Below are 288,358 nucleotides of genomic sequence, written 5' to 3'. Positions count from 1 at the left end.
TACTTAATTCGTTCCGGAGGTCCATTCTTAACCTGAAACTATTCTTAACCTGAAGCACCACTTTAGCTAATGGGGCCTCCTGCTGCTGCCGCACCACCGCCGCGCGATTTCTGTTCTCATCCTGAAGCAAAGTTCTTAACCAGAGGTACTATTTCTGGGTTAGCGGAGTCTGTAACCTGAAGCGTATGTAACCTGAAGCGTATGTAACCCAAGGTACCACTGTATTGCACAAAAACTGTTTGAGTCAGTGCAGGAGGCATTGCAGAGCTATGTGGACATTTATGAAGGAGAGGCTTTTTCTCATTGAGCTAAAAGGTACGAGAGTTAACACAACCAATAAATAACAAACAATATGCAAGAGACATTTCCAGTATGTGGGGACCAAAGTGAGGACCAAAGCTTAGTTAATTGCATAGGCTATGCTTATGTTTATTTGGGTACCTCTACTTGGGCAGGCAACTCTTCTTCAACTGTTTTCATGACAAAAGGCCCTGACCTCTTGTGGCCAATAGTGTCAAGATTCCACAGCAACTTTCAGAAGCCCAGGGCTGTTAGTCTTGCCAGGCTGTCTGGCTTTCCCACCTCATGCAGTTACATTCTGTCTCCCTAAAATTACCCTTGCATTAACAGTTCAGTAAGTTATTTTTCATTGTGTGGCTTAAACGGTTATACTGGACTGCCAAGTGCTGTTAAACAGTGACCAGTATGAACCATTCAATGGGTGCTTGTATTTCAGTGGAGAATAAATTCATCCCAGTTTGGAAGTACAATGCATGGAGAAGAAGGAACAATGAACAACATACAAATATCAGGCATTTTGCTTACAGTGGGACCTCCAGATGTCATTTTTATTGCACGTTCATGATGATTTGTGCTCATGATGCTATCAGGGTGGTCACAAATAATCTCACTTTTGATACTGTTTTCACCTTCACATGTTTTAGGGTGCTCACATTGCTTCATTTCCAATCAGTGTATATCCTGGAACTTCCTGCTGAAATCCTGTAACTTTTTATACCACAAATGTTCTGATTCATTTTTGTATTACTTTTGTTGCGCTATAGCCTCTTTGAACAGTAATAATGTTCTAGCATTGGGAAAACATTGCAGAACAAACTAAAGCAGACCAAATCCATAATCAACACACTATTACTGCATCAAGGACATGCAGCAGAATACATTCACAATAGTATACCAGTCTAGAGGGGCCCAGTATAAAAAACTGCCTTGGGCCAACTCTCATACAATGCAAACTGAGGACATGTTGTATCGACATACTTATTTTTATTGACCTTTGAAACTTCTGTATCTGTTCAAATTGCTCTGATTGAAGTATCCAGCAATCTAGGTCTTTTGACTGCTTGGCAGCTAATATTCACCAATATACATAGCTACCTAACATAAGAATTGTTCAACTTGGATCCTGTGCTAGTTTTGCACTCCATCTTCATGTTCTTCATAAATATCTCATTATATCTTTATTTATAGTGGTCTGCGTGGAAATTGCCTGGTTCTGGAAATATAAGGAGGGTGTCTCTATGACTCACAGATGCATTGGCTGAAAACTGAAAATTACCTAGCAGCAGGTGAAAATAAAACAAGATACATTCCTAGACACTTGGTAGCCCTTTTTAGCTTTCATATAGAGCCCCAACTGCCACTTCTGCAGTTTGGGAAAAACTCCCTTTCTTTCAGTTCTTCTGAACAGATGTAAGATAACTTTAAGCTTTTGTACATTGGACATATTGTACTAGCTAAATGGAATGATAATGTACACTCTTCATGATAGATGTTTTGATGTTAAGCTAATTGGGTTCTAACCAATGTTAGCCCTGAAGTTACGCATACTGAAGTTATGCAATGTGATTTGTGCAATTATCTACCCACCATAACGCTTAAATCTATGGTGATCAGGTAAATGAAATTTAAATAGAGAAACCAATTAAACCCTGGAAATTGAAACTGCCAGTGGATTAAAGTGTGTGACTTCTCACTTTTCTTGAAAAGATGGCACACACCTTAATCCACCGGAAGTTCTGGGAAGATTTAACAGTTCCTTATCAGCAGTTCTGTCATTAAACCATTGATCATCTTTGTACTGCTAAATGTTCAAAATAATGACTCATTAACTTAAAATTTGGAAATATTAAATCATGATATGCGATTGAATATTTTTACTACTTTTGAGCTTCTCCTGTTGTATTACTGTCATATCCCCCACAGGCACACAAACTAGTAACTTTCCAGATATTTCCAGGCTGCACAGGAGCTGACATACATTTCACATGTTTTGTATTTATAGAAATGCTCAACTGACTATATAAAATGCCATTAATAAATGGTAAAATGGAATAAAATTGCTGCATTCGGCTCTGAATGTGAATTCACAGTACTAGTCACAAATATATTCAGTCATTCATTACATTTATATCCCTCCCAGAAGAGCCTACAACAGCAATAATTCCAAAGTTTGAAGGTCCACTGAAATCCATTATTTCCCCAACTTTTTCTTTAAAAAACAATAACACAATTTATCTGATTAATTTTTGTTTTAAGGAGAAGTGGAATCAGAATCCTATTTTCAATTCTCACTGTAAAAACCACTTCCTGTACCAATAAGCATTTCAAACTGCTATGCAGTGGTTTTGTTCAGCACATGTTTGAAAACCAAGAGATGAAAGAAAAGCTAATCCACAAATAAAGCTCCCTGCTACTTATACACGGACCACCAATACAATGCTATTGCGATTAGAGGTAATGCAGGTTTGGCGCTTTCTATGAGAGACATAGATTAGTATTGTTTAAGGCTCAACTTAACCAATTAAAGCAGGGCTATCAGGTGCCAAAATTCCAATTTAGTTAGAACCGCAAACAAACAAGGCACTATGCTCAGCAGACTCAAATTCAATTAAATGCAAAGGTAGCTGTGCTGGTCTGTAAGAAAAACCCCAAAATTCACCGTAAACCTTTATTAGGTCAAAAAATGTCACAAAATAGTAAGGAAGCTTTAGAGTCCTCCAGAACTCTTCATCAGGCTAGGTGTTTGGAATAGATGCACAAGCTCTTCTTTTTCTACCTGTATCACCAGTGGGGACCATTAAGATTGGGGCTTACAAACATGAATGCAGGAGAATGAAGATTTGGCACATCCATTCAAATATAATAAGCTACCTGTTGCTGGGTAGTACTCCTAGATCCAGTCCTGCGACTGGAAGCTCAGATGACCTCCATAGCTAAGAGGACATATTTCCAACTCCTGAACCTTTTGGTCAGAGATAGCTTGGTTACTGTGCTACACACTGTAGTAACTTCCAGTCTGAATTATTTGCAACCCGCTCTACATGCAGCTATCCTTGGAGATGCCTCAGAAATTTCTACTGGTTGAAATACAACCATTTAGGGCAGGGGTCGGCAAGGTTTACCTCGCCTGGGCCGGTTTACTTCAGGGGAGATCCCTCCGTGGGTCAGATTGTGTGCGCACCTGTGATTTATGGTGTCTGCATCTGCGCAGACACAATTTACGGTGTCTGCACATGCACAGACATGATTTTCGGCACTGCGGAAGTGAGTCCCCGCACCGTCCTGCACTGGTTTAGTGCATGGCGCGGGGACTCACCGAGTGGGGGCAGCTCGTGGGTCGGTTAAATGACCCCCATGGGCCACTTGTGGTCCATGGGCCTTAGGTTGCCTACCCCTGATTTAGGGTTTAAATCCCTAAATGACTTGGGTCTCAAATATCTGAAAGACTGTCTCCTTTCCTATAGACCCTGTCAGGTGTTAAGATAAGCAGAAGGGGCACTCTTGGTAATTCCGCCACCCTCAGAGGTTTGTGAGAGTGGCCAGGAAGATGGCATTCTCTGTGGCAGCCGTAAGCTATGACATTTCCTCCCCACAGAGCTGCATCATTATATAGCTGCACCATATGCCTTTTTTTTTGGAGGGGGGGAATAACGCCGCCGGACTGCTAGTCAGCATCGTTTATGGTTGGAACGACAACAGTATCTGTTCGTCTTTGAACCTCCGACTTTTGTTCTTGATTAATGAAAACATTCTTGGCAAATGCTTTCACTCTGGTTCTTCTTTTGCCAGTCCAAGAATTTCACCTCTAGTGGCACAATACGAATGCCCCTGGCCGTCCTTCTTAATCATGGCCCCAGTTCCAAAAACCAACAAAATAGAACCGGAGTCCTATTCCATTATTCCTAGCTGGAGTATTCCGGTGACTGTACCTTTGACACCTGAGAAGGATACATTTTAGTAAAGGTAAAGGTAAAGGTACCCCTGCCCGTACGGGCCAGTCTTGCCAGACTCTAGGGTTGTGCGCTCATCTCACTCTAGAGGCCGGGAGCCAGCGCTGTCCGCAGACACTTCCGGGTCACGTGGCCAGCGTGACAAGCTGCATCTGGCGAGCCAGCGCAGCACACGGAATGCCGTTTACCTTCCCGCTGGTAAGCGGTCCCTATTTATCTACTTGCACCCGGGGGTGCTTTCGAACTGCTAGGTTGGCAGGCGCTGGGACCGAACGACGGGAGCTCACCCCGCCGCGGGGATTCGAACCGCCGACCATGCGATCGGCAAGTCCTAGGCGCTGAGGTTTTACCCACAGCGCCAGATACATTTTAGGACCCACTAAATTCTTCTGATGGTAAGTGGTTTAAATTTGATCTTAATATTGTATTTTTGCAATGTTGTAACTCACCCTTGTATTATATGGTGAAGAGCAAATAGTAGTAGTAGTAGTAGTAGTAGTAGTAGTAGTAGTAGTAATTAATGCGAAAGGTAGAAAGGGAAGCTGTGCATGTTTGCTGGAGAGTATGCTGGTATGCTGCATAAATAACAGAACCCTTGATTCATGTGAAAAATAACCCTGTAACTCTGCCAGGGTCAGCAAGCCATTCTAATCAACCGAGTCCTTCCAAGTTGTGAAGCAAAATGCTTTAATTGTGGACTTTACTTTGTGTTTGTTACCCAATGCTTCAAAAGCTTCTAGTTTCTGTGATTATTTTTTTAAAAAAATATGCATTTACCACTAAACAAATGTCTCCAATTACCCCAATGACAGTGGGAGAAAATGGCATAGAAACTGCAGTAAAGGTTCAGTATTCAATAAGAGTGGAAAATTGTAAGTTAGGTAATTACTAAGTATTTGTGTGTGTGAGTATGCAGTTTTGAATGACCGCCCCCTCAAAAGGGCCTGAAGGAAGCCAGTGCAGGTCTTGGAACTGTATGTCTGCTCAAGAGACAGAGACAGGTTGTCCAACTAACCACTCCAACATCTATTCAGGACCCCTTACACTTTCCTATGTTTCTGCTGTCATCTTCCTTGAGCAATTGTATTATACCATACTTGGTATTTGCTTCTGCAAAGGAGTATGTTCACAACAAATGCTTCAAATTACTTTTCTTAAAGTGAACATGCAGCTAAGGTTTCCATGTTGTTCTTAAGAGAGCTGCTCTTCCTTTTACCAGGAGAAATTCAATTGGTGCAGCTTCAGCACTTGGAAGCTTTCTGGAATTTTAGTCATTCCTAACCCTTTAAAAGAGGTTATCTCGGGTGATAAAAGGTTGCTGTGCAACAACAGTAAATGACCAAAATCAGCCTGCTTATAGGAACACAAGTTACTCTTAAAATCTCCATGTGTGTTACATGGTCAATGTGGCTAGGGAATGTAAGTATTTCTTAAATACGCCCTTGATTCTTCCTGCTCCAGATGGAAGACAGCAGCATCAAAACATCAGCAATTCACACAAGTTTGGAACAGGAAGCAAACGTTTGCACAAATGGTTTAGACTAGGCATATATCCCACCATTCTATACAAGGAGTAGCTAAACAGCAACCTCTAACCTCTACAGAATCAACATAATTGACAAATAAACAGAGAGACTTCTATTGCCAAAGACAGGTCCGCTTAATATATCTTCTTCTCGTGAAAGGAACCTCTTTTACTGCACTGGCTCCCCGTTTATGGAATGCTCTCTCCAGCATAGGAGCCAATTCCTAGTGGCCGAGGTCCCAATAAAATATTTGAGGGGGTCTGGCCACCCCAAAGTCAATGAGCATTGGTGTGTGTCCCACCAGCTCTGTAGTCTACCATCTCTGTCTGAAACTATGGAGAGCAGCTGTCAGTCAGTGTAGCCAGTTCTGAACTAGATGGACCAGTGGTCTAAAATATAAGCCAGTTTTCTCTATGAAGGCAAGAAGTGTCTGACCCAGGCACAAATTTGTCCATCCATGCCCTTTTAAAGCTCTGTTCTGTGATCTTTTCACACAGTGTCCTTTTTAAAGTATTTCTACCCTAGGCGTCCTCTTTCTCCCTTTAGAAAATGACCATCCCTTTAGCCTTGCCCTTTTCAACTCTGAGAGAAAGAGAGAACCAGCAGACTACAAACCCTGAAATTTGGGGTTGCCTCCAAACCTGTGCCAAAGTTTTGCATTTTGTAGCAACCCCCCCTCCCCGCATTTTGCATAGTTTGTAGTTAATGGGTCCGACAAGCAGGAGGGGATTGAGAAGCTGGGGTCTGGGGGAGGGGAGCATCGATCTGGCTTCAGCCCCATTCCAGTATTGTTATTTTTCCTGTCATGTTTGTTGGGGTCCAGCTTTCATTTATTTTCCTTGCAGCAAGGCAGGAAGACCAAGGCTGGAAAGAATACAGCTCATATGTCATCAGCAATTTCTTGGCTGTGGCACTTGGCACTGGTTTGAAGGCAAGAAGTGGGTGAGGCCCAGCTGCAGCCAGCAAGGAACAAGAGGGAAAGATTTCAATCTGACTCAGGCTTTACCAGCCTCACCCCCTCCTCCCATTCTATCCTCCCCAGGGAACACTGACTACAATATCACACAATTGGCTTCTTTCTCCATTCTTCAAGGAACCTGCTCTTCTGAAGGCCTGTCTGCTTTCTTGTCAGCCTCTCTCTGCTTGGAACTCACCCAGAGGATAGGAACACTCAAGGTCCCCTCCCAAAGGCTCCCAAATATCCAATTAAAGTTCAATTAAAAACCCCAAGTAAGCAGCTTAAGAGCATAACAAATCCCAACTACTGCAATCTACCAACTAAAGTTCTGCCACCACAAGTTCAAACAGAAAAGCAGTAAGGATGGAACAGAGTTTCCCCTTTTTAGGTGTAGGATTTTTTGAAATGAAGCCCTCAAAAGGTAAAGTCAAGTGTGATCTCAGCGGCAAACTTGATGACATCAAATTGCTCAGGGAGGTAAGGACAAAAAGGAATTCAAAGGAATTCCAAAAGGCTTTTTTTAAACTGGGTTAATGGGCATTAAAACTGCAGGTGTGATTCACTGTCAGCAAGTGTAAAGGGAAGCACACTGGGACACATTTCCTCCCCTAATGTCACATTTATGCTGATGGGATCTGAAATGGTGGCAACTGACAAGGAAAGAGATATTGGAGTTGTGAGGGACAGATTGGTGCAAATGTTGGCCCAGTGTGCAGAGCTGTAGAGGAAAAAGTGAATTCAGTGTTAAGAACCATTAGAAAAAGGATAGAAAAATAAAACTGCCAATATTATAATGCCATTATACAAATCTATGGTGCAGCCACACTTGGAATACTGTGCACAGTTCCCATCACCCAACCTCATGAAGGCTATTGTAGAGCTGAAAAGAGTTCAGAAAAAGGAGGACCAAAATGATCAAGGGGTTGGAGCAATCCCTAAGAGCAAAGGGGCATGAAATTATGCATGGATTGGAGAAATTGGATAGGCCTCTCTCATAATACTAGAACCCAGGGCCACACAATGAAACTGAATGTTGGAAGATTCAGGACAGGTGAAATGAAGTACTACTTCACAAAGCACATAGTTAAACTGTGGAATTCTCTCCCACAGAATGCAGACATGGCAGCCAACTTGAGTGGTTTTAAAAGAGATTTCACAAGTTAATGGAGGATGAGCCAAGATGGCAGTGTACTAGTGCCAGTATGCTAGGGAACATGAGTGGAGAAAGTGATATTGTGCACATGTCCTACTTTTGACTTCCAATGGATATCTGATGGGCCACTGTGAGAACAGGCTGCTAAACTGGATGGACTTGTGATCCAATAGGTCAACTCTACATCCTCTTCTTTTTGATTTAATTTATTACCCATCCTGTTTTGTTTTTGATCATTTGTGTTGCTCATCACATGATTTCCTGGAGTGATTGATTAGACCTCCCATCTTCCAGACAAACTTTTGAACATTGTCAGTAATAAATGTAGCCTTATATGTATTTGATTTATTTATTAAGGCAACATATATCCCACATAGCAATCAAGGGAGCTATCAAAATCTAAGGAAAATGGAAAAAAAAAAACTTAAGCAAGAATTCTAGTCCATAATACTTTTTTTAGTTAAGGTGAACTGATCAGAGCAAACACTAAACAATCTAACAAGGACAAACAAGAAGAAAGGTGTGTAAACTGTTGCAGCTAAGCTGTTAAACTTATTGACATTTCTCACAATCCCCCAAGGAAAACATTGGAAAACCTCTGCTAATGAAAAGTGGAAACAATTTGTGTACAAGCAAAATACTCATGCCTGGGCAATTCCCATTGCCAATAATAATACTTTACTTCCTATTTGTGCCGTATAGTGCACAGAATAAAAACAAGTGACATTATCCAGCAATGAACAAATATGTCATTTTGAATCCTTATTATATTATCTATGAACTGGATAGTCCACACTGGCAGAAACCAAACAAATGAACAGCAGCCTTTAATACAGAGAGGGGAACCTTAGGACTGGGCTTCTGTTTCCATCAGGACTCTCCCCAGGTCACGCACATACACAGCCACACCCTTCACTGGCCCACCCTCACAACACTTCCTCGAGTGTTTCTCCAAGCTGGACTCTGACAATGCCTGTTGCCTGCCTGCCTGGCAGACATAGAAGCATGTCTCTCTGTGTAGAACTTTGAACTTGTTGCTCCACCCACTTTTCTCTCTGGTCCCACCCACCACTGGCATCTCCCTCCCTGAAGGTTGCTCAGAATGTACCCTCAGGCTGAAGAGAGTTCTATTTTAATTTATATAAAGAAAGCACTTGTCTCAGTAACCCACTGTAGGTATTATACAGTTAAAGTTATTCTGTCCATATATCTTAATTGGTCCTTTTGAAGCTTTACTGTTGCCTAATACAGTGGTACCTCGGGTTACGTACGCTTCAGGTTACACACTCTGCTAACCCAGAAATAGTGCTTCAGGTTAAGAACTTTGCTTCAGGATAAGAACAGAAATCGGGCTCCAGCGGCGCGGCGACAGCAGGAGGCCCCATTAGCTAAAGTGGTGCTTCAGGTTAAGAACAGTTTCAGGTTAAGAACGGACTTCCAGAACGAATTAAGTACTTAACCCAGCGGCGTAGCGTGGGTTGTCAGCACCCGGGGCAAGGCAAGTAATTTGCGCCCCCTAACCCCTAACCTGCCGCCGCCAGCTTCTTCTTGCTGCTGCCTGGGCTGGGGTATTTACGGTAAGGTAGCCATGGCAGTGGCAGCAGGTCCGTGTCAGGTGATCTGAGGCGAGTTGCCGCTGGCGCTGGCGCTGCCGCCCAAATGACGCCGCTTGCCCAGAGGAGGAAGAGGGCAGAGAGGCGAGGAAAATGCAACATGGCCCAGCAGCTGCAGCAGCAGCAGCGGCAGCGGGGCTGTGAGGAGGGGCTGCCTGACACGCGGGGACCGCGGCGGGCGCTGAGAGCCGCTGCCTGCCGGACGCCTTCAGCCCGGACGCGCGCACAGCTTGTCGGTTCCGCGAGACATGGGGCTCTGCTACAGCCTGCGCCCGAGGCTCTTCGGGGACTCCGGAGGCGGCGAGTGCGCCCCCCCCAGATGTTGTGCCCAGTGCGGCCGGCCCCCCCTGCACCCCCACGCTACGCCACTGACTTAACCCAAGGTACCACTGTAATGTTGGTCCTAGACCTTGCCTGCCTTCAGATGAGAGGGTGCCTTCCACTCATCATAGGGACTGAGATCCAGTAGAAGTTCCCACTAGAAGAAAAGGAAAGGCCATTTTCACTGTTTCCCCCTGCAGCCCCATTGATCCTAACCCTCCAGAGCAGTTTTTCATGAGTTACTGGGGGCTACAGGAAGAAGAAAGAATGGGTAAAAATGGTTTCAGTTCCTTCATCTGGTGGGAGTGTCCCATGAGCGGTGTTCTTGGGAATGCTGGATCTAGAGCTAAATCTCTGTGTGTATGTTTTCTGCGTAGTACATGGCCTCTTAAAATAATGCTTCCCTTCCATAAAACATAGCGGGTGCTTCTTATCACATAAGCCTCTTGCTCCACAGAGTTGATGCCCGCAATGCATCGTAATCAAGAGAACCACCCAGGCAGTCAGGTCCCATTGTTGGCTATTGGTGGCAAAGAACAGTGAGCGTGGACCATTCCATGGGAAAGTTCTGACTGCACTTGTGACACTCACTTAAAATGTCAATCCGGCAAGCCTGTTGTGGGTCGACTTACTTAAAGCGTTACTGAAGATTTTCCTAATGACAAGCACAAAGGAGCACACTTTGTTCTCAAATATGCGTAATTAGAACAATTTACTTGTACTGTGCTTTCAGAGGTGTTTGTACAGGACAGGAAGAGTTATTAGACTTGTACCTCACAGGTGCAATAACTGCTTTCTATGTGCTAAGGAGGGAATGGCTGTGAGTGCCAAAGACCTGGGGCACGGTCTGAATAAAGTGCAATGGTGTACAAGTTCTGCCCACTAAGTCAAGATAGGATCAGTTCCCCTAAAAGTCAACTCATTGCCAATATGCCTATAGAAATGGAGCCCAATCCAGGCACTAAGAAGCAGGCTCAGAGGAAGCCTGAAGTTTGCAGAAGTGCATTGGGGGTGGGAGACACACCACACACACACACACAAACAAACTTGCAATCAGCTGCAAATTTCCTGTGATTTAGATTTATGTTTCCATGCTTTCCACCACCACTTTCTCTCGCTGTGGTCATTTTTGCCTGCAGAATGCTGAAAACTCTGGATTTCTACCAATATGCTGGCTTCATAAAATTCATCATCCTAATCAACAAACCCCATTAAGATTTTAAAGGAGAAAGGGCCAAGGCCAAGGTCAAGCCATGCATACTGAACAGGACTAAACTTCATGGATATGAATTGCTAAATTGCTAACTCACTCCATTGTTTCCAGCAATGCCCTCTCAAGCTTCAGCAATAATTCAACTATGAAATAAACAGGCCTGATCAGATAGCTACAAAAATTAGATAAAGCACACAATAGCTGCAAAGATACGGGCATTTCATCAGGGGCCGTATATCAGTTTCTTCCTGGTGTTAGTTCCTTGCAATTCCTCTTTCTTAGCACCTCGCATGAGTATCAGGAAGAACATGAAATGCAGCAGAGGCATTTATAATGGGACCATTTCCCCCCTCAGTAGCAGACGTAGAGGCACAAGTATCTGAGCAACAGCAATTCATAAGAACCTAAGAGCCCTGCTGGATCAGACCAAAGTTGCATCCCAGTCAGAATTCTGCTCCCACAGTGGCCCACCAGATGCTCATGGGAAGCCCACCAGCATGGCATGAGCACAGTAGCACTGTCGCCCAATAACTGGTACTCTGAGGCGTCCATATATAGCCTTATTCTGCATGAATTTGTATAAGGCCCTCTAATAAAGGGCATCCAAGTAGGTGGCCATCACTACGTACTGTGGCTGTGAATTCCATTGTTTGCATATGTACTATGTGAAGAAATTCCATATTCCTTTTGTCTATCCTGACTCTCCCACCACTGAATGCTATAGGATGGGTTCTAGTGTCACAAGGGAAGGAAAACATTCAAGTTATGTCTGGGTTAGTGTGCAGCTGCTGTTTGAAGACATTTGGTCAGCACCAATCAGTGCAAAATGCTGTAGCTGGATAATCTGCAGGAGTAAGGTGATCACATAATATTATTCCAACCTTATTTGAGCTGCACTGGCTCCTTATTTGTTTCTGAGCACAATGTTAGGAGCTAGTTTTAACATTTAAAGCCCTAAATGGCTCAGGCAACTTAAAGGCTTACATTCTGCTCAGCATCTGAGATTCTTCTTCAAGTAGGCTATTGCTACATGAGGAGTGGAGAGACTGTGTGAAGAAGAGAGTCAGCAGGCACAAATGGGAGGTGCTTAGCTGTTTGCCTACCTGCAAACCTGCACCTGGGCATTTCCAGGAGCGAATTAGTGGACATTAAGCATCCTTTCCTCCCCGCTTGCCAACCCTCCCTTCTACTCCTACATTGATATCACTCCAGCAAACCTATCTGAATATAAGCACTTCTATCCAGACATACTGTCTGCTGCAGCCATTTTTGCAGTCAGCCTCACCTCTTACAGCTTACCATGAGACCACCTCCTGCTGCAGTTTGCAGCTATGTGCACACACTGACGTTCTTCCAAGCAATCCCATATGCAGGCAACATTATGTGCAGACAAAATCACATGTGAGAACAGCCCCTGATTTAAATAGCAGCAGCAGCCAGCTCCTGAGTTGGCCACTGTCGTGATGTAGAAAAAATTCCTTTATTATTGTTTTAAAAATCAGCATTGGCTCTGCTTTCACTCAGCTCTTATCTACCATTTTGAGCAGAATTCTTATTTTAAAAATAAATAGATAAATATCAGATTATTTTCACAACCACTGAACTAAACTAATCCTGAATCTGGGAGGTTCTGAGAGCACATGGGGCTGAATTTGTTCTTGTTGTTTTATTTCAAGTTCTTTCTTTGTGGAGTTGGTTTTGTTTTTAACAGCGGGTCTTAATTACAAAAACAAGCATAGGACACAATTTAGTGCTAGAATTGAGCAAGTGTAGCAACTTCTATAGCATACTAACTTGTGTTATTTCTCTTCTTCTGCACTTTGATCTTCTGGGCTAAGTGACATACAATGTGGCTTTTCAGCATGAATTTGACTTGCCAACCATACTCAATTTAGCCTAATGTCCATTTAACCCTATGTACACAGTGGTTCCCATTTAGCCACTCCAAAAGCCTCACTACCCTGCCATCTTGGATTCTTTGCAAGCTTTTTTGATACTGTATATGAGACTGCATTGTATTTACAAATAAGAAAGTGGGTTGAAAAGATAGGCAGGCTTATACTGTAGGACTTACGCTCCTTTGGTCTCCCTCTGTCCACAAAGCTCGACTCTAGTTATGCTACTGCACTTATGTTCAATCAAAGTGAAGCGGCTGATAACCAAAGCAAGCATACTTCAAGAGGTGTTTTGCATCTAGTTAAGATGTAGAGGCATCTAGGACCTGCTGTATGCTAGGGCTTGTTGTACATGATCAAACTCTTCCTATCACCTTGAGTAAATCATTCTATTTGCATTTCTTGCTGATCTTATCAGGCAAACAGGTTAAGCATTCTGGAATTCCATAGACTTTCTAACAGGGTTCTCTCAAGACCTGATCCAAAGCCCTTTGATGTTAATAGAGTCTTTCCACTAGCTTCAGAGAACTTTGCCTGAGGTGATTAAAATTTACTTCTACAAAGGGATCAGTGCATGGATAAGAGATGGTTTAAATCAGGGGTGAGAAACCTGTGGCCTTCCAAGTCCTACCCCTGGTTTAAATCAGGGGTGAGAAACATGTGGCCTTCCAGATGCTGATGGACTCCAAGTCCTATCAACTCCAGCTGGCATGGCTAATTATGGAAGTTGTAGTCCGAAATGCCTAGGGTACCATGTCCCTCACCCCTAGTGTAAATATCTCTGAGCCTACCGCAGCTACTTTTATTTGGAATGGCAGAAAATTTCCTCCTACACTTCAACCTACAAGCACATCTATTTAGCAGACTTCAGTAAGGCTTTTGACAAAGTCCTCCATTATATCGGACGGGGGTATGGGGTTATTGGTTTGTGGTTTTGTTGTTGAAGAGCAGTATACAAATTTAATAAATAAATGAATATTCTTGCAGAGAAGATGGTGAAATCTGGGCTGGGTGAGGTAACTGTTAGGTGGGTTTGTAGCTGGTTGACTGACCCAACCCCAAGAGTGTTCACTAATGGTTCCTCAACATCCTGGAGAAAAGTGACAAGTGGGGTGCCGTCCTGGGGCCATTGCTGTTCAACGCCTTTTCAGACAAGGAGCTTCCGATATCAGGAATAACTTTCTGACAATAAGAGCTGTTTGAAAGTGGAATGGACTCCCTTGACAGGTTGTAGATTCTCCTTCCTTGGATGTTTTTAAGCAGAGGTTGGATGATCATCTGTCATGGATGCTTTAGTTGAGATTCCTGCATTGCAGAGGGTTGGACTAGCCTCAGGGTCCCTTTCAACTCTACATTTCTTTGATTCTGCTGCAGGAAAGTCTGGATCTAACTCCATCATTGTGAGGATAGCAGATTGCTTTGAAAGAGCTGTGAGCAACTTAGCATAGATATGTTTCATGATCACCAGGTTACCCACCCTTCTGTTAAGCACTCTGCTCTACTCACTGTCCTAATGGCTAAGAGGTGATGTGGTTCTTCAGATCACTTATGGCACAATGCTATACATGTCTACTCAGACCTTCTGAGTTTTGCAGCTTCCTTATAGATAAATGGGTCTAGGATTGCAGCCTGAAGCAGAAGGTTGACTGTGGTCCTGGAAAATCCCCCGCTGAAAAGATCAATCCCCTTTCCATCTCGAATGAACAGACCTGCGTAAGCCAGGTGGGTAGAATTTGGATTTAAGGTCCTACTGCTCTCTTCAGCGGGAGCACTAGCTGTCAGATTTGTTTTTAGCGTCAGTTGTTCATATTCTTAAAACAGGCCTTCAGTCTTCAAATGGATATTGTCACAAAATTTTAAAAAAATTAAGATTCCCCCTTCAAAACAAAAACAAACAAACCAACCTTAAGTGCAGCAAAGCAGTGCAAGAGCAGAGCACCACTGCCCACCCTCTGGCTACATTCCTGAGTGATCCTAATAACATGTTTTAAGATCTACAATTACTAATTATTTGTTTTCTTTTAAATCTGCAACATGCTCTTTATTAAATAGCATTGAAGAACAGAGCATGAAATGTATCCTGGCTTACATCGTTAACTTCAGGCGTTAATGAAATCCCCTGAGCTGCAATTGGTCTTGATACTCCTGCTTGGGAAATCCTTTTAAGTAACTGTTAAAGCAATTAAGCTGGTGTCCTCGATTTAATCTTTTCAGGTTTAGCCGTGGCACTGAGTCACACCAATCTTCTAGGTTAGACAGGAAAAGAATTGACGTCATTTCAAAATGCCACTGCGTAAATATCCCTGAAAAAACATGGCAGCTCAGTATACACAGTTGGGTAATCAATTGCTATGAATAATGGATTTTTTTGAACAGGTGAGCTTAGGGAATTTCAACCATTATTAAACTATTTTTAAAAAAGACACACTTTCTCTGACATAACACACTTAACTCACTTAGCAAGATGTTTCCTTTATCCAGAAAATCATTGCTCCTGTTAGGAATGATCATTTGGCAGACGCTATGCTCAAGGGACAAATAGGGTAAGGGATGTTTCACACAAAGAGGCTTCAATAGATAGGCAGTAATGACAGCCTAAGGCTAAGGAGCATAAAAATAAATGTTACCTTTTAACCTTGAACAATTAAACCTGTTTTCTAACAAAATAGTCAAAGCAGATGGTGAGATAACCAGTTGGGAACTTTTACTTCTACTGCCTGCCCCCTGCTTTCTTCCCCCCCTTTTTTAGAAGCAAAACAACAAGGCAGTTATAATTATGTTTTGTTCCAGAACACCTTCAGTTCCTTCCAAGGGGCTAGAGATGAAGCTGAACTACAGGAGGATCATTGCTGTGACTGGGGGAAATATGCCCATTGCCACAGCATGTCTTGCACCTGTGAAACATGAGAGATCTTTTAGCATTCTCTATGGCAGGCATCCCCAAACTTGGCCCTCCAGATGTTTTGGGACTACAACTCCCATCATCCTTAGCTAACAGGACCAGTGGTCAGGGATGATGGGAACTGTAGTCCCAAAACATCTGGAGGGCCGAGTTTGGAGATGCCTGCTCTATGGATTGAGTAAGCATCTGAAGATGAGCTTACTAGCTCTAGTGAGTTTTACAACACTGGGAAATCAGGGTCCTAAAATGCATGGGGGATCTGCACAAATACAGTAGGCTTCCCATTTCACACATTGGTCATCCAAGCAGGGCAATCAGAATATGACGGGGCTGGAGCTCAAGGGTCCATCCCAGAAGGAAGAATGGGAAAGGACTGTAGTCAAGAGAATCATATGTTCTGACCAACAAAAATCCCCAGTGAGCATGGCCAATGGTCAGGGATGATGGGAGATGTAGTTGCCCAACATCTAGGATGCCAATTAGAGTGATGGGGATATAGATGAATGGTTTCATTCCGATAACGGCCAGACCTGATTCATTCCATTCAGCCATAACTGCTTGCTATTTAGCTGCTTGCCATTACCAGCTGTGTATTTTTACAGCAGACCATGTTATCACCACCTGGGGGTGGTGGCATCTGGGGTTCTCTATCTACTGCAATACATGTGTGTTGATTTATACCACCTATTTTGTAAGTGGTAACATTCCATCAACACAGTCAGTGTGGGTAAACCAAAAGGGATCACAGTAATTTGATTAAACCATGCTTTTCTTCCACTATGTCACAGATTCTACCTTCCTCATATTCTGGTAGTATTCCATCATGGTAAGGGTTCTTCAACTGGTATATTCAGTCATTCACTGGTATATTCATTCAGAAATAAGAATATTTATATTCCACATGTTCCACAGGTTACTCAATATGGCAAACAATACAAAGAAAATTCATCAAAGTACGAATGATGGTATCAACATTCCAGCATGAATTCACATCATAACTCATGGGGATTCTGGTTGTGATGCTACCACAACACTCTCAAAATTAAGATACCTATATTAAAATTTATCAAGATTTAGAAAGCAGAGAGATTATGTAATTTGCATTGACGTTTGGAGTAGGCAAAAAAGTTACTCTAATAAATTCATATTGGAAACTGTTTTAAAATTATAAGAGAACTCTGACTTGATATAACCAAGCCAGAGGAGTATTGATCCAAGAGACAGTAGTGTGCAAACTGATTTAATCATTTCTCCAAAAAGACAGAAAAATAGTCCAGTGGCACTTTAAAGACACTCAGATAATGTCCTTTCCAAAGAGGCTGTTTGTTTGAAATATTTAAAATTAATCAATCAACTTGGAGGCAGAGAAGTTATGTCAGAGTGGAAAGACATTTTCCCTTGCATAAGGATATCCCATCAAATCCTCCTGATTTATTTGTTCTCCTGCAGGACTCTGCTCCACCATTTACCATTCTTGATGGTTGCTTGGCCCTTGGCAATTGCTTTCGGATGGTGGGGGAGGAGGTTGCTTCAGAGAACTGTAGTGTGGGTGCAGTAGTCAGGAAAACCCCGTCGTACAAGCAGAGTTCTCCTTGTCTTCTTCTGCATCCAGCTCCTCATGTCCAAGTGGCACATGTGGTAAAGAAAATTTAAGTACCAGTATAATGTTGCAAAATTTAAGTACCACTGTAAAGATGCATAGTCATTTGTATTGGCTGATTTATCTGCATTTAGAATTCTATAAAAATGCATTGCTAGTAGCATATGGTTTTCTGAATCCCACTAAACAATGAATAGCCTGTACTTTAAACTCCCTACTTTAAGAATTTGTTTATCTATTTGCAATTTCAAAATATTTTCAGCGGGGCTGACTGTCTCGTTTCATATAATCATATAGGTATCATATAGGTGAAGGAAGAAGTTAATCACCTTGCTAAATTCACGGAATTCATTTGCCTCTTAACAGTGCTATATTTTCCCCAAATCACTGGTGCAATTCGTAAAGATTTCAAAATTGAGAACTTGGCAAGATCATTGATTTTTAAGGCCTATGCTGAGGGTTAGTTTTTCCAGGACAGGTAAGCCCATCAAGGAACTAAATAAAATAGATGAATGAATGCAGCTGTCTGTCACTTACTTAGTTTCATTGTGTGCAACAAAGGTAAATTTGAGCTGAGGATGTTTTTTAAGGGCAAGTTGTGTGAAGCTGAATAGGTATTATGTCCTATCAAGGACTCATTGTTTAGCAGATCCTATGCCCAACAATGCCTCATTGTGATGGCAACAGAGATCAGTGCATTAAATACCCGTGTTTCAGACCCCCTTTGCATTTTTGGTGTCCTCTCCAGCTACACGGACTAGAATATTCCTTCTTCAATTCCACTTGGATGCTCATCTGCTTGCGGGCTTGAATGAGAGTGGACACTTCTTCTAGCATGAAACCAACAACTTCATCCACTTTCTTCCTTGTCCCGTCCCCCCCACAGAGTCGCTTCTATTTAATCCCAGAGAGCACGAATCTACACAAATCTCTGATTTATTTTTTAAAAGAGATTTTACAAATTTGGAAAGTCACTTTTGGAATTATCCGTTTTTCTTGGAAGTGTCGGGAAATTACAGCTTCTGACGCTATGGTTGATGGACATCCATATGAAATTATCCAGTTTTGGGGAGTGAAAAACAGTTTTAAACAGCCAAATGGACCTTTACTTGATTGTACCATGTGTTTCATGTACTGTGATTTGGTCAGAATTGCTATTTAAAAGAAAGGCATTCGGGGGAACAACAGTGACATGCTCTACCTGGTTCTTACAAATATCACAAAATGCCATTTAAATTAAGGATTGAAGAGATCAGCTTGTTTCATCTGCTACTGAGAAGGTGAGAGTTGCGATATGAAATGGACTTTTAATCTGTATACTCTGCAGTGTGGATAAAAACTGGGGCAGGCCTAAGAAAGATAAATTGTAACTAATGTTATCTTTAGTGTGGGTATTCTAGAGATGCAGAGCTGAAAATACGTATGTGTTTGTGGGGAGGGGGTGGTAGAGAGAAACAGACAGCGAGAAAGAGAGGCAAATTCTTAAATTTGTTTCACTCCATTTTCAAAGAACTGTACTTCTGTTACAGGATGTCTGAAGCAGGCTTGGCTTAATACACTGTTTTTAAAAGGTTATGGGAGGGTGCACGATTTGGCTGGAATTGGAGAGAGTCAAGGAATTTCATTAACAGCCCCCCTCACCAATTTGAAAAACTGAATAAAGTGTACAGAACAACCCTCTCTCTGTTCTGCATACCAGGAGTTCCCAAGCAGTGGTCTGTGAACCACATGTGGTCTCTGCGTTTTTCAGGTGGTCTATGGTGTGTAAAAATCCAATTCAAAATCATGCAGCATCTAGCTCAGTGAATTGCAATTGCTACAACAGGCAGAAAACCATTAAGTGGTCCACTTAGCAAATTTCAAGTGATCCATGGTGGGGAAAGTTTGGGAACCACTGCTATATGCTATTTCATGGCTGTGAAGTTATGAAATATAGACTTTTCAGCCTTTCAGCATCCTGAGATTGGCCACTTACTAATTCTGTAAATCTGGGTCTAGCTGAACAATTTTAGGCCATCAATGAGGGCTCATGCAAAGAAATGTTCCTCATAAAATAAAAATACTACAAATAAAGCAGCTAGTATGTCAGAAAGGTGGTTAGACTAGAATACAGGGAAGACATTTTCTCTGTGGAGGGTTTTTGGTTTGTTTGTTTGTCTGAAGGGGAGCATTCAGCCATGGAAGGCTCTGGCATGCAGCCTGAAATACTTTGGCCAAGAGGAAGACTTATCACTTCAAAGAGAACTAGGCCTTGGATGGATTTGGGCCTCAAATTAACTGTGGGCTGAATAAATACGAAGTAATACTGAAATGTTTACTATGGGGAATGGAAAGGGTGGAGAAGCATTACAGTTTCTTCTGTTCAAATCACATTCCACTGAATTTTATGGCAAAGCTCCTATCATTATCAATACAGCTGAACTCTTCAACTGAACTCAGGTCATCTATAGCTGTCTGCCTGGCCATCCCAGATGTCTGAACTGAGGTACTTTCAAACAGCTTAACAAGATACAACCACCATCTTGATTGTCACCTCACCATTCCCTTTGCCAATTAGAGTGGGTTCGTATCACTAAAAGGAACAGGAACAGGAGACACCTGGGATATGCCACCCAATTCTCAATGAGAGTTCTCTCACAGTTGTGACAGAATTGTGTTAATTTATATTTAGCAAAATTCATGACATGATTTGCTGTCACATGTTTGTTTACTTCCACTCCAAGCTGATTTTTTCCTGTCATGCTGTCATGATTGTGTTGTAGAATGGTCATGCACAGGTTTGACTCTCTGCTTGCTAAGTGGCTAGGAATCATCACAAGTTGAGTTTGCCTTTTTCAGGATGCTCATTTCTTCAGAAGGCAAGCTGGAGCCGGGAGCAAAGCCATGAAAAAGGAAAAGATACTGCATTTAGGAGCTGAGTGTTTTTGCCCTGGCATGGTTTTGATGATAAAACTCCATGCATTTTTAATTCTCATCCTCACCTGGAGTTACAGTCTGTATGCCAAATCCTACAAATGTCTCACAATATCTTAATGGGTTGCCTACAACATGTGTTTCAGTTATTACTATTCAAGGAAGGCAGGCCTACACAGCTTGTGATTCACTTGCTGGAAAACAGTCAAAAGCCGTGTTTAAGTGACTGGCCAGTGGAAACCATCCCATCCCAGGTAAGTAGATTATTTTGCAATCCAAGGTAAGGAGGATGGGCACTTGAACATTCTTAAAAAAGAGGAAATGCATCACTTAAAACAAAAGAGAAAGAGCACAGATTAGCATGAAATTTCCATAGGCTAATTTATATGTATAGATGCAAATTTAGAAATAATTACTATAATGTAAATAGAAATATAATACATTCATTCACCATGGTGGGGAAGACTGTGAGCAGGTGGCATGCTGCCTGCTCAGTCTGCTGCCTAGGTGCTGTTGATGGGCAACTTCAAGGCCCCTCTGCTCTCTTGTCCTAGAATTGAAAATAATATTGGTAAGAAAGATTGTAATTGTGGTGAGAACTCACCATAGGCTTAGATCCTAAAACAAGTTAATTTAAGGACGCTCATCGAAGGCACGTTTTTTCCATGTTCTCCTCCCCTTCTACGGGACGCGGATAGCGCTGTCGGCTAAACCACAGAGCCTAGGACTTGCTGATCAGAAGGTTGGTGGTTCAAATCCCCACGACGGGGTGAGCTCCCGTTGCTCAGTCCCTGCTCCTGCCAACCTAGCAGTTCGAAAGCACATCAAAGTGCAAGTAGATAAATAGGTACCACTCTGGCGGGAAGGTAAATGGCGTTTCCATGCGCTGCTCTGGTTCGCCAGAAGCGGCATAGTCATGCTGGCCACATGACCTGGAAGCTGTACGCCTGCTCCCTCGGCCAATAAAGCAAGATGAGCGCCGCAACCCCAGAGTCAGCCATGACTGGACCTAATGGTCAGGGGTCCCTTTACCTTTACCTCCTCTTCTACAGAACCCATGTACCCCCTGAAAAGCATTTCTGTAGCATCTGGGGCAATACTGAATAATGTGGGCTGAGGTGCTGATATGGGAGGGAAGACGCCTCCAAAATCAGGTGGACTTCCACCCAATTTTGGGTGATTTCCCCCTCCTCCACAGTTTCCTGCACAGTATGGCATTGTGACTAGAGGGTTGGACTAGTTCCTGTGGACCAGCGTTCAAATTCCCATTGGGCCATGAAACTCACTGGATGACCTTGGGCCAGTTACTGTTTCTCCACCTAGCCTACCTCACAGGGTTGTTGTATGGAGAAAATGGAGAGAGGGGCAACCATGTTTGTCATCTTGAGCTTCTTGGAAGAAAGGTAAGATATAAATATAACAATCATCACCATCAGCCTGCCCCTCTTTGGATGGAGGGGGGAGGAAGCTCAGGTCACTACAGAAGGAGGCTGGCATGAGAAACTTTCCTTCAGTTAATGCTTGTAAGTTAAATGATCAAGGCTTACTGTTTGGAAATAACTGAGAAGTACATACCTTTGCAACTGTGTTATCCTTATTTGACTCCTTAACTTTTAATAATACAAAGTATTCATGTGAAGAATGTTTGACATTTTATTATGTTTTTACATGTGCTGGAAGCCATCCAGAGTGGCTAAGAAAACCCATCCAAATGAGTGGGGTATAAATAATAAAAATGTTGTTGTTGTTCCATTTATTGAACTGCAATGCTAAGTTCAGATGCAAGTAAAACCACCACCCCTTGTTTCTATTTGATTTAAGTTCAACATGTCCCTGGTGGAATAAGAAAAGCAGATGCAGTGACCAAGTGTCATAACTTTGGCATCAGTTTAAGTATTTTACTTGCTTTTAGTTTCATATGTACACAGGTAGATCTTTCTGTATTTATGTATTGGATTATTTACCACTGCAGAATTGTGTCTCTTCTCTTCAGAATAACCACAATGTTTCCATTAATGTACGAATGCTCAAGTTCCCCATCTCCAATTGTAAATACTGTAGCTGATTGTAATGGATCTTTGCAGTGGAATTTGCATATATTCAATTTTAGCTGTTTTTCTCCACTGTGATTCAGAGAGCAAACGCTGAAAAACAAATATTTAAGACCTGCTCCTGCTGAAGCCAGAAGCAGTGGCAAAATTCCTGGTGAGCCGAGGATTTGGCCTAAATCCCCCATAAAAGCTAAATGCACAGTTTTAAGCTCCATCCTAATCAGCAGTGCTTTAACAGGATTTGAGTTTTATTATAGTCTGACGAGTTGCATGTGACTCCAGGGCTGCATGATAAACATTTCAAAACTTAGATGCTTTGAGAGGAGGGTCATTTTTCCTGGCCTGCACGTCACTATCAGCAACAGTACACAAGCACACAATGGGAATGATACTGGCCTGATTGCAAACAATGCCTTTGAAAAAAAAACTTCAAACCATTTCTTGGTGAACAATTTATCAGTATAATTACCATTTTCTAATCTGGAGTTGTGCTGGGGCATTGTTTCAGGTAATGTGTGAAGGTGGGGAAAGAAGATTGGCTGTTTTGGTCCCCATCAGGTTGTTTAGGGGTACATAATCTTAGGGTGGAGACTTAAGCTTGATGAAGCATTGTGCTGGCACTGCAGGCTATGGCTCCTCCACTACCTGCCCCTTGGAACACCTACTTCTTCTAATTCCCCCACCCCCAGCAGCTTACAAAGCAGCTGGGTAATGGAGGATGGGAAATAATTTGCATTGGACTTAGTGACTTAGCTGCCATGAGGCTTCCAATCAGGCTGACCGTCTGGTTGCCTTGCCTACTTTATGAGGAGAGATGAGTTGAAATGAGAGCCTCAGGGCAACTTGTGACCCAGCTGGAGAAGACAAATAAGACTATGGTGGCTTTGGATTTGCTAATGCACAGACCAAGTTAAAAGCCCAGTGAGATTGTCTCAAATTCTCCTTGAGCCAAAGCTCAACATCATGAAGTCATGGCTGTTAAAATCCATGCCACAAACTGGGATTGTGCACCACATGGCTGAATAATCACTACTTTTTATATTGCGAAGGCAGACATGGGCTCTGAGGTCTCAGCCAATTGTCTCTTGCTTCATGCGTGATGGCAGTTCCTTCACATCTTGATTTTGTCTCATCATTTGCTTTACATGTTATGATTAACAGTGATTGCATTACAGAATCCACCTTAGCCCAAGATAACAATTAGGGAGGACTCCCTACAAATGAGATAGGCAGTGCTGAAGATGTTTGGCAAACTCTTCATAAAAGGTTTGAACAGTTTCACCACCTCTTTTTATTTTGTGGGGACTGAGCTTGGAAAGACTCGCTCTGGTGAGTCTTATGAGTCACACCAGTCTCTCACGTCCCACCCTTAGCTCATTTATCACGTCTCATCCTGATCTCTGGTGCCAAGCTGATTTAAATTTGATGATAAGCCTACTGTCTACTAATGCTATTTTGTCACTTTCTCATTCTGTCTCAATCTAAAACAAAACCCAACAACTTACACAGTGTATTTCCCTGTTACGTCAGATTTCAGCATTGTTACACTCACTTTATTTGATCCTCATTAATGTCAACATGAGTAAAAAGTCAATTTACAACATCGCTTTTCAGGAATGACCACTTGGAATGTGGACTTTAGAATGTGTGAATTGTTCAGAATTCCTTTGAGTGTTATATTTAGTACAAGCAAGAATCTTACAGAGCCAAATACCCAGACCTAAATCCACCTTTGTGCACCCATTCACACACTGGCATGAGGTATATCTTTTCCTCAATGTATTAATACTTAAGTAGGAAACTTGCATCTCCAAAACCTCATAGCTGATCAATCACAAACCTATTTTATACTGAAATAAGCTGTAAAACAGTGCATTGAATTTTAATAGAGTACACAGGAGGTACAGCTTAACTGAGGTTGCTACCCTAATCACACATTTATCACATTTTTTCCATCTCATTCTTTACCCAAGAAAGTGTGGTATACATGAGGTTGTTCTATTTTATCATCACAACTGTGAACAAAGCTTAGGCTAAGGAATAGAGGTAGACCCTATTGGCTGAAGGTGACAATGCTCGATCCAGGAATAACCCCCCCACTCCCACCCCAACTATGGAGCTTCTCTTTCCAGGAGAATACAACTCTACCAAAACAGGCCATTTTGCCACCATGCAAATCCAAGAACTCAGAATACTTAAAACCTCTGTCTTAACAGGATTCATCTTCCAATTATTAGTAAAGATTAGTAAAAAGAAGAAGTTGAGATTATAATGCAATTTGTTGTTGTTTTAGATGACTGAGGACTGCCATGTCCCCCCCTGCCGCCCTTGTATTCTATCTCAAAAGAAAGTTGTGTTTTTCCTTCAGGCTAGAGATGGATCTGATTAATTCCTGATATTTTCAAAATGGGAGGATCAGCCATTATTTGTGTCATTTTTTCAGCATCCCTAAGTGCAGCCGAAGATCTGCATAGCTCAAGTAGAGTCAAACCCCCTTCACCCACCTAGTTTTTACTTATCATCCCACTGATGAATAATTCTGTCACTCTTGCTCACTGTTTTGTGACATTTTGGTTAGCCCTAATAAAAGCATCGCCTGATTTCCCCATGCATCCACCCAATGGACCAACACGGCTTCCTCTTATTTTTTCATGTCACTTTCCCATAAAAATTGTTCTTCCCCAGTCTCATATAGATTACAGATTTGTTGGCTACAAAAGATGTTTCATTGTTTCAAAAGAAGGATTTAGTTGCAAATTTGTAGCTTTTGATAAGAGGGTTTTTTTAGAGTACATACATTACAGTACTGCTATTATTATTTAAAGGAGTTAACTGCAGTGCATGGAATATATGTTGGGAATTTCCAGTCTCTTACATGCTACCTAACCCCTATAACCAGGGTAGTGAGCAGTTTCTCAGAATACAATGGAAGCCCTGCCACTTTGATGATAAGCTCCCGCAGTTAGCTTAAAACAATAATTCTGTACTTTCTTTCCTGTGTTGAGATTTATTTTAAGTATTAGTATAAAATATCACAGGGTCTGATAGCAGCCAGATCAGTTTGTATAAAAATCAAGGGTCTGTTTGTAGTATATTACAGGCTATATTTGACACAGGAAAATGCTTAATCATGAATGCTATCAACACCACACCCACCTTTTGTAAAAAGTCTTAAAGGCTAGATTTATCATTGTGAACTTGAACTGGAGAGAGACAAGTCATCATGAATCTCGAGGCCCTTTCTGAGGAGCTAGGGTTAAAGGGCATACTGTCCACAATACAACTGCCACTGTCAGTGTCCTGATGCCTTAACAAATGTTGCCGTCAGCTAAATGGAAATGGATAGCCTGATAGGAATAGTTGCATCACAGGCAACACTGGAAACACCAACATTAGCATTTTAAAATGGTTTGCTCTCTTTAGAATATATACCACAGTTGGAACCCATATAAAATTATTGAGGAGGAAGGAACATCTGCCTCTCAATGGCCCCTCTTAAGTTCGCTGGAGTATGTAAAAAAAATTCAGATGGTTTGAGAGGGAGGGTCCAAGAAACTTCCACATAGGTGCTCAGGATGTATCTTGCTAGACAACTGCCGAAGGGAGTTGCTCTTCATCATTTGCCCAATTGTGAGTGTTGGCTAGACTTTAGGAGAATCCGGCTGGAATAAATGGATGGCTGATTGGCAGGACCAGTTGCAGCGTTTTAAGGTGCTGAGGTCTTTTCTGATACATCATCATCTCTCTCTCTCTCTCTCTCTCTCTCTCTCTCTCTCTCTCTCCCCCTTTCCCTCTGCTACTTCAGACTTCTGCTTACCAGCCAAACTTCTTTCTTTCTTTCTTTCTTTCTTTCTTTCTTTCTTTCTTTCTTTCTTTCTTTACAAAAAATGGGAGCACACCTTATATTTCCCATTTGAAGTTCTGCACCCTTTTTTATTATTCCTGTTCGGACTTTTTTACCTGACAGAGGTAACAACAGTGAAAGGTAATGCACAAGTTTCTAATACTGTATTTATTTTTTCCACATGAAAAAGACCAACTATTATCTGTTAGTATTTTTCATGCTAAATCTGCCTACCTTCCAAAACACTGCAGCTATACTGTTGATGAGTACAGACAATCACCAGCACACAATGCCTGTGCTCAAAAGTTTGCACTGGCTCTGACGTTTCATAGCTCTCTGAATTAGGACCAAACTAGACTTTTGCTAGCATGTAGCATGAATCTACACATCTTATTTTTTAATTCTAAATTTCAGTTGTCCTGGGGCAGGGGATCCTTACAGGGTACATATCACGTAGGAAGGGAAGTCTTATCTCTTTCTCTTCTCTCCATCATCACATGACATCTTATTTGCAAATAGTTATATTGGTCTTTTATAACCAATCCATATGAACCAGGGTTGGGTAACTTCAGGAGAGGGAACAAAATGTAGTCCTCTGACTGACCCTCAGGACTCTTCCTTACACCACACCTCCTTCTGAGCTATTCCCACTTTGCACCCTCCTTGAGTGTTTTTCCTGGCTGAAATGTGTCAAAGAACTCTAATAATCCCTCTTGGTTACCTGGAAGGAAGGGAGGGAGTGTGAGTGTGTACAGAAACTATTCTACTGTATCACAATAAAATTTACATCCATTGCCCTGTCCGTTTTTGCTTATGGCCTCATTCAGCACTTGATCAAAGGTTGCCCAGATGGAAATGTAGTCCACAGACTGCAAATGTTTTCTCATATTTTAGGCCTGATATAAGCCTAAATTCACCCTCTCTCTTAGGTTTCAGGTAAAGATTCCTATCTTCATAGCTAAAATTCTTTGTACAGGAGTTTATAATTGAAAAATTAAGGCAGAGAGTACACTGTTCAAACAAGTTGCTCTGACTCTCTGTTTATATTCACTGCTTACATATTAGAGAGATCATTTGCTAACCAAACCTAGTCTAACATATGTCTCATCCTAACAGAGCTATTATATTTTGATATTTTTAGTCTCTGCATTCCTTGCGTTAATCATCAATACGTGAACTTGTAGACAATTCACTTTCAATTTGCAGCCTTAAAATAGCTTGGCACTAGAAAGTATGAAAATTTATGGTAGTTGTGTGCTTTATTTATTCTTCCTTTTAGTAATGAATATAGAAGCAATAAAGAAGTGTTTTCACTGTTTACTGTTCCAAATCAGAACAGTCCATTGGGATCCCACTTCAAGAGGTCTCAGATCAGATTGTCATTCTATATGTTATAAGAAGATTCTAAAATAAGTGTTTGTTTAAAAAGGTGCTTTGTATTACTAGACACTTGCTCAAGAGGGGCTGCATGCCCATTTCCCAAAGTATGCAACAATACAAAGCTGATCACACTTCACAAAAAGCTTTTTTTAAGCATACATCTAAAAATTAATACTTTGCATTTATATATTGGAAGGGGGTTCCATAACATTGGTGGTGCCACAGTGGGCATTGTGAGACAAGGTTAAAAGTTCCTCCTTTGCTAACCATAATAGTCAGGCAGGAAAATATGGGGCAAGCTGGTTCCTCAAGTAAACTGGTCACAAATTGTTTAGGGTTCTATATAGTATGACAAACACCTTCAATCTGAGCAGGTAGCATATTGGCATCCAGTATAGTGTCGTATACAGTTTTTCATCAGAAAACATTCCAAAGTGATTTATAAAAGAAATATAATGAGAAAAGAAAATAATATGGTACATAAAAGAATAAAACACCAAACACTGTAACATAGGACTCGGTAGCCACACTAATAAAGCCACACTTTTATTTATTTATGTATAAATAGGTACCTGCGTGTCCAGAGGAAGCCCAAGATTTGCAGAATTGGAGCCTCCCTAACTGAAATGAACACATACATGAAAAGGTACATGCCCACTGCTCCAGTTCTCTGCTGAGATTCAGTGTTCTTCCCATCCTGCATAGAAGAGGGTTGATTCTGACTGCCAAGCTAAAATGCACATGCACAGGCCTAAGGTCTGTGCAATCATAATATGTGTGACTGTACACATGCTTACTGCTGATGTGGCAGATGTCAAGTTGATGGCCTTAACCTGCACTTTCCATTCTTTCTGGTGCATGAGTGACTTTTAAGCACCCTAACAATTTCATCAAACCAAATTTGGTTTTGATTTCATAATTAATATATACACGTGCTCATGAAATTTGGGTTCTGTTTATGAGCTCTATTTGCAAGAGTGTTTATTTTCTTAAATGTTAACTTAAGGGACAAAGAACATACCTTCCATTTCATCATAGCAAATAGGTTTTGGACATAATATTGTGTCAGAGACATTCTCAGCATACTTAGCCTCTTAGCTGCATTCCAGATGTGTTTCGTCCTTCCTGCAGAAAGCAATGTTAGGTGTCAAAGCAAGATGCAAACCCTCACCTCTCCAGAGTTTTTGAAATACTTTTCATGGTTATTCTGCCTGAGGGGCAGGATGTTGCTGTCAATTATTATAGTTCATTCCTAATCTTTTTTCCTTATCGCCTCAGCTTTGTATATACTGTCAACCTGACCACATGACTGTAAAGGAGGTAAGTGGCTGCTGCAGTTAATAGGCATCCTCATAGTGCCTTTGCATGCATTTTCAATAGCAGCTTTGCATAAAGTCTAGAAAACACTTCAGCATTTGTAGAACTCAATGCAAGGGATACACCTTAGTAGCAAATGTTGACTCTGTGTCTGGCTCCTAATTTTTTTGTTACATGCATAGCAATTCATGGTGGTCCAATGTAGATAAACAACCGTTCAACTGGCTTACTGTGGCGCAGCTGGGGGAAAGAAATATTATTTAGGAATTTCTATGCTTTTTTTTATCTCTAGGTCTCCCAAAGCAACTCATAGAACAATTGAAAAACAGATTTCTATTAATAAAGTCCCAAAAAAGGTAATTAGAATATTCAGTAAAATCATTGTAAAAGTTGTTGTGTACTCTATAAGCTGATCCTTGAGCATTGTCCTTGAAAGCTGGGAGACAAATTGTCCCTATTTGCCGGTGACCTTTTCCAATAAAGAAGTTTATTAATTTCCATGAATTGTTGTGAACTGAAGGAGCTGTGCAGAAACCAGATAGAAATTGACAGGTTGCCAAAAGAGATGCCCAAGGATGGATTTTGACTGTAAGGTCCTTTGAGCCTCCTCACGCGGCTGTGGCTGCAATCCTATGCCCTGAACTCTATGGGGTTACTTCTGAGTATGCTTCCATAGGCCCAATTCCTAGTATCTCTGGCTAGGGCTAGGAAAAACTCCTGTCTGAAACCCTGGGGATTTTACTACCAGTCAGTGTAGACAATACAGTAATAATAATAATAATAATTTATTATTTATACCCCGCCCATCTGGCTGGGCCTCCCCAGCCACTCTGGGCGGCTTCCATAGAAACCAAAAATACAGTAAATATCACACGTTAAAAACTTCCCTGAACAGGGCTGCCTTAAGATGTCTTCTGAATGTCAGGTAGTTGTTTATCGCTTTGACATCTGCTGGAAGGGCGTTCCACAGGGCGGGCACCACTACTGAGAAGGCCCTCTGCCTGGTTCCCTGTAGCTTTGCTTCTCGCAATGAGGGAACCGCCAGAAGGCCCTCGGCGCTGGACCTCAGCGTCCGGGCAGAATGATGGGGGTGGAGACGCTCCTTCAGGTATACTGGACCGAGGCCGTTTAGGGCTTTAAAGGTCAGCACCAACACTTTGAATTGTGCTCGGAAACGTACTGGGAGCCAATGTAGGTCTTTCAAGACCGGTGTTATATGGTCTCGGCGGCCGCCCCCAGTCACCAGTCTAGCTGCCGCATTCTGGATTAGTTGTAGTTTCCGAGTCACCTTCAAAGGTAGCCCCACGTAGAGTGCATTGCAGTAGTCCAAGCGGGAGATAACCAGAGCATGCACCACTCTGGCGAGACAGTCCGCAGGCAGATAGGGTCTCAGCCTACGTACCAGATGGAGCTGGTAAACAGCTGCCCTGTTTACAGAGCTTGATGATCTGACTTGGTATGAGGTAGGTTTCTACATTTACCTTTTTCTTTCTTTCTAAAATGACCAGGGCTTAAGTTATCAACATCAGGGTATCTTTAAAACAGGCTATTAGAGCAGAAACTCAAAAGACACATGTCCCACAACTTCAAGCAGCCTCTGTTGTGGATAAAATCAAATGTCTTTGTCTGACATATGTTGAGAGTTCTTTTTTATTTTTATAATGTGGTGGGATACTGTATTAAGTAACCCACAGGCATCATATCACCCTTCAGTTTGTTATCCATATGATCTCCCACAAAAGCAAAAACATTCTTATATTATGATCCTCCATGTCAGTGTAATGAAGTCATTTGGAGTTTTGAATTAGGACTGAGAAGACCCTGGTTCAAAACCCTGCTGAACTGACATTGGGACAGTCACTCTCTTACACCAGCCAGTGTGGTGTAGTGGTTAAGAGCGGTTGTCTCGTAATCTGGGGAACTGGGTTTGTGTCTCCGCTCCTCCACATGCAGCTGCTGGGTGACCTTGGGCCAGTCACACTTCTCTGAAGTCTCTCAGCCCCACTCACCTCATAGAGTGTTTGTTGTGGGGGAGGAAGGGAAAGGAGAATGTTAGCCACTTTGAGACTCCTTAAAGGGAGTGAAAGGCGGGATCTTCTTCTTCTTCTTCTTCTTCTTCTTCTTCTTCTTCTTCTTCTTCTTCTTCTTCAACCTAACCTATCCTATAGGTTTGCTGGTAAGATAAAATGGGAGGAAAAAAGAGGATTTTGTACACTGCTGTTTGGAGGAAGGACAAGATAAAAATATAATGTAAAATGTAATGTAAATGCAAATAAATTGTGCACATACAATTAGCTGTGCCTACCCAGTGCATACAATGTAGACAGCACTGATGTATATGTAGAACCATCACACTTGTCAATCTACATGTGTGAGTCACTAAACTTTCTACATAGATGTGACTTCCACATAGGAATTTTATCATAGTCTGGAGCAATCCTGGGCTACATGCTCCAAGGATTTTTCAATGTAGTTCAATACATGAAATATAAAGCCACTTCCATCTCCCCGGGAAAGATTTTCCCAGGAAACTCTCTACAGTGTGATAAAGACAGACTGTTTCATTTATTTATTTTTTTGGCTGTATGGCTTTCACAATGTGAGCATTTTATTTTGTTCCTTTAATGGGGATTTTTTGGGGTTAGAGTCATTGTGTAAGGTGCCTTGGGATATTTGCATCCTGTATATTGTATGGCATTGTGTTGTGTAATTATTATTAAAAAATAAAGTCCCTGACAGCCTTCGGTGCCTAAACTCTGCAAGAGGAGTAGGCATATTAATCTGCAGCAGCAAAAACAAGAGAGTCTCCAGATCTTTTTTTTTTTAATAATTTTTATTAACTGGCCAATCACATCGAATTAAATCACATCACATAAATTCCAAATTACAAAGCCAAATTTTTAAATTTTGTTGGGGGAACCCATACTTCAAGATCCAAAGGGGGATTCAGATCATCTTCTTATTACTGCGTTAATGTCCAAATCAGTCCAAATCAGTCCAGACAAAGTTCATAATTCTATCCAGTCTTATCTTGGTGTTTCCACATCATATCTTGTTTATATAATTTCTCTTTTTCCTTTATGATCTCTTCTGTTAGTCTCCTTAAGCCGATAAGCAAATATAATATTTTTTTTTTTTTTATAATATATTTATTAAAGTTTTCAAATAAAGCATATATTAGATAAGCACTTATCATTGTCCATTTAACATCTCTCAATTGTTACATGGGACTCCCCCACACCTCCCGCATACACTTACATCATTATTAAATTAATTTCAAACAAATTATCATTTACCTCATCTTAATTAATAATCTTAATTTGGTTTGACATATAATTCAGCCTTAAATCTAATTTAATGGTAAACAATTGTCTGCACTGGCATCCAATTCAGCACTCAGCCAAATTACAATATTTTTGTAAATAAATCTTAAATTTCCTCCAGTCTTCTTCCATCCTTTCTTCTCCCTGGTCTCGAATTCTGCCGGTCATCTCGGCTAATTGCATATAGTCCATCAGTTGCATCTGCCATTCTTCCACAGTGGGTAGCTCCTGAGTTTTCCAATTCTTGGCAATTAATATTCTTGCTGCTGTTGTTGCGTACAAAAAGAATGTTCTGTCCTCTTTTAACACACTCTGGCCGACAATACCCAGGAGAAAGGCCTCTGATTTCTTAGTAAAGGTGTATTTAAACACCTTTTTTAATTCATTATATATCTTCTCCCAAAAGGCCTTCACTCTAGGGCAGGTCCACCAGAGGTGAAAAAATGTTCCTTCATTTTCCTTACATTTCCAACATTTGCTATCAGACGAATGGTATATTTTAGCCAGTTTAACAGGGGTCATGTACCATCTATACATCATTTTCATCACATTTTCCTTCAACGCATTACATGCAGTGAAGTTCAGCCCAGAGGTCCACAACCTTTCCCAATCTTCAAACATAATATTATACCCAATATCCTGCGCCCATTTTATCATTGTTGATTTTACCATTTCGTCATGTGTGTTCCATTTCAGCAGCAAGTTATACATTCTTGAAAGTACCTTAGTCTTAGGTTCTAACAGTTCAGTTTCTAACTTTGACTTTTCCACTTGGAATCCTAGCTTTTTGTCATTTTTAAACACTTCTTTAATCTGAGCATAGTGTAACCAGTCTCGCACTTTATCTCTCATCTTTTCTAAACTCTGCAATTTCCAGTTGTCACCATCCTTTTCTATTATCTCCCAATATTTTGGCCAGTTGGCCTCCATATTGGCTCTTTTCCGAGCCTTAGCCTCCAGGGGTGACAGCCACCTCGGAGTTTTATTCTCCAGTAAGTCTTTATATTTTGTCCAGACATTAAAAACTGATTTTCTGACAATATGGTTCTTGAAGGCCTTATTTATCTTAGCTTTATCATACCATAAATATGCATGCCATCCAAACGCATTATTAAAACCTTCCAAATCCAAGACATCCGTATCTTCAAGAAGTAACCAATCTTTTAACCAGCAGAAAGCTGCAGCTTCATAATACAACTTTAAATCTGGCAGGGCAAAGCCCCCTCTTTCTTTCGCATCTGTTAATATTTTAAATTTGATTCTGGGCTTTTTGCCCTGCCAGACAAATTTAGAAATATCTTTCTGCCACTTCCGGAAGCACTCTGTCTTGTCTACAATCTGCAATGTCTGAAACAAAAATAACATTTTTGGCAATACATTCATCTTGATGGCAGCTATTCGGCCTAACAAAGAAAGTTTTAATCTTGACCAACTATCCAAGTCTCTCTTAATCTCTGACCAACATTTTTCATAATTATCTTTAAATAAACTCAGATTTTTTGCTGTTATGTTTACCCCTAGGTATTTAACTTTTTTAACCACATTTAGTTCTGTCTCTTTCTGAAGCTGTTCCAACTCAATATCTGTCATGTTTTTCCCCAAAACTTTAGTTTTTTGCTTATTTAGCTTAAATCCTGCCACTCGACCAAAGTTTTGAATCAGTTGTAGTACTCTTTTCAAACTAGACTCCGGCTCCTGTAGTGTCAGAACTAGGTCATCTGCAAAAGCTTTAAGTTTATATTGTTTCGCTCCGACCTGAATCCCTTCCACCAACCGGTCCCCCCTAATCATATTCAGGAGCACTTCCAGAACCGAAATAAACAGTAATGGGGAAATCGGGCAGCCTTGTCGTGTACCTTTTTCAATTTTAAACTCTTCTGTAACCACATTGTTAACTATCAGTTTAGCCTTTTGTTCTGAATATATTGCCTCAATCCCGTTCTCAAACCCCCGTCCCACTCCCATTTCTTTTAAATTCCCCTTCATAAATTTCCAAGAAATGTTGTCAAAGGCTTTCTCCGCGTCTATAAAAATTAAAACTGCTTTAGTGTTTATGTTTGTTTGTAAAAGTTCCAATATGTCTATGATGTTCCTTGTGTTAGTAAACATATGTCTGCCCGGGAGAAAGCCTGCCTGGTCTTTATGGATTATCTCACTTAAAACTTTCTTAAATCTTCGTGCCAAAACATCTGCAAATATTTTGTAATCCACATTTAAAAGGGAGATGGGACGGTAATTCTTGAGTTGTGTCTTTTCAGTTTCTGACTTTGGAATCAATGTGATAAATGCTTCTTTCCACGATTCAGGCGCCTTCTTCCCCTCCATTATTTCATTACTGATCTCCAACAAAGGTTGTATCAAATAATCCTTCAATATCTTATAGTAGTTAGAGGTCAGTCCATCTGGCCCTGGTGATTTGCCCTGTTTCAGACTCAGGATGGCCTGTTCAATCTCTTGTCGTGTTATTTTGCCATTTAAAATTGTTCTATTTTCTTCTGACAGCTTTGCTAATCCATTTCTCTCCAAAAATTGTGTAATCTCTATTTCATCTTGTGGCCCTTGAGTATATAACTTTTTAAAATACCTCTGGAAGCACTTTCTAATCTCTCCTGGGTTCTGAATGTTCCTTCCTTCAACCTCTAAGTTTGTTACTGTATTTAATCTTTGTCTCCTTTTCAACTGCCAAGCTAGCAGTTTCCCACATTTATTTGCCGATTCAAAAGTTTTTTGTTTCATTGTTTTAATCTTCCATTCTATTTCCTGATTTATCAGCTTGGAATATTGCGCCTGATAAAGTTTAATTTCTCTCAGAATCGGTTGGGACTTCGGGTTAGATCTTAACTTCTTCTCCAACTCTTTGATACTTTCCAGAATTTTATCTTTCTTTTCATTTTGCAGTCTTTTCTTTAAGGAATTCTGTTGAATCAAGAACCCTCTCATCACAGCTTTACTTGCATCCCAGATAGTTCTTTTTTCCACCGTAGTGTTCAAATTAATCTCAAAATAGTCCTTTAAGGTTTTTTGGGCCTTCTTTACAATTCTTTGATCTCTAAACAGGCCATCATTCATCTTCCATCTAAAGGAGCCGATTGGGATCAATGTCATATCCATTCTCAAGGCGTTATGGTCGGAGCATGTTTTGGGGCAGATTTCCACCTTCCTCACCTTAGGTGCCAGACTTCTAGTTATCCATATTTGGTCGATTCGTGTCCAAGTCAGTTGAGCTTCAGAAAAGAATGTTCCTTCTCTTCCCAGGGGGTTTCTAACTCTCCAGATGTCAACCCAGTCCATATTGTCAGTCATTTCAAAAAAGGTCTTAGGTAGTCTTCCCTCTTTAGTAATGTTCTGGTTCTGTGACTTATCCATATTTGTTGATACGACCCCGTTCATGTCCCCCATCATGATGACGTTGTTGTAATCCAGATAATCCAGCATGATCTCGTGCAACTTCTTATAAAAATCCGATTTTCCTTCATTTGGAGCATAAATTCCTAATATCAAAATTTTTTCTCCTTGATACTGTACTTCTATTGCGAGGATTCTTCCACTTTCATCTTTAAAAAGAAATTTTGGTGAAAGGCTCTCTTTTGCATAGATCACTACACCTCTCTTTTTAACTGTATCCGATGATATAAATTCTTGACCAAGCCTTTTATTTATTAACACCTTTCTATGGAGCCTAATCACATGTGTTTCTTGTAAGCATATAATGTCCAATTGTTCCTTTTTTAAAATATGAAAAATTTTAGACCTTTTTTCGGGACTGTTACAGCCATTTATGTTCCAACTCAAAAGCTGCAGAGACATCCTGGATAGGTCTGGTTATTCTTTCTGGGGTGGTACCTTGTTCTCCGGTCCTTGAGGATCCGAGGGGGCGGGCTCCCCTGGAAGTTCTGGCGCTGGCAATCCAAGTCCTTTGTGGAGGTCTTCTCCGTGTGCTCCCAAAAACTTGTCTCTATCTTCCACTGTTTTGATTTTGATCTTTCTCCCTCTGTAGGTAAAGGATAATCCTTGTGGAAACTCCCACCTGAAGATAATTGCGTTGCTTCTCAACAGTCTTGCCAATTCCGTGTAGTTAGGTCTAAGGTCCAGCAACTGCTTAGGAATGTCCTTGTAGATTTCAATTCTCTTGCCCAAAATGTCTAGTGACTTTTCGTAGTGCAGGCCCAAAATCTTGTCCCTTTCCTCCTTTGATCTCAGTGTTATCAAACAATCTCTGGGCTTCTCTGTCCTTCTGACTCTGCCAAGCCTGAAAGCAGATACAATTTTAAAGTCTTTTTCCTCTAACTTCCAAAACTTGGCAAATTCCTTAGTTAGAAATTCAATAAAATTATCTTCTTCCACCTCTGGTATTGACCGTATCCTCAAGTTGGTCTCCCTGTTTCGCAGTTCTGTCATCAAAAAGTAAATCTGATGTTCTCCAACTTGTTTGCTGAGTGGTCTTACTTCTTTCTCAAGTTCTTCCAATCTTTGACTAGTATCTTCAGCCAGTTTACGATTTTCACCTACAGCCTCCTTTAATTCTCCAATAGACTGGGCATTCTGTGCAACTTGTCCAGTCAGCTTATTCAAGCTTTCTGTGTTCTGTTCAATTTTAGCTGTATGCAAATCAGCCTTCTTGTCCAGAGCCTCCAGTTTCTCCAAAATTTTCTCCAAGACAGAGCTACTTGTCCCTGAAGCCATATCTCCCAGGTGCAGCTCCTCTGTCTCACCCTCCCCTGCCTGTATTAGGGAGGCCGCCTCTATGTCTGGAGGCAAAGTGGAAGGCAAGGCCGGCACAGAAGATCTACGCTGTGAGGCTGCAGATAAAGTTAGAGTTGTTTGTTTAGTCCTTCCTCTTCTCCTTGCGCCACTCATTCCAAAGTTATCTGTAATCCAAGGTCCATCCAAGTTGTTCCCATGAGAAAGCAGAGTCCCAGATGCAATAGTCAAACAGAGGCCGGGAAAGGGAGAGTAAAACAAAGTCACTGCTTTAAGTCCAAAATCCTCTAGAGGGAGCTTAATACGTCTTCAGGGAAAAGATCAAATCCAAGTTAAACTTATAAATTTAAATCCATGTCTATCGCCTCCACAATGTATTATTTTTAGCAGAGTAAAACTTAAAGCAAAACAGTGTTTCTTACAGTGCCTTGACTGCAACAGTTTCAAAGTATCCAGTTCCAACTCAGAATGTTTCAAAACCTAAATTCAATGTATCCAAAGTTGCAAACTGGTGCTCATCCAGGCAGCTCCAGCACCAGAGATTCTTATTTATTTTATAATCCACTGGTGCCACAGAAGAAGAATATCAGTGCACCCCGAATATGACCAGCAAAAGTCAATAGCTCAAAGTCTTTCACTCAGAAAACTGCTTTAACAGGGTGCCAGCATTTAGTTAACGCATAACTTTTTGTCTCCACTCCTCCTGCTCTTTGCTTAAAGTTCAGTATAGCGGGAGATGGGCTTCCTGCTTATCCTCACTCCGTTTTCAGCCAGATTTCAACTTTTTTAAAAAAGTTTTAAAAGTTTCATAAAGTTCTCAAAAAGTTTCAGAAAGTTGACAAAAGTTTCAGAAAGTTTTCAATGTCCAAATTTACTCACGGGTTGTAGTTTCCAAAGTTCAGAAAAGTTGCAGGAAGAAAGGACAGCGCTGACCGGCAACAGCAATGCGGCTTCACTTCGCTGTTTGCGCAACGACCCACAGCGCCGCTACCCCCTCCGCGATCCGGAGCCCCTTACGGGGTCCCTTCAACGTTTTGGGGGCTGCTTCTGGCGCCCGCCGGGTCCCGAGACCACAGGCTTCTGCCACCTGTGGTTTTCCTGAATGGGTCTCCGCTTCGCCGTAGCGGACGACCCGTTTACAGCGGAGCTCCCTTCTCCTTACTCGGAGAAGGCAGCCATTACCGGTCGCGCCGCCTCCGGAAGTCCGATAAGCAAATATAATAATCCTGTGTGAATTTCCCATTCCTCCAATCTAAGTCCAGATGGTTTCCATATATCTCCTTCGTAGATAACATCGCTCTTTCCATCATAAATTAGGCATTTGTCACTCTTAAGTCCCACCGAGGAGTTGATCCACGATATGTAAACAGCTCTATTTCTCTCTTTCTCCTCCCAGACCCAAGAGCTCCAACAATGCCTCCCAAAATGGCGACGGCATTTTTAACTGCGTCATTCCAAAACTCTTAGCTTTCCAGCTTTGTCTTGAAACATTGCTTTGGTTCGAAAGTTTATCTCCACACAGCCTTAAATCCACAGCTTAAGTCCTTTTCTGACTCATTAGGGGAGGGGATTCTTGTTTAATCACATAAAAAAAGGAAAGGCAGGTTTTCCCCCTCCCCCCTCAGTCATTTGTCGTACCGTATCTTGACGTATCTTCTCATATTTTATTCTTGTCTTGTTATCAGAGATCTCTTCTGTCAGCAGTCTTTACTCCCCCTTTTTCCTTGAAGTATGTGCAATTTATCTCGTCCAAATTGTTTCTTTTGAAGATTCTTGCAACTAGTGGCGCGGATCAGAGACAGCATCGAGGAGTGCTGGAATCCCACAGGAGGGCTTTGTGCCTAGTGCCCCCACCCCCACAAATTTGGGGGTGGTATAGGGCACAGCAGGCAAGGGCCGTCCCCCCCACAATCCGGGGGGGGGGGGTTAAGGAGGCTAATTACCCCCATCATAGCCTCCAAATTACCTCGTGTGGGTCGGAGAGATGTTATTGTCAGCCATCTTCCGATGCGCCACCTAGTGGCCCCCCGAGAGTCTCCAGATCTTATCCATTGCAACAAAGTCAAACCCAGCTGGCTGACTTGAGTGATACTGTGACACAGGTGGAAATACATACAGTCCAGATTCCAAGAGACTGTACAGGGAAGAGAAGCAACACCAGCATAAAACTGGAGGCCACCCATAGAACATAACTGTTATGGGCCTTCTAACTCAACAGGGTTGCAAGCATCTAGCACAGGTTACCCATCCCTGGTCTAGTGGAAGCAAATAGGTGAAGTGAACTTAGAGTTTTTGTGCATGCATGGAGACCAAGGACACTGTTGTTGTTTAGTCATTTAGTTGTGTCTGACTTTTCGTGACCCCATGGACCAGAGCACACCAGGACACTAGGACCCCCATTTACAATATCAAGCACACCATTCCTTCTATTCCTGGTGCTCAAGTTTGAGTGTTACTGTTTATGTAGCCCAAACTACATCAAACATGTGTAAGAGACTACATAAACAGATGAGGTGGGAAACCTAGGTTTGCAGACGTACAAAAAATCTTTATGAAACAAAAAGCTCTAAGAAGGGAAAACCTGTAAAAGGAGCCAATTGAGTACTAGTCATGTACAGTTACCACAGAATATTGATTGACTGATGTGTGCGGGCAGGGGGAATATAAAATGGGGAGGGACTGGAATGGAAGGGAGCATCATGGGGAAGAATATGGCTGAATGACTGGAACGTGGTTTGAGCATCATTTGAACTATGAAAAGGCAGCATGCAAATAAAACGATGTATTTTATTGCATGGAGTGGTGAATAGGAGCACTCTGTACTGCACCATTTCATTGCAGATTCCAGTTATATAATACATTATGTTAAACCAGCTGAGTGCTGGAATGACTTCAGATGGGTCTTCACTTCATTGGGTGTGTGCTGCTTTCATTAAATGAACACTACTTGAAATAGTTGCAAAGCTGGGAAACTAAGTTCAAACACTGCTAGGCAATGTGCTCATTGTGCGTCCTCAAGCAAAGGAGTGTGCCTCCAACTTGAGCTAGTTACACACTCTTGTTTACTCTGCATCCAATGTGCACCAACCTCTGGTTTGGGAAGTGGTGTATACATAGCATTAATCACAATACATATCTTTTCTGTCATTTCTTATGAAATACTGCTTCTTGAGGTGTTTTCCCCAAAACCAGCTTTGAGCCAAACAAATTGAGAAAAAGCTGATACACAGCCTATGTTTGCTATGTGTAGTCGTTGTTGTTGTTCTACAGGATGTAGAAACTAAAGGCTGTAAGCTAAAAGTGCTAAATTGATTATTAAGAACAAGGCCCTGTCTCTAAACTATTATGTGTCATCACCTAATTTTTCCTGCTCTGGTTCCACTGACTTACAACTTCCTGACTAGAACCAAGAACAGCAATTATACAGTTGAGTTACCCTGTTCTTCAAAGACATGAAGCCTAAATATAATCCTATAGTACCTTATAGGAGACAAAGCACATCCTCTAATACATTCCTTTTTTTTGTTTTCAATGAAGTTCAGCACAATAAGGACTCACTTGACCTTTGTCCCTTCTATAGTTCATTTTAACATTGTCTGAGAAAAGATACGGTTTGGATTTTGCAAGGCACAGGTGCTCCATCCCACTATGGACATGGCGGAGCCTCCACGGTTGCGATATGAGCACAGGACTTTTCAGACCAGCAGCTGCACTCAGGGGACTGCTTTTGTGGGCCACCAGGAATTTCCTGTGATAGAATATCAGAAATCTACTGGTGACTAGTAGGAGGTGACTTCAGAGGGCAAAAGTTCCTCTTCTACAATAAACATTCTCACTGTTGCTGTATAGATTTCCTACTAAACTTGACAGCAAAAAAAAAAAAAGTGGGAGAGAGCCACTTCACATCTGGACTTGGAGAAAGAAATCTTAGCAAATGAGACCCACTGGCAGTGGGTGGAAAACATTTTATTCATCCAGACTTTTCATGTGACCGTCTTTTAAACATCTCTGCAGTCTTCTCTTGTTCTCCTGCAGTAGCTTTATTTTCTTTTTTATATATTGTTTTGAATTGTTGTCTTAGCTCATCATTTGCTTTGTACTTTGATATTCATGAGTGTTGACAAGGAATTTTGACAGGTAAGTGAGTTACTAATAAAATAAACCAACAAAACCCTCTATCAGACTGCATAAAACAGCTCAACGCTTTCCATTTCTGCTGTTCAACCTCTACCTCCTGCCTCCAAAGATAAGCACTTAAGGTTTAATACTTTTATGGAAGCAATCCCCTACCCTGGGAGTAAGCAAGTGCCATTGAACTCAGTGTGACTTACTACTGAGTAGACATGTTTTCTCTGTACGGATATGAGCCCTGATGGATCAGAGTAAAAATCCATCTACCTCCAGCAAATGTTGACTTACTAATCAGCGCTCTCCTAAAATACTGGCTTAACACCAGGAGCTAAAACACTTCATCACAGGAGTGACCATCATTCTTCATGAAGTGCTACATTATCACAGAAAGGCCACAGTCACATCATATACAGTGTTACCTCGGGTTACAAACTTAATTCGTTCTGGAGGTCTGTTCTTAACCCGAAACCGTTCTTAACCTGAGGCGCGCTTTTGCTAATGGGGCCTTTCGTTGCCGCTGCACCGCTGGTGCACCATTTCTGTTCTCATCCTGGGACAAAGTTTGCAACCCGAGGTACTACTTTCGGGTTAGCAGAGTTTGTAACCCGAAGTGTTTGTAAACCAAGGTACCACTGTATGTGAATTCACAGTCTCATTTTAAACAGCCATGGCTTCCCCCAAAGAATTCTGGGAGCTAAGAGTGTTGATAGTTGCTAGAAGACCCCTATCTCTTCCAAGCTACAATTCCCAGAGTGGTTTAATAATCCCTTCACAAGGAACTCTGGCCATTGCAGCTTCTAACAATTCTGTACCCTTAACAAACTACAGTTCCCAGGATTCTTTGGAGGAAGCCATGACTGCTTAAAGTGATACCATGGTGCTTTAAATCTAGGGTGGGCATGTGGCCTTAGTTGGACTGTGCTACAGGGTTGGTATAATGCATGAGAGAAAGTGCATTGAGCTTGGATCAGTTTGAAACCACACATGACAGCACTGAAATGATAACTTTAAATGTAGGAAGTGCCAGTTCCTGGTTTTGAAGGTCCCCTGGGCAAAGTTGTCTGCTGTCCTCCTGCTATCGATTCACTTGCCAGTCCCTCTAGCCCCAGAAAGAACCACCTCTGAGAAAGTGAGGGAAAGAGAAAAGGTGAGGACAAGGTGTGTGCAAGTTACTCCTCTCATCATTTGGTCACTCAGCGATGGCAAGTGAACAAGCAAGAACATCGAGGAGGAGGAAGAGAGCAGGGCTAAAAGGCTGTGGGGATTTGCATTGGGTTCCATACTGGAATGTGGGGCAGGGCAAGAAAAAGGCTGTAGCTAAGAGATACAGCATCAGCTGTGCATGTAGGAGGTTCAGTCCTCAGCATCTCCAGGTGGATGTGTGACGTTCGCAGTATGAAACAGCGGAGAGCCACTGCTGGATCAATGGCCTGATTTGGTATATGGAGCTTCCTATGTTTTAATGATACTGACCTCTGGCATAAGCCCTGAATGGAGCGTTTTATCCTTGCAAACACAGGTGAAGGCATGCTGAATGCTCCCTTGACAAAACTGTTCTTTGAAGAGTCGTTTCTCTCCCTGAAATCAGTCTCATGCACAAGTATCAGATGGAGAGCACAATCTCATGCACAATTTATGAATGGGTGATCTCTAGGCTTGTGAGTCTTTGATCAAGCAACAGGTAAGCTGAAGGAGTCTTTTCCAGTAATCACTATTTTACTACTGCAATGAAAATCAAGATCGTTGAGTATAGTCAAACTAAATCTCGAAGAGCTTGTTCAGTATGATCCCCCCCCAACTCAGACTGGAGAAAAAGGATTATTTCCAAATATGAAATATTGTTGCTTCTGAAAAATATATGGTATCATTAAATGACTTGTAAGGACACAGTCCACAGCTATTTCCACGGGAAAATGGAATGCAGAACAAGTGGGTTATTTGTTGTGTCCTACACCCTTAAAGACTGAAAATCTGTCTTTCTTTTTTGAGTTACTGGTATTTTGCAAATACATACAAATCAAAACTTATAAACGTGAAAAAGGGGAATTTTTAAAAAAAGATTACAGAAAAGAAAAAAGAAAAAGAAAAATTCATTCATTATTAAGCTAAGACTTTGCAAACCAAGCACATATATTTTAAACAATTGCCTCTTACATATTGTCTATTTTCCTATGAAGCTGACACTTCTTAGGTATTCATATTCTTTTGTTCTTAAGACTTCCATTAGTCTCACAACAGTTCATTATTCCTAATTAAAACCCACTTATCTGTATTTCGGTACATCCCTCATCTTGGTATCAGGGAGCTTTTTACCTTTGCAGAGACACAACCAGGTCTTCACTGCTGAACCTTTGCTCATCAGATAAATCAAATCAAATATCTTTAATACGGTCAGTGACCAGGAAGTGCTCATCAGATATTTATTTAGGTACTCCCATTCTTTCTTAACGGTCTTATTTGACTTGTCTCTTATTATATTTGTCAGCTTTGTGAGTCGCAAGTACTCGCCCAGTTTACACAACCATTCCTCTTGAGTGGGTATGTGTTCCTCCTTCCAATATTTAGCCACCAATACTCTTGCTGCTGACGTAGCATAGAGAAATAGTCTTATTTTTTCTTTGGGGAAATTGTTTGTCAAAATTCCCAAGAGAAATGCTTCGGGTTTTTTACAAAATGTACTTCTTAATAATTTCTTCAACTCCTCATAGGTCATGTCCCAGAATTTTTAAATCTCTGGGCATGCCCACCACATGTGATAGAAGGTTCCTACTTAATTTTTGCACCTCCAACACATTATTATGGGTTTTACTGATTTTTGCCAGCTTTACAGGGGTCAAGTACCACCTGTATTGCATTTTCATAAGATTCTCTCTTATTAAATAACAAGCTGTGAATTATATATTTTTTGTCCATAATTCTTTCCACTTATCAAGTTAAATCACATGGCCTAAGTCCTCATCCCATTTTCTCATCCCATTTTAAATTTCTTCATCTTTCAATTGCCAGCCTATCAGTAATCTATGTATTTTTGATAATGTCTTTTGATTATTGTATATCTTTCTCCAGATTTGATAATTCATTATCAAAGCCCTTCAATCTTTTATCTTTTTCAAAGACGGCATTCAGTTGATGAAATTCTAATCAAGTTAATCCCATCTTTTTAATCTTCAAAGCTCTTCAATTTTGGGTAATTTCCACCCGAAAGTAGAATGCAGATCAACGGGATTACTTGTTTTGTCCTACACCCTCAAAGACTGTAAATCTTATGATGAGACTAGGGATGGAAGTTCAGAACAGTAAGATTCTCATTTGTCCAGCCACTAGCTTCAAGAAACCTCCATCTTTTCCCTCACTTCATGCCCCCACCCTGAAATTCTTTTATCTTTTCAATCTGCTTCCCCTTTAATAAATAGCCAATATCTTTTGGAGTATTTGTAGTCAAAATGTATTTGTACACATTCTAAAACCCCTCTTTCATAAGGCACTGAAACTGAATTCATTGCTATTTGTAAAGCAGCAGCCACCAATGGAGTGGACAATGACTGATTTTAAGAACACCATCCCACCATAAACTAAGTGTAATATCACCCCCTAGTGTTCTCCTTCTTTTTACAGAAGTCCCCAACCACAGCAGCATCCTCAAAGCTCTACAGGTAGCTGTTCCCCACAGGCCGGACGAATGACCTCCGTTAAGAACTAAGGAATTATTCCTCTTTGTTTTACTTTTGGAAGATCTAGGAGATGATTCTTTTTAATCTTCTAGACCATTGGTCCTGTTAGCTAGGGATGATGGGAGTTGTAGTCCCAAAACATCTGGAGGGCCGAATTTGGAGATGCCTGTTCTAGAATGATGGCATTTCCTTTCAGAGTCCTGATTTTGACTGGCTGATACTCATGTTTTAGAGTTATTTTGTTTACTGGCATCTTGCTTACTGCTCATTTTAATCATTGCAACTTTATTTCCCCATCCCTCTTTATTACTGTAAGCCACTTTGAGCACGTTGGGCAAAAAATATAAAATATATTTTTGTAAGATATAAAATTTTAAAATGCATATGCCAAAGCATATACAACAACAGAGAGGGGTTTTTTTGGGGGGGGGGGCGACAACCACCAATTATTAAAATCAGTAGTAAGCAACATAAGAGCAAAGGGTGGAATCCAGTTTAGGCTGCAATCCTAACCCTAGTTACTTGGGTGATCAGTGGACCTTACTGCTGTATAGACATAGCTTTCTTTTCTTTTTCTTTTCTTCCAAGTAAATGTATTGAAATCAATGGACTTACATTATTACTAATTTTAAAGTCTCTTGATTTCCATGGGCCTACTCTTTGAGTATGGCCACCCAAGCAAAATTAACTAGGATATACTCACATACTACAAATATATATAACAGTGGTTCCCAACCAACCCACCTAGACCACTTGCAAACTGCTGATGGTTTTGGAAGACAACTTCATGATTTTTCTGCCTGTTGCACCAACTGCCTTGGACTCTTGGCTCTCCCTGCCTGACTTGGAATTGAACTTTCACCACAGTAGGCAGTTTTAAATGCTTTATTTAAGTCAGTACAGCATCCCAACATGGGTCTACAGGTTACAAAGCCACAAGGCATTGCAGAGATATGATACAAGGCTATGCATAAGCTAAGACGTTCCAGCAATTCCTATGTCTCCTGCAATCTTATTTTGAAGAGCAGGGCAAGCACAGCTATTTGCTCAGTTGACATCCTGGGACATGGGACTGGGCCGGGATGTGGGTACTCCCCCATAGATGCTAGAACTGGAAGGTTCGTTTATACCAGTGCTATCACCTCCACATCCTCAGAGACAATTCACTGGTTCACCATCAGATTTATCCCTAGGTGCCTCCCTTCGCTGACACAGGAAAGTGCCCAAAGTGCCCCCAACCTCAGGAACTTAGGCAGCGGGCCACTTGCTCCCCACTTCTGCTATCCAGCAACAGCTTCTCACAGCTTTTGTTTAAACATACACAAGGGTAGTCATTTCAAGTAGGTTCTCAGCTGTAGCACCGTTAATCTTACCTGAAAGCAAAATAAATCTTTCTTCAGCGTTTGCAGCTTGGGACGCAAATTTTCCTCCACCTCAGGGAAATTTTAAATTATTGTGCAAATATTCCTCTTGTATACCCTGGCAGAAATGAAATCTTTCTCCAGCGGCAAGTGAGAAAGTGCCTTTCCTGTTATGGCATTCCAAGATTTCTGTGTATGCTACAAAACAGGAAAGCCAAAACAGCGAATCATCCTGAACATGTGAAAAATGCACTTCGCTTTAGGTGCATTTTGGAACATTTCAGAGCAACATAGGAAAGAGTAGTTTTTAGAGAGCAGTAGGGACCTTGTTGCTAGAACCCTTGCTCCTTTGAAAAATTGTTATTGTGCTGCCTAAGATTTTGTTGGTCTCATGAGAGAACGTAATGAATAGCGAATTCTCTTCAGTGTTGCCAAACTTAAAACTTGTAAATAAAACAGTTACTATTATAAGATACCAAGTAGTGTAAAAAGTGCAGTATTAGTGGTGGGCTGCATTTCAGAAAGGCAGTGTGTTTAGCCAATACCGCCCCCTCCAATTGTAAGTCAATTACAGATCACCTTTATAAAATAAAATGACCGGATTTTGTGGAACGTGGCTGTTTTGGCTCTTAAGGTATTGATACCATTATAATATTGGTGTCAGGATACAGCTGCCTTGTGACTAAGATGGTGCTTAATAAATAAGCACTATCCAATCAGTGCACGTCACTAGACATCTGTTTCCTGTTTTCATTCTTTCCCCATTATCATTTCATCAGAGTTTCCCTTTCACCTGAGGTTTATTTAGAATACAGCACTAGCCAAAGTATGCTGTTTTGTTTTTAAGGACACCCCCCCTCCAAGTTGTTCATCCTACTAAAAAGAATTGAGTGGAAATGAAAAACCTATTGAGCTGAAATATACAAATAATATAACACTTTTGTCTTCCACTCTTCATTAAGATGACTAACTTCCTCTCCTGCTGCCAGTTTAGTAGCTTTCCTGTTGAATGTGTCCATTTCCAGAGTACAATTGTGAATTGATTCATAAAAAAGCCAAGAAGACTGTAGCACAAATAAGGGAAAGCAATAAATGTTTCCCCTCGCCCCACATTCTCCACATTAAACCAGCAGCACAGCAACAACAAGAGGTATCACTTCTTAACCCAATAATCATCAGGATACAGAACAGGATGCTCTAAAATGAAACGTGTTTACATTATGTGCTGGGTTTAAATGGAGGCCTTTATTTTTAGCAAAAGGTGCTACCCTAAAGAAAGATGCCTACTTTGGCACAGAAGTTACAAAAACTACATGCCTGGCACTTGGCAAGCAGATCAAAGCTTGCAATTCAAAGGGCTGCCACGATTACTCAACTAAAAAGTTTTAATCAATGAAAAAGAAGGGGCGTGTGGAACTACTGCCTGGCAATTTTGCATGTTTTTACCCGTAATTCTGTTCCGTTTGGGGCATTAATCTGCAAGTTATTTTTAAAGCAAATTTCTATCTAATACTTATTTAAGTATTCTTTCCAAAATATTTATATATACATTTGATTCATTTAAACGACAGAGAACTGTTTTGCAACATTCTAAAAAAAAGGAAATGTGTTGGATTGTTTTAATTTCAACCTGGACATTGGTCTGACACACACAGATCAGACCATTTCATACAGGGATTAATAAAGGCAGAATTTCTTGTGTGTCTCAAAAGAAGCTGCTCTGATTATTCAGGCAGATTTTTAAAAAAAGTTCTTACAAAACCTGCAGATGTAACATACCCTCTTCAAGGGCATCCCTATCTGTCATACATTTGGTAGGCACACAACACAGGGCTTCTGTTATGCCTTCCCCCTGACCATGGAACTAACTCCCTGCTGAGGCATGGGAGTTTGACATGACTATTACTGAAAAACCTGGAGTTGAGTTGCTTCAGTGTAGTTGGTGTATCCACATCAACAGCTACCACAATTATACCACATAGTAATATGAAACCTGTCTTTAGACTGAATTGTGGCTTCTTCATATATTGAAAAATATATGTATAATCCGCTTCTATGCCATCTAGTTAGCTCCTTGCTCAAGCAGAGTTTTGTGCTACAACATCAAAAGAAGCATCCTAGTAGTTTTGACAAGTGGATCAGAGCAGAAGAGCCAGCAGAGGAAGCAGGGACAGCACCACAGCATGCTTTAAAGCTTGAGAAAGGTGACTGTGGGGCTAGAGAAAAGGGAGCAGACAACACCAGTCAGAGGAATTCAGAGGCTCATATGTGCCAGCTGATTTGTTTTTCTATGATGCCTACTTATAGTTGCAAAGATTACTATTTTAAAACAAAATATTTGATTATATGATTCCAGAAACAATTGCAGAAGCTAGAGGATGGTGCTGTATGTATACGTACACTGTAAAGCAGATTGTAAGCAGGTGAAAAGCACATTTATTAGATACTCAGAAGGAAATCCTGATACCAATCAACTTATCTCACATAAAGGAGGAATTTTTAAAAAACAGATTATGGAACTATTATACAGTCAACATTTTATTATTTTATTTGTACTGTGACTAGCTGTGTATTAATATAAAATAGTGACAATACAGTTTTGTGTTTTGAGTTCTTTTAACAGTTGCCTCCAACCTGAGCATTCATGAGCTGTAGTATTTTAGCAAGCGCTCATCTGTTGGTTTCAGAATTTTCTTTTCTGGCATGTTTACCACCCAACCTGGAGCAAGGCCAAAGAAAATCTGTCTGGGGTCCTTGCGTGTGCTCAGCATTTGGAAGAGTTCATCTTTTGTAATATCTGGTAAAACATAACCATATTTCTTGGAAAGCTCTAGTCTTGCTTCTGAAATCTTCGATGGATCAGCCAGGTAGCCACGATTATTAGGATCTGTATAGTAACGGACAAGATTTTCAGGAGGAAGCATTCGCTTTGGAATAGGCTTGCCTTGTAGGAAAAAGGGCACTGGCTTGCAAAGAATACCTATGTGCAAAATAATGGAACAAAAAAATACAGTATTAGCTACTCTGGCATTTGTGATTTCATTGCCGAAAGGTGGGTGTAGTATAAATATTGTGTTCTTTAGCTTACATCCTCCTGCTGAGTGAGGAATAGGGCCTTCTCTGTGGTGGCTCCCCATCTATCCAACACCCTTCCCTTGGAGGTAAGACTGACACAGTCATAGGATTCTAAGTGGATTCTAAGCACTGGCTGAAGACCTACCTCTTCCTTCTAGGCCTTTGGAGACCAGATACAAATCGATAGATGTTGTCAGCTCCTCTGATTATATGGTTATAAATTGGATTGAAATTATTAATTGAATGTTACAATGTTGTAATGCTTTGGTGTTTGACTGTAAACCTCCCTAGGTCATAACTGATGGAGGGTGGTTTAGAAATAAATATTTTAATTTTTAATGTGCCCCAAACCATATACACCTGCTATACCTCTAGTGGGGAAATCTCTTAGGAATGACATTCAAAATTCAGAATTAATCTGGAAAAGGTGCCGCTTAACTTATTTGGGCCCATTATGTTTACACAACAGCAGATTTCTGTATTGAATTCATCTATAGCAATTAGAGGATATGAAGTCAAGCACAGAGAATATGAAGTCTGTTCCCTTTATTTTCCATAGGGAAACTGGCCAAACTGCCTGGATGACGGTGAACACACTGAAGCAGAATCCAGACAAGACTGAGTTACTGGTGGCAAATGGGCCACTTGATCTGGATATGGGGAAATATGCCTGTGCTGGACAAGGAATCACATCCTCTCCATAGCTTGCAAGTACTTCTATCAGCAAAGCAACAATTTTAAACAGGTGTGGATTGTTCTCCAGCACTGGCTGACAAATCTACTGCACCCATTTGTGATAAAATGGGTTTAGCCCCTGTCTTATGTGCCCTAATGTCTCAAGTAGTTTACCACATTGTGCTGTACATGGAACATCCTTTGAAAACATTTTTTATTTTAATGAAATGAAGACGGCTGGACCAGACCACAGAGTTCATAAAGCACTAATCCGGGATGACCTTAATTGGCTATCCATTTGTTTCTGGTCTAAATTTGGATAATTTTTTTATCTTTAAAGCCATAAACAGTCTGGGTCCAGGGTACTGTAATGCCTTCTCCATATATTAACATCAAAAGCAATGTTAACTTTAGGCGATGTCCTCAGTAGTGACCCTTGACAGAGCTGAGGAAGATTCTGTTCCCCAACCCTGTTAATAGCTTAAGTAGCTGCCTACATAGAACTTGTCTTCACATAAAGCAATCACATAAATCTACAGGTCCGAAAGGGCAAAAAGTGCAGTAGGCAAGACCCTTTTGCAGTAGTTACTTTTCCTATAGCAAAAGGAAAGCACAGGAAGGGAAGCACCTGGAATTCTATTATGCAGGCACAATAGACTAAATCCAGGAGTTCATTTGAATGAGGAATGGTCTCTGATTTGCATGCAATCAAAACACATGAAGTGAAAGGTTGATTGGGGGGGGGGGGAGAGGAGCAACAGAGACCCTCGTGCAATTTTAACACCAGTTTATTTAAAGACATGCTGTTGAGGAAAGCATGCAGTGCCAGTGCCAGGTTTAGGAAGGGTCCATGGGCAAGATGTGCTCAGTCAGCTCACCTTGTAAGCTAAAATATCTGTGTTGCTTACAAGCCACCTATAACAACCATTTCCAGACAGATAACTGCTGGCCATTCATTTGCCCTCTTCTTTTGGGCTCAGCCTGCATGACTGTTCAGAGGGCAAGAAAAGTACTGCTCCCTCCTCGTCTTGTTCCAGCTGCTGCTCACTCAAGCAGCAAGAGAAAGGCGATAGAGCAGCAGGGGCAGGGGGGCCCATGTCTTCTGAATGATCTCCCTAGCAAGATGCAGGCCTAAGAATGCCAACCCTTTACACCAGCCCAGCTAAAATGGTAGGTGAAATTCTGCTCATAGCTCATTTCTGCATTTTGTTGTTGCGGAAAAATGCAAGGGTTGCCCTCAAGAACCATCTAAAAGACTAGTTGTATATGCTGATAAAGAGCTGCGATGAAAATAAACACTGAATTAGAAAATACTGAACACTTGGACAGACAGAGGGAGCGAGAATTCTTACCCACACTCCTTGGATCATAGAAGGCTGTAGTAACAACGCCACCATTCTTTTCAATAGCAGCAATGGCGAGTTCAGATGCTATCTGCACTTCAATATTAATTTTTGCTGCAAATGTATCGGCACCCTACAAGTTCACATGAAGAGTGGTTAGGTCACATAAAGATCAACAGGCTCATATTATTCAGCTATCATGCTCTATAATGTGCAGCAAAGAACTGAAAACCTTTTATGGGTCTCAGACGTTCAAGTGCATGGAATATAACATAATTTCATTACTCTTCATCAAAAGAGAGAGAGCAAAGGATACCTTATATTGGTATCCAAACCAGTGTAACTCAAACAGAAAGAAATTTTCCCATTCCCTTCTTCCACTTTGTATCCCTTCAAAAATCCTCTCCTGAGAGTTGGGGATTTGTCTTGAGAAACATGGGGTAGGCTCTAAGCTGCTGTTTCGTGGAGCACAGTTGAAAATATGAAATAGCAATCCTGCTGCACTCAAGATTGATGCTCAGTAGGGTTCACCACTTCCTTTCATAATTAGAATCACAGAAATTATTTAGCATTTGCCATTACAACAGAATGTAGAATTTCATCAAAAACATCTCCATATAAAAAAGACTGAAAACCTATTCGCTTTGAACTATTCACGCCAGCAAGTCAAGCTGACAGGATGCAATATTTGCTTTCACAGAAGTAGCTGTAAGACTAGAAAAAATCATTTGGCTGCTTTCTTCTGCTATTTAAAACTAGACTCCTTTGACATACAACAAACAGATTTTGAAATTCTCTGGAGTTTCAAAAGCAGATTGCTTTTGCTTTGCAAATCCAAAATGCCATATGGCCCAGGAATGAGATACATCTTTGGACTCTGAATTTATTTTTATAATGTTCACCCACTTTGCTGCATTCATCTCTGGAATCTATGTTACATTTAAAAAACTTGTGTGCAACACCAAGAATTTTGATCAAACATCTACTCACCAAACTAGGATTTAACTTTCATCTATTTTTCCATGCTTTCCATTGTTAAAATAATCTGATTTAAGAATGTGTCTTACCCAGCAAAACAAAACCAAGCAATCTGATAATGTATACTGCTCTCTAGTGGAGTGATACCTACTTGTCTTCATCTATTAAAACAAAAACAAAAAAACAGAATATGCCCAAAACTAAATGGCTTAAAATATCATGCATTACAGACCTACCTCCTCCACAAGTTGGATACCATAATCTCTTTTGAGTGGCTGTATTGTTACAGCTCTGGCATTTACCAGCTGCGTGAGGTCTATTGGTTGTGTGGGGTCAACTCTACCTAAGTCAATCAGGTACTGTAGCCTTTTGAGAGTGAGAGGTGGATACTGGCGCCTGAGGCTGTAGAAACAAAGGAAAACTGTTTTAGAATTTCAGAACTAATGAGAATATACTAAGCACAAAATGCACTGCAAAGCTCCTCCTGTGAAAGTCTCACCGAAGTGAGTGAAATCTGCTCTACTACTGGATTAAGTGCAAAGGGTGCAACCCAAGATATCCATCACAGGGAGGTTGCTGGACTATAGTACCTTTAATCCCACACTACTGAGAATCCGACAACTTCTGGGAAGTACCAGGTTCCCTATCCCAATCGTACCTGGAAAGCAATCCCACTGAATTTTATCATTGTTGTGTTTTTTTTTAAATAAAAACATATTGGTTGCAATGAGGCATGAGCGAAGGGCCGCTTGAACTGGGATGGAGAGATTCTCACTCCATACACACTATCTCTTGCATGAGCAAGATAGGTTTTCCGGACCATGGATGGTCTCCGCACATGCCAAATATTCACATACTGTCATAGAAATTTGGCTTCTTGTTCCTTCCTTATAATAGGATTCCAATCTACTTTTATCATGTTGCTGATAGCATTATTAGCAGTGTTCCTTGACTCTAGCTGCAAAAGATTAAGCTGTGCACCAACTGATTTCACTTCTGTACACAACCAAGTACAGTGCCAGATTAAAACTGAGTAGGGTTCTGCCGTTGAGTGCAATGCACAACCTCATCACCTGTTATGACTGGCGCATCAAGACACCCCCTACTTCTATCTAGGCACCTCAGGTCTGATTTGGGATTTGAGAATGGTGGAACAAATAGTAATTTGAATCAAAAGAGCATTTTGCTAATCCTCTTTCCTCTGTGAGAGGCTGGAAAAATAAATCATTAGTTTCTTTTTCATTTCTCAACAATTTAGGCGAAGACGTGAAAAATCTCATCTTTGTTCTGCCTTACCTTCTTAAATATATGCATGTGTTTTAAACAGCAGCGCTTTTAGGTTTTTCTACATGTCTGCATGTAGTGATACTGTACCATGGTTTACTTTAAAAAGACACCCCCCCAAAATGAAAAATACACTGGGCTACATCCAAGTATGTTATACTCAGAGTAGACTCATGAAATTAATGGACCTAAAATAGTGCTGTGTATTGATTTTGAAAGCTGCTCCAGCTACTAACAATGGCCCCAATCTGTGTCCTTCAACTACACCAGTCTGGAGATGGTGCAGCAAAAATAATTTAAATTACCTCCTGCCCCCACCTTCTGTCTTCACTGTCACAACTGGAGGGCTCTGGATGCAGCAGTCCACCCCACTGTTCCCAGCTAGGAGTTTGGATTGTGCTTTCAATAAATTTTGACTACAGACATTTTAAAAAAAAAATGATCATGGAAGCAAACTTACTGGTGACCTTTATTGTAGCCATATTTTGGAATAACTAGATAAAATGGAGTTTGGCCTCCTTCAAAGCCTAATCGAGGACGAGTTCCTCTTTTCCATTGGCTTCTGTGAGTTGTTTTCCTCCACTGAGACTTTTCACGCCGACTCTTTTCCTAAAGGAAATAGCCAAACATCAGTTTGTTACATAACACATACTCAGTTTATTTGTGAAAGAATAGTTCTGTGACACAGGTACCCCCCTTAAAAAAATATCATAGAAGATTGTACAATCTTGTGCACACATACTTGGAAAAAAATCCCCAATGAATACAGTGATACTTAATACTGAGTAAGCATGTATAGGAAATAAGGTCTGACTTTTCGGAACACACCACAAAATAAAACCCCATTAATTTGCATAATCCACAGCAAGGTGAGTGGTGTAGAAAAGTGAGTAGGAAAGAGGCAGAGGTATGGAAGCTGTCAGATAATAGTCTAAAAATAAATTCCACAACTTGTAATGGGTTCCTTGCTACATACAGAAAAAATGACTAACGGTTATTCCACAAATCATGCTTCCTACTGGAAAAGCTCCAGCCATTGCAGCAAAAAGTCCCATGGCATTAAGACAAACTAGCATATTGTGGCATAAGATTTCGTGAGCAAGAGATTATTTCCATCTTTTGGTGTCAGCTTACTTTTCAAGTATATTGTTCCCTGCACGTACAGACTAATTCAATTCATTTCTACTATTATTTATATAAAACGTGAAGCAATTGGAATAGAGAATTTTGCATCATGAATGCAGCATAAATTAAACTTCACCTTTTCAATTAAAAAAATCATTCCTCCCCAGATTTCATGCATTCTAACTGCTTTACTCTCCCATAAGTGACACACCACCATAAGTGACACATATACATTTAAAGCACGCCCACCCCCTGAATCCTGGGAAGTGTAGCTTACCCCTCAGAGCTACAATTCCTATCAACCTTAACAAATTACAGCTCCTAGAATATGTGTGTGCTTTAAAAGTATAGTGTTTACGTAGCCTAGTGTTTCAGTATTTTTAGAATATGGGAATTGGACAGAATAGGGTAACAATGCTAGAAAACTATGACTGAAATATATGGGCATTAGAAACTGCTCACAACTTTTTAAATATCAGTGCTTGTGTGCATATATACATATACCTGTAAGATTTGTAATTACATATGCCTCAGATGAAGCACGCTCATTCCTAGTAAATATCATGCACTATAAACTGAGCAGACTTTAAGATGCCACAGGATTCTAGGTAAAATATTGTGTACTGTACTCAGATGCAATATCACTGGGTCCAGTAAAAACATGCACACAGGCATCCTTTTGTACTTCTAAGGTCACCCCCACGTGAAGAAAATGAAGTCACACAAGGGGGCCACTTACGGGAAATAAGCTAAACGTGCCCCTCCTTTCTTCTGGGTCCCTTTAGAGACACCAGTCACCCTATCAAAAAAAGGGCAGGCGGCACTGAATAAGGGAGGGGAGGCAGGGAAAATCGCTTAGCAGCGCAGAGGCGGCCTAACGCTGCAGCAGCGTCAAGCGAGGCAGCCGCGGAGCCAAGGCCTCCCTCCTCACCCGCCAGCTTCCAACTCACCCGACTCCGGGCGCCATCGTTCGGCCGTAGATTGGCGAGGCTGACCCTGGGCAAGGTCCGCAGCAGCTCCAAGGCCTTGGCGCGGCCCCCTCCGCCTCCTCCAGCCCGCGCTGCCATCGCTCCCCCGGCGCGAGCGAAGGGCAATGAATTAAGGAGAGAGGAAGCGGCGGCGCGGCGGGAGGAGGGAGAGCCCACGAGAGAGAACCAATCAGCAGGCTCTGCGCCGGCGCAGAAACACCATCAACCCCATGTTGTAGCTGTAGAGAAAAGAAATAATACAGAGGCACCTCTACTGGTTCCTCTTTTTGTCTTGGTATCTCGCCCACCCTGTGGAACGCCCTCCCATCAGATGTCAAAGAACTGAACTTTAGAAGACATCTGAAGGCAGCCCTGTTTAGGGAAGTTTTTAATGACTGATGTTTTAATGTATTTTTAATCCATTATTATTATTATTATTATTATTATTATTATTATCCATTGTTTTGAGAGAGGGGAAGCACAACATGTCTGAATTCAATGGAATGGGCATCACATCTCAGTTTGAAGGACAACGGTTCCAGACTTCGCTTTTCTGTTGCAGGCGGAAGCACGCTGACACTGCTGCCAGATCACAGCTGCGCTGCATTTGAATTTTTACATTTACTATATTCTGTGAACCGCCCTGAGACCCCCCGGGTATAGGGCGGTATATAAATTCAACAACAACAACAATAATAATACATTGTCTCCTGCAAAACAGCTGTCACTATCATTTATTTCATTTCTGAACCGCAAGTGGTTCTAGGATGGAGTACATTAAATATAAAACCAAGCTAACCATTCCAGTGAAAACAGCAATGTAATTCCTATAAAAAATGAAAATAGAAAGTCAGTCATACCTCCATACTACAAAATCAGTAGCTTCAGCTGAAATCCTTCCTAATGTCTATCCAGATGTAACCCCGCTGGGCTTTCTCCCAGGTAAACAGGGGCGGGGGGGGGGGTAGAATTACAGCCTTACTGCGTCAAGAAACCACATCATTAAAAGCCTGAATGAAGAAATAAGTCTAGCTAGCAGCAAAAAAAGCCAGCCAATGTTGGTGTCAGCTGGATTTCAAGAGGTGGGTGGCATTTCAGAGCTCCACTGCTGTGAAGCCCCTTTCACCAGATGCAGAAAGGTACAATCTCACTCAGATGGTTTTATACCACTTTAACAGTCCTGAAGAGTAAGTTTACACCTGAAATGTTATTAATCCCACTTCTCTGTAGATGGGAAAGTATTCACTTATTTCAAAATGACACAAACCAACCTTGCTCATTCTGCTGATTGGGCCCTGGATTTGTGCCACAAAGCTTTGCCCCGAGTGCTGGGCACTAGCAAGCCCACCCAGAAGCAAGACAGAAATAAAGAACTTGTGCTCTTATTTTGTGTATGGGAGGGCCCCCCGGAAAATCTTTGTATTTGCGTGTTTCTAAACATTAAAAACAGCCCTACAGTATGCCCTGTGGATGTGAGCTTAATCTGTAATGTAAAAGATTTCCCAGGTTTATTTTGATGCCATTTAGATGACTGCATACCAGCCTTAACATCTGTACATGTTAAGTGTCTTGGAAGAAGCACTCTGCTTGGTAAATGTTTTTAATATTTTCATTGAAGTTTGTATAAAAATAAAAATAAAGTTCTGCAGTGCAAATTCCAATACAAATGCAGCTCCCTGTCTATTTACATGCTGCTCTTGAAAAACTTTACCGAGGCAGTTTTAAAACCTCTGAAATTACTCTTACATAAAGACCAGAGTTTTAAAAAGCAGGAATCCAGGCTGTGTCCGGGCTGTTCCTTTTGTTGGTAGGACGGCAATATTCTGGATTTCAATGGCAGATTAAAGCTAAGACTTTTGGTTATGTTTTTCTGTACCTCTTTTATCTCTGAAGCTTTTTTGGTTTGCCTTTTCCATTTTCTTTACGGCCACTCTACAGCAGGTGCGGGGAAACCTGGGGGGAGGACGGGGGACGGGGACCTGACGGTAAACCTCTAGAAGTTGCTTGGACTACAACTCCCATCATTCCTGGCGGCGGGCCACCAAGTCGAAACCCCGTTCCCCATCCTTTTGAGAGAAGAAAACAAAAAGCGGCGCCAATAATAAACTAGAAGCAGGCTGAGCACAAGCCGTTGTGGTGCTTTTTTAATAAAAAAAACCCACCACCACCCGTGTGCGAATCCATCCCACAGAAACAAAGCAGGCGCTCGAGCGACCCGAAGAGGCCTACACGCTTTTGGGAGGGGGCCCCCCCTTTAACGGCCGCCCTCGCTTGCTGACGCCACACGCAAGAGAAAGGCACGCACGGGCGTGCGCTCGCTCGCCTCCGCTGACGTAGGAGGCGGGGAAGGCGGGCCCGGCCCAGCTTCCTCCCCGTTTTCTTCCTTCCAATCCGTTTCCCCGCCACGCCCGTTCCTCCTCCCTCCCGCGACGGTTTCTCACCGGCCTCCCCCCGCCCACCCTGCGGGTCGGAGAGTCCAGTGTATGTGCGGCAACAACATGTCTGCCCCGCTGCCAGCCATCGTCCCGGCCGCCAGAAAGGCCACCGCCGCGGTGAGTGAAGAAGGAGCGGCAGCGCCTGGCGCCTCTCGTAATGAGGGGGTGGTCTTTTTTTGGGGGGGGAGAGTTGACCAGGCAGGGGCTGGCGGGGGGGGAGGCGTCTTGGGTGTCGCACTCCTAAACTCAATGACTCTTTGGGAGGAAGCCCCGAGGAACGCAGCGCGACTTGCTTTGGAGTCGGAGGGCCCACAGCAGTGTCGTAAGCACCTCCCCCCCTTCGCCTCCTGCCCCTGGCCTGGCTTTTGGACAGGCGCCCTCGCTTGTCTCCCGTTGGGCGGTAATGCCCTTGAGCCGCACCTCAGTCGCCGCCGTCCCCTTGTAGGTAAAAGTCCTGGGTTTTGCTCGAGGTAGCCGGGCTTACTCTTTTAAGTGTGGTGAATGTTATGTACGCAGTATGAACAGACGCGCGGTTTTGACATATGGCAAAGATGCATATTCTGCAAGCAGTTCTTGCAGAAACCAAGCAGCGTTCTCTTCCCCTTCCTCCCATTTCAGGGAAGAAAAACAAAATCTGGCCAAGCTCAGAATCGAATACCGCCAGGTTTCACAATATGAGCCGAACAAAGCATTGTTGCCCTTGAAAATCTTAATTAAGACCGTGCAGCCGCTTGGGTCCTTTCCTTGCCTCAGGTGGTGCTAATCCAAGTTTATGAGCAAGACCCTAAGTAGTAATTTCTTGTGTTAAAATTAAAAATACTTTGCATTTCGCGGCCTCGGTGTCAAATCCTGTGTGGGCAGGTGGGAAAATCGCAACTGAATGTCACGGCGGATAAATTGCTGAGAAGGCTTTGGGAAGCCAGCACATGCTCTCATTTGTTGAGAGACTTGGCTGCAACAAAACATTTCATCACCTTTTGCTGTCTCTTTCAAAAGTGTTTGGAATATGAACACTTGCACCAGAATAACCAGAAGCGCGAAGTAGAGCTAAGTGAGTTATTTTAGTGTCAGTTTCCATGCAGGAGTGTCCCACCTAAGCATTTTATTTGCTTAGGTGGTGAGAATTTATAATGAATAACTTGATGAGCAGCACAAGCTACTTCTAATTAGGTTGTTGGGGCCCTATATCCCTGAGGACTCATAATAATTATAAGGAAAAGGAATATAGAAAGGCTCATCACAATGAAAGGACAAAATAAACAAACATTCATTATAAGGAAAGAAAGGAAGAAACAAGAACAATTTATTTCAAAGACATATGAGTGGCCAGTTTGATTCAGTAGTGCTATTTTGAGGGCAGAGGTAAAAATGGAACCACCAGAGCATCAACCAGCATGCAGTTTCTTCTTGCCAAGTGGTTCTGAGCTTCCTGGCTTTGCTCCCAGCTCAGAAACTTGCTACCTAGCTCGTACTACAAGGTCAAACCAGAACAGGACCACACAAACTTTAATACAAATTGGGTTTTGGTTCTCATGGGTGCTTTTGCATAGGAGGGACCACACACAGTGATATGTGAGGTGACTGCTCTGTATGTTGAACAGTTTATGTGTGCCTTGCTGCACTGGTTTTCCCCACCCCAAATTCTTTTATCTTTAAAATATGTGCAATGCAGTCCTGTGCATGATTCTATGGAAGTCCCACCAAGTCAGAGGAACGCAACACTACATTTCTTACAGTGCTATGGGCATAATCACAAGGTTGGAACTGATCAACATGGTGGTCCAGTACTCAGGATGACAGTTAGTGCATGGAGGAGCTGCCGTGCTAAGGCAGTTTTGAATGACTTGTTTACATACATGATGGATTCATTGTGAAAAAAGAAAAAGGTGAACCTCAAGCAGGTGCCCAAGGTGAATGTGGTTCACAGTTCAACTACCAAATACATTTCAACAAATGCTTTCACTATAGACAACTGTAAATACCAATAGACAAGAATTAAACCCAGTAACCTCCAATCAAATATTGCTTATAACTTAAAGGTGCAAATAGAATACAAAATAGATGGCATTGAACCACTTCTCTGCACTCCACTGCTATGGGAATTCTAGCTTTACATACTAGCCAATTCTAGCCATATGGAATATGTTTTCAAGATGGTTATTAAAAGCAGTCTTAGAACTGTCAACCAACTGTTCATATTCTTCTCCAAATACAAAAATATGTGAACCAGCTGTGAGTTTATGCTTGTCAAAGAAGCCTTACTGTATAGATGACTTCTGGTGTTTGAATGAGAACAACAGTTATATCCTTCTTCTGTCCTTATCACATGAGCTCCCTTTATTTATTTACATGTGGAGTCAAGATTTAATGGAAGTATGTGGGTAGTTGCTGAAGAGTTAGGTGCATGCTCACTGTAGATAGCTTTGTACCATGTAATATTTTTAAAAAACAAATGGTCTAATTAATGTGCTGTTAACTTCTAGGTCATATTTCTTCATGGATTAGGAGATACTGGGTAAGTGAAATATTTAGCTTGCTATATGATCTTAGCCTTTAAAAATGCAGCTTGCTACTTACAAGAGAATATGCTATGTGTTGAATTCTCACCGCAGCCGAATCTACATAAGCTTCCTTCATGACAGCTTATTACTGGCTTGTGTACATGCAGTGCTCAACCTCCATATGTTAATAACATTACTTCTGAACAGGATTACTATATCCTGGGATTTTTCAGACTAGTTTTATTACTTTTTAAAAAATTCTGCATTTTACTTCCCTTGCGCATGCCACATGGAACAACAGTATAGCATTGTTAGTATTATCAGTGGGAGTGGCCTTAATCCTGTAGAACTGGCTTGGCACCCCACCTAACTTTCTTGCTCGACCTTTGAGCTCAGGGTGGCCAGGAGTTTTATCTTGTATTTTTCTCTCAATGGCTAAACAGTCATGACTATTTGTTTACTTATTGGGCAACACTTTCCAATATACACCTTCATTTTTGTTCTCCTTGGGAGAGTGTAATCTCTTCATCGACCTGCATAGGGAGAGGGAGGGTGGGAAAAGCATAGGTCTCCAGGAACAACTTGGGTGGCAGAAATAACATCTCCCCCCCCCCAACACTGATCCTGTTATTCCAAGGGTCCCTGGTTGGTGGCTGGGCTTCTCCCCATCACCATTCATTTCCCCCTGTTTTTCTGGCTATGGAAGGAGTCTAGGTATGGTTTTGGGTGTAAAGATTCAGGTAAGAATAAATTTAGTGCTTGAAATGTGTTTAGTGGTTTAAATAGTGCCTTGGAATGTATCCTTTTAAACTTACATGCAGGTTGTCACCTGATTTAAGTTAATGGCTGGAAATTAGTCTAGAAAAGAATAAATGGGAATCCTCTTCTAATATTTTTCTTTCACATTGTGCTTCCTTAAAGCTCCTCCCTACAGAAGTAATTATTTTATACACTTTAATGTCTATTTGTTCCAGTGGGGCTTACTTTGTAGTAAGTCCGCTCAGGACTGCCATCTTTGGATGCTTAGAGTTACCAAAAGTTACATTTTGAAATTAATATTTAATTAACAAGTGTGCAGTTGAACTGGCTGTAGCAATAATTTTTGCTTTACATTACTGTCTTATTTATTTTCAGTCTTGAAGCTGAATCCAAGTCTTCGCCTTGTAGTCAGCATAAACTGCAAAATAATACTGATCTAAGCATTGAAGAATTGGAAATCTGATTAAATCATTTTTTTAAAAAAAACCTGATAGAAATGGATCCTCCTTTTAAGTGTTGGGTTTTATATACTAAAAAAGAGGATGGCTAAATTATGACATAAGTAATGACTTTGGATAGGTATTTAAATGAACTGGAAGATTTTAAATGACAAGCTTTTTTGTTTTTTTGTTTTGTCTGTATTTTAATAGACATGGGTGGGCAGAAGCATTTGCTGGAATCAGAAGCCCACACATAAAGTATATTTGCCCACATGCGTAAGTATATTAATCCTTTTTGGTTACTGTTCTTCCCCCAACCCCATTTTCAAAATTAGATGGCAATTACATGTTTTGTAACAGACGGCCTGAAGGTTTTCTTTGAGAAACAAGGAGTTGCTATACATTCAGCTTTTTGGTTCTTCTTAAAATTAAATACAGACAAGAAGGCAAATCCTTGGTTAACTGCATCTAGAATTTCTAGCTGCTTGAGATGACCAAATGGCTGCAAAAATCTGCTTCTGGGGCTCAACAGCATGCATCCAAGAGATTCCCCAGCTGTATTATTTATTTGTTTCTGTATACCCCACCCTTTCTCCCAGTGGGAGCACAGAGTGACTAACAGTATGGTGCAACAATAAGAAATTCAAGGTAGCAGGGAAATGCAGGCGCCTAGAGGCTCCCTTCTGAAACATTTTTAGGTTTTATCATTACAGGGGCTCTGGATTACATTAGAATTTCCTCTCCTGTGGAATATCCTTAAATAACTTGAGGCATTGTACAGGTTGTGGTACAGAGTGCAGCCTGACACTTTAGAGAGAGACTGAAGAAATAGTAAGGTAATTTAGGTGTAAGCCTGAAAAAACCATGCTTTGATCATTCTCAGGTACACAAAAATGAATTTCAAAGAGAACATGAGCTATAAATGAAGTCATTAAACTTACGACTTAAAGTGATAGAATCTTCAATATCCCACATTAAGTCCATGCTTTGCCATGTATCTTATAAGTATGTACGGTTTTTTTATTATAGGACACTGATTCCCAAATGGTGGCTTGGGACCACCTGGGAAGTACCACTTGACAGAACTGCAAAACAAGGAGTATGACTTCAATGAAGGGGTGGGGCTGAAGGTGGGTCCCAAACACACAAAATCTTCATGGTGAATCCTAAGTTATGTATTATACTGCCTTGTCCAAGTAAGCCAACCAAGATAAAAGATTTCAGGAATGGAAAAAAGCCCTTTATGCCCAAGTCTTGGATCAAAATGCTCAGTCTTATTTAGGGACTGGCAGGTTGAAAAGGTAGGAAAGAATAGGTCCATAACATGTATTTTGTTTCATGACAGAAGGAACACAGGAAAACAGAATGTGTGAAATACCAGGAAATGATCTATTGGCTCCCAGTGGGTCAGTGAGCACAGGTGGAGAAATGTACGTGATTCACATAGCACTAATTGTGATGGGTCACCATATTTGTTGACCAAGACATGACAGGTATTTGAGCAGCGGTAAGAGGGTCAGAAAATTTCATTTCCTGTCTTGGCCAGTTGCAAAGTTTCTCTCTAAGGAGATCTGCCTATTGTGATATGATCTTATCAGGAGTTAGTGATGGTACCATTTACATATTACAGAAACACATGAAAATGATTGTTTTGAATGTTTTTACTAATTTTTTTTAAAAAAATTCTCCCCAATTTCCAGGCCAGTTATGCCAGTTTCTTTAAACATGAACATGGCTATGCCTTCTTGGTAAGTAGTGGATTTGCAAGAATTTTGTCATTTTTTTAAGGTTTGTTGCATTCTCTGTCCCTGAACGTACAATGTTATTTATTCCAAATGGAGGAATATTGAAGGAGACAGAGGAGAGGAGATTGATTTTGGTCACTACATAGTAAAATGAGGAAGGGATATGGATGCAATAAAAACTGATTGAACCTTAATTTCACGTAATGTATGATATAATGCACTATGGTCACAGTTGTGTCTTTTCTGTGGACTGCAGCTCAAAAGAGGAAGAGGCCTATGTTTAGTCTAGCACAGGCATCCCCAACCTGCGGCCCTCCAGATGTTTTGGCCTACAACTCCCATGATCCCTAGCTAACAGGACCAGTGGTCAGGGATGATGGGAATTGTAGTCCAAAACATCTGGAGGGTCGAAGGTTGGGGGTGCCTGGAGCATATAGTCAGACACATTGCTGCCCATTATGCCAGCGTTTCCTTTCATTCACATGAATTTGGGTACTGACACATGGTCTTGTTCAGAGTTTGCTTTGTATTCCTCCTGTATAGCACATGTTGCTGTTTAGTTTCAATCATAAACGTGCCTTTTATGCCTATCATAAAGACACAGTAACTGTCTCTGGTTTGGATCTGATCTGTGGTTTGTTTCAAAGCTCATGTTCATGTTAAGAGTTGCCTACATTGGAGCTCTAAGACTTATAAAAGCTGGTTGGCAGGCAGCTTTCTTCCCTACACACAGATTTAGTGGCAGAAAAGCTATATCATTTTATAATCGTTCACAAAGTGCTTAAAAGCTCAGACATATTACCAGAAAAAGTGACCAGTATAGCTAACCCTACCTCTTGCTTGCCTCTCCCTTCTTCAACTCCATCCATCGAACTGTTTCCTCAGATCCTTGATTTCCATCCTGCGTTCATTCAGCCACAATTCTTTGCAAACACTGTTGTTTCTCCCCAACAATCCCTTCCTTCCAGAAGCATTCAGCTTTGATCCCTAAGACCCTGCGTAAGGTTTTCTATGCCTGTTCATTTGTCCTCTTCTTTCCTTGGCTGTCTTTCATGCCTGTACATACTCTGGCTATTTCCCCCTCAGGTTTCTGTATCTCAATCTACTGTTGACTATGCCACCTAACCTTTAAGCTTGCTACACCATAGTCTCCTAAAACCTTTACTCACTCAATTTATTTGTCTTGATGATACAACTCCAGCTGTTCCTGTAGTTGAGTGGTAATTCAAGTGCTGTTGGTGCCTGACTCTCATCACCTCTAGCCAGCATCACAAATGATCAGGCATGATGGCAGTTGTAGTTCATAAACATCTGCAGCAACACATTGACTAAACCTGCTATAGCCCATGTAAGCTTTTAGTTCTTGTCCAGCTGCTACCTTGCTTGCTTTCCTTGGAAGAGGCTGTTTCTCAAGTCCTCATCTGACCTATGACAGTTCACCACTTAGATTATCTTTAAAAGTTTAGATACACAGACTTTCAGTACCAAAGGTTTTGTCACCCTTTTTATATTTCAGCATAAAGAAAAAGGCTTTATTCTGCTAATACTATGGATTACATTTTTTTAATCACTTCCTGATTGTGCAAAAATAAATAAATAAATAAATAAATAAATAAATAAATAAATAAATAAAGCAAGCCAGCCAGCCAGCCAGCCAGCCAGCCAGCCAGGTAGTGCTTTAAAACCTTTCCCACTAAATTTATCTACATTGTTTCATTTAAGGTTTGATATCATTGGCCTCGCTCCAGATTCACAGGAAGATGAAGCTGGGATTAAGCAAGCATCAGAGAATGGTATGTTCTATCTATAACAATGTTATGTTCACTACATGAGCAGAGCTTTTTTGATCAGACCCATCTAGTCCAGCATCCTGTTCTCGCAGTTGCCAGCCAGATGCCTATGGGAAGCCCATAGGCAGGACATGAGTGCAACAGTGGTTTCTCTTCTTGTCCTTCCCAGCAACTGGTATTTAACTACATCTTCATGGGCAGCTTGTGTTTCTGTGTTGTACAGTGAGAAATGGAGCCAATTTTTTAGTGCATGGCACAAAAGCTATGTGTATGGGCACCCTGCACATTTTGGGCCTTCCCATAATTCAGTCCTCTGAGGAAAAATGGGCCCCTATTCCTATTCTGATCCAAACCACAGAATGACTACAATCTTAATACAATGGGTGTTGCCACATTGTGGCATTGTAGTCAGGACATTTCTTTTGACCAGGGGCTGTATCCCATTATGTCACTCAACTTTTTGAATACTTTTCCTAGTTCTCACCTCTCTTCATTCTCCCTTTTTCTACTTGCAATTGCATCATTTATGTTCCAGACAAATAGGTAGGTTGCAGACAAATAGTTTAAAGTACAGTCATACCTCGGGTTGAAGTAGCTTCAGGTTAAGTATTTTCGGGTTGCGCTCTGTGGTGACCCGGAAGTAATGGAGCGCGTTACTTCCGGGTTTCGCCACTTGCACATGTGCAGACGCTCAAAATGATGTCACACGCATGCATGGAAGCGGCGAATCGCGACCCGCGGACGCAGGTTGCGTTCGTTTCAGAATGCGAACGGGGCTCCGGAATGGATCCCGTTTGCATCCAGAGGTACCACTAATCTGAACTTGAGAAGAAACCCTAACAAGGTGGTTCTGATTACTTCTTTGCTCCCACAACTAACCAAAGTAGAATGCGAGATTTCTGCAACCTCCAATGCACTCCATCTAGTCATAATCAAATCCTATTACATGATCTGTATTTGGGGCTCAATTCTTACGCAGTTTTATTTTGATTGATCAGCTGCACTTATTATATATTTTATTTGTATTAATATATATAGTTTACTGCTTTGGGAGCCTTGGGTTAAAAATTGGTATATACTGTACAGGTAAGCAGACAAAGTACAGGTAAGCAGACAAAATGGGAAAATGGCTCACCCTCTTGAAGGTGTCTTGGACCATAACTTTAGGGTAGATGGAGTCATATTTGTCACCTAAGAATCAGTAGAATTTCACTGATTGCTAGGAGTGTATTATGGGCTGTCCCGTGAATCCACTGGATGAAACAGCGAAAGAACGTTGCCTCAGGAGAGTGAGGAAAATTTTCAGGGATGATTCACACCCTGGCTGGCACTTTCTTGATCTCCTGCCCTCTGGCAGAAGATATAGAAGCATGATTAGTCGCACCAACAGGGTAAAGAACAGCTTCTATCCGTGGGCTGTTAGGCTGCTGAAAGAAAAGATAACAACAGGGCAACTGACTTTCGGGTTTGGTGTGTGTGTGTCAGTAAACGAGGGGAATTAAGACTAAGAGAGCTGAGTGGGGGGTGCTCGTGTAATTTCACTGTATACAAGTTGTACAAGAGACAATAAAGTATTTCAATTTAAACCTTTGCCTGTTTTACCTCGTCCTGAGGTAGTCTTTTAGGTGAGGCTTTATATGCTTAGCAAGAGAGAAGATTCTGATCTCATTATCTGTAGCCATGCCTATGGCTGGATAATTGGATAAATGTCTCATCTTTACCTGTTAGCCCCACAGTGGCTCTCTCCATGACAGTCAATTGTCTACTTTTTTGTGATGACCATTAACAGTTAGCTTTTTATGGTTGCAGTGAAAGCACTTATTGAGCAAGAAGTAAGGAATGGAATACCCTCAAACCGAATAATTTTGGGAGGATTTTCTCAGGTAAAGCCAATTACTTTTTTTTACATCTAGCACTATTTCTGTGTAAGTTGAAAGTGACTTTTATAGTATGACACACCTGCTATTATTACCATATAACATAGAATCTAGATAGCTTTTCCATTTTTTTCTGTGACCTTCAAAAGACCCACAGCACATTTTTAGTGACATTTTCTTGTGCCTATGTTTATCATAGTTGTTTAGCATTTGGCAGCATAAAGTTTTTCTGGAGTCTTTGTGGATTGGACATACCTCCTATTTACCTTTCCTCAAAGCTCAGGTTGAGCAACAATTTTCAAACGCATAAAATATGCTAAAAATAAAAGTTAGTTCCATATGTTCTTAGCACTGGTACCTGAAATATACCTTGCAGACCTTTTAGAGAATGTTCTGATCTTGGCATGCACTCTGATACAGGAATACACAATCTGTGGAGCAACCACTGAAGAATATATGTCAATCATTTTTACTTGGCTTGTAAATGTTATAATTTCTAGGTTAACAGCATGAGGTACAGGAGATGAAGTGGTCCCTTGGAGCTCAAGCTATCATAAAGGACTAATATGCTTAATTAAGTATGGCTCTTGTGCATGGGAGTTAGTATGGTTGCATTTGCTGTACAGCAGAGACTGCCTAGAGCAAGCTGTAACAAAGAGAGGTTTGCTATTTTTAAAATACAGTTTTACAATAAATAGTTTCACAGACCCCTTTGCGCCTCCTCAGTAGTGTCCCCAAACCCAGCCACTTTGCTCATTCTTATCCAAATGAAAGGAAAGGAGCTGGGCCACCTGAACGCCAACATCCTTCCAGGTCCTTGTAGAAGAAGTGCCCATAGGAAAACAAGTTTTACAGTCGGCCCAAGGATTGGAAGTGAAAGATTCAAATACAGCACACACCTGAAGGGAGTTGGGGTAGTGGGAGAACATATTGCCTCAAGGAGGTCTGCCTTGTATTTTGAGAACCATTAATGTAAAGATCTATGAGTTTATGATTCTAGTATATAAAAATGCAGATGTGCTGTTTGACCAGTTTCTAAATGTTGGTAAGGAAGCCTAGCTGAAATTACAGCATTTTCAGTGTGCATATTTTGATATGTAATTGCAGTAATGAGTGCTCTTTTGGTTTCACTAGGGAGGAGCTTTATCGCTGTACACAGCTCTCACAACAAATCAGAAGCTGGGGGGTATTGTAGCACTCAGCTGTTGGCTTCCGCTGCGGACCTCATTTCCACAGGTAGTGTACTGCTGTTCTAAAATTCAAAAGAACTGAGGTTGGTTATATTAAAAAAGCTTTCCATTTATATTTCTGCATTCAGTTCTCATGACAGAAAGGCATAATTATCACAGTCAGTGATAAAGGCAGCTTACAGCAAGTTAAAGAGCATTCTGTTTGGTCCATTTCTCTTCTTAGATCTTGACTATAGAAAAATATAAACCGTATTTCATGAACCCAAGAACTTAAAACAGGTTTCATGCATTTCTAAAGAAGGCATTGTGATATCAGCTGGATGTTTCTTCAGGACCTTTCACTAGAACAGCACATGAAGATGATATTTTCCTTAAAGTGTTAGTATGAGAGGCTTAGCCAGTGGGGTGCCTTCCAGATTCCTTTTCCCATCCAGCCACAAAGTTGACTTCATGATGCTGACCTAGCCACTGTGACTCAGACTAACCTATGTCATAGAGCAATGAGATGAAAGGGATGGTGAACTGCTCGGAGGGCTAAAATAAAAAGTTGTTCATACCTTTCACCTCTTAATGTTCTAACATATTGCCTTTTGACAGGGTCCTATCAACTGTGTCAACAGAGACATTCCCATTTTCCAGTGCCATGGTGACCGCGATCCTTTAGTTCCGCTTATGTTTGGTTCTGTCACTTCTGAGACACTAAAGACTATGTTAAATCCTGGCAACATAAGTTTTAAAACTTATTCGGGAATGATGCATAGCTCGTGTATTGAGGTAATTGTTCTACAAAATACTGATGTCATCTGAAGTGATGTTCTGTTTCTTTGTTTTCCATTTAAGCCATACTAGTATATAAGACCTTGAAACAATTGTAACAATATAATTTTATTTTCAAGAACTAGTTGAAAGTTATTAAACATTTAAAAAACTCATTCAATAGATACAATTGAAGGATAGGATACAACTGTAATAGACTTAACATTGTCCTGCACTTCCTCTTTCTAAGTAATATCACATTTTGAACCAACTAAATATCCAGTATTTCGGAACATAATTCTAACTTCCTTAGCATGAAACCTGCTGACATTATATGCAATGCAGTCATACATCTGTACTCAGAAATAAGTCCCAGTAAGTTCAATGGGACTCACAGGTTAGAGCAAAGTTTTCCAAAATTTTTGTGTTGATGACACACTTTTTAGACATGCATCATTTTGCAACACAGTAAATCAGTTTTACTAGCAAACTGGAGGTTAAACTAACCATTTCCAGCCCTAGAAGGAGCATGAGGAGTGTTTGCGTGACACATCTACACACTGCAGCCAACACACTCCGTTTGGAAAGACTCTTGGTCCAAAACGGTGCAGATACAATGGCAGGCTGACTGTATGTGGGACTTTCTTTTCTAGTACTGTAAAATGACAGTTTGTGTTTTAAGTTTGGTTGAATAGAAAAGAATCAATGCTTTCTAGGCTAAGAATGACTTTGCATTGTAAGGAATCCAGCCATATGCTTGGTTTTATTGTGTATTGAATCCTGCAATATGCATAATTAAACCAGATCACTGTTTTTTATCCCTTAACAGGAAATGATGGATGTGAAGCAGTTTATTGACAAGCAACTACCTCCAATTGACTGAAACTATGTGAGAAACCTTTTGTTAAATGCACCAGCAGCAGTTGTCACCTGTACTAAATTCTTTCTTTTCATGCAGCCATTTCTAAAGTATTTCTGTGCCTACAGTGTTAACTGTATTGCAATGAATAGGTCACATAACTTTGAGAAGTAATGCTCTTACTTCACTGGCCGCTCAAACTTCACTGGCCGCAGTGTAGATGAAAGGCAGAGGAAAAGCATGTTAGAATATAATTAGGTATACTCCTCCATGCTTGATTGTTCCAAATTTACATTTGTCTCTTGATAACTGAATACCTCTTCTTTAAAATAATTGTTTAAATGAGAACAGTTTATGTTCCAGACCTGTTTTATTACTGCTTGCAAAATTGGCATTAATGTATTATACATACAATATGCAGTATGTAAAACTGAGTAAGCATACAGTGGTAGGATAAGTATATATACTTAAAGATCACGTTTAATCAATATTATTGCATGAGCAAGGGAAGACTGTTGCCCAGTCTTTAATTATTCCTGCACATTGATGAAATACAGTATTATCACCTCCCTGTGTGTCAGGCTACTTTGAAAACTTAAAGCACCTGATCTCTTAAGTCAGATTCCTACTCAACTGCACTTAATATGATTTTAATATAAATCTTTAATACAATGAATTCCTAGCATAAGCTGTCCTAAAGTGTTGCAAAACTTAAGCTCTCAAATGCTCTTAAGTAGCCTTGTAAAATTTCTGAATTAAAAGTAAAAGAATATATTTTATGAACAATTTATTGTAAATTGCTTTTTTCTGCTATAGCAAAAGCAGGAATGTGCTGTGGTACAACCACAGATGTAATAGACAAGTGGATCTAGAAAAGTCATTGGACTATTTTTTCTTAGCACAACAGTGTGACTTTTTTGTTTTAAAATGTTTCAGACTTCAAGTCTTTGTCAGACTAGTATCTCCCTCACATCCCAAAGTTATGGCAAATATTTGAGAAATAAAGTATTCTCCCTTGCTCAACCTGCCAAACCTTATTGCATTTTAATCTATACATATGCAAATAAAATTTGAAGCTTCCTAAGTAACTTGTATAGCCAGCTTCAAAAATTTTCATGTAATGTATTCAGAAGCAGTATTGCAGATTTGGTGGTAGTGCAAATCATAAATATGTAGAAAAATTTGGAAATTTCCCCTCTCTTCCAGGCCATCACTGAAGTTCCACTATTTTGCTAACTGTCTTGGCATTACACTGCTGATACATATCTTATTCTTAATGATGTTGAAATTACAGCTTCTGGGGTTTCTTCTATTATCTCTCTTTATGCATATAATCCAAGCGTAGGAATACAATCCAACACAGTCATATGTGCACGAAGACAAGCATTTATTAAGTTACAGATGTTACAGTGTTCCAAGGATGTTTGTAATGTGACTGTAAGTACTTCTCCTATCTAGCTTTGTATATCACATTCCTTGAGCCTTGCTGGACTTTCTGTAGCCTCAGGGCCATCTATATACCAGCAGAATTGGCCAGTAAAGTGGTTCCTGGTCTGCACAAGTTCAGATTTCAAATGAAAGAATAGGTTTGACTATTCTTAGCAGTCTCTCTAACTTGCTGTGTGCTAGGGGAGAGTTTGAATGAAGAACTGAAACATGCCACCTTTCCATTTGTAGAAATGGATTTCTACATTGCATACAATGCATTTCATACAATGCATTTCAGGAACAGCTTTACCACTTAATTCTGCTGAATAGAATTCAGCCCTTAAACAGTAGTGAATGCTTCTGTACTCAGCCTTCTTTCCAAGATATTTCAGTGGTGAGGACCTCTGCAAGAGCTGGTGTGCACAGGATTTCAATATGAAACCAGTGTGACTCTCCTGAGTGCTTGTCCTGTTTATACTGGAGAATAGTTTTCAATATAAATTATAGCTTGCAGCAGAAGGCAATCTGTCATTTTTCTGGCAATGTGTGAATTTTTTTTCAGATCCTTGCTTTAACAGAAGTTGGTCTGCTAAAAAGTATTTCTAATGGAATAGATATGTTCTATTAAGCAGTAGTGAAAATAGATGTTTTGATTTACTAGACTAGATTCATGTTTTATCAACTTGTGTGAAACTACTGAAATAAAAATGGTAGTACTCCAATAAGATACACATTTAGTTCACTTTGAAATTATAGACATGTAACATTTTGTCAAATCAAAATTTGATATCCAGTATTAGATGAAATACTTAATTGCCAACTTGCTGATAAATATTAATTATATTGTATGTATATTACAGCGTAAATGCTGCATCAAAGGAAAAAACAATGGCTTCATTTTACCCTGATAGGATGTAGCCTTTATTTTTCCCTTAAGTATTGTACAATGTCAGTGCAGTGAATTGCTGAAGGAGTACAGTACTCTAACTTGTTATTCTAGATCTGTTAATTAAATGTTTGCCTTAGTGAGGTGTATTGCACTTCATTAAACTGCAAAATGCATCTTTTTATAAATAGGTGCTATTGACACTCAAAATGAATATAGTTTTAAGAATGTATTGTATAGGATGTTAATAAAGCCATATGTTTAGGCTGGGATATTTTATAAACAAATTTAATTCGGCTTTCTTTTTCCCTAAGTTGTAGAAATACACAGTTAAGGTAACATCTTGATTTTATATTTGTTTATAGAAATAAGTCTTGTTGAAATGGCTTTCTTGTAATTGAAAATTGTAACCTTTCTGTTACTGTGAAATAAACTCTGAACAACCATTACATGAACCATTTCTTGATAGCAGAGTAAAGGCTGCAGACTTTATATATGTAAAGTAAAGCAAAAGATGGAGAAGGGAATATTTCATCTTTTAAAAGGACCTTATATTATCTTTTATTTATAAATCTCAAAGCCATTTACAATATATATGTGTATAACCCCCCCCATTGAAATCCATACAGTTAACTATCTAAATAGTAATAATTTCAGGAACAACAGCAGCAAGAATAAAAAATAAATCTTGCAGTAAGAGTCAGCAAATAAACAGAAAGATATTTTAACTGCTTGCAAAGGCACGCAATGTTTGTAGGGTAATAACTGATGCTGCAATAGAGAAGTTTAATATTAAAAGCAGGTGGTCTTTCAGATATTAGGGCTTTAAACACCAATGTGAGCATCTTGAATTGCACCTGGAAATGAAGGCAACCAGTGCAACTGTTTTAGAATGGGTTAAATCAGACCTAAATGGAACCTCAGCCTGCAATTTGGCTGCTGCATTTTGGACCTACTGAAGTTTCTGCGTCATCTTCACTGCACTAATACAATCTGGAAGTTGGCAGAACATGGAGTACAGTGGCCAAATAATCTCCGTCCAAAAGGAATCATAGGTGGCAAACCAGCTGGAGCTGAAAAAGGCACGCCTAGTCATCGAAACCGTCTGAGCCTCCAGTGATAGTGATGAATCCAGGAGCACCCCAGAGCGGCAAACCTTCTTCCATCCAGGATGGTCTGCTAAGGGCTTAGTATTTAGTTTTTAAGCAATTATTTTTTAAGCAATAAAAGTTTGGGTAAAATAAAAATGTCAGTTGATGTCTGTGAGTATTAATAATGTAGACTTCAGGAATAACTATTGGTAGAAAGGTTCCTGCAAGTATTTTGGCCCCAAGTCATTCAGGACTTTATAAAACAAGCATCAGCTTAAATTGGACCTTTTAAGATACTGGTGCTACTGGTGCTAAATGATCCCATTTGGCTGCCCCAAAGTTAACAACCTGGCAGCCGTACTCTGCAGCAATAATCCAATTGCTAGGTCACCAGAGCATAGGCTACTTGTAACAAATTGTCTTGGTCTAAGAGCAACTCTTATTCACTGCCCGGAAAGCCTTTGCTATGGTGTTCTGCATGCTTAGGCAGCACATGCTGAACAGCATAGCATAATTTTTAACTGACGATAGGAAATCCCTGCAGTAGTTAGAAAATGCTGCAAGGCTAGACATAAAGGTACGATATTCAGTAAATGGCGGGGGGCGATATATATAAAAAAATCGACTTTGAGCTGAAGAAACCTTCCCGCATCCCACACCGGCTCTCTTTCCGCTTACAGGCCACCCACCCTCTGGGCCTTATACCTGGGAAAGACCCCCCCCCCCGATCAAGCACCATTAGGGCAACTCATAAGGCAAGGGATGCGTACACACCATACAGTTTTACATCTGAAAGGCATTCCTCCCCCACACACCCCAAAAATAAAAGCAATGGGAACTGTAGTTTCCTCCTCGCCGAGCTACAATTCCCAGCGCCATTAGCAAACTGCAGCTCCCGAGATTCTTGGGGTGGTGTGTGCTTTAAATCTGCTTCTCCTGCAGTTCCTCCTCAGACAGTCTCTCCTGCTCCCAACTCTGATGGAGAAGCGACATTTTCTTCCAAGCGCAGCAGCAGCCGCCCCACAGCGTCCCTCTATTTCCGCTGGGCGGGCGCAGCTTTTGAGCTTCGGTGAAGCTCCACCTTCCCCTCCCCTCCATCGATGTTTTCGGCTTTCGCGAGCACCGCCTGGCTCTCTTTGCCTCGGCTTGATGAGCGCAGCCTGGCGCCGCGGCTGCCGAGCTGTCGCTTCTGGGTCAGGCCGGTTTATGTGCTGTGAGCGGCCCGGGCTGTGGGTTGGCGGCTCCATCTTTGCTGGCGCCGGAGTCACTGCGGAGCAGCAACAGCGGCAGCGTTAGGCATTCGCGGCGGCGGTGGCTGCTGAACTTCGCTCCCCATCACCCGCATCGTGGAGCGTAGGCGCCGCGGGCAGTCGCCATGAGCGCCGAGGATGAGATCATTCGCATCGCGAAGAAGATGGACAAGATGGTGCAGAAAAAGAACGCGGTGAGGAGATGAGCCGGGAGGGACCGAGTGCCGGTGTGTGTATGTGTGTGAGAGAACGCGAGCGAGCGGGGGGGGGGGGTGTTCCACCGAGCCCCTCGCGCGCTCGGCTTGAACGTCTGCTCGACCAATCAGCTGCGCCTCGCGCTCAGCTGGGCGCCCGCCTTTTTCTTTTTTCTTTCCTGAGGGGCGGCTTGTTTCGCGCGCGGATCCTCTTTTGTGAGGCCTCAACTGTCACCTTTCGGAATGTGGGTGGGGGAGAGGAAGGAAGCACCTCGCTTCGCCCTCGTGCCAGTGTGGCAGATGGAGCCGTTCCTCTGGGGGGCTCTCTCGACTGGTGACGACACTGTACGTCAAAACAAGGCACTTTCACGGGCGACGTTTCCTTGGGGAGCAACCGAATCCTTGCCCTCCAAAGAACCGGCAGTCCAGGGACCCACGAAGTGAAGCCCTTGCCTGTGGTGTATTGTGGCACGACCGCTTCGCCGGAGGCTGCCCGATATTCTTGTCAAGGCTGGTAGCCATGGTATACTGTACTTGCTTAAAAATATGGTGCTGGTTGTCAGAAGGGTGAACTCTTTCTCTTTTCACAGATCTGAGAAGAAAGGACGCAAAAATATGTTATGAGTCTCATTTGTTTGTATGTTGATTCATTCATTCATCTATACACAGTATATTTGTCATACGAGTATTTATACTCTGCTTACTCACCTGAATTCTCCAGGCAGCTTGCAGTATATTCGAAGCACAACAAAGCAGGCAAGGCTACAATAGTTACTACAGCAGGTCAAAGGTGTATCGGTTTCCCCTGCTTGCTCTCTGGTGTCCCATCAAATGCTGTTCTGGAACTGACTATTGAAGCAACCAGAGGTTATTCCCACACGGCCCAGGACTTGCTCATAGAATTGTAGCGTTGGAAGGGTCATCTAGTCCAACCCTCTGCAATGCAGAAATCTCAACTAGATCATAGACTCAGAATATGATTCCCTGGCCAGCTGCAACTGCCTCTCACAGCCCTGGCCTTGATGCAGGAGGAGGTGCTGGGGGAGCAAATATGTTAACATGCTTTCTGGGTATCTGTCTCCACCTTTGATTCCATTTTCCAATGGGACAATAACTGCTAGTCTGCATTGGTTTTAACTGGCTTACGTGTCTTGTAAGTTTCAGCATCTTTTTGGAAATGTTTGCTAGATATCATGCCACGTGTTTATATCTCGCTGCCCTTGAGTGTGGTTGTGGAGGCGGTGGGGAAGCTTCAGTCCTTTGTTTAAATAGGCAGTGAGATAAAACCGTAAATAAATGACAGGATTCCACCTGAATATTAAACTAGGTTTTATTTTCGCTTTTAAACATTTCTGCATACAAGTCAGTTGATGAAGATGTGTCACTCAAAGTGTGTTCAATAAACTTGACCTTACATTTGTCATTTTAAAATGAAATTTCCATCAACATGATTCTCACTCTTAAAAATTGGAACTGGAGCAGTTGTCCATAAAAGTTAAGTGAAACAGGTAAAAGTTCCCAGCTAATTTCATAATAATAATGTCATGTGAATTCAGGGGGGAGGCATTCCATCATCACTGAAAGTGATCTATGCCTTCCTCAAACAAATATTAAAATTATAGCATCTCCTTGGAATATCACAGTATTCTTGAGTGCACATGTATTTTAATATTTTTTTGGCTGGTCATATTCAGAGAAGATAAGCCTCACTAGGCTTGGTGAAGATTCTTTGAGAGAGTTGTATATTTTTTCTGCAAATGGTAACCCTGGTCTGGCTAGTGTCATGTTTCCTATAGTAGCGAGTGGGGCTAAAAATGTGTTCGATTAAAAATGTAAGTATATAAAATGAGTTTTACTGTAAAACCTAAGCCTTGCTAGTCTTCATAAGGAATAACTTGGTAAGCCTTACATCTAAATGTGCCTCTGTGCTACTAAGTAAAATTAATTTTATCTGTAACCATTCCAGAAATTCTTCTATAGCTTTATTCTAAATATGGATTCAGTGTAGAACTATTAAGAAACATTGATTTATTTGACTATCTTTGATAATACTTTTGATTCAGATGGTATATTTTAGAAGTCAACTTCATATATTTTTCTCTGCTTGGTGAATTATGCCTTCGGAACGCTACTTAATGCTTGATACAGGGCTGTGTTAAAGGCTTTGTTACTGATTATGTATGCCACATTCACTGAAAGAAAGTTATTTTAACTTGTTAAGTGAGTGCACAGTGATGTTGTAGGAACAGTCATGTGTTACGATTCTTATGGATTTGGGGTTGGATACCCTGGCCTCTTGTATTCTTCCAAGCCTCACAATGGGAGTTTCTTGCTGCTGACCCACACATCTCACACCTACAGATTCAGCTGGTTCAGGCCCAGTGTGTATTAAAATACTATTCCTTTAAAAAAAATCATATCAGCATGAACTGTATACTTGTGTTAAACTAAACCTTGCAAGTTATATTTCTGACTATCAATGCTTGTTCTGTAGTATAACCAGTGTAACAAATTACCTTATTGTGTAATGAATAGGTGCAAGTTGGCAGAGGTAATTTTGCACATATGGATTTTCAAAAATCGAGAACAGTTGAGTAAGATTAGAGAAAAAAGGTAAGCAGTAGCTTTTCCTCTTATAAGGTATGGAGCCAGTATGTGTTAAACAACTTTCCATGTGCATTCAGCTGCAATCCTATGCTCACGTATTTGGGAGTAAGCCGCATTTAGCTCTGTGAGACATGCGTTTGAGTAGACATGTATAGGATTGAAATTACAAATTTGTACAAATTTATATCTAGCTGTAGCACCATACTTCTTAAATCCTTGAATATGGAACCTAATCTATAAAGACTTATTCTAAAAATAATTTTGAACTATTTTCGCCTATGATAGTTTTATGACAAATTTATTTCTTATACAAATTATATTGTTGTTCCTAAAACCTTCTTATAAATATTTGTCTAGCGAATACTGCAGTTCTTATACTGTATGCCGGCTCCCTCAGCCAGTAAAGCGAGATGAGCGCCGCAACCCCAGAGTCGTCCGCGACTAGACCTAATGGTCAGGGGTCCCTTTACCTTTACCTTTAGGTCAGGTTTAGAACAGAACCACTGAAATGAATGGGACTTAAATTAGTCATGACTGACTTAAGCATTTTATTTCAAGCGGTCTTATTTAAAAGTGAGCGTGTTTTCCATGTTGATTGGCCACAGTGGAGTGCTACTTGTGTAAAATGTTTTGGTTATTGCATCCCCATCTTAATTTAGCATAGGAGTAAGGCCCACACTATTCACTGGAATTTGATTATTAGTACGTTTGGGACTGTGGCATAAAGCTACAATTTTTAAAAAAGTTTTCTCAGATGTAAATCCTTCTGGTTTCTGGTTGAAATTTTAGATTCTGTTGATTTTAGAGGAAAAAAATCTATTCTGCCTTTGAATTTTCTTTTAACTTAAGACCATCTTACTGTCTAGTTCTCTGAATGTTTACTAAGTTCTGAGTTCAACAGAGCTTGGTCTCAAATAAGTCTAGGAAGGTATTTCATAGACAAATATGAGCCCAGTCCCCAAGTGTGCTTAGCTCATGTATTGAGTCCTTATATACACTACCACCACCACAAAAGCTTATCTGGTAGAAAGCATGGTAGAAAGCATAGGGCTTTCTCATTGGTGTGACCTGTCTTTTGGAATTACCGTATTATTCGCCCCATAGGACGCACTTTTCCCCCTCCAAAAATGAAGGGGTACCATATTCCCTGTTTACATGCCCTTTCTAGGAACTTACCAAGGCATTTGGAGAAAAAGGATTTTGGCTGCTGGCCTGCAGTGATGAATTTGTGATGGATCTATTGAGTATTTGTAACATTGCTTTGGAATTGTTTTCATTTTTCACATAATGATCCCCCAAAGTGAAAGACAGGGTATATATTTCCTTAATTGCAGTACTGCTTCTTGCACTAAGTTTCCAGATGGGTGGGGTATAAATAATAATAAAAATATTATTATTATTGCAAATAAATATATGGCTTTGCATTTATCTTTATTTAAGCAGCAAGCTAAAAGAGAATAGTTTCATGCACACTTTTTAGTTTGTTTGTCATGTTACTGCAAGTAACATTCCCTTACACAATCTTTCAAGTGGTATTTCAGAAGATAGTAGGTCAGGTTGAACAGTGAAAACTCCTGCTGTTTATTCAACACAGGCTTTATTTACATTGCACATTACACATTTTTATTTACATTATTTTACAGTTTTTGAGATCCCTTAGTGAAAGGCATTTCCATAGTATCATAAACACATGTTGAATACAGGAGAGGACAAAGCTACCATCAGGCTTGTATGGCTAGAAGTCAGTAAACAACTCTTCCAAGTTTTTGACTGAAACAGGTGGAGTGATTTCTGCCTCTTACATCATCTAATACGGGTAGATTCCACAATTGCAATGGAAGATAATACACTCTCCCCATTCTGGAGCTAATTTAGTTGTATTATGCTAAGTTTTGTATGTAAATTATTACAAATATCATAGGCAATAAGCTATAGCTCTAATTTGTTTTATTTGGTGTAGGCTTAAGATTCAGAGAATCTTATTTGGAGGGTTACTTTCTTTGATTGCATTTTAAGGGTGTCATTTATTTGTTAGATTAAATAAGTTATTTTACTAGAAATGATAGTATTTATTTTTGGACAAATTTGTTTTCACAGTTGTAAACAGATGGATTAAAACTTCAAATATTTGATTATGTTTAGTTGCACACATTCTAATATGCTGAGAAAGGGGGGGTACCTTTTTAAAGAACCTTAAAAAAATCGAGTTTTAGATGGATTTGTACCTATTTACCTGGGAGTAAGCCCCATTGAACTGAGCTTAAATCATTGGAAGACAAAAGTACTGTGGGTGGATGGTTCCTATGTCTGAGATACTGACTATTTTCCAGTTTTGGATGAGATTACTTTCCCCTGAAATAATATAGGTTTGGGTCCGTCTTTGTCTTTTGTGACTTGTGTAGCCTTAGTGATTAGGAACCCCTTTTACTGGCTATGGTGGCTGCGCCAACTATTACTGTTCTTGAACAGGAACAACCTGACAAGGGTGTTCATAACATCAATACCTGATCGTTGCAATGTGCTCTGTATGGTAGGACTATGCTTGTCCATGGTTTGGAAGCTCTAGCTGGTGCAGAATGCTGTATCTAGACTGTTGATGGGGACAGACTACTCTCAGCACATAACAAGAGTGCTTAAAAGCTTGCACTGGCTGCCCATATGTTACCCACCCAGGTTTAAGGTTACAAGGCCCTTAACAACTTGAGTCCGGGATATCCTAAGGACTACCTGATCCCTTGTATCCCTGCTTGCTCACTGATGGGGGAGTCTCTGTTGGTGATTCCCCATGGCTCTATTATACTTTCATTCGAGACCTCAGTTGCTAGGATGTCTCTGTTTTGTCAGGAGCCTGGCACTTCTTTATTACATACCTTTTACTTACTTTTAGTGGCCTTTCTCTTTAGAAGGTGAATATTGAATCTCTTTATAAGGTTTCTAAAGAGAAGTAAGCTAGTAGCAGAGAGGTTAGTATAGTACAGTAAAGTGAATAGCAGTCATAACTGTGCTTTGCTAATCATAACTGCTTTTAATCTGTGGTAATACAGATAACTGTTGCTTTTGGCTTGAGAGCCCAAATTAATTGACGTAAAAGTGGAACTTCCATTTGTTGAGCCCATCTGGTTTAGGTGCAAATTGTACCATATAATGAAAAAACCTGATCTTACTGTGCTGTGTTCTTAAAATCTCATTTCAGTACTCTTGAGGGATTGGCCTGCAGTTAATTTCAAAATATTAATTTAAAATTACTAACTATATTAAATATAGGTAGAATCTAATATTAATATGACTGCTTTAGTAAAATATATTTTCTCACCTCCTACTCATTTTGAAAGTAAATTAATGTTTTAGCACTTAATAAAATTTGGAATAAACAATAACTATATCATTAAAACTGGTGAAAATTTAGTGGAACAATTAATCACAAGCTAAATTGTATTTGTCTTGGGAATGCCAAGTTAAAGTTTTGCTTAAGTGGGTTTTGTAATTAACTACAACCTAGAGGTACAGCAATGACCCTAATTCTCTGCAGGATTTGGTGGAAGGTGTAGTTATTTAACAAGCATCCCAACAACTGCTTGCCTCACAAAAAAGTGTGCCTCCAACTCAAGATTGACTAGTCAGATTAAAGTTTGGAGAAACCATCACTTGCTCCTAGATGCTTGTTAAATAAATATCTAGGCTGATCTATCAGTGTTTAGGTTTATTATAAGTGTTTTCATATTGTGGAACGAGCGTTGAATAAAACTGCTGTGTTTCATAGTAAATATTCTTTTAAGTATATGAGAATATGCATACTGAATCTTTTTACAATATATTTTACAGGCTGGGGCTCTTGACTTACTCAAAGAACTTAAGAATATGCCCATGACTCTGGAGTTATTACAGGTATGTCTTTCCAATGTTGCAGTATCTCTTATATACATTTTATACCATAAACATATGGAAACAAATTTTCCTTTGAAGCCCTGCCCTTACTTTCCCTGCATCTGACATCATGTATGATGTCAGGTGGAGGCTGCATGGGCATGTCTTCCCCAAAACAGCCTCACAGATCAAATGGGGAGGCCTGGTTTGGGCCTGGTTTGGCCTGAAGGTCAGAGGTTTTCCATCCCTGTTCTGTAGTCACTTTAGATTGTTCTTCCTATGGAAGGGAATGTGTTCCTGTAGAAGGGAGTGTACGTGCACGTTAGTGGAATTACTTTGCTGCTGCATATTTATTGCATATAAAAGGTACTTGAATCTCTATGACTGATTATCCCTGGGTATCAGAAATGTTACTCTTTAAGAAGAAAGCTGAACATCAATATACAGTGGTACCTCTGGTTACGTACTTAATTCATTCCGGAGGTCCGTTCTTATCCTGAAACTGTTCTTAACCTGAAGCACGACTTTAGCTAATGGGGTCTCTCGCTGCTGCTGCTGCTGCACCACCACCGCACGATTTCTGTTCTCATCCTGAAGCAAAGTTCTTAACCCGAGGTACTGTTTTCTGGGTTAGCAGAGTCTGTAACCTGAAGCATATGTAACCCGAGGTACCACTGTACATGCATTCCAAATTCCCCTGATAAACATGTATGGCAAGCATATTATCACATCTTACGATAGAAATTCAGGACGTGAATTTTCTTTATTTAGCTTTCACCAGTCTGGGACAAACTTGCAAAAACCTTTCCTGCTGCATTGGAGGCAATTCTTTCTTGCCAGAGGCAAACAGACAAGAGGCTTTTAAAAACATGTATAAGGAGACCTGTACTATACTACATATATGCAAGCTCACCATTACTAGACTTAATTTTTACTTTATTTGGTGCTGAACTTTGTTTATGCTTGAACTTGCTTTTAGAGTTGGAATAGGATTAAAATGGAACCAATTTAATAAGAGTTGCAGTCTGAAAATATGATTAAACAAAAATACTTTTTTTTGTAGCAAATGCACATTATGCCTAGTTTGTTCAATTTTCATCCTCCCTCCCTCCTTCCCTCCCTCTCTCTGAACTGTAGATGGCAGTAGTACTCTTTTAACACTGCTTGACTGGAGTACTGTATAAGTGAAGCTGATTAATAAAATGTGATTAAAAAACAAAACCACAAGAGATAAATCTTGGTAGTCCTTAGGTTTTTTTTCCTTTTTCCAATCTCATGGTTTTCAGATCAGTTAAGGCAAGCAGTTATAAGTGGAGAAAATATAATTTTTGAAAATTATAATGAAAGTTTATTTGTAACTTGTATCGTTCAGTCATCTAGCCATGCTCACATTAAACCTGGAAGTTATTGTTACAGAAGTCATATTGGATTAAAAAATATATATTCAGTTGTTATGTAAAAGTATAGTAGCATAAAAAGTATTCATTGATAAGACTTAAAAGTGGATTGTTAAACTATTTATCCCATAGTTTGAGGTCCTTGAAAAGAAAGATATTGTTTGTAATTTTGCACTGAAGAGGGACTTTATCCATATTCGGTGTGTGTATTTTCTTTGAAGGAAAAAGATTTGCTTATGAGTTCATAACTCTTAGTGTGAAGACTTTGGCTCAAGTAGTTATAAAAATCTATAAATCATCTAGATCTATAAGCCTTTGCTAAGTTTAGAAATCACACTTAACAGTTTTAGCTTAGAAGGTATCTGACAGGATATGTTTGAGCTAGGTGTACTCAAAGCACTTGCCTAATGTATTGCCTTATAACAGATTCTGTTCTAGAACCGTATTGTCAAGTTACTTATGATCAACCTGCCTCCATAATACTTAAAACTATCTCCATATTCAACAGGGATGTATATACAATCTAAAACCAGCAGTTTCTGACAATTAGAAAACAATTTAAAAAACAATTTCAGATAAAACTCAGCTTCCATCAAGGCTTTCTCCTTGCAGTAAACCAGATTCTCTTAAAATAATTTTCCTCGAAGGCTAGCAGCAAGGAGTGCAAAACATGCAATTCTGCTTCTCTTAAAGGCATGCTTGTTAATTAACCAGGTAGTTGTTGAAGAGGATCTTAATTAAAGAGAGAGAGGGTGAAAGCCCTAGAGGCAAGAATATTAGCTAACCTCCCTTGGATCTCAACACTGCAAACAGTACTTTAATGCCAGTTCTTGTATATGTGGAGAATTCTTAAATAGAAAAAACAGAATATTTGGCTGTGGCTTAAAAAAAAATTAAATTACTAAATTACTTTGGAAATCAATTGCTGTTTTTGCCCAATATCTGATGACTTCATGCAGTTTTGTATTCTCTCAATTGTATTTGAAATCTTTGTAGTGGTTCTAAATATCATTATATAAATACCTGCTTTTAAATGTTGATGCTTGTGCTTGGTTTCAGTCTACAAGAATTGGAATGTCAGTGAATGCAATACGCAAGCAAAGCACAGATGAAGAAGTTACATCCTTAGCAAAATCTCTCATTAAGTCGTGGAAGAAGTTATTAGGTATAACTATGTTTTTCCCCCTTCTACAACTTCCAGATTAATATACATAATAATAGATTTCTGTCTGTTTCTGTCGTTCTTGCAAAACCAACTAACTCTGATACATGAACCCTCCCTTCATTTTGAACTTCCTTTTGTCTTTTTAGTAGAGGACAGATATTTCCACTACAATGGGGCAAGCAATACAAACAACCTGGCAACAACCTGGCAACAAATTGGTTGTTCTGGGTGGGGGACATGGTTGTGGGTGGAATGTGGAGGCTGGGTGTTATTGAGAATGCTCTACAGTATCAGTGAGGTTTTCATTGGACGATTTGGAAAGATTGCACAATAGGAAAATAACACTATTATAGATCTATATCTATTTCTAGATATAGATATAGATATAGATTGATGTATAGTTGCACATCAGACTGTTTTGTAGAAACCAATAGTGGATAGTTTGTAAAAAGCAGTTATTCCAAAAATAAATACATAAATTGAGGAATGTGAAAACAATTAAGAGCAGGCAAATTTCTTATATTATTTGCAAGATATATATATTACACATTGGTTATATCAATCAAAATATAAGTTTCTCACTAAAATTGTAGAACACAAATTAAGAGTATATAAAATACGACCATTCAGCATCTTTAAAATAGTCTAGATATAGAAGATATTTTCATGCTTCATTTACACTGTAAATCTATAATTGTTCATGTAGATTATATAAAATACATGATTAAGATTACACTTTTCCTCTGAGTTGATGAAATAGGCTTGTATACTACAGCCTTGTCTCAGAGTCTTCATTCTCTTCATATTCTTGTTCTGTCTTGGGTTAGGTCACTATATTATATGAATGTCATTGATCCTCTCTGTGCCCTCCACCCCATTAATGCAGGAATAGCAGCACCCATAGATTAGCATTGACAAACCTTCACAGTGATTTGAGGTTTTGACATTTGTGGGCCATCCAATAAAGTGCATACTTGCTCTTACAAGAAAGTACTTTACTGATATAGACAGTTTATTAAACTACCTACTATTTCTTTATTTTGGAACCTCGCTTTCTGTGCTTTAGGTGACTTAGCTTATAGGGTAATTGAATGAATTATTGAGATAATATATATTAAGTACTTACACTTTGCTCTATAAATGATACATATTGTCTGTGTATATATATATTTATAAATATATATTTCAGATGGACCAGCAAATGATAAGGATTCTGAAGAAAAGAAAAAAGAAGCAGCTTCTTCATCACAAAACAGTCCTGAAGCAAGAGAAGAAAGGTATGTCTTCCATCTTTGGTGTTGGTGGTAGAAAAGAAGCAGTTGGTCAGGGTCAGCATCTTCTGTGCTTATTTAAGGAAATGGACTGCCTTGCCTCCTAGTGAGCGGAGTGGTTGGGTTAAGTTAGAGCTCCTAAAAACCCAACCTTTATACATTTTTGGTTTCTCAAGTTCTTGCATCCCCTTTCCACCTTCCCATCTTTGACTGGCACGTACTAGACAGGGAGCTCTGGAAACCATATGGTCATAGGGAGCACATTGCTAGGTTGGTGGTTTCCAGAGGAACTTTTACTGCAGGAAGTAGTGTCACCAATGAGCCACAGCTCTGCCACAGCTGCTGAGAATGCTGCAGCTGCAGGAAATGGCACCATGGTGCCACAGCAGGTGTTCATGTTTGTCCTGACTCCCTCCACTTTCATATCAGGCAGGTAGGGGACAAAGCATGACCACTCAGTCAGACACTCAATTGCCTGGAAGATGAGCCTATCAGCACTATGCCTCACAACCAAGCAGTGCCAAGTGAGATGAAATGGGAAGGCCTGGAAGAGCCCATCCTGCACAGCATGTTTTTGGCACCAGAGAAACAGGCGATGTGAAATAGAGTGGGTGAGTACCTCACCACTCCTTTTCTGATCTCACTGGGAAGGGATCTTCTCCCCAGATTTATGAACTGAGTGAAGGTCTCCTAGGCAATCAAATGGGCTTATCCATCTGTCTCAGACAGAGCTTCTTATGCCTAGTCTAATGTCAAATTCCCTTACAAAAGACAGGGGAAATAGACCCAGCTCCAGGGCAGGTTTAGACACATGCATTAGAGAGGCCATGTCACAATTCAGAAGTTCATCCTTGGAACTTTCCACTTTCACAGTGCACTCTTGGTGAGGGTGTCTGCATTAGCAACATTCCAGGGTAATTTTCTCATTAAAAATATCTGTAAGACAACAACTATAATACATTTAGAAAGCATTATAAGATATGTATTTGCAGACATGGATCACTGCCTTGCCGTGGCGAAGGGGCTTGAATAACTCAGAGAAGCTATGAGCTATGCCGTGCAGGGCCACCCAAGATGGACAGGTCATAGTGGAGAGTTTTGACCAAACGTGATCCACCTGGAGCAGGAACCGGCAAGCCACTCCATTATCCCTGCCAAGAAAACTCCATGGACAAAGACAAAAGGCATATAAAATTTATGATGCTGGAAGATGAGTCCCTCAGGTCGGAAGGCGTCCAACATGCTACTGAGGAAGAGCGGAGGACAAGTACAAGTAGATTCAGAGCTGATGAAGCGGCTGGGCCAAAGCCAAAAGGACGCTCAGTTGCGGATATGCCTGGAAGCAAAAGGAAAGTCCAATGCTGTAAAGAAAAATATTGCATAGGAACCTGGAATGTAAGAACCATGAACCTGGGTAAGTTGGATGTGGTCAAAAATGAGATGGCAAGAATAAATATTGACATCCTGGGCATCAGTGAACTAAAATGGACGGGAATGGGCGAATTCAGTTCGGATGACCATCACATCTACTACTGTGGGCAAGAATCCCATAAAAGAAATAGAGTGGCCCTCATAGTCAACAAAAGAGGCAAAAGCTGTACTGGGATGCAATCTCAAAAATGATAGAATGATCTCGATACGAATCCAAGGCAGACCTTTTAACATCACAGTAATCCAAGTTTATGCACCAACCACTGGTGCTGAAGAAACTGAAATTGACCAATTCTATGAAGACTTACAACACCTTATAGAAATGACACCAAAGAAGGATGTTCTTCTCATTATAGGGCATTGGAATGCTAAAGTAGGGAGTCAAGAGATAAAAGGAACAACTGGCAAGTTTGGCGTTGGAGTTCAAAACGAAGCAGGGCTAAGGCTAATAGAGTTTTGCCAAGAGAACAAGCTGGTCATCACAAACACTCTTTTCCAACAACACAAGAGACAACTCTACACATGGACATCACCAGATGGGCAGCATCGAAATCAGATTGATTATATTCTCTGCAGCCAAAGATGGAGAAGCTCTATACAGTCAGCAAAAACAAGACTGGAGCTGACTGTGGCTCAGATCATCAGCTTCTTATAGCAAAATTCAAGTTTAAACTGAAGAAAGTAGGAAAAACCACTGGGCCGGTAAGATACAATCTAAGTCAAATCCCTTATGAATACACAGTGGAAGTGAGGAACAGGTTTAAGGATTTAGATTTGCTGGACAGAGTGCCTGAAGAACTATGGATGGAGGCTCGCAACATTATACAAGATGCAGTAATGAAAACCATCCCAATGAAAAGGAAATGCAAGAAAGCAAAGTGGCTGTCCAACGAGGCCTTACAAATAGCGGGGGAGAGAAGGCAAGCAAAATGCGAGGGAGATAGTGAAAGATACAGGAAATTGAATGCAGATTTCCAAAAAATAGCAAGGAGAGACAAGAAGGCCTTCTTAAACGAGCAATGCAAAGAAATAGAGGAAAACAACAGAATGGGAAGAACCAGAGATCTGTTCAAGAAAATTGGAGATATGAAAGGAACATTTCGTACAAAGATTACCATAATAAAGGACAAAAGTGGTAAGGACCTAACAGAAGCAGAAGACATCAAGAAGAGGTGGCAAGAATACACAGAGGAATTGTACCAGAAAGAAATGGATGGCTCGTACACCCCAGGTAGTGTGGTTGCTGACCTTGAGCCAGACATACTGGAGAGTGAAGTCAAATGGGCCTTAGAAAGCACTGCAAATAACAAGGAAGTGATGGTATTCCAGCTGAACTATTTAAAATTTTAAAAGATGATGCTGTTAAGGTGCTACACTCAATATGCCAGCAAGTTTGGAAAACTCAGCGGTGGCCAGAGGATTGGAGAAGATCAGTCTACATCCCAATCCCAAAGACGGGCAGTGCCAAAGAATGCTCCAACTACCGCACAATTGCACTCATTTCACACGCTAGCAAGGTTATGCTTAAAATTCTACAAGGAAGGCTCAAGCAGTATGTGGACCGAGAACTCCCAGAAGTGCAAGCTGGATTTAGAAGAGGCAGAGGAACCAGAGACCAAATCGCAAACAGGCGCTGGATTATGGAGAAAGCTAGAGAGTTCCAGAAAGACATCTACTTTTGCTTCATTGACTATGCAAAAGCCTTTGACTGTGTCGACCACAGCCAACTATGGCAAGTTCTTAAAGAAATGGGAGTGCCTGATCACCTCATCTGTCTCCTGAGAAATCTCTATGTGGGACAAGAAGCTACAGTTAGAACTGGATATGGAATAACTGATTGGTTCAAAATTGGGAAAGGAGTACGGCAAGGCTGTATATTGTCTCCCTGCTTATTCAACTTATATGCAGAATTCATCATGCGAAAGGCTGGGCTGGATGAATCCCAAGCCGGAATTAAGATCGCTGGAAGAAATATCAACAACCTCAGATATGCAGATGACACAACCTTGATGGCAGAAAGTGAGGAGGAATTAAAGAACCTTTTAATGAGGGTGAAAGAGGAGAGCGCAAAATATGGTCTGAAGCTCAACATCAAAAAAATGAAGATCATGGCCACTGGGCCCATCACCTCCTGGCAAATAGAAGGGGAAGAAATGGAGGCAGTGAGAGATTTTACTTTCTTGGGCTCCATGATCGCTGCAGATGGTGACAGCAGTCACGAAATTAAAAGACGCCTGCTCCTTGGGAGAAAGGCGATGGCAAACCTAGACAGCATCTTAAAAAGCAGAGACATCACCTTGCCAACAAAGGTCTGTATAGTTAAAGCCATGGTTTTCCCAGTAGTGATGTATGGAAGTGAGAGCTGGACCATCAAGAAGGCTGATCGCCGAAGAATTGATGCTTTTGAATTATGGTGCTTGAGAGTCCCATGGACTGCAAGAAGATCAAACGCATCCATTCTTAAGGAAATCAGCCCTGAGTGCTCACTGGAAGGACAGATCGTGAAGCTGAGGCTCCAATACTTTGGCCACCTCATGAGAAGACTCCCTGGAAAAGACCCTGATGTTGGGAAAGATTGAGGGCACAAGGAGAAGGGGACGACAGAGGACGAGATGGTTGGACAGTGTTCTTGAAGCTACAAACATGAGTTTGACCAAACTGCGTGAGGCAGTGGAAGACAGAAGTGCCTGGCATGCTCTGGTCCATGGGATCACGAAGAGTCGGACACGACTAAACAACAACAACAATTTGCAGACAGTCTTTCATAGGCGGGGTTGTGCAAAAAGTCATAGTACAGTAAGGTGCTGGTCTGCAAGAAAAATCATCCTGAAATACTATCACACTGTTACACCCCAGGGTTGAGGAATGCCCTCCAGGAATCAGAAGAGAAAACAGAAATTTTCTTAACCAGGACTTGCTCTTTTCTGGGACTCCCAAAGGGCATTCTACCCTTCTCTTTCTTTCAGGACCAGTACATGGAACTTTTCAGGGGTTCTGCCTCACTACACATATGAGAGTGGTGGAGAGTGCCTCTTGGGAAGTTTCCAATGCCCCCCTTTTGTTCTTTACCTTTTTTATTGTAGTTTTATTGTCACTCAAGAGTATAGTTTATATTCTAGTAAGGAGTGGAGGGGTAATGTTTTCTCTGGTCTGAGGGAGTAAAGCAAGCCTTCCCGTGGAAAAGCAATTGAAGATGTTTACTCTGCCTGTTTGCTCCAGAAAGGGGGCCATCCTGAGGTTTAACAATGCTTTCTGGGAGTCTCAAATAACAGAAATTCATTGTGAGAGGGGGATTTGTTTTCCCATGTATTTTGCAGATGCATTTAATACTAGGGAAAGCAAAAATCCTGTGCCATATAGCAAAGGTTATGAACTGCCTATAGGCCATTCTTCACCAAAGTGATGTCCTCCAGATTGCATCAGCCCTAGCTAGTGTGGCCATGCTAGTTGGCACTGATGGGTGATGTAGCCCATAACATTTAGAGAGCACCAGGTAGGTAAGGGCTGCCACAGACCCTACCCTGTTTATACCTTAGTTTACTTCTTGCATTAGAATTACACAATATAATATCTTGATATTTGACACAGCAACTATGAGAACTGTGGGAGTTTGTATTGGAACACAGCTAATAATGTAGATTTTGTCTTGTTCTATAATTTAAAACAGCATAAATTCCAAAATGAATACATCTAGTCACTTTTCTGCTACTTGTGTGAGTGCAGTGGAGTCTAGCAATGTTCTTTGCAGTTATGTCAGCTATAATTTGTATGTTTGTTTGGTGTCATTTTCTTTTCAGTAGGTCAAACTAGAACATCTCAGATGTTAGGTAGTACTGTCTTTCATTTTTATTTGTGACTTAACACAGGTGACATGGTAAATAACCAGTTGCTGCTGAAGCACTCCTGCTGCACTCCTCTTCTAGCATGAGCAGGATCAACAAACCATAAGCCTTGGTCTACCATGGCATCTGAACCAATACTAGTGATTGGGATGCCCAAATTGACATTTGCCTTCAAGTTGTGCTTTGGAGAGAAACAAACCATGAGCAATGATTTAAACTGATGCTAAGCCAAGGCTTGTGTTAGTTGCTTGTGCCAGGGAGGAGAGGAGCGAAAGTGAGTATACTAGCATACTGCTCATTCATGATAAGTCAAAACACAGCCATTACTTAACTTTTAACAAGGTTGATTGAGGCCTTGAAAAATAATATTTTCTGTGAAACTGTGTCAAATGCCGCCTCTTATTTCTATTCAGATTAGAGTATAAAAATATGTAAGCCATTTCTAATATTTTGGCTTGCATATAATTAGTGCTAAAGGGTGATCGGTAATGAAACTGCCTTAATAATTGCTTTATGTAATACTGCATTTTTATTTTTATTTTTTTATTGGTATCTGTACTTAGCTATGGCCCAACCTCTGTTTCATATTTTAGATGCAACTCTGTACAGTGATGGTTTTTATTATTTCCTTTGTTATTACTATTTACATTTTAATATTTAATATGTTCCCCCTTTCCTCTTTTTTCTCTTTATATTTTTGGCATATAATGAAAACAGCTTTAATCAATAAAAATACTTAAATAAAGAGAGAAAGAGAAACTGACCAATGACCAGTTACATTGCAGAAATACAATGAAACTATATTTAAAAAAATATTATTCTTTGTTTAGCAGTTGCAGCAGCAACTCAAGCAGTAAGAAAGAAGAAGCTAATGCTTCCTCAGAATCATTTATTACCTCCTTTCCTCGAGCTCCAAGCACATCAGATTCTGTACGGATGAAATGCCGAGAAATGTTAGCGGCGGCTCTCAAAACAGGAGGTAAGGATTGTTTTACCACCTTTGCAGGTCATCCTGCTTGACATTTCCTCTCTGGTGTTGCTTGCAATTGTAGTTGTAAGGCTATTTTGCAGTGTGAGTGGTGAAGCAGTTTTTTGATAGATGAATATAACTAACCCCTAGCATATATGTCCATTGGAAGCAAGTAATGCTCTTTGTGACAAGCCTGTATTCTTATAATACTGTATTCTTCTCTGAGAGCCTTCTTTGATTGCTGTGGTTTCACCCTGTGTTAGGAATGCTTAATTCTGAAGTTTTATGAGTTGGGTCTAGAGATCCACCCACAGAAAGGAGATGGGGAAAGAGTAATTTTCTTGCCTCTCCCTGCCAGACTCCAGAACCTCCTGAAACCACCTGGGAATTTTTATTAATAGGTTGGGCTATGATGGAGGAGACTGAGAGGAAAAGGGAGAAATCACACAAGAGCAGGCAGAGGCATCTTCTCAGAGCTGGAGGCTTTTTCGGGATAGGCTGTTGGGGTTGGCAGGGCAAGGAGGGGTGGGAAAATCCCCCTCCACTCATGCTCTTCTGCAGACTGATCTCATAGTTAATCCAAAGCTTCTCTTCACAAGCAGAAGTTATATTCAGCTACAGAAGGACAGTTTCTAATGGAAGTGTTGCACAAGAAAATATATTATCAGCAGGATCCTATTAAGGAAGGCTGCTCCAACACTTGACAACAAAGGAGTGAAATGTTTTCTAGTGGGGAAGTTTAAAGAGAATCTGAATAAATTTTGTTTTCACTCAAGGATATTGGACAGATGAGCATGTATGAACTGCTTTTTGGAGGGAGAGCATCTGAGGACCTAGAGAGGTGTAGAGGTTGCTAAATTTAAAATTAAGAAGTCACCAGTTCCAATTAACAACCTGAGAGTTGTTCATTAACTCAAATAAGAGTTCACAAAATGGCTGATGTGAATGCAGCATCACAAAGCATCTCTTGTTGCACTTACTGTGTTAGACAGTAGGCACAAAGATGGGACAAAAGAATCACATTAAGTGTTCTAGAATAAATTTTGATAAAGGGTGATAGAGAAATGTGATGAATAAATGTTTTAATACATATTAATAGTCATGCAACTCACTTTCTCTTTCAGATGATTATATTGCTATTGGTGCTGATGAGGAAGAGCTGGGTTCTCAGATTGAAGAAGATATCCTTATCTGTCCAATCAGTTTTTTACCATCTATTTTGGTTCACTAGGCTGATGCTAACTCTTAGCTTCCTTCTAAAATATTTTGTGACTTTTGTGCTCCACAGGTGCCTCTAATTGTTTGTGATTGTCTTTATTGTTAATTGAGACTTTTAATTCTTTTTATGAACCACCTTGAATACAGAAGGCAATATAGTTAACTATGTTAGCCAACTTTTATGTCAGTTTTTATATTATTGAGTAAAAGCCTGCTGGAACAATGACCTCTCCTTTTTAATTTTACAAAGTGTTATATAAAGCCTGAACATAACACGGCATAAAAAATGAACATATTAAAATGAAATCTTATATATTATACTTATTAAATGCCAAATGGCATGTGTTCTCTAGGCACCGGCAAAAGGAAAAATAGATACATTAAAAGCATTATAAGATGCGCAAAAACAAATATACAAACATTAAGCAATTATAAAATGCTGCTAAAGCCGATTATCAAGCAGCAAACAAGAGAATAGTGACACATAAAAAACTAAAGGAATGCAGAATTAAATCAAGAAATTTAAAACAATTGATGTTAAAAACCTTAAAAGGTATGAGAGATCAGAAAGGATTTTGCCTGGTTCTAAATAACATCAATTAGGTTCCAGGCAGGGCATTCCATAGTCGTGACTTCGTAAAGGGTGCAGTTTGCCAAGCACTCGCCTTCTTCAAATTTCATTCATTTCCGTGAAGCAGCTGTACAGAAGCATCCTTCGAACCTTTGCACAGTATCTGCAGATTTGTGGTAAACTTTGCTGTGCTAAGATTACATTCCTGGACTAAGATTATATTCGCTATGTGTTCTAAAATTCATCTTCAGTCTCAGCAGGCCAGTATTGTATTTTTAAGAAGCTCTTGTCAGTTCAAAGAAAGCAACAGATGTAGATGTAGGGCTAGTTTTGGTGAAATGTTCATAAAAGAATGGAGTGCAGTGTTGTGCTATTCCTAAGTGTTGTCCTTAACTCATAAGCACCTATATTTCAAGAACTAAAAAATACAGACATGAAATACAAAAATAGGGTACGCAGCAGGATAGCAAATCTTAAGGACACTAAGAATCCTAATCTAAGGAAAAATGTTTTATGTGGGAATATACCTCCTGACAGGTTTGCTAAAATGACAGCAGAGGTAAGTAGCTCATTCTTTGATTTTCATGGTTAAGATTTGAGTGTAATTCCATTCAGCTAAGAGCTGGATATTTTGGAAATAAAATGCTTTGATGTACTAAAAATGTTAACAGCAAACAGTGCTGTTTGAATGCAAAACCTTAGCTATACTTTCTGTATATTGGGATTGAGTAAGCAAAGGAACATTGTCTTTTATGTGTAGCTTATCTTCCGGAAAGCATTAATGTAAAAGTATGTTTTTAGTTCTCTCCAAATGGCTTAAATCCTCCCTGAAGTAGTAAGATCCACTAGCAACTACCTGTGTGCAGTCTGGATTCACCTTAAATCTGTCCCCCCTAATCCACCCTCTAACAGTAGCTAAGCCCTTCTCAGATGTACCATGTCTCTTTATGGATTTTTTAAAGATGAAGAATGAGGTTGGATGTCATCTGCATAACAATGGCACCATTCCAAAATTATACACTATCAGTCCTAGCAACTGCATATTGGTGCCCCCAAAACATGGGAGGCAAAATGGAGTCTTGTGATCTTGTGTAACATATAGGATAATTGTCATGGAGCTGAGCACTCCAGATGGGGCACAGGGAGCCAAAAATTACCTCCCTCCTTTCTTATGGCAGATTCCTTCCATCAGCAGACAGACACTGTTGGATACCACACACTACACAATAAGTAACCTTTAATTTGTATTTGAAAGTTGTAAGTACAATAAAAATATTTTAAAGCCTATTTCATCATCTCTCTGTGTACCCTTACCACAGGAGATGGCAAGTGATGAACTGAAAGAGATGAGAAAAAATCTTACCAAAGAAGCCATAAGAGAGCATCAAATGGCTAAAACAGGAGGAACTCCGACCGATCTCTTTACATGTGGCAAATGTAAAAAGAAGAATTGTACTTACACCCAGGTATGGCAAGTGATATTCTCCAATATTTAGCCTTCATAACCTCACCACATTCACCATCAACAGGACTTGCTTATGAAAGATTCCATATCTGAGCAGTGAAAGCAGTGCCGATTGTGGTTAGACAGTGGAGGCTGTGCGTGTACTTGGGTAAATAACAACATGAGTGTATGGTGGTCAAAGTTTGAATGGGCTTGAGAGCATCCAATTGTTTTGGAGTAACAGCAGTAAATCTAGATATTTTGGTTGTAGCCATAAATGTATATGTGTTTACAAGTGGTACTTTTGTTATCCTTACAAATTATTATTTTTTTTAATCTTATTGAAATAGTTAAATAGTAGAAGCAGCTAAGGTTCCTCATGATCAGCTATCAGGATTTTATTATTATTTTTTGTAGAAATGTGTGACTCAGAGTGTCTGTTGTCTGGTGATTCAGTTTTACTGGAACTGGTTTACTTAATTTTTTAAGTATAAATGGTCGACATATTATGGATATGTGGAGCTGCCTGGGCCTTGGAGTATGAAGTGCTGTTCACATTAAAATGGAATATGAATAGTAGAATCCTTGGGGCTAGTTTCTGGGTGGGTAGCTGAATACATCAAGTAGTTGAGGGAAGTAGAAATCAGTCAAGGTAAGCAAGAAGGTATTATTTTAGGTAGAGACGCTCATTGTGCATTAGTTGCTCGCTATGCATTAGGCCTTTTCATCTTCCCCTTACCCATCCACCTCCTTTGCTCTCAAAAGCTGCTTGAAAATTGTTGGTCCCTCTAAAACAAGGATAGGACATATTGTGCAGATATTGTTAGACTGCACTTCCTTTCAGTTCTCACCATTGGCCAGACTTCCATAATTTTTTGCATCAATTTTTTGTTGAGTGCATCTCCGGGGGTGAGGTCAAACCACAGCATTAATAGCACCAAAGTGACCTCTCCAGGGCACAAGCTTGGTCAGTGTATATGGAGGTCCTGGGCTGTCCAGACAAGAAGACACCTCTTGCAGCCTCACTGATTTGGTCCAAAGGAAGGCAGAGCAATACATTTGGCACCAGCTTGGCTGCAGGAGTTACAGGAAGGAGGCATACTAGGTGCCATCCAACCATCTTAGAGACTGCACTCTTGATTTGTGTAGGGTTTACTCCATAGCCCTTTCTTCTCCTGAAGATATCGCATGAGGCAGTGGAGGTTTAGGATCAGAATTTTCCTTCTCCTCGATGAGCTACCTTTCCAGGATGATAGCACATACAGAAACCATCTTCTCGACCATTGGACCCACTATTGGTCTCCTCTGCTCAATCTGCCGGAGCCTGTCATGCATGCAGGGGAAATCCCTAACTCACCAAGGGTTTGAGACCCATTGGCTACCCTCACCTGGTTTAGCTGGCCAGTCAAAGCCATTCCCGGGATGTGGCTACTGTTTCATGCTGGCAGCTTTTAGGAGCCAGAGGTGAGAGTTGAGTGCATGGTGGGGACTAAAGGTGGAGAAAGTGATTCTTTTAAAGAGGCTTAGTATTTCTGATACTAAATTTTAGGAGTGGAGTTTATATATTCTGTAAAAACCTGCCTTTTCCTACTACCACCACAGCAATCCCTCAGATACATGCTGATGATGTGCAATCAAAGCCAGTTGGACTGACACAGCCCCCAAGGCTAGAGATGTAAAATTTCTGGAAATTTTGAAGCCATGAGGGGGGGGGGAATGTTTCCCCCCCTGTTTTTCCCCCAGGAAAAATAGAAATTTTGGAAAAATTGGAAAAAAGTTCAGTGTGGAGTAGTTTTACAAATTGTGTGAAATGCAGTGTATATAAAAATATTATGCTTGCAATAAAACAGGTAACCACCCCCCTTTTCCTCAAAAGCAACAAAAAAAGCAAGAAACCACCAACATGAAAAATAATCAGATTTGCCCCTTAGCACCAACAGCAAATAAAGTTAAGGTCCACCTCAGTATTTAAGCTCCATAGAACGTCTAGCCTTTGAATAGTGCTTAAAAAAAAGAAAAGAAACAGAAAATACAACATATACATGCAGTTTATTCTATTTCATTTTCTGAACAACTGCTATCATTTTCCATTTTTTCTTCCTCTTCCTCTTTGCATTTTTCTCATGGACTTCTAAAAAACAGTTTGGTGGTAAAAAGGGAAAAAGCCCTGTTCCCCCCCAATTTTTCCGGGTTTTTCCCAGGCCTTCCCATCTCTACTTGAGGACAGCCAGGGGAAAGCGTAAGGCAATTTTTTTGCATGCTAGGCCCAGAAGTAACCAACATCCGGTTACTGAAAAGTATGTTGCACTAAGGCTCAAACTCTGTTTGAAAGGAAAAGGCGTGTATGTGTTTTTAAAATTGAATTTGTTATTATATATTATAAACCACATGATGTTAAGAGAGCTTCTAAACAGTTTACAAAAATATACAACAGAACATTAAAATGATTGATAAAACACAGTTAAAAGCAGGTATTTAAGAGTATTCGAACGATGATTAAAGTCAGCAGTGGTTAAAAGGAAGTAAATTGCATGCAGCTTCTACGTGTTCCGATGGGCTGGCCCTAACAAAAATGTTTTGAGCAGTTGCCAGAAAGAGTATAGTGAGAACACCTGCCTGGTGTCAGTTGGCAGGGAGCTCCAAAGTGTGAGCGCTGGAAGGCCTGGAAAAAAAACAGATAAGTTGGGTGCAGGGACAGCCCCCCCCCCCTGTTTTTTTCCAAAGCCATTTTTCCCCCAGGAAAAGTTGAAAAAAAAAGTGTGTGGAATATTCAAACTATATCAAACTATTTTTTTCAATTTTTCCAGAAAAAAAGGGCTTTGGAAAAAACCAGAAAAAACTGGTGTGTCCGTCCCCCCCGCCCATTTTCCCATTTTTTTTCAGGCCTTCCCATCTCTACCCAAGGCTGGGGTATACTACAGCATACCGTTTTTGCTTCTTGTTCTTTCGGTGGCCCTTTAGCTCCTTACTCCTTCTCCACCCACATTGGGGCAAATAAGATGTGTCACTCAAAAGGATCTTCTGCAAGAAAACAGTGCCATCTGCTTCCAGCTATCAAAAGATGAATAGAGGGTGGGAAATTATAAATTAGGGCACTGAGTAGAAGAAGAGAATGACAAATGGAGTGGGTGAGAAAAGAGACGGGCAAAGAAGTTGAAGATGGAGATTGTCCCTCTATTCCACCCTCTTAGTCTTTACTCACTGGTAAATATTGGGTTAAAAATGAGAATTGGACTGTGGTCTTAACACACATACAGAAAGTGAGCCCTATTGAACACAGTGAGTCTTGTTTCCAAATAAATATGCAGAAACAGTAATGCATAAACAAATTGTGTAGCATAATATTAGTCAGTTTATGCTTGGAGTTCTTTTCTCCCCTTTTAGGTTCAAACTCGAAGTGCTGATGAACCTATGACAACATTTGTTGTGTGTAATGAATGTGGAAACAGATGGAAGGTAAAAAAAAAAGTCTTGTTTGCTTTGTTTATGTAACAATTTCTGTTATATTACCTGGTTTTTGAAAGAACTGTGTTTGTCTCATTCTGGGTATGTGTCTTTATTTATGAGTTAACAGTGTTGCAGCCTAGACGTAAAAAGAGAGAGGTTTGAGATGCCAATCCATTGCCCAGTCATATGGTCTCAGTGGCCTCACTGGCCTCTATTGGAAAAGGGATGCTGAAATCTGTAATAAAATGGCCACCAGGTGGGGTAGGACTGTAGAAGGGGGCCTATATTAACCCAGAAATCATCCCGTGCCCTGGGCAACATTGAATTGCTAGCTAAATAAATAAATAAATAAATAAATAAAATAGAATATTAAAAACAATACAGCATCAAACATTAAAAACTTCCCTAAACGGGGCCACCTACCTCTGCTTGAGAGGTAAAGAGGCACCCAGGTAGAGAGAACATCAGAAAGCTAGAAATGAGAGTCTGATCTTATACATGTTTACTGAGAAGTCCCATTGGTTTCAGTAGGACTTACTCTCAAGTAAGTTTGAAGCTGCATCTCAAGTTTGTTCACTCAGAAGTGAGTTGCACTGCTTTGGTGGGATTTCATATGGATTGGGAAAACATACCCCGTGTTTTATGCTCTCCCCCCCCCCCCCCTGTATTTTTTACTAGCTTAACTTTTCAAGTTAGATGGGTGGAAGTGACACACACACCATTTGAACATCAGCACAATCTGTAGGGTTTTTTTCACATATAACACCCTAGCAACTAGGGTTTTCATGTACTTTCTGCTGATCAGTGTTGACACTTTGGGGGTGGAAATGGGTGAATGAAAGTTCTGCTACCATGCTTGTTAAGAATGTGAACAAAATGTAGGATCTTCATTTGCTTTCTCTCACTGGTGATATTATATGCATATAACTCATAAATATTTCTTTTATTTTGACAGTTCTGCTAGAAGATGAAATTCTTGAAATCTGGACCAGTATGAAAGAGGATTTTATATTTAGCTTTAAGAACTAGGTCAAGCATCTAGATTCCTGCAAAAGTTTTTCGCTTTCCTTTTCCTTTCATGCAGACATCTCTGAAGTTAAATTTTGGATTTTGACACAGCCATCCTGTAGTTAATAGTCTGTAGAGCCAGGAAGCTCAATTGTATGGTGTAATTTCGATACCCTCGCCCCCACCCCATTTTTATAAGCAAGTCTACATTAAACTTTTATCAATGACATTTGGGTAACTGCTTTTTTCTTAACTTCGTGAACAAAGAGTTGTATATCTCTGCATTTGGCATATCCAGCTGATTTTTTTTCTTGTATAATAAAATTCATATTTAATAGTACATTCCTTTTTAACCATTTTGGTGTGTTAGAGCAAATAGTTTTGCTTTATACTCTCATAATAAACTATAATTTGTGTGGGTGACTAGACTGCATAAACCATTTTTTCAGTGGCCCTCAATTCTTCATTTAAAAATCTGATTATTTGTAACACACACACACCTCCTATTAGATAATCAAACTTTTTATGTTTTTGAAACTTGCATTGCTCTATCCAGTTTAATGTGCAGTCTTGAAGCATGTGCTTTATTATATTGTATTTAGTTCTAGAGAAATTCCTTAATGGTTGATTTGAACTTACTGTTTAGTTTCATTTTTATATTCTATAAATGAACAAAGATGCTCTGTAGTATGCTGCCTACCTGAAGATGTAAAGCTAATCTTTACAAATTTATAGTGGTATTAGTTCTTGTGAACTCTTAATGACCAGCTCTTTTTACATGTAGAGTTGCTGATTTCTTAGACCTGAGGTCAAAAATAAAACTATGGTTTTTCACCACCTGTTTGGGTGGCATTTTGTTAGAATATTTCTCTGACTGTTAGGGAAATACTGAAAAGCAAAGTTCTTACAATCATTTATATTTTGGTATAGTATACAAATCTATTAGAACGTGAGTTTTACTAAACATGGCTTCAAAAGATAAAAAACTGACATGGAATGGATAACTGAATATTTTTCATTTTCATATTCACAATAAGAGCAACATGACAAACTTTGACTTCATTTACTGCAGAATTCATTTTTTGGGTACTATTCCATGTTGCCATGTTGACTGAAGAGAATAGGATACTCAAGTAATCAAAAGTAACATTTCTCAGTAGCAAAACTCATTAACCTGCTCATTTGACATATGTTTATTATATACATGGTGCTAATTTCTGTCTCATCATTTTTATAGCACTTAAAGTCTTAATTCTAAATACAAGCACACTCTCCTCAGATTGTTAATTTTATTTTGGTGACTCCTTTTTGATGCCAAATTATAGCTGTGCTTTAAACATTTATTAAATCTAATTTTGAGTTAGAATTCTAATTGTTCATACAAGTAACCTATATTGATCCATGTGAGAAATTGCATGTGTAGCTTTTATAGCAGCATCTCTAATAGCTGAAAAGACTCATCTGACTATTCATCATAAAAAACTATTTCTCTTCAGCTGAACTGCTGGAGAAACTTGAAGATCTTTCTTAATAATGACTGGCTACTAGGTTAAAGATTAGGAACATTCATGGTGGGTAAGGGGCAAGCTCCATGTTCAAAGATAGTATACCTCTGATAAACATTATTGGTTTGTCCCCAATATCTGATTTATCTTTGTTATGTCCTGCGTGCTTGTGTGTGTGTGTGTGTGTGTGTGTGTGTGTGTGTGTGTGTGACAGTACTTAAGCATATACATGTTTGGTCTGATTCAGTTCCTGTATGTGTATGCCTGCAGTGCAGCGGGGTGGACTAGATGATCCTCAGGGCCCCTTCCAACTCTATAATTCTATGATTTACTAAAGAAATTCATGTAGTTTATGTTCTTAAAGCTCCAGCTGTATTCCATTGTTTCCTGTCTTGCTTCCTGGGCCTACGGTTATTTAAAGATCAGCTGGCTTCGGACAGCAGTGTATATCTCAGTTATGCAGCATGTCTCAATGAGAATCTGAAAATCCATTTATCTTTAAATTCCATTTCTGTAGGTCCAAAAGAAGCTTTTACAGGGGGTCTAATTGGTAAAAATGGATCTTCTCAATTAGGTACTTTGAAACAAGAGCTCCCAAAATTTTGTAGAAATAGCTTTGTTCCATACATACTAAACACAGGTATAAAAATGTGGATAGACCTCATTAGCTACAAAATCTTGTCTGAAGCGACCCAGGTCAGTGTTTAAATACAGCTTGCATAATGCCATTACTAGTGTTGGTGATTTGAATAAAACGTACCCAAATGTGTTGGTTTGCAAATAAAAACAAATGCTAAAATGTGAATGCTATTACACTATTAATCTGAAGATTTCATTTGTAGTGACAGAATATACTAATTCAAGTAATAAAGAGGAGGATGGGATGCCAAATGTAAACATGAGTAAACTTGCTGATATCTATAAAACATATTGATCCATAACTAAGGTTTCTAGCAGACTGGGAAACAGTGGGAAGCTTAATCAAGCTGCAAAAATTGTGTCCTAAATTTCCTTCGTTGGAGCTTTTTCTTCTTGGAACTTGAGATGTTTTGATATACAGTACAACAATAACAATTTTAAAGCATTTTGTAAACGGTGCTCTCTAGAGATTTATTTAGCTGCTTTGTAGTTTTTGCTAATGAAGCCAAAAAATTAAAGGGCAGTGAATGTAAGCACCTGAGGTCAGGATCAATTGACTGTCCTAGTTGGAGGTGTCCATACAATTTTAATATTGTATAATGAAAAGAATAGGTGTATAAATGTTCTGTTGAAGTTATTGGTATATATAAAGGGCAGACCTCTAACTGATAATGTCAAGGGACTAGAATGCTGCAAGTTGCTAATGGGTGTCCTGCTGCTTGATAAATACCAAGCCTGAAGTAGTAATGGCTTTCATCCCCCAAACCCTGGGGTATATTGATTCAGTGACAGTAGGTTTGACTTATTGTGATGGTAAATATGAATCATCTGCAAAATATTGTGTTAAAAACTCTTAAATAGACTTTGCTACCACATTTCTTTGGATGCTTATCATGATGATTGTATTCTTTGCTTGAAGGCTACTTTCCTTAGCTTGCAGTTATTTGTTTCTTATATTTATATTCTTTCTTTTATCTGAGGAGCTCAAAGTGGTTCTCCCCCTTCCCATTTTATCCTCACAAGAACCCAGTGAAATAGCCTAGACTGAGAGACAGTGACTGGCCCAAGGACACGCAGTGAGCTTCATGGCTGAGTGGGAAATTAAATCCTGGGCATCTGGATCCTAGTCCAACACTTCATGATACTGGATCTCACACTTGCTTTCTCTTGCTGCTGGGATCCCATGTGCAAGGCTTCTGCAACGCACAGTGGGCTCCAGTTCTCTAAAACTTGTTTAATGGACTTACACTTAACATGACTCTTTCATATAACTGTTGCAGTATACTTAGTACCACGTATTGCTTAACCTTGCAGCAGGCATTGCAGCAGAAGTTAACGTTTTTGCTTTGCAGATGGGAAGCTGAAACTAAGAATGGCTTCCTAAGATCACAAATGATGGCTGAATAAAAATAAGAACTCGGATTCAAGTATATTAGGACATTTTTGTCTATTTGTCTAGCTTCTTAATATTCAGTGCCGTAGTAACTTCTTGGTTAGGGTCTGTTGATGTGAACTGAATTGGATCCATGCAGTTAGGTTCCACATACCCAGCATGTGTGGGAAACAGTTGTACAGCAGGCTTTCATTATGCATGACAAGCCACTTTTTGAAGATGCAAATGCTGTTAAAAAATAAATTGGAATGTGCAATCGATTGAACATAGTTACAGGTAGGTAGCCGTGTTGGTCTGCCGAAGTCGAAACAAAATAATAATAATAAATATTCCTTCCAGTAGCACCTTAGAGACCAACTAAGTTTGTTATTGGTATGAGCTTTCGTGTGCATGCACACTTCTTCAGATACGGTTGCATGCACACAAAAGCTCATACCAATAACAAACTTAGTTGGTCTCTAAGGTGCTACTGGAAGTAATATTCTCTTTATTATTTTATTTCGATTGAGCATAGTCAGAGAAGTGAAACCAGTTGTTATATCACATACAGTTCAATCCTATGCATGTCTGTTCAGACTGTAACTTGTGTCTATTAGGAATATGAGATTTTAACTTAGAAACACTAGCTAAACTTTTAATTATAGGCTTTCTTGGTGCAGCAAAACAAAAATACTATCCAGTATTTTGTTGGACAGGTTCTTCATGGTTTTTGTAAAATCACCAAGATTTGTAGCATTGTAGGGAGGAAAGATGTTTGCATTCATTTTAGAAATCAGCTCCTTTCTGCAGCCATGAAAACTGGTGCAGCAAAACTAGAAACCTGAACTCCAGATTGTGTGTGCAGTACTCCCGAACACACATTTCCCTATGGATTCTAACCCAATTTATTATTTTTAGTGTATGACGCTTAATATAATTAATATGTTTAAAATATAAAGTGTAAAATCAGTCAAGGATGTTATGAGGATCTGCTCTGAGTGAGAAATGAGGAACGTAAAAAATATGTGCCTGCTTAGCATTCACTTGCAATTCTTGCAGAATAAGCTTTCAGACTAAACGAATTAATGATGTATTTCTGATGTATTTCTATTAAATGTATCTAGTCACCGAGTCCTCAGTATTAAAGGGGGAAAACACCAGAATAGTGCAGTCTATCTGGCATGCTTAAAAGTTTTACATTAGTAGAGAGGAGAGGCACATTTATTTTTATACCTGAAAGAATGGGGTACAACAGTGTCTGTGGGAGGGCAAGATAATGTACTTCTGGCTTGTGCTCGGTATGCCTCTTCAGTAGATCTTTGTCTAATTCAGTTTCTGACATAAACTACCTTCCCCCGTCTTTTGGCAAGCTTTTTGGATATGCTTTATTCCTTCAATATGTTGCTTCTTAGCATGAGACTCGCCCACTGCTATTGAACTTGCTAAGACATGGAAAGAAAGATAATGCAGTACGGATGTCATGATAACATAGCTTGGTATTCATATGCATTGGCTGGATCAGGCATATAGTGATTTAGGGTTGTTCTATATTTAATCTCACATTGAGCTTTTATCTTGACTCTTACCATATATTCAGATTTCATGGGTGATCTTGAAGTTAAACCAAGTTCACTTGCTTAAGCATGTTGTCTTGGAAACTGGTTCAGTTCAGTGTGGTTTATTCCCAGATATATAGCATTGCAGCTATAGTTAATTATACCAGATTTGGTTAAAATTTCTATTATTCAGCAAAGATTTGAGTGAATCTTTTATAGAACCATTTCTTAGGTGCTCCAATGCATTTGCAATGCTTTCCCTAGAATAAGGATGATTAATTTTACCTGAGTTGCTGCAACTTGTTCTGTCTGAGAGGCAACTCTAGATTTTTATTTAGAAAAATGTATAAACCACTTACCGGTAATCAGAATGTTTAAGTGGTGTACATAAAACAATAAATCTTTTCATAAATCAAAAATACAAGTATTGCATTTATCTCGTCTATTTTATATGATCTAGCACAGGGCTGGGGAACCTGTGGCCTTCCAGATGTTGATGGACTACATCTGTCATCCCTGACAGTTGACCGTGCTGGGTGAGGCTGATGAGGTCAACAACACCTGGAGAATAATGGATTCTCTACCCCAGATCTAGGATTCCAGTGGCCAAGTAGTAAATTGAGGGTGGGTAGAAATGAACCTGGACTTGTCTTGAATTGCAAAGTGCAATACTGCTGTGGTATTTATTGCTTGAGTCAAGTGGTTGTAATTGTCATTATTTATGGAGTAAGGTGTTGGAACTTCTGGTCACAGGTGAAGTGTTTCTAACAATATATACTTTGTTCCAGCTTATCTCCCTTGATGCGGTGTGATGACACAGCTCGTTGTTACTTTTTTAAAAAATGGGGTTAACTTGGCAAATGCATTGAACAATCAAGTAAATTAGTGTATATGCATATTTTTTTCCCAGTGGGGAGGAGTCTTAGTTAATGCTTTTGTTTTGCAGTGCCCAGATGGGAATGCTGTTGAAAGGCTAGAAGAAGAAAGTAACAAGTAGCTTCTAGTCTGGATTATATTTTAGAATAATCTTCTCATAGTCCCTGTCCTTTCACTTTAAGGATGCAACACGATATAACAGCAGGTGATCCATGATCCTTCTAAAAATGATACTATCCATGGAGGAGAGGGGGTTAACTCTCTTCATCCATGCTGTTTTCCAAGTAACACCCCCCCCCTGCAAAAATAGAGAAAAGCATACTATTACTTTTTTATGAAAAATAAAACCCTTGGGTAATGCTGTCACGTTAACATTCAACTTTAAACACCTTTTGCTGAACAGATCATTGCAATCTTTTAAAAGATGGCTTTAAAATATTTTCCATTATCTACAAAATAGTTTTGGCATTTTTATTTACATTTTAGTTTTTTAAAAATAAGTCTGTAGTTATGTTAGCATACAACGCTTAAGCCGAACAGTGTCCTGAAGTACTAAGCCAACATGTCCACTCAAATATTAACCTTCATTTGAAGCAGATTTGGGACTCAAATATTGAACTTGTGGATTCTGGAATTTATGAAGAACTGTACTTTAAAATGCACACACTGTGTTACATTCACCAGCAATCAGATTAAGTGCAACACTTAACTGAACCCTGTGACCTCCCTTGCATATTAACTGCTGCTTGGATGGAAGTATGAGAAATAACTGGATTTAAAATGGAAAGTGGTCTCTTACAAAGTGTGTACATCACAGATAGTTTCCACAATTAATATACATTTTTCAAACCTCGGACTATGCATCTTGAAAACAATTTCTAAATTATTTGCCTGTTCAAAAGAGAATAGGGCCGTATACAGTGTTGCAGCTCTGCTGGTGCAAAGAACTTCTGTGAGTATGACAGAACTGTCTCTGCCCCCTGTGAAACCTGGAAAATCAGCAGTTGGTGGTGAGGTGCACAAAGGAGGAGCAAAAATGGATGTCCCATTGTTCCACTGGCACAATTACAACCCCAAAATACTTATACAACCCTAAGTATTTGATCTCAGTAACTGTTGAAAGTGACCATAATAGATTCATCTGTTAATTGGTTAAGATGAAGCTGTTCCAATCCAATTGGTGGACATCCCCTAATACATACATATCATAGCTGTGACATGAATACAGATGTATGTTGGTGACAAATTGTGTAATGACAACAGCTGACATGCATTTTGTGCTTTATTTAAAGTAGTAAATGCCCAACTCCTTTTCCTCTTCTAAATAAATTCTTTAATTTTTCCAGAAACATTAACAATGCAACTTCTAAAATTCATTCCATAGATACTAATAGTAAAATAACACTTTATAGGTGATAGCATTCTGACCAGTGCTTTTCAGTCCTTTATATGTTAAATGTTTGTACTTCTATTTGGCTTATTGACCTCAAACATGCTGCTTATGTCCAAGAAAGGTTGACATTCGGCTCCCATTGAAATTGGAGGCAAAATTCCAAATGATGTTAATGGAAGAGGAGTGTTCTCTTTATGCCTGAATTCCAGGAATGTGTTCTAAGGCTGAACTCCATGCCAGTGAAGAGAGGGTGAGAGCGATGGGGAATATGACCATTGAAGAAACACACTTCCAAAAGCTTATTTGAACATGCAGTACTTATCTCATGGTTATTTCAGCATTAGACCATGTACTTTATGATCCCTTGAGTGCACAGCTTTCATCTCTGCAAAGTGTTCAGAGACAGAATAGCATTAAGGTGAACCTACACACCAATTTCCCTGATCCCAGTGGTGCAGCACTTTGATATGATTCTTGGGGAAAGGCGCAACAACTACTCTTCCTCCACTTCCTAATTAAATTTATTATTTTATTCCTAATTAGTTTTAAGAAATTTTTAAAGCTTTTTCCAATAGCTTTTCTTCTTTTGTATCTTATATATGCTGCTCCTTTTTGAAGACTTTTTTTTATATCTCCATATCCCATTATCTTACTGTAACTTATCCAAAACTGCAAATAGCTTGGGGTTCTGGAAACCTTCCATCTTAGAACACTTTTTTGACATTGTATTAATATACGCAATATGTCTTGAGTTATTTTTGGGTAATAAACTCAATAATTCTAATTTCCATGTTGACGGACAGTATGGTAGCCCCAAGTTTCCCTTGTTTATTTAGATGACTGGGTGTAAAATATAATAAAACTCTACGATTCAGCAGATTTTTGAGAGAGAGACTCAACTAAGTCCCTATATATGGCAGAGTTCATAAACCGAGGGTAAGAGTCTCTGAGCATTAACATATAAATCTGGAGTTGTGCTTCATCAAAACTATGTTCCGATGGTTCCAGCATATTCCGGTTGATAAGTTCCCTTACTCTGGAATCCAGGCTGACCTGTAAATAAAGAAAACAGCTGTTAAGAGCAGTTGTTAATCTTCTCTATCGAAAATTGTGGAAAAAAGTTAATGTGACTGTAGTGGAACTGAAACCTATGTAGGCATTCTGTTACAGAACTAAGGAAAGTAAAAATAATGATAAAAATAGGCCTTTTCTGCTATGTTTTTATTGTCTCACAGCAGACTGACCTGATGATTAGGATGTACACTAATGACCTAATGATAAGCACGCTAAAATTATTTGCAGTTGAAGGAGAAACATTTAACTTGTGTAGAATGACAGGATGGATTTAAAGTAGGCTTGCACCATAATAATAATAAATAATAAAATAATTTATATTCTGGGTTGCCCCAGCCACTCTGGGTGGCTCCCAACAAAAAACAATAAAAACACAATATAACATCACACACTAAAAACCTCCCTGAAAAGACTGCCTTCAGATGTTTAAGTATAACCTATTGGCTATATTTAGGCACCTATCCATGAGAAGAGAAGACTCCCTGGAAAAGACCCTGATGTTGGGAAAGATTGAGGGCACAAGGAGAAGGGGATGACAGAGGACGAGATGGTTGGACAGTGTTCTCTAAGCTACCAGCATGAGTTTGACCAAACTGCGAGAGGCAGTGGAAGACAGGAGTGCCTGGCGTGCTCTGGTCCATGGGGTCACGAAGAGTCAGACATGACTAAACGACTGAACAACAACAAGGCACCTATCAGAGACTAGAAGAGCCTCCTACCTACAGTCAGACACCCTCGTATGTTCAAAGTGCTTCAGCCAGACTAATTTTGGAATGCCAGACTAATTATATTCCTTGGCAGTTTAAGATTTTAGACCTACAACTCACAAAGTTTCAAATGTCACATTTTACCCCTCACTATAATTTTGCTCCTTTCATCTCAGATGGCCACCTTTTGTCCCTGAAAGAGCCCCCCAAAATTTTCAGCAAGCCGAAAAACTTGTTATAAAATAAGAATAGAACAGCTTTTTAAAAAACCACAACCAGTTGTTTTTTAAAACACACACACACACACTCCCCGCACTAGCTACATACCTGAATGGAAACATCTTGAAATATCAATTAGATCTTTCATTTTAGATTGTTGACTTTGTCCTTTTGAAATCGGGTATACTACAAAATAGTGTGAAAAGGGTTACAAACCTCTTTGGGAGAAAGAATGGAAATATAATCTTCATATATTAGTCTTGCTTTCTCTTGAATTATAGCCTTGTTGGATTCCTGCTTTAGATCTTCGCAGGCCAACCAGAAAAGCATATTTTCTTCGCTGAATTCTGTCCGAAGGAACTCCCTGAACGCGTTTCTACCTGCTGGCGTTCTCATCAATTTGTCAAAGGACTGGCTCCAGGCACTCACTTCTTCAAGAGTTGGAGTTGAGCTGTAATACGAATGAAAAATAGAGACCGGGCATTACCAAGTTAACAGTACAAGAGGAGAACTTTAGTGGGTGATGATTTTGTAGAAATCGGGAGATTAAATGCATGTTATGGCATGCTGCAATACCAGCCTTACTGAGTGCTGAGCAGAAAATATTGCTGTTGCCCTACAGCTAACTGAAAATCCAAGAAAGTGAAGGAACAACAATTTCACCACTCGGCTAAAGATGTAGACGACTGACTTGCCAATTAAAAGTATACCCTGTGGCAAGTTACTATTTGAGTAAATGACTTGCTAAATTCATCTTATTGTTGCCAGCAGCAGTGTTAATTATTGGGCAGAACAATGCCATAGACTGCTACAGGTGTGCCTCACCTCTTGTGTGTGGGCTGAATAATGAGGCAAATTGGGGTGATTTGGGAGGGTCTTTCCTCACCCTGAGTTAAATGTCAATAATCCCTCATGAACAGATCAGAGTGCCCACAAAATCTCATATCACTCTGTACAAGTTACGGCTCTTATGAGTCCCTATATAACATCTCTTACGTGATCTATAATATCTATGTTTCTCTATGTCCAGGAGCTTTTCAAGAAGTGAGGCTATCCAAAATGCTGCCTGAAGAGCACTGAGGAGCTCTGGATTGTTTTCTGTTAAAACAGGTTTTTTCTGTTAGAATACATTTTTAAGGAATAAGCATTATATTAAGTTTTTAAAAACGCTTACATTGTCCTGCTTAAACAACATAAATGACAACCGAGAGCTCTTCGCCTATTGGAGACCTATAAAAGCTTTTAAAGCCTATTGGAGAACACAAATAACATCCAGAAAGATGCTGGAGTGAAGCTGCAAAGTGTTGAAAGATGTACTAATAGGAAGACAAATCATTCAGCCACCACTTAATTAAGGTAAGGTAATAGACAAGCCCCTGTTCTCCTCCACATAAGGGATTATGGAGGAAAATTAATCCCTTTTATTTCCCCATACAAGTCTCCTGGACCTTTTCTGCAAATGGGTGCGTTTGAACTACTCTGGCTAGGCTCCAGTGCCTGAAAAATTTTATCTACTTTGGTCAAAACATGGAAAAGTTATCATTTTTATTCTACCTATTATAATAAATGGGGAAACACAGAGGGATGTCTCCAAATAAATCTTGTTCACAGTAGACTCTGTTTTTTATTGAAAAGAATTGAAAAGAATGGGCATAAGTTAGACATTTCCATTAATTTCAGAGGGTTTACTTGGAGTATGACTGACATTGGATACAGCCCAGAACGTTGTTTTAAACAGAGCAGCTCAGAACTCAAATTACAGAGTTACTTGCAAACAGATAAGGTTTCCTAAAACTGCAGATATAAGGCATACATTGCGACTTGTGCACATCCCTATAACCTGTCATGTATTTCCAGGGCATATATCTGCCATGTTTTAAATTGTTAGGAAATATGACAATGGCGACTGACTTCTCTTAAGATTTTATGGAAAAATAAAGGGGAAGATAAAAAAAAAAAGATGCTAGAATTAGCCTTCCCTGTTTCTGCAAATAGGCAAATGATCATCAGAGTTGCATGGACATGCGTTCTATGCAAGTAGCTATGTGTGTGGCAGCCACCTTCAGTTGTAGGAGTCTAAGGCTGCATACATATCAGGCATTTCCATCACCACCACCCCAAGAATCCTGGGAACTGTAGTTTATCCCTTACAGAGCTTCCCAGCACCCTTAAGAAATTGCAGTTCCCAGGACTGTTTCGTGTGTGTGCATGCACACGCTTTAAATGCATGTTTATGCAGCCTAGATGGATAGACACAAGTGTAGAAACAAAAATTAGTCTTCTGTGTTGATTTGTTACCCAGCTAGTTCTTACCTTTCTTCACAGTTTGGAATAGCGTCTGTTCTGAGTTCATGTGATGCTGCTCTTTCATCTTGATTCCTAACAGTAAGACTGCAAGGCAACAAGCATAGTTTAATCAAGTTGAAATAAAGAAGTTTGCTGAAGCTTTGAATTTGTTCCTCTAGTTTTCAAACCGGATCATATGTTCTAAGAAGTTCACCCCAGTACAGTGGTACCTTGGTTTACAACTATAATCCGTTCCGGAGGTCTGTTTGTAAACCAAAACAGGTTGTAACCCAATGGGGCCTCCAATTTTTTTTTGTTCATAATCCAAAAAAAAAAAAAAAAGGGTTGTAATCCAAAAAAAGGTTACAAACCGACACACACTTCTGGGTTTGCCGTGTTTGTATTCCAAAACGTATGCAAACCAAGATGTATGCAAACCAAGGCACCACTGTATAAGAATAATGCACTCCTACACCAAAATATTTCTCTTGAATTGTGTATATTGAATAGGACATTTCACAGCAGAATTTAGCTCTATGACCTTGTCTGCCTTATCTGGAAAATGTGGGGAAAGAAAAGCTTTTCTGGTGCATGCAGCTGCTTCTCGGAAAACATATAGTATGAAATAGTGTACCACACTTGGTACACTAACCTAAAAAACGTTTAGCACACCTGAAAACACCTAATGCCACAATTGCTTCTTGTCTTGTGTCTTCTTTCTTGTGATTTTAAAAACAGAACAAAAACCCAACTTTATCCTGATATATATATATAAAATTCTTATTTTATTTTACAAGTATATAATTATAACATTACAGCCATATACATCCACATTTAAAGATCCCTCCGAATCTTTGGACTTCCCAACTTCCCCTCTGTGGGTCCTATTATTAATCTTTGCTACTGCATCTTTTTCAATAACCCATATTTTATATAACCGCATTATCTCCATAGTACTTACTACATTACAAGTGCTATTGCATATATTCCTTTTTTTAAAAAATAATAATCTGCTGAATGGTGAACCATTGGCTGCCCTGCTGCCTTTTGTTTGATTGCATTTAATTGCATTGTTACATTGTTTGTCTAAACATTATATATAAAAGACATCCTGGGAATGGAAATACTGAAGGGTGGGATACAAATGAAAGAAAATTGTTCAACAAGACTCTCTGTACCGCCACTAACAAAGCTTATCCGGACAAAAATAAATTCTATGCAAAACAGTGTAGGAGACCATGTTCCTTCTCTGCTTTATTTTTTGTATTTCTCATGCTTCTCAAAATGACAGCTGTGGCTTTTTAATTTTAAGCCACCTAAGAGAGACCATTCACCATAATTGCTTGGCTAAAAGTATAATTGATCCTGAATTGCTGATGAAAAGATGGAGCATAAGTTATGACTTCAGCCAACAAAAGCCCATCTGGTGACTGTTCTTTCTCCTCAGTTTCTCTAAAATGGTTAATTCCAACCCCACAAGAGCTTTCAGTATTGGAGATTTTGTAACTTGGACTACTATTTCTGTCCCTATTCATATTTTTCTTTTTCTTTGCAGCCCATTCAGGTTATTTGAGGAAATCCTTTCTATAAACAAGGATTATAAATAGAGCATTGAATCGCCGTTTTTCACATTTCTCCTGGCTTGAAAACAGTAATTTTGAAGAAGTATATAATTTTGATGGTAGAACGAGGTTTTTTACTTGGGCAGGATGCTATTAAGTGCAAGTAATATTTTTAAGAGTCATGAATATAAAGTAATTTAAAACCTCCAACAGAGCAACTTTTTTTTATTACTTTCATTATATATTTTTCAATGGGATTAAAAAGAAAATGGAATAAAATGACTGTGAACTTTATATCCAAGCTATACAGTGAGACGAAAGTATGCCTGTCGTGCAAAAACCCATTGTGCTTTTATTTCCCTCTGTAATAGTTAAAATAACTGCACATGAAGAAATCCTGTTGCCAGCCATGCTCAGTAACAATATTTGAAAGGTGATACTCTAATATTGCAGAAGTGGTTACACTAGAAAATATTTTCAGCAGTAAGCTCTTGAAGTGAGCAACTATTTCCCAGGGGGTCGGGTGCAGCCAGCTTTTATCAGCCAAGGGTGGACTGGAGTGAAGCCTGGTCTGGTCTGCTCTCAAGCTCCTCTACTTACCCTGGCCAAATTGGCCAGGGTTCAAACAACTGGGTGGTGGGAAAGCCCGCCAATCAGAGTGGCCAGCCCAGGGATTTTTCACTGCCTGCCCCAGCGTTGCTCCCTGGGAATCTGAGATGACAGGCTGCAACCGCTGCCCATCCCTTGACAGGGTAAGCAACCATTTCTCACCTGCATCTGTCCAAGCTAGTTTCATGTTTCTGTAGCAATCCCATCCAATAGGGATGACCCCTTTATGCATGCTTGAAAGAGTATTTGATATGTATGTTTTGTAGTCAGGACAAAAGCAGTAACTTTCCAGATTGGTTGTATTTGAATACTGCTTTTCCTTCAAATGAACCCAAAGCAGCTTGTAAACAACAAATAGCAATAACATAATAGAACATCACAAATACCGCATAAATATAAAATAATTAACAGATCATCAATAATGCAATCTATAAAATGCAATTAACAAAGCAGCAACTAAAGTGAGATGAGCGCCGCAACCCCAGAGACATCCGCGACTGGACCTAACGGTCAGAGTTCCCTTTAACTTTACCTGAAACTAAGCTAACCTAAGCACATTCTCCACACACCCATGACTCATAATCTTTCACCCTATTCAGTTCATTAAAATGAACATTTTGATTGAGAGATACTTGATGTTATACTGACAGAAGTGTGGTAGTGTATGGCTATCCTTTTTATTGTGCATTCATTGTGTTTGTGATGGGATCAGGGTAGTTATATATACAGTCAAACCTTGGATCCCAAACGCCTCCATTTTAGAATGTTTCGGCTCCCGAACGCTGAAAACATGGAAGTAAATGCTCCGGTTTTCAAACGTTTTTTGGAAGCCGAACATCCGACGTGGCTTCTGCTTGAGTGCAAGAAGCTCCTGCAACAAATTGAAAGCTCTGCCTTGGTTGTCGAACATTACAGAAGCCAAACAGGCTTCCAGAACAGATTACGTTCGACAATCGAGGTTTGACTGTACATATGTACGTATGTACATACGTACATACATACATACATACATAATTGTTGTTTCTCTACCACCAGGCCTTGGGCTGATTAAACATTCTAATATCTTTCTAATTGAGTTTGTGGTAGGGGAGGTTATTGGTCTGTTTTTATTTTGTTATGTATTTTGTGTTTTCATTTTGTATTTTTATGTTGTGAACTGCCCTGTGATCTTCGGATAAAGGGCAGTATACAAATTTAACAAATAAATAAATGAATGAATGAATAATAAGTGATCCTGTTTGTACCTGCAGAAGTTCTGGGGCAGATATACTGCTTTATTTGCAATTGGTGAATGTTCCATAGCTTCCTGCTGAAAACCTATAGTTTTTTTTATACAACAAATGTTCTGGCTTATTTTATGTCCTGCTTTTGTTGTGCTATAGTGCAGGAGTGTCCCTCTAGATGTCAATAATGCAACTAGGGAAGCATAGCAGAACAATGAATAAAGTGAAATGATGTGTGGATTGATCTGGTATAAATCCACCACATATACACTATTATTGCATTAATGATATGTCGTAGAATGCACCCATGCACAAAAACTAGTCAGAGGAGGGGCAAAGTACACCGTTCAGTTCTAGCTGTCCATCTGTTTCTCAAATAAAAATCCTTAACATAGGCATGACCTTGGGTTATAGGCTACAGGTTGTTTACTGAAAACAGCAACAAAAACTTTCAAAATCGGAACTCAATAAGATGATTTTTGTTTGTTTGTTTGTTTGTTTCAATAAGATGATTCTGAAGTGATCCCTATGCACCATTTTGTCGATTCTGTGCTGCCCTGATTGCTTGCAATGGGGAACTGGATTATATAGACCAAGTGTTCTGGAGAAAATCATTATGTTCCATGCTCAGTCCTGTCAGGATAAGTCCCAGATATGTCAGCATATGCATTTTAAAGATCCCTGCTAAGAATATGCTGTTCAGAAGCTTTCCTTTTGAAGATTATATGTGCTACTTTGTTCCTTTTCTCTGTGTTGCAGTGTCTAGGTTTAGGAGATAGCACACAGGATAGCTAAACTAGCTGTAGAGTGAGGTCGCATCCTCAGTGCTAGAAAAAGAGGTGCTGGAACTCGCCCTGAACGCTTCCTTTGTTCTCTTGTAATGGCAATGGTGCCCACCTGAGAGGTGGCGGAACCAAGTTCCAGCTGAAAAAAAGCCCTGCACATCTTCAAATTATCAGCATTCTCTTGGTTTCTCTGGAATGGTGACTGGGTATCCACTCTTCTGTTTCTTTCAGCAATAGCTGTTTCATGCTACTTTTCTCTCACCAGAAGTATGTGGTCCATTGATGTTAGAGCCTCTGGGTATGGCCCTCTGAAATGCTTCCTTCCTTAAATAATGGAATCCACACATTGCTGATTATTATGAAGAGCTGTCCCCCATTAGCCATTGATCCATCTAGCCCTGCTAGGTAAGATTTTCTGGAGATACCTGGGACTTAATATATGTGAAACATTTGTTCTGCTGATAAGCTGCACCCCTTCCTAGACTATCCTTTCCCAAACTGGTCCCTGGCCGATATCGATAGATTTCAACTTACATCAGCCTCAGCCAGTGTGGTCAATGGTAAGGAGTGATGGGCATTGGAGCCCAAAGCATCTGACTGGGCTCAGCTGTTCTAGAATCATAAGAGTTGGAAGGGACCCTGAGGATCATCTAGTTCAACCCCCTGCAATGCAGGAATATGCAGCTGTTGTGTACGGGAATCGAACCTGCAACCTCGGCGTTTCCAGCACACTTTAACCAACTGAGCTATTCAGGCTAAACATGTTCCTGCATTGACCTGCAGCTGAGAAACACATAAGGTCTGAATGGCTCCAGCTCTGCTTGCATCTTTATGTATTTCCAGAAGATTTAAAGAACTGGAAGGAATGTTGTTTGGTGTTTTCATCTATGGAAAAGTAGGCAACAGCTGCATCTCCTTTCCTCCGCCCCTTGTAAAACTCATCTGATTACTCAAGGGCATACATGGTGTCATCTTTTCCCCTTCTTCCCCCAAGAGGTTTGAATATGGTTTAAAGGCATACCAGGAGCAGCTGCAACAACAGCACCAACAGAAGCAGCAGGCGTTGGACCCACGGTTTTCAATCCCTGGCTGTGGCTGTACAGAGCTCGGTGTCTCCTGGGTCACAGATGCTTGCCTTTTGCGCATCTCCATCCGCTCGGATCCCATGGGCTGCATGAGGAAAAAACAGGAAGAAGGTTAGACTCTGTGGAAAAAGCCCAGGCATCAGGTTTACTGCTTCACTTGTAGTCTTGGCACCCAGTGGCTTTCCTAATTATTGATAATAGGTGAAGTGGCCTGTGGAGCAGCCAGAAGAAACTGCTTCCTTAATTCATGGTCCTAATCAGATGAGGAATTCTGGGCCGGTAATGTCTTTAAACCCACCGTGACTGTTTGTCATTGATTTTTAATTTGCCAAGTGTTTTACGGTCTTCGTTTCATCCATAGCGCAATGCAACAGAGTTTTTGAGAGAGCAGGGGAAGTGGGAAAGATTCCCAAGGCCCCACTTAGCAAAATGAGCAGGATGGACCCCCACCCCACCCCGAGAGCAACAGGGCTGGTTCGCCATCTTTCAAAGTTTGGTTTTCTACTCCGCCCTGTTGCAGATGCAGGTAATACACATCACTGTCTAAATTGGGGTCAGCAAACTTTTTAACCAGGGGGCCGGTCCACTGTCCCTCAGACCTTGTGGGGGGCCGGACTATATTTTGAAAAATATAAATACCCTGCAAGCCAGTCCCGCAGCTGCCTCTGGACCTGAAGAAGGAACGCTCTCTGCACACACTCAGGAGCACATCTTGGTGCCACCCGCTCACCGGCGTTGTTGACAAGCAGAGGCCGCTCCATCGGCCCATCCCCACAGAGCTCGCAGGTGGCGTGAACCACATGCTGCGGCCTGTCGTCCGAGGACAGGTTGGTGGGCAGGCTGCGCATGAGGAGCACCGGGCAGGTGGCGCACAGCTCACCCTCCAGCTGTTCCAGTGCGGCCGCTGAGTGCGCCACCAGCAGCAGCACCGAGCTGGGCACCAGGCACGGGGCAAGCAGCCGCACCAAAGTCCGGCTGAAGCCCCACGATATGCCCGTCACAATGCCCATGGTGCGGCCAGACCACAGGCCCACCTGCCAGCCTCTCAGTCCATGGCCTAGCCGAGTTTACCTCAGTGTGTGGGCAGCGAGGCTTCGGATTGGCTGCAGGAACTTCCTGCAGCCAATCCAAAGCTGCGCCAGCATTGCGGAAGTCAGTCTCCAGGGGGTGAGGCGTCTGCGACTTCTTTTTAAGGAAACGCCGTGCCATGCCGGTTTAGCCCAGCATGGGGACTGACCAAGCGGGTGGCAGGATTTATGAGCCTGGTGGGCTGCATCTGGCCCCCGGGCTGTAGTTTGCTGACCCCCGATTGAAATGTTGACCATTTAAGTCTATAATGACCTCATCACAACACTGCCCAGGCTGCCCTTCTCAGGAGGCTCAGACACCTTTCTGAATGTCTTCATTCTGCCTCCCCTGCCCCAAAAGTTGAGCTGGGCAACAGAGAAAAGGTCACAGCGAGAATGCTTCTTGTTTTAGAGAGCTTGAGGCAGAAGCAACAACAGGTGCCTCATCTCAGGCTGCCATGTCTGTCTAGCCAGCATTGCCCATTATGACTAGCAGTAGCTCTCCAGAGTCTCAGCCGGAGGTGTTTCCCATTGGCAGCTACCTAATCCTTTCAAGGGGAGATGCTAGAGATTGAATCTGGGGTCTTTGGTATTCAACACATGCACTATCCCTATGCTTTTATCTAAAGCAGCACGTGAGAATATAGCATAATCCTAAACATGTCTACACAGAAGAGCACTGAACCAGTGCTTTTGCCTGGCTGAAATGCATCCTTGAACTCTGATAACAACTCTTGGTTCCCTGGTTGAAGGATAAGAAGTGTGGGTGACCATGTGTAGAAACTAGCCTCCTGTACAAAGTTAAACTTTGCATTCGTTGCTCTGCCTACTTTTGCTTCTGGCCTTGTCTGCCACTTGCACGTGCCCCCAAAACGTTGGCAAAAAGCTTTCCCATCCTTGTTAAACATCCCATGTTTATTACACATACAGCCTTTTCAAATGGTCACAGGGATGATTTTGGGTTTAGGTAATCGTTCTCACACTCTGACCTCACTCTCCTGCATTCTCCCCTTCCCACTGCCAACCGCATGTACCTTTGCTTGCTGATTTCGGATGACACTTCATGCAAATAGTGAAGTGGAGTATAATCCACAAAAGTTTACACCACAATGAATTTGTTTAGTCTTTAAGCCACCGCAAGAATTATCACTATAACACATTTAACAGGATTCCCCTGCTGGATATGCTTATAAGAAGTGATCTATACATCAGAAGATGCCATACGAAAGTGAACAAAGAGGAGAATAGCACTTAACAACAAACCTGTCCATTCTTATGCAGCAACACAGGACCCCACACACTTACTATAGTTAGTATATCAATGTAATTGAACCACTGTGGTGTAGCTGACAGTGAGTTGGACTTTGACTGGGGAGACCCAGGTTCAAATCTCTGTTCAGACCTTCGGCCTGTCTCTGTCTCTCAACCTGCTTCTATGATTAAATAAATGAGCTTAGCAAACAGTCCTGTGAAATGAAAACAGTGAGGATTCTGTTAGAGATTAGTTGCCCGCCTTGCAAAAGAATTTTAATAGACCACTGTCCGATCAGGTGTTAATTGTGGAAAAAATAACCTGAAATGTCAAAAAGGGAAAGAGAAGAAAATCAATTTGATCTCAAACAAAGGCCCACATTTCTCTGTTGGTTCTCTCCTTGTTCCATGTTAGCCCCTTTGTCGAGAGAGGGTTCTGTGAATGGCGCATACGCAGAGCCGGCTGAAGCTGAAAAGGGCTGTGTGTGTTCAAGACTGACAAGATGATTGGCCTGGCCTTTATTTTCAATTGTACTTTGGCTCTCGCAGCAAACAAGAGCTATAATAAAGCAGATGGTATATTGTTCGATGTGGCTTTATTCCTGCTTACTTTTGTTCCTAAATTAAGCAGGAACTGGTCTTGCATACATATTCAGGGAGCACAGGTTTTTGGAGGAAATGGAGGGGGAAATACTGTTCAGGTCATGTGCCTCTTTTGTGTCCTAAATAAATGAAGTTTGCATACCTTCCTTGCTATTGTTGCTGTGGTTCAGGCTGAGGTTTCCTTTCTGTATCTGACAAAGGCGCACTTTAAATAACTGTACTGCAAGGGGAAATTCAGTAGCTGCAACTCATGATCAGCCTGCACAGCAGAAGACCATTGCTTATGAAATTTCATTTTCATTTCACTTTTAGTTTGTATACTGCTTTTCTATATTGCTAAACGCAAGGCAGTTTACAAGCTGTAGAAAGAACAAAATATACAGTTCAACAAAAACCATACTGGACCCTGCTTAGCTTGACAAATATCCTAGCAGCTAAGTCATAAAAAAACCTAGGACTTTAAAATAAACAACTTACATCAAACAGAGTTATATTCAATATTCCATGTATTATGCAATAAAACTAACTTTCAAATGGCAAGCTAGAACACATATCCAAAGCATAATCACATTTAACTAGCCATAAATCAGGCATGGGGAACCTCTGGTGTAATAAACAAACAAACAAATAATATGTATACCCCGCCCATTTGGCTGGGTTGCCCCAGCCACTCTGGATGGCTTCCAAATGTTGTACTACAATCCCCATCATCCCTGACCATTGTCCACAGGAGCTGGAGTCCAACAATGTCTGGAGGGCCACAGATTCCCCACCCCTGCCAAAGATACAATTTTCTGTTGCACACTTCATTTCAGGTAGATGCTGAAATCTTGTCCTGAATATATTTGTGGATATTGACTCCTGCATCCCCTCTGAATGAGAAGACATCCCTCGTTGTCTTTCTGGGCCCCTGTTGCTCCCTAACTTACCTTCAAGCAAATGTACAGAAAAGTAGACAGAAGTATACAGGTTGGCAGAGATGGGCAAATGAGTGGAAAGGAAGGAGAAAACAAAAGCAAAGCCAGAAGAAGCACAGCTCAGCAGAGAGATTTGGGGTTGGTCACATTGTGCAGCTTGCCAATCTCTCCACAGGCAAGGCATCCTGTTAGAAGCAGAATTTTGCAGAGATCCCTTTACCTCATGAGCTTTGCCTCCCTTGCTTGATCAAGATGTCAGACCATTTGAAAAGAAGAACCTATGATAATGTGTGTATTAACAAATGGTTAACTCGCTGAGAAGTTAGGAGCGCTTCTTTGTTTCTGAAGCTCTTGTTTATTACACTCACAAACACCATGTTTCCTTTTATTCCCTAAAGCCAAATCAGCAAATCACAAAGGCAGATGCTTACACTGGAAAAATTGGTCTAATTTAATTGCCAGCACTTGTGACTACTTGTTAATTAAAAGGAAGGATGTGCTTAATTGGCTGCACTGGCTGCCATTTCGTTTCTGGGCCGAATTCAAGGTGATCACCTTAGTGTTCAAAGTCCCAAATATCTGAAAGACTGCCTCCTTCCCTCCAGACCCTGCTAGATCAGCAGGGGGGGGGGGGGACTCTTGGAAGTTCCACCTCCCTCAGAAGTTTGGAAGTGGGGGTGGCCTGGGAGAGGATATTCTCTGGGGCAGTCCCTAGGTTGTGCATTTCCCTCCCCACAGAGTGTCTGGCTTCTTCATGATACTGCACAGCTTTTAGTGAATGCCGAAGAATACCTGAGTTGTGGGTTTTTTGGGTCCACCTTATTCCTGTGATTCTAAAATGCTTTAACTGCTTTTAGTTTTAAATTTCAAATTGCTGTAACTTGCCTTGGGTCCTTGCTGGTCAATTTGATGATGAATTTGCTAGATTAAGATCTGTGTGCATCATTTGCTTCCTCTGAATCCATAAGGTTGAGGCAGACTTTGAAGGTCCTCAGTGGCACCCTGTGCAAGGTGAAAATTTGGCAGCCTCGCCTCCTGCCTCCCATTCTGCTCACACAATGCCGCTGACCAGAGCATAAATTACAGTAGCCAAGTTAAGACACTGGTATTACCAGTGAATGAAATTACCAAGACTGAGGCTCCCTTCTGCAGCTGCTTCTACTGTCCAGATACAAGGAAGCTGACTGCACGATGCACAAAGGAACACTATTTATTCATTTTTATCTATGTATGTCATTTACTTTTTACCACTCTTCATCAAAATTCATCCCAGGGCAGGGGTTGTTTTTTAAAAAGTAAAAATATAGTGAACTAAAACAATACACATAATTAATAAAGCAGCAGCTAAAAGAACAAGCTTTAATAGCCTGGGTGAATGTTAAAAAGGTGTTTGCTGGGGTATAGAATGGGGGTGGGGTGAAGTGGGGTGGGGATAACATTTTATAACACATACCTCATTAATACTTCCACAGCCACAGATAGAACCAACAATCCTCCAATTAACCCAGGAGGGAGAGGGGGATTGACAGTTAATGAAACACCATGGGACTGTCCCCCCTGCTTGGGGTGCAGTTGGTTGGGTTTTATCTTCTAGGGATACTTACCCTATCAGACCTCCACCTCTTTCCCATACCATTTTGACCCAGGAGTCCTGGCCCAAGGATGACTTGTTATTGAGGGGATGTTACCCATCTATTGGGGAGGCTAGTATGGGATCTGGGATTTCCACAATTGAAGGGCTAGGGAGGAATGGCGGTGGGGCTAGATATCTCTATCGGCGAAGGGTTTCGAGATGCAGTGATCCTCGAGCCCCTTCCAATCTACGCCCCATCCCAAGGGATGAGGGTAGGGAGAGCAAGGATTACACACCTCCGTCATTGGTGCTGTGCAATGCCAGGTCCATAGGCAACAAAACCGCCACCATGCGTGACTTTTTTGTCTCGCAGGGGATTGACCTGGCTTGCGTGACGGAGACCTGGGTACAGGAAGGCGAAGTAGTCTCCCTACATGAGATAACACCCCCAGGTTTCTCTGTCCTCCATCAATTGCGGACTGTGGGTCGGGGGGGAGGAGTAGCGTTGTTATTCCGGGAGGATTGCTCTTTCAGAACTCTGCCATCACCGGCGATCTCCGGCATTGAATGTGTTGGTCTCGTGTGGGGCACCAAGGAGAGCTTGGCTGTCTGGCTGGTGTACCGACCACCCAGCACACCTGCAGCCACCCTGTCAGACCTGCTGGAGGTGGTGGCGGGCTGGGCCTTGGAGTTCCCAAACCTACTGGTTTTGGGAGACTTCAACGTCCATGCCGATGCCGCTCCCTCCTCACAGGCTCTGGACCTAGTGACTTCCATGGCAACACTAGGGCTCTCCCAGTTTGTTTTGGGCCCCACTCATCAAGCAGGCCACACGGTGGATCTGATCTTTGGGGCTGGCATAGATGTGATCATGCTCCCCACTGTGGAAGTGCCATGGTCTGATCACTACGCTCTGAAAGCCAAGATTGACTTCCCGCTCCTCCCCGGCTCGGGTGGCGAACCTATTTGGGCTCGTCCGCGAAAACTGATGGATCCTGATAGATTCCGACAAGCCTTGCGGAACCCTGCTCCTCCTGGTGACTCATTAGATGACCTTGTTGAGGACTGGAATAACCGGCTCTTGGCAGCCATTGATGAGATCGCGCCTAAGCGCCCTCTGCGACCCCGTCGAAACCGGGCACCTTGGTTTACTGAGGAGCTCCGGAAAATGAAGCGGGATCTCAGACGGCTAGAGCGAGTATGGCGACGGACTCATGACGGAGCCTCAAGAACATCTTATAGGACGCTTATGAAAGCCTAAGAGATGGTTATGAAAGCTGCTAAGAAATCTTACTTTGCAGCTTCCATTGCATCCGCTAGCTCTCGCCCGGCACAACTTTTTAGAATAATTAGGTCAATAACGTCCTTAGGAGGACAACCAAATTTAAGCACAAATTCGACCCACAGCTGTAAGGCATTCGTGAGCTTTTTTGCGGAGAAAGTCCTGTTGCTCCGCCGTGACCTCCCTGCCAATTTAGATACAGTGACTGAACTGGAGGCCCCTCGACTGACTTCAGGTCCAGTGTTGGACCATTTCGATCGGATACTCCCTACTGATGTGGATAGATTCCTCCAAGTTGGTAGACCCACCACCTGCCTCCTTGATCCGTGCCCGTCTTGGCTGATTAGGGAGTGTCCAGATGTTGCGCAGGCCGCCCTGGTTGAAATTATCAATTTGTCCCTTGACACGGGGACATTCCCAGGGGAACTGAAGGAAGCAGTGGTGTGTCCACTCTTAAAGAAAACTTCATTAGATCCCTTAGACTTATCCAATTACCGCCCAGTTTCAAATCTTCCATACCTGGGTAAGGTAATTGAGAGAGCGGTTGCTGAACAGCTTGGTAGGTTTCTGGAGGAAACATCGGCATTAGATTCATTTCAGTCCGGTTTCTGTCCTGGTTTTGGGACGGAGACGGCTCTGGTTGCCCTAACAAATGATCTCCGTAGACAACTGGATCGAGGCGGGTCAGGACTGCTGATCCTTTTAGATTTGTCAGCAGCCTTTGACATGGTCGATCATGATCTTCTGGACCACCGCCTCGCAGACGTGGGGATACAGGGCATAGCCCGTAACTGGCTGTGCTCTTTTATCTCTGGTCGGGGACAGAGGGTGGCACTAGGGAGGGAAATGTCGTTGCGCCACTCCTTGGTGTGTGGAGTGCTGCAGGGCGCAATTCTCTCCCCGATGCTTTTTAACATCTTTATGCGCCCCCTTGCCCAGATTATCCGGAGCTTTGGGCTGGGCTGTCACCAATATGCTGATGACACTCAGCTCTATCTGCTGATGGATGGCCACACCGACTTGGCCCCGAACACACTGACCAGATGCTTGGAAGCTGTGGCTGGACGGTTTCGTGGGAGCCGATTGAAACTAAATCCTTCGAAGACAGAGGTCCTATGGCTAGGTCGGGATGGCATGGGGATGAGGGACCAACTCCCTTCTCTTGTGGGGGCCCAATTAGTGCCATTGCCTTCCGTTAAGAGTTTGGGTGTAATCCTTGACGCCTCCCTTTCCATGGAGGCGCAAGTTACAGCAACAGCCAAGGCGACATTTTTCCACCTTCGCCGCATCAAGCAGTTGGTCCCTTACCTTTCCCGCCCCGACCTGGCCACAGTGATCCATGCGACGGTCATCTCCAGGCTTGACTACTGTAATTCGCTCTACGCGGGGCTGCCCTTGAAGCTGTCCCAGAAACTCCAGCGGGTACAGAATGCTGCAGCGAGGCTCCTCACGGGGTCTCTGCCATGGGAGCATATTCACCCAGTGCTTTTCAAGCTGCACTGGCTCCCGGTGGAGTACAGGGTCAGATTTAAGGTGCTGCTTTTGACCTTTAAAGCCCTTCACGGCCTAGGACCCTCGTACCTACGGGACCGCCTCTCCTGGTATGCCCCACGGAGAGCCTCAAGGTCCATAAATAACAACACCCTAGTGGTCCCAGGCTCTAAGGAAGTTAGATTGGCCTCAACCAGAGCCAGGGCCTTTTCAACTCTGGCTCCGGCCTGGTGGAACGCTATGCCTCATGAGACCAGGGCCCTGCAGGATCTGATTTCTTTCCGCAGGGCCTGTAAGACAGAGTTGTTCTGCCTGGCCTTTGGCTTGGAGCCAATTTGATTCCCTCCCTCCTTCTCTTTCTTTTTTCTTTTCCTTCTCCTCCTGCGATGAGGCTACATTTTAATATTTTAATGTTCCATTATTTTAATGTTGTATTTTATTTTTGTTTTTAAGTTGTAATCATTCATCTTGTTTTTATTATTGCTTGTAAGCCGCTCTGAGCCCGGCCTTGGCTGGGGACGGCGGGGTATAAATAATTTTTTTTTAAAATTATTATTATTATTATAACATGTCTTCCTTCAGTTCTTGTTGGACCCCAATTCCCATCAGCTCCAGCTCACATGGCAATGGTCAGGGATGATAAGAGTCATAGTACAACAACATTCAGAGAGCCACAGGTTCCTCATCTACAATGAAAGCAACAGGAAAGCCTCCTTGGTAAGTGTTGCCCAATCAGAGAGCCACGGCTGGAAAGGCTCAGCTGTGGTGGTCAGAAAAGGGCCTGACAACCTAAGGCCACTGGCAGGTTGACATGGGAGATGCTTCTTCTTAAGGGTACCTGTTTTAGATTTAGATAGGGAGGGAGAAGCTGTGGACCTCCCAATATTGTCAGACTCCATCAGCCTCAGCCAGCAAGGCCAATGGGCAGGGATGGTGGAAACTGGAGTTCCGGAACAACTGGAGAGCCACAAGTTCACGCCCTTGATACAGGGTCTTAAAAATAAGTATTATTAGCATTCTGAATTAGGCTTGGAAGTGCACAGGAGGCTCAAGAAGTTCTTTCAAATCTGGCAAAGTGGGAGTTGAATGACTGGTCCCCACTAAAATCCTCACTGTTGTATTCTGTGCAAATTGTAGCTTCTGAATAATCCTTGAAGGTACTTGCACACATCAGTGCTGTCAGGAGACTGCCAGAACATAAATGACTATGGTCAGTCTATTCCCTATCAAGGAATTTTGCGCAAGACTGGGTACCACAGACTAAGCAGTTGGAAACTGTGATTCATGGTGGAAGAGAAATCTTCAGTTCAGTACAAATATGGAAGCCTCATATTAAAAAGTTATAGAATACCAGAAACTAGGTTGCCTACGCCCAAGTATGATGTTTTTAGCTCTGAAAAGCTTTGTTCTTCTGCAGGCATTATAAGCATTGCTTTACATTTCAAAGGCAATGCTAGTCAGAACTGCAACACCCACCCACACAGTCACAACAAGAGGTACACTGCCCTATTCACTAATAAGCTCAAGCTTGCATTCGATTTATCCACGATCTATTTGACAGCAATCTGACAGCATGAAGAGGGTTTAAATGGGGACAATTATGTGTTCAAATGTAGGCTGCTTTGGAAAACTGGCTAATGTAGATACTAACTCTGAACCTTCAAGTTCTTAACTTTATTGGAACTATACATATATTTATATTCTTACTATTTGAAGGTCAGAATGCAAAATTAAAATGAAGTCCTTAGGTACATAGGCTACTTCTAGATGACCTGTTTATTGAGGATTTATGCTGATTTGTTTGCACAAAGTTTGCAGGGATGTTAGATGACATTGGCCAAGATTATCCTCAGTGGTCTGGGGTGCAGGCTTCAAACCTGTAGCTATTTATTGAGCATTCATTCTTTTTTGCTTGCAGGGAGGTTAAATGGCATTGCTTCAAGCAAGTGTTATCATACACTTTCCACTGTATTTCCCCCATCACTTTCCTTACAGCACAAAAAAATCCAGTGCTGAAGGGGAAGTGGGCTTGTTGTGCAAGAGCAGCAAATCAGGTTTAATTGTGCAACCTGAATTTGCTCGTAGTTGATTGAATCACACCTAAACATGGCAGCAGCTTGACGCACCTGTGTGTGTGTGTTTAAGGAACTCTAAATGCAGAAAAATCATTAGCTAGTTTGTCAGTCACTAAAATAGTTACATCTGAGTGTACTGCTTTAGTTAAACTCACTTTGAGTGGGTGGGTGTGGGCATGTGTGGGTATGATATATATATTGCTGAATAGATTTAGTTTGTGATTCTATGAGCCACTTGATAATTAACAAAATGGAGCTGAGCAGACAGCTGCTGAAGCCGATGTTCCCAACTGACTCCTGTCAAGGTCTAATTCAATGAGCATTCTGTTCCCCAGGCTTTCTTATGAATGGCCTCAACAAAGCCAATTTCACTGTAGTATGTTGTGATTCACACCAAGGAATCAGACAGCTCATAGTGGGTGCTGAAATCATGTGGCAGTGTATGAGCCATGACTCAGATTTTATTGTATTAAGTGCTGAAATCTGACTCTGATCAAATAGAAACTGACACTGTATTGGTCAGCATGGTGGTTTGCCTCAGGGTGACTCATCATGGAGCGCACAATCATTGATTCATATTCATTTGCCTTTTGAGTTGGACTCTTCTGTTGGAATCCTCATACTGCTATGCTAGGGTATGAGTCCACAGGTGAATCCTAAATTGCATGGGGGACCAGGTATCCTGTGTCCAATCCAGCTTGCCCAATGGCAAGGCATGAGTCCCCTAAACACAAAGGAGATGCTGATGTGCATTTGTTATGACATCAACACCTGATTGGCTATTATGCAAAGGATGCTAGTGCCATATACGCTAAGGTTACCAGACGTCCCCATTTCCCGGGGACAGTCCCCGGATTTACAAATCAGTCCCCATACAAAATCCATTGAAGTTGAAAAGTGTCCCTGGATTCATTGAAAAAAATCTGGTAACCTTAACATACGCTCTCCACATATGCTCTTGTCCCAGCTGCTATGAAGGGTGCCAACTGCCTAAGCCTAAATGCCACATGGGGCAGAGCCAAGGAGAGAAAGCCCTAGGTCAGATCCAAAGGTCCCACAGACTGTATCTTGCACGTGGGCTGCCAGTTCCCCACCCATGGACTGCCCCCAATGATCATTTGAAGGCTTTTGCGGGGTCCCCAAAGCTGGCCAAGTGGAGCTTCAGAAGAAAGCCTGAAGGAAGTGTGTTTTGCAAAGTTGAGAAATCTAAAAGTGCCAGTTACTCTCATAATAAAACAGAAAATAAGAAAGATGGCCAGGTAAGATAATCTCTGTTTATCTGTTTTCAACAGCATGTTACAGTATGACAAAATAAAGCAACCTCTACAGTTCCACTAATATTATCCTGCTAGTGTTTTCAATGCCGTGTTTTAAAATGAGTTTAGATTAAAATCAGCGGCACAATCCAAACTAGCTATTCCAAGGACCACATTAGACATGTGGTGGAAGTTATCAACAGCAGCCGAGTAATTGTTCTTTGGATCCGGGTCATGGATCCAAGATACGGGTTCACCCTTTTCTTCTGCACCATTTCCCCAATCTGGATATTCTGACTTGTGAAAACAGGATTCCTGCTGGACTAGATGGACCTTTGGCCTGATACGGCAGAGCTCTTCTTATATTCTTAGTGCCATCTTTGTTTGGGTTCTAAGCCTATTGATTTCAGCATGTTTATTTCTTTGGTTAAAATCAGTGTGTGTGTGTGTGCGCGCGCGCGAATGATGACAAATTCATGGAGAATAAGGCTATCAATGGCTGCTCATCACGATGCATCAACAGATGGTGTGACATTGCTATCTCAGCTTCCCTACACTGTGCATCACTGACGCTTATTGAGAGAGGTTGGGACAAGGCGGGGGAGGGGGGCTCAGTGTGGGTGCAGGGTCAGGAGCATCAGATTGTCTCCACCACTGTGCCCACACCATGCACAACTCTCATCTGCCTTGCCCCTCCCCTTCGGTCACCTGCTTGTCATTTCTACCACGATGGCTATGTTCTACTTCCACTGTGTTATAATCAGAATAGACCCATGGAAATTAGTATACCTTAAGAGTTATATCCATTAATTTCAGTGGATCTGCCCTCAGTAGCACTGACACTGGAAGCAATCTATTGCAAGTGCATTTTTCTGTGAATGATTTGGAAGCATAATACTCCTGCTGTCATTATGAAGCTAAAGAAGCCTACTATATATATGAAGTTAATTTTGCTGTAATCTGCCTTGGTTAGGATTTGCCCCAGGAGGTGGCATAAAAGGACTTTCAATAAATATCAGAAAAATCCACGTTAGGAAAATGTTTGTGTCTGAATATTTCCAACAGAGTGTATAATAGTACTTCAATGTGTGGTTGTAGCACATATTGCAGTAATATATAAAACGATTCCAATTACTATAAAAAAACCTGCATCTTTCTAATATCCTCCAGCCTTCTGTTAGGTAGGTAAGATTCCCCATAAAAAGACTTGTTCAGAACTTTTAAAACCATTTGGCTCATCATCTTTTTTCTGCTATTTGGAAATTTTAACTCTCAAGGTTATTAAAAGGTTATCTGTTATTCCTATTTTTGTATTGGAACTATGATGATGTGTAGCGTAGTGACAGCCCTTTAGGAGCAAGTTTATTCTACAATTTATTTTTTAATACAAGACTCCAAAATGAAGAAAATCATTAGTTGGCCAGTAATATTCTTGTGCAACTCACGTTCATAATTGTATTTGAATGAAATACTGTATTGTGGTTCAGCTGCTGGAACATCAACAATTTAGCTGCAGAATTGACTTTTTAAAAATACCCACTAGGTACTCTTTTCACTATGGGGTAATGGCCAGTTTCCCTGCAATGTGACACTGTATAATTAATGATTTACATCATAAAAAACAGCATAACCTCCAAAGTATTGGAGTGGGAATAGAAGAATGGAGCAGCTTTAAGACATGCTATGTTATATTACCAGCTTTTCAACTGTTGAGGTTCCACTGCAATAACTGGCCAACTGGTTGAGCTGTGCCCCAACCCCAGATTGTGTATGCACCAGTATATAGTCAGAAAACTTCTGACCTCCAAGCCTATCGCATTCATACAACTAGACAGACAACATAGAGCCACTTGGTGTTGGACTAGGACCAGGAGACCAGGGTTCAAATGCCCACTCAGCCATAAAACTCACTTGGACCAGTCACTATCATTCAGGCTAACCTTCCTCATAGGGTTGTTCTGAGGATGCAATGGAAAGGGGGAGAAGTGTGTGTGGCAACTTAAGCTCTTTGGAGAAAATGTGGGATATACCGTATTTTTCGCTCTATAAGACGCACCAGACCACAAGACGCACCTAGTTTTTGGAGGGCGAAAACAAGAAAAAAAATATTCTGAATCTCAGAAGCCAGAACAGCAAGAGGGATCGCTGCGCAGTGAAAGCAGCAATCCCTCTTGCTGTTCTGGCTTCTGGGATAGCTGCGCAGCCTGCATTCACTCCATAAGACGCACACACATTTCCCCTTACTTTTTAGGAGGGGAAAAGTGAGTCTTATAGAGCAAAAAATATGGTAAATGTGCACATGTATGTGATATATATAGTATCAGCCATAGATTGTATTGTATGGTTAGTGGTTTGCATTTCACTCTGGCTTATGCTGTGTTGCATACTTCGGATATTATCTACTAATACGGAAACTAATGAATGGGTTTTGACACTGTAGGCATGATCCAGAGCTAGCTGAATATATGTAAGTCCCACTAAGGTCAATGTTCTCAACTGAGAATCATGCCAACCCCAAGTTGGCCACTGAGGGCATAAGCTTGACAGAGATCTGCAGCCAGTCTTGGTTCCATGATGAAAGTACTGTATTTGTATGATGCATAACATTTACAAACCTATGCTTTACATTTTAGATGTATACTTTAAAGGCTTAGGCAGATACCCCCCCCCCCCCCATGGCCATGATTCATGTGCAAACAAGGTGTTAATATATGACTTGTCAGGTGAGAATGTCAATAGCTAAACTACCCTTCACCATTTAAGAGCCTAGATAATAGGGATGTGCAGTTAAATGAACTTATTCCTGCAATTATGAATCCACCCAGTGATTTATGTATGTGAGCCTGTCTATACGCATTACTCTGCTTAGCTTGGGGTTTTTGCGCTGTGTGTTTCTGCGTCCAAAATACTCCATATAAACTAATTTTAACAGGCAAGGAGGGGTCCCTGCGGCCTCTTTCCAAACGGCGCCCCCTGGCGTTCGGTTCCAAGGGACTTTGTCGGAAGAAGCGGGCAAAGATCTGGCTATGGATTCGCTTACTGCTTGTCCTCTTGCTCCTTAACTTTAGAAAAGGGGCAGTTAAGATCATGTGCTGGCGAAAACAAGCCTGCCATTCCCCCTTCAGCGAAAAAGCAAAGCCGAACAGGATGAAATTGACTCGGCACCAATCTAGACCGAAAACCTTCCCGGAATGAAGCCGACAGGTAAGGCGGGAACCGGGGAGGAGGCAGTTTCCACGCGAGGGCGGAACTGCTACCAGCTGTGCAGGAAAGGCGGATGGAAAGGAAAAAAGAGACCTTCGCTTTCTCAACCTTTCACGCCCGGTTAAGTATATGTGAATATACATGGACGTAACCAGGAGACTTTTTCCAATCGCTTCCCTTCCCAGCCCTTTTGCGCGTTCACGAGGATCGCCCGCAAACCTGACTCTCGCTCAGGCGGCTTCTCCTTTAGCCTTGAGGACAGGCTCTCTTGCAGGGCTGGATGGACGGAGAGCCCCTCGCTGACCCAGGCAGGATCCAGTCGAGTACCTGGTGTTTGGAGGACTCTTGGGTTGGTGGACGGGGGGAAATGCCAAGTCAAGCGCCCTGGGGTCACCGAGCCTCCACCAGCCAAGCTCCCGTAGCGGGGATCGAGACTGCCTTCTACCTGGCCAGGGATATGGATCCCTCTCCATCTACCCTTTCTCATGGTAGAGCTCACTCCTAAACAGCTTTCCCCGTTCCTCAGCACCAAGGATGACAGAGCACCTGTTGCCAATGGCCATGCCCAGCAATGCTCCCCATCCCGCAGCTGCTTTCCAGTTGAGCCTACCCCCCCACCCCTCAGGAGGAGATGCCGACACGAAGCCCCCTCTCCAACCCCGGAGACACTCTACTTGGCCTGCTTCTCTTCCCGGACGGACACCCCGTCGGAAATATTACTCCACCCTGGCACCCTCCCTCCCCAGAACGGATATCTTCCTCCGGGCAGAGCCTCCAGGTCCCAAGAACCTCAAACACCTGTGGCATGAGGCTGGGCGACTCACCTGTGAGCGCCTGACTGAAAAGCTCAGGAAGCCCACACCAGCCCAAGTGGTAGGCGAGGGAAGTCGCCCCTTGCAAGCTTTACTTACCGGGGGCTCCTACCAGTGCACCAGAAACACACACACCATTCAGGCAGCTGAGCCCGCCCAGGCGAGCCTGAGCAGCTCCCCGTCCAGTCTCGGTGCAGAGTCCGAGGGGCTGCCGGGTACTTACAATTTCCCCTTCGATCTCCGGAGCCGGGTGCAAATCTTTGCATTGCTCACATCCGTTCGCAGCGGGCTCTTCAGCCGGGGAAGGCAGCTCGCCCGCCATGCGCATGCGTCTCTCTGCTTCGCCTAGGAAGCCCGGGCTGCTGGAGCGTCCACACCCGGGCTCGGTCCCCAACTTCCTTTCTTCTCAGGCACCACAATGTCCAGGTGGCCGCCTATCCTCCACCCCAGCGCCTTTCTGGTGGACGTGGAGGGGAAGACACGGACTGGAGGGACCGGGAAACGGAGCCCGGGGACCCCAGAGAGAGACCGTCCTCGGCCAAGCAAGCGCCTGCTCGCCTCCGCTGGCGCGATTCAGCACCCTGGACAGCTCCCGGCCAAGCGCTCTCTGCAGCGCGCCGTCATTTTCCCGCCTCCCTCGCCGGCTCCCCCCTCTGCCCGCCCCCGGAGAAGCGCCCCGGCTGTTGAAAACACCACACACGGGCACGTGCCCGCGCGGATGCCAGCCCAGGCAACGGACATCTGGAGCCACAAACATCTGCAGCAAACACATTGTGAAAACAGATGGGAGGGAGGGAGGGGAGGCGGGTAGCGAAGAGGGAGGCTCGGGCTTTGCTTTGGATCTCCCTCGGGGAGGAGAAATGGAGGGATAAACAAGGTGTTTGTGCAGGAGAGATGAAAAGACAGAGGCATTCATTTTGCCTGTCACAGCCACCCGCTCCCCTCTGACATCCTGACCGCTTTATCAGACGATCTAAACGGACAGAAGAACCCTCTTGGATACGGGCAGGGACGTCTCCTTTCACTAAACCTCATGAGGGCTTATTTTCTCTGTTAAAGAAGAAGAAATCAAATGCAATGTGGAAGAAATCGCGGCATAAATTGGATCTGGAGAAAAAGCGTCGCCTACCCACCCCTCTCCCCACAGCACGCTAGGTAGGCTTAAGTGCTAAACGGAACCCTTAAGAGCCTCTGTAAGGGAAACGCGCGGTTGCAAGGGAAAGTCCTGCCCCAGATTTGTTTGCGGCGGCGAGGCGAGCAAAAGCGCCTTGCGAAGAGGCTGGCATGGAAGCGATCAGGTGATGCAGCTCTGCCAGGAGTCGGCTGCTGCTTCCAGGCACTGCCTTTCCTGCCTCTCTTTCCAGGGCTTCCTGGCTCGCGCTCGGAGAGGGCGAGAGAGCAGCGCTGTTCTCCCCCAAACTGAAATTGATTCGATGCATAAATAACCTGGGCGTCACTTCCTCCTGCTTCTCGGGAGCTTGAATCAGGGCTCCCTGGTTACCGGCAGAGGCGAGCGCGTTCATCAAGGCAGCCGCGGCGACCACGACAGCTCGCATCCTGTTTGGATTGGCTCGGAAACCCGAGATTCCGAGGAGGAAAACAAGCGCCGCCGCCACCAGCTTCTCGTCCCCACCGCTTCCTAGTCTCTCGCCTAGCTCAGAAGCCGCGCTGCCCTTCCAGCTCTGGAAGGTCTCAAAGCTGACCCCCATCTCCCTAAATCAGCTGCTGGGACTCGGGACTTATTTACAAGCATATTTCGGATCCGGGTGTCATGATGTCATTGTTGCTCCACTCCATACACTTTCACTCCATGCCCAAGTTGCAACAATCCAAAAAGTGCCTCTGAGCATGCCTTTCCTCTGAGGAACACAGCCCCTGATACAAAACACCGGGGATAATTGGGAGGCCCTTTGTGGTAGAGGAAAGGGTTAAAGCCAAGCAAAAACTTTCCTCTATAACCAGGCCTTTGGCCTTTAACTATCTGTGTGGCCTTTTGGAAGTGGGCGGGATGCTTATACTGTATTTCTTTCTTTTCTTGGTTTCAGTCTATCTGTTTGGGTTTTTTTTCCTGTTCGTTTTGTTGTTTGTAGGTCGTTTTGTAAGCCAGAAGAAAAAGAAAGACTAACAGATAATAATAATAATAATAATAATAATAATAATAATAATAATAGAGCCTGGGCTCAGTCTCAGAACCTGGTTTACTTAAGAGTCATGTGCAAAGTGGCTTTAGCTGCTCACTGAGGCTGGCTCCTGTATTGCCTCAGTGGGGTGCTGCAGCAAATGTTGGGTTCCTGACGCCTCCTCATACCATAATTGTAACCTTGATTCTAAGTCTACGCAAGCAGGCCCCACTTCTGGATCACCCCATTATTATTCAATAATTATAGCAAATGGATTGTGTGAACATCTCTTGAACAAATCTACATACATAGTCCCAGTTCACATTTAGGGTTATATGTACAGTGAGCAAAGGCACATAATCACCTGTTTCCACATTTCAATGTGTGTACAGGCAGCCTATGCTCTGAGACTATGTGTGATACTGACAGTCAATCGTTGCAGCCAGCTCCATGCAGCCGGCAGCCAGTTGAGGTCAGCGAGTGAATTCTAGACAGGCTTGAGCACCATTGCCTTTCTGTTTTCGAAAACCAGCTATTAGCTCCTTCATCTTCTGGGGCTGTATACTTCTGAATGCAAATATGTTTGAGGACAAGCAAAGGTGAAGGCTAATGAATCAGAGTGTTTCTTTCCATATTTTCTTATGGGTAAGCTTTCCTACTTAGAAACAAGTGTGTTGCACACAACCTCCTTAAAAAGAAGGGATTGGGATGTGGATGAGCTGCTCCTATTTCCCTCAGGGGGATCCTGTTCAAGCAAGTGGTACTCACATCACTGTGCTGTTTTGAGAAAGTCTTGTGTGTCCTGAATGCTGCTTCTTTACATTTAGAGCATCTCAGGGGCTCCGAGGAGCTGCAGCTGCGTAAGGCTAGCTCTGCCAAGAGGCCTCCTAGTAAGGCGTCGAGCGGACCCAGAGCTGCCGCTTCCCTCCGGAGCAGAGTCCCTGTTCGGAAGGGTGAGATGTTAGAGAAAGGGGCAGCTGGCAGGGATGGAAGGCATGAGTGGTAGGCTAAAGGTTGAAAACGTGGCCTGGACAAGAGAGGGAAGCTGGGAAGGAGGACAGAGAGGGATTGGAGAATCTAGGGAGTTGGGTGAAAACATGGACAGAGCGGGGAAGGAAAGAGAGAGAAATACAAAACAAAAATTACCAAGATGCCCAGCTAGCTTGATCCAAGTTGCTTGGCTTTAACAGTACAAGCCTAACCATACCTACTCCCTGCAAAGATATGAGAGGCCCAATCAGTATTGGCATTCCACAGGCTCTTGAGGACACACCTGCTTAGGCCAGCATTCCCTGAACTTGAACTTTCTGATCTAATTGTTTTTAAACTGTTTTAAATATTATGTTTTACACTGGCATGTTTTACTGTTTATTTTAGTTATGGATGTTTTTAATGTGTTGATGGAATTGTTTAACTGTGTATTTCAATTATGCATGGATCTTACAATTGATCTTATACCTGTAAACTGCTAAGAAGCCGTTTTGGCATGCAAGCAGTAAACATATGTCAGGATCCTCTTTCAGTTTAAGGAAGAGGGCCAGGTACTGGAATAAACTGTGTCTGTTTAAACAAGAATCATGTTAATATAAAGCATGATAAACCAGGATCAACACTTCTCCCGATCACTTCTAGGACACTTCTGCATCCTATCTTTTGCATCTCCTATTTCCAGATGTGGGCTTTAGCACTCAGTTGGAAATTTAGAAAAAGTCCTAAGAAAAAGAACGTACAAAATGGCCAACCTCTTGTATCAAAAATTATGCGACTTCATGTGCTGGCTGGCTCTGTCATTGTTGCCCTCTGCTGGGCATATGGCTGGCTTGATCTGATGGTGCCCAGGCATGTGTGCTGGTGTGACTATATTTTACTGAAAACTACCCAAGGAGCTTCATGCTGATTCATCCAAGCTGTGTCGACAGAATCTCCAATCCCAGCTACAGTGCAAATGTATAGCCATCACCTTGTGTTTAAAATATTTTTTAAAAACAGAACTTGCATTCAATTGCTTCAGTTTCAGGATACCTAAAAGATCATCTCACCCCTTGTATATCCAGACAATCACTGTTCTCTGCAAGTGAGGGCAACCTACAGATGCCATCTTATCAGGAGGTCTGCTCTCGAGTCTCCACAGTGTAGAAATTGGGCATTTAGTGTTGTGGCACCTATGCTCTGAAATTTCCTCCCCTCAAATATTAGACAGGTGTCATCTCTGTTGTCTTTTCATTGCTTACTGAAGACCTTCCTCTTTCAATAAGACTTTTTAGTCAAGATCTGTCCCAGTCTGCATCTGTACTGGAATTATTTTACCACTGGTTGTTTGCCACCCTAGACTCCTTTGGGAGGACAGGAGGGCTATTAATAAATATAAAATAAAATAACTATATTGATTACAACGTAGACATTGCCTGTTTTCTGCTGCCTACAACTTTAGAACTTTCCATCCAAATGTCGTTCATTTTTCAGGTATTGTACTACTCCGCTACGTCATCAGACCTGCCACGTTTCAGGCCTGCCATATTATCTTTATGTGATGGAGGTCCCCATGTTATAAGCGGCTAGAAACTTGTAGTATCTTCTTAGCTTCAATTTCCTTTCAGTGAACACGTGTAATGTTGACATTGTCTATCTAAATGGCCTTAAATGTGCAATCACTGTGCTACTCCCCAAAGGCATAAAACCTCACAAGTTTCATATTGTTTTATGCCTCAGATTGGAGTAGTTTTCATTTCTTTTCATTTTTAAGAACACTCAAAGATTGCCTCTACAGACTGCATCCAGTGTGTATCAATTCACAGTGCTGCTTGGGGGCTTTTTGCAGATTTTTGAGCTAATTTACCTGTGCTTTAGTTGGACAGTTTTAATGTCTTGTCACTTTCAGAGCACACCAAGACCCCTTCTCCATCCTACAGAATGTTCCTGGATGCAACAGTATGCATCAGTTTGATAGGAAATGCAATGCAGCACCTCTTGTCAGTTTCAGGTATCAGTCCTATAAGACAGGGCTTCGCAAACTTTCCCTCACCATGGTCCACTTGAAAACTGCTGAGGATATAAGTAACAGTACACAGACAACATGAATGAAGCTCACAGACAACTGGGGGTCCACGGACCACAGCTTGGGAGCCCCTGCTATAAGAAAGAGATGGGAGAAATGAAGGGAAATGATTCTATCCATTTCTTACAGAAAAACAAATTGTAGCACAATCTGAACCCAAGATCCCCCAGGATGAGTGAATTTGGAGCACACAGACCTCTGGCTGGGCCAGCCAAGTCTGGACTCAATGGGGCTATGCCAGTTAAGTCCTTCATGGCCATATACATAGGGGGAAGTTCCCCATCCTGGCTCAGCTGAGTCTCAGCTGGTCCTGGTCCTTGAAAGAGGGTGTTCCAGTGCTATGGTGGAAGCAACCTTATAACCACAGGATCCAAAGCTCCTTAATTCCAAGAGGTACCAAGATTGGGCACAGGGGCACCAACTCCTAGGAGCCCAGTTTGTTTGCCCCCCCTCTATATTTTTTTTTGGGTGGCTCCCCAGTGTTAAAAAAAGCAGGGGGCTATCCTGGAAAATAGCAGAACTGGGTATCTGGAATCCTGAACAGAAGCACTCCACACTGCTTTTCTTTTTTGGTTACTATCCCACTTCTGATTTCCAATTCCATGTTGATTAATATGTCATGCATAATGCTTTTTGAAATATTATTCTGTTTCATAGAATTATAGAGTTGGAAGAGTTTAAATGAAACTTTAACACATGGCATGATAAAAGTCTGTAATTTTATCAGGACAAGTTACTTGTTGTTGTTTTTTACTGTTGTAGCAATTTGTTTTCTCAAAATTTATCTTCTGTACTATGAAAATAAATAAAAACAGTTAAAAAATTGATAGGGTACATTTTAACATTTTCAAGGCAATCAGAAATCTTCATGTTTGGGAAAGCTACATCTGTTGCCTATCTTGGAGATATTAATGGCAAATGAATCACTGTGAGCTTAAAAAAAATGTGGCTAACTCCAACCTTGATTGGTTGCCTGGCTCCTAAATTGTAAACCCTTTCACTAGGAAATAGGAGCTTATAATGGAACCTGGCTTTATTTGAAGCTGAGAATTGGTCATCTGATGAAGAGTTCTGTATTGTAAGAGTATTAATAATTTTCCTCCATAAACAAAAGGAAATATGCATTTGCAGGTGATTGTGACAAAGAGCTTCCCCTTCTCTTTATTGTGCTTTTAAGGAGAATAAGAAGGTTCCATTATGGTTGCAATTCTAGGCACACTTAGGAGGAAGTAAACAGCACCGAAGAGAAGCAGAAAGGCATAGAAAAGGGCTGCATTTATACACTTAAGCTACAATGCTAAGCACCAGGGGGATGGGGAACCAGAGGTGCTTGAACTGCCTTATCCAGCAACAATTTCCATCCCATTAAGAACTTAGAACCAAGGAAGCAGCCTTATACTGAGCCATGGTGGTGGTTCGCCAGCGGTCCTAGCCCTTCCTGGACATGCTGGACATTGAGCCTGGGGCCTTCTGCATGCAAAACAGATGCCACAACCCTTCCCCAAAGGGAGAGAATTTTATTATGTCAGATCCAAGGATGGTGCAGTTTTCTCCCTCATTTGGAGGCAGACTAAGAGACTGGGAAAACCTTTGGATCCATGCCATGCTCTGGTACACATCAATCCACTCCCTGGTACCACTTTTGTGGCCCTACTATCTATGTTGGATTTCCGGCATCAGTAGGGCAAGAGCCACAGAGGTGGTGGGGAGGAGGCACCTGAAATGAAATCTCCATCTTTGAGGTTGGACCTTCTTTCTCTGCCATTGGGAGAGGAAATTGTCAGATACAGCTATGGAGTCACCTTCGCAACACAGGAGATGCTACAACCACTTGGATGGGGATAGGGTTGCGGCAGGGCAGGGTGGCCCCAAGGGAAGGGCAACATGGACACCCCAGCAGTCATTCCAGCATTTCCACTGGTGTGCCGGTGCAGAACTGCCCTCCCTGCCCTCTCCAGGTAAGCTGTAGCAAGCCCTGTGTTGGGAAGGTAGCTCCATGGCTCTGATCCACCACTCTGGCTGCTACTGCTGTAGGCCATAGGGCTGTAGGGTTGCAAAGCTACTTTCTGGAGGCCCCAGCTTTCTGGTAGTTCAAGACAGCCCTCCAAAAGGTACCTCTTCACACAACACATCATGTATGGAATTAACTGCAAAATGATGTCTGATGGCCACTTGCTTATGTGGCTTTAACAGGGATTAAACAAGTTCATGGGAGACAGAGCCATAGCTATGAGAACCTCTAGGTTCAGAACCAGTATGCTACGGAATAATAGCTACTAGGGAGCAAAAATGAGGCAAGGCTATTGTCTCCGCACCTTGCAGACTTCCCAGAAGCACTTTGTTGGCCTCTGTAGAGAGCAGGGTGCTGGACCTTTGCTCTGATCCAGCCAAGCTCAAGATTGTTGAAAAAATGAAGCCATTATTTGTTATATTTATCTTTTTAATATCACCTGTTTCCTATTTGCTTTTAAAGCACACACACATATAATGCCTTTAGGTCTCTGAGCATTATATAGGCCCCCAAAGTGCTTACTTTTAATCCATGTTTCCAAAGTCCACATACTGCTGAATGCAGCAGTTAACAACAATTCAGTAAGATTTACTCTCCTGTCCTTTCCTGCTCTTTATAACCTTTTGTGCTTAAAAAGAAGAAGAAGGTATAACACGTACAGTATATATAAAATGGACATCGGGACAAAAAAGTACACCCTGAAAAAGAACCAATCCAAAAACATGGAAAACAAAATCGTTAACAAGCGAAACTATGATAAGGGTACCTACTACTAATACTAGTGGCAGAGCAAAAATAGGGTGGGGGCGAGTTTGAAGAGCACAAGGTCCAAATAAGTTTAATAATTCTTCTAAATGAATAACCCACTTGGCTAGAACAAGGCGATTCATGGTGTGAGTGTTGTTATAAGTTAAGAGTGAGTGTGTGTGTGTGTGTGTGTGAGAGAGAGAGAGATACCCATATGGTCACAAAATATTGTGGCATGGCAGAACCCTTGGTGCCTTTAAATTTATGAGTTAGCATCTGCAAGGAAACCGTCTTTTTATACCACATGCCCATTATAATGGTCAAGGAACCTTCCAGCCCTGGGTTGTAGTTAAATGGGCTGTGATCAGGAGGAATATAATCAAAGGTTTGATTAGTAGGGTGTTTTTGTCTCCTTCAAATATGGAGAGCAGACATAACTTTGGCTCTTTAACTACCTGTTTACCAATTATGGATGTAATTTTCTCCATCCTTCAACCCCAGAAAACAGAAACAAAATGACAGCTCCAGAACATAAGCCGATAAACACTCTTATCTGGGCAGTTTCACCAACAGCAATTAGATCCTCGACCCAATATATGAGCAAGCCTGGGCAGTGTGTGAGACCACAGATGCACCACTTTGAGAGAGTTCTGCGTATTGGCAAAAGCTGAAAAGGGCTTGGTAGACCACACCCTCCCTCCCCGCCATAAAACTGGGCCTAGAGTTTCCCCCAGGTCTTCCACCCACACCACCTTCAAACTGTCAAATGAGGGGAACTGGCTTCTCAAAAGCAATTGATAAAAAGTAGAAGCCAGCTTCTTATGAGTTTTAATGTCTCCATGAACCTGCTGGGTGATGTCATTTGGGGATTTGGGTTTAAGTGTCACCAGTAGGTTGATGACACTCAACTCTCAACCTTTTAATATTAACCATCTAACCCTAGAGAAGCACTGGAAATTCTGAATGGGTGTCTGGAAGACAAACAGCTGAAGATTCTTCTGCTCTCGGTGGAGGTTTGCAATTAATTTTGATTGGGATTGTATTCTCCCCTGAAGTATCAAGTTCATTTGGGTGTTCCTGCACCTCACTTTGTCCCTGGATGGCCAGGTAATGTCAGTGGCCAGCAGTGACAAATAAGGCAGTTATTTGGGAAGGGCCTTATTGTGGATGATTCTGTAGATACGTTTCAAATTCTCTCATGGGGCAGGGATTGTGATTCATCCACCAAACTAATTCCTCTTTGTGCTGTTAGGCAGGTGTTGAAACCCCTTTTATTAATTCCAGAAGACATTTTATAATTGAGCTCTACTGTCCTCATTTTATATCCTTTGGCTTTCATGCTTATGTGCTTTTAATCGGTTTCATTTATTTTGTTTTTTTAAACTATTTTTGCATTATCAGATTTGTCATTTTCTACTTATATAAGCCATTTTGTAGGTTTTTTTTAAAAGCAGGGCATCTTAAAAAAATAAATATAAGGTACCACTTGAAATTACAACCAGAATGAGGTTCTGTGTTTGCGATTCAATTATACCACTTCTAACCACAACAAAAACAACTTTTAGTTTGAATGAATTTCCTGGAAGCTGAAAAATATTCTGTTTACAGAACAGACAGAGCTATCATGTACCTAATTACGACATTGTCTTATGCATTTTAATTTTCGTTTCATTCCCTCTGAAAGTACAGTTTAATGTGCATATGACTAATGCCTGTTTGGAGTTCATGTTGCTGAGGCATACCAGATTTTCACATGTCAGAAATTCCTTATTCATTTTAACTAACAAGGAAAGAAGGAGAGAAACTCATCACTAACCTTAAGGAGAAATAGGGAAGGGAGAAATGAGTCTTTCTGGAACATCCTGTTGACTAAATGATTTTGGATTAAAGACTTAAAAGTATTGTTCCATTAATTTACTTTATAGCTGTTGAAACATCTCCTGAAAAGTTTGTCTTGGAACTGTCTTGGAACTGAAATTAAGGAATGCCAAGAGCATCATTTCTGGGAAAGGACTCATATCTTATGAGCTTAATGTATGTGCATTGAAGAAGTAGCTATTGCAATTCTGGCAGCTGGGATTTGCAGTGTAGAATGCCACTGTTCAGGGCTCCAGGCAGCTGGCAACGCCCCCCTCAGGATACTCCATTCCCTGTTCACCTCCCTATTTACTGCTTTTTCCTCCTGTACAGCCAGTTAACATTTCATGCCCACTGAGCATATTCAGCCCTCATTGGGCTGCAGCATATTTGAACCTCGCATTGGTTTGTTTCCCTAAACAATTTCTCTAATTCTTCACATCTTGGGGTTCCCACAAGCCTGTTAATAGCTTTTTCTTGAACATGGATGGTGTCATTCTGACCATATAAGAACAGGCATTTGCAAGATGAGGAAGTAGGGGGTAGCAGTGAGGAAGAGAGGTGCCCACTGTGGGCAACTTGCCCTTGGGCCCCTCAAAATCTTGAACTGGCAACTCAAGATAGTGTGCAATAGAGATGCACTCTCCAATAGTTTGAATGTAACATGGCACAGTTGCCAAAAAAGTTGGCAAATCTTGAAATAAGGCAGGGCAGGGAACCTTCCCTGGCCAGTGGGCCAGATCTTAATCTCAAAACCTCTGTCGGGTCAAATTTGACAATCCCAATGGTTAGGACTTTGAAGACCCTTTGGCAAGCAGCACTGTGCTGCTCTTTGAACATCCAGTTTTCAGGGCTTCAAAGAGCAGGATTGGGAGAGAAAAATGGTTTCCGCTGAAGGTGCTGATAAAATGGCATTTCCCCTTCAGTTTAGCAGATGCTCTACCATTGAGCAGGTTTCCCCCCTGAACTTGCCACTCCTTATAGCCCTAAAAATACCATGTGTGCAGCACATATCGGTCAGGTCCTTTGGTCACACTGGTTGGGGTAAGGTTTTTCCAAATGATAATCTGAAGTCAATGTGAAATTTTGCATTACTGAATTAAAATCCTCCAGCAGGTGTCACTGTAGGCATAGTCAAAGTAAGCAGAATCATTATGGCAAAGACAATAGCAGAAATGTTTCCTGTCCTGGAGCATTTTCGTATGCAGGTTTATACTGCCTTTGGGACTTCTCAAGTCATCTGTGTGAGCACCTGATCATATTCATAAGTGGAAGAGGATCAGAAGGGAGCAACTGGCAATACAAATCAGCATTCCAGCTAATGGAACGTTTATACTCCAAACTGACTAGAGCAAGAACTGCTTTGAGCCTTACGCCTGAAAACACGAATAGTCCCCTCCCTGCTTTTGAGCACCTGTATTTCAAACATAAATACATTTACTTAGAACTAAGTCCCACAGATGCTGTATCCACACAAGGGCATCAGTGCATACGGCGACAAGTTTTTTCTGTGTGTGCTTTCATCAATGCACAAGCACTTTCAATTGTATTCCCTCAATATCTATCTTTATGTTTCCTGACCTGTCCAAACTAGTGGGCAGTACTTGATGGGATGTATTTCTGCAGTGTGTTGTTGTAGCGAAAGGGGAAGCTCTGGTGATTGGCTATATATAGTGTGCATTCTTATAGGGCAAAAATGAATCCCTATAAGAGAAGGACGAAGGAAACTTGATGATATGGCTAAACCCTAGCTGCTGGTCACCTAAAATCAGGGCTTTTTTTTTTTTTTACAGCTGGAACTCAGTTCTGGCACCTCTCAGGTGGGTGCCATTGCTATTCTAAGAGAATGAGGGAAGTGTTCATGGTGAGTTTCGGCACCTATTTTTCTACAAAAAACAGTACTGCTTAAAATTAATCACAAAATTATATGGGTTTTATTTAGGGCAGCCACTTGCATATCACAAACAGATAAGGCTACATATCTGCATGAATTTGCAGGTGCTAATTGACACGCATAGCTGCAGATTGAGAAATCATTGCTGAAATTTAACAATCCACTTCATCATTGGGGAGAAGACTGTGAGGGCTTGTCCACACTTCTGCTTGTCCGGTGCATAGAAAGCATGGGTCCAAGTAGTTTTCCTGTTGCCCCGGTCCTTTCCCGGGGAAAACTCGCTCTTTAGTGCTAAATCAGAGCAAATGTCAATCTGGAAAAAGTTTGAATTGCTGTTTGCTCCAATTGAGCACTAAAGAGCAGTTTTCCCCAAGGGAAAGCAGCAGGGATGAGAGGAAGGAAGTGTGGGTAAGCCCTGGGTGTGATCAGGTAACCTGTGTGCCTGCTCCGTCCGCTTGCCCAGGTGCTAACTATTGAAAGGCAACTTCAAAGATTCTGCTCTCCCTGCTTATGGGCATTTTTTCTTAAACCGTGCAACTCTTCACATAGAAGATTGTTCTCTGACTGTCAGATAGAGCACTGTCTCTGTAAAGCATTTGAGCACTCTGCTGAGGTCTCTGGGTGGAATGGCTGTAGGAAAGTCTGTTACAGCTGCCTCCTATATAGATTCTAATAACCCGGCAAGCAGATTAAAAGTTGAGTCTCAAAAAACACTGCTGGTATTCAGGCACATGGCTGACTCACATATTGATCTTTGTGCTGGGGAGGCAGCCAAGCTAATCCATACAAAATCCCTCAAGGAGCTTGATCTCAACCAAGACAGATGTTATTTGCTTCTTGCTTAGGGTCAAGCTCAAAGTGATATGCTAGGAAAGAACAGCTTGCTAATTGGACGATTGAAATCATTAGTGTTACTCTTTAAGACCGTGAGCTGCCAGGAAGGAAAGGCAGCAGAAAGGAAAGTGGATGGTTCTGTGAAGCTTCATTAATTGCTTCCTTTAGGTCGGAACTTGCTCTATACAGTCTTCATGCTTAATAAACATGAAGCCCTCCCTCTGGGGTCGCTAACCTCTGTGCAGAACTGAAGGTTAGTCTGAAGTTCCTTAGACCACAGATAATTATGTTAAACAATGGAGGAAGGTCACGATAGGTTTCTCAAGTTAGGTTTTTCTCATATTTGCTGATACTGGGACCTCTTCAAAATGGTGGAGAGGTACTACATGGACGACAACATACTCTGGCCTCTGCCATCATCCAGGGAACCTCAGATCACAATCCCTTTTCCTTTTGCATCATTTCTTTTAGATTATAGGCATGAAGGTAGGGAAAGTGTTATTACTGATCATTCTAAAGCATTCTAGGAGCTTTTTCATAGGCTGAAGAGTAAGGTAAACAAATAAAAATTAGCAACATCAAAGCTTACATTTTCCTAGTTCAGTACAAACAATACAACTCCAGATTTTAAATATGTAAGTGTGGCTGCTCTGAGCCAACCTCAGCTTGATTTGTTGGACCCTGATTTGGGCATTAATGTGGAAACATTTGCCTACCCACTATATAGTAGCTACTTAATGCATTTCTTATGGTGGGTGTAGATACCATAGTCTCTGCCCTAGGCTGTACTCTGAGCTTTACCAAGCTTTCCTGAATACTTGGCAATTACATGAGGTTGGTCATAGAATCATAGCACTGTAGAGCTGGAATAATGCAATGCAGGAATAACCTCAGGTGTTGGAGACTACAGTCAGAAGGCACCTTTCCACAGTTGTAGTTACCATACACCAAGGTATTAAGTGGCTACTGTGTCTTCTGTATGCAGCCTATTCCCATTCAGCATCCACAGAGATAGTACTGATTCATGCAAAATACCTTGAAGTGGGCCTGGAAGTTCACTGGCTATGTGATCCCACCTCACTGCCCCAGGTGGTAAGTAGTAGACAGAATCTTCTTTTTTTCAATTGCATTTCCCAGTCAGGAGGGTTTTTATACTCAGGGCTTTTTTAGACATCTATTTATTGAGCTTTGATTTTGAGAGGTTTGTAGGGAGATTAGATGTTGGCTACTTGGTGAGCATTCACTCTGCTGTCTGAAAGACCTACATTGGCTCCCAGTACGTTTCTGAGCACAATTCAAAACATTGGTGCTGACCTTTAAAGCCCTAAATGTCCTCGACCCAGTATACCTGAAGGAGCGTCTCCACCCCCATCGTTCTACCTGGACACTGAAGTCCAGCTCCGAGGGCCTTTTGGTGGTTCCCTCACTGCAAGAAGTGTTAGGTTTCTATTCCCCCACTGCACCTCAGATGTGTGGGACTGTTAATCATCACATGTCTGTGTACATTCTAACACTAGCTGTTGGAGCACGAGAATGGATGTTTTGCCTTTCATTGTTCCGTTTTCGTATTGCTGTTGTTCCCTTCTCTCTGAGAGCAAGAAGGAGAGGAGACATGTTCCCTTTTGTTCTGAACTGTAAATAATAAAGTAGCTTTAGTGCCCCCCCTCGGGCCTGGATTCTGCTGATGTTTTGTTTACTCTGCTAATGTGTGCCCTATTGTCGGAAGACATCGGTCACAGAGTCCAGTCAGAAAGGAGACAGATGATTTCTCCAAACAGCACGCAGGAGGGAGAACCAGGCAGGCATGAATAATGGTGTTTGGCTGGACGCCCACCCTCTGGTTTGGACCGTATCCTGACAGTAAGGTTAAAGGGAACCATACAGAGGGCCTTCTTGGTAGTGGCGCCCGCCCTGTGGAAAGCCCTCCTATCAGATGTCAAGGAAATAAACAACTATCTGACTTTTAGAAGACATCTGACGGTAGCCCTGTATCAGGAAATTAATAATAATAATAATAATAATAATATCTTTATTGTCATTGCCCCCTCTCAGGGACAACGAAATTACTTGACTGCTCCATAAAAACACTAATTAAAACAATACAGTATAGTACAGCAAGGAAGATTAGATGACTTTCAAAGTCCAGGCTTCCCATTCAGGGCTGAGATCGCTCTGGGGAAGAAGCTGTTCTTAAGATGGCTCGTTCTTGTCTTCATCGTCCTGTATCTCCGTCCCGACGGCAGGAGCTCGAAGAGACAGTGACCAGGATGCGATGGATCTTTTACTATGTCCAGTGCCTTCCTATGGCACCTTGTGGCATAAATCTGCTCTAAGGTGGAAAGTGGGCAGCCAACAATGCTCTCTGCTGCCTTAACAACTCTGCACAACCCCATCCTGTCCTGGGTAGTACAGCTTCCGTACCACACACATAAGCCATAAGTGAGCACGCTCTCAATGGCACAGTGATAGAAGGCAAGCAGCAGTTTCTGCGGAAGATGGTTTTTCCTTAGAATTCTCAAAAAGTACATTCTCTGCTGCGCCTTCTTCACAAGCCCCCTTGTGTTGACACTCCAGGACAGATCCTCTTGTAATTCAATGCCCAAAAATCTGAACGTTGTTACCCTCTCCACACAGACCCCATCAATCAAAAGTGGCTGAATATTGCTCTTCTGTCTCCTGAAGTCCACCACAAGCTCCTTTGTCTTCCTTGTATTTATGAGCAAGTTGTTAGCTCTGCACCACTCTGTCAGCCGCTCTACCTCATCTCTATAGTCTGTTTCACCCTCCCTTTCAGGGATGAGCCCAATCACGGTTGTGTCATCTGCAAATTTGACAACCCTATTACTAGGGTGAGCAGCGACACAATCGTACGTGTAGAGAATATAAAGGAGCGGACTGAGTACGCATCCCTGTGGTGTTCCTATGTTAGTCTTAAGCATTTTAGAGGTATAAGGGCCCAACCGAACCCTCTGGGAGCGGTCTGACAAAAAGTCCAGTATCCACCCACAAAGTGATAACGGAAGCCCCAGATCTTCCAGTTTAGACATCAGACGTTGTGGTAGAATGGTATTAAATGCCGAGCTGAAATCTAAAAAAAGCAGTCTGGCATAACCCCCCCGCTGCTCCAAATGTGCAAGGACGGCATGGAGGGCAATCGCCACAGCGTCCTCTGTCGATCTTTTCGTTTTATAAGCAAATTGGAATGTGTCCAGTCCCTCTGGTAGGCAGGCAATGACATGATTTCGTACCAGCTTTTCAAAGCACTTCATGATTATAGGTGTGAGCGCTACTGGACGAAAGTCATTCAGATCTTCCGGAAATTTTTAATTTCTGATGTTTTTACATTTTTTCATATGCTGTAAGGCGCCCAGAGTGGCTGGGAAAATCCAGCCAGATGGGCGAGGTATAAATAATAAAATTATTATTATTATTATTATTATTATTATTATTATTATTATTATTATTATTTTATTTAGTAGTATTACTAGTAGTCTTATTATCTGATGTGTTTTCGTTGAGGGTAGCTGACATTGCTTCAAAGCAAGCATTATCCCACCCTTGCCAGTGCATTTTCTTGTCACTTTCTTTATCTCAAAAAGGTCTGATCTTTTGGGGAAGTGGGTTTGTTGTGCAAGAGCTCCAAATCAACTTTCATTGCACAACCTAAATTTGTTGGGATGTGACTGAATTCCACCCCAAAATAGTGACAATCTGGAAGTGCCCTAGTCCTCCCCCCCTCTTGAAGGTGCTGGGATTATCAGCAGTCTGATATATAGAAAGACTATAGCACTGGAAATTAAATTCTGTGCAGGAAAAAACACCATGATATATATTTGGCCCTACTGTCACACGCATAATGGAGAGAGGCAATTTCCTTTATATTGGAGTCCACATACTTGTATTTGTTCCCTAAAAGCAAAGGGGAATATTATGTTCTCCTGCCTCCCATCAACTCTTGCAAAGTCCCAAAAGGAAACCTTCAATAGAAAAGATTGGCTGCGATACCAAGGAACAACGCTGAGCCAAGCAAAACTGCATTGCTGTGGATACAGAATATGACGACACATGACTAACCCTGATATCTTTAAAATGAGGCTAGCAATGACTGTGAATCATGACAGACACATACTATCTGAACTCCAGTGAAAGGGATTTGAGCTGGCGCCACAACTGTGGAATTCAATCCTTTTGAAGGTTACACAGGCCCTTTCTATGGTAGTTTTTAAGCAGGCCCTGAAGAACTCCCTCTTCTTATACATGCGGGTCCCACTATCCAAACACAAGACATTCTAAGGAAATTGTTTATTAGGTTAAGGTAAAGGTAGAGGTACCCCTGACCATTAGGTCCAGTCGCGGACGACTCTGGGGTTGTGGTGCTCATCTCACTCTATAGGACGAGGAAGCCGGCGTTTGTCTGCAGACAGCTTCCGGTTGTGTGGCCAGCATGACTAAGCTGCTTCTAGTGAACCAGAGCAGCGCATCGAAACACTGTTTACCTTCCCGCCAGAGCGGTACCTATTTATCTACTTGCACTTGACGTGCTTTCAAACTGCTAGGTGGGCTGGGACCGAGCAATAGGAGCTCACCCCGTCGTGGGGATTCGAACCACCAACCTTCTGATCAGCAAGCCCTAGGCTCTGTGGTTTAGACCACAGCGCCACCTGTGTCTCATGTTTGTTAGGTTAGTATTTGCATAATGAGTTGACAATTCCCCTTGATTCCTATGGGGAAATTTCTAATCTGTTTCTGACCATGGAATTTTGACCTGAAAATGATGGGGGGGGGGGGGGAAACTAGGAAAACCCTCTGAAACCTTGTGAAAGGCAAACAAAGAAAGGAAAAATGCTCTCTTATTTGTCTGATCTCTCCCCCACCCCCCTCATGGTTTCTGGCAAAACAGCTGCTGTAGACCAGCAAAACACAAAAATGAAGGTTTGTTTAAAGCTGCTGGTTTATTTACACAGGTCTGGCTGTTTGGATATCTGAATCTGCAGTGTTTATAGTGAGGTTTGGGTACTAATTTCTCGTGTTCGAATAAGTGAAATTTCATATAACAAGCATCGGGATAGAGAGACCTGCTTGTAAATCATTTAACTAAGAAATGAATGCATCAAAAAAAACCTTCAGAATCAGAGGCAGCATTCTGAATGCCAGTTGATGGGGAATAAGAAAAGGAGAAGTCATTTCCCACAGGCATCTGGTTGGTCACTATGGACAACAGGATGCTGGGCTAGACAGGTTGTTGGTCTGATCCAGTGGGGATCCTCTTATTGCCACTTGCTGCCTTTCCCCCAACACTTAACTGCTGGCTTCTAATTTCCTCTTGTCAACAGGAGTGGGAAGATTTAGCTGTTTCATGTACCATATTTAGAAGCCATGTTCCATTTAGGGCAAATGGAAACTATTAGGCTGCCACTTCCCCCTGCCTTTAACACTTAACAGACACATGACCACTAGCCATTCAGTAAGAGCAGTTTTCAGTGCATCTCCTTGCCAGAAAGCACAGAACCTCAGTCAGTGTGGGAGGAGAGATCTCAATAATAGGTACAATCCACAGCTGAACACTTGCGCAATTTCTGTTTATTTCAATAAGGACCTGCAGGAAGAGATTCCATCAGCTTTGGCCGCAGACATTCCTGGGCTGGGATAGCTTGACCATAGCAGTCCAGGCCCTGGTAATTTCATGACTGGAATGCTGCCATGCACTCTCTGTGGGGCTCCCCTTGTGGCTGGTGCAGAAGCTGCAGTTAGTGCAGAATGCTGCAGAATGATTGGTGACAGCATATTAAAACTTCTGCTCAAAGACTTGTATCAGCTGCTGATCTGCTACAAGGTATTCTGATTAGCATATAGAGCCTGAATAGCTTGGGCCCAGTATACTCGGGGAATCATCTTACCCAGGCTTCCTCAACCTTGGCCCTCCAGTTGTTTTTGGCCTACAACTCCCATGATCCCTAGCTAGCAGGACCAGTGATCAGGGATGATGGGAATTATAGTCCCAAAACATCTGGAGGGCTGAGGTTGAAGAAGCTTGATCTTACCCCTATTCAACTGCTTTCATCTGCAGAGCTAGCACTTTTTAAAGTGCCATGTTCATTTGGTATCTGTGAGGAGTCCATCTTTGGTGTAGCAGCACATGTGCTCTGGACTTCCTGGTCTATGAACACTGAGCAGGAATTTTCCTTCTATTGTTTTAGACACCAGCTAAAATGTTTTTATTTCAGCCAACTTGTTCAAACTTGTAATTCAGTTATGTAGACTTGTTTTTGTTTTTTTTTACCTTTTGCTGATTGTATTTGTTTATTGTTGATAATTTGTATATCACTGATGCATTGCTGAATACCATAGCTGTCAACTTTCCCCTTTGTTTAAGAGAAATTCCCTTATTCCGAATAGGATTCCTCACAAGAAAAGGGAAACGTTGACAGCTATGTTGAATACAGAGGAGAGTCCAAAATGATTCAGGACACAATCTAATGTTAAGTTCAGCTGACAAAGAGGTTATAGAATACTATGCTGGAGTGCCAGCTATATTGCCATTGTGACAGATATGTTCAAACTGTTTAAATATTGTCATTTAATTGTTGTAATCCACTCTGAGACCTTAGGTTAAAGGGCAGGTTAATAATAGCAATAATGGAGAAGAAATGGAGGCAGTGAGAGATTTTACTTTCTTGGGCTCCATGATCACTGCAGATGGTGACAGCAGCCACGAAATTAAGAGACGCCTGCTTCTTGGGAGGAAAGCAATGACCAACCTAGACAGCATCTTAAAAAGTAGAGACATCACCTTGCCAACAAAGGTCCGTATAGTAAAAGCTATGGTTTTCCCAGTAGTGATGTATGGAAGTGAGAGCTGGACCATCAAGAAGGCTGATCGCCGAAGAATTGATGCTTTGAATTATGGTGCTGGAGGAGACTCTTGAGAGTCCCATGGACTGCAAGAAGATCAAACCTCTCCATTCTGAAGGAAATCAGCCCTGAGTGCTCACTGGAAGGACAGATCCTGAAGCTGAGGCTCCAATACTTTGGCCACCTCATGAGAAGAGAAGACTCCCTGGAAAAGACCCTGATGTTGGGAAAGATGGAGGGCACAAGGAGAAGGGGACGACAGAGGACGAGATGGTTGGATAGTGTCTTCAAAGCTACAAACATGAGTCTGACCAAACTGCGGGAGGCAGTGGAAGACAGGAGTGCCTGGTGTGCTCTGGTCCATGGGGTCACGAAGAGTCGGACACGACTAAATGACTAAACAACAACATGGGGCAACATGTGCCAAATACACTAGGTGTACTGTATTTGTAGCAAAGCTACACTGAGGGAATAGTTGAAATGGGGGGTGGGGCAGAGTTGTGGGGAAGAGATGGGCAGCACAGGGTGAAGCACCATTATTAGCCTGTCTGCAATGTACACATCTCAGATTAACCATGGCTTATGTCTTCAAATGATATGGAAGCTGGCCTGAGGGCGAACACATCAAACAGTAGTAGAAGCCACATATGAATTGTTGCTAATGTCATATGTAAAGTACTTTGCTTCAAACACCAGCAGTGGTAATGCACTGAATGGCAATGTGCACATAGCCTAAGGCAAAACCAGGAACCTTGGGCAAGGATTAAAGGGTTGATTCAGAGTCTGTATTCTAGGGCCACAGTTAACGACAGTGGGCTGCCTTGAGTGGACCTGTTATAGCAAGATAGAATATGCACTACTGTACAAATAATAATGTAGCAGCAAAACACCTGCACAATATGAAATGGTTCCCATTCAAGGCCTTCATCAATTATTTATAGAGAAAATTATCAAATTCTGCTTTCAATCTCACTTAAAATAAACTCAGAAGAGAAAAGGAAAATGCTACAAGAAGTCACTTACACTGTAAAATTATAAACAGAAAAAATGGAAGTGTGTGGTATTTATTCCCCAAACTATATCCTGGCATATAATAAATGCAAAACAGAAATGCCAAAATAATACTGGATTGTTCTTTCATAGACTGTGATAATAAACTCTGCTTAGTATGAATTAGGCCAAACAAAGCAACAAAGCTATTTTAACTGACCTATTTTAACCTCACCAGCATTTGCAAATAAAAGCTAGATGTAACCGACTCAAAGAGCTAAACTAAGTCTCATGATGAATATTTTAAAAGGTCTTTAAATGTCACCTAGTAAGGCTTAAAATATTTCTTTAGTGATTTAGATTGTGGAAATGTGAATAAGCATACAGTATATGTAAATTTACCTAATGAAAGGATAAAAATCCTTCTGTTTACGTAGGGATTTAAAGCTATTGATCCAGCTACTCTATCTCTGTGGGTAAAATACTAAGATGGAGAAGAAAAAGGGAAATGGAGTCTGGGGAAGGGAGAATAAGTCCAATAGGAACCTGGCCAAGGGGTCAGTACCAGAGAGGATTAACCTAGAAACTAATAAAGTCAAGTCAGTGTCGGATAGCAAAGAACGAGGTTAGGATTAAGTAAAATAAACTAGAAGCAAAAACAATTTCAGGCTGCTAGAATCCAAGTCCAGGAGTCTTGTTAGGATTTGAAACCTAGACTGTCAAGTGGACAATAGGCAGTTAATGTCCTGTGGAAATATTAGAAAGCAACAGGAAGAGGCTTCAGGATCTGATAAGGCTTAGAGTGTCCCAAAGCGGAAGGAAGGAAGTAGGTTATAAGGTGAAGCAAGGGCAGTGAATGTTTACATGGACAGAGAATTACTGCAGAAACATCACTACAGCCCAGACATTCTGTACTACTTCCTTGCCCCACCTCTTCTGCACCCATAAAACAAAATAATTCAACTGGATTGATTGATTTAAATGTGGCAAATTAGCTTCTTTGAATATAGTTCTCTCCTTGATAAAATAATGTCAGAGGAAAAGGTTGGAGGGATTCCTTTTAGGGCAGTTTTATAGAGAGGAGTGGGGTTGCTTTCTAGAGGCAGGGTGTGTGTGTATAGAGTAGAGAAGTCCTTACATTTGGCCACCAGAAAACCCCATCAAAATGACTCTCCACTCCAGCAGTACCACTTCTTAAATTTATTAAATTTCTTTCTGTAGCAATGAGGACTAGAAATGTGCAGTTTAAAAACGAAAGGTGAAGTCCTTAGGAATTGGTGACATATAAGGGCTCTTGATTGGAAGGGAGAGTCAGTGATTCAAGGCACGCCTGGTGTCACATAAAGGCTGTGTTGTGGGCTTGCTGTCTGATTTTTGTGAACAGGTCTGCCACTGTGGTTTTTGAAGGAAAAAAAAGTTTCCGGATGGATGCTGAGATTTGACAAAAGAACATCAGTGTTCCTTGAATGGTTGTGGATGATCTCCTGAATGAGCAATGCACCTGTAGTGCAGGACTCAGAGAGATGCTTAGCAGATAACTGGGTGGGGAAAGGAAGAATAAAATATAGAAACAGGAAAGTGGTGAGGAATGATACAGTGTTTGAAATTTACAGCACTACTTCTCTTTCTTAAGCACTGCAGCTTTTAAATTGTTTTATCATGACTTCATAGATGGAGAAACTGACACAGCAGCAGCTTCCTAAACTTTGTACTCAGGGCAAAATAAAATTCTTGTGTTTGACTTAGGAATCAATTGAGAGCACATGCATTACTCCCTTTAACAGTAAACTCAGTGCTTCTGTAAGGACTGACATGGAGCTAAAATGAGACCACCGAGAAGTAAGAAAATCTACTTTTAAAAGGCACTACTGGACTCATTTTCCATGCTGGCGAAAGACCTGAACAGGGCCCTAACTATACATTATGATTTTGCAGCAATCTTTTTTATTGCTGTTATCACATATAGGAGAAATCACATTGTAGACATTGCCACCTCTCTCTGAACCAAGCATTAGTGATGCAACAACATTAATTAAACTCATTGCCCCTCTCTTTTCATTATTCCAAACTTTTTCTTACCTTGAAAAACAGCTGAGCTGTGGTGTCTTCATTTTCATCTTCTGTATTTGTGCTCTGTGTCCTGAAGGAAAATAGATATTGCCTCCACACCGATAGGTCATAAAAGGGCATATTTCTAAATCCAATTCCACACTCCGTTTTCTTTGGGAAATGTCAGGTTTTTTTATAGAAAATATACTTCAAATCCAGACACTGAAGCAAATGAAAGCACCGTAAGATTAACTTCTCCTTGCATCAATAGGACAAGTATCTGATTCTCTTGAAGTTTATTCAATCTTTCCTGCACTGCTTACAGCTGGGAGGGCAAACAGGATTATCAGTTGTCTGTGCAGCGCCTTTGAATTCCACAAAGTATTAGTCCAAGTATTAGTGGATTGCTTTAGCTTGGTGACTGCAAGTTGATAAAGATTCTAAAACAACAACAAGAAGAAAAATGAATCCTGATACAGAATATCTGATGAAGCATCTAAACTCATTGTAGCCGTGACAATTAACACTGAGAGCAAAGCAGCATTGTTCAGTGAATTGGTTTTTACGTGTAGTCCTGTACAGAAAAGATTAGGCATAAGGATGACACAGTTCCACAGGGATTGGAACGTGACACTGAACTGCTGAGTCCAACTTAGACCAGTGGTATTTGTCAATCACAGAGTAGCCAACTGATTTAACTAATCCTTCCTGTCTAAATGAAAATGTGACTTTAGCGATATAAGTGAACACTGAGAAACTTCAGGTAGCTTATTAATAGGTCTTTGATCCTAGCTTAAATAGCACAGAAATAATTTCTTTCTCTAAATAAGACCTGATTAACCGGTTGCATTAAACCACACCATTTAAATTATATGTATCCATCATCCATTCTGCCTAAAGGTGGGAGCAGAAGACTACAAAATGAAAACCAGGTTAAATTGTCATAATGGATTCATTCATTAGAACCTGTTAATGATATGACCACTTTAGTCTGTCAGCAATACTTTCATAATTATATTTGTGACAAATTGGTGCCCTTTGGTTTCGCTCTGTTCTGTGCTTGCTATAATCTAATTACAGCAGTACAGTCTTTCGCAGACATTATGTTTTGCAGAACAAAATACCTGTTAGCTCAGCTTTTGAGAGTGATTTATATATTTGGTGCGTTTTTATGTATTATGTTGTACAGGAGGCTGCATGGTAGTGTGTGGGTTGTGTTGGACTTAGACCAAAGAGAGAGAGACAGGCTACCCTGTGGCCTACCAAATATTGTTGGGCTCCAAGCCAGCATGCCATTGGGTCAAGGATGGTGGGAGCTGTAGTCTAGTGACTCCTGGAGAGCCACAAGTTCCACATCCTTGCATAAGTCAAGTCTGTTGGCACCCTTAACACCATGAAGGGTGGGGACTAACAGATGGGCTGACCCCAAGTTATTTTATACATTCTGGGTGAGATCCAAGATCACACCAGCAAAAGTGACCAGTCTTGCCCTTCCTCTCCTTTTCAGCCTTCTCCCCATACTTTGCTCTAGAGGGCCGCCAACTCCCTGGAGCAGATCCGGAGACAGAACAGCTGGCTGCAAGAGTGGAGATGAAGGGGAAGTCTTGTTTGCACAAGCAGATCAGTTGCACAAGTGGGGATTACCCTCAAGGCCCTGTCTATCCCCCAATAACACACATGGGAGGAAGTGATGTGGAAGAACATGTGCACGCAGGAAAGAACCATGTGTGCAATTGGAATTTAGTGGCAGTAGGTTTATAGCAAGCCAGACAACCCAAGTGATTGTCTTCCCAGGAAGTAAAACACCTGCAGCTGCAGCAGCAAAACAAAGCTTGAGAACTGTTGATGTTTTGTCATATACTGTAATCAAATGAAAACATATGAAGGCATACATCAAGAAATACGGAATATTGTTTCATCTCATTAAATTGCAATTTGTGTTTGGTGAAAGTATTTGAATTTTTGCTTTCGCTGTAATAATAATAAAAAATTATCATATTATTGAATTTTGTTCCATGTTAGCAGTTCCCACCGGAAGGTGTGCCATTGGTTTACATTACATATAACTGAAATATGTCATTCGAAGACATACTCTGTCTGATCGCAACCTTGTACCTGGCCATTAGTCTCACTGAATTAGGTGCAATCCAGAGAAACAGAGAGCGAGCTCTTTGTGTATAGTGGGCCTTTTATTTCCATTTCTGAACATTTACTTTCCAAAATGCATAAGAGGGATTTTTATTATTATTATTATTACTTGAAATAATGGGATGCACAGCTACAATAATAATGCAGTGGTACCTCAGTTCTTGAACTTAATCCGTTCCAGAAGTCTGACTTCCAAAATGTTCAAAAATCAACGTGCGGGTGCAGGTGCCCCAGAAACAATAGCCAACAGCCGCATCGGAAGTTCGGCTTCTGAAAAACGTTTGAAAACCGGAACACTTCTGGGTTTTCAGTGTTTGGGAGTCGATTTGTTAGTCAACTAAGCCGTTCGAGAACCAAGGTTCCACTGTAATAACAATTTTATTATTTATTCCCCACCCATGTGGCTGAATTGTCATCTCACCACCACCCTTACCAAGTATCCCTCCACATTAACCCTCTAGAACTTCTCCTTCCTACTTTATGCAACTGCTACACTCACTTTTCATCTTTCCAACCCCATTTCTGATGCCAATTCTCTCTTCTGTTCTGCAGCCCCACACTGCACCTCTGTTTTCACCTTTACCCCCATGCCCATGCCTTCTCTCCTCCCCCTCGCACACGAGCCATGGCAACCGTCTGCATCTTCCTCCTCGTTACTAAGCTCCCTTTTCAACTTCTGTCCAATTATGAAACCACCATTCCCTCCTATTCTGCAGACCCTTTCATGTCCCTGCTTTCATATTCAATTGCATTCCGCATTCTGTGTGTCCTACTCCCTCCTTTCGTGCAACCAATTTGCACAGAGTATGTGAAACAAAGCAAGATAAATTTGAATTCTTAATGCAGTATACCAAATATTAGGAAATATTTTCCAAGTTATGAAAAGAGGTGGTAAGGGAACATCTAGCTATTTCAAAAGATTTAAAATCTCCAAGGCCTGATGAGCTGTATCCAAAGGTACTAAAGTCAGTCCTTTTTTTCTTAAAAAAACACGTTTCGGAGTACTCTCATTTTCCTACTCAGTATGCAGATGATACCCAGCTCTACCTCTCTTTTAAATCAGAACCAGTGAAGGCGGTGAAGGTCCTGTGTGAGTGCCTGGAGGCGGTTGGAGGATGGATGACGGCTAACAGATTGAGGCTGACTCCTGACAAGACAGAAGTACTGTTTTCGGGGGGCAGGTGTGGGGGAATCCCTGGTCCTGAATGGGGCAACTGTGCCCCTGAAGGAGGTGTGCAGCCTGGGACTCATTTTAGACTCACAGCTGTCCATGGAGGCGCAGGTCAATTCTGTGTCCAGGGCAGCTGTCTACCAGCTCCATCTGGTACGCAGGCTGAGACCTTACCTGCCCACAGACTGTCTCGCCAGAGTGGTGCATGCTCTGGTTATCTCCCGCTTGGACTACTGCAATGCGCTCTACGTGGGGCTACCTTTGAAGGTGACTCGGACTAGCGGCAGCTAGACTAGTGACTGGGAGTGGCTGCCGAGACCATATAACACCCATCCTGAGATACCTGCATTGGCTCCCAGTACATTTCCAAGCACAATTCAAAGTGTTGGTGCTGACCTTTAAAACCCTAAATGGCCTTGGTCCTGTATACCTGAAGAAGCGTCTCCACACCCATCATTCAGCCCGAACACTGAGATCCAGCGCCGAGGGCCTTCTGGCGGTTCCCTCACTGCAAGAAGTGAGGTTACAGGGAACCAGGCAGAAGGCCTTCTAGGTAGTGGCACCTGCCCTGTGGAATGCCCTCCCACCAGATGTAAAGGAAATAAGCAACTATTCTACTTTTAAAAGACATCTGAAGGCAGCCCTGTTTAGGGAAGTTTTTAATGTTTAATGCTGTATTTTAATGTTTAATGCTGTGCCAGATGGGCAGGGTATAAATTATTATTATTATTATTATTATTCCTACTCATATTGAAATACTGCCCCTCAATGAGGCCAAACTTAGATTCACAAAATGTTTAGGGGTACGCGTACCACTGCGTTGCCCCAGAAAAAAAGCACTGACTAAAGGAGTTTCCGGACGTAATCTCAGAGCCACTGTCTATAACCTTTGAGAATTCTTTGAGAACAGGTGAGGTCCTTGCAGATTGGAGACAGGTAAATGTTGTCCCCATCTTCCAAAAGGGGGAAAAGACCCAAGTAACTACCAGCCACTTAGCTTGATGTCAATACAGTGGTACCTCACTAGGGAAAAATGTCAGGTTTTAAGCAGCTGCACAAATATAAGATGGGGGACCCCTGGCTTGTCAGTAGTACACGTGAAAAGGATCTAGGGGTCTTAATAGACCACAAGATGAACGCAAGTCAACAGTGTGATGCAGCAACTGCAAAATAAGCTAATGTTCTTCTAGGCTGCATCAATAGAAGTATAGCGTCCAGATCAAGGGAAGTAACAATACCACTCTTCTGCCTTGGTCAGACCACACCTGGAATGCTGTGTCCAGTTCTGGGCACCACAATTTAAGAAGGATATGGACAAGCTGGAACTTGTGCCGATGATGAAGGTTCTATGTTTGTGTATGTGCGCGCGCTGCGGGGAGGGCGAGTGCCTTGGAGGTCATTGCGTTACTAAACTTGCTGCGGACCAGGCTATATGATTGTTTTATCACAGCTGCCTGCAAATGCTCTCTTCAAACTCTCCCATTAACCCTCCAATAACGTTAGAAAACAAAAAGAAAAGCGTTCTGTGACGCTGGAAATAAAAGTTGCGTCTACACAGTGTTCTGACGTACCGGCCCAGCACGCTCGCCCTCGCCGCGTTCCCCGCCTCCACTTTTGGCCAACATTTCCCGATTCGCGAACGGAGCCTTCCGGGGACCCGTAGCGTCGCCCTATCTCGGCCGCTGTTGTTGTCAGCTGAGCGCAGTCACATGACCGTGAGCCTCGGCTGTCCCTCTTCTGCTTAGCTGCTGAGTCCGGGTCACCCATTGCCGCTGCGGATTCCGGGGACTTCATCGCCGGCCTACGAAGCGAGGGAGGTAAGTGAGGCCTGCAGCCCCGGGAGCGGGACAGGGGCTGGAGCGGAAGGCCTTGGGGTGGGGCTGGTGGGCACCGGGAAGGGACAGGCGCTGCGCCCGCTTGCCTTCGGGCGAGCATCGCTGGCAAGGAAGCTGCGCGCTGCCCAGGGGACTCAGCTGGAACTCAGGGAAGGCCGCCCCGTTCTCGCCTCCTGGGCTACCCACGTACCCGCTGCCCGCAAAATACTCTCAGCTAGGAAAGCTCTTGCGGATTCCTACGTAGTCCAACATCTGTTTAAGCGGCGAGTGATTATCTCGATGCCGCAGGGAAGGTCACAAGCAGAGCAGGGTGGTTCTCTATTATCTCCAGGCTCTGGTACTTGGGAGGCATTACTGAGGTTCTGGCTTTTGAACCCCCTTGCTGTTGTGACTAATACCAGCCTTTGCTAGTCTTTGAATCCATGAATTTGATTGCTCTGCTGCACTCTCAGCTATTGGGCTAGATGTTCTTTAAGTGGTGCAGAAAGGCGACTAAAATAAGTGCCAAGATGGAGATGCTGCTGTGCGTATTTAAAAAAAGCAAAACAGCACAGGGCCACTCTGATCTCGGGATGGGAATTGTCTAGTTATTTCAGTCTTTCTATAAGAGCTTTGTTTTTCGGAATCTTGCTGTCCTTGAGCTTACTGAACCATTAGGTTTTCTCTCACCACTCTGTTAAATGTTTGTGCTCCTTGTAATCAAACCAGTATCTTGGTACTGCTAATGACTTTTGGAGTACATATAGGTGAAGTTGGGTTGTATGCTAGAATGAAAAATGGTTGTTCACTTCCTTCATCTGAGGTAAGACTTGATCTTGTTGACACTAACACAGAGGGCAGAAGGAAATGTTTCATCCAATAACAGTCATTGCATGTTTCCAGTGGAAGGGAGGAAACAGTTTATATGGTTTTCGTGTGTAGGCAAATGGTCCTGATGAAGTTTGAACAGGTTCAGTCAGGCTGAGTTATCTGATGTTTATGGAGAGTTCTGCCCTAACAATGATTTAATGCATTAAAAACTCAGGCAGCTTGTTTTGGCATCAGAGTTGGACTAGGCCAGACATCCCCTAAGAAAGTAGAAAGCAGAAGTGGTGAAGGTCATACATTCTGGTATTCAAACTATACTTCCATTCTGTTAAAAAAAAAAGTGTCACTTTAGGATGATGTGCGGTGCAATCTTGTTCATGCAGCACAATCTTATTCATGCTTGAATTTGTGCTTACAGCTAGAAAGGGTGTACTGTATAGGGTTGAAAAATTGAAAAGTTACCCCTTAGCTGGAAAGGGGAAGTGACATTGGTTATAGGTCACAGGAAGTAGAACTCAAGTTAATCCTTAGCTGCTGGGCAAAAATACTTGCTGCCCGAACCAGAAACCGTTTGTCTCAAAAATGAAACTGAGTTTTGCTAGCAGTCTGAACCTTATTTGGTAACAAATCTACAATCTCAAATGTGCAGATCCTTTTTAGAACAGTGCTCATGTCACATAACACTGAATAGTTTATGATAAATGAAAGGGCATTCTGCACATTTTTTCTTGTGTTGTTGATTTATTTACTTACTACTTTTCTAAAATGAATTAGCGCTATCAAAGTAAATATAAAAGTGTGATAAGCCCCACCCCATCCTAATACAATAATAAAAAATACCCAGCATCAGAGGAGCTATATCCCACTGGGAAGGAATTTTTGAATTAATTGTTTTAGCTTAGTTGGAATAATTGTTCAAGAAATAAGTAGAGTGTTCCACAAAGTAGCTGCTACCTCTGGGGGGGGAAATTGTCCTGAGCCAGAGCTGATAGAATGTGAGAAGCGAGAACACTCTTTCTCTCCAGGCTCTCTGTCGAAGTGTGTGTGTGTGTTCCTGACTTTGGGATTAGGGATTCTGCTGGTTTACTGTCTGTCTTGTTGCCCAGCAGTCTCCCTGTCTGAACTGATAGAGCTGGTCTTGGAGGTGGTGCTGAGGACTCCCAGATTGCTGGTGTTGGGGGACTTCAACATCCATGTTGAAGCTGTCAGCTCTGGGGTGGATCAGGACTTCATGGCTGCCATGACGACCATGGGGCTGTCCCAACGCTTGTGGCAGGTCACACTCTGGTCCCTATTTTCTTGGCTGAGCAGGAAGAAGGTGATCTGAAAGTGAGGGATATTGACATCACTTCTTGTCAGGTCAGATCACTTCCTGTTGAGATTTAGGCTTTCCATTGCATCCTCATTGTGCTGTCCAACAGAGCTTTTCCTCCCAAATGAGGTGATAGAACTGATGGTAGCTTGCAGTGATTTGTTTGCAAAACATCGTTTGCATCCACTGGGATCTTGACTCCACTGTTACAGCAGATAACCCTCAAGGGGTGTCCAGAGCACTGTCTAGTCCTGTTGTTTTGGATGACTTTCAGTGGGTAAGGCTTGAGGACATTGACAAGGTGCTTGGATTGGTCAGAACGCCTGCTTGTACTCTGGACCCCTGCTCCCCCCCATCCCGGCTGATAAAAAACTAGCAGAGGGGACAGCTGGCTGGACCAGGGAGTGGATTAATACCTTGTTGTCGGAGGGGGTGGTCTCTGCCTGCCGTCTCCTATATCATACAGGTAAGGGAAGTTATGTGGATTGCCAAAAAAAACCAGCCTAAGTTTGGATTATAGTTCTGTTTTATTCAAAACTGCTTTATGTATTGCATGGAAATCTTTTCAAAGCTAATCATGTTGTATATATTACTGTAATATTTCTGCAACTATGTGGGCCTTTGACTTAAAAAAGAAAATCGTTAGAGGATGTTTGATTCCAAATCAGTGTACAGTCAGGATAGCATAATACATAATTCCCGGAAAATTGAGGTGTATGCAGAATAGGTTTCAGTGAGCAACTGTAGAAAATAAGCAAATAATAAGGTATGCAAATGCCTGTACCTGGAACAATCCCGTGGAACGTACAGACTTGTAAGCCTCATTAATTTCAATGTTAAAAAGTTAAGTACATGCTTAATTCTTTTTTGAAGTCAGTGGGGTTTAAACTTTTGGATGAACTATAGTCACTTCTCATAGGTTTAGCAGCTTTATAAACACAGTTTCGAACTTTTGAAATCACATTGTTCAATGAAAACTGATAGCAGTCTTTATTTTCTTAGCAGGTTTTGACATCGAGATAAAAATGGATATCCGGGGTGCTGTAGATGCTGCTGTCCCCACCAATATCATTGCTGCCAAAGCTGCCGAGGTTCGGGCCAACAAAGTGAATTGGCAGTCATATCTCCAGTAAGTTAGTATCTGGGCACAGGTTCCCAGAAGGAGCATATATCTCTAGGCTTCTAAACTAGTTACAGTTTTTATGCTCACGGAAGGTCTTGCATGCTGTTAGGAGAACTGGAAAAATATTGAGTTAGTGACAATTAACTGTTATTACCAGAAATGATATTTCGTTAAAACAAATAAGGGTAAGGTTCCATGGATGGATATGATTGATAGAAACATTTTTTCGTAAATTTTTTCAGAAGTCTGGCAAAATCCAGGTTTTAAAATGCCAATTTGTTGAAGGATAGAGGAATTCCACTATCCTTAGGATTGCTTTCTGCCATTTAACTACATAATTAACTACACACAAAAAAGCCTCCCAGAGCTCCATTGCTCATAAGTACATGTTGGTTTCTAGAAGAGATAAATAGAGATCACAAAGAAGAATTTAACCAGCACAAAAGAACATTGCCATGTCAAAGGGTGGGCTGGAATGTCTAAATAGTTGTGGCCACATTCATTTACTATCCCCCCCCCCCCCCGCAATTTGATTCATTAATTCACACAAAAATACCAGTTAAATTCACAGGAAAGCAAACGCCTAATATTTGCCAGGCACTGTCTGATGAAATAATTACAGAATTGGAACAATATTATATTGTACAATAATAGTAATGAGATTACAGCCTGATCAAATTCAGTATTGCAAAGAAATAAAAAAATGACTGTTACTACTTCATTTGAACAGAAGAACTACACTTCTTGCAAGGAAAATCTATAATTGAAAGGAAAACTTAATCACAAGTTACTGTGTCACTGACTGACTGCAAGAGGGCTTTTAAATTAAAAATAAAAATGAATAACATCACTTAGGACATATTCTTTATCCCTAATCAGCAGCTGTTTTTCCTCATGGCCTTGGAATTATGTTGGTCTGTCGTTGGAAAGTTGTCAGGGTGTTGGGGAACCGAAAGATGTAGGACTGCTGTCTAAGAATCTTTATTTATTTATTGTTACCAGTGTCCAGGATTAGTTACTATTCTGAAATGGTAGGAATGAATATTATCTTGGAATTTAAAAACATATATTTTTAATAAGGCTTTTTTCTTTGGGCTTGATGAACTTTTCTAAGCAGTCTGCTAATTAACTCTAAATTTAAGGGAAGGTAAAATAGTACAGTAGTACCTCGGGTTACATACGCTTCATGTTACAGACGCTTCATGTTACAGACTCCGCTAACCCAGAAATATTAAATCGGGTTAAGAACTTTGCTTCAGGATGAGAACAGAAATTGTGCTCTTGCGGCACGGCGGCAGCAGGAGACCCCATTAGCTAAAGTGGTGCTTTAGGTTAAGAACAGTTTCAGGTTAAGAAGGGATGTCCGGAACGAATTAAGTACTTAACCTGAGGTACCACTGTACAGTACACTGAAATTCACAATCAATAGATGATTTCCTGTGGTTTACCCAGTATGTGTTAATGTTACATAGAAATACACTGAATAATTTATTTATTTATAAAAATGTTTATATACCACTGTGTCATAAAAAATATGTCACAGTGGTTTACAACAATGTATAAACATAAAATGAAACAATAACATTTAAGAACAAGTTAAGAGCAAAAGAGAAATTAAAAACACACATCAATCGATCATTGTGGACCATGTACTCTTAACTGCCTGCATAGGCCTGCTGGAACTGAAAGGTTTTCAGCAGGCATTTAAAAGCTGGCACAGAAGGTGCCCACTGAACTATTTGGCAGGATTTCCCACAGGACTGGTGGAAACTAAAGGCTCAGTTTCTCATTGTTGTCAGATGAGCCTCACGAACTCAGGGAATGACCAAAGATGGTCCTGTAGATGATCTTGGTGATCAAGCTGGGATATAAAGTTTCAGGAGATCCCTGAGGTATCCTGGATTCAAGTTGTAAATCAATGCGTGAATCTTGAACTAGGCTCAGTAGCAGATGGGCAGCCATTGCAGCTGTTTTAACAATGGTGTCAAGTATTCTTAACCAGCAAGGGTAAAAAGTAATCTAGCTGCTGCAGTCTACATTAGCTGGAGCTTCCAAATCAACCCCAAGGGTATAAAGACTTGAAAACAGTTTACTCAAAACATGGTCAACTTTATGCTGTTCTTGTAGACTGTACAAGAGTATTTGGCCTGATCCAATAGGCCTGTTCTTAAGTTCTTATGAAACTAAGTATAATGGTACCTCTGGTTACAAACGCTTCTGGTTACGAATGCTTCAGGTTACGAGCTCCGCTAACCCGGAAGTAGCTGCTCCTGGTTGCGAACTTTGCCCCAGGATGCGAACAGAAATCGCGTCCTGGAGACCTCATTAGTGGAAGCGCGTCTCAGGATAAGAACGGTTTCAGCTTAAGAATGGACCTTCGGAACAAATTAAGTTTGTAACAAGAGGTACCACTGTAGACCTTTCAAAAGCAGTTTATGATTAGGCATGGAGTTGGGCTTTACTGCTTCAAGGGAAAAAAAGTCAAAAATTCCATTAGCCTTGGCTCCATAGAAGCTTTTGAATCGTCAAAGATACACTGGGGTCTTCACTGCCCTTTTTCCTTGCAAGATAATGTCTTTGGACAGCATCCATGCTCTTGGGCTAAACACAGTATATGCTCCAAATTTATTTAATATGTTTGGAAAGGGAAGTGTGCTCGCTAAACAGTCACTGTAGGAAATTATTACATTAGCACCTCGGGAAATTTTTTTTGAACAGCAGGATATATTCTGTTAAATCTACAAGCAGTAAAACAATGATAGCACAGGAAGTCCTTAAAGCTTTGTTTTCCTTGCTAGAGGGCAGATGATTTCAGCAGAAGACTGTGAATTTATTCAAAGATTCGAGCAGAAAAGGAGCCCAGAAGAGAAACAAGAATTGATTAGAAATGAAGGCAACCAGGTAACCCAGCATCTCTTTGGGGCAATCTCCTAGGGTTGTTTTGTCTTTGGCATTCTGGTTTTCAAAGTTTGTCATCTATATTTCTGCTTCTGTGCCAGCTTTCCTATAGATCGTTTGTGAAAATGTCTTGGTGAATTAACCATATGCCTTCCACACTTTCTACCATTGAGTATGATGACAAGAAGCATAAATAATGCAAGCCAGAATTGTAGAGTTGAAAGGGACCCCAAGGGTCATCTAGTCCAACCCCCTGCAATGCAGGAATCTCAACTAAAGCCATCCAACCTCTGCTGAAAAACCTCCAAGGAAGGAGAGTCCACAACTTCCTGAGGGAGACCGTTCCATGGTCAATTAGCTCATACTGTTGGAAAGTTTTCCCAATGTTTAGTTGGAATCTCCTGTCTTGTAACTTGAAGGCATTGGTTCGAGTCCTACCCTCCAGAGCAGGAGAAATCAAGCTTCTTCCCTCTGCCATATGAAAGCCCTTGAGACATAGGAAGATGGCTATCATATCTCTTTTCAGTCTCCTCTTTTCCAGGCTAAACATACCCAACTCCTTCAACTGTTCCACATAAACCTTGGTTTCCAGACCCTTGATCATCTTGATTGCCCTCTTCTGCACACGTTCCAGCTTGTCAACATCCTTCTTAAATTGTTGTGCCCAGAATTGGACACAGTATTCCAGGTGTGGTCTGCCCAAGGCAGAATAAATCATGGAAGTTTCACCAGAGTCCATAGGTTATGTTAGAATGCCTTAGACCTCCGTTTGAATATGCAGTCCTGCTTTTGAGCATTTTATGGGTTCTGCTATTGCTGTCAGATTTTTGTGTGCAACTAATCCAAAAGTGTAGTTTAGCTGCTTGCCATTTGCATGCTAGTGCAAATCACACTTGGTGCCTAGAGAATGTGGCTTAGGGTGCCATAGAGCACTGGGTTGTAGGTGGAGAAGGAGTGTAATTACATAGAACAACAGGAGCCGCAACATTGGTCCATCTGGATCATTGTTGTCTACACTGACTGGCAACAGCTCTGCAGGGTTTCAGGCAGAGTTTCCCAGCCTTGCCTGGCGATTTGCTGCCTCCTTTCTTGCAACTCTCTTCTTTCTCTGCCCCACCCCATACTGTTCCAGAGGGTGCCTCGGCTTTGCAGAGCAGCTTTAGGGGAAGTTGGGGCTGCCGTGAGGAGGAAACAACTCAAAAACTTTCTTGCACGAGTATACTGACACCTGTACATCTCTGGCTACAGCCATTGTAAATATTATTTAAAAGTTGCTTGTTAAAGTATAGGCACACTTTGTATAAGTACTCCTCTTAATGCAGTAGTTGTTGTTGGATAGGGTTGCCATATTTTGAAAATGACCTTCCCGGACCGTGCCTGCCCTCTTCCACGCTTCGGTGGCATACATGTGTCCCTCCAACCCCTCCCCCAATAAATATCCCTTCCCCCAAAACCCGGACATTTCAAGTACAATGCCAAATTCTGCCTGGAGGGGCCTACTGGCCCCCCAAAACAGGGCATGTCTGGGAAATTCTGGACATAGGACAACCCTATGTTAGAGTACTTGCCCTATGAATATGTCTTCTCCTGTTCAGACTAGGAACAAAATCAATCTCCCCCAATCCCATGTTAGTTAATTTCGAAAAGTTTAACGGGCAGTTTTGCACATTTTTGTTGAAGTTAGTGAGGCTCAGCATACATAAATGTTTTCATCCTTGCCTCCCCTTTGTGCCTGTTAGAAACCATAGTAGACCTTAACTTCAGGTGTGGGGAGCTTTTTGTCCTCCTGATGCTACTGAACTAAAACTCCCATCAGCCCCAGCAAGCATGACCAATGGACAGGGATTATGGGAGATACCATTTAGCAACAGCTGGAAGGACAAAGGTTATTGCCACCTGCTTTATTTTATGGGACTGTGTCTTGTTCTCTTAATCTGTGGCCTTGTGTCTGCAGGGCATGCATTAAACACAGCATGCCTTTATATTCTGGGACGCGGGTGGCGCTGTAGGTTAAACCACAGAGCCTAGGACTTGCCGATCAGAAGGTCGGCAGTTCGAATCCCCGCGACGGGGTGAGCTCCTGTTGCTCGGTCCCTGCTCCTGCCAACCTAGCAGTTCAAAAGCACTTCAAAGTGCAAGTAGATAAATAGGTACTGCTCTGGCAGGAAGGTAAATGGCATTTCCGTGCGCCGTACTGGTTTGCCAGAAGCAGCTTAGTCATGCTGGCCACATGACCCAGAAGCTGTACACCGGCTCCCTCGGCCAATAAAGTGAGATGAGCACCGCAACCCCAGAGTCGGCCACGACTGGACCTAATGGTCAGGGGTCCCTTTACCTTTACCTTACCTTTATATTCTAGAGAAAACAGTCAAGAAATCATTGCCAAATTCGGCTTGGACTGCTGATTAAATGAATGCAGCCAGTGCAATAGTAGTAGGCTGGGGAGGAGTTTCCCAATACTTGTGTTTATTACAGTGAAGCAACTTTGGATTGTTTCTGTGTTCCTCACACAGGCTGTGCTTGCAAAATTGCCAAATGAAAATAAGAATGAAAACACTTGCGAATAATTCTAACTTTCTTTGGATTACTTCTTTCCTCCCTAGTGCGCTAAAACGTTCATAAACCTCATGACTCACATCTCCAAGGAACAAACGGTTCAGTACATTTTAACAATGGTGGATGATATGCTGCAGGTAAGTTAATTGGTTTTTTCCCCATTTCCAGTGCTTGTTGGTATGTGGGTATCTTATTTCAGTGCAGACAGCTTTCTGCTTGCTGCCCACTTTAAATTGGTTTGCAAGGCTAGAGCCTATGCACCAAATGGCCTTTAGTGATTTTAGTGGAGCTTGTGTGCTTTATCTGCTGAAATGATCAGCAGTGGCCGAGCAGCAATGCCTTGTGGAATTAGCTTTCTGTGATCAACATCTGCTAGGTTCTTCCTACACTCCGTACTTTGTGGAAAGTACCTTTGATACAGTTAGTAAGATTGCATTTACAGCTTGGAACAAGTGTGGCTGAAACCATTAATAGATGAATCAGTTAACCTTTTTTAAAAATAAAAAACCCCCACAGAGATATGCATTTATTTTTATTAACATTCCCAACTACATCCTACAGAACAGCACTTTATCCTTTGCATATAGCGTAAATTGTATAAGATCATCGTCAAGGTAAAGGTATCCCTGTCCGTACGGGCCAGTCGTGTCCGACTCTAGGGTTGTGCGCCCATCTCACTCTAGAGGCCAGGGGCCAGCGCTGTCCGGAGACACTTCCGGGTCACGTGGCCAGCGTGACGAAGCTGCTCTGGCGAGCCAGCACCAGCGCAGCACACGGAAACGTTGTTTACTTTCCCGCTATAAAGCGGTACCTATTTATCTACTTGCACTTAGGGATGCTTTCGAACTGCTAGGTGGGCAGGAGCTGGGACCGAAAGATCATCGTTAATCAAATATAAATAATGGGCCCACTTATCCATTTGATCTTGAACAGTCAAATATTAGGGGAGTAACTTTTCATTTTATTGCTGTTTTAAGTTTGTCTGTTGACACTCTAAGCCTTTTCTAGGGCTGTCCGTAGTTATTTGTTTATGATATTCATTATGTGGATTAATATTTTAATTCTGTCTATTTCTTGAATTCTGTTAGTTGCTTTGATTGCCTCTGTAAGAAGGGGAGTAGCAGGATAATAAAACATTGTGGTACATGTGGTCAGGGAAGCTGTGGTTGGTGGTGACGCTATTGTCACAGGTATGCTGTATATTTGCTGATGTGTTTCTCCCCTTAAAAGGAAATAAGAAAAATACATTTTGCATGAAATATGCAAAGCATTTCTCACTGGACATATGCATAAATTCTTTGATTTCCATGTACATGGGCAAGCCAGTTCTGTCTGCTTGGCAACAAATCTTTTATCGGCCCGATGACCTCCTAGATTATTATTTTTTTTAACAATACATTTTGTTCTGAATAGCGCAAAATTACCTTAATGTGTTCTAATATTTTAGATTTGTGGCAATTACATTTTTAAAATAAGACATGCTTAGCACGAATCATGGTGATTATACAAGCTCAGGCAGCATCTCTTAAGTGCACTTACAGGCAGATCTTGGGCTGCTGTACCAAATTACTTTTAAATTAACGCATTGTGCTGATATTCTGGGCAAGCATACCAGCAGAAAAGTTTAAGCTGAGAGTGAAAGAATCATGAGTCAGAACAGGTAGGGGCCTCAAATCTCCTGCCAGAAGCATGAATCCTCTCCAAAGCAGGGGGAACAAAAAACTGGCTTGCAAAATCAAACAACGATCCATCTAGTCCAGCATCTAGTTTTGTTTGCTTACAACATTTAAAGACCGCTTTTCAACAGAAGTCTGTTCGTGAAGCAGCTTCAACAACAATGTACATATGTATTGGCAGACAATGGGTGACTTACAGGGAACTGCTGGATTTTACAGGGGGGGACGACCCCAAAATGAAATCAGTGGAAAACTTAAGGAGCCAACTTATGGGTTGGTTGCAATATCACCAGATATACAACATGTTTAAATTAGATAGAAAGAATGGATTTCTGGACCAAAGCTCGCAATTTGAAAAAGAACTCCTACAAACTAAGAATAAACTTCTGTCTTGTTAAAGCTTCAGTGGCACACTGGGCAATGGATATAGGACACAATATAGATCTTAATCTCTGGAATAAATTTTGCAAAGGTGACCTGAAATTTACTGCATGTTATTCATTGGAAGAGAATTATTTGAAAATGTTTCATAGGTGGTATTTAATTCTGAGTAGGTTGGCTAAGATTCATAAAACAGAATCAGATACGTGTTGGAAGTGTAAAGAAACTAAGGGAACCTTTTTCACATGTGGACATGTAAAAAGGTAAAAGTATATTGGGAAATGATTTATAATGAATTGAAAAAAATGTTTAAAACTACTCCCCCCCAACCCCCCCCCCCAGTCCTGTTTGACATAAATTCCTAGGTGTCAGAAAAGGTTATTTATGTATGCAACAACTGCGGCCTGTGTTTTGTTATCCCCAAAATGGAAGGTGAGCAAGGTCCCAACTAAAGAGCACTGGCAACTTAAGTTGACAGAATATGCAGAACTTGCAGATTTAACACATAGAATAAGAGAGCAAGAAGAACATATATTTTAAAAAGAGTGGAAAACATTTATTGAATATATGGAAAATAACTGTATACAGCTGAGAATGCTGGCAGCACTAAGATAAATTCAACAGAGTAAATAATTTTTAATGGATCTAAAAGTGGAAAACTGATTTGAATGGTTATAGTAAAATATGCAGGAATATATAATACGTAAAAGGAACCATGGACGAAGAAGGGAAGTCAATGAATATTTTAAAGTTTGTAAAATGCTTATTTTGAAATGTAAAATCGAAAACTTAATAAAAATTATTATTTAAAAATACAATGTACATATGCAAGTGAAAACAATCCATGCAGAATAGAACTGTGTTTATATAGAACTATGTTTCAACTATGTTTGTAAAATTAAGCATCAAGAGTCTCAGCTGATCTCCAAGTGCCCCAAGGATAAAACTGTCTCCGTCTGTTTTCTAACTGTGTTTCCTTTCCATTTATGCTGCTTGCAGGAAAACCACCAACGTGTTAGTATTTTCTTTGACTATGCAAAACGCGGCAAGAACACTGCATGGTCCTATTTCCTTCCTATGTTGAATCGTCAAGATCTTTTCACTGTGCACATGGTAAGCTTTCCGATCAGTCAAATAGCCTGGGTTTGAGAGGGGACCTTTGGTTGCAAAACCTAGGACAGATTTATTAGACCTTCAATATCAATGTCCTGTCAGCACTTTATAATTAAGGGTTATATAAATTGTCCATTAACAACACAACAGCTTTATTTAAAGTATGGTATTTAAGTTGTCCATAGAAGGAAGGCATTCCTAGCAGTATTCCTGCATTATCTGACTATAAAATTTTCGGAGACCAAGCCAGAGTACAATATGGACGTGCTGTATGACCCATCAGTGTCACCTTGTTTGAAGTGTTGATTTAAACAGGACCATGGTAAAGGACTTAGTTTTATATGAACATTATTAGATTTAGCTGTAATGCTCAGCCTCTCTCTTTCCCCAAACCTTTAGAATGGGACAGTTCATAAATATAAACTAATGACTAGGTTTTCTTTCTTTTTAAACTGCTAGCCTTTTCTTCTAATGCCCCTTTTCACGCCTCTCTTTTATGCTGTTGCTCCTCAGGTTGGCAAGAGGCTCCAAATGTTTAGCTAATCAAAAGCCAGTGATTAAATACATTTTAAGACAGCCATATATTATTATCAGTAAAGATCTTGAACCAGCCGGATTAGTAAGAGAGATGATGTGGTAGAGGGGTTATGCTATTTGATTGTCTTCTCACAAGAGTCTAGTGGCTCTTAAAGACTAACAAATTTACTATGGCATAAGTGTTTGTGAACTGCAGCCCTCTTCCTTGGATGCAACTAAGGTTCTTAGATTGTAACGCTCCTGTTTAAAAGGTATTAATATTTAGGAACATAGAAAACTGCCTTATACAGAGTCAGACTGCTGGTAAAAAGGTAAAGGACCCTTGGATGGTTAAGTCCAGACAAAAGCAACTATGGGGTTGTGGCGCTCATCTCACTTTCAGGCCAAGGGAGCCAGTGTTTGTCCACAGACAGCTTTCTGGGTCATGTGGCCAGCATGACTAAACCGCTTCTGGCGCAACAGAACTGCATGACGGAAACCAGAGCACATGGAAACGCCATTTACCTTCCCGCTGCAGCAGTACCTGTTTATCTACTTGCACTGGTGTGCTTTCGAACTGCTAGGTTGGCAGGAGCTGGGAAAGAGCAACGGGAGCTCACCCCTTCATGAGGATTTGAACATCCAACCTTCTGGTCGGCAAGCCCAAGAGGCTCAGTGGTTTAGACCACAGCGCCACCCGCATCCATAGCTTAGTACTGTCTTGACACTGACTGCCAGTGGTTCTCTAGTGTTTCAAAAGAGTCTTTCCCATCTCTGCTTTGACATGTAGGAAGTTGAACACAGGACCTTCTACATGCAAGGTGTATGTGCTACCGCTGAACAATGGCTCCTCTGTTGTGTCCATTGATGATGTTATTGCAAAATCTATGATAATATGTGTCTGAGTTTATGTTTTCTGCACTTTCTTTCAGGCAGCCAGAATTATTGCCAAGCTAGCAGCTTGGGGAAGAGAACTGATGGAAGGCAGCGATTTAAATTATTATTTCAATTGGATAAAGACCCAGCTTAGTTCGCAGGTAATTATATTATAGTCTAGTGCAGCTCCCCTTGGCCAACAGCTGGGGATGATGATAGTTGTACGGCAAAACACTTGGAGGTCACCAGGTTGGGATCTGGTGATATTGCAGTGCTTATAAACAGGTATATTTGGCAGATCTGCAGTTCGACTACTTGTATTTAATCATGATTTTAGCTCATGCTCCACAACAAACTTCTCCTGTGCAAGCCCCAATGAGCCCTTAAATTCAAATCAGTAAATGCATTTAAATCTGAATAATGTCCTTTACCTGATTTTTGTGAGTAGTAGTGTGTGTAGCTGCAGTGGGGAATTGTACATACTAAGTTATTGGAACTTTTTCCTACAGTGTGTATTACAGTGGCCAGGTTCTTGGGGCAGGATATATTTTGGCTGCTTTGTGTGGTACCAGGTATATATTGACAGAGCTAAATTCCCTATTACTTAAAATATACATTTTATTGAAACACCCGGCCAATTAAGCATTTTTCAAGTTCATTAATGTAAGAGGATTAAATACTTCAAATGTGCAGAATATCTAAATGTACTGAAGCGTAGCAATGTACAGAAAATGTTAATTACTTGGCTTGAAATGTTGGTACTTTGTGGCTATGCTCTGAGTCAAATGTGGGAAGCGCTGAAAGAGAATAAAGTATTTCCCCTTTTGGACAGTGGGAGCAAATGTGCCATGGCCAACCATTTGGAAGCAGAATAGGAGTCACCCCAGATGTGTGACTAACTGCCACACTTGTGAGCAATATTTAGGGGATGGTCGGAAATTTATTTCCAATTCAGTCAGGCGTAGGAAAATAAATATATGTAGATCTCTCTCTCATTAGGCTATATGTGTAGATTTGTACATAAGGGCTGTCTTGCTGTGAATCTATAAATGTAACTTTCTCCTTTCCATGCTAGAAACTACGCAGCAGTGGTAGTGCTAATGATCCTGGAACAGATGTAAGTATCTCTGCCTAACTTGTTAATCTTTCTCTTGATACAGTGGGCTAGTTCCACTCAGATTAGTGGGAGATGTTGGCCCCGACTACCATGTCCCATTGATTTTAAAGGAACTAAAGCACGACTAGCTTAAACTGCAGTCCTAACTTCATATATCTTGGAGTGTGCCCTGTGGACTTCATAGGACTTACTTCTGCATAGACATCGTTAGGATTGCACTGTTTGTCTGGATCCAGCCCAGAGTATTGTTTCTTGTGGAACACTGATGCTACACTGAACACTGAAGCATCTCTTGCGGGGGCGCAGTTAGTGCCAGCACCGTCCGTTAAGAGTTTGGGTGTAATCTTCGACACCTCCCTTTCCATGGAGGCGCAGATTGCAGCTATAACAAAGGCGGCATTTTTCCATCTCCGCCAAGCTAAGCAGTTGGCTCCTTACCTCTCCCGCCCTGACCTAGCCACTGTGATCCACGCGACGGTCACCTCCAGACTGGATTATTGTAACTCGCTCTACGTGGGGCTGCCCTTAAGACTGACCCAGAAACTCCAGCGGGTGCAGAATGCTGCAGCGAGACTCCTTACGGGGTCTTCGCTGCGAGATCACATTCATCCGGTGCTATATCAACTGCACTGGCTCCCGGTGGAGTACAGGATCAGGTTTAAGGTGCTGGTTTTAACCTTTAAAGCCCTATACGGCCTTGGACCCTCGTACCTACGGGACCGCCTCTCCTGGTATGCCCCACAGAGAAACTTACGGTCTTCAAATAAAAATATCTTGAAGGTCCCAAGCCACAGAGAAGTTAGGCTGGCCTCAACTAGAGCCAGGGCTTTTTCGGCTGTGGCTCCGACCTGGTGGAACACTCTGTCACAAGAGACTAGGGCCCTGCAGGACTTGACATCTTTCCGCAGGGCCTGCAAGACAGAGCTGTTCCACCAGGCCTTTGGCCAGGGCACAGCCTGACTCCCTCCCTCGGCAATCTTCGCGGAGCTCTGGCCCAATAGTGGCCAGTGGCTTGAACTTAATTAATTTTATAATGAATGATTTTAGAGCGTTGTTTGTGTTGTACTTTTGTATTGTTTTATTGTTGTTAGCCGCCCTGAGCCCAGCTTCGGCTGGGGAGGGCGGGATATAAATAAAATTTATTATTATTATTATTATTAGGAAGACTCGTCTATTAACCTGGACTGAAATGCATTTTCCAAATATATTAATTTAGAAGATTTGTACTCTCAACGCAGTTTACAAAGAATGACTGATACCCATAAACTCAGAATTCACTGGGACTTGCAAACCAACCCACAATTCAACAGCCCTTAGTTTTCTGGCTGATGGATGGGGCCAGAGCATGCTTCTCTTTGATTCTACAGTCCTGGGGTAATTGGCACTTGGAGCAGAATATATTTTCTGGGAGGGAAAGATCCATGCAGCTGTTCCATCGCTGACCAATAGATTAGTCTTCCCCATGCCGTGATGTTTTTCCTGGGAGGCTGGGCAATGGGGTTCAGCTTCCCAAGGTCCTTTGACTCTCTGGCCAATAAAGCAATAGAGACTTTGAATAATATATCAAATCCCACTAGCTTCTGAGTTTGAGGTTTCTTCCCAGGATCTCTCTGTCTTGTAAATCTCTGCAGCCAGCTCCTCAATCATTTACGGCTGGGATGAGGAGCTTGTGGTCCTCCCAGATGTTGCTGCATTCCAACTTCATCAACCCCAGTCAGTTGTGATTTACAATCCAGCAACATCTGGAGGGCTACCAGTTCTCCGTCTTGGATTTATGGCACAATTGTTTTCAGGGTGATCCTAAGCATGTGGCACTGTCAGATCCCACAGGAATATTATCCATCTTTGGGCAATCACTACGATACAATGGCATTGAAATGGGTGAAACTATACGTGCAATAAAATATTTTATCCTTTATGAAGATCTTATTTGTTTAGCTTATATTTTGATAAGAGAGCAGTCCCACAGTTGTGGGGTGGTTGTTTTTAAAGTAATGAAACCAGGCATAGGTTTGGCTCACTCTCTGGGTATCTGTACTGTAAAACTGCAACCTGTGATCCCCAGCCTCGCCCAACCTGTTTAGCCTTCGCAGGTTACTATTCTGTTGTTGATGATATTGCAGGAAATTTTTGTGAGATTTGATTTGGAGAAGACAGTTCTATAGTTAACAAATAAAACTAAAACAAGTATTTCTTATCCATTGGCACAGTAAGTTTGGAGGGGAAATATAGCTCTGCAGAGAACATTGTTGTGCTAAAAATTACTCTCTCCATTTCCTTCTGTGAATACTTGTTAGGTACGTTAATATTATAATGCTCCTGGATTAGCAGTCCATTAAGCTGCAGATGCTTCAGAAAGCAATTGTGAAATGTCATTTATCTCAAAAGCTGTACTGCTCAGTATTGCCACTTGATGTCTCTAAGAAATAAAAACATTCCCAACAATTCAGGCTATACCAAATGTTCTTGGAATCAGAAATGTAATCAGGTGTAATATTTATTGTCATTAGGGACTCATGTAATAGCTGTGCAGTTATCCTGAGGCACAGGGTTGAAGGGAGGGAATAACTGAATGTTTAAAACAATAGTACTCGGCTTCCAAAATGGGTAAAAGGAAGCTGATTTTAACTCAATTTCCTGTTCAACTTATTTAAATGAATACTGAGTCAACTTAAGTCTTTCTTTGACAGTTGACAATCTGAGGGGTTTTGGAGTTGATGTGCACATCAAATGTCCAGGCAACTCTACGAAACTCACAGGGTGACCTTGGGCTAGGGACTGCCTCTCAGCCTGGCCTACTTCATAAGGTTGTTGTGGGGATTAAATGAGGAGAGGGAGAACCATGTATGCCACTTTGAGCTCCTTGGAGAAAAAGCTGGGATATAAATGCAATAAATAAGCAACTCTGCATTCCTTCAGTTTAGCTTGAGGTTTTATTTCATAGAAGCAGTTTAAGGAGACTAACCTGAGATAAATGGGCAGCTCTGGAGGTGTATTAAAAACACAATTTCTGTTGCACTTCATTTGCACATGGTTGGATGTAATTAAACATAATTAATTTTTTCATAAATGTGGCACCTGCAATGCTATACTATGTGTTGAGGGGTTTGGGAAAAAGATTGGTGAACTCTCAGTTATGGATTAGCTTGAAAATCCTTGATTTATTTGTTTAAAATGTATTTTCTGCCTTCCATAAGGATCCTAAGGGTCTGGTTTATAGGAAAATAAATAAAAACAAATGCAAGGAGGATCAAAAAATCTGAAAAGGTTACTCACTTTTATTTTTTTAGTGCCAAGCCAAGGCATGTTCCTGAGACAGTTCTATCCAGAACAGTTGAGCAAGACAAAAGGAATGCTTTGAAATTTTCACTACTTCCATAGTGGTCCAGGTCCCTTAGGATTTGTGTGCTTGGGAATCATGAATGGAAAAGCATGGACGGTTGAACTCCTCATGCTAGTCTGATGTGCCACCAAAGAGTTTTAAGTGTTGCCTGAAGGCAGCCCTGTATCGGGAAGTTTTTAATATTGACAGTCTACTAGTTATGAGGAAACGCAAGGGGGCTATATCTGGTTGGAGCTTTTGATCCTATTTCCACATGTGTTTTGTATGAATATTAAAGAATCGTGAGAATACTACCAGTGATTTTGGTTTTCTGCTATTTGCTGATGCAATACAGGAAGGATGGTGGTTTCAGTGATTTGGGGTTATTTATGACTTTGCTTAGGGGACACGGGTGGCGCCGTGGTCTAAACCACTGAGCGTAGGGCTTGCCAATCAGAAGGTCAGCGGTTTGAATCCCCACAAAGGGGTGAGCTCCTGTTGCTCGGTCCCTGCTCCTGCCAACCTAGCAGTTCGAAAGCACGTCAAGGTGCAAGTAGATAAATAGGTACCACTCCGGTGGAAAGGTAAAAGGCGTTTCCGTGCACTGCTCTGGTTCGCCAGAAGAGGCTTAGTCATGCTGGCTACATGACCTGGAAGCCGTACGCCGGCTCCCTCGGCCAGTAAAGCAAGATGAGCATCGCAACCCCAGAATCGTCCACGACTGGACCTAACGGTCAGGGGTCCCTTTACCTTTACAACTTTGCTTTAAATAGGAGCATTTTTTTGAGGTGTAAAGAAAATTGAACCCTGTTGGTCCTATTCACATGCATTTTCAAACTTTGAATCTAAGTGTAGAGAAAATAATAATAATAATAATGATGATGATGATGATGATGATGACAACAACAACAACAACAACAATAAAATTTATTATTTATACCCCAACCATCTGGCTGGGCTTCCCCAGCCACTCTGGGTGGCTTCCAACAAGATATTAAAATACAGTAATCCATCAAGCATTAAAAGTTTCTCTAAACAGGGCTGTCTTCAGATGTCTTCTAAAAGTCTGGTAATTGTTCTCTTTGACATCTGCTGGAAGGGCGTTCCACAGGGTGGGTGCCACTACCAAGAAGGCCCTCTGCCTGGTTCCCTGTAACTTGGCTTCTCACAGTGAGGGAACCACCAGAAGGCCCTCAGTGCTGGACCTCGGTGTCCAGGTAGAACGATGGGGGTGGAGACGCTCCTTCAGGTACACAGAAAAGCATGTATCCTTTACATTGAGATAGTGTATCTTCTTCTTTTTAATAAGTTTTTTATTAAAGTTTTTCACAATGCAGTAAGATTATTAGAGATAACATACGTTCTGTCGTGTGTACATAGGTTAAGAAGCAGTTCTTCAGCTTCCTAGCTACTGTATTCATAGCAAAATAAACACTGATTACTGTATATTGTGTGTATTCTTTTTCTCTGAAAATGTCATGGCTGCTCGCTGCAAGTTCAGGGACGACTTTGAAAAGAGAGTAGGAGTTTGTGAGTTGTGCTGTAAAACAATGCAGTTCTGTAACTGCTTTGATGCAGTTTGACAATGCAGTTGAAGCCTTACAAATTTGCCCCGGGTTCCATAGTTGGTTGGATACAACTTTGGAATAGAGGCGATGCTTTCAAATGAACACAAAATCTATTGAATTACAGGTCCTTGGATTCCTGTTGTTATTGTTTTATATAATGTTGTTGGAGTAACCTGACAGTGAACTGCATTCAGTAGTAGCTTGGGCTAATGTTTATTTGTTTCTGTTCCATTTCATTTATATTCTTTGAAATGTTGTTACTCAGAAATTGTTCTGAAAAGACTGACTTTGCTCTGTGTCAGAGATGGGCAACCTCTTTTTTCATCACGGGCTGCTTTGCCCTGTGGATAATCTGTCAGGGATCCCAGGCCAGTTGGGGTGGAGCCAAAGCTGATGTTGGGTGAAGCGATGCATTTAACTCATCTGGAATGAAGGCTGCCCTGCTTCGGTTTCCCCTGTGGCTGCCTCTGATTAGAATTCTCAATCCTAAGAAGGCAAACTCAGAAGTAAACCCCACTGGGGTTGGTGCAGTTATTCTCAATTAAGTATATAGAAGGGATTTCGTTAGCACAACAGACCAATAGAGCTATGTTTCTAGAAAGCAAGTAAAGGTACTTTCTTTTGGACTCGGGGGAAGGAATAGCCACTGTGGTGCTCTCTAGATGCTGCTGGCCTACAGTTCCCATCAGCCACAGCCACTGTGGCCAATGGTCAGGGGTGATAGGAGTTGTAGTCCACCAACATCTGTAGGACACCAGGTTCTGAGTGCTACATACAGTGGTGCCTTGGTTCTCAAACTTAATCCATTCTGGAAGTCAGTTCCAAAACCAAGGCACGCTTTTCCATAGAAAGTAATGCAAAGTTGATAAATCTGTTCCAGATGTTTAAAAACAACCCCTAAAACAGCAGTTTAACATGAATTTTACTATTTAACAAGACCATTGATCCATAAAATGAAAGCAGTAATCAATGTACTGCAGTCACACAATCAATCAATCAATCAATCAATCAGTAGCTCAACTGGGTTCCACACAGTCACAAAAACAAAATACGGTAAATAGTAAAAACAGACAGACCTCAGCATAACACTCAGAATGGAAGTGTAGCACTCAAAACAGAAGTGTGGCACTCAAAATGGAGCTTGTTCGGCTTCCCAAAGAAGTTTGCAAACTGGATACTTACTTCTGGGTTTGCAATGTTTGAGTTCCAAGTTGTTTGAATACCAAGGCATTTAAGAACCAAGGTACCACTGTACACACATGCACAAACACAACAGAAGCCTACCAAATTGTTCTCAAACAGCTGAGTGGGGGAAAGCCACACAACCAAATATATATATATAACAAATAATTACCCAAGAAAATAATTGCCACTTATAGTTGTTCTGAAACTATATAGGAAGAGGTGGGAAACTTTTCTAAAAGCTAGGGAAAATGAGGGAATTTTAAAAGGAAGGAAGGAACTCTGAAGGAATTGAAGAATAGGGGAACTTTAGGAGGGCACTGGTTCCCTATGTACTGACCATTTGCTGTATTTTTCATTAAGCATCTAATAAAAGACTTACTTGGGAGCAGAGGGGAAATCTGGAATTCAGGCAGAATATGTTAACAATAACATTATGCTCTTGTTCAGTGTTAGCTAGGTTTTTGTTGTTGAAGTGTGGGATCTCACAGCTTACCTAAGTGAGAGCCCTGGTAAATAAACTGATTATTGACTTGATAATTTAAATTTGATTCTGTCTAAGGACACTTAACTAGCACTGTGGCATGATGTTGTTAGCCTTAGTGACTAAACACAACTTTGGAATAACAACAGGCACTGATGGCAGTGGGCTGGCTTTTGTTACAGTAAAAGAGACAGTGATAATTGGAGACTTCTCAGTTGTTCTCACACTTACCTATTTTCAGTGCAACAACAGGATATATGTATTTTTTGTAATGGTGTATTCTTCTTTCATGTAGAGTTCGCAATATGTCCAGTGTGTCGCCGGGTGCTTGCAGTTGATGCTCAGGGTCAATGAATACCGTTTTGCATGGGTCGAATCAGATGGAGTTAGCTGGTGAGTATTTGTTGTACAGAAAAAGATGAGCTTCTAGTATATCCATGATGAAAGTGTTTTCCTACTGACTTATGCATTCTGTTGAGCTGTTAAAAGAGTCCTTAGGATAAGTTTGCAAATCTAAAACAGTGTTGTACAGTCGTACGTTGGATCCCGAATGCCTTGGCTCCTGAACAAATCGGCTCCCAAACGAACGAAACCCAGAAGTGAGTGTTCCCGTTTTTTAATGATTTTGGAAGCTGAACATCTGGTGTGGTTTCCGCAGCTTATGATTGGCTGCAGGACGATCCTGCAGCCAATTGGAAGCCGTGCTTTGGTTTCCGAACGTTTTGAAAGTCGAACGGACTTCCGGAACAGATTCCGTTTGGCTTCCATGGTATGACTGTAGTCCTATCTCCTAAATAATTCTGGGTATTGTTCTGTGAGCAGACTGGATTCTTTAACAAAATTCTGTTTACTTTCCAAATAAGTCCTTTGATGAGAGTCCATGATATTTTTAAAGAACAGTTTGTTTACACTGTACATATAACTTCAGTTTCCTCAATCGTGTATGTGGTATGGACTTCTGTAATTTTGCTCAAGAATAATGCATGTAGATGTTTAGGAGTGATGGATAATATAGCTGGGCTTCTGAAAAGCCTTTGACACAGTCCGTAACCATAGCTACTGAGTAAACTTAGCAGTCATGCGATAGAAAGACTGATTCTATTCTGAGAGACAAGGAAAATCTGTGGCTCTTGGGAAGTTGTTGAATTCCAATTCCTCAGCCAGCATGGCTAGTGGTTTGGGGTGGTGGCCATATGGAGGGCGAAATGTTAGCATGACTATAATTTCATTGTTTCGCGGTAACAAGCACCATTATATACATTAGTGTTTATAGTGTATATAGGTTCAAATTTCAAACACATTCAGCTTTAACAAAAGATCTTAAGCCAGTTAAAAATGTAACCTTTAGCTTTCACTTAGAAATGCAAACCATCTTGCAAATAATTGTTACCATTTGAACTCCTGTTGTGAAGTAAGAACTTCATCAAAGAAAAGGAAGGCAGTACCAGCCTCTGCTTGATTATTTCTCTCATTTCAAGACTTCCTCTGTATTCTGATTTGTCACAAAACAACAACAACAACAACAACAACAACAACAACAACAACAACAACAACAACAACAGTGAAAACCTGCAGTCTCAGTATTTCCTTATTCATTTGCTGGAGCATCAGATACCCTGTTGTTCCAGCAGACGATTTCACCTCTGCTGTGAATAAAGTAACTGAGCTTTGCTCCCTTGCTCCCTCCTCTACTCTACTCTACCCTACCCTGTCCCTGGCAGACTAAATTACATACTGTTGTTTGGCTGTTTAGTCTTTGCTAATTTGTTTAGTGTCTCTCTAATGTGTATGGAAGTATATTTGTGAAAGGCTTTTCTTTTACAAATTCAATGTGTCTGGAAGTGAAGAGTTTACATTCTGAATTATAGGATAGTGAGCAGCTGCCTAATGGTATGTTTCTTATGCTTTCCCCCTGCTCTCTAGTATCATGGGAGTATTGAGTAACAAATGCGGTTTCCAGCTTCAGTATCAGATGATTTTCTCTATCTGGCTGCTGGCATTCAGTCCTCAAATGTGTGAATATTTGCGGCGTTATAATATTGTCCCAGTCCTGTCTGACATCCTTCAGGAGTCTGTAAAAGAGAAAGTCACTAGGATCATTCTTGCAGCATTTCGGGTGAGTGAAGTATGTAGACTACAAATTCTTTATACTGGGGTGGGGGGGCTTTAGGTCTTGGGGCCAAATGCAGCCCTCTGGGCCTCTGTGGCTCTCTGGACATTCCCCAGGCCACATTTTCCACTGGCACTGCCTCGCACCCTCCATGACCGTTTTTGCCCGACAAAAGTATGCTCTTGAAGACTGAGAATGCCTTCTGCTTTCCGAGATATAAGAGGTGTGTATACAGAAACTACCTATTGTGCAAAGGTAAAAATTTACATTCAGCGGTCCATCCACATGAAACTAGGATGATGTCTGAACACTCCTCAGTATGCTATGTCATCTTCTTGATACAGAACTGTAAAGATGCTAGCAAAATGTGGTAGGAAATGACAGTAGGGTCAGTCAAAATATAGAGGGAGTGCCAATTCACAGAGAATCCCATCAGTACCTTTTTAATTAATGGCTATCAGGGTCTGACACCGTTTTGTTTGGTTTTTCTTTCCAGAATCTTCTAGAAAAGTCTACTGAAAGAGAAACTCGCCAGGAGTATGCTCTTGCCATGATCCAGTGCAAAGTTCTGAAGCAGCTGGAGAACTTGGAACAACAGAAATATGACGATGAAGACATAAGTGAGGATATAAAGTTTCTGTTGGACAAACTTGGGGAGAGTGTGCAGGACCTCAGGTAAATTTTGTCTTCAGTGTCTAATGTTCAAATTGATACAAGGAAGGTCCTCCTTGGGGTATAGGCTCCCCACTGAAGCACCTGTCAAGATCAAATAGAGGCCTAGTTATTAGAATGATAGCTTGTCTAGTGATTGTTTTCTGCAATGCTGTAGATGTTGAATCTCAAGCCTTGTCAGAGGAATTTGGCACTCTCCAGGTGCCCGGCTTTGATTCCATGTTGACCTCCCCGTCAGCGACTCCCGGCAAGACAAGGCGAGGTCTCTATCGGCCGATTCTCCTCAACGTGAGAAGAACACAACCATCCCTCCTCCCTCACTCCCAGGGAGGGGAGAGAGACAGACAGAAATGTCTTTACATGCCTTTATTTCTGTCTTTCCAGTAGTGCAGAGAAACGTGTCTGCACCCTCTCACATCAGCAGCCAGAGAGAGAAAAACTCCACCCATGTACTTCCAGTACAGGGTCATGTGACACTCTGAGCTAACATCCGGTGCTCAGTGCACATAATAGACTGTCCCTTGTTCCCACGGTACAGTCCCATAACATCAACATCCTGTTTGGCTTTCCAGCCATCTGGAGCACTCAGCAGCATTGCTCCTTTTTCGTAACAACCTCCCCCAAAAGAATCAATGCATGTTGCGGCAAGCAAAGCGTGATCCAGAGAAGAAAACAAACAGTTGTTATACACATAACACTCCCCTGTTGTTTCAGTTCCACCCTTGGAACTACCCGCCACTGGTTTCCCCAGTGTACCTCTCTGGTTGTCTGGCTTCCAAGGAATGAGTGCATCTGCATTACCTTGGCTAGCAACTCTCTGTTGTGTCTTTGTCTCTGACTTAGACACAGCTCCAACCTGTCCTCGGTTGTGTACAACAGCAACACATGCAACAGCTAAATTAGCATACTCTTCTGAGTACCTTTTGGGTGGTTCACCCTTTGTGACTCTCTCAGACCTGCGTATGAGGTGCTGATCCTCTCTGCTCACTGGTTCTGTCTCAGGACTCTTAGGAGAACCAGTTCCAACAGTAAACAGTGGTTCCTCCTTCACCTGTGAAGGTCTATCCATTGTGTGAGATTTCCTCTCAATGACTGTGACAACAGAGCTCTCTGAGCTATCACTGTCACTCTCAGTACCACTGTATTCTGTGAAATCATCATCATCATCTGAATCGTCCTCTGTGGGAAATGTGTGTGCTATCACTCTCTCCTTTTCAGGAGCACTCTCTAGAAATTTTGTGAGAATCACCTGACCAGATTCAGACAAAATTACTCTGTAGAGACCCTTTTCATATCCCACAAAAATGCCTCTGGCATTCTTTACTCCACCTGGAGCTTCTGTCCTCACATGAGACCCAAAAACCCTGAAATGGGCAACAGAAGGTTTTCTCTGGAACAGTTTCTCAAAAGGAGAACTTCCCAACTCTTTTGAAACCTTTCTCACCCACGCATGACAAAACGACATGAGTGACTCCGCCCAGAACTCATGTGGCAGATGTGAACTAAGCAATTGCGCATTCATTCCCTTTTGCAATTCTTTGTTCAGCCGTACACAGACACCCCTGTTCCACGCTTCCGCTGAAACAGCAACCTTGTGTCTTATCCCTTTCTTGTGCAGGAACCTCTGGAAATCCTGTAAAAGAAAAATCTGCTTCTCATCTGTGAAAAGACAATCAATGTTAGCATCATGCATATCCTTAACCTTGTCACAAAACTCCTGAAACCTTTCCAAGGCTTCCTGTGGCCTTTTTAATACATAAACCCAGACAAAGTTAGAGAAGTGATCCACACACACAAGATAAAATCTTGCATTGCCTCTAGATGGTTCTAGAGGACCAATCACATCAGCATAAACTCGCTGAAACGCTCTGTCGACCCTGGCCACCTTCTTGGCGCTCGTTTTGGTCACACCTGCAAGAGAAATCAAGTTAGACTCAGAATTACATTCCATGTAATCACTTTGGTCAAAGTCCAACAAATACAGTCCATCTTTCTGTCTGGCAGAAAGATATAACTCTCCATCTTTGAAGATCTTGCAGCTCTTATCATCATAGGACAGTTTCAGTCCTTTCTTTGCAATCTGCGAAACACTCAGCAGATTGAACTTCAATTCAGGAACCAAGTAAACATTGTGTATAGTCAGGTTCAGACTCCTGAGATACACAGTTCCAACCCCGGTCGCTTCCAGCTTCTGACCGTTGGCTTGTTCCACAGCGAAGCTTTGCTTCTTAAACGTTGAAAAGAGCGCCTTGTGTGGGGACATATGAAAATTACAGCCCGTATCAATTACAAATGAATTTCCAACATCTGGCGTGGTTCCTTTCGCCATCAGGGCCTTTGCAGGTTTCACCGAAGACGTGGTATGACTTTTGCCTGCTGCCTCAGGCTTTGCTGAGCGGCCCTTCGCTCCTTTCGGCTGGCGTGGCTTCTTGCAGTTCCGCTGAAGATGCCCAGCCTGTCCGCAATTGTAACATCGGACAGCGTTCAAAGCTACAGCATTCTCTCCAGTAGCAACATCAGTGGGGGAATTAGAACTCCGTTCTTCCCTCCCCCTGTCCTTGGCATCCATTTTGAATCCAAGTCTCAGCTCTTCCACTCGAGCTAGTAAAAATCCAAAAGCTGCTTTTTGAGCTGTCTTTCTGCCTCTCTCTCAGGCAGGCAATCTCCAAGCTGTCTCAAAGTCAAAACAACTTTCGCTTTCCCGGCTCTGACTGAGCCAGCCCCAGGTGTCAGTAGTTTTCCACTGTCCTGACTGTCGTTGCTTAGCAACTGTGCATACTTCTCTTTTATCTCACCACAAAAATCTGTGGTATGCAAGCCTTTACTCTCAGAGCTTTTTCCAAACGCAGCTCTCGTGAACCAGAGAATAAATCAATCTGCATTCACACTTTTAGCCCGATATTCAGCATACCTTTTTGGGGCTCCGTTGCTTGGAAAACACCCCCACTTGGTGTCCAGCCGTCTGTTCAGCTGATCAGACGTTATCTTCTTTCCTTGGTGCAGAGGATGGCACACGATCCATCAACCTCTCACCTCTCATGCTGATTCCCATGGATCAGATAACCAGCAGCGACTGCTACCATATGTTGAATCTCAAGCCTTGTCAGAGGAATTTGGCACTCTCCAGGTGCCCGGCTTTGATTCCATGTTGACCTCCCCGTCAGCGACTCCCGGCAAGACAAGGCGAGGTCTCTATCGGCCGATTCTCCTCAACGTGAGAAGAACACAACCATCCCTCCTCCCTCACTCCCAGGGAGGGGAGAGAGACAGACAGAAATGTCTTTACATGCCTTTATTTCTGTCTTTCCAGTAGTGCAGAGAAACGTGTCTGCACCCTCTCACATCAGCAGCCAGAGAGAGAAAAACTCCACCCATGTACTTCCAGTACAGGGTCATGTGACACTCTGAGCTAACATCCGGTGCTCAGTGCACATAATAGACTGTCCCTTGTTCCCACGGTACAGTCCCATAACATCAACATCCTGTTTGGCTTTCCAGCCATCTGGAGCACTCAGCAGCATTGCTCCTTTTTCGTAACAGTAGATTCCAAAGACCGTATGAAAGAAATAACTGTAAGACCAAGCAGGCTTTTCTTTTTTTAAAACCAACTTCACATGATTTGTACCTTGGGATGGTATCAGATTCAAGTAACCATAAAACTACAAAATGGTTATCGTCATTACCATAAGTAGGCTTTATTTACACCTCATTTGGGAGTACCTCATCATCTTATATAATATCAAAATAAAGTACCAAAACAGAGTGCTTTAAGTGCTGAAGGAGTTGTGTTTTTAAAAAATCAACAGACACGGCATGTAATTAATAATAATAAAAATTAATGGAAATCAGAATTGCTATGCCTTCAAAAATAAAAGAAAATGGCTCTGTGGTTTTATATTTGGCTAAGCACCAAACTGTTGTAGTCCTAGGTTATTAGAAAATGACCATGCACATACGTAGTTAAAAGATTCTGACGACTAGATTCCCATTTTCCAAAGCTGGTTGTGTGGCCTGGGAGAGGAGCACATGTTAATCTGAGTAAGGAATGTTTTCCCCATTATGGCAACTTCCTAGAAGCAAACTCCAAATTGGATCTGAATGTCCTAGGCTACAATCCTATCCTTGTAATGCAAAACTGTCAGCAGCGGAGAAAAATCTGGAAAAATTGACTCCTTTAGCTTCAGTCTGGCCAAAGTAGAATTCATGGTAAATAGGCCACGTTCATCCCAATGAAAATATGCTGCCATTTGTAAATTGTACTTCTATATTTATAAGTGTTCATACTTATGCTTGTAAGTGCCACTTACAATTTTTGTAAAATGCTTTACAAAGAAGCCTAAGTGCAGTGGGAGGTTTGGATGTGCTGTTTGCTTTCATATATTGTCCTTGTGCATCAGATTTATTCCTCATTCTCTTATGTTCGGTTTATTTTGCAGTTCGTTTGATGAATATAGTTCTGAGCTTAAGTCGGGGAGACTAGAGTGGAGCCCTGTTCACAAATCTGAGAAATTTTGGCGAGAGAATGCTGTGAGATTAAATGAAAAGAATTATGAACTGTTGAAGTAAGTTCTTCTGATATATCCCTGCTTCAGTTGAATTGTTGTGTTGCTCAGAGTAACCAAAGTTTCATTTAGGGTATCTGCATAAGGTAGAGGGACTATAATACCATTTTCAGTAAAAGGTTCCCGTCTTAGAAAATGTCTCATGTGAGCACAGTGAGAGAGAGAGAGAAAAACTTTGTTGCTTTGTATGGTATGGAAACTAAATTGGGAGCCTTAGCTCAGAGGGCTGTATACAGGTCCCATTAATGCAAGGACTTATTCCTGCACAACAGGACTTCCACTGCTTCTTCCTGCAGCACCCCCAATCTGTTCTTGGTGTTCTGCCAGCCCTCTGGAGCAGATTTCTTTTGCGGAGCATGAAGGAAAGGAAGTCCTGTTGCACAGGTGGAAGTTCTTCTGCTAATGACACAATTTCATAGGACACAATCTACTGTTTTCTTTTTGGAGCACAGGTGAATTTGTAAGAGCATTGGCTTGCTTCTTAAATGAAATGTGGCTTGATTCTAGAACAGCAAATGTATGGTTTTGATATATTTAGACACTTCCTTAAGATTGCTGGAAACTATTAAAGATTGGGTTTGCGGCTAATGGCTGTGATATGATGTCCCTCTCCCCCCAAAAAAAGTTTTCCCCCCATCAGTATCCTTATCACTGCTGTAGCATCCAAATGTAGCATAAATATCTGTTCATAGTAGTGTCATACTTGCCTGTTCAGGAATATGCATTATTCATTCCAAATGAGATAATCAGTCAAGTGTCTGTGCTGTGATGTCTTGGCTTCGATGCTTCAGCTGTCTCTAGATACGCCTTGCAGATCAAAAGGCTTAGCTGAGCATGAAGCAAAGTGGTAATTATCAGCAACACTGGTTTTGTCTTCATTGAAAGTTGAGCTAACTTAATTAAGTATATTATTGGTTTCTTTAGTTTATCGTTCAGTGTACAAATCCTGAAAAGATATCTGTGAAATGAGTACAGTTTCCTCTCCCCCCAAAGGCTTATTTGAATTTTTGCATGGCAGATTAATAAGATTAGAATTTACCAGAGAATGTATTAAGAATTTACAGCTGAACACATTTGCTAAATATGTGTTGGACATTCATTACCTAGATGATTTGGGATAGCATTCAACTAAGTCATACTTGGAACCGACTGACTGAAATCAGTGATGTTAAGTTAGTCGTGACCAAGTCTATTGATTTCACTGGGGTGGAATCTACACGCATGTTAAAAACATTGTGAATATGCTTTTTTAAAAATCATTTTGAAAAATGCATTGAATTTGCTATAGCTCACAGTCACCATTTAGTGTCACAATTGTATACTGCACTTTACAACACATTCAAAACATTTTATTTGCAGCGAGATGAGCGCCGCAACCCCAGAGTTGTCTGAGACTGGACTTAACGCTCAGGGGTCCCTTTACCTTTACCTTTTTAGCTGAGTCCTAGGTGTACCCTGAGTGTGATTTTGAAATATCTCTCAAAATATTTGTGTGAATCTAGAAAAGTTTTCTAGTACTGAAGTAACATGGCAGAGGTTTATTGAGTTTTATCAATTTTTTGTATGCTATATTTTGTACACTCCATAGTGAATAAGGATCTTGTATATTTGCAATCCTATTGTAGAATCTTGACAAAGCTTCTGGAGGTATCAGATGATCCTCAAGTCTTGGCTGTAGCTGCTCATGATGTGGGAGAATATGTCCGACACTATCCTCGAGGAAAACGGTGTGGAAGGCTTTTTCTTATCTTTGCTTAGCACCTGAGTTAATACAAGGGCCATTGCTTATGACACAAGGAACAGTTAGTGTAACCTTTTGTTAGACCTTACTATAAAGTATCAGTGGATGGTTTAATTTGATTTTATATTTATGCATGTGAGATGCTTTCAGTAACATTTTTATATGACTATTTGAATTTTATTAAGTATTGTAATTTTTAGTGAATGATGTCATGTAAACTTTTTGATGATATGAGCTGCTTTGATCATAGTTCACAATGGAAAATGGCATACAAATCAGTTGAGCTAAAATGGACTGAGATGTTTGTGCTGAAGAAGCACCCACATTTGCTTTCCAAACTAATCTTACTTCACCAAACCTTTATTAGGCATTACAAGTATAGTCCATCATAAAACATCCATATATAAATTTTTAAAATATACAGATAAACAGTCATATAAAATATTTAATGACGAGGATTTTCATTGGGATTTCTTCCCACTGAATAGTGCCATTCACCACTCTAAGAGAGACTATTGACAAAAAACTCAGCCACCCTTGCAGTTACTTCTGGGTTAATGTCAGACAGATAGTCTGATATTTTCATTGTGTCGTGATGTTAGATGACCCAAAAAAGGGACTAACAAGCCTTATTAGCTCGTTGTGCAATGGACAGTAGAAAAGGATATGTTCTACAGTGTCCGGCACATTCAAATATCATCTACAATGTCTATCATTTTGGGGATGTTTAAATATCTGCCCTTGACAAAAGCTGAGGGGAAAACGTTCAATTGGATTAACATTAGCGTTGGGCTGGAATTATTTATTTTGAGACCCTGTTACCTGTTGTATTTAAACCATAGAACTTGGGGGAGCAAATTTTATGTACAGCTGACTCGATGTTTTGTTTTTCCAAACTAATCCGTGTGCCTTATTAAGCTTTCGATTAGGAAGTTTTAAGACAGCATATTGAAGCTAGTTGAGGGGAATTCAGTTGAAGTAGTAGACAGTGGTGGGGAATCTTTATTGTATTGTATTGATCTTTATTACGGCCATTGGCCCATCACACGACAGTTTCCCATACCAACATAATGTACTTAACCTCCAAATTTAAAACCGCCAAAAACTTACAAACAACAGACAAGAACCAAAGCAAAACAAAAACAAAGGACCAACATCATACATTACAATAAATTTGTAACGTAAATATCGCCCTCTGCTTATAAATTAGTAAAAGACATCCATGGTGATATCACCTAATTACAACCTAAAACATAGATCATGGTTTAAAGGGATTATCCGAGCCGCACAGGAGTCCGTTTCTCTTCTTTAGGGATAGGACGCTGATCAAGAATCTGGCAACCATGAGTGATCTTAGGGGGTCATCATCATTTAATAGATATCTCAGTTTGGCTTCATTCGTATCATCGGCAATTCCCTTTAGATATTGAGCGAGAAACTTGCTCCTGGCCAATGAGTGAAGAGCACAGTCAAGAATTATGTGATGCAACGATTCCGGTGCCCCACAATTACAATCACATAAGAGCGATATCTGTCCATTGGAGAATCTGTTTCTCAGCACGTTCGATGGGAAGGTGTTGAATCTTGCCTTTACAAAGGCATATCTATGAGCCGAAGAAGTCAAGGAATTCAAATAGTTTGGGAGCCTTAAGAGGGGTAATAAACCAAGGTTTAGAGGTGAGCAGGTACCATTGCCCAAGATCATTTTCTGCTGCAAGTCCATCTCCTCTAGTTTACAGGTTACTGTTCTTTTAGCTGGAACTATATCCTGCTCTAGTAATTTGGATGGGGAGATTCCCATTGCCGTAATTTTCAGTTGTAAATTTTTTACCCATGGGCTCTGGAAATCATCTCTCCACATACATTGTATCAAGTACAAGTTTGGGAGACTGTGCCATAGAGATAACCAGTGACAAAGTATGTGCTTCCACAGAGCGTTTTCCAGGGATACAATATTAAGTTCTATGCGTAGCGCTGAATTACTTACACAGTTGGGCAGTTTCAATATCCCTCTTAAAAACTGATTTTGAATAACCTCTAAGTGAGATAAGTTGACAAAAGTCCCCCAAATTGAGATGGCATAAGCAATTGTCGGGATCACCTTGGCCTTGAAGACTTTCAGCGCCGATGGGATATGAAGGGCCCCATCGGTGAAGAAAAATCGCAAGATCGCCAAGGAGATAGCTTTGGCTCTGTTTGTAACATAGGCTACATGGGCCTTCCATCTAAGGTTATGTTGTAACCAAACTCCCAAGTATTGGAATCTATAGACTTGTTCGATGACTCTCCCGTCAATTCTCCAATTATGGAGTTTCCGGCTCTTTGAGAAAACTAGGACTTTAGATTTTCCATAATTAATTGTAAGGGAATTTGCGTTACAATATGATCCAAAAACTTTTAAGGCCCTCATAAGACCTACTCTAGAAAAAGAAAGGATGACTGCGTCATCCGCATATAGTAACAAAGGGCAGCGATAAAGTGCTAGGCGTGGTGCGTGAATCTTTTCTTGAGCCTCTATTAGGGGAGTCCTCATGTCGCTTATGAACAAATTGAACAGGAATGGAGCCAATATACAACCCTGTCGGACACCTCTGTTAATGGGAATTGAATTGGTGAGATCACCCTCAGGGGTGAGTCTCACTCTAGCCGCTGAGTTCTCATGGAGTTTGATTATTAGCCAGAGAAGCCTTCTGTCGATGCCCCAGCGGGTGAGTTTTTCCCAGAGGATGCTCCTGGAGATACTATCGAATGCTGCCTTTAGGTCAATGAATGCCACACAGAGTTGGCCACCCTTTGGGGTGGAATATTTCCAGGCAAGATGCTGTAAAATTAGAATATGATTAATTGTTGACTGTTTTGGGCGGAATCCAGCTTGTTCGGGCCCAATTAATTTTTTCTCTTCGGCCCATTGAATAAGTCTGTTCAACAGGAAGCGGGCATACAGTTTCCCCACTATTGAGAGCAGACTGATATTTCTGTAATTCCCGGGGTCATCTGGTGAGCCCTTCTTGTGGATTGGAATGATAACAGCGGCCTTCCATACTTCCGGGATCATTCCAGAGTTGTTAACGGCATCGAAGATGGTTGCCAGGACTTTGGCCCACCAGTCCGCGTGGTATTTTATAGCTTCTGCCGGGATCAGGTCTGGTCCAGGCTCTTTCCCTGTTTTGAGTTTAACGATCAAGTCATGGATGTCATCCGGATCGGTGGGGGGCCAGAGGGGAAGCTGATCTTGAGATTCATCTCTTGTGTTAGCAATACAGTCGGTTGTGGCAAAGTAGTTTTTTAAGTAAGATTCCCAAACCGGGGCAGAAATAATAGTTAAAGGGTATCTTTTAGTTCTTTTATTTACCAGGAGCCAAAATTGTCTGGAGTTCCGTGATGATGAGGCTTCTATGATTGCCCGCCATTGATTCACTTGCCATTCCTGTCTGGCTCCCTTTAGAATTTGCTTGTAGGCCAATTTTGCTTGGAAATAATCTTTTGGCAGGACCGTTGCCGAATCTTTACTGACAGGCAGTCAGGATTCTAACCTCCCCCACCTCACACATGGGTCTGCTGGAAATTTGTGGTGTTGGTACTGTAAAGTAACTTAAAATGGTGTGAGGTTGGCGGCTGCTAGTAATCAGAAGCGGAAGGAAACTTGAAAACACACAACACCCACCCACCCCCACACCCCCACACCCCTGACCACTACCTCTCTCTTACCCATGCTCTCTTCTCTTCTTGTAGTGTGATTGAGCAACTTGGTGGAAAACAGCTTGTAATGAACCACATGCACCACGAAGACCAACAGGTTCGCTATAATGCCTTGCTTGCTGTGCAGAAGTTGATGGTCCACAACTGGTATGTGACAACTCACTTTCACTTTGGGGATTTTGTTTTGTTTTGTTTTGTAGATTTATATACCACCCTTCATCATAAGATCTCAGGGCAGGAGTTCTTTTTGGGAATGTGTGAAACTCAAGTCCTAAATTATGACATGCCTCTTGGGGGTTACAATAAAACTTTGGTACCCTCTACCACTGAAATGATAACAATTTTAGAATTAACTCAGCAACTGGCAGTAGTGTCATTGTTAAGTGAAATTTAGCAGCTCTTCTGCTGTCTTTTTTTCACTATTACCCCCCCCCATTTTGTTATTTAATGAAAATTGAAGTAGACTGTATAAAACAGAATATATTATTATTCCTTTTTATTTCCTGACGTTTAGAATGCCTGATATTTTCAGCCTTTAATTGTGTTTCCATTAGAATTTCCTGCAGCAGGATACATTTATATGTCCAGCAGATCTTTGGTGAACAGAAATGCAAGATGCATTTGTATTTTTCTAATATCTGAACTGAAAGAAATAGATTCTTGTTAAAAAGTTGTTTAAAGGTTTCTGAACTGATTTGTTTTGTTTAACAAAATGTATGTACAACTTGCTTGTTAAAAAAAACAAAAACTTTTTTAATGGTTTATAAAACATGAAATATATTGATAAAACATGGTTAGATACAGGTATCAGTAAGCATTCGAAGGTGATTGAAATGAACAGTAGCTAAAAAGAGATAAACTACATGTATCTTCTAAATGTCTGGATAGGGTTGCCTGAGCAAAAATGTTTTAAGCAGGTGCCGAAGAGAGTATAGCCTGCCAGACATCAAAAGGCAGAGAGTTGTAGGTGCTGTTAAATGAAACAATTTATTTCTTAGGATAGTTTTATAAACTTTTGTGCACAGATAAAGGGCATTAGGCAACAGATTCTTTAGCCTTGTTTCTTAATGGCTTGGGGGGGCACTTTTTCAGCTGTAGCAACTTAGTTGAAACTTTTTGCAAGTAATGCAGGCACAACAGTAGCACATCCCCTCCATGAACTACCCCATTATATTTTGTAAAATTTATATACTAGAGAAAAGGCAGACAGCCTGCCTGCCTAGTATATATCAGATCATTACAGGCTATTACCATCATCCTATTCCTTGGAAATGGAATAAAGAATTTCCTAATGTCATTCTTCAAGATGCATAATCCACTACTCCTGTTACCTAACCACTATAATCAACTACTTCTGGCCTGTGTATACTATAGAAACTTATACAGAAGAGAAGTTTAGCATGGTAAATCTAACTTTGTAGTGTTGCATCCCTCCTTTTCATTAGTTTCCGTTACCTGTCATGGCCTTTCAGAAGGCCTGCAAGGCTTTTACCTCTGTACTCTTTCTGTGCAATTGAAAATGCAAGGAATACAGTTGTACCTCCATTTACGTAACCCTCTGGTTACATAAACTTTGGGATGTGCCCGGCAAACCTGGAAGTATTTTACCAGGTTTTGCCCTGCGCACATACGCAGAAGCAGTCCTCAAGTTGTGGAAATCTCGGGATCTGACCAGACCTCCAGAACGGATCCAGTCCACAACCGGAGGTACTACTGTAATGACAAAGAGCAGAGCCCACATCCTGGTTTTATCCTCAGCATCACGTAAAAACAGAAAATTAATTGATCAGCAGCCCACATTCGTACTATGGTACAATTTATGGCCCAATCCCATTGTGAGGATGGACTTTTTAGACCACAGGCAAAGAACAAGGCTCAATATAGAAAGAATCACTGTCTGTGGCCTCGGATCTTTCCCTTCCAGGTAATAGTCCCCCCCCCCCACCTCAGTAAACTTCAGTACCCAGCATTTCTCCCATAGTAGTTGTTTCTCTTGTAGCCCCATATTCCTTTCCATCCACTCAAGTTTTTAAAATGAAAATACCCACTGTTTGGAAATATAACTTTGTGGATTGTTACTAAGAAGGCCTATTACACTGTCACATTTTTTCTCTCAAATCTCTCATCCACATGGGAGACGGCTACATAATTCAATCCATTCTATCATAGAAAATTGGAACATAAAATGAGGTGAACGTTGTGATTAGCTCTTTCCCAATATATGTCCCACCAAGAGTTGCATCTGTTTGGTTGTGGTCAGCTGGATCATCAAGCTGTGTTTCACTTAGCTTTCAATTCTACACTCTACTTACCTTTTAAGGCCCTGTGAGGTTCAGCAGGATTTTACACGCGGGTGGCGCTGTGGGTTAAACCACAGAGCCTAGGACTTGCTGATCAGAAGGTCGGCGGTTTGAATCCCCACAACCGGCTGAGTTCCTGTTGCTCAGTCCCAGCTCCTGCCAGCCTAGCAGTTCGAAAGCACGTCAAAGTGCAAGTAGATAAATAGGTACCGCTTCGGCGGGAAGGTAAACAGCGTTTCCGTGCGCTGCTCTGGTTTGCCAGAAGCGGCTTAGTTATGCTGGCCACATGACCCGGAAGCTGTACGCCGGCTCCCTCGGCCAGTAAAGCGAGATGAGCGCCGCAACCCCAGAGTCGGCCGTATAGACATGTATAGGTCTGCACTGTTAATAATATACTTTTGTAGCAATTGATGATTCTATAAAAAACACAACCCTCAGAGTGAGGAAAGTACAGCAAATGCATCCAAACCTGGTACAGTTATGTAATTTATCTGTGATACTCTTAATAACTGAACTGATAAAATGCAAAATTGACTATATATTTAACTGGTTTTGAAAAGTCATGTAATTTAGGTACTATTGCTTTTAAATAGGATTCTGAAGCAATATGACATGGATGATGAAGCTGTTTCTAAATTAACAAGCATGTGAATGTCTGCTATGCAGCTCATAATTAGCTCTGCAGCCATGTGAAGCCACATAAAATATTTTTATGTTTGAAATGAATATTCTGTGAGTTTCTCAATACATCCCTGTATTTCCCCTGCTGAAAAATACATCTTGTACTTCACTCTTTCTGGGGTTTCATTTTGGGATACTGCTCTACACCTCTTGTTTAATTAATGTTTGTTTTTCAGTCTCAGTATCCCAGAATTTCATACAGGGGAACTGAAACGGCATTTGTTTGCCAATGACAGTAATTTATTTTCAGATTTCTATATTGAAGGAAATGGTACTTTAGACTGTGTCTCAAGCAAAGTTTAATTAAGGTTCAGTCAGTCACAATTTATTTCAGATTCTTAAAATTAGGTTGCTATGTGTAAAACTGCACAAATTTGTTTTCTGTTCAGCTTGGTAAATGTGTCTTGATTCATGTAGATTCATATTGGATTACTGAAGCAAATAAAGCATCAAGTCAAATGTAAATTAGTGAGGAGATAGGTTTAATTTAGAAGACATCTTTAATTTAGCATTGCAGTATAAGTGAAGACCTTAACAGCACTTTACAAATAAAAACCTAGACATGATTGAGCCAAAGTCCAACACCAGCCAAATTTTGTTGTATTCTGATATAAATGGAGGAGAGTGTTAAGAATGTGTTTTTACACTTTAAATCAATGGGACATTCCTAACTTTCTCTCCCATTTATACCTTTGAAGGTTTTGCCCCTCTCTTAATTGGACAGGGCAAATGTGTACCGATATGCTTCCGAAAACCAAAAACTTGAGTATCAAATTAGTTGTAGAAGAATCTTGGTACAGAGAGATGTGAGCAACTGAAATTTCAGTGTGCATATTTAATTCTCTCAAGGTCACTGGGCTGCATCTCGGTAGTACAGCATCTGCTTAGCATCCAGAAGTTCCTAGGTTCAATCACTGGCATATCCTGGAAGGAATGGGAAAGACATCTTTTTGATAATCTGGAGAGATGTTCCCAGTCCATCTAGCTCAGGATTGTATGTGAAGGTTTTAACTCTGCAGAAGGCATCTTCTGATGTTCCCATGCTTTTAGATAAACTGGATGGAAGGAAAGCTACTAAGTGATGAGCAGCAGAACGGTGTGTTTCAAGATCTTTTGAAAGGTGGCAGCTGGAATAAAAAGCCCGAATAAAAAGCTAGCTCTGAGTAGGCAAATTACATGAGCAGCACAAGCAGGACAGTACCATCTCGTCAGTTTGAGGCAGGCTGTATTGTTGCCATTTGGCTAGAAGAAATTGTACAGTATGTCTGAATTCTCCAGCCTAAGCTGATCTGTTTGTCTAATTCTGGGAAATGGTTGCACATGTTCTGAGATTTAACATAAGCAATAAAATCTGAAACTATCACAATGAAACACTTTGCTGGTATAAACTAGCATGGCTAATGTTCAGAATATATATTTGTTGTTTTTTAATGTAAAATTCAGACCTGAGGCATTTAGCAAAACTGGCATCTCAGTGGAACTGCTGTGGGCTAGTTGAGGCAAGAAATTGCCTACTTCTTTTGAAAACAGTAACCGCTACTTATTTCCTTCAGAAAACTCTCATTAAGTATTCATCATTGGTCCCTTTAAAAATGTCTCGCCCACCCCTTGTTTTCTTTCAGGGAGTATCTTGGAAAACAGCTACAGTCAGAGCAGCCTCAAACTGCCACAGCACGAAGCTGAGTCTGTCCTTTGGCGGGAAATAACTGGAGTAACAATTGCTATCTTGAAGTGCAAGTAACAAAATGATGTGATTGCAGTTTCTTCACTGCCTACCCTGCTATTGTGTAGATTTCTTCCCTGTTATTCTTCCAGTATTGTTGCCAGGGGTAAAAACTAATCTAGTAAACAGTTTTTGGCAGTTTGCTAGCTGAAGCCCTTTAATATTGCAAAAATATACAAGAAATATAGCTGATATATGTTGCCTTTATTTTATGTATTTATTGTCTCTAAATAAGAAAAAAAAAGAACACAAAGCATTAAAGAATAATCATTCCATATCATTAATTGTCTCTGTGTTGCCTGTTCTTCACTTGGCTATGAATAGTATTGTTCGGAAAGCAACATTTCAATTAATTTAGTTGACAGAATGATTGTTAAAGCTACATATGAAAACAGTAAAAGACCAATTCTTCATCCCCACTGGTGTTACCAAGAAACTGGAACTCTGTACGTACATATTCTGAGCAATGAAAACATTGTCGTGGCCACCAATGTGAACCACACTCATGTGAGCTGTAGGCACACGCCAGTCACCCAATTAACTCCAGAATTCACATGCAACAAACACCCTTAATTTGGTCATTAGTCTCCTTTTGTGAGTAAATAGCTTCCACCTGATAAGCATATCCTGCATTATCCTATTGCATTTTCAGAGAACTCCCAAACTTACCTAGTTTCAATGAAGGCAAAGAGCATCATGCTAAAGCTAACAATAAATTGAGGACTTTCTCATGTGGTGTGACCATTAACTTGACCTAGGATGTCCCTGGAATCTCTTTTGTACCTTGGACTCTTAGGTCAAGCCTGTGGGGGGGGGGCGAATTCAGGGAGAGGCCTTATAAGGTTTCCCTATCATGGTACATGTTCCATTCATTCTCCTTTTTGGAATACTCCCACACCCCTTCTTTTCAGATGCTGTACTCCTGTGATAGACCATGGGAGATGACTTCTTTATTCTCTCTACTTAAGGTTTTTCTAGATTCTTTCCTTGCCTCTTCCCTCTGTGGGTTCCCTTGCCTCTGCTTGTTGTTTGTTTCAGGACTGGAAAGACATCCAGTAGGGTCTTCTGTGAGAGGAAAACCTTTCTGTTTTTCAAGCAAATTTGGGTGGGCTCACCAGGAACCTGGAGAGAGATGGTTGTGGAAAGGGATTTACAATGAGGTTGAACTATCAGCCCACCCCACTTAATACCACCTTTCTGATAGGCATAAGGATTGTTTTAATGAATTACTCCTCCTTTGCCAAAGTGTGTAATCCCAGCTAGGATCATGTATCTGTGCTTGTCAGAAATTCAGAGCTTTGGGTCTCAGCAATGCCACTCACCTTCCTCACGAGGACATGCAGCTATTGCATCTCACTTTCCTTACTTTTCTGCAACTTCTGTGTTTTCTCTGACTCCAGTGAGATGGGGAAGCCTCTATTTTGCATGTTAACATTTCCCACTTAATGGATTCTTTCATTTTTCCCATAGCAAAACTGGGTGTTTAAGACGTTGCCTCATAGTTCTGCATTAGGTGACTTTCCACCTCTAGTCTCCTCCCTCTGTCACTGTAATGGTAACTAAGTGTATGGTCCAGGCAATGCATGGCTGAATTAGCCTGTGTAATGAATTTTCTCTTCTGTGTTTCTCTAGTGGCATTCCAAGGCACAAAGCCATTGTTGTTGCCTCTATATCACTGTATATTGGCATAGTACCTTTATTGAGTTATAAATAAATTGCTATAATTGCAACAATGTTGTGGTCATTGCTGGCTCTCTGGATCAAGCATGCTAATATAGGTCAGTGCTAATTTTTCCCAAATAAACAAGGTAATCAAAGCAAGAGCAATGCCATATGTATGAGTTCAACTGTCTTCAGTAAAGATCCCAAGAGTAGTAGTGCTTATTTCCCAAAATCAGCATTTTAGTGAATGCAAGTATTAAGAGCTCAGCTGAATGAGTGTATGGGTGCACGTGACTAGCTTAATTGGTAACACTGGGTGGTATAATATATTTAGAATTGTGAAATAATAATATTATTATTAGATCCAAGAATTGTCATCTTCACAAAAAGAGACGTACTATAAATTTATTTTTCGTGTATCTCTCACCCCCTCCAAAATTAATGTCTCATTTTGCATTATGTGAAATATGTTCATAACGGTTGCTCTTGTATACTTCCTGGAGATATATGGATATATGAAAAGTGTGCACATTGGTAAACAAATATCTGTGTGCATGCCCAGTTTGAAGAAAAAAACCAGTAACAGAGGGTGGATATGTAATAACAGAGGGGAGAGAACATGCACACACCATGCAGATGCCATACTATTAAGGGCCACCCACTTTGGAATAAAGGAACACTGGTGTAGGCAGAAGACATTGTTTAGGGATCAGGAAAGCAAAGTGGACATGCTTGCACCACACACACACGCACACACACACACACACTGAGCTACCCATTGTTCAAGAAATCACCCCTGCATAGACATAGCTGAAGTGAAACTGACAAAATTTTCAGTAGCAAAAGTGAACAATCAATAAATTGCTATCTAATTGTATTGCCTGTTAGTTGCGTAGTGAATTAATGAATTGATACAGACCTTTATAATTTATTTTGGCGTTTGTAGCTGGCTGGTGTTAAGGGATGTTAATCATTGTGCTTTGTATTAAGTACATTTAAGATTTATTAAGATTAAGTACCAACATGAGTTTGACCAAACTTGAAGCTACCAACATGAATTTGACCAAACTGCGTGAGGCAGTGGAAGACAGGAGTGCCTGGCGTGCTCTGGTCCAGGGGGTCACGAAGAGTCGGACACGACTAAACAACAACAACAAGATTAAGTACACATATTGAGAAGTTTGAAGCAGTATACCTTTATTCCAGTTGGCATCAGTGGCATATTTGAATTGATTTTATGCATATGCTGTTACTGTTTTTAAATTGCTTCCATGTGCAATTGTGTCAACTTTTTGTGTATTTTATATATTTTCTATTATATTGTAAATCACTTTGGAATGCCTCATGGCAAATGATTCATAAATGAGATAAATACTACCACTAAATAGATCTTGAAAAACAGGTTACGCAGCAGAAGAAATGAAAAAAGACCTAGAACTTTGAGACTTTTGGATAGATATTGCAGTGGCTGGTGCACAGCCTAGGAATTTTATGCTGCTGTAAAGAGCTTCTGGGGTTGCCAGAGCCCATGTCAAGCAGATGTATTGCACTTGTCCAACTTGGCAGTTATAAATAAGAGACCAGAGTAGCCACAAGGGTGGCAGAACTTTCACTATTTAAAATGAATTTCAACCCCCTTTTCAAACAGGCCCTTTGTCTTTTCATTTCCCAATAGCCTTGGGGTACTTAAAATACTTCTATAATTCTTTGTAATCCATCCTAGAAGTTGGTTTGAAAAGTCTACTATGTATCGTACTTTGCCTAGCGGTATACTTGTGGCACAGCTCTCATATCGTACCTCTTCTGAATACAGCTATGAGATCATGTAGCTCAAAATATTTGTTTGGGACAATTGAGTTTGTATGGTGCTACAATCATAGTTACGGACATATTATTGAAGCAATTAAATACTCTGTAGTTCACTCTACTGCACTGCTTTAACTCTGAGGATGTTGAGAATACACTGATTTGTGTTAAGTTCATATTCCTTTTGTGTGTTTTTCCTGGTAAATGCTCTCCCATGACGTGACCTCCCTGCCTGTGTGGAAAACTAGTCCATTTCTCTCTCAGAGTAACGAGCCAATTCTTGTGAACCAGGCCAAAGAAATATGTATTAAAGGATCTACGTGGTTTCCTTTTGGGAAAGATTAGTTAGTTGCAAGCAAACGACCCCTTTCTATTGTTAAAGCAGACACAATAGCCATGAGCTGAGTTTATATATCAGTACATTTATTTATGTATTGTTTTTGCATGTAGGTTTGGTAAATTTATTAACAATGATCATTTCAAGACTGGAATAGGCCTTGATGGGAATGCTTTGAGTTGGATCCCAAAGTGTCCCTCTGCCTCTCATGGAAAGGCAGTTTCTGAGCTTAGTGGAACAGTGGTCTGGGGAAAAGTGACCCCAAATCCATAGAAGTTCTTCTGTTTCTGCAAGCTCTTCTGAAATACTTTTTTCAATATCTCTCTCTCTCAACCTTTTTATTACCCACTGCAGCTTCTGTGCTATATCCTAGATCTTCCTTATCCAGTGTGTTTCTCATGCTGTGATATAGCACAACCCCAGATTATATTGTGGCACTGCACTGCGAGAATTCTTCTGGTAACACTTGCACAAAAGTCCACAGAGCCCTGGTAATAACTTTCTCCATCTGCTCATAGTTTGAAACCAAGACATAATGAAGAAGAACAATGAAATCTCATCTACTGCTGTGTTCCATCCTCCATATATGGGATCTAGAATGATGATTTTGAACAATACTGGTGAAACAGATGTCAGAAAGAGCCAACCTTAAACATTCTCCACTGGGTGCTTATATTTATAAATTGACTGCTGCTTAGAACAGATGCCTGGTATTTGGTATGGTAATGCTGTGTTTTGGTGCCATCCTCTAGTTCCATATTGCATTATCTGAAATCAATATGTCTACTAGATACAGTAAATGTGGCAATTGAAATACCTTGAATAGATGCTTCAGTTACTTCCGTCTGTGATTCGAACCATATTTTAGTTCTCTCATTCCTTTTGCAGGACCCAGTAAAGCTCTGTGCTAATGTTCCCATAGGAGGTACTTAACATCACTCTGAAATCAACATGGCATCTGTTTAAAGTGTAAGGGAAAAGCTAGATCATACACAGCAAAATTTCTGATTGAGCTTGTGCTTTTGTATGTTAAAGCAGGCCTCTTCCATTAAATCAATGGAATGGCGCTTAACCTCCCCTTCAGTGATATTTTCCTGATCTAAAAGTACCCCCTGAAGCTATTTAACCTATGGCAGAAAACCATATAGACATTATACAGGTAGCCACATGGTTCCCTGTAATGCACGTAGCAGCTTTGGGAAGGGGAAGGAACTTAGAACTGAAAGGTGGTGTGGGTGATTGTTTGGAAATCTCCAGCATCACTTACCTTATCCAGTTCTCTTCCATCAGCTGCTTTGAACCTAGAAAAAACAAAAACCGATGAGACACCCAGAGATCAGTGATCTGGGGTAATGATTCTTTTCAATATGAATTAATAATCTGGTTTATTCAAATTTACGGGGAATATGGGGAATATATTGGCTAAAAAAACTAAAATGCAAATAACTTTAGATTCTCATCTGTTCTATATTGATTGTCCTCTTATGCTACAGAACTCTTATAAGCTACCCTATAAATGTAGTTATTTTCATTTGAATATTCACCATTAATGCAGCTGGGATCAACATGAAACTAGAATTGCAACATGGCACAACCATAGTATGCACAAGGCAGTTGTTCTCAAAACAAAAGCATGGCTGTACTCATCCACTGTTTCCTTTAACAATTAATGAATCTTCTGAACTAGCAGTTAATGTATTTCTATGGTTTAGCTTTAAATGCCAGAAGATAATGCCGAACATGAAAGAAGCGAGGAAATTATTAATTGTGGAAATATGAATATGTTGTTTTTAACAGCTTGATAACAGCCTCACTGTGGTTCATTCACCATTAAATGTTCATTGCAGCTAATGTTTAATAAAAAGTGTGCAAACAGCATATTCTGCCATGTATTAATGCATGACACTTGCTTTTTGTGGAGTTTGCTTTAACCTGCAGCAAAGCCAGCAGGTTGTGGTGCACGCCCAGCAAAGAAGTTGGCAAGACAACAGAAACTGGGAGCATTCCAGAATGATCAGGGTGACTTGCTATGATGCTATGCTTTTTCATGGAAAAAAGAGCTATCTCTGACAGCTTGCGTTAACTCTTAGAGACTACTTGTCATTCCAATAGCCTCTCAGTCCCACATGGAGAAAAGGGGACAGATACGCAATGAGAACCATTTCATGGTTTGTTTACTAGCTTGTGCCCAATATTTGCCCTTCAGCTGGCATGGTGTGTTAAGGCACCACAGTGGCACACTAATTGCAGGCTGCTGAAACTCCACTGAAATCAACAATTAAAGCAAATAAAGTAGCAGTCATGCAGAGGCAAATCAGTTCCTTATGCTTTCCTTGATCTTAAAAAATTCTATGTAAATGTAAGATTATTTTTTTTTTTAGAAACAAGGTTTAGTCCTTTGCATGTTTTCCCATTTCCTTAATATCCATATAATAGTTGTGGTTTGCAGCTGCATAAAACTGAGTACAGTTTTCAGAGTTACAGCTACCCACCCTCTTTCGAGTTATATTGTTGTAATCTATTTTCTTTTGTTAGAAATCAGAGCTGAAGGGTGGTTGTTTTTTGGAAAATCAATGCAGAAATCAAAGCCTGATTGTTCCCATGGTTTTGTAAAAAGATGCTGCCAGATGTTACCGCTGCACCATGTGATCTCTCTCTCGTCATTAATTATACTGTCTGTGAAGTCAATCTGGTTTTACTTTGCTCACCGACGGAATAGTTGATTCAAGGATTATAGCTCTGAATTCTATTGCAAGTGACAAGTTAGCCTCCAGACCTAAAACACTCTTACTTTCCTTCGCTCTAGTTTTAACAGCTTGTCCCAGACCCCTGCATTAACCTTGTTTGGGTTCTATGAGCCAAGGTTTCCAAAGGCAAACCGGCTTAATTTGATTTCAGGGTACTAGAAGGGAAATCACAGCTGTATGGCTGATAAAAGAGGACTGCTGTGTTTTGGTGGGGGAAAGCAATAGAAGAAACCCCTAGGAAAGCTATTAAGTCAGTGCTGGCATCAACAGAGCATTTTAGTTGTTTTTTTAATGCAAATTCATCCAGGACTGTGAGCAGGAAGCCAGGTTTTCTGCATTCAGAAAACGTAAGGGCTCGGGTCTCAATTATTTTCCTATCACTAACATTTTTCTAGCTTATGAGCTAAGTCAGTAGTTGTCACAGAATGTGCCGGTCAGTCCAACGTTGGAGTTAACTCTTTATTAGCAAATGCATGATCTCCACAGACTTGTCTGAGTATCAGGCCTAATGAGCACAGCAGCTCCTTCCCGGTGGATCTTTCTCCAAGAAATCAGTTGCTGAGGCTGAAGGTCCTCGCCTCTCCACAACTGTCTAGGTCTCCTTCTATCCAGGGCTTTCCCCAAGCAATTGGAGACTGCATTTGCATGCGGCTAATCTCTCCTCTGCCCTTTTCATGCCTCTCCAGGTCCTGGGAGACCAGGGGAGAGGGCAGCTTGCCACAGACACTTGGGCTTTTTCACCAGCCTAACTCATCTCTGCCTCTTGACCTCCCTCCTCCCACTTGCCAGCTTCAGCTTCTGATTCTGGACTTTTCTCCGTCACAGACTCTCCCTGGTCACTAAACTCTCTTCAGCTTCTGACACCACCTCCTCCCCAGCTTCTCCCTCTTCCCTCTGACCACTCATCATTGTCCCACCACCAATCCCTGGGCTCTGAACCTTCTTCCTTTGGTGGTTCCCCAGCTGGTTCCTCCCACCATTCCTCTGCGTCCAACCAGACCATGGCAGTAGTATTTCAAACCCAGGATCACCTTTAACCCAGAGTAGAGTCCATAAGACGATTGGGTGGTACCTTCCTTGTGGCAACTCCTGCAGCCAAGCTGATGCCAAATGTATTGCTCTGCTCTCCTTTGGACCACATGAACAAGGGGGGTGGGCAGTCTTGTCTGGGCAGACCAGGACCTCCATACACACTGGGCAGGCATGTGCCCCAGAGAGGTCTCTTTGGTGGTAACGCAGAAAAAACAACATAGGAGACAGCAGCTACGAGTTACCAGTCTGCAGCAGCAGCAGCAGCAGCAGCAGCAGCAGCAGCAGCAGCAGCAGGGACTGTGATTCTCCAGTGGTTTGAATTCATCCCCAGAGGTGCACTCCATTGTTTCTCGAGACAGATGAATGCCAGCAAAACTGGGCTACCATCTTTCAAGGAGAAAAAACTAGAAAAGTTTCACCAGTTGGAACTAAAGTTGCCAGCTAGGGGAAATGAGCTCTGAGAAGAGACTGAGCCAACATTTCAGATGTAATATGGATGAAGGCAGCTTTTGAAATTCAGTATGTAAAGTTCCCCTGCCCTTTCCCCTGTACAATCACACGCCAGTGTGAACTTTGAGAGTGGTCCTGTGGGTATTAAATATCTGTTTGCTGCTACTGTGTTATTAAACTGGAAACTGGCCTAAAGCTATCGAAAGGTCATAGCCCTGGAATAAAACACAGTGTAGATTTTGATTGGCAGGATGCTGGATGCTATGCCATACTGGCAAGGAGTAGCCTGTTGCTGGAAATTACATAAGGGCTCCTGTAACCCAGCAGTAGAGCAACCACCACGCCAGAGGTTCTGGGTTCAGTCTCTGACATCAGGACGCCTTTCTGAAAGGCTAGACTGCTGCTGCCAGTCAGCGTGGAAAACACAAAACCAGAAATGCCAGTCATTTGGGAATTTAGGAAACCACCTTGTACTGTTTCAAAAACCAAACAAACCAAAAGCAACAACAGAAACAAAAACCCAGCCCTTTGAACTCTTTGGTGCCTTACACTAGTTATAGTTTGCTGGGGTTTCATTTGGGGCTTTCGCTATCTGGAGATGGTGGAGACTGAGCTTGGCATCTTTTGCTTGCAAGGCATGTTTTGGAGCAGAGTTCAGGCCCAATTTATATGTGATGTGATCACAGGTAACATGCTAGCTCTTTGAAGCATTCCTCCTCATGTTCTGGGACACCGGGGGGAGGGGAGCTGCTCACAGCAGTAGGGGAAGACTACCACTTCTGCCTCTGATTCTAGACTGCTCTCTGCCACAGTCTCTTCCTGCTCACTAAACCCTGTTATGTCTTCAGTTTCTTGCCCCTCCTCTTCCCAGTCTGCTCCCTCTTCTCCCTCTGACCACTCATCGTCGTACCACCACCAATTCCCTGGCTCTGAGCCTTCTTCCCCTGGGGGTTCCCCAGCTGCTGCCTCCCACCATGCCTCTGCATCCAGCCAGTCCATGAGAGATGTAGTAGAAACATGACCACGGCTTGCCTGCTAACTTGACATCTCCCTGTCTGCTGGTCGCTGACATGTTATTGCAACACATAGAAGGGCAAATACACATAGTAAAGGCATGCCAACATGATGTTAAGGTAAAGGTAAAGGGACCCCTGACCATTAGGTCCAGTCGTGACCGACTCTGGGGTTGCGGCGCTCATCTCGCTTTATTGGCCAAGGGAGCCGGCGTACAGCTTCCAGGTCATGTGGCCAGCATCACTAAGCTGCTTCTGGTGAACCAGAGCAGCACACGGAAACACCGTTTACCTTCTTGTCGGAGTGGTACCTATTTATCTACTTGCACTTTGATGTGCTTTTGAACTGCTAGGTTGGCAGGAGCAGGGACCGAGCAACGGGAGCTCACCCCATCGTGGGGATTTGAACCGCTGACCTTCTGATCAGCAAGTCATAGGCTCTGTGGTTTAACCCACAGCGTCACCCACGTCAATATGATGAGCTGTGATTAAAACAGTTAAACAGGGAAAGATTTTACCCTTATCCCACACAGCATATATCCCAGGCCTCAAAAAGGAAATGCCATGTGAATGTAATCCTGAAATCACTGCTATGCTGTACTAGATGCCAAAACACAGAAGGACAGTTAGAGAGTTTCCAAGCCACCTTTTGCATGCACTACAAGGAGATGTCTTGTAACAAAAAACAAAGATAATTTATTCAGAACAGACTGTGGGAATCTGCCATAATGTAGTAACAAGGAGTTCAATTATCCTTAAACCTCTAATTCATTGGCACACGAGGAAACATTCATTTGTTCTAACAGTTACCGATTGCTTTTTGTCTCATTAATTATAAGACCAGCATCATTTATCCTGTGCACCATTATATGACTTTGATTTTCTCCTGCCTTTGCCCCACTCTGTTACCTTATGGCAACATTAGCCAATATATAGTATTTATAGTATTTATTATCTTTCTATCTTACCCTTCCTCCCAAGGGCCTAGGGTGGCAAACAAGAAATGATAAACAATAAAAACATTTTAAAACAATTCTAATACAAAGACAGACTAGAAGCAGAGATACAGCTTAAATAAAATTGTTTCTCATGTGGTTCCATACAGGGGCTTGACTTACAGTGGATTTCAAAGGTACTTAGTAGATTTTGCTTACCTCGTATGTGCTTTCAAAAAGTCTAATGACATTTCAGTGCACACATACGGCAGCTGGGTAGTCATGGGTGTAACCGGGGGTGTGTGTGCAGGGGTGCAGCTCCCCCCCCCAAATCAAGCAAATAAATAAAAATACTTAACTAACTGACCAATCACATTGCAGTTAACTCATTTATGCCCCTGCACAACATAAAGCATGCCCCCCCAACATAAAACATGGCTATGCCCATGTGGGCAGTGCTCCCTCTCTAGGATGCTCTTTGCACATGGGACCAGCACCCTGAACTCACAAACTTGGTGAAAAACATTTTTGCAGGGTACCGATCATGTGGAAGGAGCCTATGTGGAAGGAGCCTTCAACATGCATAGTCTTTGTGCATAAATTCACATTATTTTTGGAGGGGAGCCCTCAGAGGTGGGACCAGGAAGCGCAATCTTCTTACTTCCTTCATGCATTGCGTTATCCACAGATTAGTCATTTGTGCAGGGTTAATCATAAGCATGTATTCAGTTGAAACTGCAGTGTTCATTGCTGCAAACTTAAAAAACAATACCAACAAGAGATTGGAGTGGGCATAAAGGAACTTGGCTAGAATTGTGCAGTCAGTTCTTACAATGGCTATGAAGATGTCTGCTGCTGTGCATGGTTGTTATCCTTTATTCATTCTGCAGAGCTGTTTCCCCTACCTACAACTACTCTTGTGACACATTCATTCTTCCCCTTGGTTTCTATCATTACAAAACTGATTTGAAGAGTAACATTACTTTTAGTTGTTTCAGAAAAGAAACCATTAATCCAAATATTATAAAATGCAAACTTGATTATCCCTTTTAAAAATAATAAAAATACAGAGATCAAATGGGCCATTGTGGCTCCAGGAATAATTGTGTTAAACATCATTAGTGTGGCAAATTGCTATCACCTAGGATGTGTCTAATAGTCTAATTAAAATTTCTGTGATGCATTCATTCTGTGAAAATAACATTACCTTCATCTGTGCATGCAGAATGACTCAATCATTCAAATAACTAATAATAACAGGGCACTGTCTTATTTCTTTCAATAATGATGAAGTGGCTCATTTATCACCACTTTTGCTTTGTTTAAGAAGATCTGTTCATTTGTTGAAAGCAGTTGCCAAACCTAAAATGATATTCTTCTGAAACTGTGGCTTTATTAGGTTAGATAATGAAATGCTAAGGCATGCATATGTGACATTTAAAAATGTGTGTGTGTTGCAGCCTGTATATTGAAACCAAAATGCAATACAAAAGAACTGTTGAGCTCTGGCAGATTCCAACAATAAAATTAAGTTGCATTTCTCTTGTTATCAGGGCAGCAAGGACAATGGACTCAGGCTGTAGAAGCATTTCCACCATTGAAAGCATTGTGAGATCAGGTAAATAGGTGAATAAGTCCTTTATTCCAATATCATTAGACTTTCAGAGAATAAAAATAGTGTAGTATATTTAGCTAAGGTAATATATAAAAGCAATATTGTTGTTGTTGTTGTTTAGTCGTGTCTGACTCTTCATGACCCCATGGACCAGAGCACGCCTGTCTTCCAGTGCCTCTCACAGTTTGGTCAAACTCATGCTGGTAGCTTCGAGAACACTGTCTAACCATCTCGTCCTCTGTCGTCCCCTTCTCCTTGTGCCCTCAATCTTTCCCAACATCAGGGTCTTTTCCATGGAGTCTCTTCTCATGAGGTGGCCAAAGTATTGGAGCCTCAGCTTCATGATCTGTCCTTCCAGTGAGCACTCAGGGTTGGTTTCCTTAAGAATGGAGAGGTTTGAACTTCTTGCAGTCCATGGGACTCTCAAGAGTCTCCTCCAACACCATAATTCAAAAGCATCAATTCTTCGGCGGTCAGCCTTCTTTATGGTCCAGTTCTCACTTCCATGCATCACTACTGGGAGTAGTAGATATGATGGTCATCCGAAGTGAATTCACCCATTCCCGTCCATTTTAGTTCACTGATGCCCAGGATGTCAATATTTATTTTTGCCATCTCATTTTTGACCACATCCAACTTACCCAGGTTCATGGTTCTTACATTCCAGGTTCCTATGCAATATTTTTCTTTACAGCATTGGACTTTCCTTTCACTTCCAGGCATATCCGCAACTGAGCGACCTTTCGGCTTTGGCCCAGCCGCTTCATCAGCTCTGAATCTACTTGTACTTGTCCTCCGCTCTTCCTCAGTAGCATGTTGGACGCCTTCTGACCTGAGGGGCTCATCTTCCAGCATCATAACTTTTATATGCCTGTTGTCTTTGTCCATGGAGTTTTCTTGGCAGGAATACTGGAGTGGCTTGCTGGTTCCTGCTCCAGGTGGATCACGTTTGGTCAAAACTCTCCACTATGACCTGTTCATCTTGGGTGGCCCTGCATGGCATAGCTTATAGCTCCTCTGAGTTATTCAAGCCCCTTTGCCACAGCAAGACAGTGATCCATGAACGGGAAAAGCAATATATCTATAGTCAATAAGTCATTCTGATGATCTAGTAACATGTCAGCTGAGGAGAAAGGGAAGTTTTTGTGCTTTAGTTAATGCAAATGAGTGAAATTTGTGGATTTGTGTATCCTGTCCTCAAATTGTATTTCTGTTTTCCTGCTTTGGGGATTGTACTAAGATTTCATGGTTCATGAGACCTTTATTGCAGAGATTAATATTGCACAGCTTGAAGTAATAGGATGAATAAAAAAACCTGACTCCTCTTGGAATAAAAATTGTCCAGACCCAAAATATGGTTTAAAAGCTTTCCTAACAGAACTTGTTCCAAAAACAGTTACAGAAAACAAATAATGATACAACCAAATGGCTGTATAATATAATGTGCATGTCCAGCAAAGATTCAACTTCTTATAAAAAGGAAATTACTCCAAACAGACCTAAAATCAGAAGTCTGTCTCTCTCCACACAGACTCCTTTAACCTGGAGCTGTTTTCTCTCCAGGGTAGAGAAAAGACCAACTCCCCAAGATGGCAATTTGTAACTGAATAGCTCTCTCAGGAGGACACAGCAGGTGCAGGTAGGTGGCAGCAGCAGCAGCAGCAGCAGCAGCACCACAGGCCAGCACTTCCTGTTACACCTCAAGCGGCAAAACAGGACATGCCACCCCTGCCTGCAACCTTATGGGTTGATGCAGGTGTCAAGCAGGTTTAGGGCTATTTCTGTCATGGTCTCCCACCCTATGCAATGCCCTGCCAGTGAGGCTCCTTCATTCTATTCTTCCATGTACTGTGTGCAGACATGGCTTTTAACCAGGCCTTTGGCTGATTAAATAAAAGCTTGCACTGGTGTAGGTTGTGTTTATTTTAATGACTGCTGGATTTCCTAATTTGTTTTTGTGTGTGCGTGTGTTGAGTTTCGTTTAAAATGTTGCTTGTTTTATAATCTATTATTATTTAATCTGCTAGCTGCCTCAAGTTTCCTTGGTGGCGGAGGAAGATAATAATCACAAAAGAGAACCTGATGTTCATGTGGGTCACTGAATGGGAAAATGGGTAATGTTAATCATCTTTTAGTAAGTGATGTTTTCTTTGCCTAGGCAGTTTCCAGAAATTATACGTCAGCATATTTGGAGAGGGCTTATCTCATTGTTTCAGAAGACCACACTTTGGGAGATGTGGAAAGAACATTGTGATGAATGATCTTATTACCAAAGCTGTGCTGAAAAGGTTTATGTAGTAGTAGTTCAAATCCCCTCCGTGGCAAGACGTTATAGTTCATATTTGCTGCGTCTGGGACTTTCTAGAGCACTAATTTCTTTCTTGGGTTTAGGAAAGAGATAAATCAATTTTCTTTCAGTCGGGAGCTTCCTTGTCTCCATAATGTGGACTAGCCACCTTGGCAGTTCACTTTTTTATAGTTCCCAATTTCCAACTCCTTCCTTCACTTTGCTTTTCAACAGCAACATTGTTATCAATGTAAATCACCCCACCCCCTTCACCGAGGGGCCAAATCAGGTGTGGCTACTAGTGATGAAGTTGGTGGCACTGGATATGTCCACAGTTGGATGTTCATCGTGTATTTGGTTTTGCTAATTATGTTAGCTGAAGCAGAGCAGGCTGCAGACAAGGGAAGTCCTCTGGAAGAAGGTGTTCAACTCTCCCTTCCATGCCTTTTCTCTAATGTAGAACCATCTCCACAAAGCTGCAACAAGCTCTTCAAGGAGGCTGGCAGAGAGGAACACGAGGAGTATCTGCATCTGTCTTTCCTCCACCTGCTATGATGGAGCTAAATGTAGCTTAGGATGGGGAGTTACTTTGGAGAAAAAGCATGGGAGGAAGGAGTTTAAAATTCCATTCCAAAGTACCACATCCTGGCCTTCAAGGTAGCCTCATGGAATGGCAAATGAGCAAAATAAAAATAACTAGCCACAGTGTCTAACTAGAGGAGAAGATCTGATCCTGTAGCTATTTGCTACAGGATCAATTCAGTTTGGGACTGCAGTGCTGTGGAAAGGGTTTTGGGGTTTATCAGCCCCCTACCACCATGTTATTCTTCCAATCAAAGCTGTTCCTCAGAAGCACCTTTGGGGAAACCTAACACATACAGTGAGGCAAAGAGCAGTTTTGGTGTGAAAATTTTCATTGGGAAAATGGCTTTTACAGTGCTGTAAAGCCTTACCCGCCTGCCATGCCTACTTTTTTGCTAACAAGATGGACATTCCAGTCGCAAGTCTCTTTTGCCCTTTGAGGTGCTGGTCTGTTTCAGTGGGCTACCTTGATCTTGTGCTGTTTCAGACATAGAATCATGGCAAGTGGTCTACCCATGCACTTGGTCCACAACCTCCAGCTGTTACAAAATGCCAAAGCTGGACTGTTGATGGACACAGACTATTGCCAGCACATAGCCCCAGTGCTTAAAATCTTGCACTGGCTGCCCATGTGTTACTGAGTGAGGTTCAAGGTTGCATTAATTTTCAAGGCTCTTAACATCTTGGGTCGAGGATAACTTAAGAACCATGTGGCCCCTCATATTCAAGCCCAACCACTGAGATCTCTGGGGGATATATCACTCAGGTGTGCTAATGATTAAGCAATATACATATGCATGCATGCATGAATGAATTCATGTGGCTTTATAGAAGCTGAAGCCATGTCAATGGACTGTTTTGTCTTCAGAAAGTTTCAGGAGGCCCCTGATTCCATAAACTAACACAGTTTTCATTCTGTAGGGCATGTCTCCTCTGCCTGAAGCATCCTTCAGCTTTCCCCTGACATCTCCCCACCCCTCTGTAGAATGCTCCGTATTAATTTTTTCCCCCAAGCATGTCAATGAATCTTAGAAAATTTCTGGAGAATGCTCTTTGAAGCAGAATTGAAAATTGCTTTAAACTGATTAATATCCTTGCCTGGTACTTCATCTGTAGTTTGAATAAACTGATAGAGCTTATAGTTTGTGGCTCTTAGCTTGCTATTTCTTAGTTGCACAGCGTCATGTCTTTTCCTAATCTGTCATGCGCTATGACAGACATTTTCATTTGGGGGTACCTTATGGAGAGGATGATTAACCACGAAGCAAAAAACCCCCTAAGCACACCTGCAAATCAACATTTCATTCCACAACCTTATTAAGATAGAGTATTAGGATGCAAGGGTTATGCTTCAGCTTTATTGACTTTAGTGAGTCCCAAATGGGGTCTTTTCCAAATGGCTGAGCTCAACTGGGTTGCAGATTCATATCGGAAATAACAGCAAACAAGCATATGTCTAATTAATTAAAATGAAGCAATATGCAAGGAGAATGGGGCTAAATGGCAATTATTCATGCTGACTTGATCCAAATAGTTAAAAAACAAGTCCTTGAAAGGTTTGCAAACAATTAGTGATAAAAAAATCTTTAAAAAACCAAGACTAATAAACGATAAACTGAATAGGGAGCTTTCGAAGGTACAGCGTTTGCTTGGCGGGTTTTTGTTATCTATGTAAAAACCTCACTGAAGAAACTGCGGATCTTCAACACCATCCGAAGACTGAGAAAATGGCTGCGTGTGGAAAGATGCTTTGGGATCAGTCAGCATCACACAGATTATTTCAGTCCAAGACTCCCAAGGTTGTTAACAATGTAAAGCAAAACCATATACAGGATGCTAAAAACAAAAACAATAGCTTTACAAAATATAGCAGAGACCTAAAAGAACAGAAAGGGAAGAGCTAATTGGATGACCAAACAAACAAACAAACAAAAGGATTTATGAGCCCATTCAATTGTCCAGGGCTGGCTCTTTTGGGAATCTGAGGTGACATACCAGTTGTCCCCCGTTCCAGTCACAACACAGAGGCAGCTTCAGTCCAAAATAGCTTACTGCAGCAGAAGATAAGGCTTCAGTAATACAGTTTCAGATGCTGATATATACATACAGCTTGTAGGCTTTGCAGATATATGCATCCAGTTATAAAACATTTATGTTGCTCCAGCAGTTCAAGATGTAACACAGACTCCAACTCATGGACAGCACACACTGACTGACTAATGAGCTGACATTGGGAGTGCCAGCTTGGCCCTGCAACCGTAGGTGCCATGCAACATGCATAGCACTGGCTCTGAAATTTATGGGTGCCTGGCCCCTTTATGGATAATTTTGTCGGTGCTCAGGCACCCAGGGTCTGAGGGAATTGGCACCTATGACTGCCATGCCTTAATCACTTATATAGACAACGCTGGGCCATTGCCACAGCAACTTGCTTTGCTGACCTTGCACCTGTTGACAGAGGCGGAGCTGGCTGCTCCAGCACCCGGAGTGATGCACATGTGAGCGTCCCGGGGGCACCACTGCGAGTGTCCCAGGGGGCAAGATGCCCATGTGGGTGGAGTAAGCCACCCATGGCGGGCTGCTTCCTGGGTGGGTGGGGGAGGGAGGGAGGGAGCCGCGCTGCTTTGCCAGCAGCCTTCCTCTCTTCCCTCTTCCTTTGGACAGCTCGGGAGAGGCTTGCCCCCCCAAAAAAAACAGTCCAGGAGCAGGGGGCAACAGTTTGCCACCCACCCTCAACTCCCAAGCCTCTCCTGAGCTGTCAAAACAAAGGAGGAAGGGGGGAAGGCCATTGGCAAGGCGGCACAGTTCCGTCCCTTCCCTCAACGGCTCGGGGTAGGCTTGGGAGTCGTTGGTGGGCGTGCAACGAATGTCACCCCCCTCAGTGATGACACCTGGGGTGAACTGCCCCCACCCCTTCCTCCCCTGCCTATTGACTTATCTCATACATGGGTGATTTGTCCCCATGAAAGAAGTTAACCCTTTCCTCCATGTCCAGTTCTTCCAACAGGCTCTACCATGAGGTAAAGAGAGCTGGCTATTTCCAGCGTCAGATGTTTGTGGGTGAAGAGTGCCAACGAGACAATGAAGAAGGATACAATGGTGTATACAATGCACAGCCAACCCTTCATCTCTTCACCATCCAGCTACCCTTAACACCCTCATAGGTGGACAGGGAGAAAAAAATATGTCAGTACCAGAGTTGGTATTTTTCCTCTTATCCAGGGACATGTTGGGGAATCTTCCCTTTCCCAGAATGTTCCTTTTTGCCCTCTCCACTGCTGGAGTACCAACTTCAGGGGCAATGATAGCAGTCCTTTCTGCCACAGCTAGGAGGAATCTTCCAAAGGTAGACCTCCTTCCCCAGGAGTGGAATATTTTCTCCATCCATAGAGAGGGAGAACCACAAAAACCCTCTGATTCACAGAATACCCTCCCAGCCAGGATGGTAAGATTTTCAGCAGTGTAAGAAAAAACTAAAGTGTATATAACGGGGTGAACCAAGAAACCGCGAGAAAAAGAGGAGACAAAAGGAACCATGGAAGGAGAGGATGGGAAGTCGGTGGAGGAATGCTTTCTGGTTTTCTTTTTATTTTTCAATATTCTAAATATTATTTTTCAATATTCTAAACTTATTTCTTTTCTATTTCAGAGGGTTTTTTGTGCCCTTTGCATTATTTCCATTCATTTCTTTGACATGGAAATGTATCAGAAGCACAAATAAAAATAAATATTAAGAATACCCTCTCAATCATAGAAAAGCACTGTGGCTGCAGTGCCACAATCTATTCTTTGCAACTCTGAGCTTAAAGTACTGACATGATTAGCAGTTAAAGAAAATGTAATCTGCACAAAAGCAGTGACATTCTGTGGTATTCATCAGGAAAAAGGATTACCGCATCAGATAACAGTAGATAGACTTTCTGATGGAACATAACTGAGATTTTGTTTTGGTGTTTCAGGAGCATGTGAACTTTTAGCTTTGGAATATAACAGGCTTTCAAATCATGTTTAGACCTGTGCCCTTGTAATATGCAATAATTGTATGTCTATGACTGACTCACTCACTTAACAAAAGCTTAGAAACCTTATCTTTGCATATAAAAATGCACAGGAGTGAGAGCCAATGTGCTGCAGAGAAGAAATATAACAGCAGTATGTTGACAATAAAGCTTTGGGAATAATAGCCATTCGGAGTAAAGATTTGACAGCTGTATACATAATAAGGTTGAGGGGTGGGGCTGCACTGATTCTGCCTGGAAAATACTAGGTAATCAATCAATCAATCAATCAATCAATCAATCAATCCTTTATTTTATAGCTAAGTGGAGTCTTTCCAACAGTAAAGGCCTGATTCCTATTTTGTGTGGAATGGACTTCCAGATAAGACAGTGTCTGCAGGAAGCCTTCACTTTCAGTGACTGATCAGCATATAAGGGGTGAGACAACTTTTTCAGTTATCTTGGTGCCACCTCAAGCTTAGTTTGGTAGATAATTGACAGCCACTGCCCAGTGTGTATGGAGGTCATCTTTTAGCTTAGATACAATCCACAGACTTTAGGTTACAAATAAAACCAGTTGCAGCAACAGAAATTCAAAATCCCAGTACTTGAGCAGTTTATTTCTTTTATATAAACTGTGCATAAAGGGAATTTAAGAAACAATGTTGGACCCCAGTGCTCTTCCCAATGAAAGAGCATTATGTTTTCTCAGCGAAGGTGAAGAACCATCAACAACACTAATTGTTGCATTTCTAGATAACACAACAATCTCTGACCCTAATTTTAGCAAAACCTCACCACAAGAAAGGAAGAAAGCCTTCATAAATTGAAATTATCAATTTAAGCTAATAGTTGTCATGACATCCCCTGAGCTAATGAAGATAACTCAGCAATGCCCAAAGGAACTGCTCACCGCCCTGCCCCGCCCCTTGCAGCAACAATATAAGACCTATCCTTTTCAAAGTTGCAGAATAAGTAGGATCTGCTTAGCTCCTGACTGTATTTTCTTTGGTAGCAATTTAATTTAAAGTGCAATGCAATTTTGTTGAACACCCCCATCCATGTAAGAACTGTAAAACAACAGACCAGAAAATGGAAGAAAAATGCCAGCAGAAACAAAAAAAAAATCCCCAAAAGCCTTTCAAAAGCCATTTTGATCCAACTGGTGCCAAGGATGAACCAACCAAAAACAGTTCTTCCATTTCTGAAGAGGTTAGAAACCACTCTGAGAAGACTTTCATATCCTTTCCCAAAGCATGTGGTAAAAGGTAGAAAGGAACAGAACAGGCACATTTAATGGGATGTAGAAGAAAATGTTGACCATGTACATCATGCCCATGTTTTTTCTTGATGCTCCTTTGTGCACAACTCTGACACTTTCCTTTAATCTACTTTGCACCATAGATCAGGTACACAAAGCAGGAGGGTAAGTCCCCACAGAACCATTTCTGGGTGTATACACATGATTTCCTAGCTTGGTGACCTTGGTTCCTCTTGGTCAAGAATGGTAGTGGAACTAAGGAGCACAACTTTCCCCCATTAACACTGTAAATCTGTGTGAAGTTTCTTCAGTTCCTGCACCAAAGCATCTCCACTGGAATTCTTTCATGAAGAAGCTTCTCTGAAATGCATCATTTTAAACATGGTTGCCAAGAGAAAGAAAAAACTATTCCTGCCTAGTAGTGTAAGCTTGATCCCTAGGCAACAAGCATAAAGAATTATCTCTTGGATACCAGTGTTTCTGAATCAATAGCTGGACTGGAAGCAGGAGTTCAGCAGGCCTGATTAAATCACTCTAGGAAAGTAGCAAAGACGACTGGATAAATGAGCTTTTAATCAGGAAACCATTGCCCTTTCAGTGGAAGAAAGTCCTAACAAACAGCAGAAGTCAAATTTTCTCTTTGTGGTGAGAACAGATAATAACATCATTTTCTTTGCCCACAAACCCCCATCTCTGTTCTTTCTCTACTGGTAATTTAGTTATCACCACAACGGCCATCAGTAACTTCACAATTAGGGCTCTTCCTTCAGGCATTTACATTTGAAAGCCCACACAGAGGATTTCATTTGAGCTGGGGTTTCTGGGACTTAGGCCCAAAGTATAACAAAGAAGAAAGTAAAAATAATGTGAATCTGGAGATGGCTTTTTCATCTGAATGTGGTTTGTGGGCCCAGCATATAGCCTGGAGGAACCAACATGAGACTCTCAAGAATCCTCAGCAAGACTGACCCAAGACATTTCGTTGCCTGTGTTTAAGGACAAGATAGTAACCTCCATACCCAATTTCACATCTAGAAGCTTACTGGACTAGCAGTTGATCATTCTTCAATGTGAGACAGTGTCCTCCATTGCTCCCAAGGGCAGCAGGCTACTTACAAGGGTGCAAGACAGGGTTAGGATCCTCCAAGAAGGAAGCTCAGGAGCACCAGCCAAGGGAGGGGCCTTTCCCAGCTTTCCCTCAGCACTTGCCACCTGAGCATTCACAATGTCAGGAGTGCTGTGGAGCCAAGTGGGACGGGGCAGTGAAAGCAAGATCTGGAGGACGAGTTTGGAGGTGGGAAGAGGTCAAGTGGTGAGTTGGCAGAGGTTTCTGCCTCTTTTCAGAAGGGATAGGGGAGCAGTTAGAGACAGCCTTCACTCCATCTTTTGAGAATGAAGTTCCTATGGTAGCCAAGGACACAACTGCCCAATTGACAGCGCCAGTTGAGTCAGAGGCGGAAAGACAGTTGAAGTGAGTGAGTCAGGTCCTGTTGCCATCAGACCTGGCCCACCTGCAGGACTGCGTGCTTGCAAGTACAGTCTTTAGGCTTGGGTTAACTGTGCAAATGACTGGCCCTGCCACACTCTTCAAAAGTCAAATGAATCTTAGAGCTTAGCCATGAATCTTAGAGCTCTGCTTATAGACTGATGAATCATGTGTCCTGTACTTTGAACTTATGCTGAGGGGGAAAAAATAACACATGAATTGTGTGTCTCCACAGGGATGGAGGATCCAGAGTGTGTTTGGTGGGATTTTATTTCCTCAGCTTCAGAGTTAGATGCTCAACGTTCACCATCAGTGCCTTCATTTTTATTGGTATGTTACCATTTTTTCTTCTGTTATGTTTTGTTTGCTTCCTTTGTATATGGAATGATGTAACACGATCTTACTGCACTTTTGGGTTGTTAGCAAAGGTCATTGTGTGTGTGTGTGTATGCTGAAACAGCGTGCACTCATTTCTTGAATAAAGCTTCCAGGTTTCCTCAAGCTGAGAGTCTGAGGGTGGGAGCCAGGACATCCTATCACTGCCACTGAGCTACCTGCCCTACGATCACAGCTGAATTTCTCAGCCGGGTTGTGGTTATGCTGAGAAAAGTTCTGGGCTACTATGGCACATGTGTAGACTGGCACTACCATGTTAATGAGGCTACTTCTTCGATACTACTGATTCTAGCCTCACCCCAATGTTTCAAAGCTTGGGTATTGGGCTGGAGTCATTAGAACTGCATTGCTGGCCAGTACATGTGTGATAATAATAATAATTTTTATTTATTTAGTGTGCAGACTAGGAGCTGTGCTCGCAATTGCTGCTGGGTAACACCATTCCCTGGAATTTTGGGGGAATTTGTTCTGTGACAGACTCTGTCTGCCCAGGTGCCAAAATCTGCTACAAAAATCTAGGTTTTCTGAAACCCTGGTCTTCTCCACTGATGCTAGTGGACATTGAGCCCACATTCTCTGGGTCACATGCATCCCAAATCCCTGTCTGTGACCTCTAATTATGTGCACCAACAAGGCCATGCATGATTATCTAAAGCTATGGACCGCTGTGAACCATAAAAAGCTTCTCTCTTGGCTGATTGTCATAGGAGGCACTGATGAAAGTTCTAGCTTTTCTGCTATTGCTAACAGCAGCCTTTCACGGTTTCCATGGAAGCAGATGTGGCAGTGAAAAGTTTTAAGTGACAGGCATGTTTCAAACCTTGACCTTTTTCATTTCTACAGAAAGGGCAGTAGAGAAGCTGGCAAAAGCAGAAGAGTTACATCTATGCTAATGCCAGTTATCAGTCAAGAGAGCTCTGGACTTTACTGTAAATGGCATTTTTACAAAAAAAAAAAAAAAGGTTTGGCAGCATCAGGTCTAACAAACATGCAGGCTGTTTGCAGTGTACAGAAAAAAATCAACCGCGGCGGGGGGGCAGGGATCTTTGTATATTATTTTCTTATTTTAGTGAGAACAACCATCAGGAAAGAGAATTTTTAAGTTATTGGCCACTCAGTCATGTTAAAGATAGGCAGGTGATGGAACTTAAACTTTGCGGTGAATTTTAGGTCATTTATGTTTACTGGCTTCTCCAGTAGATGGAGTGGACATGATTTCCAGAAAGCCAGGGCACTTATTTCTAGAGATATTGCTATTCTAGAAATCAGAGTGGCCACCTGCACAAATAAAATGTGTGCTCCAAGAACACCACAGGGTCCCGAAGCAATTACATGTGGGTTGCTATGGTGCTGAGTGACCCATGGTGTTGAGACTGGGCTGAAGACACTAAAGGTTCGGTTTCTTGTTGTCAAATGAGCTTTGCCAACTTGAGGAACAACCATTGGTGTCCCTGCAGATGGTATCAATCATCAAGCTGGGATATAAGGGTTCAGAAAGCCCTTGAGGTACCCTGGTCCTAAGCTGTTTAGGGCTTTGTAAATTAATACATGGGCCTTGAACCTGGCTTGGTAGTAGAGCAATTACCTCATAAACATGAGCATTGATAATGAGCATAATGTGTAAAATCAGGTTGGTTTCTGGGTGTGTTATAAAGTGTTGGTTAAAAAAAGATTTTACAAAATGTCTCACAGGAGGGCTGAAAGCGTAGAGCCAAGAATATAGTCCTACTGTTAACACTATTGTCCTGTTCCTGGGAGATTAAGGTAATTTTCTATACAAGTGCTAGCATATTGCATTCTGATGACAAATTAGAGCTGTTCAAATGCGCTTTACTGCATGCAAAACCTGATGGAGTCCTTAGGCTATTTTTTGTGCAGGTAGAGTTTTGGGATACAAAGCTAAGTTTTTATTAAATTCTGCATCACTTGGAACTTTCTGAAGTGAAAATTGCTTTAATGATCACAGCATGAAGAACAGTAGTTACCATACTCAGCCATTTTCTTGCCCAAATACCCACATTAGGGGGTAGGATTATCTATCAGATGGACCTTGCTACAGAGTTTTTGAAAATTACTCTGGTGCAATACAATAGGCTGAACTCCACTACTGCAGAAAGTGTGCATTAGGGAGTTTGAATGCAGTCAGGAATGGACTGAACATTCAAAGGCATCAATCAGTATTAGTTACTTAGGATTCCAGGTGTGAAATAGATGGAGAGCATGGAGAAAGAATGGATAAGTTACTAATTTTACGAGAAACAGGAGGCCTAAGTGCCCTCTTTCCTATCTGGCAGATTCACATGATTTGAAAGAGTGTTCTGCCTTTCAGCTTGAATATGCTTGTAAAAAAAGAAAACCATATTCACCATATCACACTCTTAAGTGAGGTTTCCAGTGGGCTATCTGCCCATGTTGCTGATCAAGTGTGTAACCCACTTAGTTTGAGCAACAGCAGGTGCTACCAGACCATTCATTGGGTTCACTTTGGGTTCACTTTCTTCTTGGATTGTGGATGCCTGGATTGTGCATGGGGACTAGAGGTTGTGTTTAGAGCTCTAATATTTGCATTACTACTTCCCTGTTGCTATAGTTGATAATTCTGCTTTGTGGCTGCTCTGGAAAAGGTTAAGAGCAACTATATAGGTAATTGGCCCCTTCCAAATATTTATGTTTGGATGTATGTTCTAGGCCAGGAAAACCCAATCTGTGGTGGTCCACAGACAGCTTCAGCTATACAGAATTTTTTCCTCTTGTGTCATTGGGCCTGGGCTCATTGTTTCCATTTGGCCTGTTCCACCCAGCTCACTTCCACCATGACAGCATCATAACTCACTTCTCAGGTAAGCAAGAAGGTAAGTTAAAGATTCTTTGAGCATCATCATGCTTAAAGCCAGTCTAGTTACTCCACTAGGCTTTCCTTCTCCTTTTGTCTCCTGTACTCAGTGCCCCCTGATGATTGAATCTTCATACCACCAGATCAAGCAATTACATGATAGCTGGTGGGGATTCTGCAGCTCCTATGACAGGGAAATTGGCTATTATTGCTTATAGAAATGGACAGCTCAGAGGCACAGCTCTGCAGCTGAGTCAAAAACTTCTGTACCTCTCAACTGAACAGGCCACTGGGTTTTGGTAGACTGATGTAAAACTAGCTTTCCTCCAGCCCCCAAAGCTGCTAAAAATGGGCTTGGGAAGAATTCCTAGCATATAAAACCTGTACAAAGGATAGATTTTGGTTAAAAATTAAGATATGTAACCAAGGCTACTCACTACATTTTGGGGGGTCAACATGAAGTCATATCTGTGGTGGCCATTTACCACCAACTGTCCTATAGGAAGAATTCTAGGACAGAAGGACACAGGTGAAGACAACCTCAAAGGCTGCTCCAGCTGGATTTAGCAAACAACCCAGCTGTTTGATGTTGATGGAGGAATGGTGAGACAAAAATCACAAAGCTACGTGAAGAATCTGAACACATTGTGTAGAAGTGCTATGTATGAAGGAGATAGTGCATATCATACTGGGGGGAAAGGTTAAGAGCAACTGCCAGGACCAATAGTGGTAAAGGAGTTTACATATCTATACACCTTCCAACTGAACTTCTTATATATTTATAATAAAATTTATACTCAGTTCTTAGATATTTACCTAGGATCAAATGTAATGATGACCAGCATCCACCAGTGGAATGGATTTTGCTTGCATGCTGGAATTTTTCCTTTCCTCTGCTCCTGAAACAGCCCATTGCTTAGTTCTCAAATTTTCTCTGAAGAGTTAAGGGACACCCCCACTCTGCGCAGGTGTGGGGAGGAACATAGGAGCTTTGGGGAGAAGAGAAAGGGAAAGTCCCTTTGTACTAGCAGACATCTGCTTGCGCAATGTCACCTGTAGGATTTTCCCATGGACTCCACAGGGATGTCTAAATCTAAAACACATAGGACTGCTGTATTAGTAGGACAGCTTTACCTTTGTTTTTAGTTTTGTTCTGCATGCACTGTAACAGAGAGAGAGGACAGCTGAGTGAAATAAACTTCAAGATCCCACCTCAAATTATTCTATGAACTGTGACTTTTAAAAATATTGGCAGTCCTCTCTGACTGAATTTAGAAGCCAGATCACCCACATGAACACTGAAATGTTAAGGACATTAACAACACATGAAGAACAAAAGTTTAAACAGGAATGAATGCCAAGTGTTTTAATTGATATAAATTTGAGGATCTGAAGAGTCTAGTTTTTGTGGGGGGGGGGGTTCTCTTGTTCACTTTTGTATCTGTTCTGCTGAATTCAAAACACTATTCAAAACAAAAAAAGAGGAAAAGGAAAGGTACAAAGCTGTTGGGAAAACACACCATTTATTACTGATGGGTTCTTTGTTTCATGGGATTCATATTGTAGATTCAGCTGTAATGAACAAATAAAAGCCACAGTACTTTGTTTTGGCTAGCTGTGAAAATTTCAGGTTTGTTTTTATTTGCACTCTTTAATCTTAGAAATGTAGTAAGAATTCCACAATGCAATGTTTCATGGGCACTTTATTGCTTTATAGAAATTCTCTGCTGTATTCATTTAGTCCTGAGCAAGACAATAAGCTCCATGAAGCCTTTCTGGGGTGTTTTCTGTATTTTTCCTCCCTATCTCCCTTGTGGTATAATTGTGCTGTTTATTCCTCACTACGTCCCACCAGTTATAACCATATGTTTTTAACAGGTATTCGATGGATCTCCTTGAAAGCTGCAAATGTTTAATACCACGCCGAATCGCGATTCCTGTCAATATGGCGTGCTTCAAGCAACAAGAAAAACAACACTTTTGTTTAATGTCAGTAAAGTACAAACACATCTGCTTGAAGATATTGTGCCAATGCTGCAAATAGTTGTTCTTAGCCCCTGGCGGAGCCTGCTTTTAGACTTTATTACATTTAAGAAATTGACATAAATGAAATGCAGTTTTCAACAAAAAGTTGAATTTAAAAGCAGATAGAAGCTAATAGCACTTGATCGATATCTGGAGAGATATTGTATGGTTTCTCCAATGGGAGAGGAAGTTCAGTAACTGAAGCAGCATCACAGGAAGTAGCAGGAAGTAGCCCAGTGACTAATTGTGGTAGATCTCATTTGTGACAGCTGTGGGACCCAGCAAATGGCACCATTTATGGCAGTCTTTGCCAGCCTGGTGTTCTCCAGGGTCCAGCATCATGCAGCCATGCCAGCTGGGGCTGATAGGAATTGTAGTTCAAAACATGTGGAGGGCACTAGGTTGGTGCAGGGTGATTTATAGACTTTCCAAAACAGAGAAATTGTGTGGGAGAAGTAACACACACAAAGTCATGCTGGTTCGTGTTCTTTGGAAAGGTGTGTAGTCAGTGACCAAGCCTGAAGTGGTCCCAAGTTCTTCTGATGACACCTGTCACTTTGGAAACCAGGATTAAGGCTAGGCTCAGAGGTGCCTTCATATTTGTGCTTCCCTGTAGAGAACTAACTCTATACATTTAAAAAGTTTGGTCTAGGGTATCTTGTTCAGCACAGGAAATTACAGGACATAATAGTTAAATTACCACGAGGCTATACTTCTGTGTATATTGAAAACAGAAGTGATATTAGGCAAAATTATTTTAAGACCCATTTTCTCCTTCCTACTCTTCAAAAGCCTGTAAATTCTGAATACGATTTTGCTTCAAGAGAAGCTTGAGCCTAATGGGCTAATTCTTAGGCTTTAGAATTTCCTTTAGTTACAGGGGAATGCTTTTTTAAAAGAATATTTTAATTAATTTTTAATTAATAACAATCCAGTGTAAGCCACATTAATACAATACCAAATCATAATACAATTAAAAGAGCCAATTATCCAATACCAAATGAAACATTTTTGGATGACTTTCTAACGATTCTTGACGGTTGTCTAGAGGGTTATTTTTATCATAACACTGAAGGATATCTACACACTGACCCAGAACTTCCACACTGCTTTTCATGTGCATAGCACATCAGGGCAACCATGCTCAAGCAACTGTACTTATGCACAGATGTGTAGTCTCATGTGACTCTATATAAAAAAATGATTGTCATGTATTGGTCCACAACAGGTGAACATTTAGTGCTTTTCTAAACAATAATAATACACAGTGGTTGTGAAAAACTGAGCTACCAGCACCCAGATAGAATCCATTTCCCCTGTTGTATGACACAGTGCACAATGTAATGGAGTCTTTTGGCATTACAGTTTACAATAAATCTGGAAGGAAACAAATCTGCCTGTGGATCCAAATTTAATGATCTCTACAGTATACCAAATGTCACTTCTGAATATATATTTATATCTACCAAAGCAAAGTGGCTTCGTTTACCGGATATGTTTCATATGAAACAGTTGCTAGCATAATTATAGTCCTGTTGTTAGTGGCAAGACTGAAGATGCTATAAATCTAGATATTGATTTTCAAGTGATTTGCATTTTAAAATGGACAAGCATAGGCAGTACAATCTCATGTATGTCTACTCAGAAGTAAGCCACACTGAGTTCAGTGGGATTTACTCCAGATAAGTGTGCATAGGATTAGAGCCATAAAGGACAATTTTTGTGCATGTAACATATGGATTTGGTATGAAACAAATATGAGAAAGCCTTATTACTTTATCAGCTCCCTCATCTCTGCTAGGATTGCAGGCAAAGGCAGCTAGCTGGAATTATAGATTTTTGGCCAACATGAGTTATTACACCATCTAAATTTACTACTTATTACTACAGAAGGAGCCAACTGGCAGACACGCCATCCATTTTGGAGGAGCATGGGGAGAGGATACTGAAACAGCCACTTTTTGGATTTCAGCACTGCAGCTAGTGGGGTACAACCTTGAGAAGAAAGGTATGTTCAATTTACTGCTTTCTCCTCATCTGGTGTACTCCCACTGCTAGGTTTTGAAGCCAGTTCACACGACACTCACCACAATCCATATTGATCCAGTAGTTGCACTAGAAAACTTAAGCCACATTCCCTTCATACTTAAGAATGGCACGTACATTTGAGGTAACCGAGACACTTGTGCAGATGACAGCTTTATGGTTCTGGGGTCGCTGGGGTAGTGGAGAACTACTAAGGTCATGTCCATCTGGTGAAGACATTCCCTGACTGCTCCCTGCTGTTCACAACACTGGGCCCTGTGGAATGCCCTCCCATCAGATGTCAAGGAAATAAGCAACTATCTTACTTTTAAAAGACATCTGAAGGCAGCCCTGTTTAGGGAAGTTTTTAATGTCTGGTGTTTTATTGTGCTTTTAATATTCTGTTGGGAGTCACCCAAAGTAGCTGGGGAAACCCAGCCAGATGGGCGGGGTATGTATGTATGTATGTATGTATGTATGTATGTATAAATTATTATTATTATTATTATTATTGTTATTATTATTATTATTGCTTGAAATGCAGCAGATGTGGGGATGACTTCACTGCCTTTTTAGTATACAATGTGAACATCCCCTAAGTCTGTTTACCATAGTCCAGAGAGTCTATAAGAGCTTTTCATTATGATACGTGCTTTATAGAGGGAAATGTGTCACCTAAACTGTTCCATCTTCTCCCCAGCCATCTTCAGCCACCCCATTATTCCACCATTTCTCTTCTAACCACAGTACTTGGAAAGGCACCCAACCCATTTTTTCCATCTGTCCTTGCAGAGCCCTTCTTGAAAGTTATCTGGAGTTGTTTTTCACTCTAACATTCAGTTAGGTTCCTTCCAAATGGGTTCTTAATACTTTTGTGGTCAGGCCATACCTTTGCTTACTTGATACTGGTCCCACTGATAATGATTTTTTTTTTTTTACAGAATTTCTACATCAGAAGCAACCATTGTCTCTAAACTAAAATAATTGCCACCAACGTGATTTTACCCCTTTTGAAAAAGGAGTTTGTCTACCAGCCATATACCTTCCCTCTCAGAAGTGGAGGCATTGCACAGAAAAGGGCAGAAAAGGGTGAACTCAAGCTGAACGCAAGGAAACAATTTGCACAGACTTGGATTTTGTTACTAACCAGAGCAGCAAACCAGTTGCATTATTGATTAGCTTTCTCCTTTCTCAGCATTATTTATTGTTGCATTATAATGCTTCATTTATCACTTGAGAACGCCGCTTCACTATTACTTAAAAGCTCATAAAATAGACAAAATGAATTTTGGCTAATGTTAGTCTGAAGACATTTATATGAACAGAGCTAATAATTAACAATAATGGAGTGATCTGCCAAGTACCGAAATTTTTACTTGAGTTTTTTTACTTCACATATATAGCACTCAGGTCAAGACATAAGGCCCTGTATGACATATTTATGGGGAAGCTCATTAGTTATACTTTCAATAGCACGATGAGTGTGCAAAGTGCTTTATTATTCAGATTATTCATCTTCAAAGCAACTCTATAGAAAACTTGGTCTCCTCACCCCACCCTGCAGCACTGAACTAAGGCTGAGCTAGCCAAACCATGGCTGAGTTAGGATCTGAACTTCACAGTTTCTTATTCTAAGGCTCTATGTCACCTATTGAGCCACCTTGATGTTGCCAGGAGTATGGAACCATTAGATGAGTAGTGAAAAACCCTTTCTTCTGGTTGCCCTTAAGAGTATGATGTAGGTTTTCATTCACTACTGGGGTTTAAAGGTGTGTGCTTGTTTTAATTGCTTTGATTAATATATGGTTGGAATATTTTTATTATTATTTATTGGTAACTATTGCTTGTTTTAAGGGAGGTGGGTGGTGTCTGCAGACAAACGCCCCTTTACCTTTTTATTGCTTGTTTTTAACATTGTTTTCACCTGGTGATCTTCTATTGGTGAGCTGCTTTGGATATCTTTTGTAGAAAATGGGGTAAAAGTAATAAAGTGAAATGAATACTAGCCCTTAGATTTATAGGCTCAATAAATGCAGAGAGCTCAGAGGCAGGATACTTGTTTAATCAATGGATCAAAGCATTCATTGATATGGGAGGCATTTATCCAACCTTTCAACCGCACCAGGGACATGCCAGAACAATTTACTACCCAAAACAAAGGACAAAATAGCTTTCTGCTCCTTATGTCATGTACAAAAGCTTATTAGACCAGGGGTCAGAAACTTTTTTCAGCTGTGGGCTGGTCCACCATCCCTCAGACCATGTGGTGGGCAGGACAATATTTTGAAAATAAATAAATAAATGAACGAATTCCTATGCCCCACAAATAACCCAGAGATGCATTTTAAATAAAAGGACACATTCTTCTCATGTAAAAACATGCTGATTCCTGGACTGTCTGCGTGCTGGATTGAGAAGGCGATTGGGCCACATCTGGCCCCCAGGCCTTAGGTTGCCGATCCCTGGATTAGACAGTCACCACTGAACACTGGCAGTGGGATAGCATCCTCCGTAGCCCCTGAAAAAGCAGGCTAGTGTAGCAGGATGAGGGTCAGGACAGATCATGTAGGATACAAAGTCTGCCGTCCAACCAAGGGGAATGGTCAGCTCTTAAGCATCTGCTCCTAAGCGTCTGCTGCCCAAGGCCGTTATCTCATTTTGCCAGTCCTGAATTGCAAAGGTGTCGAAAGTAGCTAGCACCTATAAACATAATGTATCAACACATAAAAATAAAATGCTAGAATCAAACATACAAGGAATAGCATTTAAAAAAATTAAAAGAGAGAGCCAAAAGCAAATTAAGAAGGAACAATGATCAAAGCAAAGATAAAATGGAAGAAAGATTTTCAGTTTCTGGAGGGGAAAAGCAGAAAGTAAGGGGCCAGACAGAAATCCAGGAGCAGGAAGTTCCACAAACTCAGTCTTCAGCTAGAGTGGAGAAAGACATGCCCAAAGGCTTGTCAAGGTAGGCAGTATTGTGCTAGATGGGCCAAAGGTCCGACTCAATATATGGCAGCATTTTCAAACTTGCAAATGTGCAGGGACAGCTCTAAGTTTAATGTTGTGCAGATTTGCATAAAATTGCATATGCTGATTTTTCTGTATAGATACAAATTTAGAAATAATTGTTATGGTTATATAATTTAGATATAAACAGAATACTCCTCTGTTTGCTGTCAAGAGGGGCAGCTTCAGGAACCTTGCTCCCCACTCCTTGTGAATCTTTAAACCAGACTTGGACCAGACAGCTTTTCTCTAACAGAGGATGTCTTCAAGTAGAGCTCTCTCTTCTGACAGTAGAGGACTGGCCATTCTAAAACAGGGTGCATGACTATTCTATGTGGTATTCAGTGGATTCAAGTGGAGACTTGGCACCTACAGTTTCAGAATAAGGAGTATGCCTGGGAGATAGAAGTTACATAGTATCTCCCTGCATTTAAGCAGTTAATAAATGTACAGACCTTGTTTAACTCAATAGTGGTGACTTGCCTTTTCATTCGCTGGTCTTGGCAGGGAAACTAGAGGCAGTGACATCTTTTCAGTACCAGAGACACTGCTTCTTATTTCAGACACTTCAGTGTTAAAATACCACCAGCTGCTGCAGAAATTATATTCTTAATTCTTTGGTGGCCAATAGTACATTGGGAGGGTGAATTTGTTTTTGTGGGGGGTGCTCAGTCATTTTTTTGGCATTGTTATCACTGGTTTTAAACGCCTTTGTACTTTCTGTAGTTATTTAAGTTGTAACTACTTATTTAGCAAGCAAATTAGTTATTTTGTTTTTGAAGTTGTTTTCAGACTTTTGTGGAAAGTGACCAATTAATTATTAACAATAAATAGAGAGATGTATGAATGAAGCCAGGGGAATGACTATATAGGACAGAGCTTTTAATTTCTTGATTCAGATGACTCTCAACTTACGTAGGGGTTACATTCTGGGAATTTTGTGTAAAGCCAAAATCATATATAATCAAAATACCGTGGGTGCAATGATGGGTGGGATGCCAAAGTTTTCCTCCTGGATGTTCACCCATTTTTATTTTTATTTGCCAAGCATGTAAAGCTGAATGCACACAAATTAAATGCACGTGCATTGCGAGTTGCCTGTATTGTGCGTGTAGTAGAAATTTGTTGGAAATTAATTTTAAAAGGAAGATGATCTGGAGCCCTTACAATGCATAGTGTGGAATGTTTCAGAAGTATTCAATGTTTTTAAAAATGGGGTAATATTTTAGGAAGGACAAGAAAGAAGTAATAGTATAGTTTTGGAAGATCTGTTCAGACCAACAAGTTAAATATGGTAGTATATTTATATTTCTTACCTGGTAGCTACTTTTTCCATTTGTTATTAATAATAAAAATATCCTGTCCAAATATGCAGAAATGTAAAAAGGAACATTAATATGCTGTGATATAATGTGAACACCTGCTAAAATAAATCTGAACAACAGCATACTGTTTCATTTAAGTTTTTACTTCCATTGAATCTGCAAAATGAGTCAACAAACTGATGGTGGGAAGACTCTGACTATTAGCAATGTGCCAGCTAATTTCTCACCTTTTGAGAACTGCAGTTTAATTGTTTGCTGCCTGTGAGGATCCCCCCACCAAAAAACCCCCAGTTGGCTTGCATTTTAAAAGCGTTTGGTGACCAAATGGACTGAAGATGAAACTGAATATTGCCTTACAATGTCCATAATTGTCAAGTAAGATAATAGTAAAAGAGAATATAACGGAAAGATGGGCCCATAAAAAGGATGGTTCTGGGATAATCATAATACAGTGGTACCTCGGGTTACATATGCTTCAGGTTACATACATTTCAGGTTGCAGACTGCACTAACCCAGAAATAGTACCTCGGGTTAAGAACTTTGCTTCAGGATGAGAACAGAAATCGTGCTCTGGCAGTGCAGCAGCAGCAGCAGGAGGCCCCATTAGCTAAAGTGGTGCTTCAGGTTAAGAACAGTTTCAGGTTAAGAACGGACCTCTGGAACGAATTAAGTACTTAACCCGAGGTACCACTGTATAATGGTGAACCAGATGTGCAATGCTTTGGGATACTGAAAACCTTAGAAACAGGATAAAAACTAAGCAGGCATGGTTGGTGTGGGAAAGAAAGAAGTTACAATTCTTGGCTAAATCAGTTTTAGGGACAATCCCCATGGATCTGTATTTCAGTTACCAAAGTTGTGGCAAATTCAGTGTGATGTTTACAAGAAAAGCCTTTGAATATGCATTTCTAATTAGCTGGAAAATTTCTCATGTTACACTCTTTTGGACGTAGGTCAGTGATAAAGCACATTCCTTGTGTGCAGAAGGTCCCATGTTCACACTCTGGCATCTCCAGATTGGGTGGGGAGAAACCGCTGTGTCCAGCTGGGGCTAGTTATAAGAGGTCTCACCAAACATTCTCACCAAGATGCAGCAAAGTTTCTCTTCCAGCTTTTTAAAAAATGGTTATTAAAAGTCGGAGCGTATGCATGGTTGCAGTTTGTAACTTCTAACAACATTATTTCCAGGGTTTAAGGCATTTTCATTACCATATTCATGGAGGGGTAGCACAGGTCTTTTAAAGCAGAAGCCATAACAATATATTCAGTATTTTCCATGGCACTTATTCCCAAGTATGTGTGCATAAGATTACAGCCTTCTTCATTCATTCTGATTCTGTTTTTCTTCTTCTGATCTGCAGTAAGGGTACAGTGATGAGACGTCAACACACAAAAAATTCGCTCTGATGAGATCATTTGATTTCTTTCTGTGTAGGAGAAGGGGATATGCAAAGATCATTAGACACTGCTAAATCTAACTTAATGGAAGATTGAAATCTATAAGTTTTGTGGCCTCGGGGCAATGCACCACTGAGCTGCTCTCTGCAATGCAAAAACATCAGCATTAACAAGTTTTCAATATCAAGGAAAGTTCAATAAGTGGTAACTATTACATAGGCGACATTGAGCAGGTGTCCTATTGATTTCATATCTGTTTGGGGCAGAAGGATAATAACCCCATGATTTATGTTGCCCGCCATTGCTTTACTGTTCCCTGGAGTAGATAAATGAAAAATGAATAAAGAGTTCAGAGCTGTTTGATGCAGAAAAGTGCCACTTTGCCAATGAAGAGAAAGGTCTGCTTACAGAGCACTTACATGGCTAGAAGGTATCTTTTCCCACCCAGCACCCAAGTACCCTTACACAAAGAAGCTCTGTGGTTGTAGATATCCTGCTGATGAGAAACATGTTGGGTGTGTGTGTGCTCTGCAGGAGCCTATGGGTTGTAGCTAACCCAGTAATACTCAGAGTAGACCAACTGAAATTAATGGACATAAGTTAGTTAAAACTATTAATTGCATTCTAATTTAGTCGGCTATGACCCTAAGTACCCTCATCCCCCTGACACCCCACCAAAAGGAACTCTCAATTTAGCCAGCTCTGGACTTCACACTGCCTTCTGTTTACTGCAATGAATGGGAAAGAGGGGGAAAACAACAGCAAAACTAGGTAGGAAAAAGCTCCACCTCTTGCCTTAAACTGAGTGTGAGGCAGCAGGGTTCAGAAGTGGATGTAATTGCTCTCTTAGTGTGTAGGTCTGGCTGAACTGGATACCTACTACATACCCGCCAACACTTTCATCCCCCAAATCGGGAGGTCAGCAGGGTCATACCAGAGCACCTTCTGGCCCAGTGCTCTGGCGCGAGTCAGAAGAGTCCAGAAGGCACTCTGACGCAAATCTGCTGACTTACGCTACAGTGAGCGCCGGACAAAAAAAGGAGGACATTCTGGGATGCAAACAGAAGTCAGAATTGACTTCTGTGTTTTCTGGGATGCCGATCTTAAAACGGGACAGTTGAGGGGTATGCTATTAGCCTGACAAAGGAAAGCCAGTGTGTGGGTGTTCAGAGGACAGTTTTGTACCCAGAGTGGGAAAACCTAAGTTCAAATCCTTAGTAAGTCAGGATTCTTACTGAGCATCCCCAAACCTAGGCTTTTACTCAGCACTTGACTGTTGCTTACCATAAAGCCAAAAGTCTTACTTTTAAGTGTGATTGGTTTCCCTCTCTTCTGCTAAGATATAGTGTTAACTCATTGGAACTGAACTTCTAGGTCTATATTTCTCCTGGAAATCATGATTTTTTACATCCTTTTCAATTTATTTATTGATTTTTCTTGGTCATGGATAGAATGATTTATTTATCAACTATTTTTTTCTGAAGAGCTTTGCAAATTCAGCATACACTCAGCAGGCAGATAGTTTCAGCTACTACACCATATCTCAGAAATGCTAACCTTCCAGAGATTCTCATGTAACATTTAATTACATTTTGCTACACACACACACACACACACACACACACACACACACACACACTATTTATTTATACCCCCCTTTCCCCCCTGACAGGACTTAAGGTAACTTACAGATAAAATCAAGATGGAAAACATAGAAAAAACAATAATTAAAAAACTATTAAACATTAGGAGAATTAAAACTACGTGATATATAAAAACTGTTTAAAACATACAAATAATTACAATAAGAACCGCATAGCACCAGTCCGTATATAGCGTGCCAACTGTATTTCCCAATGGGAACTTTGTGCTCTTGTCTTTAAGATCTGTTGGAAAGAGTCCACATGATCTTCAGCAGAGGGTCCCAGTTTCAATCCCTGTTCTCTCAAGTTAAAAGCATACGGTAACAAGTGATGGGGAAAGACCTCTATCTAAGACCTTGGAGTGATGCTATCTATCAGAGAAGAAAATCCTGGGATAGATGGGCAAACAATCTTACCTGATGTGTAGCAGCTTCCTAAGAGATCATAGCAAAATCAGAGCTATCCACTTCATAAAGAAAAGTGGTACAGTTATTGGGCATAGGGCCAGCAAGTTCCCTCTTTGCAAATCTGCAAGAATTCATATCTGATAGTTCCTTTCTAAACAAATCCTCCATAATTCCACAGTTCAAAGGCAGGATGTTAACCATGCAAGGTAGACTGGTCAAAGGATCATTATTCTCATTATTACCAGGAAGTTATAATCTGTATTTAATCAACATCTAGTTTTATGATGTGCAGTGCTTGTGCAGTACTACTAATGATGTCAGTGAGAGTACCTTCTAATCTGCAGAACATCCCCCGCTCACCCACCTTCATTTCCCACCCTGCAATGTCTTTTGACCTTTTGCAAATATCCCATTCAATAACTTTAAGATTTATGCAAGTTGCTTAGAATTTGTCACATGCACAGTAAGCTACAAAATAAATGTTTCCATGCTCAGCCACCATCACTATTAAATTATCTGGGCCACAGTTACGTTATTCATCTAGGGACGCCAAGCAGTAAGGTGCACCCAACTTAATTCAGAATAAATACTTAATGATCCATTTTATTGTTTATAAAAAGGCAGCCAAAACTGGATGCATCAGACATATGGTTATGCTATTCAGATGTAACTGCTGCATGATAAACTGCTCAATAAAGCACATTATGCTTTTTTTTTTAAGGATAGGGCGACTGCACTGCTCAGATAGCATTTATCTTCCCAAACAATGCTTTGTAAAAAAAAGAAAAAGTCACACATTGTACCTCATTTCATAACACTGATTAACTCTAAGCACAATATGCCATTTTTCATTCTTCTTAGTGATAAGGAAGATGGCACTACTATGAGACACATATAAACCAGATGGCATATTCTGATATTGATCTTTCTACTTTGCCTTTATCTAGCTCTGCAGAACTTTAAACTATAAAGACTAGGCTGGAGCAGTTTAAGAGCTGATTAAATGGAGACACTTCAGCACCATTAGTGGCTGATGTCAGAGGAGATTCTAATTAGGTGCTGTGCAACTACTCCCCTGCCAGTGACATCACTGGTGCTTAAATGAACAGGGCAGGGCAGTGGCAAGTTCAGGACTGTCCCTGCGTGCCTCCAGTACCTTCTTGGTAGGCAGCAGAGGGTGATGGCACTGCAGTGGCCCATCATACTGCCCACTCTTCTTCAGCACTTCAGGGAAGGAGGAAATTCATGCCACTTGTTCTGAGCACACCCAGCCCCCAATGAGGACACACAATTGGATGATGAGCTCTTTACTGGCAAAGGGATGCGGGCGGCGCTGTGGTCTAAACCATTGAGCCTCTTGGGCTTGCTGATCAGAAGGACAGCAGTTCAAATCCCCATGACAAGGTGAGCTCCCGTTGCTCTGCCCCAGCTCCTGCCAACCTAGCAGTTCGAAAGCATGCCAGTGCAAGTAGATAAATAGGTACTCTTGTAGCGGGAAGGTAAGCAGTGTTTCCATGCACTCTGGTTTCCATCACAGTGTTCTGTTGCACCAGAAGCGGTTTAGTCCTGCTGGCCACATGACCCAGAAAGCTGTCTGTGGACAAAAGCCATCTTCCTTGGCCTGAAAGTGAGATGAGCGCCACAACCCCATAATCACCTTTGACTGGACTTAACTGTCCAGGGGTCCTTTACCTTTTACCTATTGATTACATCAGTGCCTAAGGTGCGAGAATTACATATGCCACTCCTGATAAATAGCTTGCTAGGCATCACCTTCTTCAGACTTGTGTTCTGACCTGGATAGTTGGAGCAACAGCACTGCCACGCTGCCATCAGCACACTTAAACCCCCTCTTCTGAAGCTGTGTGCACAAGCAACCAGTGACTTCTTGGGCTTAGCCACACTGTCCTGCTGGTTCCCCCCACTCAGTCAGAGCAAACAGCAGTTTGGGTTTCATCTGGATTGCTGCTTTGTTCCGATCTATCACTGTAGAGCAGGTCTCTTGGAAAAGAGCAGTGCAAGGGGAAAACTGCTCATACCTGTGCTTTTTAGGCATGGCACAAGCGGAAGTATGGACAAGCCCTCCTGTGGGGCAACTTCAGCTGCTCCTGTTGCTTAAAGCCCCTCCTTGTTCTTGGAGATAGCAGGGGAGAAAGGCAGAGGAGATTCTAATAGCCCAACTCTCTTTCGAACTGTCTCTTGCAAGTCTGTACCTTCCTGCATCTCTTTTCCTGCCTCTTTTTCTCCCATCTCTAACTGTGTGGACTCTTTCTCTTTCTCTTGCCTCATGGGTGGCATGGAAGAAGAAGAAGAAAAGAAGAAGAAGAAGAGAAGAAGAAGAAGAAGAAGAAGAAGAAGAAGAAGAAGAAGAGGAGGAGGAGGAGGCGGCGTTTGGATTTGATATCCCGCCTTTCACTCCCTTTAAGGAGTCTCAAAGCGGCTAACATTCTCCTTTCCCTTCCTCCCCCACAACAAACACTCTGTGAGGTGAGTGGGGCTGAGAGACTTCAGAGAAGTGTGACTAGCCCAAGGTCACCCAGCAGCTGCACGCAGCAGCTGGAGGACGGAGACACGAACCTGGTTCACCAGATTACGAGTCTATCGCTCTTAACCACCATACCACACAGGCTCTCCACACAGAGGTGCCAACTTGAATAAAATATGGGGGGGCAGGTAAGCCCCACCTCACATAATCAATCAAAAGATGCAGTGGACACACACTGTTTGAATGGCAATGCTCATCAACTGGGGAGGGGCTCAAATATTTTATGGGGGTTTTTCAACCCCTAGGACCTCAGTCCCTAGGAGTTGGCTTCTATGGAACCACACAAATCACTGGCCCTTCCCCTAGATCATCCTCCTGTCCCCGTCCCCCTGCTTCCTCTGCCCACCCTTCTGACTCCTGCCTGTCCCTGACACCATTTGTGGTGTGGCAACAGCTCTGGGCATGTGCCACAAGACCATGAGTTTGAGAAGATGCATGACAGGTAGTGGGTAATGGACACAGAGCACCGTGGTATCATAGCGCTTTAAATATATGCTGTGGATGTGGCCTTAGAAGCACTTAATTGGATACTCCCCTCTGAGCCCAGGAACTTGTTTTGAGTATCAGAACTGAACTGATGGTGAGTACCTAAAAATTTACTCCTGGTTGCCCCTCCCAAAAGCTTTCTTCATTTTAGCATTGCAATTTTGGGGGGAGATGGGGAGAAAGAGGGCCATTTTGTTGCTGCCATGGTTAAACAGCTGGGTCAAAAATTATTTCCGACCCTCTTCACATCACTAGTAGATCTCAATCCTTCTGCTTTAAGGAATCCTACAGGAGTGGTAATAATGCCTAATCATAGGTATAAATTCATAAAGCAAAACAAATATCACTGTCCCCCCCCCTTGGAGTGAAATGTAATGTGCATTGAGTTTTTAGATGGGGAGAGAAAAACCTACAGTGATTTCTAACTTATTGCTAAAATGAATGCTTGGGTCATGCCTTAAACTGGATGAGATGCTAGCTGTCAGCAGTAGTGTCTAAGTTGATGTAAAACTATTTAATCAATAACTTACTTTTTCATAAATATACTGCTAGCAATTGACAGATTTTTAGAAGATAGCTGGACCCATTCTTATTTTTACAGCCATTGCAAAAAACTAAAAATAAAAAGTGCACATTAAAAATTTATAAAAACCACATTTTAAAAACTTTTCACAAAAACTACTTTCCACAAGTAAAAGTTGTACAGTCTGAGACGGTGTTACAATCAAAATGTCAGGATGCATAGCAAACCTCTAATAACAAAATGTTCGCTGTTCCTTAAATAAATCTCTCCCTAATCTGGAACACCCCTGTAGTATGCTCACATGGCTTCTGCCAGGATGGGGAGAGATCCCCCTTATTTATTTATGTTTATATCCCACTTTTCCTCCAAGAATGGTGTACATGGTTTTCCTCTTCCTCCATATTTTTATCCTCAAAACAACCCTGTGAGGTAGGTTAAGCTGGGAATGTGACTGGCCCAACATTATGGCTGAGTGGCCATAATTTGAAACCTGGTGTCCCAGGTTCTAGCTCAACACTCTAACCACTTCCTCTCTAGATAGGCACAGTGTCTTTGCTTGGATGAGAGAGGGGTGTGTGTGTGTGTGTGTGTGTGAGAGAGAGAGAGAGAGAGAGAGAGCAAGAGTGCTTATTTATATCCTGCCTTTCTCCCATCCAGGCACTGACCAGACTCAAACATACTTAGCTTCAGCAAGTTGATGATCTGAGGTGCTTTCAGACCATACATTGGAAAGGGGGAAGTGGGACTGAGTCCGCTGGTTCTGCATCCTGGCTCCTTTTCATGACCCTGACAGCCTCTGAAAAGGATGCCTACATATGTACAGCTGTGGGCATATAGGTTCTCTATGTGACTGAAAACCCCAGATGCATAGAGGTTAGGGTTGGGGAGTGTATGTGTGCACGTGTGCGTGCGTGCGTGCATAAATGCGTGGGTGTGCTAGTGTTGGAAATGGAGCCAGCAGGAAACATCCTGTCCGACCTCAATGTATTTGGTATAAATTTGTGAGGAAATGAGTGATTAGCCCTTGCATGCTTGAATAATTTCCTCAGTTGCCATTGAAAAAGATGTTCTGATTGATGTGCCCTTAAAACAACTCAAGCAAAGATGGATAATACCAGGTCAGAAATAGCAGCACCAGTAGGCAGAGTATTCTTTCAAAACAACATCTAACAAATATAAGAAAACCTTGCATGAATAATAGTAGCATCAATCAGACTGTGCTGAGTGAAAGGCTAAGATAGCAAGCTTTCATATTAATCTCCAATATGAAATTTTCAGGGCAATGCAGCATGCTTTTTCATCTGGTTCACTGCAGGGCATGCAGCTTATCAGAGGACACAGTTGTTGAAAATATTTTGTATAACGGGTGGGGCATGGGGGAAAGAAGCTTAAACTTTACTCAGTCTGACCTGCTACTGGCTTCCTGGAGTGTCTCTGATAAAACAGAGATAATCTTTGATGATTATAAAAGTTACGCTGAAAAGTTAGTAATCGATGCAAACTTTGTTGAAAAAGGCAGGTGTTGTTGCTGAAATGTGGAAAGAAGAGCCCATCAGAAGATGACAGATTGATGCCTCCTATATATCTGCAGCATCTTCAATAATTCAGTAGAGTGCACCTTTAGCAGACAGAAATCATAATGATAGAAGGAAGGAAAGGAATCTTTTCTACCACCAGCAGGAAAAATACAAAAATGAAAAAAGTGCTCTCCTGTGACTCCTGTTCTTAGTGCTGACAAAATGATCTTGGTTTCCTCCTTTATAACAATCTTTTGAGTACTGAATTCATAAAGAACCCATTCCCTGAAATTATGAATCCTTGTGCTGATGGGGTAGATAGTTGAATTACTTAAGATGCAAGCCTCATGAAGCTGTTATGGCATGAACTTTCATAAAGCAGAGCCCACCATCAGTTGCAGTTCCTGCTTTTGGTCTTCCCAAAGGCAACTGGTTGGCCACTGTGAGAAGAGGATGCTGGACTAGATGAGTCTTTGGCCTGATCCTGCACAGTTCTTCTTTTCTTTTCTAAGTGATGAAGTAATTTTCATTTGGCAGATGTATATACACGTAGACCAATCAGAGGTCCCACTTGAGTGAAGGAGCCTTATGCATATACATTGTGCTCACGGGGCCCCTTTGTGCTTCTTTGGAGTGTGTGACTCACCAATGATGTTCAGGATGTGCAGCTAGCATGCATGATCTCATTTTCCTCTCAAGTATTCACTGAAGTGTGAGGCGCTTCATTTGAACTCCTCTACATCATGAGGAATTTGCTGTGCCAGGTCCCAAAAATATACTTTAGGTTCAAGTCATCAGTGTCCTGAAAAGCTCTAGGGCATTATATTTCTGCTGTAGGAAAGGATAATTGTATCAGAAAAGAGTAGAAAAGGCTGTGGTTGATTATAAAAGGGAAAGCAGCCAGGAAAGAGGCGTTACGGATCATTGTATTGTTTTAATTTATAATCACCGTGACGAGGCCCTTTGGGACTGAACTTTAAACCCTGGATGTTGCATTTTCAATGCCTGATGTATGCAGTGCCCAGATCTAATTATATGAATGTCACCCCCACAGATTTTACATAGCACCCCTCCACCCTGTTTTTGCATGCCCTAGTTCCAATGAATTGCCTGAGCCAGATTCCCCACAGGCAAGCAGCATTTGTGAATCTGTATAGGCAGGAAAACTAGGTTCCCTTAGCAACAAGGGCTGCATGAAAGGTTTAAAACAGATCCTTCCATTATTGGATCTATCTTTCTTTCTTTGTTGGATCATGACATATTAACAGACACTCTAGAAGTGCCCAGGTGCATCAAAAATGAAAGCAGGCTATGCATGTATGCAAAGATGTATGCATATATTTATTTGACAAAGTATCATCTCCTTTGTGCCAGTATCTCGATTCTAAAAAAAGAAGAATGTAAAAGTAAAGGACCCCTGGACGGTTAAGTCCAATCGAAGGCAACTATGGGGTTGCAGCGCTCATCTGGCTTTCAGGTTGAGGGAGTTGGCATTTGTCCACAGACAGCTTTCCGGGTCATGTGGCCAGCATGGCTAAACCGCTTCTGGTGCAACGGAACACCGTGATGGAAAACAGAGTGCATGGAAACGCCATTTACCTTTCCGCCACAGCAGTACCTATTTACAGTGGTACCTCTGGTTATGTACTTAATTCGTTCTGGAGGTCTGTTCTTAACCTGAAACTGTTCTTAACCTGAAGCACCACTTTAGCTAATGGGGCCTCCCTCTGCTGCTGCGCCGCCGCCGCGCAATTTCTGTTCTCATCCTGAAGCAAAGTTCTTAACCCGAGGTACTATTTCTGGGTTAGCGGAGTCTGTAACATGGAGCGTATGTAACCTGAAGCACATGTAACCCGAGGTACCACTGTATCTACTTGCACTGGTGTGCTTTCGAATTACTAGGTTGGCAGGAGCTGGGACAGAGCAACAGGAGCTCACTCCATCATGGGGATTCGAACTGCTGACCTTCTGATCGGCAAGCCCAAGAGGCTCAATGGTTTAGACCACAGCAGCACCTGCATCCCGTATCTTGATTCTAAGCCCCTGCTGGCACTATGTAAATAACAAATGATAATATGACTTTTAAAGAATATACAAATACTTACTGTATTGATGGCTTCTGTATTCCATTCAGAGTAGAAAGATGGCTGTACTTTCCTAAGGTGTAGCATGTGAAAACAACAACAGTAGTTTGTGATGAAACACAGAAATGAATGTGGGACATGTTCCGGGCTGATATTGGAGCCCACGGAGAAAGAGCACAGTGAGTCTGGCCAGAGGTTGCAGGACCATGGACAGCTCTGAGTAGCTTGGTCCAATAATAGCTGTGAGCAGTCGGCACCTTCTCTCTCAGGCTACATGAGTGTGACTGCCAAGGCTTTCATGGCAGTTTAAAATATACAACATTTACTTATTTATTTAGTCTAATTTAATTTTTAAAAATAAAACAGACTTTTATTAGGCTGGTGGTGGCTTACTAGTATGCTTTGTGGTGTGCACTTCTCCTCTTTAGTCACCCTTCATAGCACATAAGTCTTGTAAGTAGCCCTTGGGTAGGTTAGATCATAATCAGAATGTCTTCTCCAGGTGTCCCCAGCGAATGAAGTGCAGTGGGTGGCAACTGGCAAAAAAGCCTTCCAGGTAATGGCATTCTGCTTATGCAGTGCTCTCCTAAGGGAGGCCTTCCTGGTGCTTAAGTCTGCAATAATAACACCTGTTGCCATTTAATCCAATAGGACCAACTTCTGAGGAGACATGATTAGGATTGCACTGTAAGTTGTCTCCCCCCCGCCAGCTCCAGGCAAAGATTTGTTTTTTAATTCCCCCTATGTTTTAGAGAACTTAAAACAAAACCACACCATGGACTCTAACTTGGTTTTCTTCTGCATTCTCTGGTGTTATTATTATTTTTATTGCAGTATTTGTACTTCATGATTAGAGCATAGGAAAAGCCAGGTTGCAACAGGTCAAAGACCCATTTAGTCCCGCATCCTGTTCTCAGTGTCCAACCAGATGAGAAGCATACAAGCAAGACCTGAGTACAACACTGAGTCTCTCACACTTGTGATTCTCAGCAACTGGTAGTTAGAGGCATTTTGCCTCCAAAATAAAATGATTTCTTTATGCATTTTCCATAGATAAACATTCTAACTCAAAAGAACCCCCTACCCCCATTCATGGCTGTGTAAGCTTCCGGATAAATTCTCTTTGAAGGATGCAATATAAACAAACACACACAATGAAGGTGAAGCCAAGCTGGAAACAACAGGAAACAATTGTCCGTTGATTCTGTGCTTCCCAGGCGGACATGGGAGAGGACCTGAATAACAATCTAAGAGAGATCAAAATTCTCTGTCTCCATTCATTGTGCACTTGGGAACAATAAAGAAAGTCTCTAGGTGGAAATCTCTAGTTGGTCAGACTAGAGGGTATAATTCACAAGCCCTTGTAATTTCTAAGCATGATAGAAAGATGCTTCTTCAGAAACCTGAGACATACCCACTGGTTATAGAGGATGGATGGTCCTTGGTGTAATATTGTTGTCAGAACAAAGGATGGTTTTGTACAACATCCTCAAGACATAAATGCCTTTTACCTCAAATGCTACTGTCTGTCTGCTTTCACTTAGAAAGATTTCACATATTGGATCCCTCACCGCCCTTCACTGAGAAAGGGATGCAGCACAGATCAGGTCTGCAGAAATCCTTTATTTTTTCCTGGACATTCAGACTATCCCTGCTGAATGATAGAATAATACTAAGTCTCTACTAGGTACAGTAAGAATATGGCTTAATTTCCCCCCAAAAGCATTCAAAGTTAGTAAGAATCCTCTTTCAAATAAGTGCAGTTCTGCTAGCTTCAGAATTTATCTAAATAATAAAGTTCCAAGGAACTGTAATAAAGTAAGTTTTGAAATGTAAACTAGGTTCACAAGTACCATTTTGTACGCTGCATTCAGGCCTCTTCACTTTCTTGCAAGATTGACTGTAGGCTAATATACTGCACCTATTGGCAGAGGATATCACACACCTAACTACAAGAGTCCCCTGAGAAAACAGCTACATTACCAATTAACACACTGTCCTGGAATATTGCATCATGAGCTAGTAATAAATTGGTCTACTGTGAAAATGCTATAACAACTCTGGCCCTGTGATTCTACAGCTAAATTGATCAAGTAGAATAAAACAGTTTTCTCTAAATAGTTATATTTTCATGCAACACTGCTAATGGGAAGAATTAAATAGTAGGAATGTCAGCCTTCTTGAATGATTCTGCATCTCATTTTGTTGGAAGACACTTTTAGTCCTAGGCTTTGACCTGCTTTGCATGTCACACTGTGTCAAAGCTTGAATTCAGCACTTTCTTCCTCCCTGGTCCCTTTTGCTCTCTCTAGACTAATCATGAGTTATGGCCATGGTTTGTTCTTGGTTACAACTTGAGTTTTGTCTGAAGAGCCTCTGGGTATAGGGCAGTATATAAATTCAAATGATGATGATAATAAGGAGTTTAACCATGAACTTGGGTTCAGGAGACATGTGACGCCTTGGCTTCGTCAGTGCAGCATGGCAACAAAAAGCAACAGAGGAGCAAAATGGCTGTGAGCTCCCTTTTCAGATTCTGCATGCTCACATTCAGGCCAATGTTCTTTGTGAAGCTTGGGCATTCATTCGGGAGATGTAATCGCTAACAGTCCTAACTGATCTAAAGATGACGACAACGGATATTTCTATCCTACCTTTCCTCCCAAAGGAGCTCAGGGTGGCAGATGCCAAAGTGCTAAAACCATACAGCTTTCACTGGCCTAGAGGGTTGCTTCTCATAATAAGAATTCAGCTAAGATGTGGGTCTAAGTAGACCATGGCCTGCATAAAACCAGATTTTGCCAATGCTTTTCAAGTGTACCCAAAACAATGAAATTCGTCTCATACATGGTTTTGTATGTTTTGTGGTATTTTATGCATTGTGATTTGCTGTTTTTATTGATCATAGGTTAGCAATTCTTTGTCATAATGTTTAATTATTATTTGCTGATGTTTAATTTTACTGTTTACTATTAGATACTAATGGATTGTTGAATATTTCTTTATTTGATATAAGTTGCTTATTTTAAAGTTATTGTGACTTTTTAATATTGGATCAGATTGTTACTATTAATGTCTGGTGTTTTATTATGTTTTTATATGTGATGGAAGCTGCTCAGAATGGCTGGGGCAACTCAGCCAGATGGTCGAGTTATAAATAAAAATGTATTATTATTATTATTATTATTATTATTATTATTATTATTATTACAATATTTAACTATATGATAGTGCATATTGATCTTCAAAAGGTCAGAGATACACTTGTTGAGTTCAACTAAGTTTTGTATATGAAAGGGTATTTTTCCTATAAGAAGTTACTGCATATAAAAAGTGACAGACTACTCCCCAAAATGTTATATATCACTAAGGATAGCATGCATGGCTGGAAGAAATGTGAAGATGCTGTCCTTAATTACCTGCTGACCCGTCATTAATTAAGAGCCGTCTCAGTGACTTCAGCTGTGGGTAGGATTAAGAGCTGGATCAAAGAGTTTGACATACAGCCTGACATTGGTGATGTTTCTAAATTGTAAGTTTCTCTGTGGTACAGGATCATTAAATTTAACCATACCCTGGAGTCATATTTGCATAATTGAGCTTTCCGTACTTTGTGCAGTCCTTTCGACTTCTGTGCGCTTTCTTGGCATACTTGGTGCCAAATGGCCATTTAGTGAATGATCTATTTAAAGTCTGGCCTCGCCAAGAGCACTTCCTAAAAGACACGGTCCATTGTGTTTTTAATTGCTTGTTTTATTTCAGTTCTAGGGGAAATGTTTCTACCTTAAATTCTCACCAAATTTCTTGATGGGTCTTTTTTTGTTTTAAGACTTCTCTGTGTTATTAGATCTTGAGAAGTTTAAAACAGATAGGGCACAGGTAGAGAACTTCATGCCTAGGGAGAAATGTGGCTCTCCAATCTCCTTGTGTTTTATCCAGGACATGCCCCTATTAGGCCTGCTGCACACTCCCATTGAGTGCATTTTCATGGCTACAGTGTGGTCTTCAGCTGTGATGCTCGCCTGGATAGAGAGAAGGGTATCTGTGTAGAAACCACTGGCTTTTGCATGGCTGAACCATAGCCTACTGAGTCAGAACCTTTGGCTCCTTTTTCTTCTGGCCCTGTCCATCACAGGCATGTGACCCCTGGACACATGAGAAAATGTGTCCTTTGGCCTGAAGAAAGGTCCCCCTACCCTGATATAGAGCCACCTTGTTTGCATCTGCAAGAAGATAGAAAATTGTTCTGCAACATTTGGGAATCAAGGAATCTCCATGTGGCTGGGGATATTCTAATTGTTATGACTTTGAAATAAATTGAGATGTTTTTGTTTAACTAAGGGCTCATTCACACTTCCTCTTGTTCCGCTGCTTTTCCCCAGGGAAAATCACTCTTTAGTGCTCAGTTTGGTTTTTCTGCAGGTTGACGTTTGTACTGATTTAGAACTGAAGAGCAGGTTTTCCCTAGGAAAGAAGCGGGACAAGGGGAAAACCGCTCGGAGCCATGCTTTCTAGCCATAAGGCAATTGGAAGGGTGGATTAGCCCTAACTCTATTAATGTTCTGCTCACCGTGGTGATAAGCATTGGTTTAAAGAAATACAATTCCTTCCTTCCTTCCTGTTTGTGTGTATTGCCTTTTGTCATGAAGATTTCCCTCATCACTGCTGCTGATGCTTGGTATTGGGTCTCCTGGTGTGGAGAAGATCTATGCTCATCTTGCTTGTTTAAGTGGATTCTGTGTGATGGAGACAATGTGAAATGGATAAAATCAGAGATCTCTTTGGGGGATCCCTTCCAACTCCCCATAGTCTGACTACTCTGTGACTGCAGCTCCCATCCACTTTGACCATTGGCCAAGCTGACTAAGGCTGATGGGAACTGGAGTCTAACAACATATGGAGAGCCACAGCTTTCACATCCCTACAATAAAAAGAAACCAAAGTACTTGGGTTTTCTTTTCTTTTCTTACTGAGGTTTTCCCATGTTCCCAATTAGAAGGTAATCACATTGGAAAACATCACCACTGCCTAGGAGTATAAGCCAAATAATTGCTCCTGTGATGATGGATGCTTTTGTTCTTTGGGATCCTGCCAGTGAATATTGATGAAAAGGCCTCTGGGACACACATTCAAGTCTATTCATCCACAATTCATGAATCTATTTCCCCAAATTAATAATAGCTAAGTATCCAAACAGCTGCTGTCTGTCCTGATATCCAATCATCTAGGGCCTTAATTGGCCATCTTGACTGTGAGTTGGGCCCCTGGTTGATGAAGTGGAAACTGCAATTTCTTGAAGTCTCGCAAGGCAAGGAAGGCACCTCACCCTTGGTAGGTCCACAACTTGTCAGATTTTTTCTCTAGCAGAGGACTAGCACAAGCTGAATTGCTTGGAAAACTGCATGGAGCAGTAGCAGCATGCACTAGTACTTGGTCTATCTGTCCATGTTCTATATAAAAGAAAGGGCAGTTGCTACAAAATAAGTAATTGCCTCTCTGCTCTCATACTGCCCTACTACAACTTTCATGTTTGTATGGCTGAAACAGAAGCTTTATATTGATTTACCCCTTTCCTGCTAACCCAGGCATCCAGTACTCCAGGTGAAATATAAATAGATGATGTAGATTAGTGGTGGGAAATGTGATAGGAACCTCAGAGTGTTTTCTGTGGTCAGGATTTGGTGATACTAATAGTTGAGCACCTTAGGCTGCATTACACTTTGGGTAGAAGATTGCCTGCACATTTTCCTTCCTCTTAAGTCAGTTTTTATACTTTCTATAAAACAAGAAAACTGGAGTATCAGGAGGCTTAACTTAAAACTTCTCATCTCTGTTCCTAGCTTTTGTGTGGTGCTGGGTACATTACATGAGTATCCTATCAATCAAAGGGATAACTGGGAGCTTCACACAAGCAGAGTGGCACTGTCTGGTGCAATGGAGATTGTGCCTTGTGGTTTTTATAGGAGACCACACATTCCTGGAGCTCAGGGGGCCCTGATGCTCATAAACCAGGCTGGGGGGGAGGATGTGTCAGGCTGTCAAATGGATGGTTTTAAAATGCATCTGTCAATGTCTCTCCTTGTGGAATCCTGGAGAAGTCCTGGGGAAGTCCCATCAGGAGGCAATGGCTCCCTCAATTTCACAGCCTTTGGTGGTTTAGTGCCATCCAGTGTGATGGCCTTAGGCTGTCCCTGAGATAGCATTAGATTCCCATGGCCCCAGTCTGAACTGAGGCCCACAGTAATGTTGTGCTTCTGCTCTTCTTACTTCTCTCCTTAAGGGCACAGATATTGGTCAAACTTCTTGATAGGCTTAAGCCAATCTCTCCCCCTGCCCATCTTGACTTATTGACATTCATGACAACAAAGCTTGACAACTGTTGACTTACGAGGGTATTCTTTCATGCACCCGAGGATTGCTGAAAAGTAGAGATGGGACACCTGTGGCCAGCCAGGTGTGGCTGGACTCCAACCTGCATTGTCCTTGACCATTGGCTGGGCTGCCTGCAGTTGATGGATATTGGAACCCATCAACACTTGCAGAGTCACACCTTCTCCACTGTTGTTGGGACAGAAGTTTTCTTCACTGAGCTGTTATATAAATAAAGCAAACAGATAAAGGGTGCCAAATTTTTTTCTTCCTCTTCTTCTTCTTCTTCTTCTTCTTCTTCTTCTTCTTCTTCTTCTTCTTCTTTTTACAAATCTACTTGCAATACAATGTGAATAAATGACAAAAACACTATCTCATATAAATGGAGTTGTTGGCTGTAGATCCATAATGCATCTAAATGATATGCAATGTATCTAACATATTCTAATGCGGTTCTGTTTTATCCTTTCTGCAGCATCATAGGAGAGAGCATTCTCTGCCCCCCTTCTTTGTGTGGATTTAATGAAACAGGGGACACAATGTGAGAACAATCCTGAATGCATTCAACATGTATCAAGTGGGCAGTCAGATCTGCTTTATCACAGATGTTCTTTCTGCTGTCTTTTATATAATTAACACAGAGGAAATATGATTGCTTAAGCATTTTAAAACCTGGGGGAAAGGCTAGGATAGGGTGGGAGAGCAACTTGTAAGGTGGTATTTAAAAAATCTCCTAGGTGCTGCAGGACTGGCTGCCTTATTCTTCCCAAGTGGTGTTTAGAGAAAAGTCATGTGAGCTTGGAGGAGAATGTGTGCAAGGACTGCCGGCATATACTGAGCTGTGTAGTGGGAGACAGAGTGTGAGTGAGAGACTGCTTGTACAAAGGTAAAGTGCAGGCTGCAGTTACAGCTTCTGCAGTCTTGGAGCTAATACTTGTGATCTGTCTTGGCATCCTGGCTATCCTTCATTCCCAGGGCATGTGAACCCTCCAGATTCCCAAGATTCATCAAGAGAGAAAAGGAGAGGATGCTTTTCAAATTCTGAAAATATCTCCTGGGAGATCCCACTGCTTTCATTGAATTTTACAAAAAGGTAATGTACTTTCTGTTCTGTTTCTCTCGTTTTATTTATGATTTTTATTTTATTGAAATGCATTCTGTACCCTCTACCTGTTTTGAGAAAACTGGCTGTACTTTAAAAGGAAATTGATCCCCTTTTAATTTTACCTAAGAGGAAAGAATCCCTTGTCTGGATATGCAAAAAATTACTGATGAAATGAGAGCAAACTGAAATGTATCTCGGGTCCTGAGCCAACGATGCAGTGTACCTCAATCTAAGAGGGGTTAAAACTTATCTGGAAAACTCATCAAGTTTTTGGTGCTACCTAGTATTTTAAAAGTCCAAAGGAGTTTCAAACACTTCAATGATTTTGAATCTCTTCTCTAACCTAGTATCTGAGGTATGTGGGGTCTATCAAGTTTTCTCTCGTTGCTTTCTAGAGGACTAAATGAGTTCAATTCAAAAGCACTTTGGTGCAGTAGGGAACCTGGATTCGTTTATTACTTTGCTAGGTAGTGATGTTCTTGAGTCCAGGTTTTTATGAACGTCCTCTGCCACTTCATGCTTTCCTTTTCCCAATACTGTTCTTTCCTTTTATATTAAAAACATTGTTTAAGAAGGAGGTCAGGACTGTTCCAATGACACCTTTATCATATTTAGTGATGTCTCTATTAATTGCACTCTTTTAATTTCACTCTTCTCTTTCCAGTGTATTCATCTGCTCCTGTCTCCTCTTCTCTACCTGGGCTGGAGGTGAAACCCTCCATGGAATCCCCAGTGTATATTTTTCGTGAGGAGCCAGGCCCTACCTGCTCCCCAGGACCTTGCCCACTACCTAGCAGCAGTAGCAGCAGCTGGCTTGTGGACTGGGCAGAATATGGCAACAATAGTAGTGGTGCTTATGAGGACTTACAGCAGAATGACACGAACATCTCCCCGGCTATTCCCATAATCATCACTGCAGTCTACTCCATGGTCTTTGTGGTGGGCTTGGTTGGCAACTCTTTGGTCATGTTTGTCATCATAAGGTAAGGATTTTGATGGGTCTTTTAACTGTCATTGTAGGGGGAAAGCTACATAACTAAAGGGAACTAAGGGAAAATAGGAAGGGTCATAGCTTAGTGGTAGGTAGAGCATCTACTTTGCATGCAGAAGATCCCAGGTTCAGTTCCCAGCAACTCCAGGTAGGACTGGGGAGACTTCATGCTGGAACCATTGAGAGCAGCTGTCAGTTAGCATACACAATACTGCGCTGGGTGGATCAATGGTCTGCCATGTTACAATGTTTCATGTAAGGGGAAAAGCTCTCTGTTTCTTGATGGTTGTGTCTTGATGGTTGTGTCCCTTGGGCTGCTTGAGTTCTAAGATGCTTCCTTACTGAGGGCTATTTGAGTGCCAGGACCAAACTACAGATGCTGGATTGGTGCTTGCAAATGGCAGGGTGGGAGGGATGGCAGAAACCCCTCATTTATGTGGCATTACTAATTCAAGAAATTTCCCCTCACAGTTTACTGGTTTTCTGTGCTAACCCAACAAAGGGGGAAACTGCTTTGTAGACACAGATGTGACTGTTTTAAATGTGAGTCTTCATTTGGTTGTAAGAATAAAAGTGAAAACTGAAGCAGAACATGGGCTTGAAAGTTAAACATCTGAATACCTATCAGTGCTGGAAAGCACTGTGGAAATATGTGAGCAGAGCTCCCTCCAGGGATAAGACACAGTTAATGTGGTCTATATTATTGCTAACATTATATAATACACATACACTTTAACTGCCAGTAGATCTAGTATTTATAATATTTTCCTTTTTTGTTTTCCAAATGAAACAGTGTCATTATTTATTATCATTTTTTAATCTACCGGTATATAGAAGTTTTGTTACTCTCCCTCCCACCCCCCCCATCAGATGTCTCAGCAGTATAACATGGGTATAGGAGCTTTGGAAGAAAAGATTCCCCCACCAGGCCTAACAGAGCCCTGTTTTACCCCCACTCCCTGCATGTGAGTAGATGTGCAGGCAGCACAAAATGCCATTGAGGTAAATGTGAGGTCACTGTAGCTCTATCCAAGCGTCCTTTCTCATCCCGTGAAGAAGGGAGAGCAAGGCTGTGCTCGCTACTTAACCTTCCTAATGGTCTGACTCCAAAGGTTGGGTTCTGAACTTCTACAGCAGGGAGGCCACTCAACAGGCAAGGGCTCTGCCTCCTCTGATGGGAAATGTTTGAGGGAGGACACCTGACTGGGGTTTCTGAGTTTCCCACCCAGTCCTCTTTCTAGGTTCGATACAAATTGCTTATGCACCAAGGCATGAGTAGCTTGTGCTGAGTGGAGGGAAGGAGTAGAAGAGAACATGTGTGGTGAATGATGTCCCATTCGCGCTACTGGCCCATGCCTGGTGAGGGGATAGGTATTCTGTTGAGCTTGTGGGAATCATTCATGTATGAACACTGCACTCAGAGGATGGGGTTGTGGAAGGTGGGGAACTACACACACACACAGACTCTCTCTCTCTCTCTCTCGTGTGTGTATGAGAGAGAGATGCAACTGATTTCAATACTCTGAATATGAATAGCATGAACTATCATATAAGTGCACATAGAATTGCAGATCTTTTTTTTTACAGGATACTTGATGGATGTTTTTTGGTGGGGGGGATAGATACACTACAGGTAATCTTGGATCAATTTTCTTGACTGCTCTTTTTTTTTCTTTCAAGCATCTGCTGTGAGCCTTGATTGTGATTGAAGCCCTGATGCTGTAGAAGTGGGATTAATCTTGCAACACATGCCACTTCCCTGATCGAAAATGCCCTCCCCCAAAGCTAATGGTAGCTGTAATATGAAAAGAAAAACGCAGGCAGCATACAATTAACTGAATTGCCCCAGTCCCCCCCAGCAGAGCTAATAGGAGCTTCAGGATGGGGAAAATTGAGATGGAGACAATGATGTTGGGAGCGGAATATCTTAAATATCTTTTCTCCCAGCACTGCTTCTCGAATCAAAACTAGAGTTTTCAATAGCTTTCTTAAATTTACCATCCAGAGAGAGTTGGTAGCAGATCTCCCAGTCATTTATCTTTGGGCCATCTGCTTTTTCACTATATTTTTTAAAAAAATATTTTACCAGTTTTGGAAGCCATCAGTTTTCTGTACTAAATTTCTGGTGTGCTTCATACTGTGATCAAAATCATTGGCAGCATCCTTTCCAGCTGCTCAAATCCCACAGTTTGGAAAATTTGGTGCTAAATCATGTTGGGTGTTTTTTTTTGGGGGGGGGGGGGAGTCTGATCAGTGCTCAGCAAGCCAGACAGGTAAAAAGGGGGTGGAGAAAACAAAGCAAAAATTACAAACAGTGAACAATATTGAATAATAAAATTAACCAGACACCTGCACAACATTAACAATTCATTGCAGTCCTCCAGAGGAAGTGCTTCCAAATCAGCACAATAAATGGATGTTTTAGTGGGGAAATGTGTATTTCACAAAATTTATGTGAGGGGAAACACTGGATCTTATAAACTTCTAAATTATACAAACAATTTCTAATGCGTTTTAAATGAGGACTGTGAGATAGAGAAGCTTTCTTTGTGCCTGTGTGGAAGGGGGCATTATATACTGAGTTTCTCTGTATTCATATGGGAGCGGGTGTCTCTATGAAAAGGTATACATTTCTGTTTGTTTGCGGAAAGAATGATTGTATGCAACAGTAAAATGATTTTTCAGGTGCCTAATTACTTTGACTGGCTACAACTCTATATACATTGACATGGGGCTTACTTCTCTGGAGTAACTTGTGTAGGATCTCACTGCTAATTACTGAAGTCCTTGAAATGGTTCTTAGCATGATGGCTAAGTTAGTTCACTTCCTTCAGTGTTTCTTTCCTTTCTTTTTTCTTTCTTTGAATGGGTTTTGTGCCATGTCTTCACTAATGGCTTTTCAGAGTTCCCCATCTGAAAAATGGACAAATGCTTTCTGAAAATTCTGCTAAACATGTAGTATCTTAATAATATGCTGCAGATGTATGTGTTAGGCATGCACCTTGACGTGTAGCCTGGATTTACCTCGTTGAGTCCTTGTTTTGTGCTTGTGATGCAGTCAGGGTTGGGAGTGTGTAATCTCTGTCCGCTTAGTGTAATGTCAGGAGACCTGTGAGCACCTAGGGTAACAACTGTACACCTTAGGTGAACATACAGTTTCTGTGGGCTCAGCTCCTTTTCTCTAGGTTCCTGAGTCTCGTTCCTAATTGGATTCTATTTCTTGAGCATTTCCTCTTTTCTAACCAGCTGTCTCTTCATGTCACTTCCCTCCTCCTGTCATAAATTTCAGGAGTTTGTATATAGGTCTTACTGTACCATTTTCAGTAACTGAACCCAACTGGATCTTTGCGGGGCTAGAGACTCAATTTCTATAGTAAACAAGACTGGGTTTAAAATAAAACGGCACTTTTCTAATGCCTTTTCTAACTTTAGAAATACAACGTATTTTCTAACTCTGGAAATCATACGTGCAAGAAAAGCCTTTGTTATTTTAACATATTTTTGTCACAGTAGGATGTTCACTGGAAATGTTGTAGGCCTTTTTTTTGTAAGGAGAGGGAATAGGCACTAATTTCATCATCTAATGGAAACAGAACTTCAGCCTTTTGGATTTGCCACTGTGATGCCATTGTCAACTAGTAATGGCTCCTATAAGAATGATGTGACTCCAGCAGTAATTCTGGAGTCACTCCCTCAATGTACTGATGCCCATTGCCCCAGGATGCCAGTTAAATGGAAGAGCAGATGACTGTCATCAGACTCCAAATTAGCCACTTTCCCTAATTATCTAACAAGCCTCCAGTGATTTGAATAATTTTCTGTGTTAAAAAATGGTCTTTACAAGAAACATTTTTGCAGATATCTTGCAGTATGGATACAATCCCAATGAGAGGGGAGGAAAAATATACTTCTGTTTCTCTGCCGCTTCTGCCTAAATTTCTGCTGGAAAAATATCAATACAGGGTTCCACACTCGCAATCACCAGTGGAGTTTGCATGGGATTGGGCTATTAGAATGCCCATTTCATCTAGAAGAATATATTAAACATATAGGGAAAATACACTTCTACCACACTGTGTGTGTAGTAGTGTTAAATAACCGTTAAAGAAACTAACCAGGATTAAGAGATCTTCCATATGATTCCTTATTGCAGGTGTCCTCCAGAAGTTTTAGACTACAACTCCCAGCATCCTTGACCTCTGGCCATGTTGAGGGGGGCTGAGCAGAATTTTAGTTCAAAACATCAGGAGGGCACTGCTTGGTTATCCATGCCTTGTGGTATAACAATCTGCACAGGGTACTATTCATAGTTCTAACTTTTTATTAACTCAAATGAGTGATATAACCCTGCCTATTAACATTTACATATGGATATGTAGAAGAGCTATGTTTTTCAAACAGAAGCACTAATACAAAGTATGTCTGAAATGATACACAACAAAACCCACCACAGGCAACACCTGGATTGGTCTAATCCAGCCTGACTGGTCAAATCCATATAGTCTAATTCATATGTTCTAGTGCTTATAAAAGGTCGTATGGAATGCCTCGGTACTTTTTAAAAAGAAATTTATATCCCATCTTTCTACATCACTAGTAGCACTAAGGCAGCTAACAAAAGCATTTAAAAAACAAAAACAAAACCAGCCTTAAAATAATAAAATGATTCAATGCAAGGAAGTTCCGCAGATACGTATTTCTGTTCTATTTCAAGGAACAGAAAAACTAGGCAGATGGTCCTCAGTGTATGGGTTCTTGTCCATACTCGCTTGTCCCTTGCCTAGAAAGCATGGATCGGAGTGGGTTGTCCACTTCTCTTACTCTTTCTATGCATGGATCCGAGAGATTTTGCCCTTGCCACACCCCTTTCCCTGGGGAAACCCATTCTTTGGCAATAAATCAGAGCAAATGTCAATATGGAGAAAATATGAATTGCTGTTTGGTCTAGTTGAATACTAAAGAGCTCTTTCCCCTAGGAGAAAGCAGCGGGAAAAGAGGGAGTGTGGAAAGGCTGAATGTCAGGTTAAAAGCCTGCCACAACAATTTTAAGATGATGGCAGGATTCTTGAGAAGCCATGACTGCCAGAGGGGTATAAGAGTGGTTTAATGGTATGGCATGGATGTAGGCTATTACATCCTCACATACATCTGCTGCCAAACAAAGGTCCCTTATCCCCATTCTATCTATGCTTTGGGCACAAACCTGCTAAATGTATGCAGTTTGTGAGCTGGAACCCAGCATGATTCATGGGGAGAGGTTATGTGTGTTCACCAGGGTTCCTCCACACAGACATTCCTTCTTCTGTCCATGTGGTGTTAACTGCATAGAGGCTAATGACTAAAGGAGTCTATAGCAGTCGGTGCAACAAATTTTGGGTGCTTAGTTGGGTGACTCGGCTCTGGACAGTGGGAAGGATGCACCTCCCCTTCTCCTCTTCTCTCTAGGGTCCATATCCTTGGGATTCATACCCAAGCCCTATTTGGTCGACAGCAGGGGACAAACTGTCTCACATCTTTGGGCTTTCCTATGTGTAGATATCAGCAGAACTGTGGCTGCCACTGGCCCCTCTCTCCTAACAAGTCTCCTAATTAACATCTAGGAAATGAAATACCTGACAAGACATCATCATATCCAACATTTACCAGCACACTCCAGGCAGCAGGAGTTAAAGTGAAGCATGGGTGGGGAACATGCTGCTGTCCCATCATGTGTTTCTCAAGTTAGTTGTTCCCAGGAAACATAAGATAACGGCTGCCAGCTTTCCTCCTCATAACATCTAGTTAGGTCCTCAGAAGAGACCATTCAAAGATCAATATTCTTTCTGGAGTTCTCATTAAGAAAGAAGTTTCTTGCACCTGAGATTAAAGAGTAGAGTCAATATCCATTTTTTTTCCTTGCTGCATCTTTGAGCCTTAATTTGGCAATGCAAGAATTAGAGCTCACTTATTAAGTCAATACTTATCCATAGCGCTTTGTGTTGGATTAGATGTGGGGGCTGGTGTTAATGAAAAAAACAAACCATAACCTATCACATTGGCTCCTATTGCCTGAAGCAACCAAACAGAAGAAGAAAAGGCATGACTGGAATGTAAAAGTACATTTCTTTTGAGCTGTTGTATTGTGAGTATGGATGGGACAATAGGCCCATTTTGGTTCCTCATTTGTTCAGCCTTAAGGTCAGTTCCCCACATTTCCACATCAGATTGCAATTTTTTTTAAAGGTTCTAATGAAAATTTATCAGCATTTTCCTGCACAGATGCACACACAGTTTCCCAAAATATACACGTTTGTAAAGAAATTTCCCTAATATAAGGCATATGGTATGTTATTTTCACCAACACATGCATTTATATGCACACTTCTTTGAGTTTTGTACAGGTTTGTTCACTTGAGAACTTTCATTGCAAAATTTGACTGGGTGAGACTTGGGAAATCTGTTTGTGTTTTGGTTTGTATATTGTTCTGGAAAGTGAGAATTAAGTAAGGATGCTCTTAAATGTGAACTGAATCAAATTTCTCTCCCATCCCTCCCTGTGACAAAAAAAGAAGTGAGATGCTGCATTCAGTACTGTAATTTGTCTGTCATCAAAAACTCCTAAGAAAGCTTTGTGGTGGGATAGATGGGAGATCACCTCTGGATTAGAAACTGGTTTAAAATAGGTAATAAACTTTTCCTGCTTAACCATTTCTTGTCATTGGTAGCAGCAGGTGACATGATTGGACAGTGCCGCTCAACTGACCTCCAGCTAGTTATGTCATTTCTGCTTATTGGGAGGTAGAGTACAGAGGTAGAGTACAGTGGCACAGTGCAAACATATTTACACAGTCAATCCGGTGTTCTTCCTGGTGAGTTTGCACTATGCCAACCTTGCCCCCCTCCCCCCTATTGCCCAGTAAGCAGCAGTGGTGCAGCTGGCTGAAGGTCAGGTAGGTGCTGCAGCCACAGCACCCACTACTGGTCATAAGCTTCAGTCGCAAGTGAATGAAATCCTTTAATTTTCCAGTTTGCAAGTCCTTGGGTTTCTTGGGCAAATGCTTGGCTGCCTCTTTTAAAGATGTTCTTTTATGAACAGTCATTTAGTAGTATGTTTTCCAGATGTTGACTTAAAGCCTAATTTGAGTGAGCAATTGCAGTCCTTAAACATTAGTGTTAATCATAGCAACATTTAATATATACAGTAGTTTTAATCAAGGCAAACAGCTGCAATTTGCAACCCTGATTATCTGTGAAAACTGCATATATATGACTGCAGATTTTGTGCAGATTGTTGTTGCCAGCTACTGCATGATACCATCTGCAGACTAGCAATGCAAATTTTAAGAATACAGCTGCAAAGAGATCATAGAAGCCTAATGGAAATCAATGGGGGAAGTAAGTTGTGACTTATTCAAGTATTGCTACTTTAACAAAATTCAAATGTAGCCATTTTTCATAGAGGTGGTGACAGTGTAATTGCACATGTTTCAACTAGTACAAGTGGAATGAAAGGGTTTAACACTGAAATGCTACTCTAAATTATGCTTGCCAAATGACACAGGATAGGCTTGCAACTAAATCCTCGACCCAACTATGACTTCAAATAACAATAGTGTCGTAAAGTTACAAGAGCATAGCAATTTTGTTACACCATCACAACCTTAAGTCAGTGTTTCTGCTATGTTAATGTATAACTAGTAACTACAATGGTGTGTATGTCCATATGTAAACATGTCTGTGCCTCAGGGCCCAAAATATTTTGAATTGTCCAAAATATGGAAGATCAGAAGCAGGAGTGTGGGGACTCTTTGCAGCTAGCAGGCAAATTTCTGGGCTCTCCCCTATCCCCCACTGATGGGCAACTTTGATTGGTGGACAGGGCTGGTCATTCACTTGATGTCACCATGATGTTAGGAGAACCATTTCTCCTTTGTGGCATGGCTTGAGTTCAAGCTGTGCTGAAATGTAAGAGCCAAGTGGGGCTTTGAAGTTACTGCAAATTCACCAGTGGAGGCAATCTGTAACCTGGGTTGGTACTGAAGTTATAACGTCTGAATTGGTCAAAAATTCATTTTTGTTCTAGAGTCTTATAAGGGACATGGCTATGACGGTATGGCTTGGGGATTGTTCTGAAGATTGACTGAATTTCATAATTCACCACTTCACCTGTACTAGGAAAAGCCCTACATATGTATACATTCACAGTGATTATCATGCTACTGTTTGCATGTGTGACATTTTGTAATATAAAGAGCTGGCAGTATTCAGCTATTCAGTCCATTAAGTATTTTGTCTTACGGCAGTACAGTAGTGCTGAATGTTGCTAAAGGCTGACAGATCGATGGCAACCACTCACTTGGCCAAAAAAACAACTAAGGTTCCTGAAAAGAATGGAAACACTAGGGGGCGTTACTTGTCATCCGCTGAAAAAATTATATCCTCATTTAGCTGTTGTTGGATCTTATTTCATGAAACTAAATCTAGCAACTTTATGATGGCTTGACTAATTTGCATAATCTAATTAAAATTGCTCATGAATTTAGTTCTGCTGCTGGCAAGTAAAACTTAATTGCTAACACAGCATTGCAGCAATAAATCAGTTAAAGGGTGAAATAAAATATATAGACTACAAGCCTTGGCAAATGCTACTATTTCTGTCTGAAAACAGTAGCCTACTGAAAACTGCTCCAAGTTTTCTTTTGCAAAAAAAGGAAAAATGTAAAAAGTGGGCTTGCAGAAGATGTGAAATGTCACCTGAAAAATCCAAATAAATCTGTCTTTGCCCTCCCGCAATTGCTCCCACAACTGCTATTTTCTTCCCTTGAATTTTTCTCCAGTACTATTTTATTCTCTCTTGCTGCATGATACTTACACCCAAAGGAGAAATTAGCATAAAGCCAACAATCAATACAGCAATTTACACATTGGAAGAAACACACACAGAAGAATGCAAAACTGTAATTAAGCAATACAGCATCCTTGCTTTTCTTAGAAGGGTTCATTCTCCACCCACTCCCAGATTCTAACTAAACAAATGACTTAATGCCTTTGTCTCAAGGCTAAAATATGGCAATGTAGGCACTCAGATATGACTATATAGCATCATCTCTGAGGGAAAATAAAGAAGCATTGTCCTTATTCAGGGGGGTAAGTAGGAAAGGGAAAACAGGAACATGTATTTCTTATGCAGTGCTGAACCAAACAATGAAACTGCTTCTGGGAATATTGCCCAGTTGCATTGGAAATGCAGTGCTCTGTTTCTCAGAGATCAGTGATGGGAAAACTGTGGCCCACTAGATGTTGTTGGACTCTAGCTCCCATCAACCCCAGCTAGCATGGCCATTGGGTTACAATGGGAACTGGGCCAGACCTACCATTAGGTAAAATGAGGCAGTTGCCTCAGGCAGCAGATACTTGGTGGGTTGGGGATGGGCATGAATAATCAGAAGATAGAACTGTGTGTGTGCCTGCCCTTCACACACTATAAATGAATGAATGAATGAATGAATGAATGAACGAATGTTTTAATTGAAAGGTTTCTGAACATACAAATAACAAATATCAAAACAAAACAGAATCACAGTACATTGGCTGCAATAGTGTTCATTATGAAATCCAGTATATTAACTTATAGTCTTCCTATAGGTTGCCATGAGTGGATGGAGGAATCATAGGCTCTTTTGCCCAATGTGGGGCTTGAACCCACGACCTTGAGATTAAGAGTCTCATGCTCTACCAACTGAACTATATAAGTAAACTGTTAACATATGAAACAAAACAAAACAAAGGGTTATATATTTTTAACCTTCATAGCCTTCAGTTTTCCTGTTAACTTTTCAGCTAAAGCAATTTGCCAAATGGTTGTGCATCACTTGGATAATGTTAATCCTAGAGTGGTTTCTCAGTTTCTCAATAACAAGCCACCACCATTGAAAATATAACTAAGTCCTTGTAAGGGAATTCCAGCAGTTTAATTATAAAACATGGGCAACAAAGTTAGCCGAGAAGTACATTGCTTACATCCCACTATTTTACTGACACCACTAGTGTTCAACTGCCAATCCAGCCTGCTTTTGTAGATGGAATTGTGGTATTCAAAGCTGCAATTTTGTCCTTTGCCTCAAGCAGCAAAATGTCTTGGCCTAGCCCAGAGTGGGAGTGAAGTCCAACATCTGGAGAACCAAGGTTCTAATCCTAATAGGGAAACATTTTCACCCCTGTTAGTGCACCATCATCACATACACAAAAGTAACTTAAAGGGGGGGGAGAGTACTTTGGGTGTCTGGGAAACCTTCAGTGAAAAGTGCCCCCCCATTTAAATTCATGTCAAAGTTAAATGTTTCTTTCAGAGCATTCTCAAAACTAAACTGACTTATGGGGTGACATAATGAAAATTCTTCTTGTTTTGCAGGTACACAAAGATGAAGACAGCAACCAATATCTACATTTTTAATCTGGCCCTAGCAGATGCCCTAGTAACCACCACAATGCCTTTCCAAAGTACTGAGTACTTAATGAACTCGTGGCCATTTGGGGATGTGCTGTGTAAAATAGTTATTTCAATTGACTACTATAACATGTTTACCAGCATATTCACACTGACCATGATGAGTGTTGATCGATACATTGCTGTGTGTCACCCGGTGAAGGCTCTAGACTTCCGTACTCCCCTGAAGGCAAAGATCATCAACATATGTATCTGGCTCTTATCTTCATCAGTTGGCATATCAGCCATTGTCCTCGGAGGTACCAAAGTCAGGGAAGGTGAGTGTGGGCTCTGTTCTTTGCCGGTGATTTGTTCCTGCTCAATAATAAACTTTTTTTTAAAGCATAGAGGAGACTAACACAATTAACTTTTGAATACCAGCTGCTTTTATGCACTTGGCTTGTTCTTACTAGAATCCTCAAAACTGCTCCTTTTCCTTTTTCAAAAGATGGATTTCTAGTGAACATGGTTGCAACTGCAAAATAATCTAGCCTCCAATACAGTACTCTTACTTGAAAGCTAGTATAGGTCAGTGCCTAAGAGATTAAGGTGTGATGCTGATTGTAGGGACAAAGGTAGCTGCTTTGTCCCATTAGTCCATCTAGCTACTTATTGACTGAAATTATGGAGTGCTGCAGCCTGTCATTGTAGACTCTGCACTGACTGGCAGTGATTTTCCAGCATCTCAAAGGACATTCCCAGTCCCACCTAGAAATGCCAGGGATTGGAACTGGGGCTTTCTGTAAGCAAAGCAGATGTTCTGTTATGGCCCTTTCCCATTAGGAATTCACTGGTTTAAATCTTGCCTTCAGGAGATGGACTTTGACAGTAGATGGACTTTGACAAGTTTCACTTATTAGGAAAATCTCAGCTCCTACCCCTTTAACAATATGAGAATAATACTACAATTGGTATTAATGATTGCTGAGATTGCACGCATGCACGCACACACACACACACACACACACACACACATCTATGCAGTATTTTTACAAAACTGTACTACATAAATGCAAAATATTATTCATAGTTTTTACTTTCCTGTGTGAAAGAAAAAATAGCCCACCCTGATTCATATACGAAATTGTAACATACATAGCAGTCTGGCAACCACGCATTCTCACCAAAACGTCATCCATATGAATCAATTGCATGCAACAGAAATCTGCAAACTGGTTGAATCCCTCAAGCTGATGGTGTATCTTTCATGGGCCCTGCAGTGATGAATGAGCTGGATGAGACCGGATACTGAAAAGGATCCAAATGCATTGGCTCACATCTGTTAAATTATGTAGCTGGAACTTTGTGTGTGAAAAGCACAGCCACGATTGAGCCTTATTAATATGCAGTGAATAATTATGCGATACCCATTAGATTATAATTCAGAAGCACTTAGAATGAAAAGTACATGATATTATGCTACGAAATATAATCACTATTAACCCATTGGTACTCTTATCAGGTTAGTCACTCTGCAGTGGTTGCCTGAAGTCAGTCAAACTATGTTGACATGTATGGTTTCAGGATTTGATGTTTTATAGCCCATTCATCGTAACACCTAACCATTGCACCTATCCTTCTAAAAAATTGCATGCTACTTACCTTGGGTGCTTTTGTAACTTATGCTATATTCATACAGTCCCCAAAAGTGCAGGGGGAAAGTGAATTGCTCCTTCCCAGATTTAAAAAACTCCCCTTACACAATGCCACTGGCAGGGTTAATCCAATTAGAAGGGGTTACTATGCCAGAAAGTGTGATCATTATTTCCAAGAATTTATATCCCACTGTCCCTCCCTAAGGAGATCAGAGAAGAGTACACTAAAAACAGTAAAACAATATAAACAAGCAGCAGCAAACAAGAAGACTCATAGTTTCTAATCTCAACAAATTCTGCAAAAAACAACAACCCACTGTTGATTCAATTGCCCATGTTCATGGTAGACTGTGGGGAGACAGAGGAAGCCCTGAATTTCTGAAGCAGGCCTCCACTTTGGACCTGAGTCTAAGCAGGTCTGGCCCAAAGTGGTCTGAGGAAAAGCAATCCACTTTCCAGAGGCCCAAAGAGGGATCCAAACTAAGGTCACATACACACTATACAATTAAGGCACACGCTCCTAAAAAAATCCTGGGAACTGTAGTTTGTTAAAGGTGTTGAGAATTGTAGCTCTCTGAGTGGTAAACTATGGTTTCCAGGATTCTTTTTTTGGGGGGGGAGGGGTGCTTTAAATGCATGGTGTGTGCACAGCCTGAACTTGTCCTCCGTGTACACTTTACACTGTGTGATTTACACTAGATCCAAGGGGCAGAACCTTTCTTAGCCCAATGGCCATGTTCCCTTATTGCTAAGCTTTCAGGGGCTGCAGGCTGATTGTGGTGAGCATGGTCAGAGGCAGAAGTGGGTGGATAAATGGATGTGACTCTTTCTTTTGCACAGTAGGCTACATTCCAGCCAATACAAAAGCCTGAGATTTCTACACCCACACCCATCTCTTTATTCAGGTAAGCAAGAGACACTGTCCCACTTCACAGATACATTCCAGACAGTCAAGAGCACTCATGGAACAGGGACAGTGAGGGTTGTGGCTTGTTTCTGTGACAGACTCCCTCTCTCTCTCTCTCTCCACCACCCCCCCTCACACAGGGCTAACTACTCCATGTATAATTTTTCAGCAGCTTCCATGCTTTCAGTGTTTTTCTTGTCAATTTAATATCAGGAATGCAAAAAGCACAATTTGTTGTGGAGGAGCAAAGCCTGTTAAGACCATCAGTTCAGTTGAGTGGGTTGAAGCATGATATTACTCTGTAGAATATTTGTTCTTCGGCATCATGAATTTCTCATCTCTGTAAATCATGCATTCCCACTCTCAGCTGTTCTTCCTCATTACTTACAGAACAACCCTTCTAAAAGCTACATCTCTTTCTAACCACCATAATTGAAAGAGCTCCAGTTCATTAGAGAGATACAGAATCGCCTTCAGGTAGAGACAATAAACTCTCTGTTTGAAATACATTCGTAAGGGCACATGAAAGTTCACCCTCTCAGATCATCACTAACATCAGAAAGCAAAGTTGAGCAAACTATGGAATGCACAGAGGATAAGGGACTGCAATTAGAAAGTGAAGACCCAATTAGGAACACCTGACCCTAACAGTGCAAAGTGGAAAGTCTTGAAATCACATTAGTAACAACAACAACAACAACAACAACACCCTGGGCAGCTCCCAACAAAATATTAAAAACAGATTAAAACACCAGCCTTTAAAAACTTCATTGAATAGGGCTGCTTTCTAAAAGACATCTGGTCTTCTAAAAGTCAAAATTTTGACATCTGATGAAAGGGTGTTCCACAGGGTGGGCACCACTACTGAAAAGGCCCTCTGCCTGGTTCCCTGCAACCTCACTTCTCTCAGTGAGGGAACTGCCAGAAGGTCATCGGTGCTAGATCTCAGTCTCCAGGCTGAATGATGGGGGTGGAGACTCTCCTTCAGTTTTATTTAACATTAATTTGGAATTCTCATGACATGCATACTTAAAAAAAACAACAACCCACTGTTAAACTGTTAGTCTAATCTGTTCCTGTGTTTCCTTCTTGTTGGCTTTTTCATTTACAGACACAGGCAGTACTGAGTGCTCTTTGCAGTTCCCAGATGAAGATTATGCCTGGTGGGACACGTTTATGAAAATCTGTGTCTTTGTCTTTGCGTTTGTTATCCCAGTGCTAATCATAGTCATCTGCTATACTCTGATGATTCTGCGCTTGAAGAGTGTGCGGCTCCTCTCTGGATCTCGAGAGAAAGACCGAAACCTCCGTCGCATCACTCGACTTGTTCTTGTCGTGGTTGCAGTTTTCATTATCTGCTGGACCCCAATCCACATTTTTGTCTTGGTCGAGGCCCTTGGAGACGTGTCACACAGCACTGCGGCCATTTCCAGCTATTATTTCTGCATAGCTTTGGGCTACACCAATAGCAGTCTAAATCCCATCCTGTATGCTTTCCTGGATGAAAACTTCAAACGGTGTTTCAAAGATTTCTGCTTTCCTTTTAAGATGAAGACAGACAGACAAAGCACCAGCAGAGTCAGAAACACCGTTCAAGATCCTGCTTATTCCAGGGAGGCTGATGGTACAAACAAGCCAGTATGACTAGTCGTGGAAATGTCATCTTACTGTCCTCCTGGAAGAGAGGAATCCAATGATCTTGGACTAACTCAAATAACCACAGCAGTGTGAAATGGACAATAATAGACCTATTTGATATTGTGTAAGCTTTCTCATAGTCTGAACGGGCAATTGCTGATAATGAGGGTTTCATCAGCCATGTTTACTGATGATTAGTTTTTGGATCATATTAAGAACAGATTTTTGTACATAGCACAATATCCATTCTTGGCAAAAGACAGAAAACTTCTTCACAATGCTGATCTCTTTATAGGAAGGGAAGGGTGATATTTTCCGCTTATGACTCCTTGATGCTCTTACTTAGAATCCATATGGATGCTAGCATGTGGTTTTCAGAGATTACTGTAAAAAAATAAGGGGGGAGTAAGGATTTTTACCGTTCAAAGATCTTGTGCAAAAATATTGTTTTACTGTACTGTGTTACAATGAACAGTCTCAATTCTAAGCCAAAATTTCCTTATATTCTTTGAGTAAGAAGCATTTTCTGATAAGTGTGTGAACCATGTAGGAAATTAAGGAATCCAGCATTCTACTGCAAACATCTGGGAGGTGCTTTGGGTTAATTTACAAAATTGTGTTTTATATTAGGAGTGAGAAACCTGTGATTCTCCAGATCCAACTCATACAATCCTTGACTATTGGCCAAGCTGGCTGGGGATTGATGGGAGTTGGTCCAACAACATCTGGGGGGACTACATGTCCCCCATCTCTGCTTTATATGATGATTACATCTAGTGCTTGATAAGCTGATCAACTGAAACTTCCAGCACTTCTACTATATGTAATTTATAGTTTTTAATCCTGAGGGAACACTATAGGATGAGCTTGTCATATAATTACTGCAAATGGGAGACTGTGTAAATTTTATTTCTTTATACAACTTATACCCCTATCTTCTAAGAAACCCAAGGTGTTAACAGGGAGGAGCCATAGCTTGGAGGTGGTGCACAAGCTTTGCAAATAGAAGACCCGCAGTTCAATCCCTGGTATCTCCAGTTAAAAGGATCATGCTGCAGGCAGCTTGTGGTTTTAAGGATCCCTTGCTGGAGCTTCTGGAAAGCTGATGCCAGGCAGAGTAGACAGCACTGCACTAAATACATAAATAGGCTGACCTGGTATTTCAGGCACTTACTTTAATAATTATACCATCAAGGTAATTAGCTTGATGTAATTAATTAATTAATTAATTGAGGTAATTAATTAATTAGCTTAAATAACCATGAAAACTCTGTCAAAATTCAAAACAAGGCTGTAAATAAATCAGTCCATGATACTACTAAAGTCTGCCAAAATAAAGGTGTTTAAAAATAAATAAATAAATAAATAAATAAATAAATCATCATCATCACAACCATTATTTCAAAGATGGTAATATTGGGTTCTGGTGGCCTTTTCAGAGTTCCAGAACTGAAGCATTGTGCCCAAACATGAATGTGTAAATTAGAGGTTGCCAGCATGGCACCCATAGACACACAGAAGCCTTTCCTGGTGTCCACAGAGTACCCAGCCTTCCCCACAGTGAAACTAAGCTTGAAATCAGCATTCTGTTGTAGCCAACTGAATAGGTTGTGTGCTTTTTGTGGTGTGTGTGGTACCTACAACAATATGCCTGGTTCACAAACATGCCCATGGCCCCTCAAAGCTTGTCGTCCTCTGGTGTGAATCATATGTTTAAAAAGTAAGACACCGGCTTCATCTTAGCATACAATGAGCTGTCATGCCTGCTCACTTTGCTCACCAACTCCTCCCCTCACAGCTTGGCCAAACCATTTGCCTTCTTACTTCACAGATTGCCCAAACTGTGCACCCCCTCCCCTTACAGATCGCCCAAACAACAGCCCAGGTGAGCTTTAGAGGAACAGGCAGGACAGTCTGCTGCTGCTTCATTCCATGGCCTTTGACAGTGCTGAGGCAGCATCATTGTGAGGTACACAATGGCAGCAGGGCCGGACAGTTGCTGGGGAGCTGACGCCTGTCCTGCCTGTCCCTCTGTAGCTCACATGGGCTACTTGCTTGTTTGCTGCGCCTGTCTGCCTGGGCCACCCACCTGCTGTTTTGTCATCATGCTGTAGTTCATTTGGCCACCTGTTGATGGCCACATGAACTGCAGTGTGATGATATTCTTACAATTTTATTATATACAGTACTCAGATTTATTGTGTCCTTCAGCTACAGGCTCTGATACCAGAGGACACCTGGGTATTGATTACAGGAACCAATGAGACTGCTTCTCATTGCAGTGCACTCTAATTATTCTAAAGTCGCCTTCTCCACTCTGCCCTGCTGGCTACAGCTAATGAGAGTTATAGTCCAAAGCAGGAAGGTATCAGGTTGGAGAAGGCTGCTCTAGGAGCCTTCCCAGTGTCATTGTCATCCCACCCTACTTGTTCTATTTCACCGTTAAATTTCTAAATTGACATGCAGCAATGCCACAAAAAATGTTTCAACCAAAATATACTGTATAAATGTGTATAATTTATTCTAGCTAGGCTTTTTGCCAGTAACATAATTGTGGACTGTTTGCATATGTCTGTCTGCAATGCAAGCTTTCTTGATCTGCAAGATCACTGCATGGTCCCTGATTCTTGTATTTGTGTCTGTCTACCACAAAAAGTGCTTCAGTGTGGTTTTCTTTTACTTCCTTTTTTAAAATTACAAATATAGTAACATATATATTCTGCATCATGATGATTAGTCCTTTTTTTTGTCCAAAAGCTCCAAAATATATCTGCCTACTGATTGTGAGAGTGACACAGTATGCTTTTCACTAATATGGAATTCTTGAGAAAGACTATCAATCATCTAGAGCAAAATCTAGTAAAAATAACTTCTTGCATAAAGGTTTGATGACAGAGGCACATTTAATTTTTGTTTAAGCATTTATCATCCAAAATTTTTCACTTTTCCTAGGTTTAGTTCTTAGATTATGGGAGAAATTGCATAAAATTTAAACACTATAAATCATGATCAAATAACAAGTTACACATATTGCATAGCATGCAGCTATGCCTCTTCTCTTTCTTAAACTAATTACTGTCATGGATATCAGGGGTAGGTGAGTAATGAGGGATTATTGGAGTGTGTGGGAAGGGGAGGTTTCTAAGGCCACATTCACACAAAACATTTAAAGTGCTATGCCATCACTTCAAACGTAATGGCTTCTCCCAAAGGTTTCTGGGAGCTGTAGTGTGTTAAGGGTGCTGAGATTTGTTAGGAGACTCCTATTCCCCAGAGCTACAATTTCCAGAATTGTTTAGCAGTCAATCCCTCTTCATAGGGAACTCAGAGAATTGTAATTCTGTGAAGGAATAGGGTCTCCTATTAACTCCTAACAATTCTCAACATTGACAACTGTTCTCCGGGGTTTTAGGCCCTGAAGACAAGAGGACTTGAAATTGGAGCCTTCTGCATGTGAATCCCCTACTACAGGTATATCACCTCACCATTTTGGATCTGTAGACATGGAGCAAGGTCTATGACATCACAGATACTTCAGAAATGCTGGTTCTCATCCGTTCCCTTCAGAGATCAACAGCATATTTGACTGTAGAATCCAAAATAATGGATGCCAGAACATTTGGCAGAAATTTGCAGGGTGGGGGGTGGGGGGTGGGGGTTTGCTTTTCCATTACAGACCTTTTCTATTATAGACCCGGAGAGTTCTGTCTATTTCTAGTAAAAACATGGCTATGTACTAAGCAAAACGAGAGCTTGCGAAGTCTGACTAAATTAAGGAAGGTAGGGCAACTAAGACTGTAGCTTGTTTTTGAAGGGTTTTTACAGCTGGATATGCCCTTGTACAAATATCTTTCAGTAACTTTGTGAGCATTGAATTAGACACACTGCATTCTGGCTAGAAGCATCATCTGCCCCTTCCACAAAGCTTTTACAATGATTACTTTGCTGGTTGCCATACCTTAATGTAGGGGTGGCTTACATGTGAGATGTTACTGAAATACAGTTCTCATCATCCCTGTCCACTTGCTATGCTGCCCTGATGGGGCTGATGGAGTTGTGGTTCAACAACACCTGGAAAGCCACAGGTTCCTTATTTAATATGCTCCACAGAGCTGTACAGATGGAATGGGAATAGAAAGTATGATTTTTATTCCTTCCTCATTTTGGGAGGATATGAGGTGGGTTATTATCTGTAAAGAGGAGATGAATGGTCAAAAGATGACCCATCAGATGGAGAGCAAGGGTCTGTGTTTGAAACCATTCACCTCTCCTCCTACCTGTCTCCATTTGCATCCCACTGCTATATTTATCTATATTGGAGGTGACTGTAATAATAAGTTGTATCCTGTGACTGTACACGAGCTAGCGAGCTCTAGAGCGGACAAGCACTTTCATTTGAAAAAAACAAAACTCTCAACGCCCACTCTCCCCCATTCATGTGACAATGAAATGGCATAAAGATAGATGCTAGTGATTATCTGTTGTCGTTATTTATAATTCTTTATTACACACGTAATAAAGTATAGGAGCATCCCACATTTTTGCCACCTCACATGGGACACATTGCTTTGTGCTGCTTAGGCTTAATGGTTGCTCAAATCCTAGCATTCAGTTGCAGCCTTCATCTTGTCAATGACAAACAGAAACACAAATATCAGATTGTCTACCCTGCAGGATGGAAGCACATTCCATGAGCATAGAACCATCATTTGCAATGGTCCCGGCATCAATAGTAACTTCTATTATGTACCACATTTTTTATTATCATATTTTTGGGTGGTGAATGACCATGTGCAAAGTTTGTGTAACTCTTTTACAAGATTTAAACTATTAATTTTATGTGCATTCCAAACTTTTTATTCAGGGTCTTAGAAGGGACTTACACAGCAAAGGGCATCCAGAGACAAATAGCACAGAACTTTAAGACATCAAGCAACACAATATTCTATCTTAATCATGTGTATGGTGGTTTTACATACCTGGCATGATGCACATAAATACTGCAAAGCAATGAAAACAGAGTCCTGTGCTCCCAAAGTTCCATCTTTTGGCTTGTCACCACAGAAGTTCTCCTCTGGGCCACCATCAGCAGCAGTTGCTCTTCCTTGAAGCAAGTTCTGCTTAGAGTGACCCAGTGGAGGTGCCTGAAAAACAGAACTTAGGAGAACCCCAAAGTCCTTGAAATCAGTGGACTTAAGAATGCCTCACTCTTGAGTCAGACTCTGCCACTGCATTTCTGTTCAGCTGAGTTTAGGATTATTCTTTTTCTTGGCAAAATGCCAGTCTGTTAACAGATTTTATACAGTCAGTGCAGTAGCACTGCATACGGTGGCTCCTCCTCTCTCACACTCAGGAGGAACCCATGCCACACTCGGCTCCGTGCTTGGCCTCCTCTGCCCCCTCAACACTGAGGGGGCCCACCAACAGATACTGAGGGGGCTGAAGACACCCCTGAAGACACCTGCTACCTACCACATCTCCTTGCAAAGGAAATGTTTCAGGGCAGTGATGGCTCCTTCCCCGACTTACGCAAACTAATGACTTGCAAAATGGAACAACTGTGCCACAGCTTTAGCCTAGAGAGAAAAGGTAGAGAAAACAACCCTGTAATATAAGCAGACTGAAAAATAGAAGGTTGCAAAATGAAGCTATGTGCCTCAGCTGCTCTGGGGAACTAGAAAACCATACGCTTTGTGAAGAAGCCACTTTTGCATCTGTTATTCATACTAGCAGAAGGGCAATGTGTGTTAGCTCACACTAGAGAATAGCATTGCTTTGATGCAATACTAACAACAGATTTTGTTGCTAGACGGGGCTTATAACTAATGAACATCCACGGTGGCTGAATGGAAGCAGATCCTATAGCAAGCCATGCTAGAGTAAGGGATCATCCACTTAGACTGCAACCCCAATGTCTTGCGGGGGGGGGGGGGGCAGGACCAAAAGCAGTTTAACTGCCTCATGTAAAGTCCTGCCAGGCTCTCACCTGCAAGGTGAAAATAATTCCAAAACAGTGGTCTTGCACTCTTCTGCTCAGTTTGCTTTATTTTCTTTTTAAAACCCTTTACTTTCCTCACTTTGTTTCCCAGGGGATATTTATTGCAGGTTTTGGGAGGAGTTTGAGGAGGGAAGTGATATTGAGAAGGCTATGGATCTAACAGTTCCACACCTTTTCCCAGATCCAGTGCTTTTTTCTGGGGGGGATGCAGGGGTACACATCCCCCCAAACATTTTGTGAATCTAAGTTTGGCCTCATTGAGGGGCAGTATTTCAATATGAGTAGGAAAATAAGAGTACCCCTAAACATTAAAAAAGCACTGCCCAGATCCACACCCCAGATTTTTTTGGGTTTACTGACATTAGCACTCTGATTTCAGTAGGGATAGACTCACCCATGTTTCCATGAGTGGTGGAGAGGTGGGATCTGATGTTGAATCTCCCTCTCTGGAAAAGTGAGAGACCTGTTGTATCCTATGGCCCTTGCAATGTCCTCCCAGAGGCCATAGAGCTGCAATCTTCTTTTCTCTTGTTGTTTCTTTTAAAAAAGTATTAAAATTAGGTAGCTTTAGGATTGTAGTGTTTTTCATTTTCTACTGTAAATTGCCTTGGAAGCGAACATTGAAAAGTAGTACATACATTTTGTAAATGGATAATATGGAAAATGAATGGCTGAAAAGGCTTGCCGACCCCTCCTCATATTATGAAAAGATATTTACGTGTGTGCATTTTTGAATGTTCTGACAGAAGACACTCACTCAGAAACTTGCTTTTGGTTTCAACTTTAGATACCCAGGAATAATTTGAAATTCCATCTTTACCATTTATCATGTGCTTGTCAGGATTCAACCATCTGTATCTGAGAGTTATCAGAGCTTCTGGTTCAAAGGAAGGTTCTTGTTTCTGTGACTGTGAATTTGAGCCCCACATTGGCTCCAGACAAATCACTATTTCTTAGGTTACACCCCTTTCCCCAAGGCACACTACAGGGACGATAATATTAACTTACTGTGTTTATATTAGATTTCTCCATGTCATTTTTATTTAATCCAAAACGTGCTGATTAGGTCTTTGTCACTGAAATCTTGATAGAATTTGACAGGGTAAAATTCGTAAAGCCATGGCCTCAGGTCTTCCTAAGTAAGGAGGGCCACTCTGAATCATAAGAACACAAGTGGACTAGTATTATCCAAAATTTATTGGTGGCTCTAAAACCTACAGAGCTTGAACTGCTCCCTTTAGATTTACAAAAGCCCTGGCATGCAGCAGCTGTGGAATTGCCATCCCTGGAAGCAATAAAGGAACTATTTATGTGCCATAACCCTTAACCAAGGCTGCACATAGAAAACATTAATTGCCATATATTTTACTGGCAGGCTAAGCCCTAGAAAACTTTCAGTTACAGTTCCTTAAGTCTGAGAAACTTAAGGATTTTGAAGGAATTGGAATTGCCACTACTTCTGAATTTCTAGTGATAAATGTAATGTTTCTGGTGATAATGCAATCTGACATAGAACAGCCGTTTTCACAGGATGTATCTCTAATATGAAAGCATGGACAGGGAGAAATGGCATTGTGACCTGGACCTAGGCCACAGGCCAGATCAAGTGAAGTAATAGTGCCATTCTATTATGCCTTGGTCAGACCACACTTGGAATACTGTGTGCAGTTCTGGGCACCACAATTTTAGAGGGATATTGACAAGCTGGAATGTGTGCAGAGGAGAGTGAGTAAGATGATCAAGGGTCTAGAAACCAAGCTTTATGAGGAATGGCTGAAGGGACTGGATATATTTAGCCTGGAAAAAAAGGAGATTGAGAGGAGATTTGAAGATAGCCATCTTCAAATATCTGAAGGGCTGTCACATGGAAGATGGAGCAAGCTATTTTTCTCCTGCTCCAGAGGATAGCACTCAAACCAATGGATTCAAGTTACAAGAAAGAAAATTCTGACTAAACATCTGGAAGAACTTTTTGACAGTAAGAGCTGTTTGACAGTGGAACAAATGGGCTCCCTTGGAAGGTTGTGGACTCTCCTTCATTGGCTGTTGGATGGTCATGAAAGTGTGGATGAACGACAAGTCCAGCTCTGACTTGACATCTTTAATATGGTAAACAAAAAGGTTTTGAAAATCCATCCATTTATATGCCTTCTCAGATGCTCATTTAATTTGTTGAAGAAATGACTAAGACTTTTGTGTTCTGAAGGTGGAAGCAAGATCCTCACCCACAAAATATGGTTCACCATAAGACAGTAGTGTTCTTTATATAGGCTTGATATTGTTATTGTGGATGAACACCACAATGTCTTTGGTAATGTAGGGAGTATTTGTAAAAAAGGAAAAAAGAAAGTGTGGTGTGCTTTTTATATATAATGACAATTCCCCTTCACAGCTAAGTGCAATTTTTTGAAGGAAAGAGAGAGGGGGAAATGGGTTTATTACGTACTACCATTCCCCGAGCAGGAACATATGAAAAGCAAGGTCAAAATGCAATCAGCAAAGCAATTGAGAGAATCCTTTAGGATGTGGCTCATTAGCTGCAAATGCTTTTATGAAGAAGGTCACTGGCACTTTTAAATATATTTTTGTGGTTTCTGCAAGTCTATTCTAGAGTTAAATCATTAGCACCACTTGGCAGCATTTTTGTGAGTTGGCTGCTGAATTCTGAAGTTTTTGCAAGCTACATCTACGAACTAAAAGAGTGTTTTGTTTTGTTTTTATTCTTACTTTTACTGTTGGAATTTTTTTCCCCAATTGAGATTGGGCTTGGGTTTTTGGGGTTCCTTGCACCAATCTCTGACTCTGTAAAAAGAGACTGTCAAAGAAGTCAAATGTAGTGGACAGGTTTAACCTGACAGAGATGGCCAAGCAGAAGTGATGTGGTAACATAGAAACTATATAGTAGGAGATATTTCTTGAAAAATCAGGTAACTCCCCATTTACACACACACCCATATACACAAAATAGCATAAAATGGGGAGCACTCTGGAGATCTCCTGGCTTGGGAGGAGACCCACCCCAGATCCCAAAGGAATTTGACAAACTGCAAGATGGAGGAGAAAATCACAGACGGTCAGGAGGAGGCTGCGAAGAATGGAACTCGATCGCCCCCATGGTCAAATAATTATGTCGTTTGCTATGAATGATATTACATTGCTATTTCTTGTAATTAGGAATTACTATCTTCTCCTTGGAAGTCACAGTCACTGCACACTGTTTTGAACTAATTTATTCTCTTTTTGTGCACAGTTTAATTTTGCATTGGTTTGATCTGTGGATGTAGCAGCTGTGTGCTCTGGAATCAAATCAAAGTATGACTTTGCGGCAGTATTAATTTCAATTCTTTGCTAATGTTTCTGAATATCAGTTTCTGAGTTGGCTACTTGCCAAGGCTTTCAAGTAAACAGAGGCACTTTTTGCCTTTCCTCTCATCACAAAGGAGTGGATTTTAAGGAACTGTGGGCATACATTAAGTATTGACATCTTCAGAAGCTGATGAGGTCAGAGAGGATACTTCCCACGTGAGAGGAAGCCAAAAGAAAAACCAATTTATGTACTAACCTAGTTTCAATCTCAGAAAAGAAGCATATAATAGCTCTTTTGGAACATGCCAAAGGTCCATCTAGTCAAGCATCCCATTTTCACATTCATATAAAGCAGAAGGGAAACGTGATCACATCAACAATCAAAATAAACACTTTCTATTTCTTTCTCCCTCCACACTTTCCACAGTCTCTTGATAATTCAGACTATTCACCAGTCTGTAAAACTCCCAACTATCAGTACAGATAAGATAAGAATACTGGCACTCCAAGCTAGAAGACAGATGGTAATAAATTAATACAACCCCAGACAGTGTCATCGTCAGCACTGGGAATAAAAATCCAGGACCACTGTTCCAAATGACTGCACTGACTGCTAGACTTAATTAGGAGCCAAGATTTTCAAAACATATATCGTAAATTGCAGAAATGAATCTGGTAGCATTTTATGTTTCCTTTCCTATTTCTTTAGTGCTAAGCAGAAATAAGATTTTTTGTTTTGCTTTTGACAATTAAAAATTCACCAAAGGATAAAGTAGATGGCTGTGGGAACAGTTTTTTTCCCTACAGGGATAGAACAAACAAATCACTGATGATGCATTGCCTCTGTTTTTTCATATGACACTTGTGAAGACATTGGGAAAGTGAACATTTCATTATATATTTTTTCACATGCAGTTTGGGTAGCTGTTTTTCCTCATACGCAGTTTGTCAAATAAGTTGTGGGTTTCTTTTTCTTTCTTTTTTACTACTGGTATGACACTAATAATATTCAGCAACTTTGCCAGGTGCTAAACTCATTTCACCTTTTCCTCTGCCATACTTTTGCAATGCATTTTCTTTGGAATGCAGAAGAACCAGTGAGCCAAAGCTTCAGACTCCAAGGCCATTCTTCAGCAAAAATAAAAGTTAAGCAACCTGCGAGCCCTGCAGGACTAACACATTAGATATATAACACGGGAGAAAGTAAGGTAGGCTTCTAATACAGGGGGAAAGAAATCAAAATACTAAATACTTACATGGTGTAGAATGGAAAAAATCTGGGGGAGTAGGAATGGAATGGAATAACCTGGAAGAGGTAATAGTAGAATAGGACCCTTCTATTCTGCTCAATTTTGTTGCAGTCATTATGTTATGCATTATCAGTACAGTATACCAATGGTCCAAGGGACTCTTGGAAGGAGAGAATTTTCCAAGAGACCCTTGCAGGGCACCAAAATAGCTGGGGGGGGGGGAATAATCATGCAAACCAGACTGGTAGGCTGGTCTGAGAACTGAGAATTCTGAACAAACAATGCCTTAAAAAAATTAATGGGAGAAACCATGACTAAACCCACACTCATAACCACCTGTCCAATGGCAAGGTTGTTGAAATATCCTGAAATTCATTGAACAAGGAACAAAGCCATTCATGTCACTCACAATCTGGTTCCAGTGTTGAAAGAGATGTTTCCATGGTAAACAGAAGTTATCTGTCATCTTTTGAAGGAAATACAATAGAGAGAGGGGAGAAAAAACGCCAAATAATATTCATCCTGATTTCCATTCTCAACCTTTCATTGGTAAAGGAAATAAATAAATATCATCTTTTCGAAGAAAAGAGTTGTACAAAAGTACAAAGGGCAGCAGATAATATGGATGATAAAGTGGCGACAAGTCCATTCAGAAGCTCTGAAAAGAAGATGTTCATAATGCAGCATCAGACGAAAATGGAGAAGCAAACATTTTATGAGATGGTGATGCAACACTCATGAGACAGAAAAGTTATAGATTGTAGTTGTTGCTGTGCGATTTTCTTTCCTTTTCAATTCCTGATATTGTTTGTAAAGTCAAATGCCTAGTTCAGAAACAAGAGGCATGCATGGAAGATATTCTCAGATGGATCAGCCTCTTTTTAGGAGGTAAAACAGCAATTTTTATCAGGAAGATAAGAAGCTGCCTGATACTGAGTCAACCCCACAGGTCCATCTAACTCAGTATTGTTGATACTAATGGGCAACAGTTCTCCAGGCTATCAGAGAGAGGCTTTGGCATTTGTTCTGGGCTTGGTTTCTTGTAAAAAGACAGACAGACAGACATACAGAAAAACTCACACCCTTTTTATGTGAGTATTTCTGTGGGTGTGAGTCATTGTGTTCAATTTATTCATGCTGTTCAACTTTGGAAGACCACTGAGCCTCTTGGGTTTGCTGATCTGAAGGTCAGCGGTTCAAATCCCCATGACAGGGTGAGCTCCCGTTGCTCGGTCCCAGCTCCTGCCAACCTAGCAGTTCAAAAGCACGCTGAAGAGGAGGAGGAGGGGGAGGAGGAGGAGGAGGAGGAGGAGGAGGAGGAGGAGGAGGAAGAAGAAGAAGAAGAAGAAGAAGAAGAAGGAGGAGGAGGAGGAAAGGTGGAAGTAGATAAATAGGTACCACTCTGGCGGGAAGGTAATTCCATGCGCTGCTCTGGTTTTGGTGTTCCGTTGCACCAGAAGCGGCTTAGTCATGCTGGCCACATGACCCGGAAAAACTGTCTGCGGACAAATGCCGGCTCCTTCAGCCTGTAAAGCAAGAGGAGCACCACAACCCCAGAGTCGTTCATGACTGGACTTAACTGCCAGGGGTCCCTTTACCTTTGCCTTTTTTACAATTACCAATCAGTCAGCGCCTTCAGTCGAAATGTTTTCATTCTCTGATGAGATTCCATTTTTTATTGACATTCTCACAATGACATGATTTACGCTGATTTGAGCACTTTTCACAGGGTGGTGAAGAGTCAACCACATATGCTTCCCCTTCAGTATGTATCTTTAGGCACCAGGCGAAAATGTTCCTCTTCAACCAGGCTTTTGGCTGATTAATATTCTACAGCTTATAAATGTGTTTCTGGGAGGGGGGGGCTATTGTTTTGTTGTTTTTGTTTTAACCATTTGTGTTTTTATCTTGCATTTTTTAACTTGTGAACCACCTGAACCACCCTGAGATCTTTCAATGAAAGGTGGTATATAAATCTAATAAATAATAATAATAATAATAATAATAATAATAATAATAATAATAATATTGCTAACTTCCATGAATTCAGGTGAATGAATATATGTCTGAAGATGCATCTGCTTCCACAGGCATTTCCTTGAACTCTTCACCTGAGTCTCCAGTTCTAATTGTTCTGTTGTTTTAATGGGGTTGTTTTATTGTGTGTTTTAATTATGAATGTTAATATTTTACTGTTTGTGTAACTGGTTCTTATATTTTGCAAACTTATTTTGGCATTAAGCAGCATAGAAATACATAAACAATTTGTGTACAACTCTTCCCATAGAAATAACATTTCTGATTGTATCCACAAAAGGAAGCTGAGAAGACTGACTGCATCTGCAACCTTTTGCATATGCACACACCACTGAACATATGAGAAGTGCTTTAATTGTGTTTTTAAGATATTTTGACACTGTGGTCAGTTTAATGAAGAAGGGCTTGACTTGTTCTTCTGCAACCGAGGTTTGTTAAAGTTTTAATTTTATTTTAAACCCTGCTGTGTTTAACTTTCAACAGTTGCACATGTTGCCTAGGCAATTTTCCATTGCTGCCTGGAGAAGCACAGCTGATAAAGGGGACAGTTTTGCATTTTGCATTTGTATTATTTATATTCCAGCAATAAAGTTCTACTGGAAACAGTGTTGTTCATCACTTTCTAAATCAAAAACTGCCCTTCTTTCCCAATGAAGAAAGACTTTCAACTGTTTTGCAAACTAAAATATGGTTCTTTATTCTGCCAGTGGCATGCAAGACTTTGAAATGAGTTAAGCTTCCCTGTGGAAAAAGGTGTAGTAAAAGGGAAAGATTCTTGTCATGTCAGTTAGGAAAAAATAATACTGGGGAGAAGGAGAGAGAACTAAAATAATCTCTCTTAGTTTATGGTCAGGGATGATGGGAGTTGTAGTCCAGGAACATCAGGAGAGCTACAGCCTGGCCACTCCTGTTTTCATAGAAGAGAAGGCAATGACCCATCATGTGCATTTTTGTCATTTCCTGATCAAGAACTTCAGATTGTAGGGCTGATAAAAACCTCTTCCTGATTGTTCCTCAGTCACTGCAGTTGTTCATTACAGTGTCAGGCTTTGGCCAGGTAAAACCACATTTAAACTCCTACCCAGCCACGGAGCTCACTGAGTGATCTTGTGCCAGCCACAATTTTTCAGCCTAACTACCTCACAGGGCTATTTCAGTGCTATTTTTTTTCTAGAAAAGGAGGTGCCAGAACTTACCATGAACAGCTCCCTTGTTCTCTAGAATGGCAATAGTGCATACCTGAAAAGTGCCAAAACTGAGTTCCTGTGAGTTTCCCCTGTTAAAAAGCCCTCAACATGCAACCAGGCTTGTTTCATTGAGTTTCATAGAATGAGGATGCAATTAAAAAGAAATGAATAAAAATAACAGCCTGGTGCAGTGTGAGCCAGGCTTGAGTATTGGGTTGGCACTGGTGATTTGAACAGTTACTTGGCACTAGGGATGGGGGAGAAATATGATTCAGTTGGCATTTAAAGGCAAATCTATTAAATTTGCACATTTTAAAACAATAGGAGAACTTAAACACAGCCATCCTTCAAAATTTGCACGTATCTGAAGTTTGTGGTGTACTTCACCTTCCAAGCTGTTGTTGGGATCCGTCTGTCTCAAGAGACAATGGAGTGTATCTCCAGAGGTGAAGTCTGGAAACGATGACAATATCCCCACTTTCAGATCCCCACCTTCCTGTTCAGTTGAGAAAACAAGGTCCAGAGTGTGGTCTACCACATGCGCTGGGCTGATGACATGTTGGGACATCCCCATAGATGTCATGGCAGCTATGAAGTCCTGAGCTGCTCCTGAACCAGTCGCCTTGGCATGGATGTTGAAGTCCCCTAAAACCAGCAATCTAGGAGTCCTCAACACTGCCTCCGTACCAGCTCTGTCAGCTCAGGCAGGGAGACTGCCGGGCAGTGAGGCAGACAAAATCCCTAATCTATCCTGAGTGCCAGGAACACACAGTCTAGATCCACCCTCAACTGGACAGAGAGCCTTTGGAGAGAGAGAGAGAATATCTATAGACCACAGCAATTTTCCCTCCCTGGCCCTCAGGTCTGCCCTGATGCTGTACTGGAAGGGTAGGCAAACTAAGGCCCGGGGGCTGGATCCGGCCCAATCGCCTTCTAAACCCACCCCGTGTATGGTCTGGGAATCAGCATGTTTTTGCATGAGTAGAATGTGTCCTTTTAATTAAAATGCATCTCTGGGTTATTTGTGGGGCCTGCCCTGGTGTTTTTACATGAGTAGTATGTGTGCTTTTATTTTAAAATGCATCTCTTGGTTATTTGTGGGGCATAGGAATTTGTTCATTTTTCTTTTCAAAATATAGTCCAGCCCCCCACAAGGTCTGAGGGACAGTGGACCAGCCCCCTGCTGAAAAAGTTTGCTGACCCCTGCTGAATACCCGGGTAGGCACAGCTGGCTGAGACCAACTCCACCCTGGTCCCCACCAAGGTCTCAGTGATACAGATCTGATCAACCTCCCCATCCATAATCAGATCATGAATGAGGGAGGTCTTACTCAGAGCCAACCCAGCATTCAGCAACAGCAGCCGCAGACCTGAGGGTTGACTGATAGGACAACCACAGTTCCCCAGGTTGCCTGTGTTGTGTGCCCCTTACCCAGCCTACCCAGCCTGTTCCACCTGCCACACCATACTGCCCGTACCCTGAACCACTGTGACTGGGGCCCTGCTGCTCTCCCCATCTTCTCTCCTCCCAGACACATCTCCCTCCCTCAGTTAAAACAAACAAACAACAAAAACACCACATAAGTTAAAAACAGTTAAAATACCGGTAATTGTAGCAGCATTGGTCCTGTCTCTGCTTTGTAGCTGGTACAGCTGCCTGGAGATGTAAATTGAGTGCAGTGTGGAGGCCACAAGATTACTGCTGCTCTCGGCTGTTGGGGGTGGCTTGCCCCATGGTGAGAGTCTCGGCAGGTGCAAGGCTAGCCAGAGGGAGGGGGCAGCTGGAGATGGTGACAGGAATGAAGTCCCTCCTCTTACCTTCTTTCTCTCCTGTTCACTTCCTTGCCACAAAGAACAGTCTCTTTGTTCCTGCATTATATTAAGGAAATGCTTACAAAAATGTGTAGATGAATCAAAACTGGGGGAAGGGGTTCTTAGGAGAAATTCTTACAAAAATGTTGATGAATTTTCATGAGGATTTTTTAAAAGGGCAAATTGGTGCAGAAATGAATTTTAGATTGGAAAAAGGAGAACCGAAATGAACAGATCCTTCCATCCCAACTCGGCATGTCCATTTCTTTTCCTTTCTGAATGATCCTGTTCGTTTTAAACTCCTTTGAGAGGCTCATGATGTAATGGGCAATTATCTCTGCCTCTTTTGTACCCTCCAACATTTCTCCATTGAAAATAGAGGCATCCCATTCCATAATGATAATTTTAGTATTTATACCCCACACATCTTACTGGGTTGGCTCAGCCACTCTGGCCAGCTTCCAACATATATAAAACATAATTAAACATTTAAAAAACTTCCCTACACAGGATTGCCTTCAGATAACTCAGGGGTCAGATAACTCCATACCCTCCAACATTTCTCTAATGGAAATAGGAAAAGTGGGACATTCCGGGATCAAATCAGAAACCGGGACAGCTTCTCAAAATCAGAGCATCCCTGTAATATAGGGACACTTGGAAGGTCTGCTCTCTATGAAAATCACACCCCTTATTTGCACCCTCCTCTTCTGGCTCTGTTAGTTTCCCCCTTTCCTTCCTTCTCTTAATTTAGCTTGCAATGTAAACCACCTCTGACTACCTTTCCCTCATCCTCTTCTGCATTCTCGGGTATTTAAAATGAGCATTTTAAGAAGGCTTTTCTTAGAACATTGTGTTTTCTCATAATCTTTTCCTCAGGGGGTTTCCATGTTTTGAGAGTAGCATGCAGGCACAATCTGTATTCAACAGCTTTGTTCCTTATCCCAAGCAATTTTCTGGACTGACATCAGCAATGACGTGGTCTTAATTCTGTATTCAGAAGGCCCAATAATGCAATACCATGAGGAGGCAATATCACAAATACATTTTTTAAAAGAGTCTCAGTACAATCATTATAATTTCAAAAATGGGGAGATAGAAGCATGCCCTGCACCATTTAGCTATTGTCTAGATTACCCAAAGTGAGATCTAAATTGATGCTACATTTGATGCTACAATTTGACTAGAACAGCTAAACTTTAAAAGAAATAAAGAGTTTACTAGCTCTTTCTTAAAAATAGATTTTGTTGGCTAAAATTAAATAGACCATGGTACATAATTCAAATTCAAGTTAATTAAAAAGGCATATTTTAGAAAGTTCCCAACATTGTAAAATAATACTAACTTTTATACAAATATATCATTCATGTTAATGTATACCCAGAGGGTTTAACAATTACTATTTATAATTCATTTTACATATATTCCACATATAGCTAAACAATTCTGTAGCCATCTACTTTCATTATAGCCATAATTTTACTTCCAGTATCAGTTCCAAGGATTTACTAGCACTGAATATCAGTGTAAAAACCAAAATATATTTAGGAGTAATTTCACTGACTTCTGGAATACTCTTGAAAAACTGCTGGTAGCTCAAATTATCAAATTAAACAATACTGGAGAAAGAAATAGTATCTATGTATATATTTATGCAGGTATGTGACTGTGCCATAATGCAAATAGGTGTTTGCAGCTGTTCCTGAGGTCTGAGCAAATTCCAAACCTTTGAAATATCTGCACTGGTGCTATGTACATAGGCCTGGCTTAAAGACAATCCAACCAGAACTTTGGATCATTGCTGATCCTTTTAATAGTTAATATTTTCCCCCCTTTACACTTAACACCCACAAAATATTATGCCTCAGCTCTTCATTCCTTAGACAATTCCTACAGCAGGGAAGAGAACCTGTGGCCCTTGAGATGTTTCTGGACTACAATTCCCAGCATCTCTGCCCATTGACCATGCTGGCTGGGGGTGATGGGAAGTGGAGTTCAACAACATCCGGAAGGCCACAAGTTCCTTATAGCTGTCTTATAGTTTATGTCTTCTTCATGGTATGTGATTTTTTGAAGGCATATGAAAGTATTTTCCTTCTATTGAAAAATGACATATCATTTGGCATTTCGTTCACAGTTTTCTTATTTCTCAGCTTGACTGGTTTTAGCATGGGCTAGAAATTGTCCTTCGGGAATAAATTTCCTGAATAGTTTGAACATCTGCAATCTGCAGCTTAGCCTATGGCAAAAATTCTAAAAAGTGCATTTGCAAATATATAAACTTCACTTGCAAATATCTTCACTCTGGACCTGTTTGTTTTTTGTTTCAGCTAATGAAATGTTGGCTCGAATAGTGTTTTTTAAAAAAATACAACTTACAGATAGAGCACTGCCAACAAAATGTGTTATCATCTTGCATCCAAGTATTATTTAAAGGACTGTGAATCAAGTTGCACTTACAACATTTGCTAGTGTTTTACCTAGACAATCACAGGATAGGTAATGCAGACACATATACATATGAAATTATGCCAATTGCTGCCTAAACCGATGCCTGAATTGGGGGACATACGGTGGTATTTTGGGTTACAGACACCTCAGGTTACAGACACTTCAGGTTACAGACTCCGCTAACCCAGAAATAGTACCTCGGGTTAAGAACTTTGCTTCAGGATGAGAACAGAAATCGCGTGGCGGCAGCAGGAGGCCCCATTAGCTAAAATGGTACCTCAGGTTAAGAACAGTTGCAGGTTGAGAACGGACCTCCAGAATGAATTAAGTTCTTAAGCAGAGGTACCACTGTAATCACTTCCGTGCTACAGAAGGACCACCATTGGTTTTATGGTCCAGAAGTGCTCATGCAGTGGCACCACTTGTGAGAACGACAAGTGCAGTTTTTCTTAGTGCTGTGATTTGCATGATTGTAGCAGCCATTTTCAGGGGTTGTCTTATATGGGCCCAAGTCTTTGCAGATATAATAGTGGTATACAAAAGTGATGAATTTTCCACAATGTCTTACAGTCCAGAGCAAAAGCTAGCATGAAACAGATGCTGCTATTTGTGATGAATCTCAGCAAACAGATGAAGAGATAGCACTATGTTGGTTTCATGAACCTCCCTGGAGAAGAACTGATTGTCACTGGTCTTGTTGTTTCAGATGCCTTCAGATGTCTGAGAAAAATTATATAGTTGTTAACTCTTTGACATCTGCCAGGACGGCATTCCACAGGGAAGGTGCGACTACCACAAAGGCCTTCTGCCTGGCCCCCTGTAATTTCACTTCTCGCAGTGAGGGAACCACCAGAAGGCCCTCAGAGCTGGGCAGAACGATGGGGTTGGAGATGCTCCTTCAGCTATACAGGGCCAAAGCCATGTAGGGCTCTGAAGAATGCCCTGGGGGGGCCATAGCTCAGGGATAGCGCATCTGCTTTGCATGCAAAATGTTCCAGGTTCAATCCCCAGCATCTCCTTTCAGGGCTGGAAAAGACTCCAGTCCGAAACCCTCAAGTGTTTCAGTCCACAACATTCACTGTCCACAGCACTGGCCTAAGTGGACCAATGACTGGCATTCACTATGCTTTTAGTTCGCAAATGTTACATCAATAATTACATTGTTAACTGCATTGTTTTTGATGTTTCCTTTCCACTGGAATGGGACGCGGGTGGCGCTGTGGGTAAAACCTCAGTGCCTAGGGCTTGCCGATCGCATGGTCGGTGGTTCGAATCCCCGCAGCGGGGTGAGCTCCCATCTTTCGGTCCCAGCTCCTGCCCACCTAGCAGTTCGAAAGGACCCCTAAGTGCAAGTAGATAAATAGGTACCGCTTTATAGCAGGAAGGTAAATGGCGTTTCCGTGTGCTGCGCTGGTGCTGGCTTGCCAGAGCAGCTTCGTCACGCTGGCCACGTGACCCGGAAGTGTCTCCGGACAGCGCTGGCACCTGGCCTCTTAAGTGAGATGGGCGCACAACCCTAGAGTCGGACACGACTGGCCCGTACGGGCAGGGGTACCTTTACCTTTACCTTCCACTGGAATTAATTAATTACATATGTTCTATCTGTAGCAGACAGTGAGGCTAATAATGTAAGTTTTAGTGTAAGCTTAACTGCAGTGGAACAGAAACAGTATTGATTGTGTCAAACCCAGGGAGGGACAGAAATTCCTGCCTTTTAATCGGCACACAGTGGAGGCTGGCCTATTGGTGCAAATAATGTGTTGCTGCACCAACCTTTCTGACCTCAGCCAGCCCCTACCTGCCTGCCTTCTTACTTACAACCAGTTGAGAGGGGTGGGGAACCACCTACCAACTTTCTCCTCCTTGGTGCTTCTCTTGCAGAACTCAGCAGGAAAGGGGGCTTGGCTGGAATTAGTGGTCCCGCCTGCCATTGGCTCTGGCTTCACCTACTGTTTGGGCTCCCTCCCTTCCACCCTACTTAGTCATATTGGGCACTACTACCACTGTAGGCATGCATTGGCAGGCATGCTGGTCAACAACATTGCAGGCAGCTCTTTCTTGAGGACATATTTGTAAGGCTCCTCTCTCTGATATACCATAGAAAGTCTAACTATGTTGATTCATCCTTTAGAGCTTGCTTAATTAATTTGACTGGTTGTCTTCTCCTAAAAGGGTGACATTGATCTCTAGTTCACATGTTGATATCTATGCATGAGTTTCTCTAAATGCAGTTCTAAACATGTCCATTAGGAAGAGGCTGCAGTAAAATAAAATAAAATAAAATAAGCCAAGACAAAACAAATCAAAACAAAACAAAGCAAAACAAGCTTTATGTTTTCGTGCTTTATGCATTACATTTTGTAAACACTTTCAGTATTTTTAAATAATGCCTTTCCAATTTATAACTTCTCAAGACTATACATGATACTACATTGTTTCTCTGTTATAGTAATTAAGTGTTCTGAGATACTTTAGTGACATGGATGTCATTGGTTTGGTGAAAACACGAAAACCTTGGAATTAAAAAAAGAAGAAGACCGTCATTCAATGCATTTTTTCCCTCTGTTCCCAGGTAACAATGCTGATAAGATGTGTGGGAAGAAACAGCAGCTGGAATTCAGCCGGGATGGTGAACCTGTGGTCCTCCACAGTTGGAATGCCCACCAGCCCCACAGCCAGTGGTCAGTGATGATGGGAAGTGAAGGTCAGCCACATCTGGAGGACGGGAGGTCCTCCATTCCTGAAACAGAGAGATACAAGAGACAAAGAGGCAACTGTGCGTTGGCTGAAGGCACCTGGAGGGTGCAACTCCCCTTTCAGATTCTGATGTGGGGAAGTGGATCTACAGCTTTGTAGGAGTTCCTGAAGTCTGCCTCTGCTTTTGCTTCCCAGAAGCATCTGGTTGGTCTCTGTGGGAAACAAGATGCTAGATGTGATGAGTCTGTGTTCTGGTCCAGCCAGGCACTTCTTAGGTTCACAGACTTCAATAGCAGTTTGCTGCTACCTTACAAACAACGCTGATTCTATTACCCATCTGAAGAAGGGAAATGTAACTGTTACCTCTAGAAGCGTAGCAGGATATAATTAAAATGTTCAACACAATTTGGAGATACAAAAGAGGGATAAAAAGGCAGAAAGCATTTTTTTTAAAAATGTCAGTTACAAATATATCATTTCCTAATTTGAAGGCCTGTTCTCTGGAAACAAAATTAGCTGCTCTTTTTTATTAGATTGTGTTTGAGTGTTATTCTTATTTAGCCCACAGTTATCGGTGTTCATATTTTTATCTGAAAGAACACCTGGATTCAACTAACCCAGCAGGCTAGTGGAAGCCAGCACAGAAGCTTCTGATAGCACAATGGGACTCTCCCCACCCCCTGCACACTCCCTGCACCTCCCTCAAACCTGCTCTTCAGGGTCAGGAGACATCCCCCCTCCCAACAATGTGCAGGTGGAAGAGAGGTTTTGGGGAGCTTTGTGCGAAAAAGCACTTTTTCAGGGGAAAATGGCAGTGTGAAATGACACAAGATGGTGGTGTCTAAAATGGCCACCATTCTCTCTCAAGAAAAATCAGGAAGATGGTGTCCCAGAATTTACAGTAGAGGTGGTGGAGGGAACTTACCTATGCCTACCACATCTTTGGAAGGTAGCCATCTGCACTGGGGAGCCTTTTAGGCACGTAGAAGCTGCTTTCTACTGAGTCAAACCACTGATCCATCTAGCTCAACATTGTCTATCTGGGATTTCGGGCAGGGGACATTCCCTGTCCTTTCTGGAGATGCTGGGGATGGAACCGGAGACCTCTTGCATGAAAAGCAAATGCTCTGCTTCTTTAGAACTTCAAACCCTGGAAGATCATGGTTCTAATTAATGAAGGAAGCCTCTCCAAGTATATAGAAACCTCCCTGCTGCAGACACCCAGCCTGCCAACTTATGAAGAGCAAAGGGGCTGATTGCAGAGAGGAAGGAACTACCAGTACATGTTTGCCCTTGATTCTCAATAAAGAGAATTACTCCACAGAGGAAAACTTCATCCACCAGCCCTTTGGCAGCTACAGGATAGTAATAGGTCCAAAGAGTATCAGTGTGAACTACCTCACTTAATAGTAAGGGCACTGGAGATAGGCAGACCAACCCCAACTGTAGGAAGCCAGCAGAACCTATTCCAATTTGTCCCTATTCCAAATTCAGTATATATATATATATATATATATATATATATATATATATATATAAAAAATTTACTAATCTTGTTGAGAGGGTACCCTGCAGTGTGTGTGTTAGAGGGTAGCAGAGCTAATTATGGTTAATTATAGCAAATTAAGCCTTTCTCTTTAGGACTATTGTCGGCTGAGTTGGCCCAATCTGGCACAGGGAAATCACGCCATTAAATCAGAGTCTGATTTACATACTTTAGGCAGTATACGTTTTGCTGGATTGCTAAGGCCATTTTACCAAGCTGAAAGGAGTTTGAAAAAGCTGTAAGTCTGCTGCTAACCTGTCTTGCCCCTGGTACATGCCCCTTTCAGGACTTACTCAAGCCTTGGTTCAGCTGAGCATGGGTGGGGGACTTCAGCCAGTTTAGCTGGAGACCACCTATAACTTGCTCATCTGGGCAGATCTAGGGTTTGTATTGTGCTGTAACACTACACAAATTCTAGTTAGGGCATTTTGCAGTGCAGAGATGCCTTTGATCATTGGAGCACCTCAGAAATGGTAATATGGAACTCTGTTTTGGCAGTGATCCTGAAACCCTGTGATAGTATGAGAACTTTTCACTTTAAGGGGGTATGCACCATCAGGACACTGTAAAGTTCAGGCCATCTGTCATTGATTTGACATTTCTTAGGGTTCAGGTCTCCTGCCAGAATGTTAACCTACAAAGTGTGACTATAGATGGATGGTTCAGTGACTGATGGATTACCTCCTGTGTCAAACAGATTTTCTGTATCTTCTTATGAATAAATTATGGGGCTCACCGTAAACCCAATAATACTGTAGTTAGATAAATCAGAAGAAGAAAAATATCCATTTCAAGTATATTGACAGGGGATTAACTCTCCATCTATGAATCTTTCAATCTGCAGCAGAACCAAGAATTCTGGATTTACAATGCTGTGTGTCATGCTAGAAATTATAGCACTTCTTGTCATGAGCTGGACAAAAAACCCAAGGTGAATGCTCCACGTTTTAAAGGAAAGTACCTTACTTCCAGAGTCAGTGAACACTATTTACCTATGAGGTTCTATGGATAGTGGTCAGAATGCCTGCCAAGAACTGGGGAGACCCAGGTTCAGATCATTGCTCAGCCATGAAGCCCACTGAATGATATTGGGCCAATCACTCATTCACAGCCTATGAACCAGGAAATAGAATGGAAAATTAAACAGATGAGACAAAAGACATTTGAATCAGAAAATAAATGTGGAAAACTGCTGGCTTGGCAAATGAAAAAAAGACAAAAACTTAACACTATCACAAATTTGGAAGTAGAAGGAAAAAATATACAGAATCCAGTGGAGATTAGAAAGTGTTTTCAGAGGTATTTTAAACAACTATATACACAGGAAACCCAGAAACAAATGGACATTGATTGTTTTTTGAAAACAAATGGATTACAAAAAATCTCTCAAGAAAATAAGCTAATGTTGAACTATAAAATAACGGAGCAAGAGATAGAAGGGGCTATCCAGAATATGCAATTGGGCAAATCTCCAGGACCGGATGGACTGACTTCAAGATACTATAGATCCCTGAAAGAATGGATAATACAGCCACTAAAAGAAGTTTGTAATGGAATATTGGAAGGGAAAAGGGCGCCAGAGTCGTGGAAGGAAGCTTACATTACACTTATGCCGAAAGTAGAGTCTGAGAAGACACAGCTTAAGAACTACCGCCCCATATCTTTGCTTAATGTGGATTACAAAATTGTTGCAGATATTTTGGCTAAAAGATTAAAAAAGGTATTAGTAGAAGAAATTCATAAAGACCAAGCCGGTTTTCTCCCGGGCAGACACTTGTCTGACAATACGAGGAATATAATTAACATTTTGGAAAAGTTACAAGTGAATATTAATACTAAAGCAATTTTGATATTTGTGGACGCGGAGAAAGCCTTTGACAATATTTCTTGGAGTTTTATGAAGAAAAATCTACAGGGGATGGGGGTTGGTCAAGGTTTTGAAAATGGTATAGGTGCAATTTATTCAGAACAAAAGGCTAAATTAATTGTGAACAATGTAGTGACGGAAGAATTTAAGATAGAGAAAGGAACACGACAAGGTTGCCCAATCTCTCCATTGCTTTTTATATCGGTCCTGGAAGTTCTCTTAAACATGATTAGGAGGGACCAAACAGTTAAAGGTATACAAGTTGGAGCTAAACAGTACAAACTGAAAGCATTTGCTGATG

At 41.4% G+C, this 288,358-nt stretch overlaps 5 protein-coding genes across 21 annotated transcripts; 3 read left to right on the top strand and 2 right to left on the bottom strand.

Annotated features, from left to right (window-relative positions):
- Window positions 1-48,645: 48,645 nt before the first annotated feature.
- On the bottom strand, window positions 48,646-57,738 carry MRPL15 (mitochondrial ribosomal protein L15). The gene is made up of 6 exons (XM_083623122.1): window positions 57,448-57,738; window positions 55,554-55,810; window positions 53,939-54,087; window positions 52,431-52,596; window positions 51,226-51,349; window positions 48,646-49,103 (listed from the first exon to the last, which is right to left on the bottom strand). The coding sequence occupies exons 2-6, from the start codon at window positions 55,668-55,670 to the stop codon at window positions 48,766-48,768; spliced, it is 894 nt and encodes a 297-aa protein (XP_083479248.1). The 5' UTR covers window positions 55,671-55,810; window positions 57,448-57,738; the 3' UTR covers window positions 48,646-48,765.
- Window positions 57,739-57,858: 120 nt separating this feature from the next.
- On the top strand, window positions 57,859-99,234 carry LOC310766637 (transcription elongation factor A protein 1). 9 transcript variants are annotated; one of them, XM_083623119.1, is made up of 17 exons: window positions 57,876-58,123; window positions 60,490-60,521; window positions 61,917-61,982; window positions 63,407-63,454; window positions 65,174-65,244; window positions 67,051-67,124; window positions 68,253-68,354; window positions 68,906-69,082; window positions 81,202-81,264; window positions 83,700-83,805; window positions 84,995-85,082; window positions 91,180-91,328; window positions 92,444-92,500; window positions 93,513-93,667; window positions 94,428-94,574; window positions 97,937-98,008; window positions 98,955-99,234. In XM_083623119.1, the coding sequence occupies exons 1-17, from the start codon at window positions 58,055-58,057 to the stop codon at window positions 98,961-98,963; spliced, it is 1,485 nt and encodes a 494-aa protein (XP_083479245.1). In that variant the 5' UTR covers window positions 57,876-58,054; the 3' UTR covers window positions 98,964-99,234. The 9 variants fall into 9 exon arrangements, with proteins under 9 accessions (XP_083479244.1, XP_083479245.1, XP_083479238.1 ...); XM_083623113.1 differs by lacking the exons at window positions 57,876-58,123; window positions 60,490-60,521; window positions 61,917-61,982; ... (3 more) ...; window positions 68,253-68,354; window positions 68,906-69,082 and adding exons at window positions 74,041-74,772; window positions 77,308-77,385; XM_083623114.1 differs by lacking the exons at window positions 57,876-58,123; window positions 60,490-60,521; window positions 61,917-61,982; ... (3 more) ...; window positions 68,253-68,354; window positions 68,906-69,082 and adding exons at window positions 74,929-75,117; window positions 77,308-77,385.
- A 6,181-nt stretch (window positions 99,235-105,415) lies between these two features.
- Window positions 105,416-158,811, bottom strand: RGS20 (regulator of G protein signaling 20). Of its 9 annotated transcripts, XM_083623138.1 has the most exons (7): window positions 158,729-158,811; window positions 153,869-154,278; window positions 134,318-134,626; window positions 115,835-115,983; window positions 110,662-110,739; window positions 108,565-108,799; window positions 105,416-107,401 (listed from the first exon to the last, which is right to left on the bottom strand). In XM_083623138.1, the coding sequence occupies exons 2-7, from the start codon at window positions 153,977-153,979 to the stop codon at window positions 107,213-107,215; spliced, it is 1,071 nt and encodes a 356-aa protein (XP_083479264.1). In that variant the 5' UTR covers window positions 153,980-154,278; window positions 158,729-158,811; the 3' UTR covers window positions 105,416-107,212. The 9 variants fall into 9 exon arrangements, with proteins under 9 accessions (XP_083479264.1, XP_083479256.1, XP_083479257.1 ...); XM_083623130.1 differs by lacking the exon at window positions 134,318-134,626; XM_083623131.1 differs by lacking the exons at window positions 134,318-134,626; window positions 158,729-158,811 and adding an exon at window positions 158,396-158,703.
- A 2-nt stretch (window positions 158,812-158,813) lies between these two features.
- On the top strand, window positions 158,814-199,144 carry ATP6V1H (ATPase H+ transporting V1 subunit H). The gene is made up of 14 exons (XM_083623031.1): window positions 158,814-158,974; window positions 162,117-162,240; window positions 165,033-165,135; window positions 167,736-167,825; window positions 170,745-170,858; window positions 172,307-172,411; window positions 173,326-173,367; window positions 180,219-180,316; window positions 181,847-182,039; window positions 182,530-182,708; window positions 187,142-187,267; window positions 188,893-188,994; window positions 192,741-192,854; window positions 197,311-199,144. The coding sequence occupies exons 2-14, from the start codon at window positions 162,137-162,139 to the stop codon at window positions 197,369-197,371; spliced, it is 1,431 nt and encodes a 476-aa protein (XP_083479157.1). The 5' UTR covers window positions 158,814-158,974; window positions 162,117-162,136; the 3' UTR covers window positions 197,372-199,144.
- Window positions 199,145-247,750: 48,606 nt separating this feature from the next.
- OPRK1 (opioid receptor kappa 1) lies at window positions 247,751-266,633 on the top strand. Its single transcript, XM_083623052.1, has 4 exons — window positions 247,751-248,298; window positions 248,975-249,293; window positions 259,692-260,044; window positions 263,380-266,633. The coding sequence occupies exons 2-4, from the start codon at window positions 249,031-249,033 to the stop codon at window positions 263,910-263,912; spliced, it is 1,149 nt and encodes a 382-aa protein (XP_083479178.1). The 5' UTR covers window positions 247,751-248,298; window positions 248,975-249,030; the 3' UTR covers window positions 263,913-266,633.
- Window positions 266,634-288,358: the final 21,725 nt, after the last annotated feature.

This window comes from Podarcis filfolensis (genome assembly GCF_964270895.1).
Source record: "Podarcis filfolensis genome assembly, chromosome: 7".
Taxonomy (NCBI): domain Eukaryota; kingdom Metazoa; phylum Chordata; class Lepidosauria; order Squamata; family Lacertidae; genus Podarcis; species Podarcis filfolensis.
Note: the sequence above shows the minus strand (reverse complement) of the source record. Positions and strands in the feature narration are given on the sequence as shown.

Excerpts from the sequence above, each read along its gene's own strand:
- MRPL15 (XM_083623122.1), bottom strand. The coding sequence starts at position 55,670 with ATGGCAGCGCGGGCTGGAGGAGGCGGAGGGGGCCGCGCCAAGGCCTTG. Across the intron at positions 54,088-55,553 it reads ACGATGGCGCCCGGAGTCGG|GAAAAGAGTCGGCGTGAAAA; the intron begins GTGAGTTGGAAG and ends TATTTCCTTTAG. Across the intron at positions 49,104-51,225 it reads CTATGATCCAAGGAGTGTGG|GTATTCTTTGCAAGCCAGTG; the intron begins GTAAGAATTCTC and ends TTTTGCACATAG.
- LOC310766637 (XM_083623119.1), top strand. The coding sequence starts at position 58,055 with ATGTGCGGCAACAACATGTCTGCCCCGCTGCCAGCCATCGTCCCGGCC. Across the intron at positions 63,455-65,173 it reads AACATGGCTATGCCTTCTTG|GTTTGATATCATTGGCCTCG; the intron begins GTAAGTAGTGGA and ends GTTTCATTTAAG. Across the intron at positions 67,125-68,252 it reads TTTTGGGAGGATTTTCTCAG|GGAGGAGCTTTATCGCTGTA; the intron begins GTAAAGCCAATT and ends TGGTTTCACTAG.
- RGS20 (XM_083623138.1), bottom strand. The coding sequence starts at position 153,979 with ATGCCCTTTTATGACCTATCGGTGTGGAGGCAATATCTATTTTCCTTC. Across the intron at positions 134,627-153,868 it reads CAGCTCAGCTGTTTTTCAAG|ATTCTCCAATCCCTCTCTGT; the intron begins GTAAGAAAAAGT and ends CCAACTCCCTAG. Across the intron at positions 108,800-110,661 it reads ATTCCAAACTGTGAAGAAAG|CTCAACTCCAACTCTTGAAG; the intron begins GTAAGAACTAGC and ends TTCGTATTACAG.
- ATP6V1H (XM_083623031.1), top strand. The coding sequence starts at position 162,137 with ATGGATATCCGGGGTGCTGTAGATGCTGCTGTCCCCACCAATATCATT. Across the intron at positions 167,826-170,744 it reads TGGTGGATGATATGCTGCAG|GAAAACCACCAACGTGTTAG; the intron begins GTAAGTTAATTG and ends TGCTGCTTGCAG. Across the intron at positions 192,855-197,310 it reads AAGTTGATGGTCCACAACTG|GGAGTATCTTGGAAAACAGC; the intron begins GTATGTGACAAC and ends GTTTTCTTTCAG.
- OPRK1 (XM_083623052.1), top strand. The coding sequence starts at position 249,031 with ATGGAATCCCCAGTGTATATTTTTCGTGAGGAGCCAGGCCCTACCTGC. Across the intron at positions 249,294-259,691 it reads GTCATGTTTGTCATCATAAG|GTACACAAAGATGAAGACAG; the intron begins GTAAGGATTTTG and ends CTTGTTTTGCAG. Across the intron at positions 260,045-263,379 it reads AGGTACCAAAGTCAGGGAAG|ACACAGGCAGTACTGAGTGC; the intron begins GTGAGTGTGGGC and ends TTTCATTTACAG.